The sequence below is a fragment of the Zalophus californianus genome, chromosome 10, assembly GCF_009762305.2.
Source record: "Zalophus californianus isolate mZalCal1 chromosome 10, mZalCal1.pri.v2, whole genome shotgun sequence".
NCBI lineage: Eukaryota > Metazoa > Chordata > Mammalia > Carnivora > Otariidae > Zalophus > Zalophus californianus.
In genome coordinates this window covers 71700926-71970571 of record NC_045604.1, presented here as the reverse complement: position 1 = coordinate 71970571, position 269646 = coordinate 71700926, and the positions used below count along the sequence as shown (strand labels likewise).

Below are 269646 nucleotides of genomic sequence, written 5' to 3'. Positions count from 1 at the left end.
AAACGTCAGTTCTCCCCAAGTCAGTTTATGAAGTGAATGTAATCCCTTTAAAAATACCAGTAGGACTTTTCTCCCTGGAACTAGACAATCTGATCTCTAATTCAATTGGAAAAATAAATATGAGTAACCAGGAAAATTGGAAAGAAGAGCAGTGGAGAGGAAGGGGCTCATAAAGGTGTCGGGACAGCTCAGCCATTTGGCAAATCATACCCTACTTTGCACACCAAGAAAAAGCCCCAGCAGATTGACTTAGGAATACAAATGACCAATAAACTACATGAAAAGATGTCCAGGGGCGTCTGGGTGGCTCAGTCGTTAAGCGTCTGCCTTCGGCTCGGGTCACGATCCCGGGGTCCTGAGATCAAGCCCCGCGTCAGCGGGAAGCCTGCTTCTCCCTCTCCCACTCCCCCTGCTTGTGTTCCCTCTCTCGCTGTCTCTCTGTCAAATAAAATAACATCTTTAAAAAAAAAAATGTCCAGCCCTACTCATAATTAGAAATGCAGATTAAACTTATACTAAGTTACCATCTTATTTCATCTATCAGATTTCTAGAAATCAGAAACTTAACACATTGGTAGTGAAATTGTTGGGAGACAGGTATAATACTGGTAGACATGCAGACTGATACACTCCCTATATATGGGAATCTAATATTAAAGATGAATTTACCTTTGATCCAGCAGTCCCACTTCGGAGAATCTATCCTACAGATAACAGCACACATTCAAAATAATATGCAAATGAGGTTACTCATTGTTGTATTGTTTGTGAAAACACAAGGCTGAAGACAATCCAAGTGTCTCTGCAGGGGACTAGTTGGATATGATGTGTCCACACAGCATACCATGGTAATCGCCATGCACTAGAATATAATGATCAAAATAAAGTAAGTTATATAAGAAGAAGGGAGAAAGGAAAATCTATCATCTAGAGAAACAGTGGAAGAAAAAAAAGAAACTGATAAAAACTGGTACCTATCTGGGCGATGAGTAGAATGGATGGGGACAGGGACTGGAGTAAGACTTCTTAGCATATACCTTTTCATATTTAGATTTTTGAACCATATGAACCATATATTAGCTACTAAAATTTTTTTAATCTTAAAAATTAGTACACTGGGGCACCTGGGTGGCTCATTCAGTTGAGCATCCAATTCTTGATTTCAGCTCAGGTCATGATCTCAGGGTTGTAAGATCAAGCCCCACGTTGGGCTCCGCACTAGGCATGGAGCCTGCTTGGGATTCTCCCTCTCCCTCTGTCCCTTCCCCTCCCAACCCCCCCAACCCTGCTCATGCTCTCTCACACACGTGCGTTCTCTCAGATAAATGAATAAAATCTTGAAAAACAAAATAGGGAAACCTGCTATCACTATTAAAATCATTAACTGGATAAAGCAAAAAGATAAGAAGAATAAATATTGGGGTGCCTGAGTGGCACATTCGGGTTAAGCATCTGCCCTCGGCTCAGGTCATGGTCCCAGCATCCAGGGATGGAGCCCCACGTTAGGCTCCCTGGCAGGGAGCCTACTTTGCCCTGTCATGCCCGCTTGTGCTCTCTTGTTATCTCTGTTTCTCAAATAAATAAAATCTTTAAAAAGAAGAAAAAAGGGCGCCTGGGTGGCTCAGTTGGTTGGGCGACTGCCTTCGGCTCAGGTCATGATCCTGGAGTCCCGGGATCGAGTCCCGCATCGGGCTCCCTGCTCAGCAGGGAGTCTGCTTCTCCCTCTGACCCTCCCCCCTCTCATGCTCGCTCTCTCGCTCGCTCTCTCTCTCTCTCATTCTCTCTCTCAAATAAATAAATAAAATCTTTAAAAAAAATAAATAAAAAGAAGAAAAAATACTGGGAAGGGACGGAACCAAAATATGGTTTGTACTTAGAAAATCTAAAAGGATCAACAAAAACATCCTTAATAGTTTTAAAGTAGGTAGATAGGGAATGTTTAACAATAGCATTCTTAAAGTAACACAAAATGATGGAAGCTGTCATTCAGGATGGCTATAAAATAGTTAACTACAGGGGCTCCTGGGTGGCTCAGTCATTAGGTGTCTGCCTTCAGCTCAGGTCATGATCTCAGGGTCCTGGGATCCAGCCCTGTGTTGGGCTTCCTGCTCAGCAGGAAGCCTGCTTCTCTTCTCTCCTGATTCCCCTGCTTTGTGTTTCCTCTATCGCTGTCTCTCTCTGTCAAATAAATAAATGTATAAAATCTTAAAAAAAAAAAGTTAAGTGTAAATATAAGTTATAAAGGAATGGCTAGAAAATAGAAAATTTGTCAGATTTTGATACTTTTTTATGGTTAATTTGTGGAGTTACAGAGAAAGACTTCAGCTAAATATTTACATCAGTAGTGATTGACACAGATTGATTTGCAATATGTAAAATTTATTTAAATTTATAAAAATCTCAGCCCAATAAATTACTAGTTTGTAATAACAAAGTACAAAAAAAACTAAAATGAGAAAACATTTCATACCCATTAAATGTTTTTAAGTTCAATCTAATGCTGGCAAGATTAGGTAAAATTGATACCCACATGTTGATGGTTGTATTAAAATTGGTAAGCTTCTTTTGAAAGAAGTGTGGCAATCTCTGTCAAGAGCTGTGATAATTATTGCCGTTTGCTTTGACCCAGCATTTCATTACCTAAGGGAGTGAATGAAAAAGAAAACGCCTTTTGGTGTGAAATTGCAAAGTCCAGCAAAGATGCATATTCCAGCTGTGATTAGCCACATACTGAAGTGGTCGATTTAACCCTTTATTTTCAGCTAGTTGCCCAGAGTTTTGGGGGTCCCTTGTCACCCACCTTTTCACGGCATGCTTTTTTTTTTTACTTTGTTACCTAGTCTTTATAATGTTATTTTACACAGACTTCTTTTGGAGGTATAAATACAGAACAGTCTACAAATCATAAGTGTTCCCCTCCAATTTCCACAAAATGTACACATTTGTCTAACCACCACTCAAATTGACTATTCCTTGCATCCCAGAAGTCCATCTTGTGCCCACTGCCCAATTACTACTCCCGAAGCTTCCTCCCCTAAAAATACCACATTGTTTTCTACCATAATTTATAGTTTTATTATTTGTGGTAATCACTGTAATGCCCAAATAATCACCCACTGAGTGAATGTGATATGCCTTCATTATTTTTGGTCATTTAAATTGTTGCCAGTTTTTCAGTATATAGGACTATACAGTATAGGACACTATATGGTATGATCTAATCCTATAATACCGTAATATTTAGTGTAGTGAAAATCTAGAAATAACTCATCTTACTGTTCACTTACTAGCCTCCTATAAAGAGTATGAGTGGTACCCTTTTTAGTATTTATGTCCTTCATCCCTTGATCCTTAGCTCACTGCTCTACACAGAATATAATAAGATCAATATGCACTTTTTGAGTAATTAGTGCCTATTCAGAAAGCAAACATAGGACATCTGTAGTCCCACTCATTTCATTAAAAAAAAAAAAAAAAGACTGTGTGCTCACACTGCATAGAAAGATTTATCAGTCATATATAGTGGAAAAGGAGTGTTGATAATGATTATCTGCTGATCCTCAGATTTCTGACACTCAAGATTATTGTTTGATGAGAAATCTAACTTGTTCTTTCCTGCCTGGTGTCATATCCCTCAAAAGTAGCTAAATTCTCTTTGTTTCCATAGTTAATGACGTTAATCCTGAGAGTGAAGATCTTCAGAAGGAAACTGTAGAGAATGAAGATCATAGAGAAGGGACTTCAGATTGTGATGAAGCAGATTTTTCTGTGGTCTCTGAGGAATCACCAGATTGCCATAAAGAAAGACTAAATACATCTATTCCCAAGCAAAGGAAAATGAGAAATCTTCTAGTTACCATTGAAAATGATACTCCACTAGAGGAACTCTCAAAATATGTGGATATCAATGTGATTGCACTTAGCCGAAATCGGAGAACAAGAAGATGGTATACTTGTCCTCTGTGCGGGAAACAGTTTAATGAAAGTTCTTACCTTATTTCCCACCAGAGGACTCACACTGGAGAAAAACCCTATGACTGTAGTCACTGTGGGAAAAGCTTCAATCATAAAACAAACCTTAATAAACATGAGCGAATCCATACAGGAGAGAAACCTTATTCATGTTCTCAATGTGGGAAAAACTTTCGTCAAAACTCTCATCGGAGTCGCCATGAAGGAATCCATATAAGGGAGAAGATATTTAAGTGTCCAGAATGTGGGAAAACCTTCCCAGAGAACAAAGAATTTGTGCTTCATCTGCAGAGTCATGAGGCTGAAAGGCCATATAGTTGCAAAAAATGTGGGAGAAGATTTGGTCGGCTGTCCAACTGTACCCGGCATGAAAAAACCCACTCAGCATGTAAGACCCGAAAGCAGAAATGGGATCAAGAAAGGTCTGATGATCCTGCCTCAACCTGAAATGTTTCATAAGGAATTCTGAATTCCCAGGCTGTTTGAAAATATACAGATATGTGAAAACCTCATTATAGCCAAAATTGGATAAATACCCATCTTGGCTAAAACCTCAAATTTTTAGAAAATTCATAGGGAAGAAAACATCCTCAAGGGCTATACCTCAGTTAGCATACAGGGTTAAGGAGCTTTCTTTTGTGAACTTATACAACAGTGTAGAGGCCGCAGATCCCGTTCCCAAAATGGCTCTGAATATGAGTCAGAGGCCACTTACCTGCAAGGTGAACAGAGTGACTCAATGTATACGGAAAGCATATCCATTTTTCCCCACATAGGAAATCACACTTGAGACAAAAAAATAATGCGAAGGTCCTTATCTGGAACTGTGTTCCCCTGAAAGAACCAAACTACTGATTTGTTAAGCCAATAGCTTCTGTTAGCAATTCACATAACCTTCTAAGAATACCCTGTTAAAGCCTGAGTGTTGAAAGGGATTGTTTACTCTGGAATATGGGAAAATACAGCGATTGAATGTCAAAGACTTACTCTGTCATTTTTATGTGATCTAAACAATTGATCTCAGTAACATTTGCATTTTGTAGTGAAAAGTGACTTTTACAGGAATACTTTTCACAACATACTTTTAAAGTGTCTACTGTTCTTACTGTATTTTGTCCAGCTATTGCTTAGACAGCATTCTCATGCCTTTCCATTGCCAAAAGAAGTTTGGATCGCTCAGGCCCAGCTTTTCCCCATTACTGGAAAAGCTCTTCAGAAATGTTGTCCCTCTGATGAGCCAAGAAGAAAACCTGCCCATAAAAGAAATCCAAGAGCCTGAAGAGGAAGACGAAGACATTCGCTTAGACCCATGACTGGTCAATAACCTTACCATGTGCTTAATTCCCCTCCAAGCAGTCATCAGACCCTTGGCAATGGGTGGTCACTACCTCACAAGTAAAGTGTTTTATTTTTAGCATTTGTCTCCAGTGGCTAGCTCACATTGCCCCTCATGGAGACAAGATTCCAGAGTCTTCATCGTAGTGGATATTTGTTCTCTTTCGCCTGATACCCAGACTTTTCCTGACTTGTCTTCCCAGAGGCAAGGCCAGCGGTGCCTTCACGGGACCGATCCTGTGGTGTGTTATTTTAAAGATTCCTGATCAGTTTTTGCTTTTCTTTTAGGTTTCCTAAGGTTTTACATTGGTATTTTGATTGAAATAGGTTAATCCTATAAACTATTTGAGAAAACATGTTAGCTTTATAAATTTTGTTTCCCATCCAGAAACATGCCTTTCCATTTATTAAAGTATTATATTCCTGAGTAAATTTTTCTAATTTTCTTCATGTAAATTCTATACAATTTTGTTATTGTAAATAGTTTTTTCATTGTATTTTTCTAGTTGATTATTGTTCTTACATAGGAGTTATTTTTAATTATATATTTGTGAAACTAGCCACCTCACTGAATGTTGTTAATTTTCAGTAATTTCTCAGTTTCTCAGTTTGTGGTTCAAAATTATACCATCCACAAATAATAGTTTTGTTCTTTTTCATTTTTTAAACATGTAGTTCTAAGCTTTGTTTTGGTCCAAAGCATACTAAAAAAGGACCTTTGATGGTACAGTTCAGTCCTGAGTCCTAATTCAAACACTTAAAGGCCACACATAAAAACTGTCCTTTATCAACTTTGTATTTTGAGCCTACAGTACCCTTTAAAAACCAGGGACAAAACTGGCTGCCAGCAATGTTAAATTCTCTTATTTCTTGAGAAGACTGGCTGGGGTCTGCCTGGTTATCACACCTAGAAAACAAAGGCTAATTGGCTGCCAGGCAGTGACTGGGGAGGGTGGGGTCCATGGGGCAAGACTGTTCTGTCTTCTATGAAAGGGTCTGACTACACAGTCCTCAAGGCCTTTCGGTGTGTGATACTCCCACGACGTAAACCCCCTCCCCACACCAGGAGGGGCCCTCAGTGCCCTGGGCTGTGGTGCAGATGAAGACCTGTGCAAAGTCGTTGGTAACTACTGTCCCCAGAGGCTGGGGCCTGGGCTGCCTGACTTCCCTGCACCTACCCCCTGGACCCCAGAGGGTCTGGAACAGAATGTTCCTCACTCCTGCCCTTGAGCTCAGAGCAGGATGCCCAGGGTCAGCATCCCCAAACAGGAGTACACTGGGAAGGTGTTAGATGAGAAAGTGCTCAATAAGGAGCTGACAACCAGTTAATGAAAAACAGCACACAACAATGAATGGTTTTCCAATAGAGCAGCAAGGGTCAGAACATCTGACAGACCAGATATCTGATTCCAGTAGCAACTACAAATTGAAGGCATGCATCCCCTAAAGATGCAGCACAAGGCCCTGGGCTGTAAAAGGAAGCCACGTATCCATGGAATTTCTTAGGGTGGGAGGTGGGGGAGAGGGGAGATAGAAATTCACTAAAAAATACATATGCAGCTCCATCTTGACAAGTGCTAGGAAGCAAAGGATTCTAGAAGAGTGTTACAGGTGGATTTTCCCGAGAGGACTCTGGGGCAGTGGCCTTTAAACTGAGACCAGATGGATGAGATAGCAGAGGAAGGGGGCAGCAAGGGGATATTCCAATAAGAATACATGAACAGACAATCTTTAGGTAACCTTCAATGGCTACAAGAAGTATGAAAGAATCTTCAGGCTTACTAGTAATCTAAGAATTATAAATTTGAAGAACAAAAGGTCATCTTAGGTGTATTAAACAAGCAGCATGTGTGTGTATATGTTCAGCTTGGCAAAAGGGGAATATTAGCATTCATCTATTGTGACAATGTTAAAAATTACTACGTGTCCCATCAATTTTTTTCTCAATACAAGGAAAAATAGAATACTAAAACACAACCTAAATGAATAAATATGTATAATATTATATAGCTAATCAAAAACAGTGCTTTTAGTTGGCTGGGTGGGTCTCATCCTCTCCATTCTCTTTTTAAAAGATTTTATTTATTTGAGAGAGATGGGGGGGGGAAGGAGGGGCAGACTCCCCACTGAGCAGAGAGCCTGATGCGGGACTCAATCCCAGGACCCCGGGATCACAAACTGAGCCGAAGGCAGATGCCAAAGCAACTGAACCACTCAGGCGCCCCTCTTTCCATTCTCACTTGGGCCCACTCCAGTTTCACCTTCAATTCCAACACTTCACTGAAGATTTATAGAATATTTCACCCAATACCAGCAGAACCCACATTCTTCTCAAGTGCATGTGAAACATCACCAAGATGGACCACATCTGGGCCATGAAGCACACTTTAGCAAATTTTAAAAAATAGAAATCATACAGAGTATGCTCTTAGATCACAGCGAAACTAAACTAGAAATAAATACAGATAACTGGAAAATACCAAAACATTTGTGGAAATTTAACAACACACTTCTAAATAACAGGTCGAAGAATAAATCTCAAGAAATTAAAAAATAGGGCTCTCCCACTCCCCCCTGCTTGTGTTCCCTCTCTCACTGTGTCTGTCTGTCAAATAAATAAATAAAATCTTTAAAAAAAAAGAAACCACTAAAAAAAGAAATTAAAAAATATTTTGACCTAAATGAAAATGGAAATACAACTTACCAAAACTTGTAGGATGCAGTGAAAGCAATGCTTGGAGGGAAATTTTTAGCACTGGATGCATATATTAGAAAAGAAAGATCTAAAATCAATAATCTAAGTTTCTACCTTGAGATCTACAAAAGAACAGGAAATTAAATCCAAAGTGAACAGAAGAAAATCCATAAAAAAATAGAAATTGATGAAATTAAGAACAGGAAGTCAATAGAGAAAACCAACAAAATCAAAAGCTGATTCTTTGAAAAGTTCAATACAATTGATAAACCCTTAGCCAAGCTAACAACAGAGAAATGGCACAAATACTACTGCCAGGAATGAAAAAGGGGTCATCAGTATGAATCCTTTGGACACAAAAAGGACACTAAAGGAATATTATTGTGAAAATAAGGGAAACTTTATTTTTTTCTTAAGTAGGCTCCACATCCAGCATGGAGCCCAACACAGGGCTTGAACTCAGGACCCTGAGATCAAGACCTGAGTTGAGATCAAGAGTCTAACACTCAAATGACTACACCACCCACGCACCCCAGGAAACTTCACTTTAAATGGAGTAGGGAGGCCAGAAGAAGGAGCCCTCACACCCTACCACTCCTCATCAATTACAGACCCAACAGGAAGAGAAGCTTTTTGAGTAGATACTACTTGACTACCTCAGCAGGAGAAAGAAAAGTTTTCTCCTTGCCCAGCAAGAACCCAGACAATGACAGTCACAACTCAGTCAATGAGGAGGCACTACACTTTGGAACTCCCAGTTAACTCCAGTGGACTTTTTCCTTAGAACAGCCCCTCCCAACTCCCTGCCTTTCTCTGTAAAAGAGCAGTCCTCTACTTCGTTTTCAGGGATTGCCTATGGTTTTGCCACTGCTAGCATGTCCCAAATTACAATTCTCTCCTATTCCCAAATAAACCCATTTTTGCTAGTAAAATAACTGAGTTTTACTTTTAAGGTTAACATTATGAATATCTCTATGCCCATAAATTTTATATTAATAAAAGGATAAAACAGAAATAGATAACAATTATAAACATATATGCATCTAACAAGAGAGCACCAAAATACAAGAAACAAAAGCTGGTGCTTTCTTTCAAAATTTCAAGGAACAGGTACTTTTTATCTTACTAAGAATTCTTGGATATATAGACAAAATTGAAATGTTACTATTTATTCCATTAGGCAAGCATATCAATACACAAATATGACAAATATAAAAATCACATGTTAAACTCAGAAACATCCTCTGATTCTGAATTCTCTCAGTTTTATACAAGATGTCCTTTTACCTCTCTCTCTGAAATCAAGGGAAACTACACTATCTCCTCTTTGTTCCTCAAAATCCAGAGCATCCTGTTCAGTGATGTTTTAACCAGTTTCGTATGTTGGTCAGATTTTTATGTTCTGCAATCATTTTCAAAATAAATTTAGTTATACTTTTATTTTTTTAAGATGTTATTTATTTATCTGAGAGAGAGAGAATGAGAGAGAGAACATGAGAGGGGGGAGGGTCAGAGGCAGAAGCAGATTCCCCGCTGAGCAGGGAGACCGATACAGGGCTTGATCCCGGGACTCCAGGGTCATGACCTGAGCCGAAGGCAGTCACTTAACCAACTGAGCCACCCAGGCGTCCCTAGTTATACTTTTAAATAGTATATTTCCCTCATTTTTTTTTAAGATTTTATTTATTTGTCAGAGAGAGAGGGAGAGAGAGACAGAGAGAGCACAAGCAGGGGGGGCAGAAGGCAGAGGGAGAAGCAGGCTCCCCCACTGAGCAAGGAGCCCAGTGCGGGACTCGATCCCAGGACACTCGGCGAAGGAAGCTGCTTAACCGACTGAGCCACTCAGGCACCCCTCCCTTATGTTTTATTTTAGAAACAATTACTAGGCAGCATATTTTCCTGGAGCAACTTGATAGAAATATATAAGTACAGTAAAATAAAATTGTGGAGACAATATAGTAATTTAGAAAAGCTTTATTACAAAATTATAGCAGAAAATCAGGATATAAATTAGTAACTACATAAAATATCTCTGCACTGACATAAATTGAAGGCAGGGTGGAAAAAAAGATGCAGTTGATTGACATGGCTGAGATTCTGGAAGATATTTCTTGTTTAACTTACCCATATTCCTGCTGTAATGCTGTGTGACACAGAAGGCTCAGGTAAGAAGATAAAAAATATTTAGCTTGAATGCACGGCAAAATTAGGGCTTCTTGGAGCCCTAAATGAACCCTTCCCTTTCCTGCCAGTCTGGCTCTCCAGTAAGATGTCTTCCTATCTCTACGTCTCTGTTGTGAGAAAAAGAAATCAGCGCTGACATACAGGAGATTTCCTGGCATTCACAGCTAGTGTTGGTGCTCTCCCGATGGACACAGACACTATCAGTACCACACAAGGTCATTCTGTGACTGTTACGGCGCAAAACAAAAAGAGACTACTCTGTAATCATGTCTGAACACAAAAACGTGAACACTGTCCAACCCACAAAAATGACCAAACTCCTCCCCCCTATGCTGGCTGATATGAGTCACCGCTAATTCTTTGCCAATCATAGCTTTGGCCTTAGTCTAGTCTTCCCTCCTCCTAATTTTTTTTTTTTTTGAGAGAGAGAGAGTGTGTGGCAGGGTGGGGGGGGTTGCAAAGGGAGAGAGAATCTCAAGCAGACTCTCTATGGAGTGCAGAGGCCAATGCAGGGTTCAATCTCACAACCTTGAGATCATGACCTGAGTGGAAATCAAGTCGGATGCTTAACCAACTGAGCTACCCAGGTGCCCCTCCTAGATAAAATATTTTCAGATACTCAATCAGAATCATCCCCACTATGTGACACATGTAATCCAGAGCACAGACCCAATTCTTTAAGTCTTCACTAAATTCACCTCACACAAACTCAAGTCTTTTAGTATGTCCTGTGTAGCACCTTCTTACTAAGATGCTCACTACTCTCCATGGTATGTATTCTCCCTTTTGAGCCTAATAAACCAGAATCATTCAACAAGACATATATTCCTAGTGGGTTTTGGCAGGAGGGCACTGACAGTTCTAACAGGTGATTTGGTAAAAGGATCTCTCTTTCCACCTTTAACCTGAAGCGGCTATATCAAGTTTGATCTCCCAAGACAGAAACTAGAATGATTTTCAAATGACAAATGGCTAAGTTTTGCACAATAGAAAAAACAAATATGATCTTCTTAGAAATTAGTTCCTTCCAAGATTTTCTTAGCCCATTTCATTACAAAGTAGAAAGAATTTCATAGCAACCACTTTTCCAAGAGCCCTTTTATGTCTTTGTTTCTCAGGCTGTAGATGAAGGGGTTCAGCATGGGGGTCACCACTGTGAACATCACAGCAGCTGCTATCTGTCTCAGCCAAGTGCGAGGATAAAGGGTTGAAATGCACAGCAACGATGGTGCCACAGAAGAGAGAAACCACGGCCAGGTGGGAGCCACAGGTGGAGGCGGCTTTCCATTTTCCCTTTGTGGATGGGACTCTCGGGATGGCACAGGTAATACGGACATATGAAGCCAGGATGCAAATAAATGGAGTGATCATGATCAGAGAACCCTCAGAATCATCACCTCATTGAGGTGCATGTTGGAGCAGGAGAGTTTCAGGAGGGGCGTCACATCACAGAAGAAGTGGGGGATGGCATTGTCTGCACAGAACGAGAGTCGAGCCATCAGCAGGGTATGCAAAAGAGCATTCAGGCTGGCAATGACCCATGACCCAGCAACCAGCAGGGCACAGAGCTGGTGGGTCACCTTTGTTGAGGAGTGTAAGGGGTGGCATATGGCAACAGAGCGGTCATAGGCCATCACAGCCAGGAGGAAATTGTCCATGTCGGCAAGCTCAAAGAGAAAATACGTCTGTGTGAGACACCCAGAAAAGGAGATGGTCTGAGTCCCGAGTATATAGTTGGCCAGCATCTTGGGGACAGTGGTGGAGGAGAAGCAGATGTCCACAAAGGACAGGTTGCTGAGGAAGAAGTACATGGGGATGTGCAGGCGGGAGTCCACGCCAATGGCCAGGAGGATGAGCAGGTTTCCCAGGACCATGGTCAGGTACATGCTCAGGAAGAGTACAAAGAAGGGCTGCTGCTGCTGGGGCCGCCTGGAGAGCCCAAGGAGGAGGAACTCAGAGACACGGGACTGGTTTGTCCCTCTCATGGGCTGGATGCAGATGCAGCGAACAGAAGCAGAGCTTAGAAATCTAGAAGCTATGGCTCTGGATACAACAATCCAAGCTCCACCCACACGGTCATGTTAATGAAACCTGTATTAGAATTGCTCAGTCAGGATCCACCCCTAGTCTCTACATCCTAAACTTCCAACTCCCAGTCCTAGATGACGGTGGTCCCACTGCACTAATCTTTAAAATCTTGTCAAATATAGGGCGCCTGGGTGGCTCAGTTGGTTAGGCGACTGCCTTCGGCTCAGGTCGTGATCCTGGAGTCCCGGGATCGAGTCCCGCGTCGGGCTCCCTGCTCGGCAGGGAGTCTGCTTCTCCCTCTGACCCTCTTCCCTCTCGTGCTATCTCCCATTCTCTCTCTCTCAAGTAAATAAATAAAATCTTAAAAAATAAAAAAATAAAAAATAAAATAAAAAAAAATAAAATCTTGTCAAATATAAAAACAAACAGACACAGGGGGCGCCTGGGTGGCGCAGTCGGTTGGGCGACTGCCTTCAGCTCAGGTCATCATCCCAGGGTCCTGGGATCGAGCCCCCCATCCGGCTCCCTGCTCGGTGGGGAGCCTGCTTCTCCCTCTCCCTCTGCCTGCCACTCTGCCTACTTGTGCTCTCTATCTCTCTGTCAAATAAATAAATAAAATCTTTAAAAAAAAAAAACAGACAGACACAAACAAAGCCCTTCTCTGCCATGTATGTCTCTATGTATGTATGTCTCTTTTAACATTCCCAGGCTTTCTCCCACTTCTTAGTAGCTTACAGAAACAAGTAAAACAGTTGATTATTATCAGTGTATCTCAAGCTCCAGGTGATGGATTCAGGACTCTATCATTCCCTGGATCTGGAAGATTTAACAAAGGAGGTTCTTCAAAGAATTTCCCTCATTAGTAACTATACATATAAATAACTTCACTCATTAGTAAAAAATATATATATGTATGTGTGTATCTATATATACATACATATATATATATATATATATATATATATATATATATATATATATATCCTGTTATAATCTTACCTAGAAGAAGTTGGTACTGTGGATAGCAAGGTTTCTTCACCTCTGAGGAACCAACCAATGTTCTTCTTTATTATAAGGTTTGGAAAGTATTGGAAATATTGGTAGATCCTGAGTGAGTGAAAAGCAGAATTCATTGTCTAAGCCCTCTGCACAGAGAAGGATGTTTGGGGGAATTAGAAACAGGTATTTACAGTGGCTTCCATGGCCACTGGGACCAGATCCCCTGAAAGCCTCATCCGAGACAAGCAGAAAATAATTGTCCCATCTATTTCCTGGTCCCTGTGGACCCAACAATGATGACAAAGTATAAGGATCTAACCCCTGGGTCAGAACTTGGGAGATAACTATTCAGGGTTTCCTGTTATGGAGGAAGAAGTTGACTTTTTTTCTCAACCAAAATTATGAGGTAGGAAATTACCCAAGCTTTAGAAGGGTTACAGAAGTTGGGAAGCCAGAAAAGCATGATAAATGCCCACCAGAATCCACCCCTCTGGTTGCACACATTAACACATATCCCTCTTACCAATTTATGCTTCAGTAGGAGAGACATTATCTGGCCTAACATAACACAACTATATTTCTCACAATATGGGAACAACTAAAGCCCATCAGTTACTGCATCCAGGTCTATAATCAGGATCTTGGCTACTCCAATCATGTTCCCATCATGACATTCTATTACTTCTAAATCAAACTTGAAAGCTAACCAATAACTACATATCCTATGTGTATGTAAAACAGAGGGACAAAGGCAAAGAAAAGAAGAAAGCTAGCTGGCAACAATAGAGAGATACATAACAAAGGAAGGAGGAAAATATGACTGGGTAGTCTTCATTTCCACAGGTAGCCATGAACCCTTAGTTGATATTAATAATTTTCCTTATCTGCAATCTAATTCATGTTCCCTTTGTCTTTAGCCAGCATCTCAGCTGTTCAAGTTTTTAAAAATCGATATAGTAACCTGAACTTTCATGTTGGAGATTTGACCTCCTTACAATCCTGCCCAAATAAAATGATCTAGTCTTTCATTAGCTGCCATCAGAGGACATGGCCATTCCAGAATCCACTCCAGGAAATCTTTCCATCCATAATCCTCTCTGCTACCAGTGTGTAACAGCAAAACTATTTTTTTGTCATAGTCAAAGTCATAACAATATTAGACTCTTTTTTGGTCAGTTCATCCAGCAGCAAATTGAGCCCAAATTGACCAGCAAGAAGTCTCTTCAGAGCCCAGTGTTCCTGGGATAAGAAGTAAAATTTTGCAAGTAGATCATTAGGTATTACAAAAAGTAGTGCCCACTTTTACCTCTTGTTTCCTTGCCCCATAAATTCCTGGTTGGTAGAAAGTTCAGCAGATATCGTCCACTGGTATTAAACTTACATTGTATCCTATAAAACAGCACCCTAACCTCACAAGGTAACTTCAACTGGTACCCAAACTGAGTCTTTAAAAGACCATTTCTCTATTCCATAAGGTCAAGTGCTCCAGGTGTTGGTGTACAAGTAAATTCCAGCGAATCACATGGATACCAGCCTTATCCCTTGTATTAATTATCTATTGTTGAGTAACAACTTATCCCCAAACTTAGCAACTTAAAACAGTAAACATTTATCTCACACAAATCCTGTGGGTCAGGGACCTGGTAATGGTTTAGATGAATGGTTCTAGATCAGGACTTGTCATGAGACTGCAGTTAAGTTGTCACCAGGGACCCAGTCATCTGAATGCTTGACTGTGGCTGGAGGAAGGACTTCCAAGATGGTGCCCTCACATTACCTGTGGCAAGAAAGTCTCAGTTCCTCACATCAACTTCTCCATAGAGCTAACTTGATATGTCCTTGCAACAGAGTAACTGGTTTCCCAGAGCAACTGATTCAAGAGAGCAAGATGGAAACCACACTATCTTTTGTGATGGAGCTCCTACAGTCACACACCATCATTTCCGCAAGATTCTGCTGTTTAGACAGTGCAAAGGACAGAATGGTTATGTCCCCACAACATTCAGATGTTGAAATCCTAACCTCCAAGGTGATGGTATTAGGCAGCAGTGCCTTTATGAGGTGATCTGGTCATGAGGGCAGAACCCTCACTAATGGTATTAGTGCCCTTATAACAGAAGGCCTGAGAAAGCTCCCTTGTCCCTTCCACTAAGCGGGGTTACACTGAAAGATTGCCATCTATGAACCAGGAAATAGGCTCTCACCAGACAACAAATGTGCCAGCATCTTGATCCTAGATTTTCCAGCCTCCAGAACTGTAAAAAAAATACATTTCTGTTGTTTATAACTAGCCAGTGTATGGTATTTTGTTATAGCAGCCTGAATGGATTAAGACACAGTCAGCCCAAATCAATGTGGGAAGGGATTACACAACATCAGGATCACCGGGGGCCATTTTGGCAACTGGTTATCACACTCTTTTTTATTAAGCATTTATTTATTTACTTGAGAAAGAGAGAGCAGGGGTAGGTGCAGAGGGAGACAGAGAGAATCCAAGCACTATCCACTGAGCACGGAGCCCAATCCAGGGCTCAATCCTAGGATCCTTAGATCATTCCCAGAGCTGAATCAAGTCAGATGCTTAACCGACTGAGCCATCCAGGCACCCCTCACATTTCTTTTATTATAAAGTGAGTTCCTTACCTTGAAACGATATTTGTGGGATGCAGATGGGATAGATCCATTCAACCCTAATACACAGCCTATCAGTCTTTAAGCCTCAGGTTGATTAGTGCCTTTTCGTGTATATTAGTTTCCTTTTCCTGAGAGTTTCTGTACATTCCCAGATACCTATGCTCACAAAGGTTTTCTACCTGTATCACACCACTTTCATTGTATCATCTTAAGTGACAAGTGAAACATGGAAAGTCATAAAGATCCTAAGTCTGAGGACCAAGGCTCACACCTTAACCTCTCCTTTACGTTTGCAGTATAGGCCACTATCTCCAGAATCAAATGCATACATCAACATTGCCTCCTACATCGGGAATCTTGGAAGCTTAAAGCAGCAATTCTCAAACATTAACGTGCACAGAAATCACCTAGGCATGTTGTTAAAGCAATGAATCTGAATCAGGAAGTCTGGGATGCAGCCTAAGATTATGCATTTCTAATAATCACCCAGGCAATGCCTGGTCCTCGGAGTACAGAGGCCCCCTTACCCTGAGAAGGGCCCAAGCCACCTACACCCGCTTTTGCGCCGCTGGCTCCTCAGCCAACCTCGCCTTTTGGAAAGGATATCCAAATTGGAAGTCAGACCTTGACTTCAGACAGTCCCAGCCTGTGGAAATAGAAGATAGGATTCCTGACCACCTGTGACCCATCGTAACCAGGAAGGGAAGACGATGGGGCAGGGCCCTAAAGGACCGGAGCAGGTGCAGCGGAAGGCTCATGGGACCCGCCAGTTGCCCAGGTTTTGTGGGCACCAACCCCAGAGTGCCCCTTTACGCCATTTCGGGGGAAAAGAGTCAGAGCCACTTACGGCAACGTAGACCCCCATTCCATGCAGGAGTCACCAGCCCGCCGCACTTCGTAGAAAGACTAAGCCGCACCTCCTCGCAGAGACCTTGCAGAGCGGAGACTCCGCTCCTCCTATCTAATTGCGGGGCGGGGGCGACGCAGCCTCTGATTGGTTCCGTTTGAGGGCGGGTACAGCGCTTCCGGGAAGTGATTCCAACTGATCCGCCTCTCCCGCGCCGCGCCTGCGTGTGGCCGACGGTTTTAGGGCGGTCCTCAGGCTCGCGGGCGACTCCAGACACCCAGTGGGCGGGGTGGACGTGCGAAATGTGCGAAAAGTGCGAAATTAAGGGGCTCAAAAGGCTTAGTAATCAAAGTAAGTAATATTTCAGTGCAGTGTGTTTTTTTTTAAACAAAGTTAATGCAAAAAATCCTTTAACAAAATATAAGAATTTTAAAGACAAGATAAGCTGAAAGTTAATATTATTTAACACCTTTGCTTAGTCAAGAGAAATTGTGAAATACGGCAGTTCTCTCAGGTGAAACAGGCAAAGAAGATTCTGAAGACATTACTGATGAGTTTACTAATACTAAGCTAGTGTCAAAGATAAACACAGCCAGACATTAGTTAAAGCAGTGAAAACTGATTTTATTCAGTAACTACTGACGGTAGGGGAAGGAGCTGAGCTCCATTCCATTTTCTGCAGAGGTGATTGGGCATTTTAAAGGGAGAATGAGGAAGTAGGGAGAGGAAATAGCAGAAGCTTCCGCAGTCAGGGAAGTGAAAAATTACAAAAAGCTGGATGAGAGGGTTGGTCCTTGTGAAACCCATCTGGGTTTGCTAATTGGCCCTTATGGAAGCAAGGCTCCTACCCTACCATACAGACAGGGTCCCTATCTTCAGGTGTTTCTGGAACAAATGGTACATTCTTTTGGCAGCCTTGATTTTCCTGAGGCAGGCAGTAAGGGCACCTAGGGCCATCCTAGGGATGTGGCCTTGAGCTGTTGGGTGTTAGTTGTTCAAATCTTTTAGGCCAAAGTTGAACATAGTCAAGAAGAGGGAGGAGCCTGATTAGAGTTTGGTCAAGGAGGGACTCTGTCCTTGGAAAAGTGAAATTATAAAAGATTCTGATTTGGGTGTAAATAAAATATTGCAGTTAAAATAGTGTGAGTTTAGGGGTTCCTGGGTGGCTCAGTTGGTGGAGCATGTGACACTTCATCTCAGAGTCCTTGAGTTTGAGCCCCGCTTGAGTTAGGCATGGAGCCTACTTAAAAAATAAATAAAATAATGTGAGTTTAAATATACCTACTTTTAAATTTTTCAATATTTTTGCAACCACTTTAAATGTAAAAAAAAAATAACCATTAAAAAATACATTAAAACATGCACATCAAGCTTCATTATGGCCTGGAAGGTCTGATGTGAGGTGGCAGAGAGCTGAACCAAGCCCATCAACTCCTTTAGGAAACTTCATCATCCTCTATAGTAAGTTCCCCATATTGAATCATTCCTATAATCATTTATTCACATGAGAGAATTGTTGAGCAACCACTATATTGCAGATACTATTGAAAAACCTGGTCCCTGCACTCATGGAGTACAGCCTAGTTGGGGTAGGGAGGACAGGGAGAAAAACAAAATAATTTCCTCAGCATACTGACTTCTGCTTCTCATTATTCATGAAACATGCACTTTATATGAGCCAGACCCAGGAACTAATACTCTGTGTACAAATGTGAATAATGACTCATTTCTTATTTCAAGGGCCTTATATGTTCATGGTGGAAGACCCCAAAAGAATGCAAACACCTGCAATTGAAGGTTGTACAGGTCATATGGAAAAGATAAGACAAGCAGTCCTATTGGGGTGGTGTATTGGTTTCCTAGGCCTGCCATAACAAACTACCATAAATTAGGTGACTTTAAACAACAGAAATTTATTCTCTTACAGTTTTGGAGACTAGATGTCCAAAATTAAGGTGTTGGCAAGGATGGTTCATTCTGGAGGCTCTGAGAGAGAATCCGTTTCATGCCCCTTTTCTAGCTTCAGTGGCTGCCATCAACCCTTAGGGTCCTCACTTAGGATTGCTTGATGCCAACAATCCTTAGTGATGCTTGTAGATGTACCATTCCAGTCTCTGCCAATCTTCACGTGGCATTATTCCTGAGGCTCTTTGTGTCTTTGTGTCTTCACATGGTGTTCTCTCTATGAGTAGCTATGTCCAAATTTCCCTCTTCTTAGGAGGACAGCAGTCATTGAAATCGGACCTACCCTAATCCTGTATGACCAAATCTTAACTTGATTACATCTGTAAATACCCTATTTCCAAATAAGGTCATATTAATAGGTACTAGGAGTTAGGAGTTGAACATCTTTTGCAGGCTGGGGGACACAATCCCACTCACTACAGTAGGGAATAATATTGAGGAATGATAGGGAAGTAGAAGGCAGAGCACTTAGTGACTGATTGGATATGTGGGATTAGGGCAAGTGTAGGAGGATTGCAACATTAATTGAGAACCACTGATTGAGATAGGCAGTGCAGGCAGGAGAGAAATGCATCTGTGCTTGTTGGGATGGATCATGGTATGATGGTGGCAGTGTGGATTCCATGGGTTCCATTAGAAAGTGTTGGGTGTGAAGACATCCAGGCTGGGCAGAATGGATACGTAGGTCAAGGGGAGGTCTGACAGATATGGATTCAGAAGTCACAAGAACATAGATGTGGTTAAAGACATGAAGTAGATGTGATTGTCCATGAAGAGAGTATAGACTGAAAAGAAGTCCAAGCATAAAACCCAAGAGGAAAACAAACGTTTATAAAATGGTAAAAGAGGAGGAGTTGGCAAAACAAATGGAGCAAAGAGACACAGAAACAAGCAGAGATCAGTGTTTAAGAAGCTAATAGAGTAGTGAGTTTTAAAAAAAAACTAGTGGTAAACAATGACACATGCACAGAAAAATCAAGCAAAATGACTGAATAGCAACACTCTATTTGGTAAAATTATATCTCCAAATAAAATACTAAATGTTGTTTCAATAAATAGTCACTAATGCGGCAAATGGACTAGACAGTAATGCTTAACCTCTGATTATGCAACATAGTATATCTGTTCTTTTCCTTTGTTGTCATTCTGTCATTGTTACTATTATTAAAAGACCTCTCATGGGGCACCTGGTGGCTCAGTAGGTTAAGTATCTGCCTTCGGCTCAGGTCATGGTCCCTGAGTTGAGCTCCCTGCTCAGCGGGGAGTCTGCTTCTCCCTCTCCTTCCCCCACCCTGCCCCACTCTCACGATCACTGTCTCTCTCAGATAAACAAATAAAATATATCTTTAAAAAGCTAAAAGACCTCTCAGATTGGGTTCTCCAGAAGCACAGGCTGTTGTTCTCCTATTCAGTATTAATAGTTTGCAAGTGCAGTAAGTGTCAGGAGCCAAGCTTTTTATGGGTGTCCAAGGTGAACAGTTTATGCGTGTGATCCCTGAGCATCTCAAAGTCTTTAGAGTGCCTCAGGGCAAAGAGGAAGGGGGAGAGGAAGCAGCAATAAACAGACTACACAGTATCACATATATAATAATTTCAAGAGGAGTTTTCTATGGGAACTCAGGAGAGGGAATGAGAATCTCAGCCTAGAGGAATTACCAAAGGCTTCATAGGGGAAATATTGACTGGGATCTTGAAGGTTCAGGGAAGGTTTTCCCCTCAGGGAGAAAGACTAGGCATCCTGAACAGATGAAAAAGCAAATGCTATTCTGTTTCTTCAAAATCAAAGGAACACCTTATTGCTAAATATACCCCCATAAAGCAAGGCACTCAAATTGGAGGATGAGACACTGCCACAGACGATTTTTGTGCCCCTCCAAAATATTAAAATGTTGAAACCTAACCCCCAATGTGTAGTATTTGGAGGTGGGACCTTTGGGAGGTGACTAAGTCATGAGTGGGGGACCCCTCCTGAAGGGATTAGTGTCTTCATAAAATAGACCCCAGAGAGCTTCCTCACCCCTTCTACCATCTGAGGACACAGAAAGAAGAACCAAGAAGCAGGCTCTCATCTGACACTGAATCTGCTGACACCTTGATCTTGGACCTCCAGCCTCCAGAACTGTGAGAAATAAATGTTTGTTGTCTCAGCTACAAAGTGTATGGTGTTTTTGTTAGAGCAACCTAAACAGACTAATAGGAGCACTAAAAATTATGAAGTATTCTTTGGATCCCAAGTGAGGCTCAGGAATGTGAGTTCAGCCAAAAGACCAGCCCTCTCAGCACAGGAACACTTGAGCCCACAGAAAACTTCAGTAATTTTTTCACCTCTATTGTTATTACTCTCATTAGACATCAGATTTCCTCTTAGGGTTTCTGGGCTCACTCTTCATAATGAGCAATCATAAAGTACATCCAAAGCAGCATGAATTGTCAACTCAGAAATTACATTAGAACCCCTTGGGGAACTTCAAGGGGAAAAAATGCCAATGCCTGGATCCCACTCCAAAAATTCTGCTTTAATTGGTCAAAGCTTGGTCCAGCAACCATATATATGGTGTCAAAACTCCCCAGGTGATACTGTCATGTAACCAGTATTGAAAAACACTGCCTTAAATTCTGAGAGCATTTCCAAAAAGGAAGTGGAAACAAATTTGGTTACGTGTAAATTTTTAGAGCGATCACCTAGAAAGGAAAAACCTGACCTTTATGCAAAGAAGGTTTAAATACAGTAATTAGAAACAAATAAAATTACCTATTTAAAGGAGCAGGGTTGTACTTAAGACTAAGTTCATTCATAACTGTCTATTGAGAGTATTTATTCTAAGTTCCTTGCAAACACTTTGATAGCTACATTTCAGTGAGTTGCCAAAGATTAATATGCCTGGGAAAATAGATCCATTATACTTTCATCACTAAGAGCATGTCTTCTTGCCCATCACTTTTTCTAGGGCCTCTTTCAAGTCCCTGTTCCTCAGGCTGTAGATGAAGGGGTTCAGCGTGGGGGTCACCACTGTGAACATCACAGCAGCTGCTATCTGTCTCAGCCAAGTGCGAGGATAAAGGGTTGAAATGCACAGCAACGATGGTGCCACAGAAGAGAGAAACCACGGCCAGGTGGGAGCCACAGGTGGAGGCGGCTTTCCATTTTCCCTTTGTGGATGGGACTCTCGGGATGGCACAGGTAATACGGACATATGAAGCCAGGATGCAAATAAATGGAGTGATCATGATCAGAGAACCCTCAGAATCATCACCTCATTGAGGTGCATGTTGGAGCAGGAGAGTTTCAGGAGGGGCGTCACATCACAGAAGAAGTGGGGGATGGCATTGTCTGCACAGAACGAGAGTCGAGCCATCAGCAGGGTATGCAAAAGAGCATTCAGGCTGGCAATGACCCATGACCCAGCAACCAGCAGGGCACAGAGCTGGTGGGTCACCTTTGTTGAGGAGTGTAAGGGGTGGCATATGGCAACAGAGCGGTCATAGGCCATCACAGCCAGGAGGAAATTGTCCATGTCGGCAAGCTCAAAGAGAAAATACGTCTGTGTGAGACACCCAGAAAAGGAGATGGTCTGAGTCCCGAGTATATAGTTGGCCAGCATCTTGGGGACAGTGGTGGAGGAGAAGCAGATGTCCACAAAGGACAGGTTGCTGAGGAAGAAGTACATGGGGATGTGCAGGCGGGAGTCCACGCCAATGGCCAGGAGGATGAGCAGGTTTCCCAGGACCGTGGTCAGGTATATGCTCAGGAAGAGTACAAAGAAGGGCTGCTGCTGCTGGGGCCGCCTGGAGAGCCCAAGGAGGAGGAACTCAGAGACACGGGACTGGTTTGACCCTCTCATGGGGCTGGAAGCCTGAGTCCAGAGGCAGATAAAGCAGGAAAAATTCAAAAGCCTGGAAAGTGATAGTTAAAGTGGAGCAACTAAGAAGACTGCAAGGAGAAAGGCTGTGTGACGTCAGTGAGGCATTAGAACCTTGCTCCCTGTGTGTTTGGCCAGTGATGGTCTTTTCGGTGCCACCATTTTTTCATTAGCAAAATGAGGGCAGTGCCTCTGGAAGGACATTGAAAGACTGTGACAATGGTTGTATCCATAAATTCTTTTTATGTTTGAACTTTCTATCATGACCTTGTATCTTCAAATAGTGTCATAAATCACTATAGATATAAGAATATTAATAGACATGTTAATATTTATAACGAGTACTGGAGAACATATGTAAATGGTTACCATAGAGACTGACATATAGTAAGCATATATCCTAATATATGGATATTGATGTCATTATTATCATTAGTGGTGTTGCCTTAGAGGACATTTTTCAGTTCCATTATCTCTAATCTGGACATATTACACATTCCTAACATGTTTGCTCTGAGGATGATATCAGTGATCAATCAATATGATAATATTGCTGCCGCTGCTTCCTGGGCTCACATTTTCTGAGCACTTTACGGAGCTCTGAGCCAGCCCTTCTTGGTTATGTCCACTGAGCTCCCTCAATCTAACCTGTAAAATAGAAATGGAAATGACCCAGAGTTATGGACAGAAACTTGGTCAATTGGTTCTCTCCACAGTTCAGGTCTCATAAACATACAAGACATATGTATGGTCATGACTAGGTGATTGCAAGGGATGGCTGATGATCTCAGAACTGTTTCTTTGGCTCCACTTTAAAGAAAGATGCAGTGAGGAGTGTCCCCACAAAAGGTTTGCACCTTAACAATCAGTTATTGATAAAGTCCCACTGATCTGACTCTTACCCCAGAAAGAATGGCAGTCATCACTGTCACCAGAAGTCCCAAGCTTGCTTCACTTTTCCAGACCTGGCCAGAGAGCATTGGTTTGAGGAAAAGGGACTTGTCACTGGTGTTTTCAGGCTAAGTTTGCTTGAATAAGGGTTGGAGTACACAGACTCAACCCTTGGTGCAGAAAGGATGTTTGGGGGAACCAGAGGACCAGCTCTTTACAAGAGCCTCCATGGCCACTAGGGCCATATTCCCTAAGAGCCTCATTAGAGACAAAAAGCAAGTAATTGTCCCTTCTCCTCCTTGGGCTCTTTTGGATCCAACATTGATAATAAAGTCCTGCCATCATATTGCTGCTTTAGAGCTTGGCAACATTGGAAATGAAGCAATCTTGGGGGAAATCATTAGCGATAATTTTTCTGCTAGAGAAAACTCACAATCCTATATTTTATCCCCCACCCAAGCTGAGTTGCTTTCTTTGTTAGGAAATATACATGATGCTGTATATGAATTAAGAGAATAACCTTTGGGTTCACACAGATGTGCACTTAAATCCCAGATCCAACATTACCAGTTGTATGACCTTGAGAAATCTATCAACCTTCACAGAATCACAAAATAATGTTCATCTTGTACAGATGTGCAGATTAAATCAGGTAATATATGTTAAACATCTCATGACCCCTAATCTCATCAATGCACTGGGGTTAGACCATGTCCACTATGTGGAAGCTAAAGATATTGATATTTATATCCTTCACTCTCTGCTCAATCATCTATGTTCTGGATAAATGTCGTTTGGAAATAGTGCCTTGTGTTTATCTTCATATGGCAATAGTCATTTTTATAAGGGACCAGTTGACAAGTTTTTTATTCTATATTTGAATTTGGGGGTAAATGAGGTAGAATAGGAACCATTGGTGAGTCCATTTATAAATTAGTATGACATGGATGCCAATAAGGAATGTAGAATTTCTGAGTCCAATAGTTACCACTCCATAGTACTGAAGGCAAGATCTGGCTTTATTTTTTTTTTAAGATTTTTTTTTTTAATTTGACAGAGAGAGACACAGCGAGAGAGGGAACACAAGCAGGGGGAGTGGGAGAGGGAGAAGCAGGCTTCCAGCTGAACAGGGAGCCTGATGTGGGGCTTGATGTGGGGTTCGATGTGGGGCTCAATGTGGGGCTCAATCCCAGGACCGTGGGATCATGACCTGAGCCGAAGGCAGACGCTTAACTGACTGAACCACCCAGGCGTCCCCTCATCTTAACTTTTAAAACAGCTTACTAATTTATCCTTTTGTCTTAAGTGTTCCTTCTCCAATCCTTTGTTCAACTCAGCTGATGGAACAACTAGTGGATCATAGTAACCAGATTTTTTGATCAAGGACATTCTTTCCCATTCCCATTCTTTGGATCTGTTTGGGAAACTCCTCCCCTCCTCCATTTAGTCCTGATGATAATGTACATCACTGGATTCTCACATGGAATGCATTGGGTTTATGACCTAGGATGACCAGAACACCCCACTCTCCCATCCAGAGTGGTTGGTTCAGATTTGGGCATGGATCCAAGAAGGAATGATCACAGCCTTGCCTGGAATTAATAAGTAAACACTGAAAGAGGCACTTGGCTGGCTCAGGCAATAAAGCATGTGACTCTTGATCTTGGGGTCCTGAATTTGAGCCCCATGTCAGGGGTAGGGTTTACTTAAAAAATTACAAAGCCTCATTCCAAATCTCTGTACTCTGTATCATCCCACAGTGCCTACACCAAAAAGGGAATAAATCTTTTTTAAAAGTTTAAAGATAAAACACTGGTAGAGAGAAATTCTCTGTGCCCAATGATTGCTAGTCTAGGAGGATGTGAGTTTGGAGCTACTGGTGGACATCTTGTCGGCTACATGGAGAGAGGCAGTCTGTAGAATGAAGTCAAACAGAAACAAACAAAATAGATAAGAAGTACAGGTCCTGATGTCATTATTTGGGTCCCTTCATCTAGCCCTGCTTGAAACTTGCAAGAACTTTGGACTTTGCAATTACATCCACCAATAGATTCTGCTTCTCCTTAAGCTGATAGGAGTTAGTTTTCTATCACTTGCAAACAATGTCTTTAGTAATCCAGTGACTATTTTTCCCCTCTTCCACAGATTCTTGATAATTAACATTGTGAGGTGTTTTTGGCCTGTTTTCAGAGATAGAATGTACAGAACTTGATATCTGATAACATGTGTCTGATGGATACATGAGGATTCATTATGACCCTGAAGTTCTTACACTGAGTTACTAGGAGTAGGTGAATATTTATTAAGACATCATAATCAGGGGCACCTGAGTGGCTCAGTTGTTAAGTGTCTGCCTTTGGCTTGGGTCATGATCCCGGGGTCCTGGGATGGAGCCCCGCATCAGGCTCCCTTCTCAGCGGGAAGCCTGCTTCTCCCTCTCCCACTCCCCCTGCTTGTGTTCCCTCTTTCGCTGTCTCTCTCTCTGTCAAATAAACAAACAATAATAAAAAAATCTTAAAAAAAAAAAGACATCATAATCAGCATGAAGAATGCATTGTCCATAAATAACCCAAAGTGGAAGATCAGTTAGAGTAGCACTCTGGTTTACAGAAGGCATTTTTTTTAGTGATTCAACTGCCACTTCTGATCGAAGTGTATGGTTTTTATGAGTAAACCTTTAATATTATCAACTCAGGAAAGTAAACTTTACAGTGCATAAGATCAAAAGCTTTATAGGCACCTTAAACCTCAGCAGGGAGTCTGCCTCTCCCTGAGCTTGTGTGCTGTCTCTCTCTCTCTCTCTCTCTCTGCATCAAATAAATAAAGCCTTTTTTTTAAATATAAAAAAAAACTTCTGCACAGCAAAGGAAGCAGTCAACAAAACTAAAAGGCAACCTACAGAATCGGAGAAGATATTTGCAAATGACATATCAAATAAAGGGATAGTATCCAAGATCTATAAAGAACTCAACACCCAAAGAACAAATAATCCAGTCAAGAAACGGGCAGAAGACATGAACAGACATTTCTTCAAAGAAAACATACAAATGGCCACCAGACACATGAAAAAATGCTCCATGTCACTTGTCATCAGAGAAATACAAATCAAAACCATAATGAGATACCACCTTACACCAGTCAGAATGGCTAAAATTAACAAGACAGGAAATAACATGTTGGCAAGGATGCGGAGAAAGGGGAACATTTTACACTGTTGGTGGGAATGCAAGCTGGTGCAGCCACTCTGGAAAACAGTATGGAGGTTCCTCAAGAAGCTAAAAATAAAACTGCCCTACAACACAGCAATTGCACTCCTAGGTATTTACCCCAAAGATACAGATGTAGTGATTCAAAGGGGCACACGCACCCCAATGTTCATAGCAGCAATGTTCACAATAGCCAAACCGTGGAAAGAGCTGAGATGTCTATCAACAGATGAATGGATAAAGATGTCGTCCATATATACAAGAGAATATTACTCAGCCATCAGAAAGGATGAATACTTACCATTTACATCAATGTGGATGGAACTGGAGGGTAGTATGCTGACTGAAATAAGTCACTCAGAGAAAGACAATTATCATATGGTTTCACTCACATGTGGAATATAAGAAACAGCACAGAGGATCATAGGGGAAAGGAGGAAAACTGAATGCGAAGTCATCAGAGAGGGAGAAAAACCATGAGAGGCTCTTAACTATAGGAAACAAACTTGAGGGTTGCTGGAGGGGAGGTGAGTGGGGGAAGTGGGGTAACTGGGTGATGGGCATTAAGGAGGGCACACGATGTGATGAGCACTGGGTGTTATACACAACTGATAAATTACTGAACACAACATCTGAAACTAATGATGTACTATATGTTGGCTAATTGGATTCAAATTAAAAAATAGAGAAAAATGATAGAAATAGGAAATCTTCATTCTTTAACTCCCAGTGAAATAAATGTTTGAGACAATGATTATGAAGGAATGTTAAAATAATATGTAATAAGGGTGCCTGGGTGGCTCAGTTGGTTAAGCGACTGCCTTGGCTCAGGTCGTGATCCTGGAGTCCCGGGATCGAGTCCCGCATCGGGCTCCCTGCTGAGCGGGGAGTCTGCTTCTCCCTCTGACCCTCCCCCTTCTCATGTACTCTCTCTATCTCATTCTGTCTCTCAAATAAATAAATAAATAAAATATTTAAAAAAATAATATGTAATAAGTTGTTGGGGAACAGGATATTCACATAGTATCAAATTATATCACTTGACAGGTTACTTGCTAATTTCAAAGAAGGGAAATATACCATTATAAGAATCGCTTTTATTAGGTCACTGCCACGAACTCTTTCCCAGTGACACAACCTTTACCAAGTTATCAAATAGCATCACTAATACCTCCAATTGCAAGGCAACACCATAGGATGTATTGAAGCCTTCTCTTTTTCCAGTTCCACCAGTGAGAAAACTGGTTCCCATTAGCCTCAATATATTAAGTTATCTGTTCAGCCCTCTGAACATAGCCCATTTCCAGACCCCACCAAGCTGCCTTCTAGGTTGGCCATGGCAGGCCACCCTGCCCTGCCACCTGGCCCTGTGCCAAGCTAGCTCTCCTGTCAGATCTCAGATGAGAACTGTTTGCACCAATATTTATGGGCTTGATTCTCTAGACCAGTGGCTCGCAACTATGAGACACTGGACATATGGAGACACTTTTAGTTGTCACAACTATGGGGAAACTACTGGCATCTAGAAGGTAAAGGCCAAGGATGCTGTTAAACATTCCAGAGTGCACAGGATGGCCCCGTACAACAGGGAATGATCTGGTTCACAATGTCAAAAGTGCCAAGATTGAGAATAGAATACATCTAATTAAGCTGATATAGTACTGTGCACATCATCTTTGTGAGTCTTGCTAACTTAAGTTTCATTCAAGGACATCTATTGGGCATGGATTTAAAGAAAGTCAGCTTTCCCACCCTTCTGCTGCCTAGTGCACAAGCAGAAAGGGATGCCTATGCCCACCGTGGGACTTGAACCCAAGACTCTGGGATTAACAGTCTCATGCTCTACTGACTGAGCTAGCTGGCCACATGACTCTGCCATATCTACTCAGAGAAGAGTGTAAATACCGTTGGCATGACCACCAGGATAGAGCTGGGGCACCAGGACTGTTGGCTGAAGAAGCGCACACAGCGGAGCAGGATTTGGCCCAGGTCTCCTAGTCAGCAGATGGCTCAGGGACTCTGCTGGCCGGGATCCTGAGGCAGGGGCTCAACAACAAAACCCACCTGCAGGAACGCACCCCTTAGCTCGGAACTTCTGTCTTCCCATAAGCTCTAGGTCCCAAAGGCGCCCCAAGATACCCAAAGCCACTGGCCTCACAGAGTCATTCATTCACTCATTGAATACCAACTCTAAGTATCTACCGGCAATACAGCAGTTAACAAAATGGATTTTTTAAAACAGAAGAAGAAAGGGAGTTGGATTCCGGACCAGGGGACGCTGCTGCTTTTCATTTTTGTTTTCTTCCTCACCAGGCTCGATGCCTGCAGCTTAACAGAGCACACCAACATTTAACCTGAACAGGAAATGTGTTAGGCATCTTCTCCTGTTTGATTGACCCTCTCTCCCCTGCTTTGATACTAGTCCTGCTCGCTTTAGTTATTTAAAAAAAAAAAAAAAAAAGCATTGGAGGTGGCTGCTCTGAGATTTGATTGCAGACGCCACACACCTGAGCAAGAACGCAAGCCTGGCATGGCATTTCCGAGGGCACAGGACCTTCAGGTCACCAGAGTGCTGGGTTATACGCCAAAGACAGCATTTGCTAGACACCAAAATCCCAGCCTGACACCAGGATTCTTAACAAGGCCCTGGAGGAACTATAAAAAGTCACAGAAGTAACTCAGTTGAAACAACAGAACTCCAGGCAGAAAATCACCCACAATCTTCACCCAGATCAAGTCAACATTACCGTTGGCCCGGGTCACCTCTATTCTCTCCAGATGCCCATTCAGTTCTGACATTGACCTCTCACAGGTGCAACCTCTGCTCTCCACATTTTCTGTTTACCTCTTGAGCTGCATACTTTGCATTTTGCTAGTCTCTTTTTTTCCCCCTTGCTTGTGTGGCTCTGAAAGTTCACAGCCTTTTACACTCATTTCTTTTCTGGGCACTCGTGCAAAAACAATTGGGGTTTGGGAGTTACTGTTTTAGAAAAAAGGATCCCATGCCTCTCATAGTGGGATGTTTCAGATCAACAGACCAAGGTTCTTTTTGAGGTTGAACGACATGAATATGTTACTTAGCCAATTAATCTTGCACAGGCATCAGTACTAAGACAGATTTACACAAGTGTGCTCTTTCCCTTGTGATTGGATAGAAGACAAGTAAACCTCTCAATCTTATCTCAAGGATGGTGCAAACTCCTTTGAGAGTTCCACAGGTTTTCCCCTCAGGCTGTAGTTTGCTCTCGCTCTTACTTTAAGAATGGTGCAAATCTCTCGGTAGTTCCGCAGGTTTTCCCCTCCCTTAGGCTGTATTTCTTCTTGTAACCTAATCTAAAACACCCGTCACACACCTAAAGGTTAGGCTGTCCTATTACCCCAAGTAGGGCTCGAACCCACAACCCGTGGTTTAGGAGGCCAGTGCCTTATCCTTTAGGCCACTGGGGCAGCTACCAAACCGTTTGCTTACTGGCTAGGAGATCCAGAGATTGGTGTGGGTAATTCCTCAGAACCAGGCTGAGTTTCTGTGGCGTTCCAGCGTGCATTCAAAAGCCTTCAGGAACAGCTGTGAACGAAACAAACGCCCCCTCCTCTGTCTGCGTTCCTGCGGCTCCTCCCGCGCAGGCTTCGCGGAGTCTGGCTCTTCCGTTTCCTCCAGAAGGAGTCCCACGCTCAGAAATGCACTGGATTCTCCTTCAGATGAATGGATTCAGAGAGCAATAGGGGACTCCGGTTGGATCAGTCGATGGTGCATCCGGCCTGGGCTGCGTTCGGTCCTCTCCGGGCCCAGCTTGATCAATGACCCGGCAGAGCGCAGGGCTGGGAGGAAGATGGTGCGGGACCGCCATAGCGTGCAGTGGGGAGACGACCCCTCCAGACCCTCTGAGGCTCACCCGCAGGCCAAAGTCAGAGCCCTCTGCGCCGTGGCCCGGGACTGGGCGCCACAACTCCGGGCTTCGCCAATGTCCACCAGACGGGGAGAGCCTGGACCTTGCCTTCTAGGCTCGGGTGCGAGAGACGGCACAGAGCTCCAGACCAAACCCCTCCCCTTGGGGCTGTCCGAAGCTGAAGGCTCAAGTGTCGTGGACACAATCTTGCAATTTTCCTTGAAATTCACTGTATTCACTGAGGTTTGTAATTTATCCAATGGTAAAAAAAAAAAAAATCAATCAGAATCCGAAGCCTCTTAAGATTCTCTCCCCATCCCCTAAGAATTCCCGAGACCTCAGAGCCTCCCCTCACCACACTCCAAATTTATCCTTTATCATTCGTGCAACAAGATTATCTAACCTACCGTCCATATGCGAATTTCCTCCAATAACGTTCTTTATGGCAAAAACGAAAAAAAAAAAATCCAGAACCGAATCAGAGAGCACGCTTTGCATTAGTTGTCGTGTCTTCTAATGTCCTTTGTGCCGCTTGTCCTGGCAATCTGACCACAGGCCCAGAAGAGGAAGCGGCAGGCAAGGGGCTGGAGCTGCCATCCCTGATACTTCAGGGGAGCGCGCCTGGGCGGGAGGGGACCGCCAGTGAGAGAAACTAGGACGCTGTAGACCTGGGGTCCTTGTTGGGGGCGGGGCTTCGCCCTTCCGGTGCACGAGGTCTCCGTACCTTGCTCGCCTCTTATTTAAAATTATTTGCATTTTAGCAGAAGGTGGGAGAAGGAAGAGGCCCGAAGCTACATGCTTTTCAGAGCCGCTGGAGGCCCGTGGGGGTGGGACGGGTGTATTTCTGCGCATATCATCTTTCGGGGGCACAGATTCAAGGGGGAACTCAGGAATAGGTCCTGGGCTCTGCCTTCGTCTCGCCCGTTTGCGGAAATTGGCAAATGCCCTGGGTGTGACCTCCGCCTGGGGATCCACCACCCCTCTGCTTTTCCACCTCGTTTAAATGTGGCCAGGAATTTTTTTTTCCCCTCCGGCCGCTTTTAAGTGTGCTTGTTTGTTTTGAATATCCAACGTTTTCCGTTGTTTTTAGCTAAAATGTTGGTCCCCCAAATCCCGCCCTGCCCCGGGATGCCTGCACCTCTGGAGCCTAGGACTCCAATTTAAATTTTTTAAAGCATCCCGAATCAGCTGTGGGCTTTTAAAGATTTTCTTCTAATCTTCTCTTGCGTTGTCCCGTTTCGTCACCCAAAGGCTGAGGTCTGCGGACAGTTCCTCAATCTCTAAGAGGACCTTTTTTTACGAAAAGTGTCAGGGCTCGTCCGGGATTTGAACCCGGGACCTCTCGCACCCTAAGCGAGAATCATACCCCTAGACCAACGAGCCATGGAAGTGGCTTCCTCCTGCTTTCTTTATGACTTCGTGGCGACCCAGGGGTTGGGACAGGTGGAATCAAGGAAGCGGCGCGGGAAGGAGATTCGGATTTCAGACCCGCAGGGAAGGGTTGACCTCAGGAGTGGGTGGGCGTGGAAGGAGCTCACAGAGTGGGGAGCAGCCCTCTCATGTCCCCCAATCTGGTGGCCCCAGCATTCACGCAACGAGCCCCCAACCAGGCAGACGGTCCATGCGTCCCTACGCCGCCACGGGGGTCACTTCGCAGACATTCCTCGCAACCGCGAGCACGCTGGTCACACTCTGGGGCAAAAGCCACCGAGGGACCGCCGGTCCCCGGGGCAGCGTTGCCTGTCTTTCGATTCTAGGTCACTGGGACGCCTTGAGTGGAAATGCCGCCACCCTGTGGTGCACCCACACTGCTTCCTAATCGTCTCCTGACGAGTTTCGCGCGCCAAATCAAGAAAACAAACCGCCCAACGTGGGGCTCGAACCCACGACCCTGAGATTAAGAGTCTCATGCTCTACCGACTGAGCTAGCCGGGCACCCCTGATAGCTCTTCTAGATGGTGGGCTGATCCGAAGGTGTTGGAAACTTGGCTAAGTAATGAATTGGACCTGAGCACCTGGGGCCGGTCAGTAGCGTCCCACAGGGGAAGCGAGAGTGCTGCTTGTCCAGGACTTCCCTCACCTTCCCATGGCCTCTAGCTGGGGAACCGGCCTGGGCCCTGTGCCCTCAGGGGCACACCTGGCGTTAGACGCAGGAAGAGCAGCCCCAGCACCTAGGTGCAGGCGGGGAGAGAGCCAGCGGCGCAGGGGAAAAGGCCTTGGGCAAGATGTACCAGTTTACCTATTGGCCCCTTGACGGATATCTGGATAGTTCCAGTTTTTGTTTTGTTTTTGTTTTGGCTGTTAGAAATATGTAACAGCTATAAATATCAGAGTACAGGTTTTTGTGTGAACATAAGTCTTCATTTTTCTGGGATAGACACCCAAAGGTGCAATTGCTAGGTCACATGGTAGTTACGTGTTCAGTTTTTAAAGAAACCGCCATAGTGTTTTCCACAGTGGCTGGACCGTTTCCATTCCCATAAACAATGCATGAGTAACCCAATTTGTCTGATAAAATGTTCAATAGAAAGAGCATCAGCATCCTTGTGGCATCTCCAACCTCAAAGAAAATGTCAAGGTTTCACTATCAAGGATGAAGTTTGCTGTAGTATTTTGTAGATAATTTTGGCAAGTTATGGGTATTATCTCCTTTTGCTGGTTTACTAAGCATTTTAAAAGTCATGAATGGAAGTTAGATTGTATTGAATATTTTTCTCTGAATTTGTTGCAGAAAGCAATAGATTTTCTAACATCAAATCAACTGCACTCCCTAGATAAACTCAACTTGGAAGTGGTATATTATTATTCTTATAGGTCATAAGATTTGGTTTGCTAATATTTAAAGATTTTACATCCATTTTCATGAGTGAGATTGTAGATTATGTGGTTTTAAAATTATTTTTCATATTGTCTATGTTGTTGTTTTTTAATGTAGCCTCCATGCCCAGCACAGAGCCCAACAGGGTGCTTGAACTCACAACTCTGAGATCAAGTGTCAGATGCAAAACCTACTGAATCACCCAGGGGTCCCTGTGTTTAGTTTTGATATCAGAGTTGTGCTGGCCTTCTAAAATGTGTTGTGGGGTTCCGTGTTCTATTCTGTGAAAGCTTTTGTGTGAAATAAAAATTTTGTTTCTTGAACGTTTGGTAGCATGCTCCACAGCAACCATCTGAGTCAAGAATCTTCCTTGGAGGATAGTTTTTGACTATTGATTCACTTTCTTTATTAGTTTTAAGATCATTTACATTTTTGTTCCATTTTGATCCCAGTAAGGCATGTTTTTTAATTTTAAAAAATTATGTATTTCTCTAAATTTTCACAAAGGTGTTTAGCATATGCATTTATTATTTAATTATGCAATGACTGTGAAGTCATTCCCACTTTGCGTTGAGTGTCTCTTCCTTTATTTCTTAATCAGTATTTGCAGAGTTTTATCAATAACCCTAGCTTTCCCCAAGATTTGCCTTCAGGACGTGTTATTAATCTCTATAGTATGCTTGTTTTCTACTTCATTATTTTAATATCTTATTATTTTTTCCCTGTTATAACTTCTTTGGGTTTATTTTTGCTGCTCTTTTTCTAACTTCTTGCCATTAGTTTTCAATCTTTCTATTATATGCATCTAAGGCTATCAATTTCCCTCTAACTACGGTTTTAGCTATATCTTACAGGTTTTGGTATGCAGTATTTTCATCATCATTTATTTCAAAGTATTTCTAAATCCCATTGTAATTTCTTCCTTAACTCATGGAATTTTTAGAAGTATGTTGCTTAATTTGCAATCATATTGGGATATTTTAGGGTTTTGTTTTTTTTTTAAGATTTTACTTATTTGAGAGAGAGCATGAGAGAGAGAGAGAGAGAGAGCACATGAGAGCGGGTAGGGTCAGAGGGAGAAGCAGACTCCCCGCCGAGCAGGAAGCCCGATGTGGGACTTGATCCTGTGGCTCCAGGATTGTGACCTGAGCCGAAGGCAGTCGCTTAACCAACTGAGCCACCCAGGTGCCCCAAGTTTTGTTTATTTTTGTATTATTTATTCTGACCCATTCTTAGTGTGCTGTTTCTCCATTTATTTTAACTGTTATATACATCTATTGAATTTTGTTTCAATTTTTGTATATTTTTATTTTTAGAAGAATTTAGATCTTTTATAATCTTTAGATCATTTTACATAGATTCTGTTCTCAAAGATATTTTAGTCTTCATTTATTTATGCATAGTAAGACTAGTTGTATTATAGTCTGTATCTAATAATCTTAGCATCTAAAATGTTTGCAATTTTATTTCCATTGTTTGTTGTTCCTTGGTTATTGCTCATGGTGCCTTATTTCCTTGTTGTTTTTGTTTGTTTTGTGAGTTGCCCATTTTCCTTGTAAATTTCTTCATGTAGGGAATTCTGTGAGATCTAGAATAAAAGTGCATTTCTCCACAGACAATTTCTACTTCTGCCAGGGGCTCAAAGACTTACCATACTATTCATTAATTTAGCACTTAAATTAAATCTTCTACTTGAGGGTTTTTTTTTTTTCCCTCCAATTGGTCCTCAAGTACCCAGAACTGGATTATTCATGATACTTCGTTCATGGCACACTCTCAAACTCACCATCCTAAACAAAAAGGAAGACCATGCCACTAACAGTTGTCCAACACCTTGGTCCTCCTCACTGCTGCATTCTCCTGATTCCTTCTCTCCAGTGTAACCACCCTTCAGATCCTGTAGGAGGCAGATGCTCTTGGCACACCTTGGCACTCTTCTTTCCACACATGCTGAAGGCATTTGCTGGCAAGCACTTGTGACTCCACAGAAGGACTTTCCCTGGGCCCTTGGCCTGACAAAGGGGGAAAGGCTGGAGGACTTAATCCCCCCACCTCCCCTGAATCCCACTTTCTTCTCAGCCCCAGGTACTGAGGGAGTGTTTTATAGGAATTCTGTGCCTGGAGGCATCACAGCCTCAAGGTTCTGCAGAACAGATGTCCCCCCTTGCAGAGCTCTTGAACATGGTTTGCTAGGCTTTAGTAACATGTATGAGAGATTCTCTAACACAATTTTAAAGTGTTAACATCTGTTTGATGTTTGGGCTGATGCGACAAGGAGTGGGGATAGAACTACATGGGATCAGAGCCTTCGATCAACATATCCACTATTGTTCTTCAAATGCTTAGATTTTCAAACTTTTCCATGTTGGCGGACCCGGTCTGCTTCTTGCCCCGCGAAGGTGACCCCAGTCCACACACAGCCGGAGTCGCAGAAAAGGGCAGAGGGGACCCCACTGGGACAGGCACTGGGGGTCAGGGCCCTGGCAGTGGGGTGGGGGGGAGAGCCCAGAAGGCCATGCGCAGTTGAGGAGTGCTGGGCTTCCCGTCTGGAGGCCCCGCGGGCCAGGCTGCAAACGCCAGAAGTCCAAGGCCTCTCCTCAAGCTCTTTGACTCCTGAGCCCGGACTGGGCTGGGGGGCCCAGGCCTGCCGCGCCAAAGGCGTCGGTTTGGAGAATAATGGGCTCTTAGTGCACAGGAAGGAAAGACCTCTTTCTCCCACCTCGGTGCCTCGAACTCCGAATGACAAAGTAGTATCGGGAGACAGGGCTCTGGCGACTGGGTCCCAATTAAATTTTAAAAAGCATTGGTGGGCGGCACTCAGCCAGCCTGAGGCCTTTTCAAAGTCACCTTTCCTGGGGTCGAGCTTCGTGCCCTAGCGCACAGATCTTAGGCCAGAATTCTGACCCGCATCCGGGAGACAAAAGGGAGGGCTCGTCCGGGATTTGAACCCGGGACCTCTCGCACCCTAAGCGAGAATCATACCCCTAGACCAACGAGCCCCGCAGGAATTAGTCTCCAGGCTCCTCTTTATGACCGTTGTGACATCCGGGGCGGGACCCGCAGAGCAACGCGGGGAGAGGACTCCGGTTGCAGACTAGTGGAGAACCGCTAAATTCAAGAATCCGTGGGCGTGGAGGGAGCCCAGCGCTCCCTGAGCCCACAAAGTGGGGAGCGGTTCCTAAGCGCCGGCCATAGGGTGGCCTCCGCGCTTCCGATCGGTGCTGAGTCCCTGGCCCGGAGGGGCGGGCGGCCAGCCGAGCAGGCGGTCAGGGCGTCCCTGCGCCGCCCTCGGGTCACACTCTGCAGGCGCTCCTCCCGGCTCCTCCCAGCGCGCCGCGCAGAAGCCGGTGAGGAGCTCCGGGTCGGACGCGGCAGCTGGACGGCTCAAGAGCGGGGCGGCGGCGGCGCGTGGAGGGTGCTTCAGCCGAAGTCACTAGGAAGCCCTTTTTGGAAAACGCCACACCCCCACGGTGTGGCACCCAATGGGTGGTTACTAAACGCGTGCGGAGTGCATGGAAGAAACAGCCACCACCATCTCCCTCTGCCCCTTGCCCCCGCTTCCAGGCTGTGCTCCCCTCTCCCGTCACTGGCAAGATCAAACCAAGAAATCCAGTTTCCGACGTGGGACCTACAACGCACGAGTGACGTTGAGAGTCGCTTTGTTATGCTGACTAAACCAGCCGTCCTGCCCTAGGTGCCATCAGACGGGAGGGGCTGACCCCCGGAGGGGGGTGGATCAGGCCACCAACAAGACCCCGAGCCAGGACGACTCAGGGATGCCCTCCCCTGCTCAGCGGGGGCAAGAGGCGGGTCTTCTGGTCCTCAGGCAGTGGCGTGGACAAGGATCCCGCCCTCAGGGCAGAGAGACCAAGTCCAGGGGTCGGGGGTCGGGTCCTAGGCACTCTGCTGTCTCTGTGTCCTTCCTCCCCGCGTCGAGGCATGCCAGCGAGGATCCCGCAGATCTGGGCTAGCGGCTTCGCTTTGTACTGTCTGACCACCACCCCTCCGGATCCATGGCGCGAATTTCCTAGCGCTCTCATCTGCGAAGGCCCCGGGGATCTGAAGTTCTACCCGCAGAATCCCGGGTCTCTCCGTCCCCCCAAAAAAGGTAACGTAAGTAAGAGGGCTCACCCGGGACTTAAGCGAGGATCATCTCGAACTAAGATGAGATCTGAACCCCTAGAGCAGCCAACGATGCCTTTCCCCTTATTTTACATAACCTCCTACTTCCCGGAATAGTCTCCTTTAACCTTGTTACCGGCACGATCCCAGCCTCAGGAGATACATACTGTCTGCGTCTGCCGGAGCCCTAGGTCCCTCACCAGCTGAACCATCTGGAGCCTCAGCCTGGTAGGTGCCCTACTCCACTGAAAACGTGGAAAGGAAAAGATGAGGGAAAGGGCTCGTCCGGGATTTGAACCCGGGACCTCTCGCACCCAAAGCGAGAATCATACCCCTAGACCAACGAGCCGTCACGCTCCAGTCCCTCCTCCTTCTGCAGCTGACGCACGCGGAAACACCGACATCACCCCGAGAGCTCAGTTGGTAACGTGTGCACCCGTGAAGCCGGCTCTATGCGTTCGCGGGTTCGCAGCTGCAGTCAGGTTTCAGACCGACAAGCTCATCAACGGCTGCACGTGCGGCCCGAGCTGGCCCAGCTGGAGGAAGGCAGCACAGCTGCAGCTCTCCAGCCCACCGCTTCCCAATTACGCATCCTGATCCCTGCAGCACTTAGAGGAGGGCTGATCTCCAGCCCAGGCTGGGATCCAGTGAAGGAGAGACTCTCAGCAGTGCCCAGGGTGAACTGCGGGGGGGGGAGGGGGGCCGCACAGTTCACCCCCAGTCCGTCGCAAACCAGGAACGATGCTCTGCCCCCAAACCGCAGCGCCTATTTTCCTGGGCTGAAGCCCTCTAAATTGGCCCTGGACAGGGAGACAGAACAGATATGGAATTCCCAAACTACTGAATATTGGGAATCGGGACCCACTATATCCCTCTACTTGACTGATACCTGAATCAAACTCTCCCACATTATGACCCCATGAGGACTGGAGCGTGGGCAGCATTGCTGAGCGAGAGGAGAAGCTGGCAGCAAAAGGAGTTTCCAGGAGTATAATCCTCGCTTAGAACGCAAGAGGATCAAATCCCGGAGGAGCCTAGATTCTCAGACTTTCTTGTCTTTTAATTAGAAACAACCTGCTGTGTTCCCAGAGGTGAAAAGCCTTGAGGAATTCCTTCCCAGGGACCTTGCTAACAAGGAGCAAGGAAGCCCTTGGTGTCGGCCTTAAAGGGCCCTGGTCCTTGCCCTGTTCAGGGCGTGGGTGCTGGAATGGCTACTCTCCCTACTCTCAGGAATGGGAGTCCAGAAGCACCCATGGGAGGCCAATCCTGTACAAGGAGCAGATGCTCTGAGGGCAGGAACCAAGCATGGCTTCCTGGGTGAGCAGGAATCTGCTTTCATCACCTCACACACTGTGCACCCAACAGAGCACTTTTCAGGCAGGAGTGGATAGCTGGGAGCAGAGAAACAACCCATGTGGGCGGGAATCCTCATTGCCTTCAACTGGCAATAAAAAATCTAACTAATGTGAGGCTCAAAGCCATGACCCTGAGAATAAGAGTACGGTGTTAGTGGAGCTAACCTGGTGACCATATGGGTGTTTTTGCTGAATCTCTGCATTAAAGCTGAGTCTCAAATGTGGGCAACACCAGGATCTGGACCAGACTGTCGATATTTCCAGCCTCATACATCACCCTCGACCCTGACCCCAAAGGTCAGAGGCAGGCTGAGACCCCTGATGGTGTGAGGCGCCAAGTTGGAGTCCAGTCCTTCTCTGTGCCTTGATGAAATCCAAGGTTCACCTGTTGATGCCCCAAGTCCCAGCACCACCCTGAGGCTGCAGGAAGAGGGTGTGTCAGCCTGAGGCCACTCCAGGGATATGGAAACTTGAGCCCCTTTCTCAGAGGGGTGGAAAACAGGCCTGACCACTGGATTCTTCCCTCATTTCCTCGAAATATTTTGCTGAACTCCAACACCGAGATCAGCCCTTGGGATCCAGCTCCTTTGCAGGGAATGGCATAAAGCCAGGGTCTGCCAATTTGGGACAAGAGGCTGTTCAGGTTCCTGCCGGAGAGGTCAGGAGGAGTGCGAACTGGGGAGGCAGGAGAGGTGGGAGAGGAGAGAATAAACAGGGGCCCCAGAGCACCTGGGCTTCCCCCAGCCTAGAGATGCCTGGCTCAGGAGGGTGGGTGGGGAGGGGTGGACAAGCAGGCTGGAAGCTCAGACAGGAGTTAATGCTTCAGTCTCAAGGCTGTTCTAAGTGCTTTACACAAAATATAAGTAATTTAATATCCCAAACAAATCTTTGAGTCCATGAGTTGTGATTAACACAACTTAACAGATGGATATCCCCACTTAACAGATGGATAAACTGATGTCCTTGAGAGGCTGGGTCTTGTGGGTCCAGATCTGTGGAGTCCAGCTGGAGAATAGTAGAGCCCAGTCCTATAACCCTCCTGCAATCTGAAAAGAACCGCCCAAGATTTGTGTTCTGCACCTTCCTCATCTAGGGGAAGGCTCAAGACTCCAGACCACAAGCCATGGAAAATTCCCAGGGCAGGATCTCTCCAGGAAGCTGAGTTCCCCTGAGGCTGTGGTTCAGGGATGGAGTCTGCAATGAAGTGTGGCTCAGGGACAAGGGTCAGCTCTGTGTATCCACAGTGACACATGGGACCGCGACAATGGGGGGGAGAGGGCATCAGCAACCCCCTCCCCCCACCCTCTCTACTTTCCATCCCTTTGCTTTCCATTGTAAAGGGACCTAGAATTGGGACCCACCATTCCATCTACCCCTCAAAAATGTCTCTGTGCAAGAGAAGGGCTTGTTGGGGATTTGAATCCAGGACTTCTCACTCCCAAAGCAAGTTGTACACCGCCAGATTAACAAATCCTTCAAGGTCAGTTACTTTGTCTGCCTCTCATCCTTCCATGGAAGAAAGTGGTCTTGACCCTGGTTCTGTGAGACCTGGAGACATCCACTCCTCTGGCAATCGCTGGCTGGGCCACGCTCCGGCCGAGGCTGTGAGTGGATGACTGCAACAGTAGGGCTGTGAACAGGGACAGGGTCTCCTAGATGCTGGAGGGGATCCCTGGAGAGAAGCCCTGCCAGGCTGGAGTAAGGAAGGCGGGCACAGGGGGAGGAGGGCCACCTGCACGTGGGCGAGGAGAGGAGAGGGCCCCAGGAAGTGGCCTTTTTCACTTGGGTCAGGTTTAATTTTAAACATATCTGTTCCTTATTCTCTGAACTGTCCTCACCATCACCTGGGCTCCTGGCTTTCTCTCCCCATCCCTATGTTTAAGCCACCGCCACCCCTAAAAAATAAAACTCCCAAGGTAGAGGAAGGGCCTCAGAATGTCTCCCCTGAAGGTAAAAGTTACACCGAAGTACCGTGTTCTCGTCTCCTCATAGAATGAGCAACCAGGAAGTTTGTTTTCTCAGGAAGATCTCTCTAAACAGGATTAGGACTTGTTGAAAGCCAGCTGACGCCCAAAATGTAGAGCCCGCCCAACGTGGGGCTCGAACCCACGACCCTGAGATTAAGAGTCTCATGCTCTACCGACTGAGCTAGCCGGGCGACAAGAATCCATCCTGGGCGCTCTGTCCTTTGTTCTGATGCCTCAGGTGACTTGGCTGCAGAGGTTCTGGGGGTTCGACCGGAGGACACGGAGGACCTCCCGGGTCCCCCCAGGCCTGGGGACGGGGTTCCAATCCTTGAACCGTAGACTACTCTCCCCACGCCGCCGCAGGGGAAAAACCGAGCCACCTCCTCCGGCCTCAGACAGACTCGGCGTGCTCAGGGCGTGGTTTGGGGGTCTGGGCTCGCCGAGTCCGCACGTTGTGGTAGGCCAAGGGGCCGCGCCGGTCCGAGGGCGCGGGCGGAGGTTCCCAGTTCTCCCCTCACCTCGTTCCTTGTCCGCAGGTGCCGGGGTCCTTCCCACAAGGGTCCCTCTGTCCCCTCCCCGCGACGCGGAGTGAAGGACGCTTCTCCCCAGCAGGAAAAAGCCGCAGGGACCAGCTCTCCTGTGCTGGGTACTATAGTGGGGAGACACCTTCCCGGCTTGCCCCCACCTGAAGCCAACAGAATCTGGTCACTTGGGGACGCCCAAGACTCGGGCGCAGGGACGGTCGCCCCCAAAACAAGCGCCGTACCTTAAACCAAAGAGCCAGAACAAAGACGACGGGTGCGGTCCTTGGTGACTCTGCCGCGCGCTCCTCACCGCAGGGGAAGGGACCTGGGGGAAGTTCCCCCCGATAACACAAAGGGGAGGGTGAGATTGGGCTCGGTCCGGAGTCCGCGGGCCATTCCAGAAATGCACACGCAGGGAAGCTTCCATCCGCCGCCCGATGGAGCGGGGAGCGGCGGGGACTCCGGCGGCTGCGGAGCTGGGGCGGCACCGGGACCCGACCGGACGAGGCGCGGGGTGGGGGGAGGTGCCAGGACTCCGCATCTGCTCCGGGCCCTAAACGAGGAAGCGCACACCCAAACACCCGAACAGACGTCGCCCTGAACGCGCGGCCCCTCCCAGCAAGGGCGCGCGAGACACGTGGCGCTGCCCACGGGCTCCTCGCGGGAGCGTGGAAGGGGGCGGGTCCTCACCGGGAAGCTTGCGCACCAGGGGCACGCCCCGGTGGCCTAATGGAGAAGGCACTGGCCTCCTAAGCCAGGGATTGTGGGTTCGAGTCCCACCCGGGGTAGGGCGGTTCTGTTTTGGCACTCCTGTGCTGGGTGGTTTCTGCTGTCAAAGACTTGTCAGCCACAACTGACCCTTGCACCTCCTAGGACCCCCGAGGTTGGGGCACGGGTGTCTCTTTACACCCGTGAAGGTGATAAAAGGAGGGACTGGGTGGGCTTTGTGGAGGGAGCACACCGGAGCTAGCTGGGGGTTGAGGGGCGTCTTACAGAGCGGAAAGCACAGGCTGGTTTAGCTGCTGATGGGTGGAGTTGAGGGCTGAACTTTCTCTGGGCCACCACCCATTAGCCCTTTGGTTTAATTCCTCTGACTTCCCGGTAAAGGGTAAGGAGTGGGTCCTAATCCCTGGAACCTGTATGGGGGGGTGGCTTTTCTAGCACTTTGGAGGTTTGGGGGGGCAGGAACAGAGTTAATGGAGAGCAGAAAAAGACCCATGGACAATACCTGGCAGATCTTCGTCCCAATATGGGCCCAAATTCAAGAAAGAAACATCTAGAAGAGGACGGTCATACGTACCTTCAAATTCTGAGCCCTCTGGGGTCCCAGAATAACAATCCGAAAGGCGAATCCTAGACTCCCTTCCCCAAAACCCCACAGCTCCTTAGAGGAGGAGGATCCACCACTGGTGGCTCTCTTCATTGAGAAACATGACAACCGGACCCTGAGGAAAATTCTTCCACCAACAGCCTTGCCTGTTGGACCAGGACTGGGCTCTAGTGTCCCTTAGCAGAGCTGTGTCCCTAAGTCTCACCGGTGGGGTGGGGTGTGGCCCCGAGGATGCAGAAGTCCGGAAATTGCAGGTGTCCACTGCAGGGCTGGACCCTGGTGGTGACAAGGAGCAAGCGGGAACATGATTTGACCTCTGATATTTCAGAAGAAGCATGGAGTGAGTCTTCCTGACAGAAATCAGAACGCTGGAACTCACAATTAGGGTCCAGTTAATGACCTATTCGAATCAAGTTTGGGGGTGGGAGAGCTTTTGTCTTTCCCTCCCTCAGGCCTGGGGACCAATTCAGCCACAAACCAGCCATGGAGCCCATCCGTGGAGTGGATCTGGGCCTACCGCCCAAAAGTCAATGCGAACCGCAACCCTTTTTGCCGCCTCGCCCCCCAGACACACATACACGCACACCCGCACTCCCCTGCAGCCCCAGGCCAGGCCTCACTCATCTTTGTCCCTACCAGCCCTGGGTGGTAGCAGATCTCCTCGCCCCTAGTCTGGGATGATGGGGTTGGGGGAGGAGCGAGATAGGAGGTCGTGGGGCCACCTGTCCGCAACCCCAGACCTTACGGCTGTACTGAGGCACTCTGTACCTGGAGGGGTAGATTCCAGGACAGGCAACGCCTCCCTCAAGGCCTGACTCGCCCTGGACTTTTTGGCGCCTCCCGAAGTCCTCTGATTAGGTAGGGGGTTGCTGAAGTTTCCTGGCTAGCTCAGAAAAACCCTTCATTTCAAGACTACAGAGGGGCGCCTGGGTGGCTCAGTCGTTAAGCGTCTGCCTTTGGCTCAGGTCATGATCCCAGGGTCCTGGGATTGAGCCCCGCATCAGGCTCCCTGCTCCGCGGGATGCCTGCTTCTCCCTCTCCCACTCCCCCTGCTTGTGTTCCCTCTCTCGCTGTGTCTTTCTCTGTGAAAGAAGAAAGAAGAAAAGAAAGAAAGAAAGACTGTAAAATTGAGTCCCACCTTGGACATCAGACTTTCAGGGATGCCGCTGCTGATCAACCTATTTTAAAGTTAATCAATCCCCCAAATGCGGATGCCGACATCTCAGATTCGGTGCTTCTGTGAACTGCTGGATCCAACACCTGTATGTACCTGGAGAGTGAGGGTCTTCTGTTTTCCCCTTCACATGGCAAAGACCCTCACAGCTGGCCAAGGCCAGAGACGCCTTGGTTCAGACGCCTCTGCCCTTGGTTCATTTTATCCTGAACAAAGTCTACATTTTGAGAAATCTGAGCTGGGAGAGGGGGCACAATCGATCGTTCTCGGGACTGCACCAGCTGCACGACCACCAGGAAAGGATTGGCAGGGGTTTGCGTCCTCCTGGAATATAATATAGACAGCACCACTCTTGGTGGCTCTCAATTAGGTCCTCTAGTCACAGCGGGCATCTGAACCCAGAAAGGAACTGGGGAGAGAGGTGTCGACTTCTTCCATTAGCTGATTTTCTCAGAGATTCCCTAGCACTCTGAGCAATAAATGGGCCAAGCATTGATGATGCAGATCTTTATGTGGGTGCTTGGAACTGAGAATCCTTTTTGAGGTTGGGGAAAATAGGATGGGTGGTGGCCAATTAGCCCAGGAAAAAGGCCAGCGTGGAGCTCCAAACCAAGACTGGGAGAGAGCTTTGTGGTCTACCAAGTGAGCTAGCCAGGCACTGGGAACTTTTCTGTGGTTCTTTAAGTCAAGGAGGAGCCTCAGCTTCACTCTCTCTAGAAAAGCAAAGTCCCAGAGTCAGACTCAAAGCTGTTGCTTAGCCCTCAGCAAAGCCTAACTAGGGACCAATTGTGTTTATGACTGCTGAGAACACCCACCCTTTGTGGACCCCAACATTGAGTGTCTGGGCCCCTGCTTGCTGTGTTTTTCATTCCTGGACAGTCTATGAAACAAAGAGAAACCCTCTCCTAGGCCAAGCCCTGGTTCCATCTACCCAAGTTTAAAAGCAAGACCTTAGGGGACCCTGGCTGGCTCAGTCCAGGGAGCATGTGACTCTTGATCTCAGGGTTATGAGTTCCAGCCCCATGTTGGGGTGTAGAGATTGCTAAAATAAATAAATAAATAAAATTTTAAAAAATAAAAGTCTTAAAAAATACATAAAAGCAAGATTTCAAAAGATAAAGCCATTTCTAAGGAATCTAACCACATCCTAGAAAAATGCTCAAGAACATGTATAGGAATACAAAAATGTCCAGCACCCAACAAAGTAAGATTATAAACATCTGGCATTCAATGAAAAATTAGCATACATGAAAAGAAGCAGGAAAATATACCCATAGTCAGGAGAAAATAGTCACTACTCAGAAATGAAGCAGATGATAGAATTAGTAGACAAGGCTATTAATACATTTCTATATCCAAGAAGCTAGAGAAAACATTGAATATGTTAAGTAGAGATGTGGAAGAAATAAACAAAAAAATAGCCATATTAACCTCTATAAATAAACTATAATATTTGAGGTAAAAAGTACACTGGATGAGATTAGTGGCAGATTAGACATGGTAAAAGAAAAGATTAGTGAACTTGAAGGCATAGCAATAGAAATTATTTTTTTTAAGATTTTATTTTATTTATTTATTTGAGAGAGAGAGAGAATGAGAGACAGAGAACACGAGAGGGAAGAGGGTCAGAGGGAGAAGCAGACCCCCTGCTGAGCAGGGAGCCTGATGTGGGACTCAATCCTGGGACTCCAGGATCATGACCCAAGCCAAAGGCAGTTGCTTAACCAACTGAGCCACCCAGGCGCCCCGAGCAATAGAAATTATTAAAATAAAATCCACAGAGAGGAAAGATTGGAAACAAAACATCAGTGAGCTGTGGGACAATTTCAAGTGGCCTGATGTGCATAATTGGACTACATTTAAATGGGATAGAGAGAAAAATATTTGAAAAAATAATAACAAACATTTCCAAATTTGACTAAAACCATAAATCCACAGACACACACACCCCCAAAAAACTGAACAAACCTCAGGCACAAGAAATATAAAGGGAACTACACCAAGGCATATCACAATCAAATTGCTTAAAGTGAGTGATAAAGAGAAAAATCTTAAAAGCAGTGAGAGAAATAATTATTTACAGAGGAACAATGGTAAGAATAAAAGCAGATTTCTCCTCAGAAATAATGTAAGCTAGGAGACAGAGGAGCAGAATCTTTAAAGTTCTGACATTTCACAAAAAAAAAACCCCATCAATCTAGAATGTTTACATGTAAAAATCAATGTACATTTAATGACTAAAAAAAGAAAGACCATATAATCATCTCAGTACATGCAGTAAAAGCATTTGACAAGCCCAATGTCCTTTCCTAATTAAAAAAACAAACAAACAAAAAAACACTTCAGCAAACTAGTGTTGAGAGGTAGGAGGGGAGATAAAGAGCCATAAAAAGCTTTTGGAGGTGATGAATATGCTCATTACCTTGACTGTGGTAATGGCTTGGTTGTACACGAATGTCAAGACTTATGAAACTGGGGGAACCTGGGTGGCTCAGTCATGACCTGCCCCTTCAGCTCAGGTCATGATTCCAGGTCCTGGGATCGAGTCCCGCATCGGGCTCCCTGCTCGGCGGGAGGCCTGCTTCTCCCTCTCCCACTCCCCCTGCTTGTGTTCCCTCTCTCACTGTGTCTGTCTCTGTCAAATAAATAAATAATATCTTTAAAAAAAAGACTTATGAAACTATTCGCTTTAAATGTGTGCAGTCTGTTACATATCACCTATGCTTAATAAAGCTGTTTTCTTTAATGACCACAAGTTCTTTGCCACTCTTTCCACTGAGAGGTGAGGTCTGTATCGCTTCCCCTTGAGTCTCAGTGATTTCTTCACCCAATAAATACATAGCAGACGTGGAACTGTAGAAGTGTCAAGGTTGGGTCCTAAAGAGAGACACAAGTCCCATCTTGTTCACTAGAACAGGCATGTGGGAGTTCCAAAGTTGCTAGGTAAGAAATTCAGTTAGCCTGGAGCTTCCGTGCTATGAGGAAGTCCAAGCCACGTGTAGAAATCATTTGTAGATGCTCCATTACACAGTCCCAGTTGAGCTGTTCACACAACAGCAACAGCCATGTGAGTAAAGGAGTCAACAGATGTTATCAGACTTCAAGTTTTCCCAGACAAACTCCAATTTAACAGGTACAGATTATACCTGCTATTCCCTGTTGAATTCCTGACCCAAAGAATCCATAAGCATAAAACACATACTGTTTTATTTTATTTAAAGATTTCACCCATTTACCTTAGAGAGAGAGACTGAGACAGAGAGCAGGGGGAGGAGCAGAGAGGGAGGGAGAGAGAGGGAAACAATCTCCAGCAGAGACCCTGCAGAGCACAGAGCCAGAGGCAGGGCTCCATCCCAGGACCCTGAGATCACCACCCAAGCAAAGCAAGAGTCTGACGCTCAAGACCGAGCCACCCAAGTGCCCCCAAACATATTGTTTTATACCATTAAGTTTGGCAGTGTTACCCAGCAACAATTACTGTCAAGTGGTAACTATTAAAATAAAAGGCAGCATAATAAAAAAAAATTTTAATTAAAAAAATTAACAATAAAAAAATTTTAAAAATTAACACAACATAATAAAAATTTTTAAAAAATTAACACAACATAATAAAAATTTTTTAAAAATTAACACAACATAATAAAAAATTTAAAAAATGAACACAACAATAAAAAAATTAACACAACATAATAAAAAATTTAAAAAATAACACAACATAATAAAAAATTTAAAAATTAACACAACATAAAAATGTTTTAAATTAACACAACATAATAATAAAAAAATAAAAGGCAGGGGCGCCTGGGTGGCTCAGTTGGTTAAGCGACTGCCTTCGGCTCAGGTCATAATCCTGGAGTCCCGGGATCGAGTCCCGGGATCAAGTCCCGCATCGGGCTCCCTGCTCAGCAGGGAGTCTGCTTCTCCCTCTGACCCTCTTCCCTCTCGTGCTGTCTCTCATTCTCTCTCTCTCAAATAAATAAATAAAATCTTAAAAAAAAAATAAAAGGCAGCAAGCATATTTAATAGAATTTTGAAAACTTCTCTGGGCAAACTCTGGAACAAAACCAGAATGCCTTCTATCACATTTCTATTTTATTGGAGGTTCTAGTTAGTGCAATAAGATAAGTAATTAAAAGGTATAGCTAAGGATGGGAAGTAATTAAGTAACACTGCCATTATTCACAGATGACATGCCTGAATATATAGAAAATTCTATAGATTAGAATTAATATGTGAGTTTCACAATGTCACTGAATCCAAGATTAGTACATAAAAACTGATTGTATTTTCATACATCTGCAAAAATTAGAAAAGTATATCCAAAGTGATATAATTTACCATAGTATCAACAACATCAAATACCTAGCAAAAATTCTAATGAAAGATGTACAAAACCTATCTCAGAAAAATATAAAACACTATTATAAGTTAAAGAAGACCTTAATAAAGAAGAAATACATCATGTTTATGACTTGAAAGCCTCAATATTGTAATGATGTCAAATCACCCAGAACTGATCTACAGAATCAATGCTGTATCAATCAAAATCCCAATCACTATTTTTGTGTAAACTGACAAGCTGATTCTCACACTTACAAGAGAGTGCCAAGGGTCAATAATAACCAAAATAAATTTGAGAGACTAACACTCCTGGATATCAAGACTTACCCACAAAGCTAAACTGGTTTGGGCATAAGGGTAACATGGAACAAAGCAGTGAAGTATTAAAACAACATATACTCAGACTCTTGATTTGCGAAAAAGTTTGCACTACAGATCAGTGGCAGAAAAGACCATCTTTTAAATAAATCCTTCTGAATCAGAACTGTCCCCGTTTAACAGTTGGTGAAAGTAAGCCTGCATGGCTAAGCGTCTTGTCCAGAGCCCAGAATCCGGGCTGGGAGGATGCCACACCCCCCTCCTCCCCCGTGCTGTGGTCCCTGAACCGGAAGGAACAATCCTGAGCTCAGTCAGCATTTGGACCCAGGATCTCTATCCCCCACAACCAGAGTCATGCCTCTGGCTCAGCGCGGTCCATTATTGCAGGCCACAAATACGAGCCGCATCTTCCAATTAAAATTTTCTAGTAGCACATTAAAAAATAATAACAATAAGTAAAAAGAAACAGTTAAAATTAATGGTAATAATATATTTTATATAACCCAGTATATCCAAAATATCATTTCAACACGTAGTAAGATAGCTTACTTTTCTGGGAACGCGTCTTCAAAACCCGACGTGCATTTTACACTTAGAGCAGCACATCTCAGTCGGGAGGGCGGGAGGAAACGTGTCTGCGCGGGGAACGCCGTAGGGGGTCACAGAGTGGAGAGGAGCTGGGCGCGGGCTGGGATGCTCCTGCGGCATACGCAGGCGGGCTGAGTGCGAAGTTGATTGTGGCTCCTCCGTACCCGAAGGGGCCGGCCTGTACCCCGAAGCCCCACCGCTCCCCCAAAACAGCCCGTACGCAGCAAGCGGTCTGTCCCCTTCTGGTCCCCGGGTTGGGCCCGAAGCGGAGCGCAATACGCCAGGTGGGATGAGAGCCCATCCTGAACTCGATGTTCCCGTGTAAAATAAGGCTAGAGAGCCGGGACGCATGCCTTGGGCTCGTCCGGGATTTGAACCCGGGACCTCTCGCACCCGAAGCGAGAATCATACCCCTAGACCAACGAGCCTCGCACACAACAGCACCTTCTAACGCTTCCCCCACAACTGTTTGTATCGCGCGTGGCCCCGGTTCATTCCCGGATAGGCTGAGCCGCTCCTGGAAACCAGGCGTGGGGCTGAGCGCTGGGGTGACCGTGGGAAGACCCTGTGGACCTAGGTGGGCAGAGGCAGAGCAGCCCAGTCCCAGGATGATGGATCCGCGGAGTTGGATCGATTCCTGCCCCCAGGGGAGTGGGGAGCATATTGTGGGGGAGGGAAGACGAGAGGCTTGGATGAGCCGGAGGCCCCGAGCTGAAAGAGCACTCCCTCTGCAGGGGAACCCGAGGCTTCAGGCGGTGCCGGCTGTGGGGACTGTGGATGGTGGCTGGGGAAGAGACCAGAGGAAGGGGACTGGCATCAAGTAGGTGTGTGCCCTCGAATCTCTTGAGGAGGAAAGGGGAAGGAAGAGGTGATGGTTCCATGTTATGCGCCCAGCTCCAGGGCTGCCAGTCTGGGCGCGGGGGAAGGAAGTGCCCGCCAGTAGCGGGTTCTGGTTCTCCCTTATTGATCCCCAAGCCGCAGGGGGTTGGCGACAACCCCCTTGGGAGCCTTCCGCAGTTCTGAGAAATTGTTTCCGTGGGAAAGGTAAGTCAAGGCAGGGTAAACAGTTTAGGATTGGCTAGATTGAATAACTCGGTATGATATGGGACATAGTGGCTGTCCCTAGTTGTCTGGTATCTGACCCTGGTGATTTAGGGCAGGGGAAATACGGGTTGGTGTATCAGGTAAGGAGGTAGGTGGGTGGGCATATGGACTCAGAATTGGTTGGTTTGCATCTGAAAGGCCTATTAGCAGGCAAATTGTTTACTATCTCTAGGAATTAGCTAGCTGGGGAGCAGGGGCAGTCTCCTCAGCTAGCAAGTTCCCCACCCCCAGATGTCAAATCATAGAACACAGAAAATAAAAACCAGGTGTGATAATACAGGTGTGAATTGCATCAAGTGTTTTTACAAACATTTATGAAGATCATGTGACTTTTCTTTTTCAGTCCATCAATATGATTGACTACTTTGACAGACTTCCTTGAGCATAAAACCAACCTTGCATTCCTGGAATAAATCCAGCTCACCCTTATTTTACTGCTCCAATCTTTTTAAAAGAAGTGAGGACAATCATGCTGGGGAAGCGATGGACCTTTCTCCCTGGGAAATGCCCAGGCTGGCTAATTTGAGACAGAAGAAGGTGCATTGGCCCCCAGCTCAACCCTGGCTCTGCAACTCTCAGAGGTTGGGTCACGTGAGTTTGCTCCTTAGTGACTTACAGGTAGACCCTACACTATCGGGAGTTGTCACACAAAGGAAACTTTATTTGCAGCAAATAAGGAGATCGTGGGGAATAACTTCTAAAGCCATGACTCCCCAAGTGGGGGTGGGTGGGTTTCCTTTATTTAGGGTTAGGATGAATATTCAGAAAGAGGAGTTTTGTTCCCACGTGTAGGCATGTAGAGGAGGACAGGCATAATGTGTCGGTGTACTTAGAAAACATGACTATACTGTGTCCTATGTTATGCTAATGAAGCCTGTGCTTCTCCTGGGAGGGGGGAGAGTGTAACATTATAATGAGGTAGAGGTCACTGCCATATACTCCATGGTCCATCTGCACAGGTGTGAGTCAGTGGTGGAGCTCAAACTGGTCTAGGCTGGCTGGAGCTCCTGGCTGTCACTGGGAGTCTTGCTGGTGACAGTTTTAACGTCATTAATCCTTTGGGTCAGTTTCACAAACTGACTAGAGGCTTTCCATCAGGATGTGGGGCTGGTGCAGTACCCACAGCCAGTTGTCCCAGCCTCTGGCCCTCCCACCTCTGTCTCTGCACCTCCACCCCTGCCTCTCCTGGGAAATGGACCCAGAGCCACTCTAAAGCCCCTGAGATTTAGGTTTGAATCCTGCTCCAAGGTCATACCTTGGCTGGTTAGGGCTCCATCAGGTATTTTAGAGGACTGGGGATGTCACCTGCATGGCTGTGAGACAGAGAAATTAAAGGGACCCCATGAAAAACCACTTTTTTCACTCCTTTTCCTGTTTCTATTCTTGATAGGACCCACACCTCTGCCTTATACACACCTTATAAGACAGATAATGTATGTTCTCCTTGTGAAGGTCAAGGAGTTAATTATTTCTTTGGAGTCTTCTAGCACAACAGATAACATCTAAGGAGTGAAACTGTGCCCCAAGGGGAGTCGCCATGAATGTTTTCCAAGACCACTGACTCATCAAGACCCCTGGCTTCAGGGCATAAGCGACTTATGGGGAACCTTTAAACACTCCTCTGTGTTCTGGATGCCTGAGAAGACACATGCATGGAACCACCTCAATAAAACCCTAGGCCCCAAGCAAAGACAAGACTCACTCTTCTTTCCCTTCTGTCTACCGGACATTCTGTCCATAACTACTCTATGTCTTCAACAAACTCTGCTCTCACTTCCTCTCTGCTCATGTTTGGTTTCTATGCTGCATGAAGCCAAGGACCCTCTTGGCTGGTCCTGTGAGACCCCCTCTGGGTCCAACCTGCATCAGTTGCATTCGTGCACATGGAAACATCTGGCTCTCCACAGCCCAGGTGCTATGGAAGGTCTCCAGGTTTCTTCTCACAGTCTAGGGATGATCAGACAGACCCTCCTGGGTGCAAAAAGTCCGGTTGCCCCCGCCTGTGAATTCTGTTATATGACCCTGAGCATGAGGGCTGGTGGGTCCCCCATGCTTCCATAGCTCCAGCCCCTCCCCGTCTCTCCAACCCATCCCCACCACCTGGGAAAGACCAGAGCCCTGCCCCTGATCCCAGCTGGGAAAGACTGCATTGGGACCCGGCAAGCTGTCCTTGGTCTGTGATTGAAACTCAAGGTAATTTTCACATGACTGAATTCCTTGCACTTGTGAGGGAACTGGGGAGAGGGGAGAATTGCAGTCTGTGCATCTCTAATGAACTCAGAAGCCCAGAATCAGGAGGCAAGGGATTTCACTCCTTTATATTTAATTCACATCTGCACCCACTCTGGGAAGGTCCAAGGAGTCAGATCCAAGGACCACATCCACTCCAGGGGACCAGGCAATTGGGCAGTCCTAGTCTCCTCAAAATAGTTAGGAAATATGCTCACCCATGGCGGGGGGGGGGGGGGGGGGCGGGGGCGGGGGCGGTAGAGGGCATCTGAGTGTGCTGTGTGAGAACCCTGAATTGCAGGAATGACTCCCCAGAGCTATGCTATTCCTGCCGTGCATCCATGGACTAGAAACACACTAAAATCCCATAATGCAAAAGCAACTCAGGTCCACAATCTGTGTGGAAGGGACTAGATTCAGAACCCTTCCTGAGCAACTCTAATGCCTCACCTTCTCCTGGTCCCAGGCTGTGGGTCTTCCCTGGCAGCTGCAGGTCCAGCACAGGGATTTGGTCTTTGGGTCCCCCCGGAATTAGGCCCTGAAATCTGAGTTGTGCTAACTGCTTGCCTTAAGGTTAAGGCCTGAGCACCTGAAACCATTACTTCTATTCACCTGGGCTTGTAAAAAGCTATGTGCCCAATGTGGGGCTCAGACCCACGACCCTGAGATTAAGAGTCTCATGCTCTACCGACTGAGCTAGCCAGGCACACTACCTTTATTCTCCTTCAAAGGGAAAGGTGGGCAGTGCTGGGGCAAGAAGCCCTCTCTCCCACTGAACTTCCCCATGATCAGTGCTGTTTCCAGTAGGATTTCCCCTGCCTGAAAACTGTCTGAGAACCTCAGAATTGAAAGCTGTGAGGGGGTGGGACCACCTGGCCTGAAATTCCGGGACATGGGCATGAAAGGAGGCACGCTGACACAGAGGGACAACAGAAGGAGGTCCAGGGGCCCAGTGGCACTGGGAAGCCGGTTCCTGGGTGGCACCGAGTCCCCAAAACTCCACAAGCCCTTTGTCCAGGACCCCACACACTGGCGAGGGCAGTGCTAAAGCGCCTTCTTCCCTCCCAGCTCTGGGGTGGAACCAAGGCTTCCCCACAACCGTCCCACCCCTCAGGTGGGACTCGGGAAGCTCTGCACCCTCTTGCAGACTGGGAGGACAGGGTAGTGGAGGTCAAGGTCACTAGAGGTAAGTGGAACAAGGTGCCCTTCTCTATAGTGGTCCCCAGAGTATGAGTCCCCCTGGGCCTCTGGGTCCAAATCCAGGAGGAGTCTTACTTTCAAACTCCCAACGTCTCCTCCCCCGTCTCTACTCCGCATACCCTCCACCCCACCCCACGCCTGGCTTTGGGGCGGGCAGTGGAGCGTGAACCAGGAAGACCCAGAGGACCTGCTGCAGGGGAGGCCCCCAGTGCCCTGGGGCGGAGTGGGGGGGGGTTACTGCGCAAGGTCCGGTTGGAGCCACCTCTTCCTTTCCAGTCGGTTTCCAGAACGACCGCCCATCCACGAGGGAAAATGGGCACGGCGCCTCGAGGCCCCACGCAACCATCCAGCCAGGGATGCCACCGCGGGGGGAGGGTTGCCGGACTGTGCCCAATGCCGGGACAAAGAAAGGGATTTCGGGGGACCCAGAGCCGCTCAGGGGCTTTGGGGGCTAAACCCACAAGAGGATGGGCTTGGCTGAAGCCAGGAGCCTCTGAGTCTGCCCCGGACCCTAGTCCCCCTTTCTGTGAGCGGAGGAGACACAGCTTTGGCGCGAGGCTCACAGCCCGGGCTTCCCCATGGGAGGGCGGGACCGCCCTAGTCTCCGGTTTGAGTCCCCCAGGGAACCTCCACGCGGTCCTGGAGCCACCCCCGCCCCCCAGCTCCAAGGCGGCCCAAGTTCCTGAGCCTCGGCCCTGGAGGGAGTTCCTGGTGACAGAGCTCTGGGGATAACTGATCCTTGGGACTCTGGGCCTGGCAGTATCGAACCTAGCTCTTTTCTGGAAGGTGAACGGAATCCTCCCGCTACCAGGTGGGCATCTGACACACTGCTGTCCCTGGGCCAGGGGAAAGCAAGTGGACAGAATCAAAAAGAGAGAATGGGGTCAGTTTGGATCTTTGGTTTAGGGGTATGATTCTCACTTTGGGTGCGAGAGGTCCCGAGTTGAAATCCTGGACGAGCCCTTTCTGGTTCTTTTTCTTTTCCAGATGGTCAGGTTGTTGCCCCCTGAGGGGGCCAAAGTCCACCCAAGGCCAGGAAGGAACAGGGACCCAGAGACCCATCATTACACATGATGGGGATTAAAACCCCCTCCAGTCTGCAGAGCAGGCCTGGACCTGCACTTGCCCTCTGCTTAGACTGTCCCTGTGTCCTCCCCTCCCTACCCCTACCCTCATCCCCACCATTTGGCACGGAGCATGGGCAGGGGAGGAAAGACAGATGTTGTTTCCCTTGACAGCGGATCCCAGCATTCTGGGATGGAGGGAAGCTGCTGGGCACTGGGAGCATCTCCAGAGGATTGGTCTTAGAACAAGATCCAGAGTCGGCATCCCGGACTGCAGATATGAGGGCACACTCGTCCCTGGCCAAGCCCTGTCTCACCCACGAAGGGATATTGAGTTAGTATGTCAGACAAGTGAGGGAGAGAAGTTAGAGCCACCAAGGATCACCAACTAAAGGCACTTTTTTTTGGCCTAAGGATGTTGTTCTTGTTTTAGATGTGAGAGGTCCTGAATTCAATCTGAAGAGGCCTCCTTTGCTGAAGTAGGCAGTGTGGGGCCTAGCTGTGGTGTTTTTTCAGACCAAGAGGGAGGAATACCTGGGGTTTTGAGCCCTCAGTATTGGGGATGGCTAAGCGGTTGGCCTGGGTCAAGGTGTCACTCAGACATTGGCAGGACCCTCAAGTGGGACTGGGCTCAGGGTGCAGCCACTTCCAAAACAATCACCCTAAACCTCCGCCCAAGGAACCACCAGCATGAGCTTGCTCGGATGCCGGCTACTTCTGTTCCTAAAGCACACAACCTCTGTCCTCAAGGTGATGCTTTTGGCTTGGTTCTGTGGTTCCCAAACTGTGTCCGGAGGTACCTTTATAGTATTTTAAAATTCCCAGGGATATCTTAAAGTTTTGAGGGAAACAGCAATACTCATCCATCAGACACTGTATTCTGTGAACTACTAGCTCAAGGCAGTTGAGTTTCAACTTTTGACAATGCTGTATTTTTGCAAAGCTGGGTTTTCTGGAGTATCTGTGTAAGCAGTGCAAGAAAATTGACGTGGAATAGGAACTCAGAGACTAGCCATCTGATTCCAAGGCTGGAGAAGCAGTACAGGGCCCACCAAGGGCACATATTCCAGTAAAAAAGAATTATTATTTAAAAAGAATGTAGGGGTGCCTGGCTGGTTCAATCAGTAGATCATCTGACTCTTGATCCTGGGGTTGTGAGTTTAAGCCTCACATTGGGGGTAGAGATTACTTAAGCAAAATTTTTAAAAAATTTAAAAGAATATAAAATTACCATTTTTTTCAAAAATGTACTGTACAGGGTTGAATGGTATTCTCCTAACATTATGGCCGCTCAGAACCTCAGAAGGTAAGGTCTTTGCACACAGAATTAATGAAGGTGAGATCATCCTCGAATAGGGTGTGCGCTGGCCCAATGATTGGTGTCTTTATAAAAAGATGATATGATTATATGAAACACAGAGGCTCATGGAGAGAAGAAAGCTATATGATAATGAAGGCAGAGACTGGAGTGATGGGCCCTTAAGCCAAAGATGGCCCGAGCCACCAGAAGCTCGAAGAGGCAAGGAAGGGTTCTTCCCTAGAGTCTTTAACGAGAGTGGAAAGGGTGGCCAGATGATACCTTAACCTTAGACTTTGGTCTCCAGAAGTGCGAGAAAACACATTTCTTCTGTTCTAAGTTGCTCAGATTGTGGTAACTTGTTATGGTGGCCATGGGAAACTATCAGAGGTACTGGGTTGGTAAGACTTTTTTTCCCAAAAAGTGACTAAGGTGTATGGACCTAAGTACCCAGTAAACTGAGCTTTCTTTAACCCTAAAAACACCAGGAAAGATTCTCGAGACTAAGAGTGCCCTGAAGGGAGAGATGTGGAGACTTCTGGTAGGAGTTCCAGCCACAGGCCCAAGACCTGGAGCTCCAGTGTCCAGGGGAGGGGTGAATCAGCTGCTGTGGTGTCTCCCCCAGAGTAGCCTCAGTTCCCACCAAAAAAGAAAGAAAACCCGGTCCTATCAAACACTGAGCCAGGCCTTTTTAACAGCATAAACTGTTGCAAGAGAATACAAGAAAGTCAGCTGATGGGAACCCTATACCCTCCTTCTCAGACCTCTCCCCCAAAATGGAAAACAAAACTCCCCCCCTCCACTTCCCTTTCACTGGGGAGAGTGGAGCAAAGTTCAGAAGCCCTCTAAATGAGAGGCCACTGACCTCCAGGTCGGGATACGGGAGGGAAATTCTGAGCAGTCCCTCCTAAGGCACTGGGGTGGTCCTGCTTGGGAGCTTCCTCCTAGGAGCCCCACTCAGGACCTAGAGAGTCGTGCCCCCTCCTCACACCCCACAACACACACAGACTTGGAGCTCTGGGTTTGAATCCTGTTCCTCAGTCAAATGTGGCGGCGCAGGCATTCTCAAATTACTAATCTAAGAAAAGATACAGCTATGTGTCTTCTCGGGCCAGGTATTCAAATGCTGGCTGGAGGCCCCAAGTATTTACATTGCTTCATTCAAGCACGGAGAAGGTACGAGGCTTCGGAAGGCCACATCGAGTTGCAGAAGTCTCTCTGGAAGCATCTGCCACTGGCCTAGGTTGTTAAAACTTCTGTAAATGATAGGAAATAGTTTCCTTGCATTGAGTCCTTTTAAGGCCTCTTTAGCAGTCAAAACCGCACGCCCGACGTGGGGCTCGAACCCACGACCCTGAGATTAAGAGTCTTATGCTCTACCGACTGACCTAGCCCGGCAAAGACACAAGCTCTTTCTACCTCCCTGCTACTCTTAAGTATCAAAGGCAAGTACTACAAAAAGAGGCCAAGGTGCATCCTGCCTCCGGGGGGGTGGTACGGGCGCGGGGGCCGGGGAGCCGGAGTCACTTAACCACTGCGTGGGGGAAGGCGATTAACTAGGGTGTGAATATAACTAGAAACAAGTAGAAATAAACAACAACTAGGGGTGGCTCGTTGGTCTAGGGGTATGATTCTCGCTTAGGGTGCGAGAGGTCCCGGGTTCAAATCCCGGACGAGCCCTAGCTTTTTTTCTTTCCACAAACGCTCCCGGAGCCTCCCAGGGCCACCTGCAGGAACAAAATCGGCCTGATGTACCACCGCCCACTCAGCGCGCTACCCCAACTGGAAAGGCCAGAGTTCCTTAATCTCTGAGGCCTGAATTTGAGCTCCACATTGAGTTTAGGGAGCCGAGGCCTGCAGAGAGTGATCTCCAGGAGCAGCCAGACCACAGGCACGTAGGACGCCGCAGCTTCCGCCCCGGACTCCCTTGCCCTTCGCGCACCCCCTGCAGCTCCTGCACTCCCAGGTGGTTTTCCCTGCCTGGCCACCAGGGGGAGCGCTGAGCCAGAACGGCTGGGCTGAGAAGCCCGGGACCTTCTCCCGGCCGAGGGGCAGGAGAACCCAGACCAGGCCGGAAAGCCCCCCAAATATGTTCCGGGTGAGCCAGACTCTGACTGACGCCCGCATTGCCCCTTGTGTTAATGACCAGTGCGGGTTCAGAGAGCCTCCTGGGACCCCCCCGCCCCCCCAACCCCCCCACACCCTTCCCCGCCGTCCCACTGCAGAAGGGGAGAATAAGGCGACCGGGTAGAGCCTGCCCTGACCATGCAGCTCACGAAATGGACACTTTGACTTCAGCCCCAGGTTCTCCTCACCTCCCCTTTCCCTTTCTGGGACCTGAACAAAAACTGCAGGACCACTTCGGCCTGTGGCCCAGTGCCCAGCAGCAGCCTCGGATGCTGGGCTTCACTGCAGCCTCTAATGTTGCCCCAAAGTTCTCTTTGTCTGGTGGGCTGCCCCACCTCCCCCCAGCCAGGAGGTGACAGCAGAAGCCTCATGGGGAGCCTGAACTCTCATTCCTGCCTGGCAATCAGGAGGCCCCACCTTGTGTGAACTGCCCCCCCAACAAAAAGGTGGAGTCCTCTTCTCCCACCACAGGGGCCCACTGTAGAATTATAGAAGACGTAAATAAGATCTAGAGTTTCAAAGCATAATAAGGAAAATGTCCAAGATGCAACTGAAAATCACTGGTCATACTAAGAACCAGGAGAATCTCAACTTGAAGGAGAAAGGGTGCTTGAAAGACACGGACACAGATTTTGGAACTGTCCGAAAGGGAGGGGAGAGGTGGGAAAGAAGCCATCCTAAAAATGTTTGAAGAAGCTTTAAAGAACCTGCTTAAAACAAATTTAAAAGTTGAAAGTGTCAAAGAAACAGAAAATGTAAAGAAAAACCACATGGTTTTTCTTAAACTTAGAGCTGAAGAATGCAGCAAATGAAATTAAAAACCTAATGGCAAACACATGGACAAGATGGAAGAAAGAATCAGTGAATTCAGATAGAACGACAGAAACGACCCAATCTAAAGAACACGGAAAATAGACTTCAGAGGAAAGGAAGGAAGAGAAAGAGGAAGGAAGGAGGGAAGGACAGAGCCTCAAGGATTTGTGGAACTTTAACAAAGTATCTTATGTTGGAGTAGCTGGAGACCCAAAAAGAGAAGCAAGACGGGGCTAAATGTATTGGAAGAAATAGCAGTGGGACTTTATCTGTGTATTTCTTAAAATTATCTTAAATAGGCTCCGTGCCCAACACAGGGCTTGAACTTGCAACCCTGAGATCAGAAGCCACATGCTCTACCAACTGAGCCAGCCAGGTGCCCATGTCTGTGTAGTTTTTAAAAACAGACTTTGTTTTTTAGAACAATTTTAGGTTCACAGCAAAACTGAGCAGAAATACAGAGCTCTCACAAACTCTCTGCCCCTGAGCATGCACAACCCACCTTCCTCCACTTTTTTTATTTTAAAACACATATATTATTGCTTCACCCATAAATGCTTTTCACTTTTGCGGCGGGGGGTGGGGTGGGGTGGCGGCAAATATCTCTACAAATAAAGTCCCTTTGTTTTAAAGCACCCCTAGTGCCGTGCACACAGCCAACACCATTAAGGATGTTACCGTCTATATTCTCTCTTCCCTAGTCTGTGCGCAGGTTCCCTGCTGCCTCCTTTCTCCTCTCTGCACTTGGTTGGCTGCATTCGGGATGCAGGCCAGGCGTCCACACGGCAGTGGGTGGGGTCTGAAATCTCAGGGGATCCTCAGTAGATTCCCTGAGGCACACCAGCTCCAGAGCCTGGGGAAGGGGAGCTAGGTCCCACTCCCAGCCCGTTTATCTGAAGTTCCTCCTTGCTCTGGAGAGCAGGCCAGGACGGGGGCGCAGTGGGGGCTGCCCCCACCCAAACCCCACCTGGGGCTCAGGCCTGCAGACCCACAAGGACCGACCCTCTCCCTCCAGGGTCGCCTTCGCTTTCGACCCTAAATCCCGAGAGACTGGATCCGGAGGCAGAGAGAAGGAGGCGGGTGTCACGGCAGGCACCCCGGGGTCTCCAGAGCCTTCCTCCATCCACTGCCAGGTGGCAGGTTCCAGCAGCTCAGCATCGCCCGAGGGCCGACCAAGAAGGCGTGGGGCGAAATATATATTTTTAGAATTTTAAATAAAAATACATTGATTTTTAGATCATTCAAAGGAAGTGGGAGTTTTCATGCGAACAAGTGGAATCTGGTGGGTCTCACGATTATTTTAAGTACACAGGTTTGCTCGATTACATAAGGGAGGATGGGTCCCGTCGCATTTCTCCATCTCCATGCCGCACGTCCCTGGGTAGAGGGGTCCGCGGGCGCCAGTGGGCTTTGAGTCCCGTCCGCGCTGCAGCGCCCCCCGGCGGCCGCGGAGCCCCCCTGTCTGTGTGTGGGTCAGGGTCGCGCCTCAGCCTCCACCCGCTCGGGCCTGCTCCCCGGCCGGGCGGGGACGCCGCCGATTCTGAGCAGTTCCCACACGCAGGGTGCCCGGAAGGGACTCCAGAGGTGGCCACGTCCCCGCCGTCCCCAGGACTGGCTTCGCCCGGCCATTTTGTCCCGTGCGCAGCGGATCACATTCTGAAACTCAACCACTGCGACTTTGTGGCACCTGCCCGACTAGCTCAGTCGGTAGAGCATGAGACTCTTAATCTCAGGGTCGTGGGTTCGAGCCCCACGTTGGGCGTCCTTTTGAACCGAGACTTTGTACAAACCCTTGGGACCTCTGCGCAATTCCTGGTATGTTTAACTTAGGTACAATCCCTTAAACGCACCAACAGTGCGGCTGGGGAGGGGCAACCTGTCATCTTGCCGAAGCCATCACTGGTGATGAATGACGTCCCCTCCTTACACTGGTTTCTCCAGCCGCTTTATTCCTCAAGTTCCTCTTTGAGGAAAGTAACCTTAGAAAGGGGTCTGTCGGAGATTGGGACCTCGCTATGAGAGAAAAGCCACCCATTCCAGTTTTCTCTTGGGTTCAGTCAAGGGAAGGAGCCAGTGGTATTACGTGCTCAGCCAAAGGACACCACGGCCGGATGCCACATGCACAGTCCTGAAGAGCTGAACTTTTACTAAGTTGTCCCTTTGGGGGTCAGGGTGTACCTGGGATTCCAGGGCATATCATCACTCAATGTGGGGACGCCCCCCAGTACAGGGGGCACCAGACTTATGAGTAGGTGAGGGTGACAACCTGGGTGGGCATGACCACATGTCGTGGTGAATGCAACACCACAATTGCTAAACACTCTCAAAAGTAGGGCTCATCTAGGATTTGAGCCTGAGACCTCTTGTAACCTAATTGAGAATTATACCCCTAGACCAACGAGCCACCCTTTCTGGCTCTGGCCTTGCTGGTTGGGGACTGTCCCTCTTTCCTGTGGGTGTTGGGAAGGATTTGATTCAGGTCTCTATGGACAAGAGGAGAATGGGGGTTGGGGGTGGTCAGCATTGCCACACACTAAGACTCCAAGTCAGCAAGTCCCCAGTCCAGGTTTTGGGGGTAACTGCTCCATTGCTCTTCCCCTCTGGTAGAAAACAGACCAACGCTTGGGAAAGCTCCCCCAGGTCCTCTGTCTGTCACCAGGCTAAGGGCTGGGCTCTGGAATGAAGCTGAGAGCAGGGTTTGGACACCCTCCCACCCCCACCCCAACACTGCCCAGGGCAAGACCATACCCTCTCCCATAGGACCCCATCCTTCCCAAGCCACACACTGGAGGGACCTGCCGCTCTGACCTGAGCATCACCCCCACTTCTGCCAGGGATCTGCCTCCTGGGCTCTAAGATGCTCATCCCAGTGCAGGCACAGTCAGAAGGGAACTTAGGAATGGTGGGTGTTCAAATGTAAAGAAAGGATGAGGTAGGGCATTAAGAAATTTGGGTAGCCCTCAGGGGAGATGTCCTGTCTTGCCACTGCCCATAACTGGGCTCAAAGTGCCTCTTTGTCTACTGAGCACACCTGGACACCTGGCCTTGGGGCCCAGACCTGATCCAGCCACTCAGGTCCAGCTGGGATCTGGGTCTGCTGCACACTGGGCCTGTCTCTGGTCCATCCACACAGGTCCAGACCCCACTTCAGCTCTGTTGAGGACTCCATTCATGCCTTGAAACGACTGGAAAAAGCCAACTGTGGGCTCCTTGGGGATTTGAAGCAGAAGGGAGAATGTGCTCTCCTCCACAGAGACCTTCCTCTGCTGAACCCCAGCTAAAACTAAATCCGGGGAAAGGGGTGCCTGGGTGGCTCAGTAAGTTGAGCATGCAACTCTTGGTTTCCGCTCGGGTAGTGATCTCGGAGTCTTAGAACCAAGCCTTCGCATCAGGCTCTGCACTCAGGGGGAAGCCAGTCTCCTTGTCTCTCTCTCCCTCTGCTCCTCCCCGTGCTCTCTCTAAAATAAATAAATAAAATCTTAAAAAAAAAAGGCTAAATCCAGGGCTGGATGTAAAGATGGGGAGCAGACCCCAAGGGAGGGATGCTGTCGATTCAGAAGAGGATTTTGGAGAGGAACCATCCTGCTGGTGAGGGGGTAGTGGTTTCCCCTTATGGGATGGGAGTCTTAAAGCGTTCTGGCCACAGTAGAAGAAAGTGCTGGCCAGGGAGCTTGATTACCCCGTTACCTCCACCAGGCCTCAGGTCTGGAGAGGCCTCCCCTGGCGTCCCACTGGGCCCCAGGGTCTGTGCAGACCTGCTCCCTTCAGGGACTCCAGAATCAGGAGGCATAAGAGGGGTGCCACCCTGGGCTTAAGTGAAGAAACCAGGGTCAGAAAGGAGACCCCACCGGTCTGCACATGCAGCGAACTCTGCCTCTACTGCGGCTCACCTGGTAAGGGCTCTGTGCCATAATCCCCAGGCCGGATTTGACTCTGGGATTGAGATCAGGAAGCTCTTCCCAGACTGCGGGCCCCTGAAATTTCCACCAAGGCCTCCGGCCCTGTCCATATTAACCACGTCTTTTATTTTCTATACTCTGATACCTTGACATCAGAGCCTCGCTGACCCTGGAGGGATTTTCCTTCCCACGGTTGGCCAATTCTGAGAGATAGCAAATCCTCCTCAACAGGGCATTTCAAATGCAAACCAACCATTCCAGAGTCCACAGGCCCCAATCACCTCTTTCAGCAGGCTCTCACACTGGGGGTTACTATCCACCTGCCAGGGTCACCCCAAGGCCAAGAAACAGACAACTAGGGACAGAGCCTTTCTATGTTCCAGAAGCAGCTGAAGTTATCCACACCACTCCCCAACCCGGGCCAGGCATGCCCCTCTGCTTGAAAGCTGTGAGTCACAAGCCATTTTTTCAATGGCTGCATCTGCTGGGCTCACCACACTTCAGTAGTAATAAAACCTCTGGAAACACCGCTGTTCTTCCAGCGGGGCTGGGGTGCCTTGGGGGACCCTGCGCCCTTCTTGGCCCCAACACTAAGGCCGAGTCCTTTCCCATGCCCAATTTCCACTCTGGTTTACTTCCTTCGTCTGTGGAAGGTCCTTCTGGTAGCTTCTCAAGGAAAAAGATGTTTGCAAACGACCTTTTACACCCCAAAGCAAAAAAAAAAAAAAAAAAAAAGTATCCAGAGGAAGTTGGGTGGTCACCCCTCGGCTGGAGTCACCTGAGACACCAGGTCTCCTGCTCTCGGAGAGGAAGACTGACTTGCCCGTGGGGGACCCAAGTTTCCTTTCGCCCAGGACCTCCCGCGCTTTCACGCACCGGTCCAAAAAGAGGGCTCGTCCGGGATTTGAACCCGGGACCTCTCGCACCCAAAGCGAGAATCATACCCCTAGACCAACGAGCCACCTTGAGGGGGTTCTGTTAACGCTTGTCCTTGGAGGCCTGTGCCCTGGGTTCGGCACTCCCGTCCCCATGAGTCCTGGCTTCCTGATCCCTCGGGAAGGTGCACGGAGGGAGGTTTCGGTTTCAGTTCCAGAAGGGGACGGGGGTGCAGTGCAGCGAAGACCTGGGGGGAGGGAGAGCGCCGGCCCATTTGGCCCCAGACCCTCAGGCCCCCGGCCCCCGCCCGCAAGAGCACGATGGCCCCGCCCCTGCCGAGGGCCACCCAAGCAACCAGAGGAGGCGGCAGGTGACAACTGCGGAGGGAGTCTGTGTGGCCCGGGTGAACAGGGAGGTCTCTCATGGTTGACCCCAGCCCAGAAATTTCCCCAACGTGGGACCCAAGTCCAGGGCCCTGAGAATGAGGCTCTGCTGCCTCCCAACCGGCCAGCTCGGCCGAGCCTCCATCTCGGGGAAGGACCCCAGGGCTCCTGTCCTCAGTCGAGCCCCCCCTTGACCTGGACTCCGCCCCAGAAGCCCCTCCCAGCTGTGGAACGCCGATGCAGGGGTCCGAACTGGGGTCGGGGCTCACTTCTTCCTAAACGGGCAGCTGCACGAACGCTCCAAACTTTTACGCTCTCGCTTCTTCCCCTTGCGCTCACAAGGGGTCCAGCACCCACCTGGGGAGGAAGGTTTTCCCAGCTTGTCCCCGGGGCCAGGCCCTGGAGTCTTACTGATTCGCTTCTTGCTGTCCACTAAAAAGGGGGAACAGCTTGAAAGTGAGGGATCCTCCGTGGTCGGAAGCTGGCACCTCTCACATCCTGATCAAGGATCACACCGCGTTCCTTACCAGCCAGCTCCAGTGACGCTCAGCCGCACGCCCTCGTCCCAGACTTTCTGGCTCCCCCGAGCCGCTGGGCCACACAGACCCACGGACAGGACAGGACAGCAGAGAGTGGCCTGGTGGCCCCCTCGCTCCTTGCAGAAGGACCGCGAATTCAGTGTTGCAGTGCCGGGCAGGCAGCGCACAGGATCCGGGACCTGTCCTTAACCGGTTTCAGGACAGCAAAGTTCCGGAGTACCCCAGTTAGCCTGCGCAGCGGCACTGCCCCACACGTGCCCGGCTAGCTCAGTCGGTAGAGCATGAGACTCTTAATCTCAGGGTCGTGGGTTCGAGCCCCACGTTGGGCGTGGCTTTTGTCCCGATGATCCTAGGACTAAACAGGTGACTGGGTCTGTATAAACTAGAACCTTTACAAAGGGGAATCTGTCCCTGGTCCAGGGAGGCCAGGACCCGGAGAGCCAACCTCAAATCTCACCAAGGTGACTTGCTTCCATTGTTTATGTTCCATTATAAGTATTTTGTAATTTTAAAAATTTGAAATTTATGCAAAAGTTCCAGGTACAATACACACAGTGGTCAGAAGCCTCTCTGAAGAGTTCCCCTTCTAGGAACTTCCTTAAAATTGGCAAGATCTGGGCAGGGGCTAACCAGGCCAATCCAAGAATATCACCCAACATAGGACTCAAACCCACTAACTTACGCTGTTAAGTCTCAACTCTACAGGCTGGAGGAGAGCTACAGCAGACTTGGAGTGGATTTTCAGCTAAAGGTGGAACCTCATCAACTCTGGCCCTGATTGGGGACCTACGCGGGGCCCCATCTGTATCAAGGGGTGCTCCCCCTCCCCCACCCTCACCTTCTCCAATACTGTGCCCCCACCCAAGCTTCCCTCCCTGGTGGGCAGAGAAGAGGCAGTCTCGCCATGTCCCAGCTCCTCTCCCCTTTCTAAAGTAGAAAGAAAATTAGAAATCGTGGGATACTCTGAGTACAAGTTAGTGTGTCCACTCGTTGAGAAGCAAGCAGAGAGGGAACTGTGGGGTTCATTTCTGTGGAAGGGTAAGAAAGCCCAAAGGGTTAGCGACCCGGATCCTGAGGCTTGGCATCCGTGAGTCAGGATGTCAGTTTGTCTGGGTAATCTGGGTTTCCAGGGGTCCATTCCTCCAGGTATCCCTGCTGCTCTAGCAGGCAGCCTCTATAGGTCCTGGCTCCATGTCAGAAAATTCACGCTTCCATGGGGTTGGGGGGCTACGGAGTGAGGAGGCAGCTGCCGGTACCTCTTGGTGGCTGTGCCAGGGCACCCACCCATCCAAAAAAGACTGTACTGGGGGCCCTGGGTGGCTCACTCAGTTAAGCGACTGACTGGTTTCAGCTCAGGTCATGATCTCAGGGTTTTGAGATGGAAACCCCACCTTGGGCTCTGTGCTGAGTGTGGAATCCGCTTGGGACTCCCTCTCCCTCTGCCGCTCCCCACTGCTCACTCTCGATTGTGCTTTCTCTCTCTCAAATAAATAGATAAATCTTTAAAAGAGAGAGAGACTATATTTATAAGAGTTCTCCAGGGAAACAGAACATAGAAAAGATAGAAGAGACAGAGAGATGTTTGGATTGATTTTAAAGAATTGGCTCACAGGGTGGCCACTGGAAATTCCAGCAAAAGTAGATATTGCAGTCTTGAGTCAGAAGGCCTCAGAGGTAGCCTTTCTTCCTCCTGGGGAGCGTCTTTGCTCCTGAGACCTTCAACGGATTGGATGAGGCACACCCACGTTGTGGAAGGTAATGTGCTTCACTCAAGTCTACTGATTTAAATGTTAATTGCATCAAAAAAAAAAAAATACCTTTACAGCAAACATTTAGACTCGTGTTTTACCAAACATTTGGGCACCAGAGCCTGGCCAAATTGACATAAATTAACCATCATGGGGTCCTACTTTGTGCTAGGCTTCTTTCTTAATAACAGGGGATGCAAGGTACACAAGCTTACCTTCTACTCTGGGTATATCACAGTACCTGCCGGACGAGCCAACAGTCACTCCCAAGCTTCTCAAAGATGCTGGTTCCTCCCCTCCACTGTGCATGTGTTATTTCCTTGGTAAATGGCATTTCCTCCAGGCACTGCCAAGATACGCAGTCAGCAGCGGGTTTTTGCCCTGATGATGTAGGACCACTCTAGTGTGCCTGTGTCTCTGTCCCTTCGGATTCCTTTCTTCACAGTTTGCTGTGGCATTTCTCAAAACTCTACTTCATTTCAGGAAGCCGTACCAGCTGAGTATCATAACCAGGCGGAGGGACCCTTGCCAGGGTGTTAAGACTTGTGTCAAGGAAGAGTCCCATACAGATCATCTTTCCCTTTTCCAGCTTTTTATTCTCCCCACCCTGATCCAGGACACCTTACTGCTGACACATTACCCAGGTAGTACAGTGCTTGGTTTAGAGGTCCCCTCCTCCTGAGCCGTGCCCATAATTTCTCAGTTGAGATGGAACCCCAGTATTCGGCCTGGTGGCCTGAAGGAGGAGTAGAATCCTGAAGAGATGAAACATTATCTCCTAAGTTTCTGCCTCATCTGAGGTTCTTCCCAGCCTTCAGGCAAGGGGGGTGGAGACCTGGGCCACATCTGCAGGCCCAGAGAGTTTGAGCCTCCATACATTGCCCCAGCTAGCCCCATTCCAAGTTTCTGGGTCCCACTTCTTCCCTCTCAGCACCCTGACTTCGGCCTAAGAGATTTGCCCAGGGTGAGAATTCAACTTTTTCTCAGCATCTGCTACTTTGACACGGAGGCCCCAAGCCTGGCCTTCAGCTTCATTAGCCCTTCAGCTGAAGGACATGTGGGCTGCTTTTGCGGCTGCCATTGTGCTTTGAATTGGTAGTCAACACAAGCATGTCATTCTTTTGTCTCAGAGCGTTAAAGATGCTCAACAACAGCCTAACCAAGGAGGTGAAAGACCTGTGCCCGGCAAACTGTGAAACTCTGATGGAAGAAACTGAAGACAACACAAAGAAATGGAAAGGCAAGTCTTGTTCAGAAGCCCAGGGACAGGGGTGGGGGGTTGGGTGAGCCCAGTGATGGGTATTAAGGAGGGCACGTATTGCATGGAGCACTGGGTCTTATACATAAACAATGAATCATGGAACACTACATCAAATACTAATGATGTACTGTATGGTGACTAACATAACATAATAAAATTAAATTAAATTAAAAAAAAAAGAAGCCCAGGGACATTTCATGGCTGCCATAAAATAATCCTATAGTTGCAAGGCTGATATTGCTAAAGATCAAACCCATCCCTGAATTACACATGTTATGGAATGACATGGAAGTTGAGTTCACAGCCTCAGGGGATCTTTCATGTGAAAGAAATGGCAATGATTATGAAGGAGTGGGGTCAAAGACAGGGAGCCCTCTGGGTGGGCTCAGACAAAGTTGAGAATCCCGAATTCCTGAGCTTCCTTGCCGGCAGAATCAGTCTGGAATCTGTGGAAAGGAGCCTTCCCGTGTTTGAATGTCCTATAATAATCTCACCTGGAGCACTTGTCTTCCAAGGGGATGCAAGTGCTCCACAAAGCCCACACCAACCACCCTTGTTAGTACCGGCCCCATGACTTCAGCCAGATCAGCATGCTGTAGGCAGTGAGTACAAAGGCTGACCCAGCAGAAATAGCTTATTCACCCAAAGAATTGCAGGGGGTGCTCCTTTATACCAGTAGAGACCGAGGAGATACATGTGGGAATGAACCTAAGGGTGCTGGAGTAAGAAGGATGAGATATGATTGTGCATCTGGTGAATTTATTGATCTGGGAGCACTTCCCAGAAAGCCTGTACTTAACGTGTTATTTTGTGCTGCTGAATGTGGTTCTGCCAGGTTTCTTGGTTGGTTGGCTAAGCGTTGAACTCAGTGGTAGCCTATGTTTAATGAGACTGAGATGTGAGAATGTCCCTGGCATCAAGTAGAAAAAGGAAGCCAAAGACTTAGTGAGATGGGGCTGTGGACACCCACCACACACTGACAGCACCCAGAGGACATTCCTTTCAATAAGGCATTGAGAAACATTGGCGAGGGAAGCACCAGCATCCCTGGGTAGCTCTGTGGTCCCCCAGTCTCCTTCCACGATGGTGGGAGACACTGCATTGAGATGACATTCTTCATTCCAGGGGGAATAACGGGGTCCCGGATATTTGGGAAAGTGGGAGAAGTAAGACCAGAGCCAGAGGAACAGAAGAGTCTCATTCATGGTTTTTAAAGGCAAAAAAGAACTATATTTTTATATGTGTATATGACAAAGCTCCAGTGGTCTTCCCTTCTATGGGCATGTGGCATAGGAGGTTTCTGATTTTACTCTACACCATGTCCTGCAGTTTGGGACATTTTTACCTCCAGGATGAAGACAGGGATTGCATGGATTAACAAAAGAGAAAACTTTATTATGGACTACTTGAAACACGCACTAAAGCAGAGAAATAGTATAATGTATCCTCATGTCTCCCAGCTTAAGCCAACTGACCGATAACCTTGTTTTGTCCATACCTCCAATCAACCCATTATGTTTTCCCAGCTTTATTGAGAGATAATTGACAAATAAAAATGGTATATATTGAAGGTGCACAATGTGATGATTTGATACACATATACATTTGTGAAATATTTACTACCGTCAAGTTAACACATCCATCCCTTCACATAGTTACCTTTTCTGTGTGTGTGGTGAGAACATTTCAGATCTCCTCTCAAAGCAATTTGTAAGTATACAATACTGCATTAATAACCATTGTCAGCACTCAGCCCATTGTTTTAAAGCAAAACAGTTGTCATAGAATTTAATCTCTAAATACTTGCCTTGAGTCTGTTTATAAAAAATATATAGAAACACAATTAAATTAATACACCTGGAAAAATGAACAATTATTCCTTTATATCAAGTAGAATGGATGGTTATTTTTAAAAAGTGAATAACGCCAGTATTCCTTTCTGAAAGCTGGAAACGTGCACCCCTTCTTAGAAAATACAGTCGCAACCAATTTACTAGCTAGCTTAGGACTTCGTCTGGATAACCTCCAGGAACCCTTAACTTGGCTTCCTCCCCTAGGGAAGCATTTCATTTTTTCCTTGGAAGAGGTCTAAAACTTAACCCTGTGTACCCCGGGTGGGACTCGAACCCACAATCCCTGGCTTAGGAGGCCAATGCCTTATCCATTAGGCCACCGGGGCCGACAATAGCTATTTTGCAATGGTCCTAGACCAGTCTCTCCATCACCTCCCTGTGGTTCCTGCCAGTTACACACGGATTCCCAGCTCCATCCCGGCCTCCCCCCGGCCTGTCACCACCCAACCTGGCCAGCGGCTGGAGCATCCTCGGACCCCGGAGAGACGGCGCACACGCTGATGGAGCCCAAAAGAACTGGGACCACAGGTGTCGCTCAGTTCGTAGGACTTGGGTGTGATCCTCGCTTAGGGTGCGAGAAGCCTGGGGATCAAATCCTGCGCGAGCCCTTCCCTTCTTGTAGGAGAATCTGGGTCCAGTGATAACTGCTAGCGAGAGGAGTTGGCTATGCAAAATGTGGGAGAGGAGAGAAGAGGGGTACCAGCCCGGCGATTGGGAAAAGTGCCATCCCTGTCTTTGTCCTCCTCCCTGCACTGCCCCGTAGACAGGAGGTGTTACCTGGGTCCAGGGCTCTGCGGTTTTTAACAGCCCAGTGGCCTGAGGTCTTTGTCCTAAGCGCCCTCCGCAATACCTCAGGCTAGCTGTGTCGGTGGAATACGAGACTCTCACTTGTCAGAGAACCCATCCATAGCTTTCCCACCAGAGGATGGGTGTTCTTCCCATCTCCAAAATGTTCAACTTAATGAATTTCAAACCGCTGAAGCATCACAAAAACGATAAAGTAACACCCCATAGGATCCCAGGACACCTGCGCCCACCTTCTCCAATGAAGGCTCCAGCTGCCACTGCCCTGGCAGTCACCGGGTGGGAGGGGGTTACATCACCTAGGTCACCTGGCTTAGCCACAATCCCTTGGAGAGAACTCGGTTCCGCAGGTAAAGACATTTTTTCCCCCAGGTAAAATGACCCAATCCTGGACATATTCTTTATATTTAAACTTTTAAATATACATTCACACAAGTCATTCAGGTATGTTATCATCGCAAGAAATCAAAATAATCTATTCGATTTTTTAAACACTTTTTATTATGGTAAAAAAATATTTATATATAACGTTAAATTGGCCAATTAAGCCGTTTTTAGGTGTACGATTCAGTGGCATCAGTTACATGCACAATATCATCCGTCACCACTATTTCCTATTTTTTTTATCACAATAATCCATTATATTTTGAAATGCACCTGTGCTCCGACCCCCTTGGGACAACTTCCCCGCCCCCCTGCAACAATCCAACCTCTCCCCTCGTCTGTCACAGCTCTGGTCGACTGAACTACATTGGCCTCATCTGAGGCTCCTCGACTCGCTGCGGGTGGTTTCAGGTTCTGGCCTGCGTTGGGCCCCGCAGCGCCCTCGGGGCCGCTGGGGGTGCGGACCAGGCCCTAGCTCCCGAGCTCCGCTCCGGCAGGGGCTGGGCGGGTTCCCGGGTGCCGCAGGGCGAGGCGGGGCGGCGCGCGGGGGGGCACCGCCCAAGCCTCCTAAGGTTCCGCGAAGGGCGCAGTCCCGACGGAGGGAAAATTTAAAGCCGAGGGAGGAAAACAAACGCTGCAGCGACCACGAAGGGACTCGAACCCTCAATCTTCTGATCCGGAATCAGACGCCTTATCCATTAGGCCACGCGGCCCCACCGATGGCGGTTCCACAGCTTCTCTCATAAAGCTGGTCCAGGCGCCTGCGTGGTGCGCCGAAATGCGCATGCTCCTACCGGCGAGGCGCTCCGCCCCTCGGGCCCTGTGTGAGTAGGGCTGCGAGCCCGGGCCACGCACGGCAATGAGCCCCGGCGGCTCGGCGACGACCGCCCTAACGAACTGTACCCCGAGTTCGAGCCCCGGTGAGGCCGCGCGGGCTCCTACCCTGACTGGCGGCTTGGGAGCTCTTCCCCCACGTGGCCCCGGAGCGCGTTGGGGGAGGGGCTGCCCACTTTTCCCGCAGCCCGCGTGCCTTCCGCATCACAGCACCGATGAGCCTGCAGGGCTCTGTCCAGTCTTGTGGTCCCAGACTGGACTCTGACGGGCGTGAAGGCCGAGACCGCATCTCCTGCGCTCCCACGGCCCCAGCGCCGGGCGCCGGCGGAGTGCGCGAGCCGAGACAGCGATGTGGGCCCTGGCTGCCCCCTCTCGGACATCCAGCCCAGCCTAAGGCCGTGCAGGGTTCCTCGGTCCCTCCGCCGGCGGGAAGGCCCAGCCTCCGGCTCCCGGGAGCACAAATGCACCCTTGCGGAGTGCCACGCACTTGGCCAGCACTCCCTCACTCTGTCACCTCTCTGAGGGCAGGCACTGTTCACGGGCACATTGATCGTCCACAGACCTTTATTGCACGCCCCCCGAGCCCCGCGCCCGCGCTGCTGCGCCCATTTACAGAAGAAGAACCCAGAGAGGGGATGGAAGCGGCGGCGCTGGGCCGTGGCACCCGCGGGCGGCACCCGCCGGGCGGCACCCCCCGGGCGGCACCCCCCGGGCGGCAGCGGGCGCAGTCAGGCCTGCAGGCAGAGCCGGCGCCTCAGCGAGCCGCGGGTCTCCAGGCAGGCCTTGCGGCGCTCCTAGCAGTCGGGACCCAACACCTCCAGTTCACACACCCGTCGGTTGACCCGCGAGGACCACACTCAGCCTGCGCCCAGGACTCCCGGGTCCCTTGGCACCCAGCCTGGCGCCCCGTGGGTGGGAAGCCCTAAAATTTCAAGTGCTGCCTTGCCATCGTGGGCCCTCACGGGGCCTCAGAGGCCTAACCGTGAGCCCCCTGCCCCTGTCAGATGTGCCCCCCCACACGGCAGGAAAGGCTCCCCACCCAGCTGGTTCCCCCACCCTCAGCTTGTCCTCAGTCTGAGGGGCTTCAATTCCCTGCCAGCCTGGAAAATTATTCAAACAAGCCAATCACATCCTCCTGCAGGGACCAGGGGCACCCCACCCACTCTTACTCTGAAGCCTGTGGCCCACAGCCCCTGCTGGTTCACTCTGTTCCCGACTGCAACCCCCAGGGGCCCTGCGCGGTGGGCGGTGGCCTCCTCCACGTGGCAGTGAGTATACCGGGCTAGTAACTTCTGTGGCTCTCATTGGCCAGCCCCAGGCGCCCTGTGTCTGGGAGGCGATCAGAACACCAGGGCTGGAGAGAAGGATGAATCCAGCCCCTCTCCCCACATCTCTGCCCCTAACCCCAACACACCTCAGTCAGCAGCTCCAGGAGCTCTCCCGCTGGGGTCAGCTCAGAGGACCTCCACCAGAGTCTGGATAAAGTCTGAGCCCTTCTCATCATCCTGATAGGCTACACAGCCTAGGCCAGAGGACCAGGGTCAGAGTGTCAGACTTGCGCCCCCGCCCCCCGCCCCCCCCACCTGCTGCCTTCCAACCCCCAGGGGCTCTTTGTTGGTAGAAATGGGCGTGCAAACAGACAAGACCCCAGGGGTCAAGCAAGGGAATGGTGCAAAGAGCAGGAACTTCTGGCTTCTGGAACAACTTGTTGCTTGATATTTGTGGGGTGAATATATAATTCGACCGAATATGGAACACACATTTCACTGCGAACCTACCCTGTGCCGCCCGGGCCCTGAGCGGGGGCCTGAGGCATATCCCTCACGGAATTTACAGCGCTTGGCACAGTCAGCCCTCATTGTGAGCTCACTGTCGTTACTATTATTATAAATCATAAATATGAAAGGAGGATGGCTTAACTGCAACTGAGCTGATGCCCCTGTGCCCCACCTGCCCAGCCCTGGCTCCCCTAAAGCCACTCCAGGCACTTGGCATGCATGTCCAGCCAGGATGCAGGGCCCTGTGTAGCAGGCTCTCCTGATGACCTGTTGCCTTACCCTCGGCAGGTGCATAGACCATCAGGATGTCCGCTTGGTCAGAGTTCCCCAGAGTGGGGCCCCCGGAGGAGCTGCCTGAAAGAAGAATCAACTGCATTTACCCAGCATCCTGGGACTCTACCAGCCCCAGGGGTCCCCCCAAGTCTGACTCAAGAGCACACAGGGCAGTCAGTGGAATGAGCCCAGGGCAGAAAAGGCAAATCAAAACTCAAATCTCAGCTCTGCCACCTACCGGCTGGGTGACCTTAGAAAAGCTATCTCACCTTCTTGCCTCCAGGGTGATTTTGAGGCTCACGTAGGGGCAGAAGCCCTCGATTTTCAAAGGCCCTTGCAGTTTAGGAAGGTTTTCCTTCCCATCCTCTTGGCAAAGACCCCAGCAGGACCCCAGGTCAGAGCCCCGGAAAGGCACAGCGGACAGCTCTCCCACCAGTCCTGCCCAAGCCCAGGCTCCAGAAGGAAAGCACACCCACCTTGGGCATCAGCATAGATCTGGAGGACATCAACATCTGGGTGGTTGGTGATGCCCACAGCCAGCGCCAGAACAAGGGGAGAGCTCTGGGCCCCACACTGGCGTCCCTCTGCCCTGGAAGGGTGGGGGGATACGCAGATCCTTTTGCTCAGCAGATACCTAGGGGTGCCCCCAGGGGTCCACAGCCCAGCCCCCAGAACTCCAGGGCAGGCCTGCCAGGCTGGAAGCACTCAGAGCACGGAACGGCATGTGTTGAGGGTGAAGTGCTCAAGTTAGTGGACCTGACTTCTAGGAGAGGCTAGGAGACAGCGCAAGTGAAGTGCCAACGCTGAGGCCCACCTGGAGAAGGCGGACAGCAAGTCCTGGGAGGCTGAGGGCTGTGTGTGCAAAGCTAGAGCAGGAGGAGGCAGGCGGGAGGCCAGGACCTGACCTGGCCTTCGGGGGGCGGGCCCACTCACCCCCACAGCAAGCCTGAAGCAGGAAGATCTTGGGGCAGCCCCACAGTGCCCTGCAGCGGCTCAGCTCCTGCACCAGCACCTCTGGCTGGACCTCCTGCCCGTCCACCCCCAGCGGCTGCCCCTGTGGCCCCCATGGGCCATAAGGGCCACAAGGGCACAGCTCACGGGGACCCTGTGGGTGTCTAGGCACTCTCAGAACTGGGCCATCTCCTCCTGGAAAGCCTGGGGTGGGGACGAGATTGAGGCCTGAGCCCGGGTCTTGGCCTCCCCAGTGCCTGGTGGTCCTCCAGGAAGGCTTGTCCAGGCCCTGCCCACCCTCCTTCCCACCTCCTGCCAGCTTCAGGCCCACAGAGGAAGTCCTTTTTCTAACCCCCCCTACCGCAAAGCTGGCATGGCCTAACTGGAGGTGACGTGTGGTCCAGCCTCTTGCAGCTGGGCCTTTGGCCAGGGCAGGGAAAACGCTCCGAAAAGTAAAGAGGCGTGAGGGGAGGGCAATGAGCTGACATGTGTCTGGGAAGGGAGCTGAGACCCTCCCAGGAAAAGCTGGAGGGTCCAGCTGGGGCCTGGAGCAGAGGAGTGGAGAAACAGCGGGGAGGAGGCTGCAGGAGCCCGGGAGGTGAGCTCCGCATGCATGCAGCAGAAAGGACAGAAGCCAGATGGGGTGAGAAGCCCTGGAGAGTCGCTCGGGTCCTGGGTGGGTGGGTGGGGGGGTTGGCCTTCCCTCAGAGCACCACCAGAGCTCTGGCCTTCACCTCACCTGGGCTGTTAGGGTCTGTCCTTAGGGTGGTCTTGAAGCTCAGGGCCTGGCACAGGCCCCCCAGCACCTTCACATCGTGCTGGGCCCCAGGCCGGCCCTTCGATCACAGACAAGAGGAGAGCGGCTCTGGTCCTGGACAGGTCATACTCAGCGCTGGGGCTGGGTTCCAGCTACAGACAAGTTAAGGAGCATTCAGAGTGGCCTGAGAACCTCCCAGCTCCTCACGTTCCCCCATCTCAGGTCTCCCTGAGCCTCTGCCCCCTCTCAACTGCTGTCACCCCACCCCGTTCCCCTCACCTGGTGCTCCCAGAGTTCCACATCCCTCAGGCACAGAGCGCCCCACAAGGAGCTCCGGAGGACTGGGCAGCAGGTGGCCTCTGACTCTTTGGCTGTCCTGTAGAAGACCTGGGGGGGGGTGGAACCAGAGAACCCCTAGGGGGCTGCTCCATAGGGGCGCAGTTTGGGGAGGGAACAGGACACTGGCTTCAGGGAACAGCCTGGCTAGCTCATGGCTACTGCAGTCTCTTTGGGGTCCCCTGCCAGAATGAAGGAAGCAGAAGACAGACAAAAGAAGGGGAGGGCACGAAGGAGGTGTCCTAGTTCAGGTTCAATGTCATGGGCTTCCCTGGACATGGATGTCCTTAAGTGGATAGTGGCCATGCCATTAACCACACCACTCCCCACCCAGCGATCCGTGTGTGCAGAGCTGGGGCGCCCCCTAGAGCAGGTTGGGGACTGTCTGGGAAGGTTCACAGGGTAGGTACCACCTGCAGAGGGCACGAGGCTGGGGAAAGCTGTGGAGTGGAGCAGGGGCCCACCCTTCACCTCCAGGGTCACCACTGGCCACCCAACTGCCCAGTGAGACCTTTGGGCCTCGAGCCCAGACCAGAACTGGACGGTTCGTCACTCTGGCTTCCAGGGACCTGCAGTCTGACGGGACAGTCACGGTCTGTGTGAGTGTGAAGGGGGCTGGGCAGAAGTATAGGTGCTGACTCGGGGAGCTCAAGGAAGAGCATCACTGACAGACTGGAAGGGAATGTGTGAGGCTGTCTGGGACAACAGGAGGGCAAGCCAGAGGGAGTGGCGTGGGCAAAGGCATGGAGCTGAGAAGCAGTTGGGAGTGTCTGGGGGATCTTGAGCGGGTTGTGAGGAGGGGCACGGGTGGCGTGGGAGGCAAGAGCTCGAGGCTGATACCTCAAGCACAGACAATAAAGAGTCATCTGTACAATGAATGGGGCGGCGTGTGAGTGACTCGAATTATCAAGCAGGTTCAGGAGAGCACAGCAGAGCCAGGGGAAGTGAGTGGCACAGCCCCCCTCCCAGGGACCCCCCCATCTGGAGCCCCCACCTCCGTCAGCAGCTGCAGCAGAGACCAGTGAGGATATCAGCCACAGAGCTGGCTCAGACCAGTGAGGAAGGCTCCGGGCTCAGGGGCAGCTAGGTGGAGAAACCGCACGTTGGCCTGGAGGGGAGGTCTTGGCCCTCCTGCCCACCCCCACCCCTGCTCTGCGACGGCCCACAACTGGTGTCCCTGCCCAGCCAACTCACCCAGCACTGAGAGCAGCAGGAAAACTTTGGGGCAGCCCCACAGGGCCCTACAGCGGCTCAGCTCCCGGACCAGCTGCTGGGGCTGCCTCAGCTGCCCACTGGGGGCCACCAAGGCCACTAGAGCACAGCCCACAGGGCCCCCAAGGGCATCCAGCTGCTCCTGGAACCCAGCCAGCTCCCCAAGGAAGCCCTAGGGCAAGAGCAAAAGCCGGGCCTGAGTCCAGGGAGGCCCCAGGGTGGGGCTAGGGGTGGGTGTTGGAATGAGGGTGGAGGTGGGAGGCAGGTGAGGACTCACCTGGACAGAGGCCTCCCTCCTCTGGCAGCTCTCAAAGCCCAGGGTCCGGAACACGCCCTCTAGGACAGTGACTGTAGAGGCTGACACCTCAGGGCTCCTGAGTGTCAGGGCCACCCTTGGACCCTGCAAGCCATACTTCCCCTGGGGAGGCAAGGCCATTCAGGCTGGGGTGGGGCTCAGCTGAGAGCCAGGAATGGGCGGGGCCAGGCAGCGTCTCCCCCTACCTCTCTTTCCAGACTCTGTAGAGCATCTGCCATCTGCAAGGCCACCTGCATGGTCCCAGCCACCAGGAAGGCCATGGGGGCCAGGTGGGGTCTTCCTCTGAGCACCGAGCTTACCCCTGGCCCCGATGCCGATGTCCCAGGTCCCAATACTTGCCCTTTCCCTGAGCCCTGTCCTATCAGCTCTGTTTATGAGCTGAGCTGGACTCAGCTCCTTCCCTGGAACCCTGGGTCTTGGGCCCCCACTGCTTCAGTCCCTGTCCTGTTCTCTGGCTCCAGCGGGCTACTTCCTGGCTGGCATTGGCATGCCCCCACCTGAGCCAGAAGCCTATGCCCAAACCTATTCTTAGCTCTTGGCCCACCTCCTATCTGATCTCATTACACAGGAGTGTCTCCTGTCTGAGCCAGCCACCAGCACCAAAAAAAAAATCCATGCAGGGCTCTCACCAGCCCCTACTCACTCCTGCACAGCACCCACAGCACCCACATGTGCACACTGCAGCCTTGAGCACAAGGGTACGAGGAGTGGTGACAGGTGCTGTCTCACAGATAGAAACCCCCAACTGGAGTCATCTGTCCACAATGGGGCCCCAGTTGCTTCATCCAGGAAATGGGGTCCATCATAGTGAGCTCAGGATGAAGCAAGTGTTAAATGGGGGGCTGGCTGAGGAAGGGCTCTGGGGCCAGGGAGACTGGCACACAGACTAAGGGACAGAACGTTCTGTCACCGCCTGCCCCCACCACCCTTTAGGTGGCCCACTGAGGCTACTACCAGGCAAACCGGGAAGGGCTCCATGGGGATGTAAGGACCTCTGACCGTGCACCCACCAGCTCTGTGCAGGCTCCAGGCGGGGGCCTTGGCCGGGGAGGGGTGAGATGTCAAGGGCTGGGTGGGGAATGGGGCAGGGCCCATTCTGACCCAGGAGTCCTCTCCCGCTAAGGGATCTGAGCACAGGGACCAGCTTAGAGCTCTGGATCTCCGTGAGCAGCAAGAGCACACCGTGCCCCCCACCAGTCACCCCACACCCATGCCTGTTTCTTCAGGTCGCCATTGAGGAGAAAAGGAGTAGCCTGGCAATGACCTGCTCAACTCCTGCGTTGTCCTGCCGGGGTGGCAAGGGGTGCCTCCAGATGTCCCATCCTGAGCTGCCCCTGGTCCACGGCTCACACTGGCTGACAATGGCCGATGAGAGTCCTGAGACTCACAGCTGTTCTTTTCAGGCCAGCCAACCTGGAAGCCAAGAATGTGGCTCCACCTGGTGACCACCCAGCACCAGTGCCCCGGGCAGCACCAAACCAGGAGGCAGAGAGGCATGAATTCCAGTACCCCCAACGCAGCAACCACATAAAGAACAGAACAGCCTAGAGGAAGTTTCTGTTATTTATTCAACATCCTCTGCTGCCCTTTTGAGACCAGCAGAGCCGAGCTCCTTTGGAGAGCCTGTGGTCTGTCCCTGCGAATGCCTATCTGCAGACAATGCGGACGGCACCATGGAATGCAGTGCTTAGGGAGTCAGCGACAAAGCGCTAACAGAGTGCTAGTGTTAAGTATCACAAACCCCACACCTCTGGAAAGGGGAGCAGCGGGGAGCAGCCAGCCTCCACCAGCCCTGTCCTTGGTCTTCAGTGTGGGCCTCCTGTTCCTGGAGCCACCACCACCCACACCAGATTGGCAGGGGTCGCTCTCAGGGACTCGCTTGGGGGCAAGTCAGCTTCGAGCAGAGGCAGGCAGTTTCCATGTCTCCAGGCGGGGCAAAGTGGTCACGGCCTGGAAATGGGGAGAGATGGGGCTGGAAAGCCCGTGGCCACACCGAGGACCCAGATCTTCCCAGGGATGGGCTGTCCTCCCAGAACCCAGGAGCATTCTGCAGGTCAAGGCCTGTCCTCCACACCCACCAGAAGGCACAGCTTGGCAGGGCAGAGGGCCCGGCCCACGGACTCAGCTGACACGGCTGGGAACAAAGAGCCATGAGGCAAGCAAGGCCAGTGGGGGGCAGGGGACCCCTTCCTCAGCCACCTCCCTGATGCCCAGGCCTCTCTCCCACGCTGAGGCCACAGACCACGAATGTGCTAGGGCACCAGGATGCCAAAGGACAAGAGAAACCCGGGAAGCAAGAAGGGGAATGGCCGGGAGGTGGTGGGAGCTTTCCATTCCCTGGGGGTGTAAGCTAGGCCTGGGGGTGAGGCGGGGCAGGCAGCCGGGATGGAGGCCGCAGATGAGGGGAGAGAACACCAGGGGCCGGTGGCTGCTTCGCCCTGGGGACACCATCCCCCCCAGCCCCCACTCCGGGTTGGCCACAGGGCCCCCGCCAGCCCTCAGCCCACAGGCTGGGCCATCTTGGCGTGCAGGCTCTGGTGGGCGATGAGGTGGGCGCGCTGCTTGAAGCTCTTGTCGCACTCGCCGCAGCCGAAGGGCCGCTCGCCCGTGTGCACGCGCCGGTGGTCCAGCAGGTAGGAGCGCAGCGAGAAGCTCTTGCCGCACTCGCTGCAGCCGAAGGGCTTCTCGCCCGTGTGGATGCGCTGATGGTCGGCCAGGTAGGCGCTGCGGCTGAAGCTCTTGCCGCACTGGGAGCAGGAGAAGGGCTTTTGGCCCGTGTGCACGCCCTGGTGGCGCAGCAGGTCCGACGAGCTGCGGAAGCTCTTCTCGCACGCCTGGCACTTGTGCGGCTTCTCGCCCGTGTGTGTGCGCTGGTGGCGCGCCAGGTCCGAGCCCCAGCGGAAGCGCTTGCCGCACTGGCCGCAGCTGTGCGGCTTCTCTGCCGCCAGGTCCCGCAGCGGCCGCCGGCGCGCTGGCGGCCGCCCCCTCCGCGCCCCCACCGCGCGGCCCATGGGCGCCCCCGGCCGGGCCTCGCCGTCCCAGGCCTCGGGCTCCTCAGGGCTCCAGGACACAGTCACGTCGCCGCGCCCACCGCCGCCGCCGCCACCGCCGGCCTGGCCCGGCAGCACCGTCACCGCCTCCCCCAGCCCGGATCGCTGGCTTTGGCTCTGAAGCCCCGCACCTGCAAGCCGAGAGGGGGCAGCCTCTTCAGTTCCACTGGGTTCTGGGACCAGAGCTGGGGCAAGGCAGAAACAGGACTCAGGTCCAGAAAGCCCAGGGCAGCACAGGACCCCAGCCTCAGTTTCCTTGCCCATAAAATAGGGACATGATAAAATGCTCGCGGAGAAACACTTCAGAGGCAGAGGCATGGGGTCCAGCTGGGCTGATCCACGCTGCATAGACGCTTATTAATTATACACCCAACACTTCCACCCTGGGGTCCACACTGGCATCCCATGTCCCACCCTCTGAACCTTGGCTATTCAAACTCCAAAACTGAATAAATTCAGGTAGTTTGTAAGTTATCCAAACCCTCAGTATTTCTTACCAGAAACTGAGAACCTACATGGGTTCAGCCAATGTGGCTGCTCTTATTGCACAAGCTTTTGTCCCTTAAACTTAACAAGAGATTTGGACAGGGAATGATCCTAGCCTGCCCACTGTGTCATGTGGATTAAATGAGATGATCCCCAGACAGTGCTCAGAAAGGCTGTAGCGCAGAAAGGAGCTCCAGGTGGGTGGCCTCCGAAGAGCAGAGCCCAGGCCTTGGCACACAGACAAGGGGTGTTCTGTCAACCCCTCTCCGTGGGGCTAAGGGGGCCTCACAACTACTGTACAGAGTCCCAGCTCAGCCCCTTCAGTGTCCGTTGGCCTCTCTGAGACTCAGATCCCTCGTGTGTGCACCGGAACTACACCTCTATGCGGCAGGTTTTGAGAATCACAAGAAAATGCCTGTATAAGAGCTCAGCACAGTGCTGACACGTTGCAAGCACCCATGTTATGGTAACACACACTCAAAGGCAAAGAAAAATGAACACTGACACAAAGGGAAAATCACCCAGGGCTCTTGAAAAGACCCAGCAAAAGCCCTTTCCAGCCAGCTAAGGAGGAGATGGAAAGACTGAGGATTCTAGCAGGGACATACAGGGGTGTACGGCCAGCTTGCACCCACCCTCTGTCACCAGGACCCCCAAGAAGGCTGCTGCTTCCAGTTCAGAGGAGCCAAGGACCCCAAGGGCACCCACTGCTTACCCAGGGCAACATTCCGGGAGTTCTCTCGCTTTATGTCCCAAAAGAGTTCCCTCTGAGCAGGGTCCAGAGACCCCCATTCTTCCCGGGAGAAATAGAAGGGAATGTCTCCAAATGTCAAAGGTCCCTAGAATGAGGTTTAAAAAAAAAACAAAAAAACCACAACCTGGCTCAGGGCTGCCACTCTGGGCTCCCCCTTGGGATGGGGAACAGGGTAGGTCCAGGCAGGACCAGGATGGATGGAAGAGGCCTTGATGAAAAGACAAGGCCCAATTTCGGGACTCAACAGCAGCGAGGGCCTCAGAGGGGACAAACGGACTGGTAACTCACATGGACCTCAGAGGCAAAGCAGGTACCGGTTGTCTCTCTGGTACTCCCTTCTTTAAGAGCAGGAAGCTGGGCTGAAGGAAAAGAACAGAGGTTCACAGAGACCAGCCCAGGCCAGGAGTAAGCTCTCACACATGTACACGCACACACATTCCTAGGCTTCCTAGAACAGAAATACCCTTCCTGGGGCGCCTGGGTGGCTCAGTCGCTAAGCCTCTGCCTTCAGCTCAGGTCATGATCCCAGGGTCCTGGGATCGAGCCCCACATCGGGCTCCCTGCTCAGCGGGGAGCCTGCTTCTCCCTCTCCCACTCCCCCTGCTTGTACTCCCTCTCTCGTTGTGTCTCTCTCTGTCAAATAAATAAATAAAATCTTAAAAAAAAAAAAAAGAAAGAAATACTCTTCCTGCTACCCTGAGGGCAACGCCCTGGAAGGACCCAAGCCCCTGCCCAGCGATCTGTGCCTACAGGCTTACTCACCACCATGGCTGTGCTGCTCCCAAGGTACAGGTGGCCAGCTTCGTGCCCCCACCTTCATGGGAAGCCCCTTGGCCTGGGGTCCCTGGACTGTAGCTTCAGGTTCCACGTCCTCTGAGGGCACTTCCTGTGCAGGAACCACAACATGCTCATCAGCACCGAGACCAGATGGGGGAGACAGAGCTTAATCCCTGGGAAGGAGACATAGGACATGTCCCTCAGGATGCAGGGGGGTGGGGAAGGAGATCCACATGGGGTCCCAGAAATATCCAGAGGAGAAGGTGACACCAGGCAGTGCTGTGTGCCCAAGGACACTCCCTGATCAAGCATGAGGCAAGAACAGCTCCCAAAGGCCAAATCACAGAGCCACTTAGTAAGGGGGTGGGGGGGCAGACCTCCATGCCAAGGGCGGAACTCCACACCCCAGCCACTCATTAGCACCCTCCCCAGGATCAAGAATCCACAGAGAGCAGGGTTCACATGGACAGCTACCTTCTCATACCTACTCTGCTGCTCTCATTACACATGACTGTATCCCCAGGGCCTGGCCTACAGAACATAAAAAAAATTTGCATAACCAGTGTGGAGCTAAAACTGCCTTCCTGGAACATGCCCACTTTGGTCCTGCTGCTGCCCTCCAAAGCCACCAAAAAGAAACCAGATTCATTTGGACAGTGTCTTTCAGAAAGGCAACACCTGTTATGATGCGCTCCTGCTGATGCATCCCCACCACCCCTGGAGGACTTGTTTCTATGGAGATGGCCACCTCTCTTCAGCCAGGTGCCAGCCAGGTGCCTCTGGGTGTGGGAGGGGACCCTCACCTGTGGCCATGCTGTCACTGGCTGTTTCTGCAGGACCTCCACCAAGGCAACGGCCTCCTCGCCACTCCCTGGACACTGCTCTCGAACCCAGTCCTGGACGCCTCCAGGCAGCACACTCAGGAACTGCTCCAGCACCAGCAGCTCCAGGATCTGCTCCTTGGTGTGCAGCTCCGGCCGAAGCCAGCGGCAGCAGAGCTCCCAGAGCTGACTGAAGGCCTCATGGGGCCCGCCCACATCCCTATAGCAAAAATGTCGAAAGCGCTGGCGACAGACCTCAGAATCCCTGTTGTCTTCTTGCTGGGCAGAGTCCTGCTCCCAGGAGGAATCTTCCACCTTCACAATCAGCAGCCCTTCTCCCTCCCCAGGGGCCTCATCCTGAGGCTCCAGGGGTGCTGCCATTCCCCTGGCCTAAAGCTCAGGACTGGATGGCCTCAACCTTGGCCTGGGAGCCCGCCCTTCAGTCTCCCAGAGGGATCCCCTGTGGCAGCCAGGTGGACATCTGGACACGTATTCCTGGGGAAAGAGCAAAAAGCAGGAGGGGGGCAGTAAATGAGCAAACACCGCCAGCCTGCTCCTGTCCTTTCCTGGCCCTGAAGGGTTTTTTAGGCTCTCCCATAATGCCTTGCTCATGTGACTACCAATACAGGTCTACAGCCCCTTATCCTCAGCTTTAAAATCCAAAACTGCCAGGTTTTTACTACCTGGCCTACTGATGTGAGCATATTCATAGTCTCCACTTATCTCACTTAACATAAATGTTCATATGTTTTACAGCAAAAATATTTATGTATTTCTTCAGCTTGTAAATATTCACCAAGCTGTACTTACCATGTGTATTTCTGTATGCATATTACACTTCAGTAAAAGAAAACGTAATTAATACATTTGATTATTGAGTATTGCTGCAGATTCTGCTGGTAGAGTTACTTGATATACCATGTGTACCATATTACCTTCCTCAAATCTAAAACTTCTGAATTCCAAAACACATTTTGGCCCTGCGGTGTCAACAAAGAGCTCACAGACACAAGGCTAAGCCATTTAGCCACAGGTACATACGAATGAGTGACACATATTTGTACTTTACATTGCTACTCCTTACAATAGTCCTGAAAAGTATATATTTTGAAATTTTCTTTAATTTCTCTTTTGTTTCAACAAAAAAAGTGACACAGACCGTTATAATAAAAAAAAAGGCAGGGGCACTTAATACAGAAACACATAAAATAGAAACTTCCTTCCAAATGCAGTTGCACACCCCCCCCCATAAACGGTATGACATGTGACCTCCTGGACTTTTCCCTGTCCATTCACTGAAAATGTATCCATAGAAACGGGAAAAACAAGTGTTTTTGTGTGTTTTACATAAATGAGGTCTTACTGCACATACTATTTTGTATCTTGCTTTTCCACCTAACAATGCTTCTTCATTAGCCACTCTGGGAGATTCCACGGTGTGGACGCGCTCCAGTTTCTTAACAGGTACCCGAGTGAGGCATTCAGCTTGTTTCCAGTCCTTCTCTACTACACACTAAGCACTTTATTCTTCCACGCCTCACAACACCCCTGAAAGGTACGCGCTCCATTCGCATCCTCCAGTGACCGAGGAGAAGGCTCCGCTCGGAGAGGACCAGGGACTCACCAGGGTCGCTCGGCAGGACGCGGCGAGCGGGAACGCGGACCGACCCCAGCAGCCTCGCCTGCGCGCAGCTGAGAAGCGGCGGGCTGGCAAGGCGGGAGAAAGGGACCCCACCCCCAGCACTTCCCAGCAGCGCGCGCCCCCTTCGGCCTCTGTCTCGGGGTGCTGGCCCCTGCCGCCCTCAGCCCAGCGCTCGATCTCGGAGCTCCGCGTCGCCGGTCCCGCCCCCGGGATACACACCGCCCACAACCGCCCAGGCGTTCCTAGTTCCGCCGCCAGCTCCCCGCACCGGAAGTTCGCGCGCGGCTCGCCGGGAAACAACACAGCGCATGCGCCGCAGCAAGCACTCGAACTACACGCCCCAGAAAACCCTTCGCCCATTGAGTCCGCCTTCTCCCTGACGGATAGCCAATGAACGGGGAGAATTCCCAGAGTTGGCCAATCAGGAGGCAGCGGCGCCTACCTATGCCCCCGAGCTGAGGTTCGCTTCTAAACTCGTTCTTTCAGATTTCTCTGCCCTGCTGGTCCGTGAAGGGCGAAAAGGGAAAGCCAAGACTGGTCTGTTGGGCCGAGGCGGCGTCTGGCCCAGCCACGAGTAGAGGTCCCCATACGCCGGAAGGGATCCGCTGAGAACGGACTCTTCCTTCCGCCCCCGGTTCTTGCCTCGAGTAGGTGGAGGGCGGAGGGCTGAAGGCCAGCGCGCTGCTCGGCCCCGGGATACTCATTTCCAGCTTCTTGGCCCCGCCCCCGCCAAAGTCTTTAGCCCCTCCTAGCGGGGCGTGGAGCTTCCTGGGAAATGCAGTCCAGTGAGGGACGCGGAGACTCCTGTGGCGATTCTTCGCACCTCAGCCGAGGTCGTGCGGCGGGACGCGGCCCACGGGGACGCTGACCCGGGGGAGTCCCCCGCTCTCCCACCGGCAGCTTACTCTGCGGGGCGGCGGGCTCCCTGCCGGGGAGCTCTGGGTTCTCCTTTCCATGCATTTGTAGCTGCTCCCACACTCTACTTCTCTACCTGCAGATCTGTGGCTCCAGATCTTTTCCTGAAATATGAAGAGATCGCTTTTTGTTTTGATTATGCAAGTATTGCATGCCTAGTGTAGAAAAAATTAAGAAAGTATGGAAAATTATAAAGCTATCTATATCCACAAAGCTAGCACCCTCGATCTGCTCAAAAGTCGCTCCCTCCAATTGGCTTTTCCTAACTCTATATAAACAGCGCCCACCCACCCCCCCGCCATACTTCTGCCCTACCTTATTTTTCTTCCTTTTATCACTACCTGACGCACCTATGTAATATTTGTTCCCTAGTACTGGACTGTAAGCTCCGTGAGGTCAGCGTTTTCACTGCCCCACTCCTAGCATCTGGATTTGTGCCTGGCACAATAATTGTTGACTAACTGAAGGCAAAAATAACTGGAGGTAAAAAAATATATTCCTAATAAGGCCATTCCAAAGTGAGTGATATAGGAAAGATGTTAGGGTTTGAAGCCCACGGCCAAGAAAGAACTCTTGAGTCTTTGGTGCAAAAAGGTGATTTTATTAAAGCACAGACAGGACCCGTGGGCAGAAAGAGCTGCACCGGGGTCATGAGGAGTGGCCCATTACGTACTTATATACTTTCAAGTTGGGAGGTGGTTAGGGATAGCGTAAGTCTCTAAGGAATTTTGGAAGCAAGGTTTCCAGGAACTTGAGAGGGCCAGCTATTGTTGGGAAAAGGTCATTTATTACCGTCTAATAAAACCCTGGTCATGAGATCCTTCAGATGTATATCGGAGGGCCATATGCTTGGGGGATGATTGCCAACATGTACCTTGGGGGGTTTAGAGATAAAGGAAGTTCTCAAAGGAATTTTTATATGTTAAGGTAGACTTACAGGATCCTGGGCGGGGGGGAGGGGGGCTCAGGCTAGGATTGCCTTTTACCTTTAGCAAAGTCTTAACATTGAGGCAGTTGAGTCCCTAGAGGAACGTCACTCTCCCTGTTTTTTTTTTTTTTTTAAGATTTTATTTATTTATTTGACATAAAGAGAGAGAGTGAGCACAAGCAGGGGGAGTGGCAGGCAGAGGGAGAAGCAGACTCCCCACAGAGAAGGGGGAGCCCGATGTGGGACTCGATCCCAGGACTGCGGGCTCATGACCTGAGCCGAAGGCAGTCGCTTAACCAACTGAGCCACCCAGGCGCCCACTCTCCCTGTTTCAAGGACTTGTCAGGGGGCTCTAGAATCTAAAGTAAATTTAATAATTTTTTCTTCTGCCTTTGTTTCCCACACAGTATTATTAATATTTTAGTCTGTTTTTACACTTCTACGTCTACGAATATTTCTTATGTAAATTTGGAATAATTCTATGTAAGTAATGTTTTGTTGACTCAAAAGTCTATCAAGGATATCTCTAGGGCGCCTGGGTGGCTCAGTCGGCTAAGCATCTGCCTGCAGCTCAGGTCATGATCCCAGGGTCCTGGGATTGAGCCCCACACCTGGCTCCCTGCTTGGCGGGGAGCCTGCTTCTCCCTTTCCCTCTGCCTGCCATTCCCCCTGCTTGTGCGCTCTTGCTTACCAGAGCACAAGCAGGAGGAGCAGTAGAGGGAGGGGGAGAAGCAGGCTTCCCACCAGCAGGCAGCTGTATGCAGGGCTGGATCCCAGGACCCTGGGATCATGACCTGAGCCAAAGGCAGATGCTTAGCCATCTGAGCTACCCAGGTGCCCCCCAAAATAAAATCTTAAAAAAAAAAGGATATCTTTCTATATCACCATGTATAAATAAAATGCATCTGTTTTGCAGGCTACATAGTATTCCATAGTATGGAAGTTCCATATTTTATTTAAAATTCCTTACTCTTGGACATTTAGACTGTTTACAGTTTTCTGTATTTGCAAGTCATTTATACAAACACCCAGCTTCCAGCATTTGTTTGAACAATTTGCTGGAGGGCATGAGTCCTCTCTGTGAACACTGCTGAAGTGGATGCTCCTGGGCTCCCTCCCCTCCTTCTACTGGTCCCATGGAGAACGGCACAGAGAAAAAGGAAATTGAAAGTCTATTTTTCTAGGTGTGGACTTACAGTGTTCTTCCATTCCCCCCTCTATTGGCAAAGACGAACATCAAGTTGGCTACCAAAGGAGAAAGGCTCTAGTACCACAAAGCGGGACAAAATGTGTGTATTGTAGGCTGAGAAATAATAAATTAATAAGTGGCACACTTACCATATATTTGATTGGGCAGTGCCGGTAGATGACAAGTTATTTGTATACAATGACATTGAAACTGACCACCAAATAGCACTTCTTTTCTTTTCTTTTCTTTTTTTTAAGATTTTTATTTATTTGAGAGAGAGAGCGAGCACATGAGAGGGGAGAGGGTTAGAGGGAGAAGCATTCTTTCTGAAAGTATTTTGGTTTGTTTTTCTAGGAAATCTAGTCTGGAAATAATGAAAGTCAAAATTTTCTTTCCAGAAAATTTATATTCATTTCCAGAATTTATACTCATTATTTCCTTAGTCTCAGTCCAGAACTCTCTAAACGATGTAAAAAATTGAGGACAACAGGTATTATTGTCTTGCTTAATGAAAATACTTTTAATGATTTACAATTATCCATTGTTTGTCCCTGATATATATCCATGATCATATTAAGGAGCATCTATTCTCATTTGCAGCAAAAAGACTACTAGCTGTCCCCAATATCAGTTTTCTCCTTTTTTTTTTTAATTTTATTTATTTGACAGAGAGAGAGACAGCGAGAGAGGGAACACAAGCAGGGGGAGTGGGAGAGGGAGAAGCAGGCTTCCCGTGGAGCCGGGAGCCCGATGTGGGGCTCCATCCCAGGACCCTGGGATCATGACCTGAGCCGAAGGCAGTTGCTTAACCAACTGAGCCACCCAGGTGCCCCCCTCCCCTTTTTTTCAGTTTTCTCCTTCTATAGTAAGAATTTTTCAAGGGGCACATAGCCATTCAGAATAAGGAGTAGGGGTGCCTGGGTGGCTTAGTTGGTTAAAGGGTCTCCCTTTGGCTCAGGTCATGATCCCGGGGTTCTGGGATCCAGCCCCATGTCAAGCTTCCCACTCAGCAGGGAGTCTGCTTATCCCTCTCCCCGGCCCCTCCCCACCCCAGCTTATGCTGTCTCTCTCTCAAATAGTCTTTAAAAAAAAAAAAAAAAAGAGTAAGGATTTCCCAGCATCTCCTGCAGTTAAGCATGGCCATGTATTAAACTGAAGGCAATGAGATGTGAGCAGACGTGATGTATGTATCTTACTAGAAAGGGGCGGGTCCTGTATTCGTATTCTCTTTTTCCCAGCTGCTAACAGAAATTTGGATGTAGTGGTGTGAACCATGCAGATGACAGTAACACTCAGAGATATCAAAGCAGTAAGACAGAAAGTGCCTGGATTCCTGAAGATTGTGGAGCAACCAAGCTGGCCCTGGATTTATACCCACACAGTGATGTGAGAAAGAAATGGGTACCATGTTTAAGCCACTGCTACTTTGAACCTCTATTATAAACAGAGTGTATACCCTAACTAAATTACTACCTAGTAAGAGTTTTGTTTTTTTTTTTTTCATTAAAAATAGAATATAAAGGGGCGCCTGGGTGGCCCAGTTGTTAAGCATCTGCCTTCGGCTCAGGTCATGATCCCACGGTCCTGGGATTGAGCCCCACGTCAGGTCCCTGCTCTGCATGAAGCCTGCTTCTCCAGCTCCAGCTCCCCCCTGCTTGTGTTCTCTCTCTCACTGTGTATCTCTCTGTCAAATAAATAAATAAAATCTTAAAAAAAAATAGAATATAAGGGGGACAACTGGGTGGCTCAGTCAGTTAAGCATCTGCCTTCCACTCAGGTCATGATCCCAGGGGCCTGGGATCCACCTGCGATGGGTTCCCTGCTCAGTGGGGAGTCTGCTTCTCCCTCTCCCCCTGCCCCGCCTTTTGCTCTCTCTCTCTCTCGCTCTCTCAAATGAATAAATGGAATCTAAAAAAAAAAGAAGAAGAAGAAGAACATAAGGGGCACCTGGGTGGCTCAGTCAGTTGAGCAACTGATTCTTGGTTTCGGCTCTGGTCCTGATCTCAGGGTCATGAAATCAGCCCAGCACTGGGTTCTGCGCTTGGCATGGAGTCTGCTTGGGGTTCTCTCTCTCCCTCTGTCCCTCCCACTTGTGCTCTCTCTCTCAAATAAATAAAGCTTTAAAAAATAGAACATAAAAATATTTATTTTTATAATTTCTCTTGTGGGATATTAGATATTCAGAATTTCCATGTCATCCTGACTAAATTTTGGTAGTTTTTTCTAGGAAGTCATCCCTTTCATCTACAACTTAAAATTTATTAGATAGGGGCGCCTGGGTGGCTCAGTTGTAAGTGTCTGCCTTCGGCTCAGGTCATGGTCCCAGGGTCCTGGGATCGAGCCCCACATCGGGCTCCCTGCTCCGCGGGAAGCCTGCTTCTCCCTCTCCCGCTCCCCCTGCTTGTGTCCTCTCTCTCGCTGTGTCCCTCTCTCTCAAATAAACAAAATCTTTAAAAAAATTTTTTATTAAGATAAAGTTGTTCGTAGTATTCCCGTTTGATTAAAATTTTAAAAATCAGCATGTATGGTTAAATCCTACTCCTTGTTTTGGGATCCTGAGATAGCACTTGAAGGGTGGAGCAGCAGGCTAGGAAGAGCCTGGGTCCCTGTTGACTTTGTGGGTTAGGGCTGCCACACCAATCCTGACATAGGCTGCCTACCTGCAGCCCACCTGCACATATTATCTTGAGAAATACACTTATACATTTTGGTTAAGATCCTGCTATTTGGGGGGCGCCTGTGTGGCTCAGTCATTGGGCATCTGCCTTCGGCTCGGGTCGTGATCCCAGGGTCCAGGGATAGAGCCCTGCATCAGTTGGGTTCCCTGCTCAGCAGGGAGTCTGCTTCTCCTTCTCCCCCTGCTTGTGTTCCCTCTCTCGCTGTGTCTCTGTCAAATAAATAAATAAAATCTTAAAAAAAAAAAAAAGATCCTATTTTGGATCTCTGTTATTTGTAATCCTAACTGATCCACTGCCTCACAGGGCTGTTATAAGGATTAAATAAATGAGAGAATACAAGAAGACCACCGAGCCCAGCACTACCTCTTAACACCTAGGAAGTGCTCAATAAAGAGTGACTAGTCCCAGGGAGTTAGGTATCGCCAGGAAACTGTCACAGGGGCATGCCCACAGGAGCATAAGGTACATGAGAAGCTGCCGGATTTAGGCCCTCCAGGCATTTTTTCCACTTTCCCCTTAACATTTGAGTCCAGCTTGCTCTGGTCAGTGGCCTGTTGGGTTGTAGTATTAATCTTCAAGACTAGCCTCGAACTTTGTTAGTTGAAAAGAGAAAAACTGGGGCGCTCTAGGAGGTGCCAGAGGTGCAGGCCACGGAGTGCTGTCTTTGCAACCGAGGCAAGGCAGCCTGACTGACCACACACCACAGACTGGCAGAGGAGCGTGAGGATGAGGAAGGTTGGATCATCTTCACAACCTTCCTTTCTCCACTCTCCACCATATACCAAGGAGAAACCTCAGCCCACAGCCTCTGGCAAGTCTCACCTTCTAGCCTCCCCTTCTGCAGGCACCTGCCACCAGAGGTGTCATTTCAGCTCCTGGTACATCAATCTCTTCCTCATGGTGGGGCCTTTATTCATTCTGCTCCCCTTGCTTGGAAGGTTCTGCCCCCAAATCCTTGTAAAACGGCTTCTCGTCATTCTCCAAGTCTCAGCTTAAATGTTCCCGCCTTGAAGGGGCCCTCTCTGACAGTCCGTTCCTAACATCCTCCATTGCTTCACACGTTCCTTTCTTTCTGGTATTTGTCACTACCTGAAAGCAATGTTTGTGTCACTTATCTGCTTATCAGTCTCCCTCACTAGACCGGAACCCCGTGAGGGCAAGGATCTTGTCTGGCTTTGTCATCGCGTATTCCTCATCATTTAGCAAAGAACCTGGAATGCAGGCATTCATTTCGTGTTTGAAATACGAATGAGTGAATGCTGCAAAGCCCCTACTTAACGTTTCCCTGCCCTTTACCTCCCTCCCCCCGCAATGGCCACCTCAGTTTCCCCGGCTCACCCCGCCCCCAAGAGGCGTCTCCCTCCAGACGGTTCCCGCGCCCGCGCCCGGCTCTCCCCAGCACCACTGTCAGGCCCTGCTCCGGGGCTCGGAAGGTCTTAGAGCGCCGGCGGGAGGTGTCCGCGCGCCCGCTGAGCTCCAGGACAGAGGCCATAGGTGGAAGCCGGGATCGGGCTCCCAGAGTTCCCAGCCAGCAACGAGATGCCGGGGCTGGGAGCTCGAAACCGGAAGCGGCTCTGGCCGGGGCTGTCCGGCCCTCGCCCGCGGCCCCTCTAGGACCGCAGGAGGCTTGGCATCTCGGTAGTAGGCCCAGGGCCGGCTGTGAAGGCTAGGGGGGTGGCGAGGTCAGCAGTCCAGGCCCCCATCCTTGGTCCCTTCAGCAACGGCCATCCGGCAGAGGGGAAAAGGGAAAGCGTCAATGCGGAGATTTTTCCGATGTTGCCGGGCAACCGTGCCCCTTGGGGAGCGGTGGGGTGAAAAAGGGTCGTGATTGGCCGGTTCTGCTGCAGCCCGCCCCTCGCCCCGCCCCGCCCCCTGACTGGCTAAGGTCTGAGCTGGTGGGAGGGGCCTGCCGGAAACCCATCCTCCTCGCTGCGAGGCCCCTTAGTAAGGATGGCCCTCTTGCGCCCTCGCCCGCGCCCGGCCTCGCTACCCGGCGGAGTCACCGAAGTGCGGGAGACGCCCTCGGCCCGGGGGGGGCAGCAGGGCCAGCTGGGATCTCGGCCCCCGGAACAGGGACCTGGGCCGTGCCTTGGGCCGCACAGGGAGCGGGTGGGCAGCCCGCAGCGACGATTCCCCGCCTCCGCCCTCACCCTCGCCCTCCCTCTGACGGCGCAGGCGCAGATGAAGCGTGAGCGACCAGGTGGGGGCCCTCCAAGGCCGGGAGGTTGGGAGGCCCGGTGTGGCAGAAGCCAGGAGGAAGCGGGCCAGAGACACCAAGACCCTTCCCTGGCGACCCCCTTCCCAGTCAGCTACCTCTCCATCACCCACCAAGTCACGAACACCCTTCAGCCTCACATTCTAGGCCCTTCCACGACATCTCCACTACCTCCGCAGTCTTAGTTGTTCTTGTCAAATGTTTCCTAAATTGCCAAGTTCCAGTCAAAAAATGTTCTCGCCACTCGATCCCAGAATGGTGGCCTCTGGATGGGTCTCTAAGCAGAAGTGGACTGAGACCCATGGGGCCCTTGGGATCATGTTCTTCTCCACGGTGCTATGAAAAGGGGAAACAGTTTCTCCAGGTCTCAGAGTTCCTCAGAGGCCAGAGTGGAGTCTTTAAACGATGCCCTGGCTCACTCGACAGATCTCTGGAGCTGTTCAAGTCCTGGCACACTGGCTATAAAGCCCAAGGAAGCAAATGAATCACCACTGTGCAAATAGTCCTCTGTGCTAAGCTTGTATCAAGTTTAACGAGTGTCCTTCCAGCCTCTTTCATCAGGAAACAAGCTCCTGGAAGCTGCAAGCCTGCTTTATGTGAACAAGCCCTCCTCAGCCCCTTATATTGAGCCAAGCTGAGAAATCCCATTTCTGACTGAATGACCCAAGCCATGAAGACAAGCTGAAGGGAAGAAACAGCTTGCTTTCTCATGTCTTCAAGAGCCATCTAATTCAACCAGTCCGGCCAGCAACCCAACCCTAGATCTCACGGAGAGCTGCCAGACACAACCAAGTTCTGCCTGGGCTCCCACTAGTCCGCAGCTTCCTGGCATCTGGCTGATGACCTGCTCCCCGACTCGCCATCTCCGGCTGAGTCCAGCAGCCCTGAAGGTCAAGTCTACAGTCTGTCTTACTCTTTTTGGACAGCCCCACTTCATAACATGCATTAGCCAGCCAGTAGTCATTGGGATGCATGGAAGCAGGGGTATTCTTTACACAACGAAATCCCTGGACCTGAACCCCAGCTTCCATCTCTCTGGTTGTTGGCTAAGTTATTGGACCTCTCGGCTGTTTCCTCATCTATAAGACTGGGACGGGGTCCACTGCTCAGAGCTGTGGAGACTAGAAGTGACATATACATGGCACTTGGCCCCTTGACTGGCAGCTACTACTATCGTCAGTCCCCATTCCTGCTCCAACTCCCTTGGGAGCCAGGAGCCAGCCAGGGCGGCAGCCACCCTGCTGGCCCCCTGATTCAGGGAGGCAGGTGGAGTCTCAACAGCCGCCCACATGCAGGTGTCCTCAAGGTCAGTCGGTGTGTCAGAACCCAGTGTCATCTTGAGAGCCAAGCTGCAAGGTTTGGATAATAAGCAGGCTGAGCCCATTCCTCCCCAGGAAAAAAAGAGAATGGGAAATAGAAATACAGAGGTCAAAAAAGCAGAAGGCCAAGACTAAAAGAGCCAGACAGGGGCAGGTAGGGCAAATTATAAAGGACATGTACAAAGAGGCCAAGGAGGTGAAAAGTACCAGAAGGAGCTGACTGCAGCCTCAGAAGGCACCAGGAGGGACAGTGGTCCCTGGTAAAGGAGGAATCCTCACTGGATTACGGCCGGGCCCCAGTGGAAACACATGGAAAATGTCCAGTCACAAAACAGGCCTCCAGTGCCTGAGACAGGAGACAGGGAGGGCCGCAGACAAGGAACATGAGTTCCCAGCTGGCTCAACCCTGCTCCAGCTCCCAAAAAGAAGAGCCAAGGGAGGGTCCTGGGCTCAGGGGGCAATGTCCCTGGGGCCAGGAGCAGTGGTGGCAGCAGCAGACCACCCCTCCAGGGGGATCCACAGTCTCAGAAGTGGCTGGCTGGCTTCAGGTTTGGAAACCTCTGTGCCCAGAAGCCTTTGCTTGTAAACTTAGGGTCCGGATGCTCTGGACTGGCCCCAAGTCAGGTCAAGGCAGGGAAAGAGAGTACCCAAGCCCTGACAGCAATGACTCAGGGATGCCTCAGCCATGCTGATGTGGCTGACCCTGGAGGCCCCCCAGTCGGACTCACCGCCAGGGCCCCACGAGACAGTACATAAGTGGTGGCTGGAATTCCAAGGCCTTTAATTTGCAGCCAGCGTGCCCGCGCCTCGCCCTAGTTCCTGTGTTGTCACGCCCCACCCCATGCCAGCACCTCCCGCTCCCTTCCCACACCCCTTCTCACGCTGCCCTGATGCCTCCTAAGTGGGAGCAGGCGGGGGTGCCGCCAGCGCCCCCGCCGCCCCCAGCATCAGCATGGCCAGTGCCTTGGGCCCCGTCGTGTGGATCTTCTCGTGCCGGTGCAGGTTGGAGCGCCGGCTGAAGCTCTTGCCACAGAGGGGGCAGGAGTAGGGCCGGACACCACGGTGGGTGCGCTGGTGGGCGGTGAGGTGTGAGCTATGACTGAAGCTCTTGCCACAGTCGAGGCAGTGGTAGGGCTTCTCGCCCGTGTGCGTGCGGTTGTGCGCGATGAGGTTGGAGCGCTGGCTGAAGCACTTGCCGCACTCAGGGCACGGGTAGGGCTTGACCCCAGTGTGGGTGCGCTGGTGGGTGACCAGGGCCGAGCTCTGCGTGAAGCACTTGCCGCAGATGGGGCACTTGTGGGGCTTGGCGCCCGTGTGGGTGCCCTGGTGGGTGACCAGGTCCGAGCGGCGGGTGAAGCGCTTGGCACAGCGGTCACACACGTAGGGCTTCTCACCCGTGTGGATGCGCTGGTGCTGGATCAGCGTCGAGTGGTGGCTGAAGCTCTTCCAGCAGGAGGGGCAGGTGTAGGGCTTCTCGCCCGTGTGGATGATCTGGTGCTGGATGAGGTGCGAACTGCGGCCAAAGCGCTTGCCGCAGTCCGTGCAGGTGTAGGGCTTCTCGCCCGTGTGGGTGCGCCGGTGGGTCACCAGGTGGGAGTGCCAGCTGAAGCCCTTGCCGCACTGCTCGCACTTGTAGGTCTTCTTGCTGGCGTCACCGTCGGGGGCCAGGCCCTCCTCGCTGCTCTCGGGGCTGCCCGTTCGCCCCTCTCTGGGTTTCTCTGGAAGGTGGCCCTCCTGGGCCTTCTCGAGGCTGGTGTTGGGCAGGGTCGGTTTCGCCTGCCTCTCCTCCAGGGGACCTGGCTGCCCATCGTCTTTGGCTGGCGCCAAGCTCTGGCCGCTGCCTGCTTGCTGCCCGCACTGCAGGATGTCTCCCTGGGCTCTCCCCACCCTGCTTCTGAAAGGCTTCACATCCCCAAGGGCTGCCAGGGATGCCAGGGATGGGGCTGGCTCCTCCTTTCCCATCTCAGTGGCTCCTGGAGAAAGAGAGTTTCCAGCAAGAGAGAGACTTCCATGAGGGACCCAGGGAAATTCTGGAAATGGAGTTAAGAATGAGGATCCTGGAAGGAAAAACCACCCCCCCTGCCCGGCAGAGGACAGGAAGCCGGCAGCCTTGCCCCTGGCACGCGTCTGCACCCCAGGAAACAGAGGGCCTGCACTGACAAAGGGCACCCGGGAGTGACAGTGACCTACCCACCTGCCACCTCTGCACGCACCTGGCTTCTCCTCCTCATCTCCCATCTGTCGGCACGAGCTCGAGGCCTCACCCTTGCCCTGTCCTTGGGAGGCCCAGAAAGGTCTGCTGAAGGGAAATCCTGGCCAAAAAGAGACGAGATGCTGCACTCAGTTGTGGAACTTTCAGGCTGCACAGCAGGAGACAACCCCCACCCCCACCTGCCAAGTGAAGAGGCAGAAGTGGGGAGGCAGCTCTGCAAACATGGGGTAAAACGACATAAGCTGAAAAATCGCTTGGGGTCAGGTGTCCAGCCCTCTGTGGGAAGCACACTGTAGGGTAACTGCCAGACCTACTCTCCTCGGGGCTGAGTTGGGCTCCATCTCATTTCCCTGAAGGAGCCACAAGAGCAAAGGGAGAGGGGCCGGGTGAGGTCAGCTGCCGACAACCCCCTTTGTCACACAGGCCCCCAGCAGTGAGCCCAGCAATGTCTCCAGTCCTGCACCTTCCCAGACCAGGGGCAAAAAGGGCTCCTGGGGGAGGGACAGTGGGTGCAACGAAGCCCAGTGGGAGGGCCTGGGAGAAGAGGCCAGGGGTGCTGACCACCTGGTCAGGGACCAAAGGCCCACTGGCCAAGTCCCCTGGGGCAAGGGCCTGGGGATTCTGGTCAAGTCAGTAAGAGAGCGGAGGCCCCAGCCTCCATGCCCTGATCCATGCCCTGCAGGAGGGAAGGAATGTGTTGGACCCACCAGCAGGTTTAGGGCATTTGTGAGGCTTGCTGTGGGGCTGCAAATGGGTGCTGAGTTCCCTCTGATCTCTCGGGACTTGCCTGGACCTGCCGCTCTGGGCCCTGGGGAGTGCTAAGGATGGGTAGTAAGCAGACCTGAGATAATTAAAGGAGTGAGCTGTCCTGACTCCAAGGCCCACCACCGAAGTCAAGGGTGGAATGACCAAGCCCCTGGCTCCCTGGACTAGCAAGTGTGCCCCTGGTGTGTATGGACGGACAGACAGACAGACCAGACACATGAATGAACGGCAATGAAGGAATGAGCACCAGGAGCTGTCCGTAAGACCTCCTAAATTCTGCCAACAAAAGCAGGGTCTGAAACGGAGGAGTCGGAGTGCTGGGACTTTACTTACCATGAGAAACAATGAGGGGGCCAAGGCCCCTCTGAAAAAAACGACAGGCCCCTCAGGGTGGACGTGACAGCTCAGGGTCTAGGGGCCTAGAGAGATTAGCTGGCACCCATGCGCCCCACCCCCGGCAGTCATCCCCGATCTGCAGCCAAGCTCTCAGCGCACACACCTCTCAGGTGGGACTTTGAGGAGCGCGACGGTGGGAGAAGCGGACTAAACACTTCAGAAGGGCCGGGGAGCAGAACCTCGAGGCCAGCACTGCCCAACACGGCAGCCACTCGCCACGTGGGGCTATTGCAATTCAAACTTGAGCCGGGTAAAAGGAAATGAAATATGAACTCAGGCGCTCCAGCCACATTTCCGGTGCCGAGCAGCCACATCTGGCTCGCGGGCCCCAGGTCAGCACAGAGCACCCGTCCCCCACCGGGAAGGTGTTATAGAAGAGAGCGGCCCACATGAACGATGAGAAGGAACTTAGGCCCTGGAAGGAGGGGACGGCGGGACGGCCCCACCTCTGGCACCAGGCCCCAGTAAGTAGCCACCCCAGCACAACCTCGGGCCCTTACCCAAGGACAGCCCGTTCCTCTTCTGCAGGACGTCCCTATAGAAGCTCTGCTGCGCATGGTCCAGCCGCCCCCACTCCTCCCGGGAGAGGTACAGAGCCACATCCTCAAAGGTCACTGGCATCTGAAACAACACACAATGCCCACTCTCCAGGGCACGCTGGGACACCGTGGAGGGGCACATGGCTCCAAGATGAGGGCGACCCCTCCCCAGCCTCCAACCTGCTGCCCCGAGTAAGGCCTGTCCTCCCAATTTGTCTGATGGTGAAGCAGGACAACCGCCCAAGGGTGACTTTTGCCGGGGGGCGGGCAATAACAAAGCAGTTGTGTACAACAGAAAACAAAAGACGAAGACAGGGCGCCTGGGTGGCTCAGTCACTAAGCGTCTGCCTTCGGCTCAGGTCATGGTCCCAGGGTCCTGGGATCGAGCCCCGCATCGGGCTCCCTGCTCCGCGGGAAGTCTGCTTCTCCCTCTCCCACTCCCCCTGCTTGTGTTCCCTCTCTCGCTGTCTCTCTCTCTGTCAAATAAATAAAATCTTTAAAAAAAAATTAAAAATAAATAAATAAATAAATAAAAATAAAAGACAAAGACAAGGGCCCTTTCCAGCACCACAACCAAAGCTCAGGCTCTCCACGCGCCCCCCTCCGGCCCCCACCCTCGGGTCTGGCGCTCAGATCCAGACGCTGAGGCACAGACATGCCGTTTCTCCACATCCTTGTGCTCTTCCTCCAGCCTTGCACTTGAACAGGGACACTCACCTGGGACCAGGCTGTAAGCAGTGCCGCAGCCATCTGCCGGTCTCTGGTCCTCCCTTCGCGAGCAAGCCCGGGGATCTGGGGGGAGGGGAGGGCTGAGAGAGGAGAGAGGTCCTCAGGGCGGACACCTCACCGTGCTGGGCCCCACCGCTCCCCCTGAGCAGACCATTCCTGGCTTACCAGGGACACCACAGCTGCCTCAAACTCCACCCCCAACCTGACCCAATAAGAGGGTCAGTAGGTTCTAAAGTTGTGCAGGAGCGGCCTCTGAGGGGCAGGTGGGCAGACATCCAGGCATCTCCATGGCAAGAGAGCTTGTGCCCCCCCCATGCTGTGAGCCTCCACCTCTCCCCACAGCTGCCACCCAACAAAGTGCATCTCTCCACGTCCCTCTCCATCCCTCTCCTCACCTCCACCAGGCAGGAAAAGAGCTTTCTCCTTAGAGCCCTGGCTTAGGGACACCCAGCCTGGCGTTCCTGGAGCCCCATCCCCCTGCGATGCCCCCTCAGGGTGTGGCTCTTCCGGCTCCGTCTTGATGTGGGGTGACTCCTGAGCAGCTCCCAAAGGCACCATCTCCTCCGACTCAGAAAGCATTTCTTGACAAGGATGCTCATGACCTGGAACCTTGGAATGACAGCCCCCATCAGCACCCGGGCAGAGTATGGGAGACTCAGCTGAGCTCCACACCTGAGGGTCCTGGCAGGGGCCACACACACCCAAATGCAAAGCACAGATTGAAGGACTGGCCTTGCTTTCTTCTGGCCCGGGGACCCGCACATCTCTGCTTTGCCTCCACAAGGCCGCGGCAGCAAGGGAAGGAAGGCTCGAGGTTGGGCCAGGGGCAGGCGTGCCAGGTGCCCACAGAGTAGATGCCTTCTCAATTCCAGCCTCGTACCACCCACAGCAGTGTGGACTGTTACCGTTTAACACTGAGGAAACCAAGTGCAGTGGATTGAATAGTGTCCCCCCAAATTTCATATCTGCTCGGAACCTCAGAACATGACCTTATTTGAAGATGTAATTAGTTAAGGATCCTGAGATGAAATCATCCTGCATTTAGACTGGGTCCTAAATCCAATGACTGGTGTCCTTATAAGAGGAAAAGACATGGAAACACAGAGAAAGCCACGTGAAGATGGAGTCAGAGCTGGGGTGAAGCCAAGGGACACTTGGAGCCACCAGACACTGAGAGGCAGAAGGATCCTCTTCCTAGAGGCTGGGAAGGGAGCCCCCGCAGTGCTGTGATTTGGGGTTTCTGGCCTCTAGAACTGAGGGAATAAATTCTGGTTGTTACACAGACACAGGAAACTGATGTATCCGGGCTCAGAGATCAGACAACGGCCCTAGATCACAGATCCCATGAGTGCTTGGCCAAGGGTGGAACTCAAGGGTATCTGACTCACAAGTCAACCCCAGGGCCACCATTTCTTGGAGATGACAGGGAGGTATCATGTGGCATTGGGCCATTTCCAGCCTGACTCAATTTGGTCACAGAAGTTGGAGTTTTGGGGTTTGGAGAAAAAAGCCCAAGGGCACCGCTAACTGCGCCAAGGCCCACGCCCACCTCGGTCAGACAGAAGGAAAACCTCCCGGTTCACCCCTGCAGCACCACCCACCACAATGGTGCTTCCAGGGTCCTCCTACCCAGTCCCCACTTCTTCACACCAGCCTCAGCTCCAGCCCCTGGGACGGTGAGAAAGGGGCTTTGGAGTCAGGCAACCAGGACTCAGATCCAAGCCATCCAGGCCGGTCCCTCACTAGCTGCTCAACCTGGAGCAGGCACCGCCTTCGCACAAACCTCAAGAGTTTTGGGAAAGTCACTTCCTTTGCCTTGGGAGGCCCCTGGTGAGGCCTCCCTGTCATCCACAACACAGGGACTGGCCAGGCGTCTCCCTCCACCACCCCCCACCTACCATCTATGTTATTAGGGTCTCAGAGGGAAAGACCCTCAGGCCAGGGAGCCACCTGGGCCAGGCAGCCTCTGAGACTCAGCTGCTCTGCCTCATGCACAGATAACCTGTGAGAAAGATCTGCGCACTCTGGAACATTCTGGATAAACACAGACTGGTGCCAATAATTATTATTATTACCCTACTGTGTGAGCTGACAGAATCCAACAGTAGCAGAGAACGTCAGGGACGTGTGAGGCCCATCGGGTGTTACCAAGGGGTCACGGAAGGGAAAGCAAACAGAGCTGACACTCCTTTGTGCGTCTATGGCACGAAAATGGAACAATTAATACAGACAGTCCCTGACTTACAACGGCTCAACTAACCAGTTGTCGACTTTATGATGGCACTAAAGTGATAACACATTCGGTAAAAACTGTACTTCGAATTTTGAATTTGCATCTTCTGCTGGGCTAGCGATCTGTAGCACGGTCCTCCCTGGGGATGTGGGGGCAGGAGCCAAAGCTCCCCGTCAGCCACGCGCTCACGAGGGTAAACGACCGACAAACTGACCGCCATCCCGTTTTTCTCTTTCAGTATGGTATTCACTATATTACATGAGATACTGCTGAGCACTTCAGTATGAAACAGCTCTGTGGGAGGCGATTTTGCCCAACTATAGGCTGATGTTAGTGTTCTGAGCTCGTCTGGGGGAGGCAGATTAAGCTATGATGTTCAGTAGGTTAGTGTGTTAAATGCATTTTCGACTTCTTACACTTACAATGGGTTTATCAGGATGTAACCCCAACACAAGTCGAGGAAGATCTGCACTTGATTTGTATTTGAACTTACAACCCCTGGAACTACTAGTTGAGGTGCTGTAGGTTTCTCTGACCTAGGTTCTAGTTGCTGTGGGTGTTATTTTATGTTACAATATAATAGGGAGGCTCTGAGCCTCCCAACCACCTAGATGAGACAGGTAGGAACAGCAGGCCCGTGACAGACATGTTATAGGTGACACTCCTGGCTCCCAGAGGCAGGGGACCTGCCCAAGGCACATACCTGGCTGCAGCTGACTCATATTCCTTTGATTCCAAGCCCAGTGGCTCTGCCCGCCCCCCCCCCCCCCCGGTTGTGATTACACACATGGGCAACAGGTACATGAAGGACTAGGTGCTTAGACCTAGAGAGAGTGGAGATGGGGTCCTAGGCAGAGGGAGGGTAAACTGAGGCTTCCCTGCGTGCTCTGGGCACTGTTCAGAGAGCAACCCCACCAGGAGGACCCCCATGCAGCCTCCTTGCTATTTCGTATGGCCTTTGGCCAAATGACGACTGAAATTGCCAGGCAAAGCGGAGCAGCTTGGTAGCTGTCGACTCCCAGGTGGAAGGCATTTCCTGTCGTACCACCATCTCTTCAACACCTCCCATCACCCCCCTCCACCAGCCCTGCACCCTGGCGAGCCTAACTCTTCCTTGCCTTGAAAATCTCCTCCTGCTCTCAGTCCTTCCAGGACATGCGTCCCTCACCCAGCACCCCGTCCATACCTCTCGGGCTCGCTCCTTGTCCTGGGCAACCCGGGTGCCTCCACCGTCTGCAGACATTTCTGAGTCAGAGGTAGAAAGCACAGCTGAGTCGTTTCTCCCTCTTGTTGGCCAACCCCCTCCAGCTTCTGGCCAGGAGCCTGAAAGAGCAGGAAGAAATCAGCCAGCGTCTGCTGGGCACCTCTAAAGCACTGTGAAAATCGCCACGCAGGACCAGACCCATCCTTGGTCCCAATCAGAAATAAAGCCTCCCAGATGCCTCCCAGTGACCTCACTCTCTATGATGGTTTTTGGTCCCTCGCTTGACAGAATGCTATTTTGTATCGTCCCCTTTGTCACTTAAGCCAGGACTCTGCATCTCAGAGCAGCCCAATTAGGGAAAGCCAGGGCTGACTTAGAATCTGTCTCTCCTGCCATCAGGAGCCAAAAGGTCTGCAGAGATCCTAAAAACAGGTGTGGCCACACCCGTCACAGCCAGCTCAGCGGGAGAATTGAGGCCCCACTGTCTCCCGGGCCCAGGACACACACACCCTGCGCTCGACCTGACTCAGCCCCGCCTGGGATCCAGAAACTGAGCGGCCTGCAGCTGCAACCACCCGCCAGGTCCATCCTGCTCAGGGGCCTGGACGGACCATGTCCTCCCCTTACCGAACCTGGGTCCAGGCCCGCTTTTCTCCCCACCAGCCTGAAGCCTTCCACCTTTGACCCCGTCCCCTCCTGCCAGCCGGCCACCCACATGGATCTCGGGATCCAGGCTCCCTCCCAATGCCCCTCTCACCGAGGTGGAGGCAGAGGGGGCACCTCGGGTGGTGGGGGCCCCCTCCCCCCAGGAAGGGAGACTCCACAGCCTGCACCGGGCCAGGGAGCCGGGTGGAGACTGGGATTAGGGACAACAGGAAGTCCCTCCCAGATCCCGTTCCCCACGCAGCTGCAGCCCTACAGGGTTCCCGGCTTCGAGGGTTCCGGGTCTGGGGTCCTGAGCTGTGCTGCACCTGCTCTCAGCCGGGAGGTGAGTCCTAGGTCTGCGCTGCCTGCTCACGATCGCTTTACCTGGCATGCACTTGTGATGCCAGCAAAGCAGGGACGCCGAAATGGGGAAATAAATTCTGTGCAAGGATTCTGACATTTGACATTTCAAACAGGGCACTGCAACTGTTCTCACAGAAGGAAGGGCACTTTTTCTGGGTGGAGGGGCACGATGGTCCTTTTTGACACACACGGCTTCTGAAGGTCTTATGGTGTCTCCGTGGAGACGTTCCTGGATTTCACCTAAGGCCCCCAGGCCGGTGAGCAGGTCCTCTGGGCTCTCCCCAAGACTGGCATGGAGTTCTCTCTCCCTCAGAGCAAATTTAGCAAACAGGCCTGGGAACTACCCCCTACCCTCACCCCTGTGTCGGGCCAATCTGATTCCTCTAGACCTCCTCCCCAGCTCCGTCTCAAGGCTGGGGAGTGTAACAGGGGTTACGGGGTCTGACCCAGTCGTCAATAGGGTCCCAGACTCCATCTCCCAGTCTTGGCTTTCCCTTTGGGCCCTGAGAACCAAGGCTCCCAAAATGGAGGCTGAGACTGCTTCACTTCTAGGTTGAAGAACCCATCTCCCCCCTGAGCAGGGCATTGAGGATGGGTCTCAGGAGACGAGTGGGGCCAGCTCTGGAGTCAGATTCCAGGAAACCTCCCCATGCCCGTGGCCTCCAGTCATCAGAATACTCTGACTCTTCACCCAGTAAGACAGGCACACCTGGCCCTGTGCCGGCCTACAGGTGTACTATGTAGGCCCACAGGGGGTTAACTACTTTAGTTTTCCAACATTTAACAATTAGTAAAGTTCTCATAAAATCGATTTTCTTGAAAAATCAGAACATCAGGCAACCCTGCACTCATATTCCCCACATTCGGAGGCTGCTCTCATGTAGCTGCATTTGGTCCCCACTTGCCCCTGCAGCATTCTGAATTTGCAACTCTGCTTTTGGAGTTAAGCATGTTTTAGGATTCTGATCTATCCTACTGTCACTTTGATGAACAAAAAATATTAGCCTTGGGGTTTGCCTCTGGTCAGTATTTCCAGGAGTTTTAATCCTCAAGGTAAAGAGGGATGTCCAAAGTTGTAGCAAAAGTCAATACGATTGTCAAGCCAGAGAACTATAAACTGAGAAGTCACAGGGGGCTGTGAAAAAGATTAACTACTCAGTCTGTGAATGTTTCTCCACCAACAAGGAACATGACCAGTGTCCAGAGTAAGGAGACTCACTCCTGTGGTGACCCATTTCAGCCCACGTCAGCTCTAGGCGTGCACCGAGTCCCAAAACAGTGGGGGTGTCCTGATTCTTGGGCAAATGTTTCTCTACCAGACAAAAGGGGCCACTTCAGGGATGCTGGGGAAGTCCAGCAGTTTGGATCCCACCACGAGATCACCTAAACTAAACCAAATGAAGTCTCAACATTTATTTAACTGTTCAGAAAATATTTATTGAGCACCTACTATATGACAGACATTAGCCCCTTCCTGGAGGTGAGAGGAAACACCTCCAGGGCTGGCTCTAGGACTGAGCAGGTCTAGGAGAAAGGGTGTTCACATTTGCTGTGTGGGAACTGCAGTCCCTAAAAGACCGCAGAAAGGCACCAGGGAAAGCAGAGATCAAAAACCTAAATGACTCCAGCAAACAGCACCACAAATGACCAGTGGCTTGGGTGCAAGATGGTAGTGGGGGAGGAGCTGCAGGGGTTTCAAGGATTCATATTTTGTTCAAAGGGGGCAGTTGGGGCTCAATATTGCCAAAGCTTGAGGATTTTTCAAGAGATGCCAAAAAAAAAAAAAAGAATTAGATTTATATGTGAAATATCCCAACTTTTAAAATGTTGATGATTCAAATAAAAATTTAAGAACTCCATACAACTTCAGCAGAAAACACCTGCTGTCTAGCTCATGGGGCACCAGTTCGGGGATGTACTCACCTCAGGAGCCTGTCACAAGGATAACTATCACGGATGGAGGCGCTTATCTGGGCTTCAGACCGAGCAAACATTCCCGCATCTGGCGGCTTCACTGAGCTTAAGAAGAGGTCACCTTCAGTTAATAAATCATGATCTGCCTTCAGACATTGGCCTGAGAATTGACTCTGGTCCCACAAAACCGATCAGAATAATAAGAACTAGAAAAAGGCGCCACCTGAAGTAAGAAGGGGAAAAAATGTTTAAAAAGGAAAGGGAAGAAAGCTTGTACTAATTACGGCTGTTCAGCCAGGCTGGAGACAGGGTAATGCAGAACTCTTATCTAGCCTTAGGAAGGAGAGAAGATAAGGAGAAATAAAGGAATGTGAGAGAGGCCAGGAAAAACAGGAATAATCGAGTAAACAGCAGAGCAAATGCTAACCATGGAAAAAGAAAAAAAAAAAAGGAAAGCAGATAGGTGGGGAAATCAGGTGGGGCCCCAGGAATACAAATTTTTTTAAAGCAAATAACTAAGAACCCTCAGGGCCACTGAGACCAGGGCGTGGACGCCCCCGCGGCCAGCGGCAAGCCCGAGGCCCCGCGCCCTGACGCCAGGCGGCCGCACGAGCCACCGTTCCCGGCCGCGGGAGGCCCACGAACCCCACGCCCACGAGTCACCGCCTTCCAGCCCCCAGCCGGCCGAACACCGACGCTGCATCGCGTCGCCCAGGCAGCGACGCCGCCCCGCCCACGCGCCCACGGGAGCCACCGGTGATTGGCTGGCGCCCGACGGCCTGGCCCATCCGCCAGTCCAGGGCCCCGCCCCTAGCTGCGCGCTCCCGTCCGCGCCCCCCCGAGGGACAGCCCCGCCGAGGGGGGAGGGTCACATTGGACGGCCTGCCTCTGGCAGGTGTGCCCGCGTTTCCCGTCCGGCTGCCTCATTTCAACTTCCGGTTTCCCGGCTCTCTCCCGGCGCCCGCCAGTGGGCATCGTGCGCGGGGACAGCCGGGGCGGTGAGGCCCGCGAGGAGGACGGCCACGAGCCCTCGAGTCGGCGTCTCGCGTGGGGAAACTGAAGCTGTCTGCGCGAGGGCCCGGCGCCCCGTCCGGCCTCCGACACTCACCTGTTCTGAATTTTGTTTCAAAAACGGGAGTATAGCATATGCTGCCGACCTGCCCCCTCTGTGACGCATACCTTGTTCAATATAAAAACAGAGAGGACAAAAACCATGCTGTGTCAAAACCAAACAGCCAGACATCCGTCAAGGCAGCGAAAGCAGACTTTATTCAGTAACTGCTGACAGCAGGGGAAAGAGCTGAGCGCTGTCGGGTTTGTGCAGAGGTGACTGGGGTTTTAAAGGGAGGAGGGAGGAGGAGAGCAAGACCCACTAGAGTCAGGGTCGTGAACGATCACAGACAGCGGGTCAGTGGGGGTGTGACCAGGCCAGGAGGTGTGTCACTGGCAGGTGTGGAAGTCAGCAGTCTATCCTCCCACGGAGAAGGGAGACAGAAGCCAGGTCCCTCCAAAGGAATGGCTCTCCCATGACAGATCCTTCTCGGTTTTGAGACACATACAATAATAAACCCTTTTTAATAAATGCTCTAAGAAAGGGAGGTCAGCTGTTGGCTGGAACAAACACTAAATTCTCCCTGCAGCATTGAGCTTTCTCAGGCAGGGCTGCGGTCATCTTAGCCATGCGCTGTTGGAAGCCATTCTAGAGTCTGGTCAAGTCTTTCCGTGCTGGTTTAGGAATGGTTATGTGCTGAGAGTTCTGTAAATCTCAAGCGGTGCCTTGCTGGTTTTTAGCTATGGTACATTCCTTTGTATGGCTGACCCAGCAGCCTGCCCATCACAGTCAGCAGAAATGGCCTTTTCCTGCCCTGGGCAAGCTCCAGAAAAGGCCAAGAGGCCCCTTCCTAGGCAGCAACGCCAAGTGCTTCCTTCCATGATTGTCAAGGCTAGCAGCTTAAGCCTCAGCGCTAGTTTGAGCTATAGCTCAAAACTCACTCTGGCTGGCCCTTTGGTGTGGAAATTAGAGTAAATTAAGTTACTTTTTCTTTAGAGATTGGTGCATTTTTAGGAAACCAGGAGAGTGTCATCATCCCAAAATAGCCTTCGTTGCAGCTGCCACCTCCTACTATCTCATACCTAAAGTGTCCCTCTCGGGTAGAGTTTCAGGTTACATTCATTCATGCAAGCCTAAGACACTGAGGCAGGGGGGAGAGGGGGACACAGAAGGCATCCTGCCGGGCTCAGCACCAGAGGACCTTTACTGGAGGCCCCTCATAGTAGCAAATGGCACCCAAGCACCCACCCTTGATGGCAGTTTTGGATTATATTTACAACCCTTCATCCTGCTACATTCTCCCTCCCCCACTCCCAGCCCTCAGACTCCCTCTACAGATCTTGTGGTCTCACACAGAATCTTTTATATTCTTTTACTTCAGTGGGTGTGAAAAAAAAATGTAGAGTTTCCATTTATTTTTACTTTATCTCATCCTTTCAAAATTTCAATTTTTGTGATTTTTTTTAAGTAGGTTCTATGCCCAGCATGGAGCGCAATGCAGGGCTTGAACTTACAACCCTGAGATCAAGACCTGAGCTGAGATCGAGTCAGATTAACTGACTGAGCCACCCAGGCACCCCTTTGTGAATGTTTTATAATGTGGGGGGGGGGAATCAGCTAATGATAAGAATCAGGGCCCTTGGAGAAATGGCTGATCCTAGGACCAGGGTAAGATATACACAAGATGAGTCTGTAGACGGTGGGAGGGGAAAGATTGTAAGCTCTCTAGACAAGTGGGTGGCAGAATATTTTAAAGCTGAACATCTACATATTCTGTGACATAAGCGATTCACTCCTGGGTAGAAACCCAGCAGTAACTCACATCCCATGGTCACCAGAGACTTACAAGAACTACTACATGTAGTCCCAAACAGAAAACCACCTACTGTCTAGGTAGGTGGGATAAACAAATAATGCAACAAGGAACACCATTCAGGAAACAAGCAACACATGGATTGGGTCTCCCACTATGGGGTAAGCAAGATGAAGAATTCCTTGGGGTGCCTGACTGGCTCAGTCTGTACGGCATGCGACTCTTGATCTTGGGGTTGTGTGTTTGAGCCCTACCTTGGGTTTAGAGATTACTTAAAAATAAATCTTAGGGGCACCTGGGGTGGCTCAGTTGACTAAGTGTCTGCCTTCAGCTCAGGTCATGATCCTGGGGTCCTGGGATGAAGACCCACGTTGGGCTCCCTGCTCAGTGGGAAGTCAGCCTCTCCCTCTCCACCCCCTGCTCAAACTCTCGCTTGCTCTCTCTCAAATAACTAAGTTAAATATCTTGAAAAAAAAAAGAAATAAGAAATAAAATCTTTTTCAAAAAATCCTATTCTGTGACTTCATTTACATGAAGTTCAAAACCAGACCAAATGTATCTGCTATAGTTGGGAAGTTAAGATGGTGATTATGGGGGAGGGAAATGGCCAGAAGGGGGCACCAGAGTAGGCCAGGAATGCAATGGCTGGCTGTCCTCACTTGGTGGAAATTCATGGTACTCTTCATTCTTGGTTTGTGTACATTTCTGTATGTTACACCTAAAACTTTTGTTTTAAAAAAAAAATGTGAATAAAGAGAAACGAGTGGGGCGCCTGGGTGGCTCAGTTGGTTACAAGTTGGCCCTTCTGCTCAGGTCATGATCCCAGGGTCCTGGGATGGAGCCCCACATTGGGGTCCCTCCTCAGTGGAGAGTGTGCTTCTCCTCAACCTCTGCCTGCCACTCCCCCTGCTTGTGCTCTCTCTCTCTGTGTCAAATAAATAAATAAAGTCTTTTAAAAAAGAGAAAAACCAGTTAGGCCATTGCTATGGCCTTGGCAGGTGACGATGGTGGCCTGGACTTGGATGACAAGCAGTGGAAGTACAGAAATAGGCAGATTTATAAAATATTAGGATATTAACCCTACGGAACTGGGAGACTGACGAGATGTGAGAATGAGGTAAAGCGGGGGATCAGGGATAAATCCCAATTTCTGGCTTGAGTGACATGTTTACCAGACTAGAGAATATCAGAGGCACAGAGATTTGATGTGGAGGACTCACTGGAGACACGTGTAGTGAGGATTTGCTACGTGCCGGGCACTGGGGACGCAGCGGGCAACGGCAACTGAGCCACTGCCGTGGAGCTTGCAAGGGGCTGCGTGAGCTTGGTCTTGAACACAAAGACTCTGGGGCATTTATGAGATATCCAGGCGGCAACATCAAGTGCAAAGAGTCGAGAAAGAAAATATAAATACAGGGATATTGGCACTGAGAATGGTTATGGAGGCAGCTATGAAACCAGCAAGGGAGGTATATTAGTTACTTATTGCTGTGTAACCAAGATCCCAAAACATTGTAGCTTAAAATAAATACTTATTATCTCATGGTTTCTGTACCCTACAGGGCTTAGCTGGGTGCCTCTAGCTCCTCAAGCTCAAGGTCAATAGCCGTGGTCAAGTCATCCATTTGACTGTGGGAGAGAGTCCAAGTTGACTGACCTTGGTCCCTCACCACAAGGGCCTCTCCTCAGACATGGCTCCCCCAGGGTGAGCCAGCAAGACCTGGAGCGCGTGAGGGCCGCCGAGAAATCACAGTCTGTTTACAACCTAATCTCAGAAGTGACACGCCTCTGCTCCTACTCAATTCTGCTCATTAGAAGTGAATCACAAGACGCCTGTGTGGTTCAGCCGGTTGGGCATCTGCCTTCAGTTCAGGTCATGATCCCAGGGTCCTGGGATCGAGTCCCACATCGGGCTCCCTGCTCGGTGGGAGGCCTGCTTCTCGCTCTGCCTGCTCTGTCGGCCAGTCCCCCCGCTTGTTCTCTCGCTCTCTGAGAAATAAAATCTTAAAAAAAAAAAGAAGTGAATCACTAAATCCAGCCCCCACACAAAGGGAGTGGGTTACACAAGGGTGACACCAACGAGAGGCAAGGATCACTGGAGGCCCCCAGGCCAGAGCCTCGTGGGTGCCAACATGTACTGCTCAGTAAATGCTCACAGGTGAGGCTGGTGCAGGAGGCTGATGAGCAGAGACTTTGGGAGAAATGGAGAAAGAGAAGACAGACAATAAGGAAGGAAGGAGAAGATCAAACCCACTGAGAGGTCCACCGGGAACCAGCGACCCACGGAGACATGCTCTGTGGCTGACCATCTGGTGCAGGGACAGACGAAAGCCAAGCAAACAAAAAAGCGACAAGTGAATTAGACTGTGGCACATGTGAGAAGGGAACAAGCATGGACAGAGAGGTGACAGAGGGGACGCTGTCACAAGAATGGGCAGAAGCAGCCTCCACAAGGAGACTGACATCACTGGTGGGCATTTCCGAATGAAGCAGGGGTGGGGGCAAGAGCATCCCTTCCAGGCCAGGGCAGTGAGGAGGATGGAGCTGGTGTGCTCAGAGACTGGTGGGCAAAGGAAGAGAGCAGAAGACATGACTGCAGGTGGGCGCCGGGGGTGAGCTGTCTGCATGTAGCTCAAAGGTGCAGTGGGAAACCATAGAGGAGCTTTGAGCAGCGGAGAGAATGGATTCCATTAAATGATGCTGAAGGCACACGGATAGTGGCAAATGGCAAAGCTGAGGCTGCAGCTCAGGCCTCTGGAGCCAATGAGATAGACCAGAGGCTTGGGGTGGGGGGAGCGAATTTACAGACACCAGAGAAGTACGGGGTCGGGCCCAAGGCTCACCTCATGTTCTCAACATCCCCCCGTGTCTGTCCCAGGGCTGGTCCTCAGTGACGGCTGCGCCCTCCACACCCTGCAGTCCTTCACTGCAAGCACCACAGGAAAATGCTGGGGTCTCAGCTGCAGGTAAAGATGCTACTTAACACGACTTAAGGACAGGCATTTGAGCCGCTGGAATAACCAGAGGCTATTTAATAATAGATAACACAGATCTTTATAGTAATCTCTCCCAGAGCTGGAGAAGGATTTCTCCCTTTGCCCTGAATTATTCTGAATGGGTGAATCCTATGGAAACAGAAAATACAGGAAAACTTGTCTTTCTTTTGTCATCTCTGGAAAGATCAAAGAGGAGAGAGGAAGACTGCCATCAGTCAGATGCTCTAACTGGCTGACACTAGACTTAAAAAATGTCTTCACATTTGATAAGTAAAGTTGTTGTACACCTGAAACTAATATAACACTGCGTGTTAACTATGCTGGAATTAAAACAAAAACTTTTTAAAACTATTTTTAAAAAAAATTTTTAAAGATTTTATTTATTTGACAGAGAGAGAGAGAGAGCGCACAAGCAGGGGAGTGGCAGGCAGAGGGAGAGGGCGAAGCAGGCTCCCTGCTAAGCAAGGAGCCTGATGTGGGGCTCAATGCGGGACTTGATCCCAGGACCCTGCGATAATAACCTGAGCCGAAGGCAGACATTTAACCTACTGAGCCACCCAGGCATCCCTAATAATTCTTTTTTAAAATTTTTTAAAAGTTTTTATTTTTTATTTTTTAAAGATTATTTATTTATTTATTTGAGAGAGAGTGAGAGACAGTGAGAGGGAGAGAGAGCCCAAGAGGGTGTAGGGTCAGAGGAAGCAGCAGACTCCCCGCTGAGCAGAGCGCCTGATGTGGGACTCCATCCCAGCATTCCGGGATCATGACCTGAGCCGAAGGCAGTCGCTCAACCAACTGAGCCACCCAGGCATCCCTAATAATTCTTTTTTTTAAATTAAGTTTTTTATTTTAGGGGCTCTGCCTGCCAGTCCCCCTGCTTGTGCACACACTCTCTCTCTCTCTCTCACATTCTCTCTCTGTCAAATAAATAAATAAAATCTTTACAAAAATTAAAGAATTATTAAATCAGAAAACAAAAACAAAAATAGATTTCTTGCTTTTGTTTTTTTTTTTTGACACCAGATACTTCAAAAAAAAAATTGTAAGGTAACATCTAGAATAGTTTGTGTGCATTTTCAAAAATAATTTTAGGAGGTATTGAAATATACCCCAAATAGGTAGATTATTATTAAAAGTCTCTCCTTTGGAGGTGTGTTTATCACTTGTGGAAATAAGTAACAATCCAGCAACTTCACAAGAATTTTCATCTTTAGCGGGTACCGCTGGGAGAGGGGAGTGTATTTACAAAGATCAGGAAGAATTGGAAGGGACATAACTGTTCATTAAGCCTTTCTCTGCAAAGTCAGTTTAGTTAATAGAAGTCAAAAGGGTACGGGGATGGGTTAGCCTGGTGATGGGTATTAAAGAGGGCACATTCTGCATGGAGCACTGGGTGTTATGAACAAACAATGAATCATGGAACACTACATCAAAAACTAATGACGTAATATATGGTGATTAACATAACAATAAAAATTAAAAAAAAAAAAAGAAGTCAAAAGGAATCCCCAGGGGCACCTGGGTGGCTCAGTTGGTTAAGCCCCTGCCTTCGGCTCAGGTCAGGATCCCAGGGTTCTGGGATTCAGCCCCAAGTTGGGCTCCCTGCTTGTGCTCTTTCTCTCTCAAATAAATAAATAAAATCTTAAAAAAAAAAAAAAAAAAAGAAAGAAATCCCAGGTTTGGTGACCTGGCTGCCCAGATTAAGCCTCACGGGGGCAGCACTTGTCCAGCGCAGCACTGGGTTCCCGGGGCAGAGACAGCGCCAGACGCACAGGAGGGAAGCAAACCTTTCCCGAATGAATGAGGGGTGCACGCAGGCGGTGGGCCAGGAGCAGGGTTTTTGGCCAAGCAAAGCCCGGGCAGAGGTTTAGGAATGAAGGAGACCAAAAGCTAGTGTTAGTTTTGTTTCAATGCGGGCGCCAAGCCCTTCTGCCTGGATGCTGTTTCTGGTGGTTTGGCCAAGCCGGTCTCTGCTTTTCTGACACTTTTCCAGAAAAGATATCACTTCTGAGTCAAAGGCCTGGAAATCAGTGCTAACAGCGGAACCCCGAGCCTTCCCGCCGCGCTCTCAGCCAGCTCCCCCAGGCCCTCACTGCGGACTCCGATCCTTACCCGGAGAGCGCACGTTCCAGCAGGTCCCCTCCACCGTAGCCGTACAGGCCCCGTGGCCCGCAGCGCAGCCGTCCCCCCTCCCAGGGCTCAGACGTGGCCACGTCCTCCACAAGGTCACAGCCCCCGGGGAGCCGGTCAGCCTTGGGGGCGGGGGCTGCGGGGAGGAATCCAGACCTGCGCGTGCGGGAGGTGCCGCCGCCCGAGGGGTGGAGGTCCCAGGCTCCGCCCAGAAGAGGAGGTTGCCGGGCCCCGCCCAGGGGAGGGGGTTTCCAGGCCCCGCCTCGGGGTCTGGTGACCAAGCCCGTCGGGTAGGTGGGGTTTCGCAGCCGCTGCCGCTGAGCTCTGGGCGCTGGGCGCGCTGCACACCTCTGAGGGCGGTGGGCCTCGCGGGCCGGCTCCTAAGCCGTTCCGTCCGTCTTGACACATGTCAGCTCTGAGCTAGGTGTGGAGGATGCGGCGCAGACAAGGGAAACACCGCTGTCCACAGGGAGCTTGCGGTCCAGGGAGGCCCACACTAGACAATGAAAATAAAGGAACAAGATAAGCCCAGGTACCACGTACAGGGAGACAAGGACCCGGCAGAAGAGCCAGAGCGAGCGCAGGGTCTGGCCCCGACCGATCAACGGGCCTAGGCCGAGAGGCGGCCAATGCCGAGCCTCCGGCCACCGAGCAAGTGTCCCGGGTGCCCGGAACAGGTGGTGCCACGAGAGTGCCCGCGGGCTCTGAACCGCAGTTTCTCCCGAGGAAAGCGCCCTACGGGCTGCGGCCAGCCAAGGGCACGACCCAAAAAGACACCTCAGAGCAAAGGGAAAGGCTTGACTTTAGAGGTAGAGTCGGGCTCAAGGCCAGTGGGGAGGTCACATCCCCTCCCGGAAGTCCCTGCTTCCTCTTTGGGAAAGCTGGGACAAAAGCCACCAGGCAAGATTCTTGGGAAGATCTTAGGTGGTGTTGATGGCGCGCTTTCTTCCCCCGTCACGTGGTCATGTTGTTTTCTTACCCCGGGACAGCTCCAGCACACCTGCGTGTAAGCCGTCTGAGGTCGGGGCCTGCTCCTGTTCACCTCAGCACCTGCAACTGTGCCTGGCACATAGCAGGCCCTTGGCAGAGATCTGTCACATGAATGAAATGCTAGCAAAGAGCCCAGCGCACAATAGGCCTTTTAAAATGGCAGCTCCGGTCCCCCCAGAAAGTACGGCTGACAGACCCCCTCCCCACAAGGAGAACAGGAACAGTCCTGATTAGGAGGGGAGCAGTTCTTACCTGGAGGGGTAGTTAGACTCTCATTCTCGGTCCCAGGCTGGAGTCTGGCTTAGCCACTTTGCCCTCATTTCTCTGGCCCCGCCCTCTCCCCCACCCCACTCCCAAACTGGGAGGTTAAGGGTTAACTCGAGGAAGCCCCCTCATTACCTGGATGGGACTAGAGCAGGGAACTTCCTGTTCAGTTTTCCCGGAGTCCTTTCCCAGTCTGGTCGAGGCTGACTCTGGCCCTGGGGCCCTCAAAGAACCCCTAGCACTTCCATCTCTGGAGTGGGGACCCCGAGTGGTGAGTTGCAGGGAAGCCTGGGGTGAAGGCTGCCAGGACAGACCTAAGGAGTTCCTAGCAGCTCAGAGGGAAAAGGGGGACCCGGGCCTCAGCGATGGGATGGGGGATTAGGAAGCTGGAAAGAAGTCTTGGGAGGATGTGGGTCGTCTATGCTGGGAGCCCAGTGCCAGCCAGCTCTGCGGACCTGTAGCTATGGGGTCATCAAGGAGGCTGGTGGGACTTCCTGTAGCATGGGCTTGCTGCACCCACTGGGGAGGGTAAGGCAGGCTCCATGTGTCCCCAGGTGGACCGGCCGGCCTCACCGACTCACCCCAGCACCGGGAAGGGAGCCTGGCCAACAGAAACAAGCCAGCCAATCTCCTGCCAGCCATGTCCAGGGAGAAAGGGAGGGTTCCTGGCTGAGGATCCTGGCTCTGGGCTCTCCTGCTGTCTGCGTGGGTCTTGTGGCAGCACCTCCACCCTGGGCAGGTCCAGCCATTGCCTCCCCACCTCTCTGGGCTCCAGATAGGGTGGCTGAAGAGCCTCCCACCCCCCACAGATGTGCATATGAACGGAGCTTTTGTCCTGAAGACTGAGGGGGCAGGGAGAGACTCTTAGGCCAACTTCCCTTAAATTCCATCTCTTTCAAACCTTTTGGCAAGACCTCACCTGGAGGTTCCGGGCACCCCTGTGTGTGTCTAGGCCCAAGGGCTAGACTTCGGAATCTCATTTTTTTTCCTCCGATTCGCGCTGGGATATTCTGGCTAAAACTAGGCAAATTGCACAGGGAGGGAGAGAAATTGGGTTCTTTTCTGTTTCTGAGCTTTTTTGCATAGTGGTCAAGATCAGTGTTCTTACCTTAAAAAAAATCTTGGCTCCACCTGGTGTGACCTTGAGCAAGTCACCCATCCTCCCGGAGCGTGGTCTTTACCCTTGTCAAGTGGAGAAATTATAATTTACCACGTGGGCTGGGGTGGGATTAAGCAACCCTGAGCAGAGAACCCATACATACTAGCACTCAATAGCTACCAGCTATTATTACAAGGTGACTGATTACCCGTGATTGGTTCTATTATTTTGCTCGTGCTGCCAAAACAATGAAACAAAAGCCCATTTTCCTGAACACTTATCAGAGAGCTTTTCTGCACCAGACATTTTTGCATGCATTCCTCAGTAAGCACACCTTCCAGGTAGGCATTATCATTCTCATTTTGTTATTTCTACTAACTAACACTGAAGCCCCTTCAAGAGCTAGGGGAACCATTTTGAACAAGACACAGTTCCTACTTGCCAAGGGGAGAGAGACACTCAACCATGGTTGTGGCACAGCACGACAGTGGACAGGGAGAGACAGGTTGCTGGTGAGTGGTGGAGTCCCTGCAGAGAGCCGCCAAGGGGTGGAAAGTGCCCCATGTGGGGTCAGATGCCAAATGCGGGAAAGAATGTTGGCTCCGCGGCTGGGCAGCTGGGCGGCTGGGCGGGAGACTGGGGAGAAGCAGGAAGGGGGAGGCTGGCTGGAGAGATGAGCGCCGGCCTGGTCAGGTGTCCAGGATGGAAGCCTGGGTCTTCAGCATCCCCATCAATCCTCCTCCTCAGGTGGGAAGTGACCAGCCAGGTTTAAAACCCACTTTCCTCTGTTCTGCCACACCTCATTCCCCCCAACTGAACAGGAGCCTCAGGGAGCCCCCTAGCCCCGCAACAAGGGGGTCTCAATAAACTGCCCAAAGCTCTTGGCCAGGCTGACTTCTCCCTGGCGGCATTGCCAAGGCTGGGTTACCTCCTTGGCAAGTGTCTGTACCTCTGAGCCTTGTTGTCCTCAGCTGTAAAATGGGTCAGTGATGGGACCAACTGTTAGCTGTGGTCATTTGTGTTGTTGCTAAGTAAGAACGAGAACTGCGATTGCTAACACTCCTGCACGCCCACCACGTGCTGTCGTCCAGGTGCCCAGCACTGCTCTACTCCCTTTATGTGGTGCAGAGTGATGCGAGAGCCATTTTTCCCTTGCCCGTGCTTGGGATGTCCATGGGGTGTGGGTCAGGGGACAGACTGGGGAGAAGCTCATTTGTAGCCTTGAGGTCAGAGAGCAGGGAGGGCAGACAAATGTTGGAGCTTGGGTTTTTGTTTCCATAAAGTAATTTTGGCCCAAATTAAAATATAAATGTGCCTCAAAACTCTGGAGCAAAAGTGCTGGCCTAGTCAGGACGATGAAAGCCCTCTGAGTTGTGCTGAAGGACTGAACTGAGTCCTCTGGGTGAGGCTGAACTTGGGGCATCTCCCTGTTGGTAGATCTGGGCGGCCCCACAAGGAATGAGTGAGTAGCCCCTTAACTCTCTGGCAGGAGAGGGGCTGGTACGCACTTGGGAAGTGAGCTTGGGAGGTCGTCTGTGTGTGAAACCGTTGCCCCCTGGTGGCCAGTTAAAGCTTTTTATTGCTACTTGGGGGTGGATACTTTCCAGAGAGGTAGACCCAGGAAGAATCCAGAATTAAAAAAAAAGAAAGAAAGAAAGAAAGAAATAGGAAAGAAAGAGAAACAACGGCCTCTCCTGCCCATCACCCAGCTCCCAAGAGTGTACCCACTAGAGGCCTCTGAAGTGGGCAGAGCCACTTTTGTCGGCCTTGGGAACGTATCTGTCACAAATTGCTGCCAGTTGTAAGCCTTAGTCTTGGTCTCTCATCTGGAGACCCACCCACCTCTCCCCACTCTCTGGCTCATCCTGGCCTCTGTCTCTGGTGGAACCCTGGGAAATGAGATTGGAACACCAGGTGGGTGCTCAGCCCTGCACTGACCACCTGGGTGGCCTTGGCCTTGACTACTGAGAACCACCTCCAGAGCCATAAAGTGAGAGTCAGAATGTCTGGTCAAGGAGAAATCACATGCATGAGCTCCCCCCACCCTTGCCGACACATGCACACCTATTATCTTCAAAATTGTCAATTTTTCAGAGACACTGAAAGAACAGCACAAAGGGGGCACCTGAGTGGCTCAGTTAGAGCTCCCTCTGCCCCTCCCCCCGCTCATGCTCTCTCTCTCTCTCTCTCTCTCTCTCTCAAACAAATAACATTTTTTAATTTTTAAAAAAGATTTTATTTATTTATTTATTTGAGAGGGAGAGAGAGAAGCAGGCTCCCCACTGAACAGGGAGCTGGGGGGGGGGCTCAATCCCAGCACCCTGGGATCATGACCTGAGCTGAAGGCAAACACTTAACCAGCTAAATCACTCAGGCACCCCTAAATAAAATATTTTTTTAAAGATTTTATTTATTTATTTGAGAGAGAGAGAGAGAGAGCACATGAGAGGGGGTAGGGTCAGAGGGAGAAGCAGACTCCCTGCTGAGCAGGGAGCCCAATGCGGGACTCGATCCCGGGACTCCAGGATCATGACCTGAGCCGAAGGCAGTCGCTTAACCAACTGAGCCACCCAGGGACCCTAAATAAAATATTTTTTAAAATAAAATAAAAACATCCGGCTCCAATCAAAGTTCATTCATTTGCTTGTGTGGCTGTTAGTTTCCTCTAGGGCAATGCTCCCCCTACAGGCGCTTGTTAAAATAACACCGAAGAAACTGGGCCCGTTGTTTGCCGGAATATTCTGCATTTGCAATTTGTTCCACTGTTTCTTTGAGGGATCATTTCACTTGTTTGTTCTTAAGATTTATTTATTTATTTATTCTAAAGAGAGAAAGAGCACAAGTGGGAGAGGCAGAGGGAGAGGGAGAGAGAATCCCAAGCTGACTCTGGGACAAGCGCTGAGCCCCACCCAGGGTTCCGTTCCACCACCTAAAGACCATGACCTGAGCTGAAACTGAGAGTCAGGCGCCCCACCGACTGCACCACGGAGGCTCCCGTTCTTTTTTTTTTTTTTTATTGAATAAATTTTACATGTAACATTGTATACCTTAAAGGTGTACAGCATGTTACTTTGGTACATTCATATATTGTAACATGATTGCCAGTGGAGTGATATTTATCACATTACATAATTATAGTACGCTATTATTGCCTGTGTTCATTATATTGTGCATTAGATCTCTGTGGATTATTTACTCCTGGTTACAAGTTTGTACCTTAAACACCATCACTCTTATCCACCACACCCCCACCCCCACCTGTTCTTAGTCCTTGCAATGCAAAGTTGGGTCTAAAGTAGAGCTGGATTGGGGCGCCTGGGTGGCTCAGTCGGTTAAGCGTCTGCCTTCGGCTCAGGTCATGACAGGGTCCTGGGATCGAGCCCCGCATCGGGCTCCCTGCTCAGTGGGGAGCCTGCTTCTCCCTCCGTCTCTGCCTGCCACTCTGCCTACTTGTGTTCTGTCTCTCTGTCAAATAAATAAATAAAATCTTTAAAAAAAAATAAAGCAGAGCTGGATTGCATTGCCATGAAATATTTATGGCAACGCGCATCTTTGGTGATGCCGCACACTCCCCACGGCACAGTAACAAGAGGCAGGGAAACAGCCGTCCTGTCTCAGGAATGCCAATTTTGATCCCTGGGGTGAAGTTCTAAATGCTGCAGGAAGGGACGAAAAGACAGAACTATCAGTTTTCTCTGCCTTTTAGTGTTTTGGTCAGGCTGGGGCCATGGGCTGTCCTGCTCTCTGAGACCTTACCCATGACCAGTGAGAGAAGTGCTTCCTCTGGAGGCCACATCTTAGGCATTTCTTAACACCACAGGTGTGGGAGCAGAGAGGGAGAGACCCAAGAGTGGGACCTGCTGCAGCGAGCCACCCCCCAGGCTGAAGGATGCTTGAAGAGCCCGTCCCGGCTGCCCAAGAGCCAGAGCAGCTTGGAGCAGTCAAACTGGAGGAAGAGGAGGCTCCTGGTCAGGAGGACATCAGGCATGCACAGGCCAGGCCCCGGCCCGAGGTGGCTCACCAGCTCTTCAGATGCTTCCAATATCAGGAGGACATGGGGCCGAGGGCGTCCCTGAGCCGGCTTCGGGAGCTCTGCAACCACTGGCTGAGGCCAGCTATGCACACCAAGAAGCAGATCCTGGAGCTGCTGGTGCTGGAGCAGTTCCTGAGCGTGCTGCCCCCCCACCTCCTGGCTCGGCTGCAGGGCCAGCAGCTCAGGGACGGCGAGGAGGTGGTGCTGCTGCTGGAGGGCATCCAGAGGGAGTCCAGTGCCGTGGGGCCCCTGGTAAGAGGGTGGTGGCCAGGTGGGCTGGACAGCAGGTAGGGAGACAGGGACTTCAGTGCCCCATGAAGAAATCACTCCATTTCCCTCCCTGCAATAATTTCCTTTTTAACCTCCTAACTCCGCCGACTCTCACCTTTCCTTGGTCGCGTTTCCTTGGTCGCGTTTCCCTTGGACTATCGCCCCGTCCTGTCCGTTGCCTAACATAGATGTATTTTGAACAGGATTTTAGTTTTAATACTGGTAAGAATTGTCCCCGGGCAGACATCACTTTGGAGGAACAGGGGGGCTCTTCCCAGGTCTCCAGTCACAGCCCCAAAAAGGAACTGCCCTCAGAAGGACCTCCAGCCCTGGAGGCACCGAAGGAACCCCTGCCATCCCAGCCAGGGCCTTCCAAGCCCGCTGAGCTGGAGACCTGGAGACATCCGCCAAGTGCAAAGCAGCCACTGAGCCCAGGTCCCAAGAGGACGTTCCAGGCCCTGCAAGAGACTGGTGAGGAGTTGGTACCCCGGGAAGGTGGGAGCTGGGAGGCACGGTATGTGAGGGTGGAGGGTGGGGTGAGAAGTAGGCAGCCTCCCTCTTTGACAGGGATGGGAGAGAGCCAATGTCTCTCTTGGGGCCCCGGCAATGGGTGTACTCCCTGTAGCTACGTGGAGGGTAAGTCTGGCTTCTAACAGCTCTCTCCCCCGCCCCGTGCTCTCAGTCCCCCAGGGCCCTGTCCTATGGCTGGAGGAAAACTCCCGAGATCAGGAGCTGGCAGCTGTGCTGGTGAGCTGGACTAGTACCCTCATTCCAGAATGTTCTGCCCTGGATGTTCTCGGCCTCTGCAATTGTAGTGAATTCATGTCTTCCTTCACTTAAACCTTAAAAGCTCATCATCCCCCTCAGGACATAGGGGGACCCTCTCTCACTGAGGGTCTCTGTCCTTCCTTTTGTTACAGGAGTCCCTGACCTTTGAAGATGTCCCAGCAAAGAAGGCTTGGCCCCCGCACCCTCTGGGTAAGAGGCCCTTCCCGCTTATTAACACTGAAGGCTCTTTGTGTTTCAAGAATGGCCCCTGAGGCTCAGATCCTACCTGACTTTTGGCCTCTTTGGCTAAAAGTGGGCTATGTGGGGTCAGCTGGGTGGTTCAGTCGTTTAAGCGTCTGCCTTCCGCTCAGGTCATGATCCCAGGGTCCCCGGATCAAGCCCCGCCTCAGGCTCCCTGCTCATGGGGGAGTCTGCTTCTCCCTCTGCCCTCCTACTAGCGCATGCACATGCACTTGGGCGATCTCTCTCTCTCTCAAATAAAGAAATAAAATCTTAAAAATATATAAAAATGGGCTATCTTGATGAGGATTCATTCCTTTCTTCCTTTGTTCAGCCATTCATTCATTTATTTTAAAGGCTCATTGAGTCTGATCTAATCATCAACCCCATTAACTTTGAGCTTTTAAAATGGGTAGTCATTGGGGTACCTGGCTGGCTCAGCAGGTTAAGCTTTCAACTCTTGATTTCAGCTCAGGTCTTGATCTCAGGTTTGTGAGTTCAAGGCCCAGTTTGGGCTCCACACTGGGCATGGAACCTACTTAAAAATTAAAAAAAAAAAAAAAAGGAAAGCTGTTACTGTGGTAAATTCTATGTTGTCTGGTTTTTACCCTCCCTCTCTACCCACCCACCAGCTTTGCAGGAACCCCGGGTTTCTTTCTGCTTTGAGGCGTTGAGGTTCTGGGCGATTCCTGGGAGCCTCTAAGAATACGCCTGCCCATCCCTCTTTTCTGCTTCTTTCCCAGGATTTGAAAACAGAACCGCAGATGAGGAGTTTAAAGAGGAGCCCAAAGGGGTGGCCTGGCCTGCTGCCGTCTCCACAGAGTCTGGGGCAGATGGTGCTGGGGTGGCAGAAGAGCCCCACCTTCAGGTGCTGGGGCCGGGCCCAGAAGTGAGTGGCTCTGGTGAAGGAGGGTCCCCTCCCGGCAGGAGTGATATTCTGGAGGTCAAAGTGGCAGGGGAGATGCCCAGGTCGGAGCCAGGGATGGAATTCATCTGCACAGACTGCGGGGTGAGCTTCCGAGAGCTGGCCTGCCTGGAGGCCCACCAGCTGCGGTCTCACCCCAGCGCTCGGGCCTTTCCCTGCCAGTGCTGCGGGAAGAGCTTCGGCCGGAGTTCCATCCTCAAGCTGCACATGCGCACGCACACGGACGAGCGGCCACATGCCTGCCACCTCTGCGGCCACCGCTTCCGCCAGAGCTCACATCTGAACAAACACCTTCAGACTCACTCCTCTGAGCCCGCCTTTCTGTGTGCCGAGTGCGGTCAGGGCTTCCAGCGCCGGGCCAACCTCATGCAGCACCTGCTGGCGCACGCCCAGGACCAAAAGTCCCCGTGCGTCCCTGAGACCAAGAGCGAAGCACGCGAGCTGGCCGTGGTCCTGTGCTCTCACTGTGGCCAAACCTTCCAGCGCCGCTCCAGCCTCAAGCGCCACCTGCGGATCCACGCCAAGGACAAGGGCCACCAGTGCTCTGAGTGCTCGGGCAGCCTGCGCCCAGGCCCCGAGCGCAGGCCTTACGTGTGCGGTGACTGTGGCAAGGCATTCCGGCGCAGCGAGCACCTGGGGGCCCACCGGCGCGTGCACACGGGCGAGCGGCCCTTCTCCTGTCAGGTCTGCGGCCGCAGCTTCAGCCAGAGCTCCCAGCTGGTCTGCCACCAGCGGGTACACACGGGCGAGAAGCCCTACAGCTGCCCGCACTGCGGCAAGCGCTTCGTGCGCCGGGCGGGTCTCGCCCGCCACCTCCTGACCCACGGCGGCCCGAGGCCCCACCATTGCACCCAGTGCGGCAAGACCTTCAGCCAGACACAGGACCTTGCCCGCCACCGGCGCAGCCACACGGGCGAGAAGCCCTGCCGCTGCAGCGAGTGCGGCGAAGGCTTCAGCCAGAGCGCCCACCTGGCGCGCCACCAGCGCATCCACACCGGGGAGAAGCCCCACGCCTGCGACACCTGCGGCTACCGCTTCCGCAACAGCTCCAACCTGGCCCGCCACCGCCGCAGCCACACTGGCGAGCGGCCCTACAGCTGCCCGACGTGCGGCCGCAGCTTCCGGCGCAACGCGCACCTGCAGCGGCACCTGGCCACCCACGCGGGGGCCGGGAACGAGGCGGCGTCCCGGCAGGCCGAGCCCCCCCAGGAGTGCCGGGAGTGCGGCAAGAGCTTCAGCCGCAGCTGTAATCTGCTGCGCCACATGCTGGTGCACACCGGGGCCAGGCCCTACTCGTGCGCACAGTGTGGCCGCAGCTTCAGCCGCAACTCGCACCTGCTGCGGCACCTGAGAACCCACGCCCGCGAGACCCTGTACTAGCCTCACCTGGGTTCCGCCGGGCCTGCCCTGCGCGCCTCTCCCCGGTGGCCTGCAGAGGACGTCGCGGTCCCCCACTCCACTGGCCTCCCGCTGGCTCCACCAACCCTGCGTGTTAGTACGCCCGCCCCCCACCCCCGCGCCGCCCCAGGCATCTCCCTGGCCTCAGGGGTATATTTCAAAGTACCTAAAGTAAAATGGCCTGCTTGAAAAACCACTCTTCTAATTTTTTTGAGATCCACCCAAACGCTGTTACCCTCAGCACTGTGACAGGGATGCCTTTTCCCTTCCCTACCCCAGCTCCTTCCACAGTACTCTAGATAGGAGCAGGTCCAGAGAGAGCCCCGCCCACACACATACACCCCGGAAAGGCCTAGAGTTGGGGGGGTGGCAGAGGGGTGCCAACTATCGGAGCCAGCTGTAAGGCCACGGAATGCCACCCTGGAATTTTTCCTTCTCTGGAGTCTGCCCCTAATCTCTGCTGTCCAATACAGTATCCTCTGGCCATATGTGGCTGTTTGAATTAATTAAAATGGAATAAAATTTAAATTCCCAGATTCTGGGTTCTTATGGGAAACCTTGTTTTTGGAATGTAGGTAACTAGTTCAACTTGAAGATGCTAGCAGATGAAATGAAACCTGCTTGATGGTCAAGTTGGATTGTGGGCTCGAGACCCCTTAATGACCCATAATCCTGTAAACCCAAAGCTGGTTTGGCTGATTTCCACACCTTCTACCTACCAGGCAATTTTGGCCTCTTCTCTACTCTGGAAGACAGATTGTTTTTTTCCCAACTAATAGACAGATTTAAAATCATGTGACTTCTGTTAAGACCACAGGAAAGAAAACAGGCCCCCTCAGCTGCAGAAGACACACATGCTCTTCCTGCTTCTGTCTGTGGCTTTTTATATCCACACTTTTTTTTCTAAGTTGTTTTTGTCCCTCCAACCTGACACGTAATTGCTGTTTAGCAGATGCTTGTGAACATGAAGTGAACTCGTCAACAAGCGCTCACGGGACTTGGGGAAAATCCACTCACAAATGTGGGAAAGTAGAGATGGCTCTTGGGCACAACTGAGTGGGAAGCTCTGAGCTTGGGGAAGCTCTATGCTTTTGGGGGTTGGGAGGAAGATCAGGTAGGGTACAGAGAGTCACTGGATGTCACAGAACAAATTAGACTTGTGGAAGACCCCAGAGCAGAAAATTTCAAGAAGATAATTTTCTTAGTCAACTAAGAGAGTAAGGAGTTGGGAGAACCCACAGCATTTGGGGGCTTTATTATTTCTTGAGCACCTACTGTGTACTAGGGAATGTGCTGCGCTATTGAGGAGAACAAGGCCTGAAACAGAAGGGAGAGGCAACCACAGAAGGACTGGGGGAAGGGCATCCCTGGCAGAGGAAACAGCATGTGCAAAGGCCCTGAGCTGCTGAGCAGGCAGCTGAAGAATACTGTCCCTGAGGGAGCTCTGTAGGAACCTGATGATACAGGACGCCTGGGTGGCTCAGTTGGTTAAGCGACTGCCTTCGGCTCAGGTCATGATCCCCGAGTCCTGGGATCGAGTCCCACATCAGGCTCCTGGCTCAGTGGGGAGCCTGCTTCTCCCTCTGACCCTTTCCCCTCTCATGCTGTTTCTCTCTCTCTCTCAAATAAATAAATAAAATCTTAAAAAAAAAAAAAAGGAACCTGATGATAGAGACGGCCTTAGAGGCCAAGGTCAGAGTTTATTTATTTATTTATTTTAAAATTTTTATTTATTTGACAGAGAGACAGCAAGAGAGGGAACACAAGCAGGGGGAGTGGGAGAGAGAGAAGCAGACTCCCCGCCAAGCAGGGAGCCTGATGCGGGGCTCGATCCCAGGACCCCGGGATCATGACCTGAGCCGAAGGCAGACGCTTAACCCACCAAGCCACCCAGGCACCCCAGTCAGAGTATATTTATGATGGGAAGAGGGGAGGGTTTTAAGCAGGGAGTTACTTCATTCTGCAATGAAATTGTTTTGACCTTGGTGCTAGATAGATTTGGCTTGAAAGAGGCAAGACCAGGGAGACCAATGAGAAGAGCCTGGAAGTTGTCTAGGCTCTGGATGACGGTGACTTTGATGGGGCCATGGGTTCATAAAAGCCCCTGATGGTCAGCACAGGAGGTGAGTTTTCTCAAAGGAAATCAGTGCAGAAGTCACAAGAAGTGGCATTTTGACACAAGGTCACTTGAAAATGCAGGGCAAGGATCTAAGACAACCTGAATGCTGACAGGAAGTGGGGAGAGAGGACATGGCCAAGGGGAAGATCCCCCCAACACTGTCCCCTGTAGGGCAGGGGCTGCTAGCAAGCAGGGTCCATGAGGATGATCGGGGCCACCAAGAAGCTGCTAGCAGGGTATGCTTCAGCCATTATCGCCTCCTGCTGGACTCAGAGGTGGCCCCCAGGGAGGCGATTTTTCTAAGAATCAAGAATTTACTTCCTATGATCCAAAAGGGTCTGAAGAAGCTGGCCGACAGGAGAGGGGGGAATGCTGACTCACAGAAGTGCCCCCAGTCCTTGAGGCCTCCTGGCTCCCAAGCCCCTCCGCACATGCCTCTCTCACCTCAGCATCCTTCTCAGACCCAGCGGAGTGCCTGTGGTCCCCTGCCCCAGGCCCATTTCCTCCTTCCTTCCTGCTCTGTTCTCAGGTCGGGGCCCTGGAACCACCCCCCTCAGCTCCACCTCAGCAGCTGCTATTTGCGGCCGGACGCTCCCAATGCAAAATCTGTGTGAGGCTGCCAGAAGCAGGAAGTCAGTGGGGGGCGGGGGAGCTTGGGGGAAAGGAGGAGGGGTGCCTGGCGGCTTAGTCAGCTGAGCCTCAATTTCAGATCGGGTCTTGCTTGAGCTCATGGGTTGGGCCTGCACTGCATTGGGTCCCCCCCAACTGGTAGTCTGAGAAAGAGTCGCTCTCTGTACCTCTCTCTCTCTCTCTCTCTCTCTCTCTCTCTCTCTCTCTCTCGCAAATCAATCAATCAATCTTAAAACAAAAACAGCAAAAAAAGAGGGGCGCCTGGGTGGCTCAGTCGTTAAGCATCTGCCTTCGGCTCAGGTCACAATCCCAGAGTCCTGGGATCAAGCCCCACATCGGGCTCCCTGCTCAGCGGGAAGCCTGCTTCTCCCTCTCCCACTCCCCTTGCTTGTGTTCCCTCTCTCGCTGTCTCTCTCTCTCAAATAAATAAATAAAATCTTAAAAAAAAAAAAAAGAAAAGAAAAGAAAAATGATGAGCTGACCTGAGCCCTTCCAGCCCTGGCCTTCTCCTCCTCCCCTGAGTTCCTGCATTTGCAGACCCACACCAGGCCACAGGCCACAGGCCTGAGACGTGACTCCTGCCCTCCCCCCCAAGCTGCCTCTCTGCCTGGCACAGGCAGGGGTACACCCACCCTCCCCATCCGTCCTCCATCCTGCCCCCCCTCCCATGCCCCAACCCCAAGGCCTCTGATCTTGGAAGGAAGACCGAGGAGCTTCTGTGGCCCAGCGAACGATGAAGACCCGGGTCAGGAGAAGAAACGAGGGCTGAAAGCTCCTCAGGCCTGAGCTCCCTGCTGCTCTGGGAGCACCATTTACTGAGTCTCTACTACGCATCAGGCAAGGCATCGGCCTTCCAGTCCTCTCCACAAGTCCGTGACCAGTTGTGACACCAGTGTCCCACGTACAGATTTAGAGCGGTCAGGTGGACCCCAGTTCGGGTCCACGTGACACATGTCCCCTCCCATCCACTGGTGCCCCCTGCTCCTGACACCACAGGCATTCCACTGGGTTCGACCAACTTTTATTAAGACACCATAGCCACAGTGATGGGCCAGACCTGGGGAAGGATACCGGTCAGGGGGTTTCGCTAGGCCTGGATGGCGCTCCTGAGGACCTGTGCCATGAAGGAGCAGAAATCGTTAAACACACTCCAGATGGCCTCCACCACCTTGCAAAGGGCCTGCATGCCAGCAGCCAGGGTCTTCTTCAACCAAGCCATCGCGGCCTGCCACTTCTGCCAGAGGCGGCCCAGCAGCCTTTGAAAGGACCTCAGGGCTCGGTTACAAAAGGACTCCTTGGGATAGCAGCCCTCAGGACTCCAGTCTTCCAGGGAAAGGACAGAGGACCTCCAGACCCTGGAGCCCAGTTCCTGCTACACCTCGGGAAGTAATGGAGTGGAGTCCTGCAGGGACGGGGTTGGGGGCCGTTCAGGTCCTGGCCCGGGCTGAGGCCTCCCAACCTTTCTGAGAATCTGGGAGACAGATTTCCCGCCAGCAGGTCCCCACACGCGCGGACTTCTCCCTCCGACTTCCTCCCCCTCTTCCAGCATAAACCATGTACGCGGTGTGGACCCTGACCAGCCTCGATCGGAGCCCGGCCCTCGGGGCCCAGCGGACGGACGCGGCACTGAGGGCGGTGAGGGGGCCCTTGCCTGGGTGTGCTGGGGAGGGGGAGGCCGGTGCCAGGAAGTTGCCACCTCCCCAGTCTCGAGGGGCATCCCTTCCCCCTCCTCAGCTCAGCGGGGCTGTGTCCATACATGGCAACACCAAAATCAAGACAGAACACGTGGGGAAGGGAAGCAAGGAGGGCCGAGGCGGGCGCCTCACACGCACCTGATTGCTATTCTGATAATGCAGATCCCCAGCTTTGAGCAAGGCCTAATTGAAGTTGTCCTGGGGAGAAGAGGGGGCAGAGGCTACCGGCCTGGCGCTCCTGCCTGCTGTAGTCTGCAGTCCCCTGTCACCTCCATGGGGCCAGGTGAGTCACCAGGGAGCCAGGAGCCCAGACCCAGTAACGTGGCTGAGCATCACCCTGGGGACTAAGGTGTGGAGGAGGAGCAATGCCCAAGTCACCTCCAGCTGCAGTACTGCTAACTGCTCCTGTTGGGGAAAAATCATTTGTTTAATCCTTCCAGCATCTCCCACACTCAGTCTTATCCCTAAGCCCCGGGCTGTTCTCCGCTCGCCAGGCCCCCATAGCTGGGTCCAGCCCAGGGGTCTGGGGACCAGGTGTCTGGCATCCCTGCCCTGTCATCGATATGCCCAGTGACTTGGACACCTTCCTAAGCCTCCCTGGGCCTCTGCATTCCCCACCTGTGCACACACCTGCCACACAGGTGTGAACTGAGACATTAGCCTATTGCGAGGATCTGTCCAGTGGAAGGAATGCGCAAACCTGGGGCTGCATCTTCATCGTCCCCATCACCACCATCATTGTGAAACCACCCACCCAAGCCAAACTGTAGAAAGCAGGCGAGTGGGGGGCACAGTGACCCACCTGCTCTCGTTCTTCTGGTTGATGTTGTCAGGCCTGAATTGTTACAGAAACTGTCCACCATCTGGCGCTGTGAGGGGAGGAGAGGCAGCGGTGGGAAAGACAGGCCTGATCCTCCTCACCGCCGCCCCCAGGTGGGCCAGACATTCCCAGCTCCACACAGCAGGACCCAGACTCCCCTCACTCTCCCAACCAGGCATCGGGAAGAGCTTCTAAACTTGATCTTAGCCAAAAGGCCGAGAAGCGATCGGGAAGATCTTACCATTTTGAGTCATAAAACCTCAGTCAGACTTCTGCCTGCCTGTGGAGGTAAACAGTGATTTTTTTCAGGCTCGTGTGACCTTGCCATCCCGCCCCCCACTTGCTGTATTCGTGTGCGCGCACGGGCACGCACACACGCGTGCACACACACACACACACACACACACCTAGGAACATTGCTCTGGAGAGTGCAGGGTTGAACGTGTTACCGAATGCCTGAGCTCTCCATCCAGGCTGACAGTTGGCCAAGGGAAGGATTGGCAATGGCCAGTCTTCTCTGAGGTGGTGAGAGAGATGCAGGGACACCCGTGGCCAGCAACGCTTCCTGACTGCTGACTCTGCAGACCCATCTCCCCTGCCCAGACTCTTGGCTTGACCCGAAGTGCGAGGTACACCAGAGCCTCCCTCCCACATCTCTACCTTAGGGCCACATCTGGTTTCCAGGGCACAGAGGGTCTACTGGGATTTGTGCTTCCTCTGGCCCTCTCCAGCTGCCCCACAGACATGTTGGGTCTAACTCCTAGAGCAACCCCCTTGTCCCACAGCACACCCTGTTCCTCAGGACCGCTGGCACACGCAAAGACACACACACACACAGAGCTGCCCCCCATAATTTACCCCCAGACAGGAAACCTGGCCCCACAAGGACCTGCTCTATAAAGTGAATGACTCAGGGACTCCTGGGTGGCTCAGTGGGTTAAGCGTCTGCCTTCAGCTCAGGTCATGATCCCGGGGTCCTGCGCTTGAGCTCCTTCAGCTCAGGTCATGATCCCGGGGTCCTGGGCTTGAGCTCCTTCAGCTCAGGTCATGATCCCGGGGTCCTGGGCTTGAGCTCCATGCCGGGCTCCCTGCTCTGCAGGGAGTCTGCTTCTCCCTCTGCCTGCTCTGCCTGTCACTTCCCCTGCTTGTGCGGTGCGCGCGCTCTCTCTCTCTCTGTCTCTCTCTCCCTCTGACAAATAAAATCTTAAAAAAGTAAAAAATAAAGTGAATGACTCAGAATGTGAGGCTGTTTGTCAACAATTATTCAGAATTTCAGGACAGAGATGGCAGAGCATTCGACCAAGCAAGCTCAGGCTCATTATGAGACTGGAGCCCTGTTGACTGCCTCAGACCCCTGCTTCCTCAGGGGGCTCCCCCACTGGTCTAGGAGAATGGGACAGAGCCAGGTGCATGTGGAGCGATCAGCAGGTCCGCGGGCCAGCACAGGTGGGAGAAGGGGGACCCACAGTGCAGAAATGGTATCTGGGGCCCACCGCCCCGTCCCCCTCCCCTCCCCCCCACTCACTCTCAACACCTGGGTGAAGCACATGGTTGTTCAGGCCTCCAGGGGCTGTGACCTGGTAGGCAGGAACAGGTGTAAGGAAGAGTCTTCAGAGAAGCAGGCTTCCTGCCACCCCCACAGAAAGTCCCTTTGGCTGCAGCTCCCTCCCCAGGACTCCACTGAGCCATCACCTTCTCACATATTCTCGCAGCTGAGGTTTCTGCTCCAGAGAGCAAGCCGCTCTTTTAAGAGGGAGGAGGGAGGGAGGAGAAGGGAGGGGGGAGGGGTTGGGGGAAGGGGAGGGAGGGGTTGGGGGAGGGGGCAGCCTGCCCTAAAGGCAGGATGTGGGGCTCTGTGTGTGTGTGTGTGTGTGTGTGTGTGTGTGTGTGTGTGTGTGTGTGTGTGTGTGTGACACAGAGACAGAAGCAGAGGACAGACAGGGAGACTGAAGGGCCTGGGAGGGGTTGGGCATGGGTCTAGCTGTGGCTGCCCCACTCTTGGAGTGGGTAGGAATCCCAGAGCCTGGAAACAGGCCTCTTCCCCAACCTCATCAGCCTGAGACGGGCGAGGGGCAGAGGGAAAGTGCAGACTTGGGAAAGCGGACTGAGATTATCCCTGAGCTCTGGAAAATGAAGTCATCCAGTTGGGGGAAGTCCCGAGGAATGCTGGCCGGGTCACTTGGAACGGTGTGTATCCCAGCTCCCAAGTCCAGAGAAGGTTCCAAGAACCTCCTGGCCCACAGTGTGGCAGGACCCGCAAGACCCCTAGGGTGGGCCCACCAGGCGGGGCGCCTGAACATATGGTCCCATGGGCCCCTGCAGGGGTGGCTGGAGGCAATGTCTGTCTGCCAGGGGACAGGGTAAAGCCCTCAGGAGAGGTTGAGGGTGGCTTGCTGTCGGCCTAGGCCCAGCTGACCAGGCTATCCTGAGCCCTTCTGGGGCCAAGGGATGCCATGGTCCTGCAACACTCAGGCACCTGTGTGTGGTGGTTCGGGTGGGGCGCTCCCAGGTCCTGGTGTGCCTCTCACACAGCTGGGCTCACCCCCTGCTCTCCCCTTACCCCGCTCTGGGGCCAAAGCCCCTCCCAGTTCAGCACAGCCTCTGTCTGCCCTCTGTATTGGTGTCTGGGGGCGGGCACAACAAAGTACAACCGCTGGGGTGCCTAAATCACAGAAATGTATTCTCTCCCATTTCTGGGGCCAGAAGTAGAAATCAAGGTGTTAGCAGTGGTTCCTTCTGAGGGCTTTGGGGGAAGAGCCTCTCTCCCAGGCCCGCAGCCAGCCGTCTTCGTGTCTGAGTCAATCTTGTATGTGTGTCTGTTCTCAAATCTCCCATTTTTATAGGGACAGCAGTCCTATTGGATTAGGACCCATCCAATGACCTCATTACCTTGATTGCCTCTGTAAAGACCCCATCTCCAAATCAGGTCACATTCTGAGGTGCTGGAGGTTAGGACTTCAACATATGAGTTTGGGGGGATACAACTCAGCGCCTAACACCCTCAAAGAGGACCTGGGGTCCTGGGGTTCCACCAGAAGGATGGAACTATAAAGCACATTTCCTTGGTGAAAGTCTCACTTGCATTAACTAGACCCCGGCTGGTGTCTCCCTACCCCTAGGAGCCCATCATTGGTCTGAAACTCCTTTTGCACACCTAGGAGTCCAGATGCTTCCCTGAGCCATCTTTAAATTCCAGGTGGAAAGAGAGAAGACAGCTGCTCCCGCTTCACCTGTAAGTAATACTTCTGGGCTTCATCTGGGGACGCCTTGCTCCCTGACCCCATGGGACACTTGGCCCCTCCATGACTGGCTCACAAAGACCACCATCTGCAGGCATTTTGTATTTCATTGCGGACTGTATCATTTTCTTTATAGTTTTAGTGAGAAATAATTCACATACAATTCACCCATCAAAGTGTATGATTTTCATCACCTCAAAGAGAAATCCCATACCCCTTAGCCAAAACCCCCCAATCCCAAAACCCCACCTGCACCAGGCCTAGCCAACCCCTCATCTACGATCTGTTCCTGGATTTTCCTGTTCTAGACATTTCATATAAATGGAATCACATGGAAATGGTCACACTATGTGACCTTTTGTGTCCGGTTCCTTGCACTCAGCACAGTGTTTTCCATCCACAGCGTTTCCATCCGGCAACATGAATCAGAACTTCATTCCTGGGGCGCCTGGGTGGCTCAGCTGGTTAAGCCTCTGCCTTCGGCTCAGGTCATAAGCCCGGGGTCCTGGGATCGAGCCCCGCATCGGGCTCCCTGATCAGCAGGAAGCCTGCTTCTCCCTCTTCCTCTGCCGCACATGCTCTCTCTCTCTCAAATAAATAAATATTTAAAGAAGAAAAAGAAAAGAACTTCATTCCTTTTTATGGCTGAATAATATTCCACTGCATGAGTATGCCACCTTATGTATCCATTCACCTATTGATGGGGTATTTGGGTTGCTTCTACCCTTTGGCTATTATGAATCCTGTTGCTGTGAACATGTGTGTGCAAGTTTCTGTACATAGGTTTCTCCTTCTCTTGGGTAGACCAACACTTACAATGATGTTGTTTTGACTCTAGCCACCCTAGTGGGTGTGAAAGAGTATCCCATCCCGGTGCGGTTTTGATTTGCATTCCCCTTAGGACTAGTGATGTGGAGCATCTTTTCATGTGTTTGTTGACCACTTCTATATCTTCCTTGGAGGAGTGTCTAGTCTGATCCTTCACCCGTTTTTAAACTGGTTTATTTATCTTCTTGTTATGAAATTGTAAGAGTATTTTGTATATTCTGGATACAAGTCTCTTATCAGATATGTCCTTTGCAAACGTACTCTCCCATTTTGTGGGTGGTCTTTTCATTTTTAGGGTGTCCTTTGAAGCACAAATGTTTTACATTTTGATTATGGGAGCATACCATTTTAAAAATAAAATTAATCAATTTGACATGGTCTTTTTCCATAGTATACTTAATATATTTTTAAAGGCTGGAGAAGTTTCCAAAGAGCATGATAGTAGCCACAGATTTCACCTTGGACACTCCTCCTCTGAGCTCCCCTAGCCGACTTTTGGGTTCCTTTCTCTGCTTCCTTCTCCCACTCATTCTCTCTCTCCATCTGCCACCCCACTGCCCAACAACTCTGAACCCCAAGTTCTTCTACAAAACAGAGCGATTCAGATCTATCAAGTTCCTGCAGCCAAACTCACCCCAGGTCCATCTGTGCACAGAAGCAATGAAGGGCTTTCTCTCCAATCATTTTCCTTGTCCTCCTGCATGGGGCTCATAAGCTTTTAAAATACAAGTTTCCTCCTCCACGTATTTTGAAAGGATCCTGACAGAGGCCCAGATTTCTGGTTTTCTGGCGGCTTAGGATTCCCAGTCACGGACTGGTTGAAGACCTCTTGTTGTTGCCCTCCTGCTGGTCAGCTTGTTGCGACCCACTAATGGCAGGCAACCTCCCAGCATGCTGGGACTTCGCCTGCGGCCCCCGCCCAGGCAGCCCTGTGGGCTGGATGGCAACCCAAGAAATGGTCCCTAAGTGGCTCCACCCATAGACCAGGGCCATCAACTTGACTCCACCGAGAACGTGAAGAGGTTGGCCCCTAGGAGGAAGAACATGGCAGAGACACAGGAAAGCCACAAGACGGGGTGGACAGCTGCTGTCCCAGCTCCCATGCCCACTCCTCAAGCTTACTCAGATGCAGACTCTTGCATTCAGGGTGAGGGTGTGAGGTCTGCATTTTTAAGTTCCCTAGGTGATTCTAATGTGGAATATTCCAGAAGTATAGTTCCAGAGGCACTGATTTAGATCCTGCATTCTGCGGGGAGCGGGGAGTGGGGTGGGTGAATGAGGTGGCCCACCCACTCATCACCCAGGGGTGCTGAGGAAGCGTGGCTGAGTCCAGGGTCTTCCCACCGCATGGAGCTGAGGAGAGTCCAGGAGCTCTCCTTGAGGGAAGTGGCAGGCCCTCCAGTGTGGAGGCACTGAGGGGACTTGTAGGGATAGGAAGGTGTTCTGTTGAACCCACACAGTACTGGGTCCAGAGTGGTACCAGAAAGTAGGTCCACGGGGCTTAGGTTGTGGAGGGTCGTCTGGGTGGCCACTGATGTCACCCAAGACGTGGGACACACCCACGGGTGCTCAGGGGTAGTTTCGGGGCTGGGTCTGGGGTCCCCATCCCTGTGGCATTGAGGATATCTTGGAAGTGGGACAGGGTGGGACAGTCCTGGGAAACTCGGAGCAGCGGGTGGAGATAGAGGCTGGGGTTCAGTTCCCCAGTCGGGCCATTCCTCTAAAGTCGGAACAGCCCAGAGCTGCTACTGGGAGCCGCTGTTGCCAGGCGGGGGCAGGGCTGCAGTCGGCCGCTGTGCTCCAAGAAACACCAGCTTTTCCGGGAAAAGGAGCGTCCTGCGGAAGAAAAGCGCCGCCGCATCCGCGCGGGGTCAGGCGGGGGAGGCGACGCTGAGCACAGGACCGGTCCACTCTAAGCGCCAGCCATTTGTCCCCGGTCCCCAAGGCTTAGCTCCACCCACATGCTCCCAGCTGCGTCCCCGCAGAGTCCTACCCCTGGGAACAGCAGATGCGCCTCCGCGGTGACTCAGGACGACCCCCCCCCAAAACACACACACCAAAACCCGCGGTGGGAGACCCGTCCCCCTTAACGGGAGGCGACACCCCCCACCAGCACGGCCAGAAGGGACAGCAGGAAGGACAGCGACGGCCGCCCTGAGGCGTGATTGATCTCGCACGAACAATCGCAGGTCCCGGGTTCCAGGGTCGCTTTGGGGGGTCTGGGGAAGCGTGGGACAGCGCTGTGGGCCGGGCAGTCCAGCCACTTGGGGCCCATGGGTTGGGGGGCCTCGGGCTCGGCCTTGACGCTGCCCTTGGGGAAGCGCCAGTAGTGGGCGCCCTTGAAGAAGTAGGTGTCACCTGCGGGGGTGGGAGGAGACACTTCGGGGGCCGGTCCAGGCTGCCCCTCCCGCGGGCTCCCCGAAACCCCCAGGATGGCCCCTCTCCCCCGTCCCCGGGGCCTCCAGCCCCCACCCCCCGCCCCCTCTCCCACCTGTGTTGCTGACAGTGACATCGTCCGGGGCGTGAGGCGCCCCTTCCCAAAGACTCAGGTCGCGGGGGTAGCCGGGGTCCGGGCGCGCCCCCGCCTCGTCATAGCGCCAGTAGCGCTGGCCCCGGATCAGGTAGGTCTTCCCGTTCAGCGGCCACGAGAACACGGCGTCCACCTCCTCTCCCGCCGGCAGCCCCAACTCCGTGAGCGGCCGCGGGGCGCCCTCCAGCTGCCGGTCCTGGAACACCCAGAACTGCGGGCCTGCAGGGGAGCCGGCAGGTGAGCAGGTGCGTCCCCCGCGCGGGCCCAGCTGCGCCCCGGCGCTCTCACTCACCGCTGAAGAGGAGGATGCGACCGTCCCGGTGCCGGGCGTAGGCGGCCTGGATGACCTTGACCTGGGCGGGCAGCCCCTCCCAGAAGCGGTGGAGCCGGGCGGGCCGGGGGGACACCAGCTGTCCCGAGGGCTGCAGGCGCCAGAACCAGGGGCCTGTGTCGGAACAAGGGGCGGGCGTCGGGGCAGGAGATGGCAAGAGGTCTTCTCCCTCAGAGCGCGTGGCTGGGAGACCATGCTGGCTCTCTGTCTCCCCCGGCTGGCGGAGCAAGTCCGTCTGGGTTTTAAGGGTGCAGTGGCTCTGGGGTGAGCAGCTCTCCCAGGCTTTGCCTTGTGGTTTTAGCACTGAAAGTCCTGCATCCTGGGAACCCCCACAGGCGTGGTGGGTCATCCTAAGGGGGTAGGAAGCCAACTCTATGGGGTCAGGGGAGGTCTGGAGTGACTCACCTTTGAAGAAGAAGATTTCACCACGGATGTTAGCGATAGCGTCAAAATTGCCATCACATCGGTCAGGGATGGGAAGAGAGGGGCTACAAAGGAAAGGAGAGGTGAGCAGAGAGAGACTGAGGTTCCTGGTCTCTTTGCTTAACTGTTAGGACAGTCCTATGAGGTAGGGACTTTCACCGTGCCCATCTCACCACTGACCACACTGAGGTTAGGGACTTCACCCCAGGTCATACAGCTGCAGAGGGACTCACCTGTCTGGGGGCAGGGCAGGGGGCGGGGGAGGAGGAGCCAGGGGTTTCCTTGTGGGCTCATCATATGGGGTTTGGGGCACCTTCCCTGTGGCGAGAGAGTCAGAGAGGCGTGAGTTCCCAGACCCCACTGCGGCAGAGACCACAGGGCAAGCCGCCCCTTCCCAGCCCCTGTACCGTAGAGCTGCTGCAGGCCTTCGCGGTCATCCTGGGACAGGCGGTACTTGTGGGGGTCGCCCACCGGGCCCTGGTAAAAGGGCCTCATAATTGAGTTGGGTGCTGAGGAATGGCCCAGGCCCAGGGCATGGCCAAACTCATGGACAGCCACAGCAAACAGGTCAGTCCCCTCACCATCTGGGGAAGGAGGGAAATTGGGCTAGAGCTGTGCCCCTCCGCCACACCGGGAACAAAGGCAGCCAGGAAGCCACGGGAGTGGGACCTGCCGGCAGACAGGAACAACCAGGAGACCCTCCAAAGGTGGCTATCTCCAGACCCTTCTGTGAGCCATTCTGTCCTTCTTGTGTGCATTTACTTATTTGGTAGATGTTTTTGAGTAGCCTTGTTTGGCAGTTCTGGGAACTCAGGTACGGGGCTGAAGAGACCCACAGAAGACGTAAGGGAAGGGGTAGGAGGAGACAGTCTGGACAGACGAAGGGGTGACCTTTCGGATGCAGCGCCGGCCCCCAGGCAAGGAAGCCTGTGCATGCAGAAACACCCTGGGGGGAAGCAGGAACCTGGGGGTGCATGCATTTCTCTCGAGGAAGCCCCAGTCCCGCTCCAGTCTGTGGTCAGAACTCCCCACCCACGGTCTCCTTGGCCTCGGTTCCCAAGACCTTCACCCCGCTCCCACCCCCATGGTGCTCCCCCTCCTCCCATGTGCACCCCGCCAGTGCCCCCATCCCCTCAGTCCTCTGTCACCCTCCCCCATCTCCCCCTTCCCACAGCCTCCACCCCTCCCCTGCCTCCCTCAGGTCCTGGGCTGCCTCCCTGCCTCTGCAGCTTCATCCATCTCCTCGGGCAGACACTCAGACCAGTCTGCTGGCCCTGGCGGCCAGCCTCGTTCCCAGCCTCTCTGACCACAGCCTCTTCCTTGGGGACCAGCCCGGGTGCCAGGAGTGAGCCTCTTCACACTCCCAGTTGCTGGCCAAGTCCCAGCTCCTCATCGATCCACCTGCTAGCTCCTACTTCAGCCGCTGAGAGGCCAAGAAAGCAAGACTGCAAGACAGCCAGAGAGGCGAGCAGCTGCCCAAGGAAGCACAGTTTCCACAGATGTTGATCTACTGCCTGGAAATCTCTAACTCGGGCCAGCACTGTTGAAAGTGGGTTTACTGGAAGGGGCCTGGTGATCCGAAAAGCAAATTTCTCCCAGCCCCTAAGGTCTGTTGGATGAGAGTGAAGAAAGAAATGCATGGGTGAGTCTTAAGAAGAGTAGCAATTACTTGCTCTCATTCTCCTCTCACAAAACCTCTTTCTTTTGTCCTCATTTGACAGATGGGAAACTGAGGCACAGGGAGGTCAAGTCAAATGACAGTATAGCCAAGTACTCTGGCCGTACTGTCCTGTCTTTCAGCAGCGACTTCAGATGGTCTTGGTCAAACTGTGTTCGTATTGATGGATTTGGTCGTTGACTGTGGGTTTTCTTATTGCCCTGAGGCCTTTTTCTGAGAAACTGGAGGAAGCTGGGTGTCTACGTCAAGTAGATCTCCTTCATCCCTCACCCCTCCTCCCCCTGCTTTGCCTCTCCTTTGGCCACACCCTTCCTTGCACCCTTCTCACGCTCTGCAGCTGGGGGAAGACACACAACTGCAGCCCCAGCCCCAGCCCATGAGATTCCCGGTGGCCAGTCTTCGGGGGTCCCCGACACCTCCTCTCAGCTCTGCTCTAGATCTCATCAGACAGCTCCTCTGCGCTCTCCACTAGCCTCAATGCCAGGCCCACAGCCCCTCAAGCTGCTCCCCAGCTCTGGCCTCCAACTCTTAGGTGACAAATGCTGAAAAATGTATTTCCTATTTCATCAAGACAGACCATCCGATGCAATCTGTAACTTCCTGTGTGCCTGGGCAGATACCTCCGCCTCCCCCATGCTCGCCTCCTGCCTCCTGCCCTGCCCTGTGCAAGGACCCTGCTTCCCTTACCTCCTCAAGGACAAGGACAATGCCCCACCCCCCCATCCATCCCTGCATCCCTGCACCCACGTGTCTATCCATCCATCCATCCTTCCATTCATGCATGCATCCATCTGTCCATTCATCCATCCGTCCATCCATCCATCCATCCATCTATCCATGCATGAATCCATTCATCCATCCCCCAACTCTTTCTGTTGGCTCATCCAGCATCACCAAGTGCTCAAGACTCCCTCATCCTAAGCCACCTCAGTACCTATCTGCCCCCATCCACACCCCTCTCCTTCCCTAGCAAGTTCTGTGGTCAGTGATCTAAACTCAGTCTTCACTTCCTTGGCCCCTCTCACGCCTAACCTCACTGTGGTCAGGATTCCTCCCCCACCCGCGAAGTCTGTAGGCACCAAGGTCACTTTGTCCTCAGGTGATCACATCCAGGCCCCTGTAACTTACTGGCCTGGCTTGCTGCCCTGCCCACTGCTCCCTGTTCCCCTCGTCACCCTTGCTCCTGGTCACCTGCGGGCCTGTTCTTCCTCCATTTCCTTTGGTTCCTCCTCTCCTTCTACCCTCCCCTCAACTGTGGGGCTCTCCACAGCTCTGTGCTTGACCTTCACGTTCTACACTCTCCTCCTAGAACCTTACCATCCCCCGTGTGCCACCAGGCCACTCTGCAGCGAGCAGAGTGCTACTGCGTGCGGGCCCTGTGCCGACCACTGTAGGTGCATTACAAGCCCACCTGCCGGCAGGTACTATTATAATCCCCATTTCTCAGATGATGAAACTAAGCACGGCGTGGCAAGTGGAGGAGCCCTGACTGGAGTTCCACTGCAAGCCGGCGTGCTCAAATGCTGCGTTACACAGCCTCACTTCTGTGGATGCTGTGGGCACCTCGCCCAAGTCAGAGCCTGTGTGCTCATCCCCTGGCTGCCCCCTTCCCCAGAAAACGGCTCTCCCTCCTGGCCAGCCTCCCTGCCGTGGCTCACAGCCAATGGCCGATTGCTGAGTGACTAGAAGAGCTGGACCCCTTGCCTCCAGGCAGGACTAGCCGTGTGGGTCAGGCTCCTCTCAGCTGAGACCGTACCCTGACTAAGCTTCTTTCCCCAGCTCGCTCTTGTTTCCCTTTGCCCTACGAACATACCCTGAGAAACTGCTTGCCCAAGAACTTTCATCTCCAGCTCTACTTATGGGGAACCTGACCTAAGTCAGAGAAGTCCCAGTTCTAGAGCGACACACTTGACCACGAACGCACCGCCCACACCGAACGGCCCATAAGCGCTGCAAACACGCAACCAACCTGAACTCCCCTCTGCCTTCCGAGAGCCTGCTCTTCCTCCTCCAGGGGCCCCTGAGTCAGAAACCTAGCCATCACCCCTTCCTCCACATCCCCTCTGTCCCCAGGGTCTGGTTAGATCCCAATCTTGCCCGTCCTGACTCAACTGTCCTCTGACCCACATCACCCAGCACCATCCCTTTCCCGGACCCTCCAGAATGCAAGACCTTCCACGGCTCCCGTTCCCTTCCCCCCACCCCCCCCCCACTCTGTCCCCGTGCTTCCAAGGCCCTCTTGTGCTGAGACACACACTCCCCCTCCCGGCACCGTATTTCGGCCTTCCAGCCCCCCATGTCCCCCTGTGCTCCTAGCCCTGACGACCCTGGACTCAGCTAGCTCGCCAGCTTGTGCTTTTCTCTGCGTCCTCCCCACAGCCCCACATGCCCCAGGACAACAGGATCTTGTGTGCTAGTTGGCCGTCAGTACACGCATGTGGGATGAATAAAGTCACCACTTCTAGGAAGCCCCGTCAGTCAAAGGCTTTGGGTAGCCTCTGAGCACCACAGGCTGGAGGACTTCCTCTGCTAGGATTCCCTCAAGTTGTGTCACCATGTGTGGCAACTACCGGTTACTCTTCTGACTCAGCTGCTGCAAGGGGCTGTTTTCACTTCTTTTAGTCCGCAGCTCGGAGCTGGACGCCTGAGAGGCCTCGGTGATGGGTAATGTTCTGTGTCAACTTAGTCAGACTATGGTGCCCAGTTGTTTAGTCAAACACCAGTCTAGATGTTGTTGTGTAGGTTATTTTGTAGACGTAATTAACATCTACAATCAATTGACTGTAAGTAAAGCAGATCATGCCCCATGGTGGGTGGGCCTTGTCTAATCAGTTGAAGGCCCGGAGAACAAAACCTTCCCAGAGAGAAAGGAATTCTGCCTCAAGATTGCAACATAGAAATCATGCCTGGTTCCCAGCCACCTCGCTTGCTATGCAGATATCAGACTCAGGACTGCAGCATCAACTCTCACTTGAATTTCCAGTCTGCGGGCCTGTCCTATAGATTTTGGGTTTGCCAGCCTCCACAATCCTGTGAGCCAATTCCTTAAATAAATCATTTTGCACACACACACATGCACACACGCACACCACTGGTTCTGTTTCTCTGGAGAAGCCCAACTGATACAGCCCCCATTGATACATGTGATTCAAACCGAATTCTTAAGGACAGACAGACCTGGGGAAGGGACCTCTCAGAATAGGGAGATTGTACCTTTTGATCCATAAGTCCATGTCTCCTCGTCATCAAAGTGAGTGTCCCCAGAGATAGGGTGTTCCCCGGGGAAGAAGGCATGGGCTAGGGTACCTCCCTGCCCGTCGAAGGGGTAACTGTCCTGGTGGAATGCCCGGGCAAAGTCGATGAGGATGTCGGGCTCTGTTGGGTCCTGAGAAACCAGCTCCTGGAATTTGAGGCCTGACTCAATGCCCCAGGTGGTCAGGGCATGGTGCATGAGAGTCCGCACCGTCTCCTGGGTCAGTGCTGAGCTCTGGGGGAAGGAGCGTACCCTGGGGAGACAGAAGGCAGCTGTTCCACACGGGGCCCAGCAGGCAGGCCAGGGTGGGGTGCGCACCAGGACCTACCTCCACGTCAGGGTTCGCTTCTTCCACATGCTGCCACTCAGAGCATACCGGCGGCGGCGGCGGCGCCTGACCAGCTCTGCCGCCCCCAGCACATCGGGCAGGGAGCAGCGGGGCCTCTGCATGGTGGCCATCGTCACTGGGTCTGGGGGAGAGGGGGTGGGGGAAGGGGATCAGCAGTAGGACAACCTGCTGTAATCATGGTACTGGCTAACCTACACGGACACACTGAGGTTCAGAGACGTTAAACAACTTGCCCAAGAAGGCCTCGCAGCTTGGATTTGAACACAGGCTAGCCAGTTCAGGTAGCCCGCTCAGATCAAATTAGGACCCTGCTCTTCAGGGCAGTGTTCCCCTCTTCACCGGGCCCTGGATGGACTGGCTGCCTCCATGTGATGCTCAGCTCTGGGATCTGGGGGTCCTGCTTCCCTGAGCCTTGGTGCTTGGACTCTGGAGAAGGGAGCCACGGGAGTGCAGTGCAGATTCCTCTCTGAGGCCGGAGCCCCCTGGGAGGTTGCTTGCCCATACCTCACGCCCTAGGTCCCTAGTCCTCACCGCATCCTAAAGTCCAAAGCCCCCAGGCTGGCTGGGCCTCCGGTCTCCCAGGTTAGATCTGCCTGGAGTCCCCTTTCCTAGTTCAGCTCCCTTCCCAGCTGTCCCCTCATCCTCAAATGAAGGTCAAACCTCACCTCATTGGTTGAGGCGACAAAGAGTAATGGGGCACATACAGATGCTAGACGCTACTTGGCAGTGGACAGGACAGAGAAAGGTCCTACCTCCCCTGCAGCTAGCCAGCATCGCCCAGTTCTCTCTTCTTCCTCATTTTACCTGACAGATGAGCCTCTCAGCTCTACCTCCAAAATATGCACCCTGGATTCAACTGCCTCCTTCCTGGTCTCCATTTCCACCCTCCATTCTCCATCAGCAAGTAGAGGAAGCTTAGAACTGTAAATCCAATCCAATTGCCTCCCTCCTTCAAACCCTCCAGTGGTTTATCATGCTTGTAATCAAACCCACCTTTCAAACATCGCCCCCCACCCATTCCCAATCAGGTTCTTGCTTAACTTTTCAGTCCTTCTCTCATTACAGACACACCAGTTTGTGCCTACAACAGGGCCTTTGCATTTCCCTGGGACACTTCTCCCACATCTTCCCATGGCTGGCTGCTTCTATTTGTGTCCTATGAGTTCTTTGTGTCATTTGAGCTCCTCTCACCCCCTGACACCTTTCAGAGGGATCTGCCCTGACCAGCATTTTATTTTCTTCAAAACACGAATCACTATCTGAAATTATCTTGCATATTTTTGTTCCCAATCTGTGTGCATGTCCCACGAGAGCAGGCACCTTTTCTGCTTTGTTCCTCACTGCACCAGCAGAGCCTGAAATGGCCTTACACGTAAGAGATTCTTAGTAAATATTTACTGGAAAAGGAATGCCTGAGAATATCATGGGTTTGGCCCCAAGACCAGCATTTTATAGCTCCTGTGATTCAGGTGCATGCTGAGGTTTAGATACTGCTGGCCAATGGTCAGGCTGGGTGCAGAGGCAGGGCTAGGGAGGGGTGTGAGGGGGTCTACCTACCCAGGAGGCCTGTCTCAGGCAGCCCAGCAAACCTCTGCATGACCTTGATAGCATCCCTCAGCTTTTCAGGGCTCTGCAGCTGGGCTTGGGCAGGGTGGGGGGGTGGCAGATAGCCATAGCGGGTCAGCCAGTCCTAGACCATAGGAGGGAACAGGGGAAGCGGATGAGTGGGAGAGACACCCCCTTCCCACCACCATCCTGGAAGCCCCACCTCTCTCCCGGCATCCAGGCATCCGGAGCCCAGGGGGCCCAGCCCCGGTGACTGCCTGCTGTCCGTCTCAAAGTGCGGGCTCTCCAGCCCTGGGTTGTGTCCGGACCCAACACATTCACATTCACAGGGGTAGGGGTGGGGAGGTGGAGGTTCTGACCTCCACCTCCCCACCCCTACCCCTCAACAGATCTTCAAGTCAAAGCCCCAAACCTGATGGGTCCAAGAATCTGGGTCCCCAGACCCCATCCCCAGTCACTCTTTGGACAGTTGAGTCAGCTCCCAGCCCGGTCCGGACCCCACCCCACCCCGCAGATCCCAGGAGCCCCCAGACCCCGGCTCTCACCAGTCCCAGGCTCACGTCGTGCGCGGAGGGCTCCCGGGCGCGCGCGGGCGGCGGCAGCAGCGGGAGCAGCAGCGCCAGGAGCCGGAGCATGCCCGCGGGGCTCGAAGGGACCTGCCCACTGCCGCTCTGGGGACCTGGGGGAGGGGGTCCGGGACCCGGAGAGGCTCGGGGAACCCTGCGCGAGCTAGGAGGGGTGGGCGGGGGCACCGGGGGCCGCGCTGCGGGTCCGGGACCCTGGGAGGCACCACGCGGGGGACCCGGAGACGTCCAGCGGAGGGCCCAGATGGGCCGGGGTCGCTGCGGGGCCCGAGAGGGTTGAGAAGGCCCGGGAGGGGGCGGAGGTGCAGGCTCCGGGTGCGCGGCGGCGGCCTCTGGGTCCCGGGCCGGCCCCATCGGACCCCGCGCTGCGCGGGCGGCCCCTCCCTCCGGGCGGGGCAGGGCTGCCGCAGCCGAGGAGGCCAATGGCCCAGCCTTCGGACGCCCCGCGAGCAGGGGGGAGCCGGCTTCGGAGAGCGCGGGCGGCGCCGGTGGGGGGCGGCGAGGAACCCCTGCCGAGCGTCCCCGCCTCCGATGCCCCCGCCGCGCCCGCAAGTTTCTCTTCCCAGAACCCGGCTCCGCTGGGACTCTCCGCGGCACGGCTTGTTTCTGCTTTCTCCACCGCGCGCAGCGGGGCGGGTGAGGGGAGGCTCCGGGGCGCCCCTCCCCCCGCCGCCCTTCCCGGGGACCCCGCGGCCGGCAGCCGGAGGCTGGGACGCTTCCCTTCGCCGCGGGGTCCGGGGCCGCCTCCCCGCCCGGCTCTGCTGGCGCCCGGGTGTGCGCGGTGCCGCCGCCCGGGCTCCCCGCCTTCATTCCCCGAGCCCCGTGGGCCGCGCGGGTCTCTGCATCCGCAGGCCGGGGTCCCGGCCGCCCTGAGACCGCGCCCCCTCCCGCAGGTGCTAGACGTGTAGGATCCGGTGCCAGATGCGCAGAGGCTGGAGCGGCCCGGGGCCGGATGCGCAGGACGGAGGAGGGGGGTGAACCGGAGCGGATCCGGCGGCGGAGACTTGGGGACCCGCAGAGCCACGCCTCACCCCTGCGGGGGAAGCCCAGGGCTGGGAGGCCGTGCGGCAGGAGAAGGACCGGGAGGAATGGGGCGGGGGGGGGGGGGCTTTCCGGCGAGGGGAGAGGTGCGTGCGAGTCCAACAGTTCTGTCTCTGCAGCAGGGCAGCGATGGGGCCCCCTGAGTTTTAGATAAAATAAATAATGAGCAGGATTAGCGAGCTGGAGATACAAACTAAAACACTGAAATCCTGTATGCGTCCAAGCCAGCTGCGCTAACAAAATACCACGGACTGGGCGCCCGGAACAACAGAAATTTATTTCTGGAGGCTGGAAGTCCAAGATCCAGGTGCCGGCAAGGTTGGTTTTTCCTGCCATTTCAATTCCTCCCCTGGGTTTGCAGGTGGCTGCCCCTGGCTCGTCCTCACCTGGTCTTTCCTCTGTGCCCGGCACCCCTGCTGCCTCTGGGCACCCACATCTCTAACAGTAAGGGCACAGTCAGGCCACCCTCACGGGCTCGTTTTGCCTTCACTGCCTCTGGAAAGGCCCTGCCTGTTAAAGCAGTCCCAGGCTGAGGTCCTGGGCATTAGGACTTCACCACAGCAGTTGGGGAGGAGGGGTGAGAATACAGTGCGTCCATGATAAACCCCATGTGTCATAAAAACCTGCACTTTGCCTTCCCAGCTTCTCCTTTACTCTCAAACCGCACTCACGAGGCTTCTGACACCAGATGCGTGTTGGGTTTTCCCCAGATCAAAGTATTATTTGGGACACCAGCTGAGTTTCCTGCCTCTCAGTTAGATTCTGGCACTCACTGGAGGTACCACAGACCCCACAGGGTAAGGGCTCAGTCCCTCTTCTCCCCCGCCCCCCCCACTTCAGATGCCAATCACTAGTAGTAGGTCCCTTGGTTACCCCCAACTTTTCTCAGCTTGGCTACAAATTGGAGGTTCCTGTGAGCCCCTCTCCCCTCATTCCATTATATGCTAGAACAGCTCACAGAACTCGGAGAAACAAGTTTACCAGTTTATTATGCAGTGAAGGATATAACAAAGGATACAGATAAACAGCCAGATAAAGAGATACATCAAGTAAGGTCCGGGAGGGTCTTGAGAACAGGGGCGCCCATTCCTGTGGAGCTGGGCGTGCCACCCTCCAGCATGGAGATGTTACCAACCCCGAAGCTCTCCAAACCCCAAACTTTGGGGAGTTTTCTGGAGGCTCATCACATGACCATGATCAACTAATAACTCAGTCTCTGGTCCCTATCCCCTCCCCGAGTGATGGGAGAGGGGGCTGCAAATTCCAAGCTTCTAATAACGGGTTGGTCTTTTAGCCTCTGTCCAGGAGCTCTCCAGGAGCTCACCAAGAGTCACCTCGTTAGAACAAAATACACTCCCATCACCCAGGAAATTCCAAGGGATTTAGGAGCCCAGTGTCAGGAACTGGAGTCAAAGAGCAAATGTTAGAACAAAAGATGCTCCTAGTGCTTAGGAAATTACAAGAGCTTTAGGAGATCTGTGCCAGGACCCAGGGGCTAAGGCCCAATATATATATTTTCTTCTATTATTTCACACAGACACAGACACACACACACACCTGGTCTCTGGCCACGAGACCCCTTGCAGCAAAATGATATACAACTCAGGTACTGCACGTTACCAGTATCCCACTCAATCCTTAGTAATCATTCCAGTCCCTCATCCTATTGCATGAACATGTCTCTCAGGGTGAGGCCACTTGGGTTTGCAGGCTTCTCCTCGATCTTGTCAGGGTACAAAAGCAGGAGTGGCCTCAGCACATGTATGGCTTCACCCTTTTGGACGTCCCGTACAATCGAGCTAACTCTCTTGCTCTGATGAATACTCTCTTGGAGGTATTCATGGAATATTGGATTTCCCTTATGACATAGCTCATTTATGCATTACTTTCCCCGTAGCTACTATTCTTCCTTTTCTCCATTTGTACCCAAACTCCCTGGCCTCTGGAAGGGACCTGGGGTTCTGCCACTGCGCTGGCCTAGATCGCGGGCAGGAGCACCAGTCTAGCAAGTGCTTGCCCTCAGCCCACTGCCGTCCACATAGGGTAAGTCAGGTTACAGGGGTGCAGCTGCAGAACTAGGGGGCTATGTTTACCACCAGCCAAGATGGCTGCTTTTACTGTTAACACCAATTCTGTCAGATGGGGTGATGGCACATCCGCCCCGTCAGGCCTGTAGGAATTCTGACACAAGGTTTAAAATGCAGTTGTAGTTTCTTGTTCCGGAGCCCTCGCTGAGTCAGACACTGGTCATATGACCACTGCATCAGGTAGGGACAAAAGCAGATGAGGTGATGTGGGGATACTGGCACCTTCTCCACGCCTTCTTCCCCAGATCCGCCGGAAAAGCAGAGAGGACGCTCCTTTACCCCACTCGTGTTCACAGTGAGTGTGAGCACACACTTGTGAGGGCTGTAAGCCTGCGCTTCCAAACTTTATACCACCCCATCCCGTCTTAGACAACAAACGTTTTAATCATCTCTTCCAATTCTCTACCAAACTAGTTTCTGAGGAGGATCTCTCTCTGCCAACTGTTGGACTTTACGGGCTGTAAACGGTGGTCCTTGGTCTGAAGAAATGGTTGGCTGTGGCCTCTTCTCTGTTCTCATTATTTTATGGCTCTCTGAGCATTTGCATCCACCTCTGGCTCAGTCAGCAAAGCCCAGCCCAGAGTCGGCGTCTCTTCCTATCGGGACCCACCTGCAGCCTTCAGGATGACTGGCGTCACCGCGACGCACCAGCACATTCAGGACCTTTCCACCGGGGAATCTGCCACATGGCCACCTGCAGCCTGTCTCTTTGACTGGCAGACAAAACAGCTCCTACTGGCCTTGTGCGCCTGAGGCCACAAGAGGAATGTATCCATTCGGCCATCGGTGCCCCCACGTCCACTCATTTCGTGGACTTGTTAGGTGAGCTCATGGGGATATCTGCTTGTTGAGTCCAGTCACCTTCCAAACCTGGAAGGGGGTTCTTCTGACCAGCTTCAACATGCCCTACTTTCCTTAATGCACCCTGCAAAGTCCCACAGCAATTTCCACGAGACAGAGCCTCATATGGGCACCTCTGTAGTAGGCCGAGTTGCCACTGTCCTCCTGCCTGCGAGTCAGTAGAAACCAAAACATCAGGGTTTTTACCCCTGTTCATTTCTTCCCTCACAGCTGGAAAAACAGCTCGCAATTCAGCGCACCGGACTTACTTGTGTGTACCTTCTTTGATCAGAGTGGTGGCCTTCCGAACAGGATGTTGCCCGTTCCCTTCAGAACGGCCATCCACAGAGAGCCAGCAGCTCTTTGTTGGTCAGTGGGGAGCTGTTTACGGGGCACCGTGCAAGGCACAACAGAATCCAGCGGCATCTTATGCAGTTCCAGAGCCAGCCCCGGGAAAGAGGCTCGGTGCTCAGAGGTGTCTCCTTGCATTCCCCAGGCAGCACAGTCCTGTATAAACCATTTTTCATTTTATCAGGGCATGCTTCTGGGCACTGCCATCCCCACGAGAGCGTTTCTCTGACATTACCCAAGACAACACGAGCATAACAGGTGCCAAGATCATTTTAAGTCCTTCCCTCACCAGGGTAACTTCAGTTTATGTCGGGGAGCACGGTGGTCAATGCCCGTCAAATGGAAGATTCTCTAGTCGAAAGTCCCAGTGGTCGTCGCTGGGGGGCGCTCACACCGTCTACACAAGGGCCAGAGCACAGAGACTCGGTCCCTCCCTGCCCTACTGCGTTGGCTCTGCAAGTTTACACGGCTCGCTGCCTTGGGCTTTACAATAGTAGAGGAAACATTCCCCAGGCAGGCACAATGCCCATCCCCAAAGTACAGTCTGGCTTAAGAGACTCGACCATCTCACGTAAAACCTGTTCCAACATACCAATTCTCGTACTTTTACCTTAATTCCATCAACCCTTACATTCCTGACTGTTAACCTCCATTTAGGACTTAAAGCACTAGGGCTCTTAGCCCATTAGGACAAAACGCACAGGTTTTGGTTTTACAATACAAAGTAGGGGACATGTTTCCTAGTGTGACATAATATCCATTTACATAAAACATTAGGTAAAGGAGACACAACCTCCTTACATCAGGCCTGCCCAAACATTCCAACTTGTACAGTCTTACCAACGGTTACATTTTTACCTCCCATCTAATTGTAGCCCAAGTCAGGGCTTCACCAGTGGGTCTTGGTGGCGCAGTGCACAGGGATCCTACGTCAAGGAGTCCGGGGAGCTTCTCTTCTCCACCCCGGATCACGCATGCAAAACGCCTTGGATCAGAGAAGATCCTGAGAAGATGGTGGAAAAAGAAGCACTGGGAACCGTCTCCCGTCTCCCCACCTGGACAACAACTGTACTAATAGAATCTAAAGTAACCACTTTGGAACTCTGGAGTCCTGTGAAAGGCTTACAACTTCCAGGAGAGGCTCCAGAGGGTAAATTGCCATCGATTTCATCTCTTCCCACAGTAGCAGCCTCTGGCCCCCAGCCCCACACAGGCAGCCAGCCACGTGGTATGGAGCTCATGGGGTGAACTAGGGTGGACGAAAGGGATCAGTGTCCTCCAAGTATCGGGGATCTCAGCCCAGAGGTGCATAGAGGTGGGCAGCCGCTGCTGTCCCCCACCCCCGTGACAAGCCCCTGTCTCTCCTGCTGAGGTGACTTCCAGGGGATTTGAAGGGCTGGTGCCTTTATCCCCCCTTCATTGTTCCCTTTTCCGCTTTCAGGAGCCAGACATTAAAAACTAGAACGTTCAAAACCACTGCATATAATGGAGACAGAGAATAAGAGTAGCACGGTGGTTACCGGGGGCTGAGCTGGGGGAGAACTGGGGAGATGTGGTTTAAGGGCACAAACTAGTAGATAAGTGAGTCCTGGAGATCTAATATCCAGGACAGGCATTATAGTCAACGGTCCCGTATCACACACTTCAAAACTGCCAGGTGATGAGATCTTAGGTGTTCTCACCACGTGGAAGAAACGATAATGATGTTGGCGTGTTTGCCCGCACCGCGGTAGTGTATAAACTACCAGTAGTGTACACCGTAGTGTACCCGTCGCTGTGTATAAATGTGTTAGATCCTAACACCTTCAGCTTACACAGTGTTCTGTGTGCCTTATACCTCGGCTAAAGAAAACACCAGCCCCCACCCCGACCCCTGAAAAACCACAATGAAATAAAACAATTGTGCATACAGGAGGAATGAGAAAGCGACTGCATGCGTCCAAGGAAGGGCTCAGAGAAGACCTGGGAAGACGGTAAGTGAACCTGCAGGCTGCTCCCAGGCACAGAGACCGCCCATGACCTTCACAAAAACAAAAACAATCAATAAGCACAGTAACAATGGGGGAGGGAGAATCTGGTGTCCAGAGCTAGGGCATTATTAGACTCAAATGTCTAGTGTGCCACCAAATAATCACCAGGCCGGCTGGCTGGCTCAGTCGCTGGAGCAGGTGACTTTTTTTTTAAGATGCTATTTATTTATTTGTTTGTTTATTTATTGAGCATGCAGTGGGAAGGGCAGAGGGAGAGAAAGAATCTCAAGCAGACTCTTCGCTGAGTGCCGAGCCCCACGCAGGGTTTGATCTCAAGACCCTGAGATCAGGAACCCCAGCAGGTGACTCTTGATCTTGAGGTTATGAGTTCAAGGCTGGCGGTGGGTGTAGAGATTACTTAAAAAAAAAAAAAAAAAAAAAAAAGGCAGGGTCGCCTGGGCAGCTCAGTGGGTTAAGCATCCAACTCCTGGTTTTGGCTCAGGTCAAGATCTTGGTGTTGTGAGATCCAACCCTGCATGGAGCTTCATGCTCAGTGGGGAGTCTGCTCTCCCTCACCCTCTGCCCCTTCCCCACTCTAAAATAAACAAATAAATCTTTAAAAAAAAAAAGGCCCACAAGGAAACAGGAGAGTATGGCCCACTCGAAGGGGAAAAAAATAAATCAACGGAACTATACCTCAAAAAACCTAATGGCAGACAAACACTCTTAAGATTCTACTTCTATGAGGTACTTAGTGTCATCAAAACCACAGGGACAGAGAGTAGATGGTGGGTGCCAGGGGCCAGGGGATGGGGTGTGGGGAGTCAGTATTTAATAAGGACACAGTCTGGGTTTGAGAAGCTGAGGAGGGATCTGGGGGCAACGGGGTTGATGGCTGCACAATAGTGTGAACGTCGTCAGTACCACTGAACGTCTGAGAAGGTAAAGCTTTTATCTGTGTTTCCACCACAGTGACAAAAAAGATTGACGTGGAAAACAAACAAAAATAGCCAGGCTATTTGGTTAAACAGATCACACTGCATGGTCCCACGCATGTTTAGTAAGTGTGAACTAGTCGATGGTGCTAAAAAGCAGATCAGCACTTGCCTGGGCAGGGTTGGGAGAGGCAAAGGGCATGAGGTTAATGTGGGGGGTGACGAATACCAGGATAATAATAACGGCTTTAGGAATGTATATATGCATCAAAATGTATCAGACTGTACACTTTGATTATGTGCAACTTATTGTATGTCCCTCATATCACAGTAACACTTTTTGGAAAAGAGTTTAAAAAAAAAAGTGGTTTGGGTCCCCAGGGAGGGGTTGAGCCAAGGGACCCTGGCCCCGTTGTTCTCCGTAACCTGACTGATCTGCCCAACCACTGCCCCAGATGATTGCTGGTCAGGCTTCTGGTTGTGATCTCTGCCTCCTGGATTCTACAATTTCTCCAAGCCAGGGTCAAGCGAGAAGACTCATTTGAGAGCCACGGTGCTGTAGTAAAACCTTTGTTCTCATTCCATCAATTCAGCATTTATTCACCCCACTTAAAAGAAACCATCTAAAGATTTCCACCCTGCTGGGATGTGTCCTGCCACTCCACTCTTCCCTCTCTTTCTCCTCTTTGTTTCATTTCTATCAATATTCACCTTGTTCACCTTATTCCTTAATAACTGTAAATTTCCCACGCTGCTAAGACCAGCCTCTTGACTCTCTCCTCTGACGCCTCATTTTCTCATTAATTAATCTAATATTAAAATTTTTAAAAAATTTTACATATTCTCTACATCCAACATGGGCTCAAACTCACAACCCCAAGATCAAGAGTCTCATACGCTACTGACTGAGCCAGCCAGGTGCCCCATATTTTCATTTTTACTAAGACCCACAAGAGGAAGCAGAGACAGCAAATGCAATAAGATTTCCCAAACTGCCCTTCGGTTTTGCAGCAGTAGATTATATGGGGTTCCCATGCAAAAGGCCATCCCTTAACCACAGACTTTACCGTGACCTGGGAAACAAGCATATTCAGAGAGTGAATGTCCATCATGAAGCCGGTCCCACATGGCTTACATACAGAGCACAGAAGCTGCTTCATCTGGGGTGATCCACTTGGCATTTATAAGGCGGAAACAGACGGCCCACTTTCTTGGGGGAAACGGTCCTTACAGTGGCTTTTATCCCATCTGCCAGGCTGGCTGTTCCCTCCTGTGTGTCTGGATCATGTGCAGCCATCTGTGATTGTTTAATAGGGAGCCGTGGGTCCTGACTCACCCGAACATGTTCTTCCACTCTGCAGCATTCACAACCAAAGACAGGCCCCACGTGAGTCACTCTCACAATCCTGTCAGTAAGGGCTCTTGAGGAAGCTGATGATAGCAATCTATGAAATGAAACAGCTCCTTCACCCTGGCCCCTGGTTTCAGTGGCTTCTTGGTTTTGCCCTTCCCCTACATTGACTACCTCCTTGGCGAGCAGAAGAGGTCTGTCTTAGAGGTACTTTGTGTTGTCGCTGGATAACTTTTCCCTTGGGGAGTGGCTTCTAGGCAAGTGGCTGAAGCTTAGATGCACCCAAATCCAAGCTTGGTCCAGCAACAAGGTCAGACCCAGCATTCTCTTTTAATTGCATTTTAACTATTACAGATAACCAAGGGATTGAATATTTTGCCTTTTTCTTACTAGTTTGCATTTCCGTATGCCTCCAGTGAACCAGCTCTCAGGGAGTTGGTAACTCTTACCTGGAGTGACTGAGTGCAGGGCAGGTGCTGCACCATACCACGGGTGTAGGAATCAGAGGCTCCTTGCTTGTCACCCACCTTTTTGCCTTTCTCTTCCCAAACCATGTTTCTGTGAGTCAGGGCCATTCTGGCAAGTCCCAGTTCCCCGACACCAACTGTAATGAAAACCTTGTGTCCCTGGCACCCTGATTTATAAGGGTTTTAGAAACTTTGTGCCAGCAACTGGGGGCATATAGAGATATATAGATAAACAGATATACAGACACATTTTTTTTCCTATTATTTCACACCATGTTTGCCATCAGATTGCCAGAAATCTAAAAATCTGATGATGCCAAGTTGAGGCCAGGTGTGAGCCAGGTGAAACTCATGTGCTGTTGTCAGGAGCGTGTTTCATGGTTGCCCCACTACGGGATCAAATCTTCACACAAAATTTGGTTCAAATGTGAAGACTGATGAGGCCACTCGCATCAAGAGATGTGATTGATATGACAAGATTGATTATTGACATAATGAGGCTTTCTACGGGGAGCACAGCCAGTCCCCAAGCAGGTCTGAAATGGCTTGAAAGAACAAGAAGAAGCTCTCATTATGGTGGTGGGGGGGGGGAGGCGCTGGGCTGAGGGCCCCTCCACACTGGCCGGGAGTTCCCTGATTTAAATTTCCATCCAGTGCCAGAGAGAGAGCACCAGGGCCCTCTTATTGGCTTGCCCAGATGTGGAGGACAAGGGGAAGAGGGAGGCCTGTGGCTTTAAGGCTGTCAACTATCAAACATCAAAAATGGAGTGAGACTCTTTATTACAGAGTGTAAATTAATACCTACGCTTTGCAAACCAGTTTGGCCATATTTAATAAAGCTAAAGAGCATAACTTCCGTGGTGGATAAAAGATGGCTGCAAATTCTCTGTTACTCCTCCCATTGAAAGGTGGAATCAAATCCTCTCCCCTGGAGCCTGGGCTGGTCCCAGTGGCTTATCAGTAGAATGCCATAGAAGTGATGGTCCTCGGGGTTGAGTTTCTCAACCTCCAAGGCTGAGTCTTGAGAAGTCTTGCAGCTTCTACCCAGGCCCCTTGGACCCTTGTGCTGGGGCAAGCAGCTGCCATGTCTGGGATAGCCATACCGTGAGGACATCCATGCAAGCCACAGGCAAGGGCCATGTGGGGAGGGAAATGTCAACTGACCCCAGTTGATCCAGTGACCCAGTCATCCAGCCTGGGCCCCAGACGTGGGAACCAAGACTTCTGATGACCCCAGCCCCAGCCACTATTTACGTGCAATTGCACGAGAGCCCAGCAGCGAGAATCTGCAGCAGAACCCAGCCCACCCTCACAACTGTGAAATAGAAAACCAAATAATTGTTTGAAGCCTTCTAAGTTGTGGAATGGTCATTATGCAGCAGCAGGAGAACAACGGAACACCTCCCCCTACTGATTCACTCTTCTAGATGGATAACAGCATTAGACTCCCACCCACGTGTCCATGGAGGTCTGTGTACAACGATGTGCATTAGAATGTTGTTTATAACACTGAAAAAGTGCCAAAAGACTAAGTCCTTCACTGACAGAAGAGTTGAGAAATAAATCGGAGCATAAACATTGGATGAAAAACCATACAGCTATTAACAAACTACATCCAAATGCATCTTTAAGGATAAATCTCAGAAACATTCTGGAAAACAGCTGCCTGGAGTCCTTTTTTTTTTTTTTAAGATGTTTTCATTTTTAAGTAATCTCTATATCCAACATGGGGCTCAAACTCACAACCCCAAGATCAAGAGTCACACGCTCCACTGACTGAGCCAGCTAGGCGCTCCATGGAGTCCTTAACAAAGAAAAATCAATGTCCTGAAAGACACATAAAAAGACAAGCAGACTGGGCAGGGTCTGGGGGAAGGGGCGGCAGGCGCCATGTCCGGCCGCGAAGGTGGCAAGAAGAAGACCCTGAAGCAGCCCAAGAAGCAGGCCAAGGGGATGGACGAGGAAGATAAGGCATTCAAGCAGCAACAGAAGGAGGAGCAGAAGAAACTCGAGGAGCTAAAAGCGAAGGCCACGGGGAAGGGCCCCCTGGCCACAGGTGGAATTAAGAAATCTGGCAAAAAGTAAGCTGTTCCTTGTGCCCGAGGCAATGATGATCCTTAATTCCATTCCTGTTTAAACATCTGGATTCCCTGTCATAGCATCTGTTGCTACCTATAGCTGGAATGAAGTGTTGTCTTAGATCCTGTTGTACATTCAAGAATAAACTTTTGTAAAAAAAAAAAAAGAAAGAAAGACAAGCAGACTATTTTTACTATTTTTTTGTAAGTAGCCTCTACACCCAACATAGGCTTGAACCCATGACTATAAGATCAAGAGTTGCATACTCTATAAACTGAGCTAGCCAGGTGCCCCAACAAGCGGACTATCTTATTTTATTTTTTAAAAGGTTTATTGGGCGCCTGCGTGGCTCAGTTGGTTAAGCGACTGCCTTCGGCTCAGGTCATGATCCTGGAGTCCCGGGATCGAGTCCCACATCGGGCTCCCTGCTCAGCAGGGAGTCTGCTTCTCCCTCTGACCCTCTTCCCTCTCATGCTCTCTATCTTTCATTCTCTCTCAAATAAATAAATAAAATCCTTAAAAAAAAAGGTTTATTTATTTATCTGAGAGAGAGAGCGAGCAAGAACGCGAGCAGGGGAAGGGGCAGAGGGAGAGGGAGAGAAGCAGACTCCCCTTGAGTGCAGAGCCCACAACGGGGGGGGGGGGGGGGGGGGGGACTCTACCTTATGATCCTGAACTTGCGGACCTGAGCCAAAATCAAGAGTCGGGCGCTTAACCAACTGAGCCACCCACGAGCCCCAATGGACTATTTTAGATTAAAGGAGACTTGAAAGACATGACAGCTAAATATATGGTCTTTGATTTCATCCTGGATCAAAGAAAACATCGTCTAAAAAGGGCATTACCGGGAACATTAGAACATGGGTATATTAGGTAAGGTTATTGTATCTTTTTTATCACTGTTCAGTTTGTCACATGTGATAATGGTACATGATTACATAGAATATCTGTGCCCTCAGGAGGTGCCAGCTGAGGTAGTCAATGGTTTAGCAAAATGTGTGCGGGTATGTGCTGTGTAAGAGAGAGATAAAGCATATGTGGCAAAATGTTCACAATTGTGAGCCTACATGGAGGGTATTCATTATATTATTCCTGCAACTTTTCTTGAGGTTTGAATTTTTTTCTTTTTTTTTTAAGATTTTATTTATTTATTTATTCATGAGAGAGAGAGAGAGAGAGAGAAGCAGAGGGAGAAGCAGGCTCCCCACTGAGCAGGGAGCCTGATGCAGGGCTCGATCCCAGGACCCCGGGACCATGACCTGAGCCGAAGGCAGACGCTTAACGACTGAGCCACCCAGGCGCCTGAGTGTCCGGCTCTTGATTTCAGCCCAGGTCATGATCTCAGGGTCGTGAGACTGAGCCCGGTGGCAGGTTCCGCTCGGAGCTCAGTGGGGAATCTGCTCGGGATTCTCTCTCTCCTTACCCTGCTGCCCCTCCCTCCCCTGCTCTCATGCTCTCTCCAAAAAATAAATAAATAAATAAATAATTATTCCTTGTAGTGGGTTGAATTGTGTCTCCAAAAAAACAGATGTCCGAGTCCCAATTTCCAGTCCCTGAGAATGTCCTGTTATTTGGAAATAGAATTTTTGCAGTTGTAAGTTATGGATCTCACAATGAGACCATCCTGGACTTAGGATGGGCTCTACCTCAATGAATAGTGTCCCTATAAGAGAAAGGAGAGAGAGATCTGAGACCCAGGGTCACAGAGGAGCCCCAGAGGGGGAGGCCATGTGAAGAGGCAGGCAGAGGTTGGAGAGGTCCTCTTCCTAGCCAAGGAACCAACCCTGCCCCCACTTTGATTTTGGACTTTTGGCCTCTGGAACTATGAGACAATAAATCGTTGTTGCTTAAACCACCCAGTTTGTAGTAATTGATTACAGCAGACTTAGGAAACAAATACCTACTTCCATAAAGCTGAGTTTTTTATTTTGTGTGGGTTTTTTTTAGATGGGAAGAAACTTGGAAACATCAGGTTAAAAGGAAAAAGTGAGCTGCAGAACAACGCATTCAGTGTGAACTATTTTATATAGAGGTTTAAAGCGCTCCCAACAATACTACTTATTGTTCATAGACTTTGTCTATGTCATAAAAGCCTGCAGGCCACTCGGTCTGGACCTGCGCCATTCCCACGGGGTTGCCTCTATGGCAGGGGGCATCTGCTGGCCTCTGGACGCCAGCATCAACTGCCCACGGCTCTGTGAGGTCTGTGGAGTCTTCCCCAGGGAGCAGATCTTGGAGCCAAGACTTGGCATAGCAGGGGCCCAATGGGCTTTGGGGAAGATGGGGGAGAGCGTTCTAGGGTGAGTATGGGCCTGGAGGCTCCAGACAGCGGGCTTGTCAGAGGGCTGGCTGGAGAACCTGTAAGGGCTGGCTGATCTTCCCCTCCCTTCGCTGGCTATGTCCCAGCCTCCCTGGGGCTTCCCTGGGGCCACTCTGCCCCTCTGATCCATTTCCCTCCTGGAATCAGCGGGGAGGCTGGGGGAGGGGAGCCAAGGGGCAGGGAAGGGGCTGGGCAGCTGGAGGCCAGAATTCCCGGGTCCAGATGAGGCAGGGCGCTGATTCAAACGTCCAAAGAGTGACTGGGGCTGGGTGCCAGGCAAACTGGGCTGAGGGGCCTCCCACTGCAGGCACAGGCAGATCACTGGGCGTCCCTGAGCTGGTTTCGGGTCCGAGAATGGTATGACCTCACAGGGTGGCAGTGAGGAGGAGACACACTGGAACATGGGTGGTGAGTCACCTCTGCGGCCTTGCTATGGCCCTGCTGAGGGCCACCAGCAGGACTTGACCCTTCCTTAAGCCCCACAACCCTCTAAGCTAGCAATTGACAGGGAAAGTGAGGGCTGCAGAGGTTAATCAGCTAAATGACCCAGGTGTGCCCAGCTAACGTATGGCCAAACTGGGATTTGGCCTGAAGCCATTGATGCCAGTGTCCATGAGCCAAGCTCCTGTGCTGTATTGCTTTATGGGTTCGTTTCTGGTTTATAGGTCTATGCCCCCTCTCAGCTGCTGGGTGGAGCTTCGAACCTCCTGGGAGGAAGGCCTTGACCACTTCATCACCAGGTGAGTCCAGCCTGGCAGAAGCGGGGCTCAGGGAATGTGTGCTAAGTATGGGTGTGGGTGGAGCTCAGGGTGACCCTGGCATTTGGAGGGGTCAGGTGGTGGCACCAAGGGGAGACTGAGGCATCTCCAAAGTCCACCAGGCTGTCGTCACAGGTGCTGTGGCAAAACAATGGTGGCCTCACTAGGCCATGCAGCCCTCAGACCTCTTTGCAAAGGAAATGGGCTCCCCTCCTTTGCGTTGGCAGGAAATCTTCTCCCAACCCTCCTGGGACCCAGCAGTCCCAGCCCCTAAACCCTCCCTCCAACGAGTCCTTGCACCCGTTTTTCCACAAGTCAGGAGGTCCAGCTCCCATCTTCCTTATTTCTCTAGAACCCAGGCGGCTAGGCCTCGGTCTCCCAAGACTCAGGAGTCCCGGCCACCAGCCAGAGACCTAGGAGCCAGGTGCTCCCAGATGACAAAAGCCAATATAGCGCACATCTCTGCCCAACTTCACATTCAGTAATGTCCTTGGTAGCTTGAAATCAGCCGGCAGGGAGCACAATACCTCAGAAACTGCCAAGTCAACAAATTGGGGCTTTCTTTTTCCCCAGAAAGCCTGTTGTGGAAGAGCTACCAGCACACCACTGTTCCAGCTCTCCCTTTGTCCCTGCCCCCGAGGCCAGGGGGCCCCGGGAGTCTGGAGGGACTCATCCCCCGCATGCCCAGGCTGCCTTGGGCTGGACCCGGCCCTGAATCCTCCTGGTCTCCACACCAAGTCCTCTGTCCTCGGATTGGAGCATGGGGTCCAGCCTTGTGCCACCTCGAAACTGAGAGCCCTGAGTTCGGACGCACACACGCTAAGGTCTCAGCACGGGAATTAGCACACACCCTCAAGTTACACTTCTGAGGTTCACATTCACGTTCTGTTGGTGTAGCCCAAGCAAGTTAGGGGTCCCCCCTCAGCCTCAGCTTCCTCATCTGCAAAATAGGATAACAGCAGGTCCTGCTTCCTTAGGATGTCATAAAAGGAAACTAGTTGTGCCCATAAAAGAATTTACTTAGCAGAGCGCTTAATATGTTATATTTGTCCTTGTTGTCATTCTCAGTAATGTCCTATCCCACAGGGCAGTTGTGAAGGGAAAGGAGCTGACGTCTGTGCTCAGCGTCACCTGCACCCAGCAGGTGCTCAATTAATGGGGCCCATGGTTTCTGACGGCAGCAAGATGGGTCGGTGCCGCAGAGCTGGGTGGAGGCGACTTTTCTTCAGCCCCGCCGGGCCATTCCGGCCGCCAGGGGGCGCCCCAGTCCCGCCCGCGGCACCGCCCCCTCACCTGCGCCGGCCGGGCACCTGGCGCCGCCTCCGGAAGAGGGGATCGGGGACCGCGGGGACCTTGGAGGGAGCCCGGCCGGCGTCGGCGGGTGAGAACCTGGGGGGGGCGCCCGAGCACAGGGGCCGTTGGAGCTTCGGGCAGGACAGGGTCGGGGCGAGCGGGCGCCGGGGGTGGGGTGGTCGGGCCTGACTCCTGGGGCGGGGAAGCGGGGGGCACGGGCAGGAAAGTAGGTGGTCGCTGAGCTTCGGACCCCTGGGGCCGGGGGGGGGGGGTCGAGGGCCTGGGAGCCCAGACGCCTGGGTCGAGGTCCTAAACAGCAGCTCGGTGCGAGGAGGGGCGAGGAAGCGGGAGGAGGAGGAGGGGCGCCCCCGGGTCTCCAGAGCGGGGTCGAGCCCACAGGGGCCCACAGGGGCCACCTCAGGGAGACTCTGGGTCCCCGCTGTGCTGGGACAACCTCGACAACTGGGTCCTGCGGATAGGGCTGGGCTTGGACACCTTGGGAGGAAGAGACAGGTGTGTGTGTGCGTGTGCACGTGTGTGTGTAAGGGGTGGGGGGACCTCCAGAGGGCTGGAGGTGGGGAGGGTGCCAGCGAAGTATGGTGTGTCTCCTCCTTCTGAACCCCTGAATGGCCGGGTCCTAAGCAGCCCTAGGAGAGCGCCACCAGGCTCCCATCCCCAGGGGCGGGCAGGGAAGTAAACAGAAACCTGGTGTGGCCGGGCGCAGTCTGCTGGCACAACCTGTTACCTGGCCCTGCCCTGGGCCTGACCCGGGGCCCCTGGGGAAGTGGGGCCAACACTCCAGAATGGGAGGACTGGATCTGGGCACCTGAGTTCCAAGGGGACCAAAACACTTGGATCTTGAGAAAAGAGGAAAGCAAGCACCAGGATACCTGGGAGGGCAGGGGGCCGGGGACCTGGGCTTCTGGAAGAGGAGGGGTCCGCACACCTAAATTCCCAAGGCCTGTATTCTTGGGAGGAGAAGGGACTGAGCTCATCTTGAGTCCTGAGTCTCTTAGAACTTGTTTTCTAGGAAGAGTTTCCCGGCTGGTGAGGGACTGGGAGCCAGAACGGCGAAGGTGTGGGCCGTGGGGGGCACTGTCAGTAATGGGGGGCACCTGCGGTCCTGGGGCACTGGGGCAACGGCAGCTCATTTCCTTGTGCTCCCTGCCTCAGTTTACCCTGGGGACATTAACGGAGCTGGGTGGCCAAGACACAGATCATTAACTCTGCCTGGCCCAGGGAGGCTTTGGCTGCAGGACTGAGAGGGCCAGATGTTGACCAGCAGGGGGCAAGTCCCAATGGGCTGCAGAACAGAGTGTGCAGCACCTGCCTCTCCCCATTGACGCACCTGTGCCCACAGATGCTGCAGGCGCCATGAGCTCCCCACAAGGACCAAGCTTCCTGTCGGGGCTGCTCTCTGGAGGTGCCTCCCCCAGTGGCAATGAGGGCTTCTTCCCCTTTGTGCTGGAAAGGCGGGACTCATTCCTGGGAGGGGGCCCAGGGCCCGGAGAGCCCGAGGACCTGGCCCTACAGCTGCAGCAGAAGGAGAAGGACCTGCTGTTGGCCGCGGAGCTTGGCAAGATGCTTCTGGAGCGCAATGAGGAGCTACAGCGGCAGCTGGAGACACTGAGCGCCCAGCACTCTGAGCGTGAGGAAGTGAGCTGGCAGCATGGGGTGGGACAGGGGACAGGGTGAGCAGACGGAGGACAGGTAGGAGGATCCACGTGGGTGGGCAGGTGGGAGACAGGTGGGCAGGGGGAGGAAAGCCAGGCAGGGGGATGGCCCAGGCTTGCTGGTGGTTAAGAACAGGGGCTCTGAGGACAAGTCGAGATCTGGGTTTAGACCTCTGCCTGGCTGTGTGACCCTGGGCCAGCCACTGGCCTTCTCTGAATCTTGGGTCTGGCTCCTCGGCAGGATGGCGCAAGCCCAGCCAGGTGTTTTCGGGTTTCTCCTCCCTGCCTTGCTCTGGGCTCAGCCCTTTCCGTGCATTATCTCCATCAATTCTCACCTAATCCTGGGAGGTAGAAGAATTCCCCCCTCTGTCCAGGCTGTCTTCAGCCACACAGTCATTCCAAGGGTCACATCTGGCCCCCTAGACACCCTGGGCACCACTGACTCCAGCATCCATATAGCCCCAACCACTGCCCCGAGATGGGGAGCTTATGCCCCTCACTTCCTCCCCGGGCCACCTAATGGGCATCTCAACATAAGTGGCGCTCTTGACTCTGACCCCATCACTGGTGGTCCTCATCCCGGCTTCCCATCTTCTCAGGACCAGAGCCCGAGCATCTCATGACCTCTCTCCTCCCACGTGTGCAAGCCCTGTGGGTTTCACCTCTAAACTAGATCCCGAACCCACCCGCTTCCCGTGGTCTCTGCAGCCTCCAAGCTGGCCTCCCAACAGCACCTCTGCCCCAGCCCCACAGCCGCCTCCTCACTCATCCGCAGCTTCCACTCCCGCCCCCTGCAACCCATTCTCCATGCTCCATTCTAGGGCAGCCGGAGGGATCTTCAAGAATTGCAAATCGGATCATTTCAGTCCTTGCCTAAAATCCCCCAACGGCTCGCTATCACACTTACAATGACACTGAGACTCTTCACCAGGGCCCGGAAGTCCCCACGCGAGGGCCTCAGCTGGCCACACAGCCATCCTCCCCTAGGACCTCTTTTCAGTTCCTTGAGTAACCCACGTGTGTTCCCTCAGGACCTTTGCACTTGCCAATCCTTGGTGTAGCCCTCTTCCTTCCTACGCTTTAGGTGTGAATTCAAACATCACTTTCTCTTTAAAGGACCCCCCAACGTACCCCACTCTTCTTCATCGGAGTTTCTTTACAGCCCTTACATTCCCTCTGAAATGACAAAGTTCGAGCATGTGTCCATTTGCCTGTGACTCTCTGGAGTCTAAGCTGCTGGAGGCTGGGAACTTGGTGGTCTCGCGTACTGCACATAGCCAGACCCCACAACAGGAGGAGCTCAGGAAGTACTGGACGGATGGCTAGGTGTGGCTGGAACCCGGAGGTATTAAGGGACCTGTCTAATCACAAAGCAGCAGCAGGGCAGGGCATGGGGCCAGGACAATTGGACCCTCAACCTGGGGATTTAATCCGAGAGCTGTGTTGCCCCCACGATATTTGGTTAAGAGTTTGGCCACCTGGGTTGGAATCTTTGCCTCACTGATTTACTGTGTGTCCTTGGGCCAGGCATTTAACTTCTCTGAGCCCCAGGTTACTCATATATAAAATAAGTACATTAACAATTCTAACTGTGGTTGATTAAATGAAATGGTACCAGGAAAGCGCTAGCACAGGGCCTGGCAGGAGTACCTGCTGATATTTGGAACAGCATATGGTTAGCATCGTCTTCCTGCTTTGAGAGTTTATAGAGAGTAGGGGCGAGAAGCTGGCCCCCCGACTTGCCTGCCTCCCCAAGCTGGGCACCTGGGTGTGCCAAGAGCGTCCCCCTGCTGGTTGGACAGGTTTTGGGGAGGGCACGCAGAGGCGCGAGGCCCAGGCGGGGCTGGCCAGGGTTAATTAGAGGGAGCTGGCCCAGAGGAGCTGGGGGAGAGGGGCTGAGCGGAGGCTGAACCTCCAGAGCCCCTGGAACATCGGTTGGCGAGGCCATGGGCCGGGGCTTAAATTCTGCCAGACTCAGGCGCCAAAAACGGCGCCTGCGACTTCGGGTCCAGAAGCCCGGGCAGCAGACAGAGGTGAGAGGCCATCAGGGAGCCCCACTCTCCTCCTGTCCCAGGTCAGCTCCTCCTGCCTGACCTGGAAACCTCTCCACTCCTCCTCGCCTCCAAGGCTCTGGTTTTCATTCTCTGCCTGCTTCTCCCTCTTGCTTCCACGCCTGTCTCAGACCCGCCTAGACCCCTTTTGCGTCTGTGCGTGTGTTCACTCCAGCCTCACCCCCTCTGTCCCGGCCCCCACAGCGGCTGCAGCAGGAGAACCATGAACTCCGCCGGGGCCTGGCAGCACGGGGCGCAGAATGGGAGGCCAGAGCTGTGGAGCTGGAGGGGGACGTGGAGGCCCTGCGGGCCCAGCTGGGAGAGCAGCGCGCCGAGCAGCAGGGCAGTGGGCGTGAGCGGGCGCGGGCCCTCAGTGAGCTCAGCGAGCAGAACCTCCGGCTCAGCCAACAGCTGGCCCAGGTGGGAGAACCGACTCCGTGTCCCCGGCAGAATGAGGGCGGATGCCTGTGTCCCAGTGTGGGGGTGGGTGCACTGGGCTTGGGGTCAAGGTTTAGGGCCAGCTGAGGGCTCCACTGCCTCCCCCCCCACCAACCCACAGGCCTCCCAGACCGAGCAGGAGCTGCAGAGAGAACTGGATGGCCTCCGGGGGCAGTGCCAGGCTCAGGTCCTGGCAGGAGCAGAGCTGAGGACGCAGCTGGAGAGTCTGCAGGGGGAGGTGAGAGCCAGCTGGGGCTGGGGGCGATCCGGGGCTGGCCCAGCACCTGCCCTCCAGCTCTGAGGTCTCTCCCCAGAACCAGATGCTGCAGAGCCGCCGGCAGGACCTGGAGGCCCAGATCCGAGGCCTGCGTGAGGAGGTGGAGAAGGGCCAGGGCAGGCTACAGGCTACCCACGAGGAGCTGCTGCTACTGAGGCGGGAGAAGCGGGAGCATAGCCTGGAGGTGACCAGTGGGGTGAGGGTGGGGGGGGTGCATCTGGCCAGGGCATGGGCCACTGCCTTGGGACTTCCTGGGAAATGAGGCCAGAGAGGGATCCTGGGGAGCCCCAGAAGCTGGGCCAAGAGAGCATGGGCATTAGCCCAAGGGCAAGTGGGAGCCTAGGAAGGTGACTGAGCAGGGGTGGTCTGCCTTTAGAGTCTGGCAGTTAGGAGGCCAGGGGGTACGCTGAAGCCAGAGATGATGGGGGCTTGGACCAGGTCTGGGGCAGTGGAGATGAACAAAAGGAAATGACAAGAGGCACCATGGCCTGATATTTGAGATCTCAGAATCTTGCACTTTGTGGTGAAGTAACGTGGGCCCTTATCCCAACACGCCTTCTTACTATTGTGGGACGCCCAGCCTCAATTTCCTTGTCTGTGAGAGGGGATGGGAATGGTAGAGAGCCGTGGTGAAGGTGAGGCACTCAGCACAGCGCGGGCTTAAAAGGAAGGATCAATAAACGCTGGATGACGGCATTAAGGAGTAGCAGGCCGACCGGTCGGGGAAGGGGGCGGGGCTCCGCCAGGTGACCTGATGGGGTGGGGCTGGAGGTAGGGTGATGGGAAACTTTAAAGCCAGGGCACCTGTCCGCGCCCTGCTTTGTAGACGAGGAAGTTGGTATCTGACGAGGGGAACTGCGCGGCCCAAGGCCGCCCAGCGATCTGGGGGTGGGAGCAGGATCCCTGGGGTGCTCCGACGCGCAGGACTGCCGGGCTCTGGGTGGCGCGCCGGCGCCCCCTGTAGGCCGGCGGCGGGATGAAGGCGCCTGGCGCACCTAGCTGACTGCCCACGCTTCTGTCCTTCTGTCTGTCCCTCCGCAGCTGGAACGCGCGCGCTCCGAGGCCGGGGAGGCATTGAGTGCGCTGCGGGGGCTGCAGAGGCGCGTCTCGGAGCTGGAGGAGGAGTCGCGCCTTCAGGACGCCGATGTGTCGGTAGCCTCACTGCAGTCGGAGCTTGCTCACAGCTTCGACGGCGACCAGGACCAGAAAGCGGACGGACGCAGGGACGCCCCGGTGAGCTCGCGGCCCACTAGCCCCCACGTGCCATGCAGACTCCGCCGCTCTTCCTTTTCCCAGGAGGTCCGACACCTCACTGACCGATTCCTTTGGCGAACAGAACACTCGGTCCCCTGAGATCCAAGAGGCGTTCAGCCACCAGCCTTCACCCCAAGAGGAGAGCCTGGAGCCTCCCAAGAAGCGAGCATCTCTGAGGCTAGGGGAGATACTAGAGGAGAAGGAGGCCGAAGTGGCCCGGCTGCAGGATGAGGTGTGGGAGTGGGAGCATAGCGCTGGATGTAGACCCCCTCCCAAGGCCAGTTTCTCTTGCCCATCTACACCTCTGAGATTTTGCGCACTAATTCCCCCTCTACCCGGATCTATCTTCATCCCAACAAACTTGTCATGCTTCAAGAACCAGCCTGTACGCCCCACCTCTTCCAGGAAGTCTTCTTGGTTCGCATCCCCCCCCTTAGTGGCACCTCCTAGTGCTTCTCCCAGCACCCTTTCTGCAGGCTTATACCACCCATCCGGCCCTGCCCCCACCCCATCCTGCACCAGCCTGGGGGCTCAGAAGATTCATCTCCAGCACAGGCCGCGGCTGCCCCGAGTGTTTGTGGAGCAGGCAGGGGAGGGCCTAGAGACCTGAAGCCCTGGTTGCTGGGAGATCTAGAGGCCTACCTGCCTCTCTTCACCTTCCCCTGCCCACAGATCACGCTGCAGCGGGCCGAGTTACAGTCCCTGCGGGAGGAGCTGCAAAGGCAGAAGGAGTTGAGGACACAGGAAGACCCCGAGGAGACCCTTAGCAGCGCCCTCTCGGATCGGGATGAAGCTGTGAACAAGTGAGCTTCTCCCACCATCCAACATAGCCCCGGTGGGACTACAGGGTACCCTAGGCCTTCGATTCCCCCACACGTGATATAATTATCCCCACCCACCAGGAGCCCTCCAACCTTGCTTCCAGTGTTAGCGGCACCACTCCCGTCCGGGTCCGGCAGCGTCCCGCCACCCCCGCTCGCTGAGGCCCGAGGGCCCTAGGACCCACTCTCTGCCCCTCTTGCCTGCAGGGCGCTGGAACTGTCCCTGGAACTCAGCCGCGTCTCTCTGGAGCGGGACTCGCTCTCCCGGGAGCTGCTTCGCACTATCCGCCAGAAGGTGGCGCTGACGCAAGAGCTGGAGGCCTGGCAGGTGAGGGGCGGGGGCCTGAGGGGGCGGGGCCGGAAGGGGCGGGGCCAGCGCGCTGACTCCCTCCTCCCGCCGGCTGCCGGGCCCGCAGGACGACATGCAGGTGGTGATCGGCAAGCAGCTGCGCTCGCAGCGCCAGAAGGAGCTGAGTGCGGCCGGATCTGCCCCGCGTCGCGCCGCCCCGCGCTTCTCGCTGCGCCTGGGCCCAGGGTCCGCCGGCGGCTTCCTGAGCAATCTCTTCCGAAGGACCTGAAGGCTGGGCGAAGGGGGCCGCCCATGACCTCTGGCTCACTTTCCTCTTCTGCCCAGTGTAGGACCAGGGCCCTGACTGTCTTCCAGAGGGGGCTGGTGCCCTCCCCGCCCCGGGAAGCTGGGCAAAGGCTCAATGGGAGCAGGGGTCAGCTTTGGGGGCCAAGGGCCCCAGGTGGGTGGCGGGTCAGGTGAGGCACAGCTGAGTTTTGAATTTATATAGACCTATATTTTCTAAGCACCCTGGGCCTGACATGCTCCAGGGCAGAGATGGGGGTGGGTATTTATGTATCAAGATCAAACAGAGTAATATATAAAAATCATTACACCGACTTGGCCTCCATTCTTGGGAAGTACATGAATGGAAAAATAGCCTGAAAATTTATTTATTAAAAAAAAGAAAAAAGCACTCCAAATCCCCGGGATGGAAGAGGTGTTGCCAGAGGTCAGAAGGACAAGGAGAAGGCGCGGTAGCCCAGATTGGTGAAGACATCCACCCGGCAGCTGTTACCTGCGGCTGTCAGGACCTGGAGGCAAGAGGGGGGGTGACTGGCCTGTCCACACATGTGGCCCCCCCGGACCCCCGCAGCCCCTTGCAGGACCCACCTTGCACTCAGGTGCTGCTGGCTGCTGGTTGAGACTGAGGCTAAGCAGCCCTGGGGAGGAGCCAGGCACCTGGGCCTTGAGCTCCCCACTCAGCTGCCACTGGTTGACACAGCGGCCCTGGCCAGCAGACAGAATCTGTGGAGGACAGGGAGGGGGGTTGGGGGTCAGGACTGGAGACGGGAACTGGGCAAAGGTGGCAGAAGCAAGATAGAGGGCCTCACCAGGTCCTGGTAGAAGGTGACGTGTTTCTGTGGCGCCCGCATGGGGAAAATGGTGGTGGGTGTGGAGGATCGGAGGTGCCAGAGGGTGAGTGCTGGGCCGCCTCCACAGACCTGGGCAGAAAGGTGGGGATCCCCAGCCACTGTGAGCTCAAGCCCTCAGCTGGCAGGGCCCAGAGTGGTCACCCCATTCTGCACCTCGCCCTGCTCACCATCCAGTCAGAGTCAGTTGCCAAACATCCGATCCAACGCCCATTGTGGGGTCTCGAGCACTCCTAGGGGGAAGGACGGGAAGAGAGAAGGAGATGAAGATACAGGGGATGCCTAGAGAGGTGAAAGGGAGGACAGGGCATGGCGCACGCTCTCACCTCATGCTTATACACCTCGATGGTCTGGACTTCCTTGGCTGTGCGGAGGTCTGTGGGAAAGAACCATGAGAAGAGCCCGGCTGGCCCCAGTCTCCCTCGCCACCATCTCATCTTTCCCTCCAACCGAACACTAACTTACCCCAAAGTCTCACAGCTCCATCCTCGCCACCCGACAGCACTTCAGGGCTCCGCTCCCGCAGTGCCAGGCAGTGGATATAGTCCGTGTGGCCCCGGAGGGCCCGCTGCAGGAGGAGGGCTGCTGTCAGGAGGAGATCCAGGAAGAATGCCCCTACTCCCATCCAGCCCTGACCACCCCAGCTCCATGGCTTGCTCACTGTGAAAGCCCCAGTCTCGAGGTCCATCGTATGCAATTGACAATCTCCCCCTGCCAGGATGAGAGAATTCTCCTACAGAAGAAGACAGGGTGGAATCGCAAGTCAACGTCGAATCAGGACAGGAAGAGGGAAAAGGCTTTTAAGTTTGGACCAAGAACAGGGCAGAGTAGAGCCCCAGTCACAAAGGGATCAGACCTTGGGGACAAGAAGCAAAGCATTGATCTCAGGCACTTCTAGGCTGGTCCTGGGAGAGAAAAAGCGAGGTCAGCTCTGATGAGACAGTACCTTCACCCCCAAGTACCTTCTGCCCACATGGCCCTAGCTCACCTGTATGGGGGCTGACGCCGCCACAGCTCCTTACAGCCCTTCATGGAGGGAAACACTGGATGATGTCAGAGGCTCTTTGGGACCAGGAACCCCAGCCCGTCCCCCAGTTCCACAATCCTTACCTTCTTGAGGATCTCTGCCCAAAGCCAGGCCTTCACCTCCCCATCCCCAGCACTGAGCAGATGTCGATCAGTGGAGACCATGCTGTAGACAGGCCCATCATGGGCTAGATGGAAATATAGAACCTGAGTGACCCTGTCCTGTTCCCCTCCCCTACTCGGGGGTTCTCTAAGCCAGACTCAATGACTGCACCCACCTTGGAATGTGACCACGGGCTTCTTACTTTCTTCTTTGGCCTCAGAGCTCAAAGCAGCAGACAAGCTGAAGGGAGGGGGGAGGGCAGCCTGATAGTCAGAAGCAGGGGGCATCAGTCCCAGGGGGTACAAGTGCTAGAGCTACCAGGTGGTGGGAGCAGGGGTGAGGGTACCTGAAGATGGCTATCTGCCCATAATTGTTGCCAGCTGCCAGGAACTTCCCGCAGGGTGAGACGCTCTGGGAGAAAATGGTCATGTGGAGCCGCTGCAGGGCCTGAAACACTTCCATCTGTGGGGAGAGGCTGCATGGAGGCTACCTGGGACATTTACGACCTGTGAGTCACACTCCTTCCCGCTTCCCCTGCCGCCTGTCCGGCCTCTCACTGCCCAGATCGCTCAGCCATCCTTTGAGGCGGACCACCAAGTGGGTGCCTGCCCATTGAGTCCCAGGGCTTGCTCCAAGAACAGGGTGAGGAAGGGGGCACCTGAGGCATGACGTCTATCGGGACCTTGAGCAAGCACCCAAACCTGGCCTCCAAGGTTCCTCAAGTGTCAAATGGAGCTCACGGGAGACTCTGTCACAGGTGTCTGAACTCCTGTATCGAGCTTCGCATACAGCTGCCTCATATTAAGTACTTAAAAAGTGGCTCCATTACTCCAGTACAGAAAAACTTACTGACTTCTCATCCCTACCCCCCCTACTTTCACGTTAGGCCCCTAAGGTCTTGCTGTGTTACCCTCCCGCTCCCGGGTCACAGTCCGAGTCCCACGCAAAACAGAGCTCAGGACACGACTCCTTGCCGCCCCTTCCGAACCCGGCATGGACTACAAACCCCAGAATGCACCGCGCACCACGCCCGTCTCACCTGACCCAGCGGTACGGCGTGTGGCACAGCTCGCTCCATGTGGAGAACTACAAATCCCAGAGCGCTCAGCGCGACGCAGCTTCACCAGTCTGGACGTGCCCGCGAGGGTTCCTCTTTGGGGCACCGCACAGCCCCAACACCGCCAGCCGGCCCGGCGCGAAGGCGGCCGCCGAGTATTATCCAGAGTCTCAGGATCCCAGGTGACCGCCGCGAAGATCGCCAACAAGAAGGAGCGCCCACCGCAGCCCCGCTACGCCAGATCCCCTCCCCCACCTCGCCGAGCCCACCGGCCTTCTAGCCCCGCGTCGCTCGTTTTCCGCGCCTGCGCAGAACCTCTCCGCCGCGCGCGCGCGCCTAAAGCCACGCCCCTCCCGCTGGACCACGCCTTCTGAGGCTCCGCCCTCTCGGCCGGATCCCACCCTCTGCCTGCAGGACCCCGAACCCAAATGATCCTGCAGCAGCCCCTGGAACGAGGGCCCCCAGGTCGGGCCCAGCGCGACCCACGGGCCGCGTCAGGGACGCCCCGAGCCCAGGACGTGAGGTGTGTGTAAGGGCACTGGGTGGGCCTGGCCCAGGAGCCCAGGAGCTTTGGCTGTGGGCTCGGGGCTGGTCTGCAAGATGACACGCGGTGGGGCGAGTCGGCAGGGCTTGGGCATAAGCTGAGACTGGGCTGAGAGTTCTGAGGCAGGCTGCTGGCTAGGCTGGGAGATGGGGTGACTTAGGTGTCAGCTGAGACGGGTGGTCTGGGGACTTCCTGGCTTACACTGCAGGCACTGGAGAGCAGATCCTGGGGATGGGGCCAAGAGGGTGGGGTGCACCTGGCTTTCTTTTCTTCCCAGCTCCCCTCTCCGAGGAGCTGTGCCCATGAGCACCAAGCGGCGCCTGGAGGAGGAGCAGTGAGTTTGGGGGCAGGGAGGGACTCCCAACAAGACCTCTGTCACCTTAGGTCCCCATCGGACTGCCACCAATGTGAATATCCCAGCCTGCCTTTCTTCTGTCTCTCCCCAGGGAGCCCTTGCGAAAACAGTTCCTTTCTGAAGAGAACATGGCCACCCACTTCTCTCGACTCAGCCTGCACAATGACCACCCTTACTGCAGCCCCCCCATGGCTTTCCCCCCATCTCTGCCCCCACTCAGGTAGGCACCATCCACTGTCCACCGTCTGGGCCTTCTGGAGGATCACACCCCATCTTGGAGCCAGTCTCTAGGCCCTGCCTCATCCTGCTATTTTTAGCTTCTAGCCAACCTCTGTTGTTTCCCATCTTGGCTCCTTGGAAGGTGCTGGCAGCCCAAGAGCTCTTGGGGACCTGGACCTGGTGGGAGGTGGCTCTTCCAGGCCAGCCTCAGCCCCATGCTGTTATTTCCTTTTCCAGGAGCCCTTGCTCTGAGCTGCTTCTCTGGCGCTACCCTGGGAACCTGATCCCTGAGGCCCTCCGGCTGCTGAGGCTAGGGGACACCCCCACCCCCCACTACCCTGCAACCCAAGCTGGAGAGATAATGGAGCTCTGAGTGCTGGTGGGCAGTATCTCTGCCCACCTTCGTTCTTCCCCACAACAGAGAAGACCAGCATCCCCACTGAGGGACCAGCTGTCCTGAATATTCTCCAGACTAGGCCTCTGGGTCCCAGGACCTACCCTCAACAGAGGAGGACACTGAATCCCACAGAGCCCTGGGGTGGGAGGGACAGGAGCATGGGAAGGGAGGCATTCCCCCCAGAACTGAATAAAGATTGCTGAGCAAATGAAGGCTTCAGTCTGGAACCCTGAGGCCTTTGGGAAGGAAGGTGGGAAGGCTGGGGCGCTGGATGCTTGGGGTTTCTCAGAATCTTCCCTGGAAAAAACGGTCAGGGGCCTGGCCAGGTCCTGGCAGGCTGGGCTCAGGCATTGAGAATGTGTGAGTCAGAGCCTCACCCCCACCCCCGCGGCTGACTCACTCCTCCCTCCAGCTCTGGGAAGTTGGGCTGGGGATCATGCCACTCTGCAAACCATTTAAAGTTAAAGATTCTTTTATTAATAAATTCTCCCTCCCTTCCAAACTCTTTCCCCAAAATAAATATTTCCCCCCCTTTGGGGGTTGAGGGGGACAGTGTCTTAGGGCCAGCCCCCCTAGAGGGCCAGCCCCCTAGTGTTAGCAACAGGTCCCTAACCCCCCCAGACAGAGACCCCATGCTGGAATTTCAGTACATCTGAGTGGGTGGGGCCTGGTGGTGTCTGGCCCTCAGGTCAGCCTGGCCCTCAGGCCATGGGGGTGGAGGGAGGGACGCCTTGTGCAAATGCTGCGGTTCCTTAGTGTCATCTGTCTGGTGTGAGCCCGCGTGGGTCTCCTTTCCTGTCCTGGAACCCGAGACAGGGCAGTCAGACACCTTGGAAGGCTCCTCTGAAGCCTGGGCCCAGGCCTTGGAGAGCTGATTCACCAGTCCCCCATCCCTCCACACCCCTGTGGTTGGAAGAGTCTGGCTCTGGCTGTGTCTCGGGTGAGGGAGCTGGCTCCAGAATGAATGAATGAATGAATGAATGGTGAGTGGGTGGGGCCTCCTGCTGGCAAGGGCTCTCACTGTCACTGGATCAGTGCCACACCAGGACAGCCCTCCCCGCCGGTCTCTTCGATGGGGGCTGCAAGATAAGAAGAGACGTGGTCAAGAGCAGGGGAGATGTTGAGGAATGATGGGGGGGGGTAGGCGGGCCTGGCTCACTTACTAGTAAACTTCTCTCTCCTGCGGCACCGTCTCCAGACCAAGAAGCCAGAAAGCAGTCCCAGCACGAGGGCTAGGCTCAGAGCACCCCCCAAGATGGGCCACAGCAGTGGGAAGGAGGCTGGAGGGGCCGCAGCGCCTGGGGGCAGGACTTCAAGTTAGACCTCGCCCCTCTCGGTACTAGCCCCGCCCCCTAGATCTGAGCCCCAAGCCTTTCCCCCACCTTGGCCCCTGCCCTGATCCGATCCCTTCCCCACCCCACCTCCCACCCCCCTTCCTGATTAATTCCCCGGATCTGAATTCCACTGCTCCCCTTTCCACCCCCGCAAACTCTCTCCTACTCTGGGGTCTGCTCGCCCCTGGTCCCTCCCCCCACCCCACTCACAGCCCAGGCAGAAGTCGCTGTGCGGTCGTGCCGGGCACGACGCGCAGTCCATGCACTTGTCGAGGTCCGCGCTCCAGGAGCTGCCGCGAGAGCAGGGGGTGGTGCCTGGGGAGGGGGCCGCGGGTCAGAGGCTGGGGCGGGGCACGGCTATTCTGGGGGCTGAGGTCAGGGTCGGCCGGCTCGAATAACGTGAGTCACCGGCGCCCTCCCCCCGCATTCCTCACAGGTGACCGCACGGCCCGACCGGGACTCAGCAGCGTGGGGGAAAGGGGGGCCTAGCGCGGGACGCTGTGGGGGGGGTATCAGGTCCCCACACCACCACCCCCCGCAGCCGGCGGGTGACTCACTCCTGGGCACCGGGCCCGACCCCAGTCCCTCCCCCCGCATAGCTGGGCACTGAAGTCACCGGATGGAAGGGGGCACCCCACATGGTATAGGGGGTGCAGACCCCCGTGCCCTCGATACCACCCCCCCCCCGAGACTCTTCGGTCACTGCGGCCAGACAGACCAGGTACTGAACAGGATGGGGGCGTGCCTTCTCACCGAACGAGACATCCCGCCCTCAAACTTTCTCCCTCCACTTCCGAGTCTGGACTTATTAGGACAAAAGCCGCCCCTCCATTTGAACAGGGGGGAAACTGAGGCCGGGACTGCGGATGAAGTTCGGAGCGGGATGAACCTCTCCCGGCCAGGGAGCGCGGTGTCTGGAAACCACCTAACCCCGAATCCCCGTGTCCGCCTAGTTCCCCCCAGTTCGGCCCCGTTCTCTGGGTCCCCAATGCCGGCTCCCCGATCCCCGGCGAGAGGCTCCCCGGGCCCCCGCGGCCTCCCGCCCAGCCCGGGCCCCGCGCCCGGCGTACCTGGCACTCGCTCCCCGACAGCCGCGCCCAGCAGCGCCAGCCCGAGCCCTAGCACGAGGAGCCGCGGCAGCGGACGCAGTGGACCGGGAACCATTGTGCGCGTCCCGCGGCCGTGGCCGTCTGAGCCTGCCGCGCGCGGGCCGGGGCGGACAGCGGCGGCCCCGCCTCCGCCCCCGCCTTCCGGGGCGGCTCTCTCGGCTCGGCCCGCCCCGCCACCGGCTCTTGAACGCCCCGCCCCGCCTGGCCCGCTAAGTTCAATCATTCGCTCAACAAGCACAAACTCGGTGCGCCAGCGGCTGGGACCCCGCAGGGACGCAGACCTGGCCCTGTCCTGTGGATGCTGAAGTCCGGGAAGTTGGGGGTGGGAATCAGACACGAACAACCCATCTCAAAGATAACTGCAGCTGCAGCTTTCCGAAGGGAAAAAGAAGGAGGGGAAATCGGAGGGAGAGATGAACCATGAGAGACTATGGACTCTGAGAAACAAACTGAGGGTTTTAGAGGGGAGGGGGGTGGGGGGATGGGTTAGCCCGGTGATGGGTATTAAGGAGGGCACGTACTGCATGGAGCACTGGGTGTTATACGAAAACAACGAATCGTGGATCACTACATCAAAAACGAATGATGTATGGTGACTAACATAATAAAATAAAATGTAAAAAAAAATAACTGCAGTTTTCTTAAGGGCCCCGGGATATAATGATAAAGACATAACAAATAATAATAATAAGTCTTTAATTTCTTCCTTAGGACATAGCTACACAGTAAAATGTGGGCTTGTTGTCTCCGATTGTTCCGAGTATGAAACTGAAGGTTGGGAAGGTTAGGTGAGTTCCCAGGGTCACAGCACTAGTAAGTAGCGGAGTCAGGAGTCAAGCTCTGGCCCAATGCCCTGTGCCCTGAGCCACTGAGGGCCGGCGTTAGCCAGCTGAGGTCCCAGCGCCCGGGCCACATGCGGGAGCAGCGGCCCCAGGCTCGAGCGACCCCAGCTGACGAGGTTGGGATTTGCGCGCCCGCGGCCTGGAACGGGGTCTCTGCCCCTCCCCGGGGCGGTGGTCCAGTGACGTCACAGCCTATTTAAGACCCCCGCCTCCGCCCCTGTCCGCACACTCTGCGGTTCCTACGAAGCCCTGTGGTCTTCTTCGCAGGTGAGCCTGGGGGAAATGCCAGTGTTGGAGGGGAAGAGGCGGACTCCACGAGGAGTGGGGTGCAGGGGGCGTGGCGGCGTGGGTGGGGTGCGTCTAGAGAACTTGGACTCACCTGGGTGGGGGGGCCACCGGGGCACAGCCCCTGGGCGGGGGTCTGCACCGAAGCCGCGGAGAGCTGATCAGGTCCTTCTGCAGCCACGGAAGGGTTAAACGCCCCTCCCCCTCCCCCGGGACAAAGGCACCGAAACCCGGGCGCCCTTCCCCCACCTGCGCTGCTCTCTGGGGCGGGGCTCCCCTCCCCTCCCCCTAATCTACCGGAGCGGACCCTGCTGATACCGCCGCCATTAAGCCCTTCCCGCAGCGCGGCTCACAGGCCGGGGGCCTGCGGACCCTTCTTCGGGCGGGACTCAGAAGGGAACTAGGGATCGAAAGCAGGAGGGGGCGCCCTCGGACCAAGCCGGCCCCGTGGTGTGCGGAAAGAGAAGTGGTGGAGGGCAGGGCTAGGGTCTTGGAGCGGAGAGGTGCCGGGTGCGTGGGCCGGCGCTAACACGACTGGAGGCGTGGGGGGCCGACACCGGCGTTGGGATGAGCGCGGGCTGGGCGGTCCGGTCCGATCTCCCCCGAGGTCTTTAGCGCCGCCAGGTATGGGCGGGATGCAAATGAGGAGTGCACGGTCTGTCCTCTGGCCACGCTACTGGGGCTGGTGCTCTAAATTCAGGTCCAGATCGTGTGCGGGAACTTTGGGTAATGGAGAGCACCAACAGGACCCCGAACAGAACTGACCCCCGAAGCGAACCACAACACTAAGTGGGATGTGAAGGGAGACAAGTGAGGGGCCGGAGCTGCTGTTGAGGGGCCGGTTCACTGGACACACTCCAAGGGTTTAGGTCCTTTTAGGGGAATTGAGTCCTGAGAGGTTGGCATTTTGAGCAAGAAGGCACAAGAAAATGTCCCCAACCTTGGAGGTATGTTCAGTGTGAGGGCAGAAGAGCAGGACCCAGTGGGGCAGCAGGTAGCCATGAGGAAGAAGTGCTTTTGGGTGAGAAGGTGGTATTTTTTTTTTCTTCTTCATTTCTCCTGCCTCTCTGGAGTTTGACTGCTGCTGGGCTGGACCAAGTAGGGCCAGGCAAAGCCACAGATGAAGGATCACCTGAGATACAAATGTCATTACCCTCCTGGGGGTATGGAACCACGTTGGGGTGAGGGGTTTGGACACTGCTATTGGGTGGTGGGAGGAAGCTTGGATCTCTAATCTTGATGTTGAAACTGACAGGTTTTGAGCTTGAAACTCATGGCTAGAGCCAACCCACCATCTGTGTGCCCCAAGGAGGCCATCTGGAAATTGCCGTCTGGTTTTGTTTTGTTTGTTTTTGCTACTTTGCTGTCTGATAAAATGTATGCAAAGTAGCTGGGGCGGTAGACTAGCATCAGTATAGGCTTTATGTCTCATTTGCACTCAGCAGCCAGGACTGGGTTGCTTACTTACTCGCTCTTGTTAAGTCAAGACGATCACATAATCAAGGAAAAAATTACATGCTCAGACATCAAGTGTTCGTTTTGCCCATGACAAAATGAGGCTTGGGAGGAGTTCCCTGTCCATGGTGTACTGACTCCCTGGGTTCATACTCTCGCTGCCCTGTGTGGTGGCTAGAGCTCATTGGGAACAAAGGGTCTGGACCAGCCTGTCTTCACATTAGTCTGCTTCTGTCCCCCAGTGCAGCTCCTCTCAACTTCAACTTTGCCATGGCTTCCGCTGGTCTGCAAATCCTGGGGATCATCCTGACACTGCTTGGCTGGGTGAATGCTCTGGTGTCCTGTGCCCTGCCCCTGTGGAAAGTGACCGCCTTCATCGGCAACAGCATCGTGGTGGCCCAGGTGGTGTGGGAGGGGCTGTGGATGTCCTGCGTGGTGCAGAGCACAGGCCAGATGCAGTGCAAGGTGTACGACTCCCTGCTGGCGCTGCCCCAGGACCTGCAGGCCGCCCGCGCCCTCTGCGTCGTTGCCCTCCTCTTGGCCCTGCTCGGGCTGCTGGTCTACCTCGCAGGAGCCAAGTGCACCACCTGCGTGGAGGACAAGGACTCCAAAGCCCGTCTGGTGCTAGTCTCTGGGATCATCTTTGTCATCTCAGGGGTCCTGATCCTCATCCCCATCTGCTGGACGGCTCACGCCATCATCCGGGACTTCTACAACCCCCTGGTGTCGGACGCCCAAAAGCGGGAGCTGGGGGCCTCCCTCTACTTGGGCTGGGCGGCCTCTGGTCTTTTGTTGCTGGGCGGGGGGCTGCTGTGCTGTACCTGCCCCTCTGGGGGGTCCCGGGGCTCGAACCATTATATGGCCCGATACTCAGCATCAGCCGCACATGCCACCTCTCAGGGGGCCCCTGAGTACCCCACTAAGAATTATGTCTAAATCTGTTAGGGGAGTGGAGACTCCCTCGACAGTGGAGCCTAACCCCCTGAGCTGGAGACATGGAGATGGTAATCCAGACAGCTTGGGGGCTGTTTTTATCTTTTTTGCTTTTTGGAGGAGGGACATTTTTAAAGTTCATTTGAAAACCTCACCAAGGAACCCAAGTCTCTCCTGGGCTCTGCTGTCGGTATTTCTCACCTCTGGATGATGGAGCCAAGGAGGTGATGCTTCACAGATTCTAGATCTTTCTCCACCCTGGACATCCCCATCTGGGAGGCCAACCCGGAGCTGTGAGCCAACATAAGGCTGCCTGCTGTTGAGGTGCTTTCAGCCTGTCCCTGAGTCCCTCCTTACCGGTCAGGCCTCTGGAACCCCTGCGGGCTCTTGAGCCTCAGGGATGATAAATCACCAAAGAACTGCCCGCCTCCAAGTCTTCTGACCTCTGGCTCCTCCATCTTGAGTCCCAAGTCCTGTCCTGGCTGTGCTGTAGACCCCCCCCGCCCCGATCCTCTCGCCTTCAACCCCTGCACACTTCTGCCACACCTCCCCCCATACACACTCACCAGTTTTTGCTAAATAAACCATGTCTTATTTTGTTGCTTGCCTTGGGTGTTGCTGGGGGCCAGCCTGGCAGGGGGAGGAGGGGAGAACCAAGGGGCTCACCTTCCTTATCCTTGTGCCTCACATGGCAAGTGAGGGTCCGCACTGGACAGGTCCTGGAGCAGGCCTGGGACTGACAGCCCCAGGGAAGGCCGCCTGGTCTTCCCTGCCCAACCACAGATCAGAAGAGCCAAGGTACAAATTCTGTTTATTCCCAACTAGCAGGTGGGCATAGAAGGTTGGGTGACAGACTGGGCCTCCTGGCCTGGACCTCTGGATGCAGGTGGTGGCCAAGCTGGAGAGGACCCACTGCAGGCAGGGGTCCCCTCCTTATTTTGGAGCCAAGGACCTGCTGCCTTTTGGGTGAAGCCCGGACTCCTGGGACAGGAGTGGCCTCAGGAAGAAGACGGCCAGACTAAGTTGTGGACCGCAGAAGGAAGCAATTGTCCGGGAGAGGCAGGGGCAGGCCAGCACACCCATCAGCTCTGGCTCGGCCTGGGTGGAGGTAGCAGAAGGGCTCGCGGGGACCCCACTGAAGAGGTTCTGGACTCAGCCAGGGGAACTGATATGAGGTCTAGCCAGGCCCAATTGGAGCGTCTGGAAAATGGGTTTTGCCCCAGGGCAGGGGTTAGCAGTCGGCGGCAAGGGTCAGAGCAGGGCATCCTGCACAAGGTGAAGGCTCTGAGCAGCAGACTTCCAGGGACACTTTCCACCTCATACGTAGTCCCTCTTGTCCAGCCCAGATGCACCTGAGCGGGAGGGGATGGAGTAACCCAGCCTCGGTCCTCGGGGCCGGTCGATCTGGGGTGGAGGGCACGTGCAGCAGAGGAGGCCCCCCCCCAGCATGAGCAGGGCAGCAGCGGCCCAGCCCAGGTAGAGGGAGGCCCCCAGCTCCCGCTTGAGGGCCTCGGCCACCAGGGGGTTGTAGAAGTCCTGGATGATCGCATGCGCAGTCCAGCAGACCGGGATGAGCACCAGGATCCCCGAGAGGAGGAGGAGGACCCCTGCAGTGAGCATGATGCGGGCCTTGGCACCTTCATCCTCCACGCAGGTGGTGCACTGGGCCCCAGTGATGGCCACCAGCAGCCCGAGCAGGGCCATGAGGAGGGCGATGACGCAGAGGGCGCGGGCGGCCTGCAGGTCCTGGGGCAGCGCCAGCAGGGAGTCGTACACCTTACACTGCATCTGGCCTGTGCTCTGCACCACGCAGGACATCCACAGCCCCTCCCACACCACCTGGGCCACCACGATGCTGTTGCCGATGAAGGCGGTCACCTTCCACAGGGGCAGGGCACAGGACACCAGGGTGCCCAGCCAGCCCAGCACGGCCAGGGTCATGCCCAGGAGTTCAAGGCCAGTTGAAGCCATCTGTCCCCTCAGGTCTTCTTAACCCTAGACGGCCTGGTTGACTCACAGGGGTGGGTCCGATGCCGCTGGGTGGGGGTCTCGGTGCCCAGCACGAGGGAAAGACCGTGTCCTTGGCCAGGACTGTCCTCACATCTGTGGGCCTCTTGCAAAGCACCTCTCTTTGCGCCCCTCAAAGGTCTATCTCTGACCCCGACACGCACCAATCAATCTCACAGTCCTGCTCAGCAGAGTAGCAGTGTCCTCTCGAGGGTCCCGTTGGCTGCCAGACGCCCAGTGGCTGCCTCTCCTGCCACCCTGCAGTCACGTCCCGGCCGCCGCCCCTGTGGCCCAGCTTGCAAAACCCCTCCTGACCCACCTTCAGCTGAGAAGAGCCTTGTGCCGCCAGAGGCTCAGGCTCACACGGAGCAGCGCACCCTCTGTGGGTGTCACCCAGGGACTCGGCCGGCTCCCAGATACAGGCGGGGTTTTGAGGTGGAGGCGGGGGAGGGGCAGCAAAGCCGATGGGGAAGCGGAGCTACAGGGAGAAGGCGGGGCTGGGGGTGGGATGGGGAGCCTGGGAGGGGGTACCGCGACCGGATCGGGGAAGGAAAGAACCTCTGTGCCTGTGGAAATGCAGGGACAAAGGAAAGGGGAGACTGAGGACCAGCTGGGGAGCGGGGAATGGGGGCGTGATAGAGCTCTGGTAGGCTCCGCAAACGGAGGTTAAGCTGCCTCCCTGAGCCGCCGCCTCCTCCCCCAGCAACTCCTCCCTGTAAAAGCTTTTCCTTTCGCGTTGCAAACACACCCAGATCCCCCGGTATCGCACACCCCAACCCCGCTCATGTCCCCCTGCCCGCCCCAGGAACCCGATCTGTCTCCAGTCCCAGCCCAGTGGCCCTGGCTGCTCTCAAGGGAGGGGCCCCGCCTGCACCGTTCCCCAGGCAACAGGTGCCTGGCGCCCAGCTCAGGTGGCATCACCCAGGCAACGGCCTAAAAAGTTCCCCCCACACACACTTCTTCCTCCGCTCAGGTGTGCCCTTCCCAGCCCTGATACTGAAACTGAGGGCCGAGCTGAGCTGCCTCAGGTCTCTAGGGGCCAAGGGATAAAGAAAGAGTCTGTTGTGCAAGTAGGGGAGGGGCACACAGGGGCCTGTGGGCGAAGGGGGAAGGGTAGCAGAGACAGAAGCCCTGGATGGGGGTGAAGCGTCAGGACCCAAGTCTTTTCCATGAGGAGTAAGTGGTCACTCTGGAGGAGACCCCACGGAGGAGGGCAAGGGGGTGAAGCCCAGGTGAACCCTTCCTCACCGTCCTCAGGGACGGTGACTCCTCTTGTGGGGGACAACCTGGGACTCACACACTATAATCCAAATCCTGCCACCAACTAGGGACAGATCATGGGAGGTCAAGGTCCTTAACCTCCTCAGGTCAAAGACCCCTGTGAGAAACCTTATGGGACCCACAAACGTGGGCCCCTCATCCTGGGGGTCAAGAACTCCCTCAAGCCCCTTCCTGGGTGCTAGGAACTGAGGGAAAAGGAACGGGGGTGGGGGATGCTGATGAAAATTCCTTCCTTTCATACACTTTTCCTGGGTGGCTGGCGAACCCTCTAAGGCAGAGCTGGGCCCCCATCTGGAAGAGCCTCTCACTTCCACACCTCTTCCTGAGGATGGCCCACGGCCTGTCTGCCCTATGAGGAGGCACTCCTTGATGGCCTGGGAGCTAACAGGGCCACTGGGGGCAGGCCTCGGAGCTGCCACCACCCCCTCCCCTGCACACATGGTCACTCACTGCACCTCTCTAGGGCCCTGGGAGTGGTGTGCACTGGGCGCCTCTTTGCCCGTTCAGTGGGGCTTAGTCTATAAGGGATTTTAACTTCAGATGGGTGCACTGCTTCTGGGAATGGGTTTTAGCACTTCTGGGAAGAGAGGTTTATACTTTCCACAAATTTGCAAAAGGGTCAGTGACCAAAAAAAGCTTGAGAGAACTGCTACAATGGATACTGACGCCAGCAGCCATGAGTGGGGCTGTAGGGTAGATTGCAGTGGCCCGGTGGACATGGCGGGGAGTGGGAAGGGGCCGGAGCCGGCCGCGGCTGGGCCAGCTGGCTGTGATGGGCCTGGGGAATCTAGGGGAAGTTTGTCCAGCTCATCCAGCCCCTGGGGCCCTAGATTTCATGGTTGGGAGGGGCGGCTGAGGAGAAGGGCAAATAGAGGCAAACCTCGGGGCCTGGAGGAATCCGGACACACAGGTTGAAGCAGTTGTCAGGAGGCAGCAGGGAGCCGGGGTCTGGGGCTCTGCGAGGGGCCCAGCAACCCTCCCACGGGGCCTCCCATCCTGGGCAGCCCAGCCCAGGGTCTTTTCTCTCTCTAGGCTCAGAGAAAGCCCTGAGCTTAATGAGACCAACTCATCCTGATTTGCCCAGAGAGCTGGTCAGCCTGCAGTCGGGCCTGGCACCAAGGACCCCTCAGTTCCACAGACAGGTCCAAACCCCCGGCGTTGTGACAGGACCAGTGGGGCGCCGCAGAGACCCTCACTGTTTTAGATCCCAATCCCTCTTGGGCTCAACATGTCAACACTCAAGCAGAGAAGACCTGCACACTGCCAGGGGTGGGCCGGCCACGTGGGAGGTGGTGCTCAGAGGCTGAAGACACCGCCCTTTCACCCCCAGACCAATCTGTACCAGAACTGTCTTGGTGGGGGCAGCTTCGGCTTCCTCCCACATGTCTACTCTTTTCCCTCTTTATAAGACAAGGCACCCCCCACCCAAGGCCTTCAGGGAGGGTGAAAGTGGGGCAGGCCGTGCGAGAACAAGGAGAGGTCGAGAGGTCGCCAGGGCTGGTCAGAGGAACCGCCAGTAGGAGGGGTAAGCAGCGAGGGCAGATTCCCCGGGCAACCAGGCAGGACAGCCTTCCCACGCTCAGCCCTCCTTAGGCCCTCTCTTGGGTCCCCTGGTCCACCTGGACTCAGTGGGATCTGGGAACCAAAGGGTTAAAGTTGGGGCCCAGCGGGGACCATAAATGGGGCTGGAATGCCATTGATATGGAGAGGTGGGGACTCCCTCGGCATGGTTACCACCTCAATGGCACTTTAACACGTCCGCTGGAATCCCCACCCCCACTGCCTCCGTCCAGGAAAGAGGTGGGGGAGGGAAACCTGCCCCAAGACACTACTGTGGAGGGAAACTGAGGCATGGGGGAAGGGAGGGCAGCCTCGCCCCGCTCACTGCTTCAGGGGGTGGCAGAACTGGACCTGAACTTTGTTCTCTGGGAGGGCAGTGGGGTGGGGCCACTCCGCCAGGACTGGGCTTAGATGGGGGAAGGGCAGAAGAGGGCTAACTCCAATCCCCACATCTACCACACTTTTCAAGAAAGGTATGGCCCAAAGACAAAGGAGGGGAACTGAAGGTCTGAGAGCCACCATGGTGCCAAGAAGAGTATGGGGTGGGCTTGGGGATGACACAACCCCAAGGGAGCATCAGCCTCTGCTTTGGGGAGGTGCCCAAGGCCCCAGACTTTATGGGTAGAAAAGCCAGATCCCCTGGCCCCTGAAACAAAAGGTGCAGATGAAACCCTGGGGTCCCATGATAGCTCTCTACCCCCATTTTACAGACAAGGAAACAAGCTCCAAGAGCAATGGGAACTTGGCCACAGGTCTTTGGGAGAAACAGGATAAGCCTGAAGGAGCCCCAGACCCTGACTTCAAGGCCCAGCACCCAGAGCCCAGTGCTGGAGGGTGAGCTGGGGCTCCTGGTGCCTCTTTCCCCAGAGGCAGCCCGGGAGCCCCCCACAGGCCACCCTACCCACATCTTGCCCCATTCCTCCCCACCCCCGACCCCGCCTGCAGTCCCTCCTTCCCCTGACTCCTCCAGGCGCCCTGCACCCTGTGCCCACTCTGCACCCTGTGCTGGGAAGCCTCTGCAGGGAACTGCATCTGGATCTGATTACACCAGGAGCCACCCCACCTCTGCTGCACCTTCCCTGTGTCTGTGTCCACCTGCTGTGGGCAGCCTAAGGGACGCTGGGTCAGACCTCGCTGGGCAAGTCACGAGCACAGTAACCTCAGCTGCCTCCTGGAGGGAGAAGTCTGCCTTGTTTACCCCCAGGGTCACTACAAGAATTTGCCCAGGCGGGGAGCACCCCACGCACCTTGGGGATCACCCCTAGGGACTGACTTGGCACGAGAATATCTTGTTAACAGCACCATGGCCGTTTCACTCACAAACCTAGTCAGACTCTGTGGATCTGAGAGCAATTAACTTTATTATCTGTCAGAACTGTCAGCTTTCACCTGGCCGCGGTTATTCATCTGGGGCTCAGAGGGTGGGGTCGCCCCTCACCTCACTGCTGTGATCTTTAAGTAAGAGCATGCGTTCAGTCTTGTCCTTCCTGTCGGGTCTGATTCTTAGCGGAGAGGAGTGAGGAGAGGAGAGCTGCAGGATGTAGAGGGGGTGCAGGAAGCAAGCTGGCAGAAATGGGAACTCGGCCAGAATTCAAGAAAGGGGACAGGGAGTCATTCAGGTACTTAGTGCCTTTGGCTCCTGCCGAAGGATGCAAGGGCACCCAAGGCTCCAGATCAGTAAGAGGGAGGGTGTCAAACACAGTGGTCAGGGAAGTTGGGAAGACAGCTCTGGAGGTGGGCCAGCCCCTCTGCGGGGCGGACACTACCTGTAATGATTGCATGGTGGCCCCCAACACTGGCCAGATCTTAAGCCCTGGAACCTGCGAGTGTGGCTTTATTTGAAACCAGGGTCTTTGCAGTTGTGATTAAGATAAATTAAAAACCTCAAGATGAGATCATTCTGGATTCAGAGTGGGCCCTACACCCAATGACAGGTGTCAAAAGAGAAAAACAGGAAGATTTGAGACACACAGGGTAAGGTCGTATGAAGACGGAGGTGAGGCTGGAGGGACAAGGCTACAAGCCAAGGAACGCCAGGGGCCACCAGGAGCTCCAAGAGACTAAGGAGGATCATCCCCGAGAGCCTTGGGAGGAGAACAGCCCTGAATGCCTTGATTTTGGACTTCTGGTCTCCAGAACCTTGAGAGAATAAATTCCTTTTATTTTAAACTGCCCAGTTTGTGGTGATTTGCTACAGCAGTCACAGGAAATTCATATACTGCCTTTCTTGCTAGTGGGTCCCAGGCTCTCAGAGGTTGCCCAAGGTCAAGTTGGCTTCCTGATACCATTCTTGAGCTGTAGAAGAGCCCATTGAGATAGGACATCTGCCTGGTTACCTGAGCCCAAGCCACCTGAGTAACAAAGGGAACGTTTATTCTGGGTTGCACATGCTGGGGAGAGCCTGGCACAGTGGGGGTGGAGGCGAGGGCAAGCAAGGGTGAGGAGAGAATAGGGGCTTCCTTTCATGACTCACCTTGGGAGCTTTCCTGTCCCAGTGGGGACGACGAAGCCCTTCCATGTGATGCTGCGGCTCTAGGGCCCAGTATCGGCCATCCGTCAGCACCCCTATTCTTCCGGGGCACCCATGCCTGCAGAACCCTTGGACCTATTTCAGTTCAAAGTCTGACTCAAGACTTGGAAGGCCGCATGTGGGTTTCCCAGAAGCCATACATAGTGGGGAAGGGCCTTGTGATGGCACCCAAACCCTTCGTTTTATAGGGGAAAATGAGACATTTTTCGGACCCAGTCAGAGCGTTTCAAATCTTGTTTTCATTTCCTCAAGCCAAGCGCGGTGGGCGCCACCCCCCCACGCCTGTCCCGACGGTTCTGATAAGCAGCCCACTTATCAGCACAGGAGATGAGTTACGTTCTCAAATAACCAGGCAAGAGGCTTGATGTAGGGCGGTAGGGGAAAATGGAATAAAGACCCTATTCTTAAAACGAATTTATTTTTAGACTTGCTGCTTCCACCCCAAAGCTGGGCCGCTCCCCTGACACTCCCTCCCTCTTGCCCATTCTGGGCTCTGACCCACGCTTTCTGAATCGCCAGTGGGGAAGGCGGTGAGGGCGCCCAGCCCGGGCTGCCTACTCACCCGCCCGCAGACCCTCGGGAGCGACTGTCTCCGAAGGGCCGGGCGGTCAGCAGGGAGGCGACAGGAAGAGGTGCGGCGGCGGCGGCATTGGCGGCGGCGGCGGCGGGAAGGCGGGCAGCAACCAGGGGGCGCGGGGCGCGAGCGGCGCCAGCAGGCTGGAGGGCGAGGGCCGCGCGGGCAGCGGCGGCAGCGGCTGGGGGGGCGGCTCGGCGACGAGCGGCGGGCGGCCGCGCGCGCCCACGGGCCCCGGCGTGGCGGCGACCGCCGCTTCGGGCAGCGGCGGCAGCGGCAGGTGCGTGGGCGGCGGCGCGGGCGCGGGCAGGCGCGGCAGGTCCTGCAGCGCGAGCGCGGCGGCAGGCGGTGCGGGCACGCAGGCCTCGGGCGGCAGCTCGGGCAGCGCCAGGTGCGCGCCGGGGCCCCAGGGCGCTAGGGGCTCGGGCCGCAGCGGAAGCGCGGGCAGCGGCGGCAGCTCCGCCAGGGTGAGCGCAGAGGGCGGCGGCGGCGGCGGCGCGGGGCTCAGGCCGGGCGGCAGGCCGGGCAGCGGCGGGTGCGGCAGGGACGGCGCGGGCGGCGGGGTCAGCGACAGCGACGCGCGGGCCCGGCCCAGCCGCGAGTGGGCGCGGGCGCGGGCGAGCCGCGGGGTCGAGCGGGAGCGGGGGAGCCTCGCCGCCAGTTTGGCCGCCGCTGCCGCGCCAGGGCCCGGCGCCCGCCTGCCGCCGCGACCCGGTCCTTCCCGCGGGTGGCCACGCGCCGCACAGTGACCGGCCCAGCCAATCACGGGCCAGCGCGCTGGCCGCCTTCGCGTGGGTCCCGCCAGCGGGCACGAGCTACTCCTGGCGGCCAATCTGAGGCGGCAGCGCTCTCTGTCAGGTTCTTCGCCCTGCCCTACAGCGGTCCCAACCAATCACGGCGTCCCGCGGTATCACAGGCCCCAACCCCACCAGCCCCGCGACCAGGCGCTGCACACGCGCAGTTGGCGCCCCCACCTGGCCTTAAGGTCAGTAGAGCTGCGGCAGCCCCGCGGCGACCAAGGAGGTTTGCCCTTGGTTGACTCTGGAATGAGATGCCTGGGCGTGGGTCAAGACCTATGCAGATTCCCTTTCAATTATCTTAAAGAAAAGATAATTCAAAACCAGAATTTGATTACATGGAGCATTTACATTATTGTTAACACAGGATATAAATGACAGATGGGTGACAATCAGAAGAAAAGGAGAGAATGGTCAATGTCTTTAAAATCAGAATATAGAGTAATATTAGAACATTTCTAGGTGGGTTAGGAAGGCTATCACCCATTGCCCTCACTGAGACAGTCTGCTGGGTGGCCCCTGTGCCCAGAGATTGAATGTTCTAATCCTGTTCTCCAGTGTTAACAAAAATTCAACTGAGTAAATTTGCAGATTTAATCGGCTTTAAGCGATTCGCGCAGCATCTGACCCACCAAGTAGAAGGTGCCAGGAGTTGTGCAGCATTGGAAGGTTTTTATAGGAAGGAGGGGGAGGGGGCAAGGGAGTTATTAGCAAAAGAAAAGATTGTTCCTTCCAGGCAAGGTCACCTTCTCTCAGGAGGTGGTGGGTTGGAGGGAGTCTTAGGTGGATTACCTCATCTTCCTTTGTGGGGGCGGATAGTGAGGGCCCATGGGACATTAACTCATGGGTGCTGACCAGAGAATCCCTGACTGACCGGTTGAGACTTTCTGGGGGAGGTGGAAACTGCAATTAAGTTAGGTGGTAAGCCCCCCATTTGGGGACTTGGCCTATGTCACTCCATTTTTGGCTTGTGGTTTTCTTTCTAACACCAGTAAAAAGATGTGCTTTACTCTACCTTTATTCACCTTGGGGAAGAGAAAGTTGAGACTATTTGGATATATTTTTTAAAGATTTTATTTATTTGAGAGAGAGAGAGCTCACACGCATGGAGGGGAAGGGGCAGGGAGAGAGTGAGAAGCAGACTCCCAGAGCAGAGACTTCACCCCAGGACCCCGGGATCATGACCTGAGCCGAAGGCAGACACTTAACTGACCCAGCCGCTCAGGCGTCCCTACTTGGATATTTTTAAAGAATTAGTAGTTCTGTGAAAAAGGAAGAGTCCAGGGGGTGCCTGGGTGGTTCAGTGGGTTGAGTGATTGAGTGGGACTGGCCTGTCTCTGAGTAAAAGTTCAGAAGAGCAGGTCAGTCCCCACCTGTGCAACCTCTGTTCCGGGCCCAGGTAAAAAGAGTGCTTTGCTTCCACATTTCTGGGCAAGCAAATTTGTAATCACGGAATAAGTAAAAGCAGCAATCCAGTAGCACTAATATGGATACTGGATTAGTAACTGGCTTTTTAAGATGTTTGAAAGCGTTCAATAATCTGAGATACTAAAGGTCTGATTTATTCATTTCCAAGGGCCCCTTAAGTGCTTAGGAAGAAGTTACTGGTTGGATTTGTAGATCAAGGAGATTCTGTGTGTAATTGAAGTGTAGAAGGGAACTGAGTTAATCAGGTTTGTAAGGCACACCAAATATTCAGGGGGAAGTCAGATCTGTCAAACTCATAATCTAACTGAGCATTATTCAGAGAATGTGAAAGCGAGTTTTACATCCAAATTATAAAATTAATCAGCATAATAACATTGGGAAGCAAGTGGAAGGCTTAAGAGAAAGAGATTTTTTCTTTAATAACTAATAAGTTGATCATAAATGTAGACATAAATAATGCACAAGTCCCCTCCCTAACTTGGATGTGACTCCGCCACTAAACTGATGAAGTGCTGTCCCATTTATGGAATGGATGAATGAGGGGGTGGCCTGGGCTGCCCCCACCCTAGCCAGCAATCCCCCCAGCACAGCACACACAGGCAAACAGGGAAGCATGTTGCCTTTATTAATACTTTCAGCCCACAGGAGACCCCATGCCAGAAGCTGAACCCCAGGGTCTGGTTGTCCTCGCCGAACACACCAGGCTGTGGTACAGAGGCACTCAGGATGGGCAGTGGAAGGGTCTCAGTGCTCAGCATTTCCTGAGTGGGCAGGGGCCTGGGAAAAGGCAGAGCCCTGATGAGGTCTGGAACCCTCCTCACCTCCCAGGGGACCTGAGCCCTCTCCCGCTTCTGGTCTCTAAGATCAGTCACTCGGCAGATGAGAGCCTGCTGTCCCTCCCAAGGGCTGGGACAGCCCCGGTGCATCCTGGAGGGGCAGTGATGGTGACATAGGGCGAGTAGTAGGGGACAGGGCCACCCTGACCCCTCTCACCTCCATAGCCATTTCCCAGGGGGCCACTGCTGCCTCTCTTCACCTCAGGGTTGCCTAAGGCACAGATAAGCCAGGGCACCGGGTCACGAGGGCTTCAGAGTCCTCCTGCCCTCCCCAGCTTCACCCCGAGCCCTGGGAGACTGCCACTCACCGAAGGGTCCAGGGCCCAGCTCTGGCCTCAGCTGTCCATAGGTCGCTGGGGGGAAGGACAAAAGGTAGGAGCACTGAGTCCCCAGTGGCCCTCACGTGGGGTCTGTGACTCCCCCATCTTGGTCTCGTGTCCAGGCTCATGCTCAGGGTCCCCTGCCCCACCTGCCTCTCCTCAAACCCCACCCATTCCTGCCTAATCCCTCCTGTCCCTGTCCTACACCTTCTCTACAGGCCTGTGGGTGTGCCGAGGCCCAGGACCCAGCTCCCTTCAGCCACACCTGACAACCCCACGATGCTCTTCCACACACCCCCTTACCTGGCTGGCTCCTGACCCCTGGATATGTGCTTCCAGTCCCATATCCAGGCTTCAAGGCAAGCCCCCAGGGCTGCACGGAGGGCCAAGAAGAGCCCCTTAGGGCCCCAGCCTGACCTGTAGAAGGAGAACTACTGTGGGCACCCCTGCCCACCAGCATGGGACATCTGGGATGCCACAGGCCTCCCAGGCCCTCAGAGGTCCTTGCCAACTTGGCTTGGTCCCCATGTCCCTTGCCAGGGTTCACCCCCTAAACACTCCTTTCCTACCATTTGCTTCAGAGCCTGGAACTGCTGCTTTGGGGTACACTGGTGCTTCATCCCCATACCCTGTAAGAGATCCAAGTGATTCCTGCCCAGCCCCCGGATGTCCCTCCCCCTGAGCCCCTACACTCTGCCCTCTGTCCCTGACTCACCATTCCTAAAGCCATTGGCCCCGGGGAACTCTGGAGGAGGGAGGAGAAGGTCAGAGACAGGAGTAGCCCCTGAGCCCAGGGCCACCCACCCCAGGCCAGCACTCCCAGGCACCTGGCTGCGAGTGGGCCTCGGGGAAGATCCCAGCTCCCAGACCATTCCAGTAAGCAAAATCTGCAAGGCAACAGTGGGAGAAAGGCTGGGTGAGTGTGGGGGAAGGGGGGGCTCAGGGTGACCAGCTCATGAAGAGACAGGAGACGGCAGACAGACAGACAGACTGACACAGAGGAAACCAACATTCTCCCCACGCTCAGCCAGCTAACCCTGTGCAACCTCTGGTGTCCCACCTTCTGGAAGCCTGTCCTGGCCTCCCTCTGGCAGCTTCCCTTTCCACCCCAGGACTGTACCTCAGTGCGCCACTCGACCCTCACCTGACACACAGTGGCACCTGTCTCTGGCCATCATTATGGCCTACTGCAAGTGAATGCATGCTGGTTCAACAAGGAAGGAGCCAGCCACAGCAAGAGACAAGGACAAGCAGGGCTTGCCATAGGGAAGATAGCCGCTTGTACCCAAGGGGCCCAGGGGGCTTACCGACTTTCTGAGGCTTGAGGCCACCACCAAAGCCTGAGAGAGAGGAAATGGGGGACAGAGATGGAGGAGTCAGAGAGCCAAAGTCTCTGACTCCCCTCTTCCTAAGCTAGGGGACAGGAGAGGAGGGGAGGGCAGGGGCCTCCTCACCCAGTGCTGTTCCTGCTCCATAGCCATTCAGGGGCTGGTATCCTGTGAATAGAATGGAGATCAGCGGAGAGCACCCAGACTTTCCCTAACTCCTTGGGGGCCAAGTATGGACCCCTTAGGGGCTCTGAGGAGGAAGAAGGGATACTCCCTATTGACAGGAAATAGAACCAGAAGAAATGGGCTTAGAAAGCAGCAAGAGAAACTGCGGGTAGACTCGGGAAGGGACTTCCTGGACTTAAGGAGCCTCAACACCTGAGGCAGACTGGGGCTCAAGGATTATAGAGGAGTGACCCTGATCTGGTCTGGCGACAGGAGGCAAACGGAGTCACACCTGCTTTCTGAGGTTTCAGCCCCCACTGGATGGCCGGAGTCGGTGCTAGGAAGAAAGCCATGGGATAGGAGTGAGCTTAGGGCAGGGAGGGTTGGGAATGCTGCAGTCTGCCCTGGGGGTAGGGGCTGGGGAGAGCTGCCCTAATGGGGGTCCCGTGGGGTCTCAGGGCCAGAGTTTAGGCTTTCCCTCAGCTGGCTCTCAGTGACAAGCCTCAGTCTCAGTTAAAGAATGGGCCTGGGGGCTTCTGAGCAGCCCAGCTAGACCCAGCCCCTCCTGGGACCAGGGATCCCCTGGTGTCCCCCAGGGCCCCCCACTCCACACTGACCTGGGAACTTGCCGTTCTGCCCTGGGGGAGAGGGCTGAGATTTGGGGCCCCAGCCGCCCCCTTTATCAGAAGGGACCCCCGAAGTGGAAGGCCTGGGGAGCAGTGGAGGGACCCTCCCATTGCAGGGACCTAAATGGAGGAGGAAGGGGGAGGGCAGTGAACCCAGGCTCGCTTCTGCCCCAGGCTGCTCTGCCAGCCTCAGCCTGGCCAAGCCACGAGCCTGTAGTGACTTCCAGGGCAGACACAGCTTCCAAGGGGGGCCACTGGTCAGGCCAGAGAAAGCCCCACTCCCGTGGCGCTTGGGGGACATGGGGACCCAGCCACCTAACATGGCTCCTGCTGCCAGCCCACTTAGACCCTCTGCCTTCCAGCAACAACCCTCCTGCCTCTCTCCTGGGGTGCCTCCCTTCACACCCAGCCCTGCCCCAGAAGCCTCACCTGGCTGGGCCCCCACCCCATTTCCGTTGCCATATCCTGGAGAGAAAAAGCAGGGATGTGAGGGGGTAGTAATTTGGGGGGGGGAGAGTTCTGGAAGGAAGCAGGAGGAGGTGCAGGATAGAGATGGGGGGATCTCTCACTTGCCTGGCTTTCGAGGCTTCACACCCCCTCCCAGAGCTGCAGGAGAGACAGACCCCCTCAGACTTCAGACCTCAAGCTCCTAAGAAAGAGCCCTGTCTCCCCTCCCGAAGCCCCTCGGCACTCACCTGCTGGGAGCTGCAGCCCTGGCCCTGGCGTGTATCCTGGGGAGAAAAGCAGGCATGAGGGCTGGGGCTGGGGTGGTGGCAACTTCAGGGCAAGGCAGGAGAGGGGCAAGGATGGGCTCACCTAGCTTTGAAGGGCTCATGCCCCTTCCCAGGGCTGGGGAGAGACAGAAACAGGCTGAGTGACAGCGGACCCCGCCCTGCCCCTTCTCTTCCCCAGGACCCAACTCTTTGCCCCATGGGGCCCTGCGCCCCCTCCTCCCCTGCCCCCCCCCCCCAGCACTCCAGGGCCTGCCCCTGCCTCCCTCACCTGGCTGGGCCCCCTGGCCTGGGAAGGCTCCGGCTCCCAGCCCATTCCTGTAAACTGGGAGACAGGGTGTGGGTTGTGAGGGGGAAAGCAGTGAGGGGAGTAGACAGTTTCTGGGGCTAGAGAGCAGTAGGGGCCCGATTCTAACACTGATCCCAATTCTGGATTTTTCCCACAGCACCAAGCAATTCTCCCAACACCAGCTGGGTGTCTGACAAGGTAACTCAATCCTGACACCAGCCACCTGCAGACAGCCTCAGACCCACAGGTTAAGGGCTCAGTCCCCACCCCCCCATTTCAGGCACACCCCCAGCCCGGGTGGCCACCTGTACATCTGACCCACTAGCTATAAACCCAACTCCTTGGGAGTGACTGATTTGCTAGAGCAGCTCACAGAACTCAGGAAAACTGTTTCCTTACTAGAATCCAGGCTTATTATAAAGGCTAGAACTCAGGACCAGTGGACAGAAGAGATGCAGAGGCCAGGCGTGTGGGAAGGCCTGAGGGGCCTCCGCCCTCCCCACACCTCCACGGGGTCACCCACCCAGAAGCTCTCCCAACCTGGCCCTTTCGGGTTTCTAGGGAGGCTTCGTTACACTAGCCCGGCTTGTGACCCTTTCCATCTCCAGCCGGCCCCCTCCCCAGAGGTCAAAGGGTGGGACCGAAAGTTCCAACCCTCTAATCACCAGGTGGGTTCCCCTGGCAACCAGCCCCCAACCTTTGGTGACTCAGGGGCTCTCCAAAAGTCACCTCATTAACATAATAAAAGACACCTCTACAGCTCTCCTCACTCAGGAAATTCCAAGGCTTCCGACGGGCTCTGTGCCAGGGCCTGCAGATCAGTTATTTCTTGTTAGAAGTCACAGTATCACAGGGAGGGAGGAAGGCTTTACCTGGCTTCTGTGGCTTCCCGCCCTCACCAATGCCTGAAGAAGAGATGGGAGCAGGTGAGCGACCTACTCCCCATCTCTGGGCCTCTCCAGAACCCTGGCAACTGGCCCCAGCGCCCGCTTCCCTACCTGGTCCGTAGCCCACGGGAACCGCAGGGCCTGTGGGGATGGAGAGGCTCAGGTACGGAGGGCCAGAAACCCGGGGCCTCCTGGGCCTCCTGCTGCCTCCATTCAATCACCAGCCCCGTCCTCTCCTAGTCTGGCAGGACCCCCCGGAACAGGGCCTGGGTGAGGACCAGCGCTTCCCGCCAGGCCCTCCACACCTCTCCCCTCAGTACCTGCTCTGTAGCCTTTGTGAGCTGGAGGGCCTGTGCTGGCAGGGGGAGGAGCAGGGGGTTGGGGCTGGCTAAGGTAGGGGACCGCCTGTGGTCCCCCTTCGGAGCCCAGCCAGAACCAGGGCTCCTGGAGGCCCACCAGCTGCTCTTAAGCACTCGCTGCCCTGCTCCTGCAAGGCCTGGAGGGAGGCGGGACACGATGCCGGACTTGTACCCCCCCCCCCCCCCCCCCCCCCGCCCATTGCCATTCCCGAATCCTGGGCGGGGGTGGGGGGGTGGGGGGTGGGTGGGTGGGAAGGACGACAGATAGACAGGGGGTGTGAATGGGGAGAGATAGGCAGGGGTGAGGCTCACCTGGCTTCTGGGTTTTACCGCCCCCCACCTAGGCTCCGGAGGGGGGGGGGAGGCTGATGTTGACCCTACCAGACCTCTTCTCAGGGTCTCCTGTGTCCCCAGTTCCTGCTTTTCTCCCAACCCCCCGGGACCCAGACCTGGCTGCCCTCACGTAGCTGGGCTCCTGGTCCATTTTCGTTACCATATCGGGGGAGGAGAAACAGGGGTGGACGTGAGGGGCAGTGTTTGCAGGGGTTCAGGAGGAGGCAGGACAGAGCCGGCCGTGTCAAGAAGACGTGGGTGTCAGGTCGCCTCCTCCCTCCCAGGGCCTCCCGGGCCACAGGCTAAGCTCTCCATCTCCCCACCACGTGGAAGCCAGCCCTCTCCTGTCCTCACCCGGGCCCGGCCCCTGGGAAGGCCATGCCTCCCAGCGGTTCCCCGATCCTGGAGAGTGATAGGGAGGCTGAGGAGGGGGTGCTCTGGCTTCAGGGGGTTCACAGATACAGACAAGACTGGGGCAGGACTCACCTGGCTTCTGGCGCTTCATGCCCCCCCCAAAGCCTGGAGGAGATACAGGAGCAGGTGAGGGGCCTGGGAGCCCCGTCTTAGGGCCTCCCCAGGGTCCTCCCCACTCTGCTCCTACCTGCTCCATATCCGTTCTGGGTCACTAGGCCTGAGGGAAGAAGAAAGGTGAGTTGGGGGACTTGGGGTCCAGCTGAGGTAGAGGTGAAGGTGCCCCCTTCAGAGCCAAGCCCGAAAGCTGGCATCTTGGAGGCTTCCTCCAGTGCTCCCTCAATTATTTGCCGACCCTGCCCCTACATGGCCTGGAGCGGGGAGGGAGAGGGTGCCCAGATGCAGACCCCCAGCTCCCCCCCACCCCAGTCTCACCTGGCTGGGCTCCCAACCTGTTGCCGCTCCTGAATCCTGGGAGACAGATGGGGGCTGTGTGAATGGGGGAGGGGAGCTTACGGTTTGGGGGTGGAGATAGGCAGGGGTGAGGCTCACCTGGCTTCTGAGGCTTCATACCCCCTCCAAAGCCTGGTGAAGACAGGGAGCAGATGAGGGCCCAGTCCCCATCTGTGGGTGTCCCCAGAGCCCTAGAAGGTGCCTACCTGGTCTGTAGCCATTTTGAGTTGCAAGACCTGATGGAAGGCAAGAGGGGCTCTGGGGCCAGTTGCTCTCTGAGGCTCCCCATGGAATCTGGAATCTACTGCCACCCCCACCCAGTTGAGCCCCTGACCTCCCCCTGGGGCCCAACTCCCTGGGGAGCCTGAATGCTGCCTGGGTCCCCTCTGGTTGGGCGTCACTGCCACCACGTGCATCAGCCAGCCATGGAGGCCGACTCTGTGACATGGCTTCGCCCCACCAAGCACAGGGTCCATACTAGCCCCTGCCACCTCGGCCTCTGAGCTGTTTCCAGAGCCTGTACCCTTTCTGCTGCTCTCGCAGAGGCCCCAGCTCAAGCACCCACAGATTTTTCAGTGGGCCCCAGAGGTCCTCCCCCTGGCCTCCGCCTCCTCTTCCCCAAATGCTCCTGGCTCCCCACCAGTCACCCCCTGGCCACTTGTACTAACGCTCCTTTCCTGTCCACCCACCCCAGCGCACCCCAGGCTCTGGAGGGGCCTGTCTCCCACCTGGCCAGCCCCTGGTGGTCTGTGGAACTAACGTTGCTCACACCAGGTGGGAGAGGTGGCAGTGGCAAGCGGGTCTCACGTGGTTTGTGTGGCTTCAGTCCTCCCAGGCATAGGGAAGACCAGGAGGCTGACTGTGTGTCCCCCCCCTGCCCCCCACCGCCCCTCGGATCGGAACTAGGCCTGGGCTGCGCTCCTAGAGCTCCAGAGCCTCACCTGGTTGGGCTCCTACTCCCGGGAAGGCGCCACCTCCCAGCCCATTCCCATTCCTGAATCCTGGGGAGACAGAGCAAGAGGGAATATGAGGAATCTGGGGCTCGGGAGCATAGACAAAGAGATAGCTGGCAGGGAGACAAAGAGCGGGGCTCACCTGGCTTCTTTGGTTTTCCGCCCCCTCCAAAGCCTGGGGGAGAGACTAGCAGATAAGGGACCCAGAAGCCCAGCCCTGGCTCCCAGCTTCAACCCCATCCCCTTGCTACCCCTGGTCCAAAGCTATTCTGAGCTGCGAGATCTATTAGGGGTGGGGGGGGGTGACATGGAAAAGCGGGGTGGTGCTGAAATAGGCTCCCAGACTCCCCCCTCCCTGCTGCCTGGACCCCTCCCCTCCCCTCACACATCCCTCCTTTCAGCCTGGCTACCAGAGTGGGGGAGGGGGCCATGGGGCCTTTGACAGGAGAGGGGCTGGGGAGGCAGGCAGCAAGGGACCCAGCCCCCAGACCTCTCCCCACAGCTGCCCTCCGTCCCTCCGGCCCATGTTTAAGCCCCACGCTTCCTGCCACCAGCCTCAAGTCCTCCCACCTAGCCCTGGAGCCCAGGGTGGTTCCCTCTGGCTTAAAACCCCAAGGGTACGTTCCATTGCAAGCTTAAAGCCTCTCAGCACTGGGCATGCTGGCTAGCCCAGGACAGGCACCTGAACGCTCGTGGAATTAAGGAGCCCCTAAGAGCCAGTGCTTCGGCCTACAGAGGAAAAGCAGTGTGAGGCCTGGGCTTGGGGAGGAGAGCCAGGGGCTGGGGGACCAAAGGCAGGGCCTGGGGAAACACCCAGAGCCACGGAGCCACATGTGGACATCATCCCATCCTATCCTCTCCTCAGAAATCAGTTTTCTGGGCGCCTGGGTGGCTCCGTCGGTTAAACGGCTGCCTTCGGCTCAGGTCATGATCCTGGAGTCCCGGGATCGAGTCCTGCATTGGGCTCCCTGCTCAGCAGGGAGTCTGCTTCTCCCTCTGACCCTCTTCCCTCTCATGCTCTCTATCTCTCATTCTCCCTGTCTCTCAAATAAATAAATAAATAAATCTTAAAAAAAAAGAAAAGAAAAAAGAAATCAGTTTTCTCCCCTCCAGTCCCTGACCTCCCTAGCTCCTCCCCAGAACCCCAGCTTGTCCCAGGTGCCCTCACCTGGCTGGGCTCCGACTCCCATCCCATTCCCATTGCCGAATCCTGGGAAGACAGCAAGAGGGAGTCAGGGGAGGCCGGAAGACCAGGTGGAAAAAGACAGAAACATAGGGACAGCATGCAGCTCACCTGGCTTTTGAGGTTTCACGCCCTCTCCAACTCCTGAGAAAGGGTCAGGGACCAGGTGAGGGAGCCTGGAGCTCCCTTGAACCCCCACACCCATGCCTATGCCCCTCAGTCTCCACCCCGTACCTGGTCCCTGGCCACCATCCTGAGCCACAGGGCCTGTGGAGGGGGGCGGGGGATTGGAGCTGGGCCAGTGTGGCTTCTCTGGGGGGGCTCCCCCCTCCTGTGCTGCCCTCACTCAGGACCTCTGTGTCCCTCAACTGTTCTTTGTAGGAAGCATGCCCTGAGAAGGGCTTGGAAGTTGGGAAGACCCTCCCCAAGACCACAGCTCAGGCCGTAGGAACGACAGCAGCAGCCCAATGAAGGGAGCAGTCCCTCAGTGGGGTGACACACGCCCAAGTTGGGGACACGGAGAGAGGGGAGAGAGGACAGCTCTCCCCTCACCCCTCACCTGGCTTCTGAGGATTCATTCCCCCTCCCATACTATTTGCATATATTAGCTCCTTAAAATTAGCTACCTACCTAGCTGGTTAATTAGCTAACTAAATTAACAAAATATAAAAAATCCAAAAAACTAGAAATACCGGATCTTCTGTTACTACTTAGCTACCTCCTCAATTAACTCTTAAATCAGTTATTTCCTTTCTTTCCCTTCCTTCCTTCCTTCCTCCCTCCTTCCCTCCCTGGGTTGAGACCAAGAGGCTCCCCCCACCCCCAACTTTCTCCCCTACTTATTCTCTGTTCCAACTCTACCCCTCCGCCCCTTTCCCCTCCCTGGGCTTAGGCTCCAGGTATCCTCAGCTGGCTGGGCTCCCAGCCCTGGGAAGGAACCAGCTCCCAGTCCGTTTCCATATACTGGGGAGACAGAGCCAGAAGAATAAGAAAGAGGGGGCTGGGCTTCCAAGGGAGCCAGACAGAAGGCAAGGTGGATAGAGGGGTGGGCATGGAGGGGGCATCTCACCTGGCTTCTGGGGTTTCACACCCCCTCCAGTGCCTAAGAAGGAGATGGGGATCAAGTGAGGGTCTCAGATCCCATTTCAGGAATACCTAGAATCCTGACCCCAGCTCCCAATCACCCTGGGCCCACCTCTACCTGTTCTGTAGCCATTCCGAGCTGGAGGACCCATAGGGAGGGGGAGGGATGAACAGGGGAGGTTTGGAGTCCTAGCTGGGGTGGGGGTACAGGACCCTTAGACCTCACCAGAAACAGCAAACTGGAAGGCTCCCTCTCTGCCCCCTCAATCATTAAAAAATCCTGATCCTCCCCTCTAAGGCCTGGGAGGGAGACAGACAGAACCAACCCCCAAAGCCCACCAATCTCACCTGGCTGGGCTCCCAGCCCATTCCCGTTCCCAAATCCTGGGGGGACAGATGGAGATAAGGGGTATGAGAGAAAGGTGGGGAGACAGAGCTGGGGCTGGGCAGTGTCCACCTGGCTTTCGAGGTTTAATAGTCCCTCTGAAGCCAGGGGAGATCCAGGGAAGAGGTGAGGGTCCCAGGAACCCCCCCCCCCCGCCCCCAACAGCCATTCTGAGCAGCAGGCCTATGGGAATTCAGCTCTGGTAGGCCCCATCCCAAAGAGGGTGGAGAGCCCAGCTGGTGACCAGGAAGGGGGCCTTGGAGCCCACTCCCAGCAGGCCCAGAGGACTTGCAGTGAGCCAGACTTGCCCCGCCTGCATGGGGTTCAGTGGGGGCAGCACAGAGAACAAGCAGGGACAGGAAAGAGTTGGGGGTGCCCAGGGCGGGGCACACGGGTGAGAGGACATCAGAACAGTCCTGATGGATTCCTAGGTGAGAGGGGAGTGTGTGCAGGAGGAAAAGGGAGGCCAGCCAAAAGGGGTCAGAGTTCACTTCTCTGGGGGTTGGGGGTGGGGTCAGCACTGCTTCTCCCAACCCCCAAGTCCCATTTGCCCATCTCTCACCTGCTCCCAGGCCACTGGGGGAGCCGTAGCCTGGCGGGGCTGGCGGGGAGGGGAAGACAAGAAGTTGAGCCTGAAGGGCCAGGAGGGGCCAAGAGCTGGGGCGCTTCAGAGGACACGGCTGCTCCCATCCTGCCCACCCTCTCAGCCAGCTGTACCTGACCTGTAGCCACTGGGGCTTCCTAAGCCTATGGGTGGCGGAGAAAGGGGTTAACTTAGGAGGGGGCAAAGGGCCCAACCTGAATGCTACCCCTCCCGCTCTGCAAGCATGAGTGCAACCCCCTCTCTGGGCCTCAGTTTCCCCTCCGGTCACAGGAGGGGAGAGGATAGCACCAGGTGAGCAGCCTGGAGGCAGGGGCATGGAGGGAGGTGTTTGGGCTGTATCCCTGGGGGCAGGTCCCTCTGCACCTTCCTCGGGCGCACAAACACCTCTCCCCTCCATTCTTACTTTGGAGAGTTGATGGACCCCTCCCTTCCTAGAAATCTCATCCTCCTGGTGCCCCACCTCCTAATCTTTCTCTCCTGTAGCTTAGGGGCATCAGGTCTCAGAAGGGAGCCCCTTCTCCCACCCTGAGGACCCCCCAGATCCCTGGAGTGAAGACCCTTCTGTGACACTGCCCCACCTGCTCCAGCCCCTGGGCCCTTTGCCTTGTCTTCTCCCCTCCTGCCCTACGTCCGTCTGGGCCTTTGCCCCTTCTCACTGCCAGGATGTCCTTACCCTTCCCTGTCACAGCTTGACCCCGTTGAAGACCCAGTTCCAAGCCCCTCCTCTGGGATGGTCTCACGCCTGGAGTTGATGTTCTGCCCTATCTCACCCCGGTTCCAAAGCTGCGGGGTGTCTTTGTTCCCCACACTTGAGCTAACTATGGACAAGACTGTCTGCCATGAAGACAGTGAGGGACACATACTCTCCTGTGCCCCAAATTTGGATCCCAAAACTAGGTAGGGAACATCTGGGGCTCTCCCCCAGAGATCTCCCAGACCCCTAGGGGAGAGACCAGGCCCTCTTCCCTGAGCCCAGTGCCAGCAGGGACCACTTACCTTTCCCTAGGCCCGGAGACAGTGAAGGTAGCCCTGGGGAGCAAGGAGATGTGGACTCAGGGTGGGGACCCCAGAGACGGAGAGGGAGAAGGACTCAGGCATTTATCCCTGAACCCCCCAAAACCCTGCCCAGGCCAGACTTCACACACCCGGAGCCCCAGCATTGGCCCAGTGCTGTACCTAGACCTCCCAGCCCTAACCTCAGCTGCCCGCCTCCCGCCCTCACCACCTTGCAGGCTTTCAGAAGTCAAGCAGAGCAGGAAAAGGGCTGTGGGGAAGGCCCAGGTGCCCATGATGCCGAGTGGAGTGGGAGGGCACACACCCTCTGGGCCTTTAAGCACCCCTGCTGGGTGGGGGCTCTCACCCAGGCCCCCAGCTGTGAGTGGCAGAGGTGCTGTTGGCAGACCCCAGGGGGCCAGCCTCCCACCTCCCTCTGTGACCGGACTCCAAAGCCTGGCCTTCTCCCCGCCCCACCCCTCATCCATCATGAGTGCTGACAGCCGGGACAGGCCCCCACCTGGCCCCCGAGGCTCCTCCACCCCTGTCAGGATTGGGGCCCTGGCGCCAGGCCTTGGGAGCTCAGATTCCCTCCCAGCAGCTGGGAACGGGCAGGCAGGCACCCCAGGCCCAGCCCAAACACAGCTGGAGAGAGGAGGGAAAGCCAGGCCCAGCAATGCGGGGAAGGGTGGCTGGCAGGGGAGACTCAGAAGGAGTCACTGTGTTACCCAGAGAGCTGGGGGCAGAGACCACAGCGATCCAGGCTGCAGTGCAGGGGACTGGGTCTGAAAACTAGGCTGTCCAGCAAGAGCCAGCCTATTAGCTTATCTACCCCGCAGACCCCCGGACCGCACCAGGAGGTGGCCCTTGGGCTCCAGCTGAGGCTGTGTGTCCAAGAGTGGGCCCCCAGTGGTGCTTCTCTAAGAGGTGGTGACACACAGGGAGCCTGTCCAGGGGCTGTCGCCGTTGCCTGAAGGCTTGGTGGGGGTCCACCCACCGCAGGATGTTCTCTCAGTGCCACGTCTATCTCCTGCTCAGCCCCAGCAGCAGGGACTCTAAGGCTGGGGGACACTGGAGGGAGGGGCACTGCCTAAGTGCCACGGGGACAGTAAGCACTCTGTTTCTGGGGGTGCCCGATGAGCCTGGAGCCCAGGCCAGGCCAGGGGGACCTGGTGGGGAGCCAAGTACGGGAAGACAGAAGAGGTAGGCCTGGAAGTGCCAGGAGTGAACCCCCCCAAGCTGGCTGGGGACAGCAGTGACTCAGGCCCCCCAGACCCTCGTCCAGAAGGCTCCACACCCTGTCTGTCTGAGGGTCTGGCCCCTGCTCAGTCAGCCCCTCCTGGCACCTCTGGCTAAGGAGGGCAGCCTGCCAGGTCAGGCTGCATGACAGGGTAGGGGCCTAGGGAGGGGCTACAGCGGGGAGTTGGCCTGCCGCAAGGCTCCTGAGACCACAGCGCGTGCAGCCACAATGGACGGCAGGGCTTTGAGCAGGTGTCCCCCAGCACGGAGATGTGCCTGTCCCTCCCCTCCCTCTTCACCTCCTCTCCCACCCACAACCCGGGCTGCACCCCGGCACCACACTCCCATGGCCAGGCCCGTGGTGCCCACCTTCCCCGCCACACACATAAGGACCCTCTGTTCCCACTGGGTCCACTCAGCCCGGGGCCCTGGTGCAGCACCCCCACGTGCCCACCGCTTCCCCTGCTGGCATAGAGCTGTGACCCAGAGTCCTGAGCGCTGGACCTTTTACTGGCTGCTGGGAGGGGCTCCAGGGTGGCCCCTGGCCCCAACCATCCCACAAGAGCCCAAAATAGCTGGGATGATCTCTGCAGACTCCCCGGGGAGGGCTTCCTGCTGGGCCACCTCCTCCACCTCCTAACTGCAAGCGCAGGCTCCTGGTCTCATCCAGGGCCTCTGAGACCAGGCCGGCCACTGGATTCAGGTAACGATTGGGTTCAAACACCCGCTCTATCTGGCCAGGACATTGGAGCAGCATTCCAGCCTCCCTGAGCCCGTTCTCTTTCCTCTAAAATGATGACACTAACAGTTCTAGCATGTCAGGGCTATTGCGGAGGGAACTGCTTCTTACTCTGTTTTAGAGATGGGGCAACAAGCAGAGAAGGGACTGGGCTCAGACTGTATAACTCCCAAGCAGGGGGCCTGGGATTTGAAGACAGGCAGTCTGCAGGCCCAGTTACCCAGACACTGCATTGCTCTCTGCCTGCCCTACGTCAGTCTGGGTCTGAGATGTCTGCTTCAGACTCAGTATAGCTAACGGCCCCCTCTACAGACCCAGACACAAGGCTTCCCCCCGGGGCGCCGGGGAAGCTTGGCCCTCAAGGAGGTGGGCACACGCCTATAAGGCTACTGCCAAAGGGAATGCTGGTGCCCAGCGGCACTGCCAGGCTGCCTGGGTGCTGGCATGGCCCGTGGAAAATGCCAGCCAGCCTGGGGACTTGGGCCAGCTTGATGCTGCTTGGGGCCAAGCTCAGTGGGGCGCCCCTGGCCCATGCAACGGCGCCACCCCCACCCCAGCACGTCCAGTCCCTTCAGGTCATCCCCAGCCCTGCCCAGGTCAGCCTGGCCTAAGAGCACATGGACCACGTGGGGCCCAGGAGAGCCCCTGATGGAGTCCCGGCCTGGGGTACCCCTTCTCTCCGAGGCGTGAGGGGACATGGTGGCCCAGCTTCCAAGGAGAGAAGCAACTTTGAGGGGACAGAGCTAAGAGCCCAGGGCAAGGCGACAGCTGGGTGTTGGAAGTGCAAGGCAGAGGCCCAGGACGTGTGTCGCCTAAAATGGCAGAGTCTGTCAATAGACTCCCAGCCAGCTACTCAGAGCAGCACCTGCCGGGTGGGAATCTGGGGAGGACAGCTGGAGGGGAGGCAAGCGACTTGTGAACTTGCAACTGTGCTGAATCCCCTCGGGTCACCCTCTTGGCCCTCCATCCGGTAGCTCTTTAGCCCAGACCCCTGCCTTGGCTGCCTCTGGGACACCTTTGCCAGCCCCTCCCGGCACTCCCACGATGCAACGCTAACCTCTGTTAATTCCCTCTCACCACCCACTTGCCGGTTTATTAGAACCTAGGCCACCGTGAAATAAGGCAGACACACAGAAGGGTGCATAAGACAAACGCACATTCTTAACAGACACCCATAGAACACCTAGGCAGCTGACACCAAGATCAGCTCCCCAGACGCACCCATCGCAATCTCCTCTTCCGTTATGGTTACCATGTTTGCACGCGGGGACGTCACTTCCCTGCTTTTCTTAAGTCACGTTAGTCCTGTTTCGTGGCCCCATCCCTCAGCGGCTTCCCAGGTGAGCGGTGACCAACTTCTCGGGGAGAGTCTGGGTGCGGCCACGGTGCTGTTGCGGCGACAGGACACACGGGGGCGCGCGCGGCTCGAGCCGGCTCTCACCGGAGTACCGGCGGGACGCCGGGAATCCAGCGCCGGGGCCGGGGGTGGGGGGGGGCTTCCTCGCGGACGGAGCCTCAGCCAAGTTCTTTGGCCTCGCAACTTCCGGGCCCGTGCCTCTGCCCTTGTGGTCCCGGGGCGGGTGTCGGGGTCCTGGTTCCTCTCCTCCAGGAACTTCCTTTTGGCCCAGGCAGCTGCTTTGAAAACTGCAAAACACTACACAAATGACAATGTTACTGTTATTATTAAACAGTAAGCTCCTACTGTGTGCTTGCTCAGCCTTGAGCTATTCATTTTCTTTCGCATTCATTTTCTTATTCAGTCCTCCTACCCTACAAGGAGGTAGGAACTATCATCTCTATTTTACAAACATACAAACAGGTCCAGAAACATAAAGCAACTTGCTCAGGACAGCTCATATGTGTGGCAAAGCAGGGTAGAGCCCTAATTTTCCTTACACCACGGCCCATGCTCTCACCTACTATCTGTACTTAACTTCATTATTACAGTCCTTCCACAGAGTGAAATATCCATCGGAAGTATATTTTTGAATTAAAAAAATATTTATTTTAGATTATTGCAAATTAGGCTTTCAAGACTGGGCAGCTGGAAGAAGCCCCAGGTCCCAGACTCCTGGAGACGGGGATGGCAGCTGGAGAGGGGCCCACCTGCTTCCCCAGGCCTCCTGGGGACAAGCTTGGGGTCTTTCACAAGGATCCAGCCTGAGTCACAGGGGCTGTGGCTGCCAGAGATGGAAATGCAAAGGAAGGGTGCACCGAGCGGGGGCGGGATGCAGCCCCCAGAGAAGCTCTAGGTCTATGGGCCTAACCTGGTATGCCAGGCGCTCCCGTGCTGGTCCATGCACTGGAATGTTCGCCAAAGGCGCAGGCACCACAACGGGCTGGGAACTCTAACCTGTCAGAAATTTGGGGGGATGGGGGGGTTCAACAAATAAACCAGTAAATAGAGGACAGAATTTCAGATAGAGATAAGTGTAATACGAAAATAAAGTGGGAAACGAGATGCGATAAGATGGGGAGTGTTCTAGAGAGGGTGGCCTGGAAGCACCCTGTTAAACGGATATAAAGTTCCCCAGGTGAAGGAAGGGGCAACCCCCCAACCGCGCTATTGTTAGGAACAGGCGCTTGCTCCGCCCCGGCTCCCCGCTAAGGACTTTAAGGGGATCATCCAATTTGAACCTCTAGCTGCGTGGGGGAAGCTGCATCAGCTCAGTTTTTGCAGGAGAAGAGACTAATCCGAAGCTCAGAAAGGCCCGGTGCGTTCCCAAGGTCGTTCAGCCAGGAAGGGGCTGAGGCAGGGCTGAGCTGAGCTCAAATCTCAAATCCAGAGTGGTTAGGGCTGCCTCAGAGGTGGCTGCGGCCAGCCTGGAGGGCTTCCCGGGGGGTGGGGAGAAGGTCTGGCATCCCGGTGCGGTGCACGGCAGGCAGGAGGGAGCCAGCGAGCCCAGGTCGCCCCACCCCGCTGGGACCCGGAGGCCGCAGGGACTTCCCGTCCGGTCCCGAGGGACCGCCTCCTGGGGCACCTCTGGGGCAAACCGCCCCTTTTATAGTCTCGAAAACTAAGCCAGCGAGGCGAGGACGGTGGGTGCGGGACTGGGGTCTGGAGGTCTGGGCCCGCATCCCGGGAATCGAGTGGGAGAGGGCCACCGGCCTGCTCGGACCCCGCGCCAACCCTCAGCCCGGACACCTCACCGCCTACCAGCCTCCGCCCTGGCTGGCGCGGAGGAGACGTCGCGCCTGCGCAATGAGAGGGCATGGCCTGAGGAGCCGGCGGAGCGGGCACGGTGACGCGCACGCAGGGACGTGAGGGGCGGAGCCCCAGCGGCCTTGGCGCCTCTGATGGGCTGCATCGGAGAGGGGGCGGAGTTAGAGGCGTTCCTGGGCGGGGCCTCGAGGCCGGTTTGGAATTTTTGGCGCGAGCTGGCTCTGCGCGCGTTCACGGGCCGTTCCCCCTCTGAGAATCCTCCGGTAGAGAGCCGTAGACCGCAGACCCCGGCCCGCCTGACCGCCCCGGGGGCTTCCGCGGCCTCTGCCGACCCGGAATCTGGGACCTTGCTGAGCTACGCCCCGCCCATCCGTCCAGGTGAGCCCAGGCCGGGTCCTGAGGGTGCTGGGCCGGAACTTCCCTCCCGTCAGCCTTCTGCCCCCTGACAGCCCCTCCCGGGGTCAGCCTCAACCCCTCCCGGCCCCGCGGGGTCGCGCCCTGCCCGCGGCGGCCCCGCCCTCTGCCCCTGCCACCGCTCCCGGGGCGGGCCCCGGCCCTCCTGGCCTTCCCCGGCCTCCCAGTCCCCTTTCTGGGAGCACCGTTCTCCAGCGACTGCCCCCCCCCTTTATCGGCCCCTCCCCAGGAGAAGCCCCTCTCCCGTGACAGCCGGTCTCTTCGAATGTTCGTCAGTTTCCCCACGTCCGCGGAGGTGAACCAGCTGTGGCCCTGCCCGGGAGGAGCTCACAGTCTAGCGCGGTAGACCGTGGTCAGCAATGTGTCCGGCCCAGTGAGAGGGTGAGGCCCCTGAAAGCTCCAGAGGTCACGCAGGCCTGGCCTGCTCCGGGCCACCCTGGATTCACCGGGAGCCCCTGTTCCTTCTCCCTCCGCATCCCTTCCCCAAAGCTATTTGGCCAGGCCAGTGGTGCTAGAATGCAAGGGTTAATTGGGGTGGTCTGAGAACTGGTTTAAGATGCAGGTGCCTGGTGTCCCAAATATGCTAGGACTGGGCCTCTAACCAGCCCTGGAGGGGTTTCTGAAACCCTGGTTCTGCGCTTTAAGAAACCCTGAGATGGGAATCCTGAGGTGAATACCGGCAGAGGAAGCGTCCCCACAGGATGTAGGGTGGCTTCCAGGCAGGCCCCCATGGGGGTACCTCCCTGGTCCTCTTACTGTCCCAAGCGACTGGAGGGCACACTTCAGACGACTGCTCGCTCATCATTCTGTTACCGATTCACTCCCTGCTGGGTATGACATGTTTTGGTACACTGTAGCTTCCTATCAAAATTGGACTCCTCTTTTGTTTTCTTGTTTTTGTTTCTATTATAACATTGTAGCAACATAAAAGCCCTTTCTCTCCCAACACACACTTAGGACCTCTGCACTTTGTGTGTTCTTTCAATTACTGCTCAGAACACTATTATATATTACTTGTTATGTAACAGTTTTATTGGGGGATTTGTATGCCAGATACTGGGTTGAGCCTTCCCTAAGGTCAGTATTACCCGTCCACACGCCCTCTCCCCCCACCCCCACCCCCGTGGTTAGGTGTGTTTCTGAATTCAACACGTCTCTGATTTTAGAAAGCTAATAGGGCACACATATCATTTATATGTAACACCACCTGTGGCCTAGGACATCATCCCATAATCAAACACATTAATATTTCTGTCAAGAAATACATGAATATTCACAGTTAGAGGGAAAAATAAGTCAGAGTTTTCTGCTCACTGATTTTTGCAGGTAGAAATCCAGTTGTTCAGCACCATTTATGGAGAAGACTTCTTTCCACTGAATTGTTTTGGCAACCTTGTCAAAATCAATTGACTATGAATGTGAGGGTTTATTTGTAAACCCTCAGTTGCATTCCATTGATCTATATGTCTGTCCCTCTGTGAATACCACTGTTCTGATTCCTGTAGCTTTGAAATCGGGAAGTGCAAGACTTCCAACTTCGTTTTGACTATTCTGGGTCCTGTGAAATTCCACATGAATTTTAGGATCAGTTTCTCAATTTCTGCAAAGAAGCCAGCTGGGATTCTGATTCTGATTTTACTGAATCTGTAGATCAATTTGGAGAGTATTGCCATTTGATCTATATTGTCTTTGGATGTCTTTCCATTTATTTAGGTCCTCTTTAATTTCTTTGAGAAGCTGAGGGAAGAATGGAAAGCAAGTATATATGTATAATGTTTGTTATATTGACCTTCTTATTTATCACTTCTGATTCTCTTCATTTGTTCCTATGGATTCAAGTTTCCATCTGGTGTCATCTTCCAGTCCAATATAGTTCTGTTCCCACCCACCTCTTTTGGGCTAACAGTATGTATGTTACATTTCTATATGTCATATGCCCAACACACAATTACATACATACTGTTTTGTACAATTGCTTTTTAAATCAGTTAAGAGAAGAAATACATACTTACATTGTCTTTTGTGGGGTTTTTTTTTGTTTTGTTTTGAGATTTTATTTATTCATTTGAGAGAGAGAGACAGAGCACAAGCAGGGGTAGAGGCAGAGGGAGAGGGAGAAGCTGACTCCCCAATGAGCTGGGAGCCCGACATGGGGTTCAATCCCAGGACCTGGAGAGCATGACCTGAGCCAAAGGCAGATGCTTAACCATCTGAGCCACCTAGGTGCCCCTACATTGTCTTTTGCATCATGTAATTACTCTTATCAGTAATTCTTCATGTGCTTTTAGCCGGAGAACTACCTTTAGTTTTTCTTATAAAGCAGGTCTGTTAGCAGTGAATTCTTGTTTTTAATCCAGGAATGTCTGTATTTTGTCTTTATTTTATTTTTAAATTAACCCTTTCTCTCTCTCTTTTTTTTTATTTACTTATTTGTCAGAGAGAGAGCACAAGCAGGGGGAGCATCAGGCAGAGGGAGAAGCAGGCTCCCCTGCTGAGCAAGGAGCCTGATGTGGGACTCGATCCCAGGACCCTGGCATCATGACCTGAGCTGAAGGCAGACACTTAACTGACTATGCCACCCAGGCATCCCTATTTTGCCTTTATTTTTGAAAGATAGTTTTGTTGGATAGAGAATTCTTGGTTGACAAATCCCCCCCCGCCCCCCGACACTTTGAATATGCCACCCCACTGCCTTCCGCCCTTTGCTGTTTCTGGTGAGAAGTCAGCAGTTAATCTCCTGTGGAGGGGTTGTAAGTGATGAGTCCTTTTCCCTCTTGCCATTCTCAAGATTGGGTCCTTGTTTTTGGTTTTCAGCATTTTTAATATGATGTTTCTGTGTGTGGATCTCTTCCCTTACCATACCTGAAGTTCACTGAGCTCGTTGCCTTGGTTAATGCGGTTTTCTTGCGGCGGGGAGGTTTTTCTGGGAATCACATTTAGGAAGTTTTCCTCTATTATTTCTTAGTGTATTTTCCCTTCTGCTTCTCTTCTTTCCTTCCCGTGTGCCATTCTGCATAGGCTGGTGTACTGAGTGGTGTCCTCCATTTCTCTGAGGCTATGTTCCTGCTTTTTTGTTATTTGTTCCTTCTGTTCTTCAGACTGCATAATCTCTGTCCATCTGTCCTCAAGTTTGCTCATCATCCTGTCAGTTCAAATCTACTGTTGAACCCCTCCAGTGAAGATTTTCATTTCAGTATTACACCTTTCATTTCCATAATTTCCACTTGGTTCTTTTTATAATTTTTATCTCATTATCAGTATTCTTTATTTGGTGAAATGTTGTCATCATAGTTCTCTTCTTTAAGCGTGGTTCCCTTTAGTTCTTTGAACATATGTATAGTGGCTACTTTGACATCTTTATCTGTGAAATCTGACATCTGGTCCCTCTTAGCTATAGTTTCTGTCGTCTGCTTTTTTTCCTGTGTATGGGTCACACTTTCCTATGTCTTTGCACATTTTGTAATTTTTTGTTGTGGAAAACTGGACATTTTAGACAATGCTATTGCAACTGTGGATACTGGTTTCTGTCCCCACCCCCCCACCCCCAGGGGTTGTGACTGTTGTTTGCTTGTTTATTTGCTTAGTGAATGGCTGGGCCATTGTAGTGATGTCTCTTTCCCCTGCGGTGTGAAGCCTCGGGTGCTCCTTCTCAGAGGGCCCAGCCTCGGGCATGTGCGCATCACCTTAGAATACCAATGGTTTCACAGGGGCTCTCTCTATCCTTCCCCATACTTAGCTGTTACCCCACCAATTGTGGGCTGATTGTTTTATTGTTTTTGACAATGCCTAGGGCATCCGTTGCTCCATAGACTGATCTAAATAATCTGGGGCTCCTTTAAGAAGGTAGCTTTTGAATTCAGTGTCTGGGGTTTGTTCTGACCCCATCCAGGCTCTTGTTAGCTATCTCCTTCCCTAGTTCTCTGTGGTAAACTAGCTGGCCCAAGGGGTACTCTGTTGCACTAATGGAGGTACCAGCTTCCTCCTAGTTGCTTACCACCAAAGCCTCCACTGACTTTGAGAGCGCCTTTGCGCTTGAATTTCCCACACATTGTTTCAAATAAAGTCACTATTTTTTTGCAGGGAGAGTTTCAGAACTTTCTGTTTTATTGCCTGCTTCTCCATAGGCAGAATCCCTGGGCCGCAGTTCTGGAGCTGAGGGCAGGGACAGTGGTGCCTGTCTCACTGGGTTGACAATGCCTCCTTAGGGTGGGGACAGTAGCCTCTGGCCTTCTCTGCTCGCCCTCCCCACGGGGGAGCCTCCTTCCTGCAAAGGAGCTTCGGCTTGAGCTACCAGGGCTCCGTGTTCCCAGCCCTCTGACTCTGAGGTAGAGGTTTTGCTCCATGAGCAGAGGCTGATGGAAGAGGGAGCCCCTGGCTTCTCTGCTGCACCTGCCTGGAACTTGGTCTCTGCAACACGGAGCTAGAAGTGCAGTCCCACGAAATGAGTTTCAGCCCTGTGGCTAGGAGAAAAGAAGTCAGGAAAGAAACTTGGCCTCAGACCTTGTTTTTACTTTTGAATTGGAGATAAGAGACGGTAGGCCTGTGTTAATATTTCCACCTTACATTGTTGGAAGAAGGTGTATATCTTAAGGCCAAACAGCTGGTGGTGACGTGCCAGGGCTATACATGCAGGCGGGCTGGCTCCAGAACCCGCCTCAGCTTAACCTCTGCTGGGTTGTGAGAATCTGTAGGACATGGCCTTGGGGTTTTCAGTTTATGCTTCTATGACTTCCAAGGTACAGATGACTGTGTGCAGGCGTATATGTATCTGTCCTCTGCCTTCTCCCAGCAGGTGCTCGGTGTCCCTGTGGCCTCCATGTTGAAAGCAGAACGTGTGTGCAGAGTGGACGTGGCTCTCTTCCGAAGCCTCTTTGGGGCCACAGGATCAGGCACTGTTTGAGTGGACATACTGCTCTGTACTGTGCACCCCAGGGCCTCCTGTGCTGGCCATGCCCGTGCCCACGGAGGGCACCCCTCCACCCCTCAGTGGTACCCCTGTCCCAGTCCCAGCCTACTTCCGCCATGCAGAACCTGGCTTCTCCCTCAAGAGGCCTGGGGGGCTCAGTCGCAGCCTCCCACCCCGGCCCCCTGCCAAGGGCAGCATCCCCATCAGCCGCCTCTTCCCTCCTCGGACCCCAGGCTGGCATCAGCCCCAGCCCCGGAGGGTGTCATTCCGAGGCAAAGCCTCTGAGACCCTGCAGAGCCCCTCATATGACCCCAGCCAGCCGGAGTCCTTTTTCCAACAGAGTTTCCAGAGGCTTGGCCGCCTGGGCCATGGCTCTTATGGAGAGGTCTTCAAGGTGAGTGGGGTGACAACTCCCTGGGCCTGCTGGGGGATCCCCTCATCCAGCCTCCCTCCCATGCCTGGATGGGACAGTGTCCTGGGCAGCCAGACTGACAGGCTCCCTTCCTCAGTGCCTGATTTGACTGCTTTCTCCTTCCCCCCACTCAGGCCCCTCAACACACACGTTCCCCTTGTCCAGAGCCTGGCACGCTATACAGTGGCTCCTGGCTGCCTTTCCTCCTGCCCTGGAGCCAGCCCCCTCCCCCATCACCTCAGGCCAGCGGGAATTCAGGCTACACCCTCCATGCCACTTTTTTTTTCTTAAAATATATTTCCAATCACTTCTATTTCCTTTAAAATGGTAATTCTCCTTACACAAGTACTACATGGAGACAATTTTGTTGTTAAAAAGTACAAACAACACTGGCCCCTAGACCAGTTCTTCCCAGAAGAATCTACTATGCTTCTCAGGTGGGTGTCCTTCCTTCCAGACCTTTCTCTATACATCTCCAAAGTTGACCATATAGAGACAAACTCACTGTGTATTCTACACAGCGGGTCATTCTGCCCACATGGTTCTGTACCCAGCTGTCTTCATAGAACGACATGTCATGGAGACCCTTCTGGGTCAAGACTTAGAGCTCGACTGGCTTACCCAGTTTTGCTATTGCACGTGTGTGGGTCTCGCTAAGGTAGATGCTATGCTACAAATCCCACACGTGTACAGTTGTAATAAAATCTGCCAGATGGCCCTCCTAAGTGGCTGTGCCGCCTCCCTTCCAGGTACGCTCTAAGGAAGATGGCCGTCTCTATGCAATAAAGCGTTCTATGTCACCATTCCGGGGCCCCAAGGACCGGGCCCGCAAGCTGGCCGAGGTCGGCGGCCATGAGAAGGTGGGGCAGCACCCACGCTGTGTGCGGCTGGAGCAAGCCTGGGAGGAGGGCGGCATCCTGTACCTGCAGACGGAGCTGTGTGGGCCCAGCCTGCAGCAGCACTGTGAGGCCTGGGGCACCGGCCTGCCCGAGGCCCAGGTTTGGGGCTACCTGCGGGATACCCTGCTTGCCCTGGCTCACCTCCACAGCCAAGGCCTGGTCCATCTTGACGTCAAGCCTGCCAACATCTTCCTGGGGCCCCGGGGCCGTTGCAAGCTGGGTGACTTTGGGCTGCTGGTGGAGCTGGGTACGTCTGGAGCTGGTGAGGCCCAGGAGGGAGACCCCCGGTACATGGCTCCTGAGCTGTTGCAGGGCTCCTATGGGACAGCAGCGGATGTGTTCAGGTGAGGGCTGGGATGTGGGAGGCTCTTTGGCGGGGCGGGGTGGGGTACAGTTAGCAGAGGGAGGGAAACGCCACCCTAGCCCAAAGTCAGGAAGACTTGGCCTTGGGCTGGACATGCTGCTCCAAAGGGGTGGAGGCCTGCCCTGTAGTTGAGGGAGTTCTGCAGAGTCAGGCTGTCTAAGCAGTGAACCCTCTGGAGCCACTTTACATGCATCCACCCATTTCCTCACCACACCCCCATAGGGGGGACAATGACTCCATTTATAGGCAACGGACACAGTGGAGTTGAGGGACTTGCCCGAAGTCCAGTTAGCAAGTGGTGAGGCTGGGACTGGACCAGGCACTGGGTTCCATCGTCCATGCTAGTAACCACTGTCCTGCCTTGAACAGCCATATCCAGCCTTGTCAATAGAACGATGGTAGTAACAGTAGTAGCCATAGTGCCTGTCCAGTGAGGGGTGCCAGGGGGACTCACCAGGTGCTATAGGCTGTGCTCTGCCTGGGGTCCATTCTGCATGACACGGTCCCATCACTGGCCCTGTTGGAGCCTTCTCAGCCCCCCCCCCCCACACATCCCTGGCTCATGGCAGAAGACCGCAGCCCTTTCCCACACTCTTCTTGGGCAGCCTGGAGCTCTAGGGTCTGTGTCTCAAGGCCAACCTTGCCCCTCTTCTGTCATTGCTCCTGTCCTTCCCAGTCTGGGTCTCACCATCCTGGAAGTGGCGTGCAACATGGAGCTACCCCACGGTGGGGAGGGCTGGCAGCAGCTTCGCCAGGGCTATCTGCCCCCTGAGTTCACGGCTGGTGAGTGGAGGGCCAGCTCGTGTGGGAGGAAATGGCTGGTGGGGGGGGGACAACTGGGCTCATAGCCCAGCCACCCCTGACATGGCCCTGCCCTGTGGACAGGCCTGTCTTCTGAGCTGCGTTCTGTCCTCACCATGATGCTAGAACCTGACCCCAGGCTGCGGGCCACAGCCTCGGCCCTGCTGGCCCTGCCCATGCTCAGGCAGCCGAGGCCCTGGAGCGTTCTGTGGTATATGGCTGCTGATGCCCTCAGTCGAGGGTGGGCCCTGTGGCAGGTAAGTCGGGCAATGGTGGCAGGACGCCCCGCCCTGCTCCCCAGCCCCAGGGTTTGACCTGCCTCCCTCACCCCTGTCCCCACAGGCCCTGCTTTCCTTGCTGTGCTGGCTCTGGCACGGGCTGGCTCACCCTGCCACCTGGCTGCAGCCCCCGAGCCCACCAGCCACCCCGCCTGGCTCCCCACCCTGCAGCCTTCTTCTGGATAGCAGCCTCTCCAGCAGCTGGGATGACGACAGCATAGGGTGGGTGAGAGCTGAGGGTGCTGGAGGCGGGGGAAAGGGGCGGTCAGCACAGCCAGGCCCCAGACCCAAGGGGATCAGTGGTGAGCAGGACCCATCCCACAAACCTGGCCCCCATCATGCCCTGGAATGGGAACCAGGGCCAGTGGGGGTGCAGCCTGGCCTACTTTGAATGCAGCTGTCTCTTCCAAGCTCGGTGCGGGCAATGTGCAGAGCAGAGCAGAACTGACAACTTCAGGCTTCGGGCACTGCCACCTGAGGGAGCCGTGAGGGCCACAGCACCCCCCCAACAGCAGGGGCTGCCAGTGCCCACAGATGAGGCACTGGGGAGCTGGGCCCTGGGGAAACTCCTGGTGGTCAGATGAGGGGCTGTAATTAGGAAACTGCTGCAAAAAAAATCATATGGTTGGGGCACAGGCCTCAGGAGGAATCACACCATTAACCCCTTCCTTACGGAAACATTACCCCCTTGCCACGGGGACACGTCTTATCAACAGGAAGTACCAGAAAAGCTTCATTTTCACAAGTTCACTACAAAGCCAGTTCTCCTAACCCATGTGTTCTGACACAGAACGGAGGTAGCCTTTGAGTGTGGTCAGATGGCCTTTCAAAGTTGTGAAAGTGCTTCTCTCAAAGGGCACAGCATTTCTGCTGGTCCCCATTGTGCCCTCCCCGCCCCCGCCCATGCCAGGCTGGAGCCTGGCACCTGCACAGGGACAGGGTTGATCTTGCTGCCCCCACCCAGCTGTGGCCTCCTCCCAGTGCACACCCCACCCCTCGACACCTTACTTGTCTGGCCCACCCTGTGCAGGCTCTCACTCTCTCCGGAGGCTGTCCTGGCCAGGGCTGTCGGGAATACCTCCACCCCCCGCAATGGCTCCCCTGCCCCCCGGAACAGGTACTCACTGAGGTGAGCAGTCCCAGAGTCCAGTGGGGTGGGAGGTAGTGGCTTTTCAGATCCTAAGTGTCATTTGTCTCTCTTCCCCCCCACCCCAGGGATGCCCTGGACCTAAGTGACATTGACTCTGAGCCCCCTCGGGGTTCCTTCCCCTCCTTTGAACCTCGGAACCTCCTCAGCCTGTTTGAGGACTCACTGGGCCCAACCTGAATCTACAGGCCAGCCTTGGTGCTTTTAACCTTTTAGCCACCCCCCCAATCCTCCTGGAGGCTGGGGTCCCTCTGGGAACTCCAGAGGTGCCTCCTGCCTACCCATGTCTAATAAAAGGTATTTGAATCTTGGGAGCACCCAAGCTTGCTTGTGTGGCAACACAGCGCTTCCTGCCCCTTTTATTGATACTGCCCCAGGTCTGAGGCCCCAGGGTGGGCAGAGGCTGGGCCCTGATGCAGGGCCCCAGGCCAGCTGACTGGAGGTAGGAGCCATGCGCTGTGTGGAGCAGAGATTTCCTGAGCAGGCTCGTCCCCACTGTGTAGGTTGAGACATCAGAGCATGGCACTCAAAGTGGAGGGGGTCCCTCAGCCCAGTGGGGCCCTGAGTGCAGGGCCACTCAGCTCTTTATGTCTCTGTGCTAGCTGCCTGGAGAAAGTAGCTGCAGCCGCCCTCCTACCCCATGGTCCTGGGATAAGAGACTAGTCCTGTTGCCCAAACCCCTCACTCCACAGTATCCGGACAGAAGGGAGAAGGGGTGGGTGAGCCTCAGGCTGCAGGGAGGGCTGGCATGCAGAGCAGAAAGACAGAGGTCAGGAAATACGGGCTGAAGGCTGGGCAAGGCGCCCATGAGGTACCTTATGTGTGGGGTAGGGTGGGCTCATGGCCCTGGGCTTGTAGGATTCCAACTGTCAGAGCCAGACATGACCCCAGAGTTGCTCTGGCCATACCCTCATAGGTCACAGAGGATAAACTGAGGCCTAGGAAGGAAAGGTTTCCTTCTAGCCTACACGGACAGTACCCTGAAAGAAGGTTGCAGGGAGGGGAAGCCAGAGCTCCGAGTTGTGAGTAGAAGAGATGAGTCCACAGGGAAGAATGGACGAACAGATGAGGTCTCCCAGCTGGGGTGTCCTGTTTGCTGGAAGCATCCAGGCATTCGGCCCTTGAAGACCAGCAGGAGGAGTGAAGCACGGTATTGTTGGTCCTAGAAGACTGTCGAGAGGCCAGCATGGCGGGCCAGAGGTGGCTCAGTGTGGGGGGCAGGCGTGGTGGGCGGCCCAGAGCAGGTCTGGCACAACACCGGCGTGCAGCTGGAGGATGGAGCCCACGCTGAGCAGGTGCATGATCTGGTGGGAGTTGCCCCAGTAGTCGAAACGGCCAGGTCCCCAGCGCTCTGGCAGGCGGGCCACATTCACCAGTCCCCCAAGCAGTGCCAGCGCATCCATGCGCAGGTAGCAGGGCAGGGAGCCTGGAGCCCCGGAGCCCAGCCCCACTCCCCGGGCCCCAAACACCAGGAGGCGGGCGGCAGCCTGCCAACCGAAGGCTCGGAGCCGGGCACTGGTGGAGGGAGCTGTGAGGGCCCGCCAGCCAGCCACACCTGACAGCACGGTGTAGCCCACCAGGGCAGCTGGACGCAGCCAGGGCCTACAGGCCAGGGTACAGTGGATGATGGGCAGAGCCCCTACACAGAGGAGAGAAGCAGGAAAAGGCACATCAGTCTGGGGAACTGCCTGCCCTTTATATCCAGGGCTCATGTGAGTGACCCCTGCCTCCTCCTGGTTGCCCCCTCCCAGCTCCCATCCTTAAAACCCACCCACCCCATCCCTTGGCTCACCGAGGGTGTTGACCAGGCAGACCCCACACATATCCAGGGCAAGGAGTCGGGTATACACAGTGCTGCCCCCTTGGTGGCACATGAAGAGGTGATAGAGCACGGAGCCTGCGGGGGGCGCCAGGCAGGCCACACAGTGCGTACCCCCCAGCCAGCCATCCTTGCCCAGCTGACCCCACGGCATGGTCATCGGCAGCAGCACCAGGAAGCCTAGCAAGGCTAGCCCTGGGGGAGGAGACAATTACCCATCACAGGGCCTGAGCACAGAGGACAAGTCATTTCCTCAGGGAGTCCACAGTCTAGAGATAATACAAGGGGGATGAAGCAAGACAGGTCTTGACAATGCTCTGAGCACACTAGTGGCCGGGCTGACAGAGGCAGGCCCTGTGCCTTCAGTAACTTCAGGGACAGCAGAGCTCACAAGAGTTTCTGGAAGTAGAGACCGTCATCCACACTTTCAGTTGAAGAAACCGAGTGAGTGGCCCAGGTGACCCCAGCAGGTAGGCCATGGAAGCAGTCTTAACTCTCACGCTGCTCTCATCCCCGCAGCCACATTACCTCCCCAGAAAGCAAGGGGCCCCAGTCCCCCAAACTTGGTGTGTCAGCAGAAGCCAGGAGGAGGCATGAGCTCATGCTGAATTCTGAATAGGATATGTGGGCGACAATACCAGATCCCCTGGTCACTTAGCTCACTTCTCTCAACCCCTGTGCCCTCTTTAGGTGACCAGACACAAGGAGCTTTGGGTCTTTTTGTCTTCCAGAAAGGGGCCAAGTCAGGCAGGGGAGAGGGGCTGAAGGAGCCTGTTCCATCACCCCAGCAGCTTTTCCTGTGCTCCATTCCTGTAGGCCCCAACCAGGGTGATTCATACCCCTTCCCCAGGGTCACTCTGGCATTGCCCTCACAGGGGTCAAAGGCGGGCACAGCAGACTGAGGCTGCTGGCTGCAAACTGGGCAAGGGATGGCCAGGCCATAGTCCCCCAGTGAGGCAGGTACCAAGGTTGGGCCCTGCCTGCTCAGGCCCCTCTCCTGGCCCCGGGCAGCCCAAGGACGGGCAGGGCTGTGTCAGCAGAGCAGGGCCGCGGAGGAGGGGCCGGGCGCCTGCGGGGCTGGGGTTGGGGGTTGGAAGGAGCCGCCACCAGGCAGAGGCTCGCGGCCGGGCTGCTCCGGACGGGGGTGGCAGGGCAGCCGCACGGGGAGGGGCTGGGACCTGGCTTTTCCTGGGCCCCTCCTTGCCGAAGTCAACACCCATCTATCTATTGGACGAGTGCTGGCGGGGGAGGGTGTCCCAAACACAGGGATTATGAAGGGGCGCGGACACCAGACTCCTCCCCGGGGCTCAGAGGGATTAAGCGGACTTGGTCCCCTACTCTGCTTCCCTCGCCTGCCCCGGGGGCCCCGCCCGGGGAGCGGAAGGACAGTTCCGTCCGGGACAATGGCAGCTTTGTCACCACGGCTCCTGGCCGTGCCAGGGCCCAGGCAGCCGAGGACCTGAGCACTGGGGCGCTCGCCGGCCTTCCGGCCCCCGACCAGGCTCGGGCAGGGCTGCCGCGGGTGTGGGATGCGGGGCGCGGCTCACCGTGCGTGTAGATATTGCCCAGCTCGTTGTGCAGGTAGAAGAGACTGCGCAGACAGCCCGAGCCGCTGCTGGCCGGCCGGTAGCCCGTCAGCACGAACTTGTTGAACTGCAGGTGCGGTGGCGTGTTGGCCCAGTCCAGCAGGCGCGGCCCGGCCAGGAACGCCATGGCCCGGCCTGGCGCGGGCGGTCCGCGCTTCCCTCGGCCTCCGGCCGCTTCCTCAGTGCTGCCACAGCGCACGGAGACTCATCCCGGTGCCCACCCGCCGCCCAGTGCCCCGTCCGCGCACGCGCCGGCCGGGGGTCCCGGCCCGCGCCCCCTCCCGCGCTGCGCACGCGCGGGCCCGGCGCCCCCAACGCCGGGGCGGAGGCTGGGGACGCGCGGAGCGCCCGAGCGCAGTGCGGCCGGCCCTGCCGGGGCAGGCGCGCCGCAGGGACAGCTCGCGGCGGCGGCGGCGGCCGGTAGTCTCTTCTCAGCGTGGAGGACGGGTGCGGCCGGACGCTGGCGGGGACGCCAGACTCCGCCCCAGCTGCTCGCCCCCGCCATCCCGCCAGCGTTTCGCGCGCGGTGCTCGTGACGTCAGTCCTGCAAGGGCCAATGGGCGCGGCTGGCTGGGGAGGCCCCGCCCGCGCCCGCCCAGACTTTCGCTTAATTAGCATAATGTATGCGGTCCTAGCCTCATTTGCATGGGGTAGCGGTAGGCGAGGAATCCAACGTTCTGGGTCCCGGTGGCTCTGCTGGAGAGGCCCCGGCGCCTTGAGTCTGCTGTGCGCGCCCGGGCTTTCCGCGCGACCCCAGAGGTCGAGGGACCCTTGGGTACTCACCCTCCCCGCCACGCAGCCCCACCCCTCACCCGGGCTCTGTCCAAGGTGCTGCCGGCCCCGGACCTTCGGACCAGTAAAGTCTAGACCCGGCGCGTCCCCGCTCCAGGGGTGATCTCTCCACCTTCCCGACTCAGCGGGAGCGCAGCAAGCCACGCTGAGATGCCTAGGCCTCTACAGGTGTGTCTGACGCGCCCAGCACCCTCGGGCCATGCCCTGCCCTTCAGGCCAGGCTCCTTATAACCTGGGCTCGGTCAAACTCGCTCCCTGTTATCGCCCACTGGGGTTTAAGAGGAAAATTACCCAGAGCAGGCCCAGGCCAGCAGGCCCCAGAGGATGGAAAGTTGCTAGCTCAGTTGGTAGAGCAAGAGATAACCAGAAGCCCCGCTGGGAGCAAGAGATAACCAGCCGTTTCCGCTTCTGAACAGGCTTCCCACCACAAGCTCCCTAACCGCTGTTCCTGCCTAAAGCAGACCCCCGCTCCCCCAGTTTAAATCCACATACCAGCAGCCAGCATAGCCCTTGGAACCTGACCCGCTACACCCCCCCTATAAAAACCCTGTAACCCCGCTGCCCGGGGCCCAGAATTTCGACTGCGAGCTCGTCTGGGTCCGCTGGCGTAAAATAAACCCGAGTTCTCCTACTTCTTCGAGTGTCACTTGGTTTCTCGAGGGTCTGATTATTTTTCACAACAGGGGCACCTTCAGTTCAACCCAGAAAAGACAGGAAACGGAAGGGAAGAGAGAGGGTAGGAGGCCAAGGGAGAAACGTTGGTCCCTTTCCCGGTTCATCCTAAAGCGGGTCCAGGAATGCGTGCCTTCTCCGGCTTAACCACGCCCACAATCGGCTTCCTCCTCCTCGCCTTCTCCAGGACCCCGCCCACCCATCCTTTCGCCTCCCCCGTTCCTCAGTCTTCAGCGTTCCAGGCGGCTCCAAATCACCTCTTGTGGGGACCGGCCTTAATTTGCATGGACACACCCAACCTTGGCTCCGATACCCTCATTAACATAACCCCTCTCATCACACAGCAACTTGCAGAGCCCTGTACCAAAATAGGTCCTTTATTCAAAGTCTACCGTTGGTCTTTTGACTACTTTTCTCGACCTCTCCCATTTCCCTTAGGGCAGCAGTTCAGGACCACCCCAACAGGCTCTCAAAGCAACCTGAAATCAGAGACCACCGTATCAAGGTTCATGAGGAAGGGAAGCTGGGATTCCTCTTGCCCTTTGGCCTCAACCATCTGGACCCCGAGTGTCAGACCAAGTTCTCACTAACAGCATCAGATGCTTCCTGTCCAATGCCTGGCCTCCACGGATGACCAGGGACAGAGATGCCCTTACAGGGGCAGAAGGTCAATGCAGAGTGCGGTATGAAGTCTCAGGTGTCCATCCCGCTGGGGAGGGTCCACTGGACCCTGGGGGTCCCAAGTCAGAGAGCAGAGATGAGCGAGCGCAGGGAACTCTGGCTGGAGGCGCTCAGGGGCCGGTAACTCGCGGCTAGACCCTCAGCCTGAGGGTCCCCGGGAGGGCAGGGCAAGGCCACCCCTCGAGGCCGGCGGTACCACACAGCCCAGCTTCTCCCGGGGCCCCGGGAAGGCCCCAAAGCCGGGGGGCCTTTCCCCGGAGCCAGCAGACAGCTCCTAGAGAGGGAGCAGACGTCAGCCGAAGCCCCAACCAACTTACCTCCAGCATCCTGCTTCGCCTGCGATCCCACGCGCGAATCCCTGTGTGGACGCAAGGCCTCTGCCCTCAAGAACCCAGGATTTCCTCCCAGCCCCGGTCCCCTTGGAGGCCCCAGCTTCCCGGTGAGGCCCCCCCCCCCGGGGGCACCAAGGCGTCCGCCCTCAGGCCCCGCCCCAGGGGGCGCACCGTCGGCGCAGCAGACGCAGCAGCGACAGCAGCAGCAGCAGCAGCACCGAGATGGCCGTCACCGTCGAGAAGACCCGGGCTGCAGGCGCACGGTGCTGTGAGGACGGGGTCTGGAAGGGGCGGCTCCCCAAACGCCCTCCCGCCTCGCACGCCCGCCTCACCCCCCATCGCGGCCTCCGGAGCCCCAGGCTGGGGGCTGCAGCTCACGTTGGCCCAGTCGGGGGGCGCTGCGGGGGTCTGCGCCGAGCCCTTGGGCACCGGGTCGTCAGTGGCGTCCTGCAGCCCTGCGGACAGAAGTGTGAGGCGGAGCGGCGGGGCGGCGGGGCGGCGGGCGGGGGGCGACCAGGCCGGTTCTCACCGCGGTAGGTGAGCGCGAAGCCCTGCGCGTGGCCGCGCGCGTCGCTGCGGAAGGTGAGCAGCAGCGCGGCGGCGCGCAAGCGCAGAGGCCCGGGCGGCGGCTGGCGGGCGCCGTCGAAGGCGCGGAGCAGGCTGCCCGAGGCGGCGTCGCGCAGCTCCAGCCGGTCGCGCGGGTCGGCCAGCTCGAAGAGGCGGAAGGTGAGCTCCAGCGCGGCGCCCGGCGGGCTCAGCGCCCAGCTGCAGTTCCGATCCGGCCCGTACTCGTCCGGGAAGTCCGGGGAGTACACGACGCCCTGAGGAGCGGTCCAGTTGCCCTGGCAGGAGCCCACGGACACTGTGGGCGGGGCCGGCCATCAGAACCGCGGGGCCAGGCTCCTCTCCCTCCCCCGGGGGGGGGGGCCCGACCCCAGACCTGCCTCCCTGCCGCCTGAGCCGGGTCCCACTCCTTCCGAGGACTGTGACTCCTCTCAAGCCCCGCCCTCAACCCGAGGCCCCGCCTGACCCCCAAGATCGGCCGGGTCGCCTCTTCTGCGCGTCCCAGATCCCGCCCGCTATGAGGGGATCGCGCTCCCGGGTCTCACCCAGACTCCGCCAATCCCCCAGGCCCCTCGTCCCCGCTCACTCCTCACCTTCGTAGATGCCCAAACGGCCGTCGCCGCCGCACAGCTGGCCCGGGTGGCCGAAGCAAATCTGGTCACAGTCGGTAGCTGGGGCCGGGCGTCCCCGGTCCAGGTCGCTTTCAGAGCCACAGAAGCAGGCGTAGCCAGCCTCCACGCCCGCCAGCTGGGAGCACAGACTGGGTGACCCCAGAGGCAGTGGTTGGGGCAGGGGCGGGGTAGTGGGAGCCTAGGATCTGGGTCGCAAGTGGGAATCGGGCTGGAGGTTCCAAAATCAGCCTCAGGGTTTGACGTCAGAGTTGGGAGTTGATCTGGGTCCTGAGGTCAAGTTGAGGGGTCACCGTTCTGGGCCGGAGGTGGGGGGGCTGTACCTGGTAGCCCTTCATGCGGCAGAAGCGAAGGCACACCTGGACCGTGAGCTTCGTTGAGGTGCCGCTGGGGCCGCTGAGGGCGGGGGGTGCCCCCGAATCCACGAAGCAGCCCAGGTATCCGGGCACTGAGGGGGCAGCAGAGCCAGGCTCTGTCAGCGCCCCCCAAAGAGAACTCCACCCAGGCAGCCCTGCGTTCCCAGCCTTGTCCAGCCGGGCCCACTCACTGTGGCACGTGGGGATGTCGCAGTAGCGCCAGTAGATGCCCTCCTCTGTCTCGGCTACGTAGCACCACGGCTGCACGTCGCCGTCGGGGTTCCTGCCGGTGGGGGACAAGTGGTCCGGGTCCCGCCACCCCAGAGGCTGCAAATCCCAGGCCCCACCCCACAGCCTATTCGCAAAATGGCCACCGTGTGTGTTAGAACTTTGTGTGTTCCTCTCCGTTGTCGCACAAATTCTGGTTTTGTCCCACGTGCTTCTGGATGTCGACTTCCGAGGGGTCGGTGGGAAGTCCTTAAAGGGGCCCCGAGAGCGTATTTTGGGCTTCAGCTGTTGCTAGGACGTGACCTTATACACGAGAACTTTGAGGCCATCAGTAGTGTTGTCCCCAACCCTGCCTTGGGCCTCAGCCACTTCCCTTGGGCTGGGACCCCGCTTTAGAGCAAAAGTGGTGAGCCCTGAGCTTTGCGGTGTCCTCCAGCTCAGCTCCAGACAGCAGCTGTGGCTCTGAACCCCCAACAACGAGTAGGGCCCCTCAAATCAGTTGTATGGCAAGGGCCCGGCCCCTCACTCCAGGGCTCGCCCCACGACTGGGTCCCGCCCGCGCGGGCTCCTTGAATGCCCAGGCCTGACCCAAGACTGCAGACTTTGGGCACCTAAGGCGGGTCCCACGCGCGACAATGTTCCAGGCGTCCAGCCCCGCCCCCAGGACGCGCTAGGCCTCGTCCCTCGCCGAGGCTCCGCTCCCAGACCCTCCCGGGTGGACTTTGTATCCGCCCAGCCAAGACCTCCCTTGCACCCACAGCGAGGCTCTGCCCCAGGACCCCGCCGGCACCGCGGCGCCCAGCCCCGCCCCCAGCTCAGGCCCCGCCCCTCACCGGCAGAAGTTGTGCGGGCCCAGCCCCCAGCGGCCCTGGGGGTCGCTGGCGCTGCTGTAGCTGTGCTGCTGCGTCTGGTCCCAGAACAGGCACGGGCGGCCGGCCCCGCGCGGACCCGTGCGGTTCTGGTGGCCGCGGTAGTCGGCGCCATTCACCTGGAAGCACTCGGACAGGCCTGCGCGACGACCGCAGGGCCTGGGGAGGTCCGGACCTTCCGCATCTTCAGCCCCCCCGCACCGCCCCGCGACTCCAACTGCCACCCGGCTCCCCAGCCAGCGCCCCCGGCGCCTTACGGGGCCCTGGGCCTGCTCAGCTGCCCCCGCCACCTGCTCTGCCCCCTCCTCAGCCTCGGGACCCGGTTCTAGGCGCGGAGGCAGAGGAGAGAGTGGTGACCCCGGCTCAGTCGTCGGGCCAAGACTCACCTGGGCCGTGCAGGCTCCCGGCGGAGGCGCCGCGTGGCGGCAGCAGCGGGAGGAAGAGGAGCAGAAGGAGGAAGCCCCGCGGGGCCCGTGTCTGCATCGCCCCCAACCAAAGAGCGGTTGCCCCGGGCCCCGCACGCTCCATGCCGCCCCCGGAGTCGCTCCGGGGTCTTCCGGGCGACCTGGGGGGCGTTGTCTTCGGACCGTCTGTTCTCGTCCCGCTCTGGGCGGCGCTCTCCGTCTGGGGCGGTGTATTTGCCTCCCAGGGTTTCCGCCCCTGGAGGCGTCTCTTTGCCCCTGTGTCCCCACTGGGGCTATCCCCGGGGTTCTCTGGCCAGGGGCGTTCTCCGTCACTGCCCCTCAGTACTCCGGGGCTTGCCTCGGCTTCCACGCCCGCCCCCTCCCGCTGCGGCTTGCTCTCTGAGTCTCCCTCGCTCAGGTCTCTAACGCACTGGCTCCTGCCCCCCCTCGCGTCCCTCTGTGGGTCCCTCCCCCTTGAGTCCCTCCCTCCCCACCCCATCCCCCGAGGCCGGGAAGCCCCGCCCGAGACTGGAGCGGAGGCAGCAGGTCCAGACGCCTCCCACGCCAACTCCCCCCCCCCCCCACCCCCCACACACTGCCCCGGGACCCTCGGTGTCCCGGCACGCTTCTCCCCTCCCCTTCCCCTCTCAAGGTCCGTGCAGGTTCTAGCGGTGTGTGGAGGAGGACTGGCCAGGCCAGGCTGGTGGACAGACGGACCCCAATGGGGGTGATACAGGACCCTCTCCCGAGGCCACACGGCCCTGGGACACCCGCCCTTGAATCAAGTGCACGCATGCACTCCCAGTCTGTCACCCATTCATTGTCGGAAGCTCAAACGCACACCCTCTTTCAGATCCTCAGGCCCCTCTCCCCAAGTGCCGAATGCCTCTGGTTTGACGGAGGAAGTGCCACTCCCTGCCCCCGCGCCCGCGAGACAGGCGGGAATGGTGGACGTTCAACCCCGGACAGGCAGGGGCAGCTGGTGTCTGGGGAGGAAGGCAGCTGCGCCCCTGTTCCCAGCCTGTCCCCTCCTCTCTTCCCCCTTCTTTCCGTAGGACCCCCAGCCCAGGCTCGCTGGAGCCCTCGCAGAGCAGTGGAATTCCCCCAGCGGAGCGCCCCCCCCCCCGAACCTGGCGGGGGAGGGGGAGGGGAGCAGGCCCAGGCAGGCGTGGGGGGAAATTCCCCGCCCCCTCCCCCGGGCCCAACTCCTCCGAATCCTCTGATCTCCCAGCGCCGCCCGCCGGCTGCCCCCAGGGCTTGGGGGGAGGCCAGCGCAGGTGCGTGGGAGGGCGGGGGCGGGCGCCGGGAGGAGATGGGTGGTAGCCCGGGCCCCGGAGCGGCCTCGCCCCGCCCAGATCCCTTGCCCCTCAATCCAGCCTCCCCACCTCTCCTCAGCCTTCACCAAGCTCTACAGCCCTGACGGACTGTGCCCGCCCGTCAGCTAGGGGCGTGCAGGAAGGATTCTAGAAAGGCCAAGATGTAGGTAGCGACGATGGGACCGGAGACCTAGCAAAGTCAGTGCCTCTCGTGATGAGGCTCCTGCATCCTAGGGGCGGGCAGCCCAGGGGGTGAACATTCGAAGGAGGTGGGCTTGCTGAAACTCGAATTGGACACCAGGGTCGCCTCCGGGGGAAGCCCTCTCAGCTGCCAGGCTGGCCAGGACCCGCCTCCCAATTTCCTGGCCCTGCTGAGCACTGGACTGGGAGTCTCACATGCGCATGCTAGCCCAGCATACAACCTGTGTCTGAGGCCCCCCTAACCAGGGAATGACCAGGGGCCACCCTTTGACCTGGCCCCCTTCTCCCATGAAGGGGGGTACGGAGACAGGCAGTTGCTGCTGGGGCTTGTAGGTGTCCTCCCAAGTCTCTGGCCCACAGGCAGCATCTGGGGACCGCAGGCCTGGGCCATGGCCTCTGTGATGGAGGTGCGTGGGGAGCATCACCTCCAGGGTCACAGACTGCCCAGGAAAGGGCTAGGTGGGGGACAGGGACAGGGGTCAGTAGGGAGAGTAGAGTAGGGACAGGCTCCTGTCCTGTCAGGGATGGACCAAACTGTCCATCCAGTCTACTGTACTTCAGCCTTCCGTTTCCCAAGCGCTCAGTCTCCTGCAGAGGAGCTATTGGATGACAGGGATGGGGTGCTCAGTTCTAGGACTGGGGCACTGAGATGAGGGGCAGGGTCTCATTGCAAGCTCCAGTCCCAGATGGCTCACAGAGCCTCAAACTAAAGAAGACCTTGGCTCTCACCCTGTCACTTACAGAGAGTTCAGGAAGGCTGAAGGGCCCCACAGTCTCAGTGAGTACTTCCCCTTGGTCCCTGCAGAATAACGGGACTGCCGTAGTCCCTCCTACCTGCTCCTGCCCTCCACCTGTGTTTACTGATCCTGGTTCCTCCAGCTCCGTGAAAACAGCTGAACTTCATTTCCCCGCCTCCCTTGCGTTTGACTATGGGAATGAGTTCAAGCCAATGGGGCGTGGGCAGGAGTGATGCCTCTCAAAGTGGGGGCCCAGACCAGCAGCATCAGCATCACTGAGGCGCTTGTTAGAAATGCAGATTCTCAGCCTCCACCCCAGACCTCCTTCATCAGAACCTGTATTTAACATGATCTCCAGGTTTGCAGCACGCACATGTAGGTCTCTGCCAGGGCTCTCTCTCCTCCCTTCACCAGCTAGATGTGGGAGATGCCCAGGGCCCGGGGAGGGTGGAAGGAGCTGGATTCCTGAGTGACCTGGTGGAAGGTGCCCACCAACCCGAAGTGTGGGGATGCATGCAAAATAAACGTGTGTTGTGTAGCTGCTGAGATTGGAGTTTTGCTTGTTACACCAACCGGCACAACTTAGCTCCACCAGCGCACCTCCTGCTCCACCTAGTTGTTGTCTTCCCTTTGCTTTCCTAGGGCGTCCTAGCGGAGTCCCACAGACTGGGGGCTGGAATTCCAAGACCAAGCCGTCAGCAGGGAGGGTTCCTTCTGAGAGCTGTCAGTATGGATTTGTTCGATGCCTCTCCACTGGCTTCTAGAGGTTGGTCATCACGGGTGTTCCTTGGCTTGTAGAAGCATCACCTTGATGTCTGGCTCCATCTTCATATGGTGTTCACCCTGTGTGTGTGGGTCTGTGTCCAAATTTCCCTTTTTTATAAGGACACCAATCATATTGGCTTAGGCGCCCATCCTAGGTCAGTGTGACCTCATCTTAACTAATTGCATCTGCAATGACTTATTTCCCAATAGGATCACACTCTGGTACTGGGGGGAGGTAGGACTCCCACACACATGAACAGGGAGTGCACAGGTCAACTCATGACATCTCATCTCTTGTCCCTTTTCCGTCCTTGCTGCCACCTCCCTAGTCTGGGCCACTACCATCTCTTCCTTGGGCAAATCACACTCCAAACTGAGGTCCAGCTCCCCACTCTCACCCTCTACAACCCCTCTGGCAGCCAGAGTCTTTGAGGGGAGGCATTTATTACAAACACCTTCTGGCTCTTGGCATCCGCTCATTTTTCTTTTTTCAGTGGTAAACAACACCTAACATTAAGTTTATCATCTTAGCCATTTTTGAGTGAACATTTCAATAGTGTTAAGTATATTCACATCATTGTGCAATGCTGAAGGTCTAGCCCATCAAACACTAATTCCCCTCCCCTCTCCCAGCCCCCCAGAACCACCTTTCTACTTCCCCTTTCTGTGATTTTTTTGTTTTTACTACTTTAGGTATTTCACATAAGTAGAATCACACAGTATTTGTCCTTTTGTGACTGACTTGTTTCACTTCACATAATGTCCCCCGGGGTCATCCATGTCACGGCATATGACAGATTTCCCTCTTTTTAAAGGCTGCAGGCTAGTCCATGGTATGGCTAGCCCACATTTTCTTCATCCATTCATCAGTCGATGGACATTTGGGTCACTTCCACCATCCAGAGTCCAACAGATGTGGGACAGGGGCCTGAGCAGCACCCTGACTGGGCCCCCACCCGTCCCCTCTTCACTTAATCACATCTTTAACAAATATTTTTGAGTACTTGCTAGGTGCTAGGCAAATACTCCTCCTTTCTCTCAAGCATTGGGGGTGAGAGGCCAGAGCCCAAGGTCTCATTTCCAAAGCTCAGGGGCCCTTCTAGTGCCCTCCGAGCCCTTGGGGGGACAGTGGGGTGGGCAGCCAAAAGGGTCTGGGCTCTGCAGGGCTGTGGTGAGGATATGGCCCAAGGCCAGGGGCTGCCCTGTCCTTGGCTGGTCTCCAGAGGACGCCCCGCCCCAGTACCTCTGGCTTTTGGTCCTTGAACCAGGCAGTCGTAAGTAATGTGGAAACCAGAGAGAGAACACCTGGGCCACGTGTTGCATGATGGGACTGCGCTGTAGAAAAGCCCCTGGCTATCTGGCTACCTGGCTATCATAGGGATGGACTGCTGCTGTGGTCATGTAGGCAAGTGGCTCGGGCTCGGGATGGGGATGTTTATTAATGTAAGGACCAACTAAAGTGTCCTCTTTACTATAGGAGTGCCTTAGCTGGTGCTGTGGAGTGAATGTTTGTGTCCCTCCGAAATTCTCATGTTGAAACCCTAATCAACTGTGATGATCTTAGGAAGTGGAGCTTTTGGGAGGTGTTTAGGTCAGAGTGGAGCTTCATGATGGACTAGTGCCCTTAGGAGCGGAGGTCAGGGAGTTAGCCAGTCAGCCCTCACCCCATAAGAGGACCCAGCAAGAAGACAGCCATTATGCCTCAGGAAGGAGGTTCTCGTCACAACTCACTTGTGCCTGCACTCTGATCTCAGGATTCCAGCCTCCAGGACTCTGAGGAAACAAGTGGGTTGTTTAATTGCGCCCCACCCCCCATCTATGGTATTTGTTATGACAGCCTGAGTGGACTAAGACCCCTGAATTCCCCAAAACCTCCCAGTGCCAGAGAAAGGAACCGCAGAGCGAGTGAGGCTAATGGGTCTGGGTTTCCTTTCGGGGTGACGAATATTCTGGAATTAGATGACGGGGATGGACGCACCACTCGTGAATATACTAAGGGCCACTGAGTCACACTTTGAATGGGTGAACCGTATGGTGTGTGGGTGACAGGCAGGGTGGCGCCAGTGGGCAGTCACAGTTAACGGGGACAGGGAAGACAGCGTCAAGCACAGCTCTGGGTTTCTCCTTGTGTGGCGGAACCATCGTGAGGCGGACAACAGGTGGATGCCCCCTGTTGTTGCCTGTGCCCCCTGCCCACAGGTTAGTCAGGGCCAAGGCCGCGAGGCTCATGCTGCAGACTGACAAACTGGGAACCCTCCAAGCAGCTGGGCAGAGAGGGGCTGAGGTCCAGTCCCCACAACACCCAACCACGAAGCTTCTAGGCCAGGTGGGGGCAGAACAGCCCTCCAGGGAGGCCGAGGACTGAGAGGAGCCATCCTTGGGAGGCGTTGGCAGGGGCTGGTCAGAGCCTGAGCGCGAGAGAGCTCTGAGAAGCCTCTGCTGACTTCGGGCCCGAGGAGGTCCTTGGTGCCACCTTCCTGCAGGAAGGATGTGGGGACCGGAGGTTAGGCGGGGACCAAGGGGGAGCGGAGCCGTGAGAAGCATTTTGATGATGCTCACCTTACCACCCTGGGGACAGGGCCTGGGGGCCGGGGCTCCCATAGCTGGGCCACTGCTCCCCATTTTTAAAAATTGAGCTCCTTGTTGATACTTTTGTTATCCCTAGTGAGCTTTTTTAAAGAATTTCATAATTGAAACATAATTTCATAATTGTCGCTCACTGTCACTAACTACCTGCTCCGTGTGGTGCAGACATCATAAAATCGGGTTTATTGGGGGACACTAGCAGCAGAGCGGGAGCAGGGAAGGAGGAGGGCACTGCCCTGCTGATCCATCTTCAGCCACGGAGGGGCCAGCTTCCGAGGGCCTGCCCCCGGGCACTTTGCTCCGTGATAGGACAGGGCAGGGGATGTCTCTGTGGCTAGGCAACGGTGGAGGAAGTGGCCGTATGGGAGGAAGCTTCTGGAGCCGGAGCAGCCAGGGGGCCACCCAAGGTGACGGTGGTGTCAAAATTCCTGTCCATGTGAGCATCCTCGGTCCAAGCAACACAGGCCATCCATCTGTCCTCTGAAGTCAAAGCAGGAGCAGAGAAGAGGAAGAGCACGCAGGCCTTCGTCAGCATGAACGTCCAGGATGAGAAGCCTGTATCCCTCTGTGATTCTCCTTGTGCTGCATCCTGGAGCCTGGCCAAGCTGAGGGGCACGGGACGTGCGGCGGAGGAAGTCACTGTCCCCGCACAGAGCCGGCTGGGGAGGCTGCAGAGCCAGCAGATCCTGCAGGCCGTGCAGGGGTAACAGCCCTCAGGACTCAGCGTTTCTCGCTGGAGCACCTCATGCCGTGTGGGGCGCCCCTTCCACAGTGGGGCTGAGCAGAGACTCAGCGGGTAGAGGCACGGACCTTCCTCCAGGTGTGGCCACCTCTCGTGGGCATGCATATTTGAGACACGAAGATGGGCCCGGGATTGGGGTCTCCTATCTCTTCCCACAGGGCTGCGTCTTTGGCCTTGGCTGTGGGCAGTCACTGTCTCAGGGCAGTAGGCTTCATGGCCACGAGCACTGCTCAAAACATAGTCCCTGCGTAGAGCGTCCATGTTGAGGGCCGTCAGCACAGGGGTCCTCCCGCAGATAGCTGCCTCCCACCTGGGAGGTGGGCTGCCGGTTCGCGGCCCGTCTTCTTGACTGCTGGCCAGGCTGCTAGGGTAGGGCCCCATGGGGCCGGTAACCGGGTCAGCCGATGGGCCACAGACTCGCCTGGGAGGGAAGCCACGGTCTGAATTGGGGGTCGGGGTTGCCCTGTCCTTGGGGGCGCCACTTTCATTTTAAGCTCGTCCCAGTTCATGAGAAAGACGGGGCTCGGGACGAGGGGCTGCCGGGGAGAACCAAGGCCTCTCTTCCAGGGCAATGAGGGCAGTGGTCAGCAGGGGCCGCAGCGCCCCCTGCAGGCCGGAGGCAGAGCCCTCAGCACCTGCTCCAGAGGGCGCCCCCCTGCTCTTGGTCCAGCCGGCATCTGGGCAGGTGAGCTGCCTGCTGCGTGGGGGTCTCTTCTGGGGATGCCCAGCCAAGCTCCATCACTCCCGACCTCGTGGCACGGAGACACAGTGCGTGTGGCTCCGTGGTGGCCGACTGCTGTTGCACAAGGGATGTGGGCGCACATACCAGTTCTACACGGTGAGATATAAAACGGGGTTTATTGGCGGGAAATCTATCAGCAGAGGGACAGTGGGGTCCCAAGCTGTCGCTCTCCCACAGCCAGACAGCAGGCTCGGCGGCCAGCTTGGCAGGAGAGGGGCCCTGGGCTTGGGGCTCCCTCTGCGACTACAGCACGGGTCACAGCGCGCGCAAGAAAGCTGGCCGTGAGGCGTGGCCCCGTTAGTGACCCGTTAGCAAGCAGCTGCCTCGGGAGCTCCTGGCCCATGTCAGCCTGCTTCTCCGCGGGCCTGCTAGGCCAGCCCGCTGCCGCGCTCCCAGCCGGGAGAACGGGGTGGGCCTCCGCCACCACCGGGCCTGCCTCTCGTGCTTCAGCCAGACATGGCAGCCCGCTGGTGTCTGCCCCGGCTTCCCGTGGGCATCCGGGCTGGCTCCCGCTGCCGGGAACGACACCTGCTGTGCCGACCAAGGCCCTGGTTTAAGTCGGAAGCCTGCAAAGGGGAGAGACTCCGACAGGGGGTGTAGTGAGGCCTCTGCTTTGGCTTGCTCTGCCGCCACGAGGGCCGGCTGCAGCGCAGCAGCAGGTGGCCCAGGAGCGCGAAGGTCCACTTGGCACCTGCCCGGAAAACCCGTGGGGGGGGGGGGCGGCGCTCCGCGGGGGCAGCTCAGCGGGAAGCAGCGGCACCTTCTCCGAGTACGCCCACACCACACTGGACCGTCCTTGGCAAAGTCACGCTCTGAAAATGGATGGGTGCTTGCAGCTGGGAGCAGCAGCGCAGGGAAGAGGCCTCTTTGTGGAAAGACGCTTCTTCAGCTCTTTCGTGGGCCGGACCTTTTGCCCCAGGTCACGCACACCTGCAAGCCGCCAGCTCCTGGCACTCTTGTTTGCCTGCTCGGAGACACCACCAAAGCAGGGCTCCTGGGAGACCCTCGAGGAAACGTGAAGGCCACCAGCACTGCAGAAGGGCGGAAGAGAGTTTGTGTGAAGCAAGGTCTAACCGGGTGGGAAAGGCCAGGGGCCCGGGCGCACTTGGCGCGCCCTTGACGCTGGCAACACATGAGGTCCGTCTGCTGGAGTTGGGAGGAGATTGGCCTCACGGGGACTGGCTGTCCCGTTTTGTACCTTCCACCTTCCTGATTACAAAGAAACACATATTCATTATACAAATCCAAACACGGCAGAAGTAGGCAACACAGAGGGTTTCCTTTTCCCTAGAGATGACAGTCAGCTAGGTTGTTTTTATACACGTTCGCATACGCACATTGCACCATTTCCTTTAAAAGGGGAAGTTGCCCCATAACACGCACTCTGGAGGTGCCTGGCTTTCTACACTAACGTGTCCTGGGAGGAGACCCACACTCCTGAGAGGTCCCGCCTCCTGCTCCGGAAGATTCTTTGTCGAGAAAGGAAAAGTTCTCTTGGATTACTGTGATGGGTTTGGGAAATGTCCACAATTCTTTGCTCTCCCACAGGGGATGTGGGACGGGGCAGAGGGAAGGAGCCTGATTCCCCTCCCCTTGCGCCGTGGCTGCATGTGCTAACGGGCTTCCAAGGAACAGAGTAAAGCAGGAGTGGCAGGGTGAGAGACTGTTCAGAGAGTCACTGTCGCTTCCTTCCTGGTTTTTTTAGACAGCTTTACTGAGCTGTCCTTCCCACGCCACCCGGCTCGCCACGTCAGGGTGGGACTCCACGGGGTCGGTGTATCCATACCCATGAGCCCATCCTCACAACCACTTGGAGGACGTTTCCACTCTCCCTGAAAGTCCTCTCTCTCCTTTTCTACTTTGGGGGAGAGATTGTGAAGGGCTGGTGCTAATTCTTGGCTGAGTGTTTGGTAGAGGGCACCAGGGACGCCATCCAGGCCCCAGGGGCCTTTTTTGGTGGGAAGTTTTAAAATGACTAATTCAGTCTCTGTACCTATTACAGGTCTATTCAGATTTTATTTCTTCTTGATTCGGCCTTGGTAGCTTGCCTTTCTAGGAAGGTTTTCACTTCATCTTGGGCACCCGGTCTCCTGGCATGCTGCGGCTCATAGCGTCCTTTAAGACCCTTCTGTGCGTGTGTGGTTTTTCCTGTGGGGTAGGCAGTAATGCCCCATTTTTCATTCTTGATTTTAATAATTTGAGTCTTCCCTCTCTTTATTTAAAGATTTTATTTGGGGGGGGGGGCGCCTGGGTGGCTCAGTCGGTTAAGCATCTGCCTTCGGCTCAGGTCATGATCCAGGGTCTTGGGATCGAGCCCCACATCTTTTTTAAAGATTTTATTTATTTATTTGACAGAGAGAGCGAGAGAGAGAGAGAGCGAGAGAGAGAGAGCACAAGCAGGGGGAGCAGCAGAGGGAGAGTGAGAAGCAGGCTCCCCGCGGAGTAGGGAGCCCGATGCAGGGCGAGCCCAGGACCCTGGGTGAAGGCAGACGCTTAACTGACTGAGCCACCCAGGCACCCCTGAATAAATAAAATCTTTAAAAAAATAAATAACGATATATTTTTTTAAGTAATCTCTACACCCAACGTGGGGCTCAAACTCACAACCCCGAGATCAAGAGTCACACGCTCCTCTGACTGAGCAGGACGGGCGCCCCTGAGTCTTCCCTATCTTTACCAACCGATTTTGAAAAAAATAAAATTAATTTAATAAAGAAATAAAAACCAATTTTGGGGGCGATGTAGTTAAAGGTTTGTCAATTTTGTTGATTCTTTCAAAGAACCAACTTTCGGTCTCGTTCATTTTCTCTTCTCTATTTCATTCGTTTCTGTTCTTTCTCATCGTCCTCCTGCTTTAGGATTGCTCCATTATTCTTTTCATAGTGTCCTGACATGGAAGTGTAAGTTGCGGATCTGAGATCTTTCTTCTCCTTTAATGTAAGTCTTTCCAGCTACAAGTTTCCCTTCAAGCACTGCTCTACCACCGCCCGCGTGTCTTCGTGTGCCATGTCTCCATTTCGCTCACTTCAGACCATTTTCCACTTGCCTCGGGATATCTTCAAGTCACTCAGGAGTGTGTTGACTGTCAGATACTTAAAAGTTTCCCAACTTTCTTTGTGTTGCTGATTTCTGGCTTCATTCTGCTGTGAACACATAACGTACTTCGTGTGATTTCAGTCCTTGTTGTTGGATGAGTCTTGTCTCGGGGCCCACGTTCCGTCTATCCCGGCGAGCGCCCCACGTGTGCTTGGGGAGAATACCAACTGATCTTGCTGGCGGCCTCCCCCTCGCTCTGCCCTCCCCCTCGGGCCCCTCGTCTGGGGGGGCGAGAGCCGTCATGTTGGAGGAGCGGTCCACACAGCGAGGAGCTGAGGCCCGCAGCCCATGGCCGTGCGAGCAAGCGAGGCACCATGGACAGGGCTCCTCAGCCCACGCAGGCCTTCAGGTGACCGCAGCCCTGGCCCCTGTCCTTCTCCAACCTCAGGAGAGACCCTGAGCCAGAACCAGCAGCCCAACCACTCCTGACATCTTGCCCACAGACACCGTGAGAGATAGTAAGTGTTTGCCGCCATAAGCCACTACGTGTTGGGGTGACGTGTGTGCGAGACAACTCACAATTACCCACACATCTGCTGGCTTTCCGGAGAGCCAGGCTGGATGCACACCTGCACTTCCGGCGGAAGTTTCATCTTCTCTGAGGAAAGAAAATTGAAAACATGGATTAATCATTCTTTTCTTGTTTAAGATTCTTTTTATTATTTTTTTAAGTAGGCTCCATGCTCAGGGTGGAGCCCAACATGGGGCCTGAACTCACAACCCTGAGATCAAGAGTCACACGCTCCTCTGACTGAGCAGGGCGGGCGCCCCATTAATTCTTGTTGAAGCTGCTAGAGCCAAAGGTACACACTTTGTAACAATGACCTTAAGGCCTTGAGGATAAAGAAAACCGGGTAGAATGACTCTGATTTGGGCAGTCATTGGGAATTCTGGTTTTCGAATGCCCCCAACTACCTGTGCCTGGTGAAAGAAGCTATTTGGGACCCCGAGAGTCATCGTTCAACCCATCCTTCAGCAGAGCAGGACTGAATGAGACACCAAACTGAGGTGCCCTCGACTGTGCCACAGGCGTACCACAACTCCTATTGCTTTTTTTTTTTTTTTAAGATTATTTACTGGGGAGCCTGGGTGGCTCAGTCAGTTAAGCAGCTGCTGCCTTCAGCTCAAGTCATGATCCTGGAGTTGGGGGATCAAGCCCCATGTCAGGTTCCCTGCTCAGTGGGGGTCTGCTTCTCCCTCTGCCCACCCTCCCACGCCCCCCTCTCGCTCACTCTCTCTCAAATAATCTTTTAAAGATATTAAAAAATCTTTTTTAAAAAAGATTATTTATTTATTTGACAGAGAGAGAGAGAGCACGAGCCGGGGGAGCAGCAGAGGGAGAGGGAGAAGCAGGCTCCCCGCCAAGCAGGGAGCCCGATGCGGGACTCGATCCCAGGACCCTGAGATCACGACCTGAGCTGAAGGCAGTCGCCCAACCAACTGAGCCACCCAGGCGCCCGACTTCTGTTTCTTATTGACGCCAAACAGTGGCTTTTTCCCAGAAGCCTCCATTTTATTCGAGCAGAAATAGTATTTCTTTTGGTTTATACAACTTGGATTCATTTTCATATTTTATAAGATATGGACCTTATTATTCACATGAATTAATATGAAACACAAAAATGCTTCCTAACAACTAGTTTTCTATTCTGTTTATGTGAAGGGAATCCATTTTCAGTTCAATAAAATTAATTCTTGGCAAAATCTCACAAGTGTAAGTTGATGTGCACGTGTGCATATGCATGTGTATATGCATGTATGCACGTCCATGTATGTGTGCATTGTGCACGTGTGTGCATGCTGGTGCATGTATGAGTGTGTGCATTGTGCAAGTGTGTGCACTGTGCATGTGTGTGCACGTGCATGAGTGTGTGCATTGTGCACATGTGTGCGTGCTGGTGCATGTATGAGTGTGTGCATTGTGCACGTGTGCGTGTGTGTGCGTACACACAAACATTTGCATGCTCTTCTGGAGCAGTCTCTGTTTTTTCATCTGATTTTCAAGAGACTGATCTGTAACCAGTTAAGACCTCCTAGGATAAAGGAAAGGAGAGGAAATGAACTAGAAGGGGAGTCATTTTGAGAATGGGATGATCTAGGGGTGTTTTCAGGTTCCGGAGAAGGTGCCAGTAGCCAGGATTGGTAGAAGACTCTGGAAAGGCCAGGGCACAAAGCTCCTCAGATGGTGCCTGTCCCTGAGGTGTCTGAAACTTAGGCTGGGAGAGTCAGTCGAGAGACCCACAGCTGTTTTGTACTCCCACCTCTGACCCCCATCCCCATCTGCACCTGGGTCCTCCTGCTGGGCCACGCTGGGGAGCCTCTCCCGCTGCCTCAGGGCCTCCAGGCCTGCCAGGTCGGGCGGGTGGCAGTGGCTACGCATCACCGTCACCAGCTGGCCCTGTGTGATGGCCCGGCTGCGGCAGCCCAGCCGGGCCTGGTCCCGGCACATCCAGTACACCTTCTCCCCAGCTGCCTTCTCCTTCCTGTAGAGGAAGGACTCGTACACCAGGAACCTGCCCCCGAGGGACGTCCTCAGGAACTCCAGAGGCCGGAGGGTTCCTGGAAGGAATGTGGCAGCGTGAATGGGGCAGCTTGGAAGCAGGGTGCAGAACCTGGGCGCCAGGGGCAGAGGCTGTTTCCTTTGTGCCGGCAGCCTGCCCCAGGAAACCGCAATGCTCCCACAGAACCCACTCTGCTCTCTGCCTCCACGGCAGCCCGTGCTGTGGGGCCTGGAGGACTGCAGCTCGGATCGCCACCCAGGGCCCATGGCCCGGCACCCTCGAGGACAGACTGGCCGTCTCCTTCTCAGGGCTCTGGTGCTGCCCGGGAGGCTGGCCCTGCTTTCCTGCAGGCCTCCCCTGACCCGGCTTGGATTCCACACTTGCTGGCGAGCACCCCGGTCAAAGGCTGGGCTGGAACATTCAGCAGGGCCCCCGGCTGGTTGGGGCCATGCACCAGGAGCCTCCTGGCTCGGTGTCCACCGTCTCCTCAGCCAGCTGACAACCAATCAAATCTCTCTTGAGGCTTTTAAGACCCTGATTTGAAAGGTCATGTAATGTTGGGGTTCGGGTGGCTAAAGAGAACTGGGAGGGGGAGGGAGGAAAACAAACACGAGAACCTAGAGAGGGGAGACAGAGGGTCCCTGAGGTCCAGGCTCATTGCCCCGTAAACGGGTGCTGAGCACTTCCTGTAGCGGACCATGCCACCCCACCCCCTTCCCTGCAGCTGTCTGAGTGGGTTTCTCTCTGCTGCCAGCCAATCCCAGACTAGCACTGGCCACGGGTGTGGAGCCCACATGCAGCCCTGCCTTTAGGGAGCTCACGCTGTGGGCCGACGGCCTACCACACGTGGGTGGCTAGACCCCACCAGGCACGGGGCCGCGGGCAGAAGGTCCCAGCAGGGAGGCCAGGGCCGAGCACCCGCCCCGCTCCACATCCTCTCACCCGCACCTGAGCCTTCCCTCTGGGCCGGGCTGGGGAGCTGCTCCCGCTGCCTCAGGGCCTCCAGGCCCCCCAGGTCGGGCGGGTGGCAGTGCCTGCGCATCACCATCACCCGCTGGCCCTGCGTGATGGCCCGGCTGCGGCAGCCCATGCGGGCCTGGTCCCGGCACGTCCAGTACACCTTCTCCCCGGCCGCCTTCTCCCTCCTGTAGAGGAAGGACTCGTACACCAGGAAGCTGCCCCCCAGAGGGGTCCTCAGGAACTCAGGGCCTCCTGGGGAGAAACGGGAGAGGTGGGTGGGGGAGGGAGAGCTGGGAGCCAGGTACTGGGGTTCAGCAGTGAGGTGAGGGGGGCCCCTGTCCTCAAAGCAAGAACAGCATAGCTCCTGGAGGGAGCAGGCCCAGGAGGACCCCCCCCCCCCACCGAGAGAGTAGGACTGAGGTGAGGAGGGGAGGGGAGAGCAACAGGAGAGGGCTGTAACCCCTCACAGAGTGCTCCCTTAAGGCTGGGAGAATGCTTGCTGGGGGCAGAGGAGGTCAAAGGGAAAGGCTGGTCGTCTGGGTCTCCTGCCCGTCACCACGGCCCACTGGCCACAGTCTGTCCTACCTGGGCTCCCCCGCTGAGCCGCACCTGGGCGTTTCTCCCGCTGCCTCAGGGCCTCCAGGCCCCCCAGGTCGGGCGGGTGGCAGTGGCCCCGCATCACGGTCACCCGCTGGCCCTGCGTGATGGCCCGGCTGCGGCAGCCCATGCGGGCCTGGTCCCGGCACGTCCAATACACCTTCTCCCCGGCCGCCTTCTCCCTCCTGTAGAGGAAGGACTCGTACACCAGGAAGCTGCCCCCCAGAGGGGTCCTCAGGAACTCAGGGCCTCCTGGGGAGAAATGGGAGAGGTGGGTGGGGGAGGGAAGTGGGAATTCAGGGTCTTGGGATCCCCTCCCACCTCCCTGGACCTGAGGAAGCAAGACTTGAGGGGCCCCAGCTCTGGGCCAGTGCTGTGAAGGACTCACCAGGGTCCTCGTCCGGGTCCTCAGTGGGGGATCCCTGCGGGGCCTGGGGCTGGGCCGGAAGGACTTTTGTGCGCTTCCTAGGCCGGGCTCTGGTGAGAGTCAGAGTCCCCGGCCCCCTGCGGTAGAGCAGGCTGTCCACGCCTTGGAGCAGCTTGTCCACTTGGCCCCCAGGCCCACCAGGCCTGGCCTGCAGCGTTTCCACGGCTTTCTCCTGCTGCCGCCGGGCTTCCAGGCCCTCCACATCAGGCGGGTGGCAGTGGCCCCGCATCACAGTCACCCGCTGGCCCTGGGTGATGGCCCGGCTGCGGCAGCTGTGCAGTGCGTGGTCCCGGCACGTCCAGTAAACCTTGTCCCCCACGGCCTTCTCCCGCTTGTACAGGAAGGACTGGTGCACCAGGAAGCTGCCCCCATAGCATGTCCTCAGGAACTCCAAGGGCCGGGGTTCTCCTGGAGGAGGAACCCAGGGCAGTCATGGCAGGCCGAGGAGAGGAGGCTGGGGGAGCATGGGGGGCCAAGGGCTTTTCCCCTTTATGTGGACACTGACTGTGGCTTCCCCCGAGCTGGGCGTGTGTGGGCCCCGCGTGCATTCCCACCAAGCCCCCACCCAGTGCACCAGAGAGAAGGTGCAGTTCCTCTCCTGGAGGTCAGTGGGGAGGCCACGGCTCACGGTGGTTACACGTCACATCCAAGGTCGCACACCCGGGAAGGACAGAGCTGGCTTTGACATCCTAGCCTATGTGTTCAGTCACTCCTGGCCACACTCTTTTTTAGGGCTTGTTTGAAACTTTTATTTAATTTTTTTTTAAAGATTTTATTTATTTATTTGAGAGAGAGAGAATGAGAGATAGAGAGCATGAGAGGGAAGAGGGTCAGAGGGAGAAGCAGACTCCCTGCTGAGCAGGGAGCCCGATGCGGGACTCGATCCCGGGACTCCAGGATCATGACCTGAGCCGAAGGCAGTCGCTTAACCAACTGAGCCACCCAGGCGCCCTATTTAATTTTTGAATAGCACATGCACACGCCATAAAATTCAAATGGTGGCAAAAGATAGACAGTAAAAAACAAGTGTTCCCCCCCACACACCTAGTACCCAGCACAGCAACTGCCCTAAATCCTTAAACCCTCGAATCTGGGTCAGAAGGGAGCCAACCCTTGGGATCAAGCCCACCTCCCACTTGCTGGTAATAAAAGCCACCAAGAAGACCCCAGCTACTGGGCACTCAGTGTCACCACACGTGGGACGGGCGCTGGGTGCTTCCCGCACATCGAGCATCTAATCTCCCTGGCATCTGAGTGATCACCCATCCCCGACAAAGTTCCCAAAACCCAAGAGGTTCAGCACCTGTACTGAAACCAGGTGGGGCTGTGATTTGAACCTGGTCCAAAGCTCTCCCCTAGGCCAACCTCCCCTAACCTCATGGGCTACCAGGACCACCTGGCCCTGTTAAAACTCAGGTTTCTGGGCCTCACACCAGACCCTGCTACATCAGAAAGTTCCAAAAGGACTTGAGCCCTTGGTTTTAGAGCACTAGTTCTATCCCCCAGGCTTGATGATTTCTGGGACAGGTTTCTATCTTTTAGCCATGTTGACTTGGAGCACATTACAAACCATGTGGGACCCCACGTTTCCATCTGGGCACAGGTAAGGACCCATGGGTTCCCACTTGCCCCAGAGTGGAGCCCAGGTGCAGGGCACTCACCGATCCCCAGTGTTGGGCGTTTCTTGGGGGGCAAGCTCAGCAGTGACAGGGCTCGCAGCCCCTCATCCTCCTCTGTGGCCGGTTTGCTCAGCACCAACCCGGGGGTGGGCTCTGGCTCCTCAGGGCACAGCCATGGGCCCACCCCTTCCAGCGGCTCTTCCACTCGGCCCCGAGGGCCCTCTGGAACCCCCAAGCCTTCAGGCAGGGCTGGGCCGGGCAGTTTCTGTCTCCGGCGCCGCGCCTCCAGGCCCTCCTCGTCCGGCGGGTGGCAGTGGCCCCGCATCACTGTGGCCCGTGGGCCTCGGGTGATGGCCCGGCCCCGGCAGCCCAGCTCACAGTGCTCACGGCACTTCCAGTAGACTTTGTCGCCCACTGCCTTCTCCTGCTTGTACAGGAAGCACTCGAGCACCAGGAGGCGGCCCCCGAAAGGGGTCCTCAGGAACTCCAGGGGCTTGGGGGCTGCTGAGGACAAGAGAGGGCTGGGTCAGCTGGAACAGAGCAAGGCTGGAGGCCAAGGGCATGGATGAGAGCAATGTGGGATGCACAGGGATGACATCCTGAGATCATCACACCAGCCTGAGGCAGAGTCCTGATTAGAGACAAGGATGCTTAGCTCTGAGCAGAGATGGGACCCCAAGGCCACCCCCTAGAAAGGGGGTGTACAGGGCCTATGTCTGAGCATGCAGGGCCACAAAGGGGCCTGGGCCAGGAGCAGTAGGCCTGGAACCCACCTGTATCTGGCTTGCTGCATGTCTGCTCAGGGGCCTGGGGGGTTGTCTGGGCTGCCCCCACTTGGTCCTCCACTGGCAGGATCTGGGGGGTCCTGGCCAGTGTGTCAGGACCAGACATCTCCAGGGACATGACACAGTGCCCTCCTTTGGGCTGGGAGTCCACCCCATCCACATTCTCCATGGAGGCCGTCAGCAGGACCAGTTTGGAGAACTCTTTGGGCTTTGTGGGCGCTGCAAGGACAACATCTGTGCCTGGCTCAGGGGATTCCGGGGACGGCTCCTGGCCAGCCTTCACACTCTCGCCCTCCTGCTCGCTGGGCTCCGGCAGGGGCATTCTGGGACGATGGCCCGTCCCCCAGGCCACACTCAGGCCCCAGCAGATGGAGTTCTCTTCCTCCTCCTCCTCCCTGGTCGGGAACCTGGCAGTCCAGGGGCTCCGTCCTAAGGAAGGAGGCAAAACCCATCAGTGGAGGCCCCCTTGGGCCTGGGGCTCAGAAAATGGATGTGGGGTGGAGGTGGAGGCAGAGGGGGCTGAAAGGCTGGGGAGGGTCCCACACAGAGCTGGGGAACCCCGGGTTGGTGCTTCCACTCGGCTGCATCCTCTCAGGCAGCTGGGGTCTGTCACCTCCCCTCCCCAAACGCCACTTTCCCGTCTGTAAAATGTGCCACAGGCAGGGCTCTCTGGGGGCTGTTGGGGTGCAGGCAGTGAGGCACCGAGAACCGTGAGCTTCTACAAAGAGAGGCCCATAGGTGCTGAGCATGGTGGGATGTGTCTTCACGGGGTTTCCCATTTAACTTGGCCCCGTGTTATGAAAGTCGATCACCCAGTGTACAGATGAGGACACTGAGGCATGCCAGGATGGCCAACATGGCCACGAAGTGCTGGGCTGGGAGTCTGGTCGAGGGGGATCCAGAGCCTGCCCCACACAGTACCTGGTGTGCCTCGCCCAGGATGACGGTAACTGGCCTTCCTGAGCACCAAGCCTCAGAGACCAGCACTTGGCACATGGGCTCAGGTCACAGACCCTCCCAGAATGCCCGGTGGCCTTCCTCCTGACACTGTGTCACAGGGAGACCGAGCCGGGCACCCGCCGGTGCTCTGCAGACCACAAAGGGGACACCTGGCTCTGGGAGGCAGGAGTCTCTGGACTCACAACTAGATCCGTCTCTCATCCCAGGCTGGAGGCCCTGGACCACGCAACACTCAGGAGATGCCGGGGCCCCAGGAAGGCAGTGACCTTGTGCCTGAAGCGGGGCTCGCGCTGCCTCAGCTGGGAGGGAACGGGGCTGTAGAGGTGTCCGGAAAATCCACAGTCACTCCGGGCTCCCTGGCTTCTGGCCTGGAGAAGCAGAAAGGACGTATTACGGGGGTAGAGCTAGCATGGAGATGGGGCCCTGGGTATCAGTGTGGGGTGAACATTTTGCTTTCTTGAGGGACTGGGTGGTGGGTGAATGGCTGGGTCTCCCCCACCTCTCCATAAGAGCCCAGAAGCAAGACCACAGCCTTCCTGCACATTTCAGCTCCCCATTTGTGAGCTGTCACCCTCGGTTCCAAGTTCTGCAATTCCAATGCATTCTTGCTCTGAAGTTCCCTGGTTTGGGGCCCAGATTCAGCTCCCCAAAGCCCGGTCAGCCTAATGGCAGGGCCCCAGAGTCCCCACTAAGACAGAGCCAAGGCTGAAGACTCAGAGGAGCGCCTCATCCCCACCCCATCCCGCAGTATACGCCTGCTCATCCCAGGGCAGCAGGGAAGCCCATCCTGGAGGGGTTGGGGTGGGGGGTGGTGGCGAGACTCAAGGAAATCTTCCAGGTAACGGGCCACCTGACTGAGAGTCTCGGCTGGCCTGCCCTCCCGGGTCATGCCCCTGGACGAGCCGACCCTCGCTCCTCCCATGCGGCCCTTCTTTGCCCTGCCCATCCCGCCCCACACCGCGACGAGGCGGGGCACGGACACGCGGGACCCTGGGGACCAGCCGCGGTGAGACCCGGTGCGTGGCTCCGGCAGGAGCTGTCTGGGCGGAAAAGGGAGCCGGTGGGAGGCCCCGCCCCCGGGCCGCCCCGCCCCCCTCGCCGATTGGCCCCGGCGCCCATCCCTCAGCCGGCAGCCCGCCCCCGGCTGCAGCCCTCTGTCCCCGCACTCCGGATCCCCCCGCGGCTGGCGCGCTCCTGCCGTCCCATCGGCCTCCAGCCTGCGGGGCCAAGGGCGCTGTGTGTGTGGTGGGGGGATGCCTCAGACAACTCGGGCCAGCCGAAGCGCTGCGGTCACTGTCCACACAGCACGCACACTCCTACAGGCCTGGGCCTGGGTCCCCGCCACGCGCGGGGCAAGAGGGGACGCTGTGGGGACTCCAACACGCCATCGGCCTTAGCCTCAAACCATCAGACGCCGAAGCTGCCTCCTCGGGGGCCCAACCAGAGGGCGTTGGCATGACCAAGAGCCCCCACATTCCACGGGAACCGGACCCGGAGTCATGGGTACCCCGAGTCAGGAGACGGCGCGGTCCCTTCAACTTACAAGTTCTGCCTAAAAGGCTTCCAAGATGCACGCACCTCAATGGATACGGAAGAAATTCCAGCACAACAAAAGGCAAACTATGGCCGCCCCCCCCCTCCCCCAGCCCCATCTGCGGAAAAGCATGGGTCTGGCGATGACCTAGAATTTGGATTGGATTGACGGTTACCATTCTCAACCATTACGGGACCTTGTAATATAGACTGTCTAATGACCACAAATCCTCCCATAAAGTATGCAGGTCCCCTTGCAATGTGGTCTAGAATCTGGACTGGCTTCAGCCCAGACGGGTGCCTTGCTGTGTGACTTGCTGAGTGTGGCAGAAGCATGCTGTGGGGGTTGGCAGTCCTCACCCTCAGGAGACATGGCCCTGAGCCTGCCAGGTTAGGAAGCTGTGTGAGAGGCCACATGCGGGCACGGAGGCACTGCCAGGCATGGAGGAAAACCATCTTGCAGACCCCCCAGCCGTGTGTAGCCACATGAAGGGGCCACAGGACACCAAGCCAGCCGGTGCAATCTGCATGGTGGCCACATGAATGGGCCACCCACCTTATGGAACACTGATCAATAATAAACCGTTATTTTAAGCCAGTGAGATCAGGATCTTTTTTTTTCTCAGCAGTAACTGATACTCTTGGCAAGTGACTGAACCTGGTGGGTTTGGGCTTTTTTTTTTTTTTTTTAAGATTTTTATTTATTTATTTGACAGAGACACAGGAGAGCCGGAACAGAAGCAGAGGGAGTGGGAGAGGGAGAAGCAGGCTTCCCGCTGAGCAGGGAGCCCGATGCAATGCAGGGGTTGATCCCAGGACCCTGGAATCATGACCTGAGCCGAAGGCATAAGCTTAATTAACGACTGAGCCACCCAGGCGCCCCAAGGGTTTTGGCTTTTTGATGGATGGAACAGTAAATGTTGTGAGATACACATCAAAGTGCTTTTGAACTTCAGGTGCCATGCTACACAAATGTTATATCCCTCAGTTGGTCACGTTTAAAGGGCTGCTAATTCAGTGAGAAGAACAAAAATATTAAGTATAAAGGATAGCAATGAGAATTAAATACTTAAAAAGTCCGTAACGGGGGCTCCTGGGTGGCTCAGTTGGTTAAGTGTCTGGTCATGAGCCCGGAGTCCTGGGATGGAGCCCCGTATTGGTCTCCCTGCTCAGCCAGGAGACTGCTTCTCCCTCTACCTCTGCCGCTCCCCCTGCTGTGCTCTCTCATGCACTCTCTCTCTCAAATAAAATCTTAAAAAAGTAAAAAGTCTGTAATGCAAAATAAACCAGTCACAAAAAAACTAATGCTGTATGATTCCACTTATGTGATGTCCCTACACTTGTCAAATTCATAGAGGCAGAGTCGGCGGTGTTGCGGGGCTGATGGGGGGTGTGTGGAATGGGGGACTGTTGTTTAGTGGGTGTGGTTTCAGTTTGGGATGACAATGACGTTCTGGCAGTAGATGGTGGCGATGGTGGCATGCCAGTGTGAGGGTCCTTAATGCCACCAAGCTGTGCACTTAGAACGATTCAAATTGTAAATTTTTGTGATATATATTTTACCACACACACACAAATATGTAACAACCTACATGTAGTAATGTTCCTTTTACCTAACATCATTGGTGAATGAAGTTCTTCAAAAAAGGCAGACTTCAAACTCACTAAAGTTATCTCTCCATGATGTGGGCTTTTACCATTTTATGTTTCAGTTTACCCATTGAGGATGGATCTCTTCATAAGCTCTTATCACTCTTCTCTATCTGGATGTAGGGGGCATACATATTTTATCCTGATTTGGAAATAAACATGTCTCCACCCAGTTCCCTTGGTACAGCTGCCCTCCTCCCTTGGGGCCCTTTCTCTACCCTTTGAGTCCTGCTCTCTCTGGTCACTAGAGCTCTCTGCCTCTGCAGTTCTTTGCACTGGGACCACCAAGGTTTTTCGGTCTCCTGTGTCCAAAAACAAGACCTAACAAAAGCCCCTCCTTCCCTCAACAGTTCAACTTTGCAAGAACAGCCCACACTCCTTCCTTCTCAGCCCAGCTGTCTGCAGGCGGCCCGCCAGCTCTGTGGACACCGACCACTCTCTTGTCTGGCCACCACGCAGGGTCGGCACCAGCTGGGTCCGTCCGGACACCGCGTTCTCCCTTGGAACCACCTGCACTGGCCTATGTGTTGTCCATCCATACAATGGAATATTATTCGGCCATAACCAGGAATCATGTTTTGGCACGTGCTGGATGAACCTTGAAAACGTCATGTTCAGTGAAAGAAGCCAGGCACAGGGGCCCCTGGGTGGCTCAGTTGGTTAAGTGTCTGCCTTCGGCTCAGGTCGTGATCTCCAGGTCCTGGGATCGAGCCGCACATCAGGCTCCTGGCTCAATGGGGAGTGTGCTTCTCCCTCTCTCTCGCTGCCTCTCCACCCTTCTTGCGCTCTCTCTCTCTCAAATGGATAAATAAAATATTAAAAAAAAAAAGAAGCCAGACATAAAAGATAGCATACTATATGACTCCATTTATAAGGCATGTTCAGAACGGGCAAATCCACTGACACGGAAAGCAGATGAATGATTGTATAGGACTGGGGGAGAGGCAGGGGAAATTTAGAAGTGATGCTAAGGGGTGTGGGGTTTCTTTTTGGGGTAATGAAAATGTAAAATTGACTGTGGTTGTTCGACTCTGAATACATGGAAAACACTGAGTTACACACTTTTGATAGGGGAGTTATGTGTATGTAAAACATATCTCAATAAAACTGTTTTTTAAAAAATCCTTATAGGGACTCAGGTCCTCAGGGTCACTTGGATGAAAACTGGTTTTCTTTTTCTTTCTTTTTTTTTTTAAGAATTTTTTTTAAGTCATCTCTACACCCAACGTGGGGCTTAAACTTACAACCCTGAGATCAAGAGTCTCACACTGCACTGACTGAGCCCACCAGGCACCCCCAAAACCAGTTTTCTACACCATAAGCAGGACTTTCACTACTGGGCTTGGTTTCCTCATCAAAGAAGAGGGGTGGCATGGATTACATATTAAGATATTGTGTAAGTTGCTAATAGTATATTGTAAAAACTATATACCAATATGTTTAAACTGTTAAGAACCTAATTCCTAGTAAACGGCCCATAATCCTGCCACCCAGATGCACTTGCACTGCTCTGTTTGTTCTTGGATCAGAGCTCTTGAATGACATTTTGTTTCCTGTGGCACATACATTGCATTCAACATGTTGTTTTCTATTTCACCCCACTTTACAGTGGGAGGCCCTCACCTGCAGACCAGATGGAGCCCTTGCAAAGGACCAAATCATTATGTAAGGTAGGCCCAGAACAGGCAGGAACACACACCTAAATCCTCGGCAGCAATGCTCCTGAAGGCCACAAGATAGCGGTGTTGCTCCTTAGGATGAACGCACTGCATCCTTGGTAAAAAATTAACTGCCTGACACAAACGTTTCCAAAACAAGAATGTGAGAGTTCTTCCATGTAGCAAAAATAACTGAAGATTTCCAAAAATGTTTGTATTTACAAAACCTAACAGTTAGACAGCAGATGCAGTTAGCAAAGTCTGCAAATACTATCTTTTTAAGCTAAGGTTTTCCCCCCAAAAAACCCACCCAAATCCAAGTATGGCTCAGACCCGGCGGGGCCTGTGGCCTTCAGCCCACACGCCTCTCCAGCCTCTGGAGGGCTCTGCTCACAGTCGTCGGTTACGGACTAATTTTATTTTATGTATTCATGGCCTAACCCCCCCCCAAAAACAAAAACAAAAACGAAAACAGGGCGCCTGGGTGGTTCAGTGGGTTAAGCATTCGCCTTCGGCTCAGGTCATGATCCCGGGGTCCTGCCATCGGCCCCGTGTCGTGTCAGGCTCCTTGCTCAGCAGGGAGTCTGCTTCTCCCTCTCCTCCCTGCTTGTGCTTGCTTGCTCTCCCAAATAAAAAAAAAAAAACAAAAACTTAAATACCTAGGAAGAAATATCTCAAAATGTTAAAAGTAGTAAGAACAGTGATTTATTTTCTCCTTCCATTTCTTTTGTTTTCTTGAAATTGTGGACAATGTGCATGAACTCTCTGTACCGTGGGGAAAGGGAGATGCTGTAAAGACAAGCTGCATCTCCTCGCTTGGTCATTTGTCCTTTAACTCCATCAAAAGTCTCCTGTGACAAGTCACACGAGAAATTAAAGGGTAATATAAGTGACAGAACAGATAAACGAACAAAAATTGAGGCTATTAAAAATCCCAGTTGTGGGACCTGCATAGCCTCAGACATTCCCTCCAAGATATTTATTAACTACAAAAGGAAAGACAGTAACTTGACAGTGGGGAAATCCCGTGGACACCCCCCTATGTGATCGAGGTCAACTTCACCGGTCATAAGACACATCAACACCACGATGTCCTTGCACCAAGGACACCCCACCGTCTCTGTGATACTCTTGCCCCAGGTGCACACCCCCACTTTAATCAGACGAACCACATCGAGGGACAGTCCACGAAACAATGACCAGGAGACTTCAAAACTGCTGAGGTCATCAAGGACAAGGGCAGGCTGAGGGCCTGTCACAGACTGGGGGGTGCTGAGGAGACACAACAGCTAAATGCCACGTGGGATGGTGGGATGGAAAAGGACGCTGGGGACAAGCTGGGGAAACCAGAGTCAGGTCAACAGTGTAGGTGAGGAGAACCGTACTCACGGTGATTTCCTGGCTTTGATCTCCACGCAGCATCCGGTAAGATGCTGACAATCAGGGAGACCGGGTGATGGGTATGTGGGAATTCTTCGTCCTATCTTTGCAATGTTTTTTGTTTTTTAAAGATTTTATTTATTTATTTTACAGGGAGAGACACAGTGAGAGAGGGAACACAAGCAGGGGGAGTGGGAGAGGGAGAAGCAGGCTTCCTGCTGAGCAGGGAGCCCAATGCGGGGCTCAATCCCAGGACCCTGGGATCATGACCTGAGCCGAAGGCAGACGCTTAATGACTGAGCCACCCAGTCACCCCTCTTTGCAATGTTTTTAAAGTCGAAAATTAACTCAAAATAAAACGTTCTTGAAAACCCAAGTTTCAAACTTACAGGCACAATTGGAGTTGACAGAGAAAATAAGTGATGGAGACCTCCTGAGTATAGGGTGAGAGAGAGAGGGAGAGGGAGACACCCTCCTGTCCAGAGCCTCGTCATCCATCCTGGGACCTGCGACCTGAGCCAGGAACAAAATTCCTCCGGCATCAGCCCACACCTCCAGTCCAGTGACCCAGCAACCTCCTTGCCAAGCATCACCATCATCCCCACTCAACTTCTGGGGCCTTGAATGGCCCAGGACCGCATGGCTAGTGAGAGCCAAGACTCCAACCCAGGCCCAGCTGGTGCGCAGCCAACAGGGTACCTCCCTGTGCCCTGGGCAGCTGCAGGAAGAGGTAAGAAGCGCCAGGTGCAGAGGAAGCTGATGCTCAGGGCTGCAGTCAGGCCTTCAGAGTGTCTTCAGCTGCACTGATGTGTCCCTACAAACCAGCTATTTTATGGTTTACCAGGGTGACTTCCGGCTGATCTGGCCAATGGGAGACATGGTGGGACACTGGCGGGTGGAGTGAGGAGGGTGTTCCAGAAGCCACCTGCCTGGCGGGGGCTCACCAGGGCTGTCTGCTGCAGCTTTGCAGGACCCCTGCCTGCTGCCCTGGAGCTCGGCCTGGCTGTGCTGGCAGCATCGAGTCTCTGCCACCCTCGGGCTCGGGCTCGCTCACCATTTCCTGTTTGGCCTCTCAGCTCCTCCACCACCAGGGATCGCAAGGAAACTCCCAGTTCAAATCTTAAAGTAGTTTCTGTTTTCCTGGCTGGATTCTGACTGACACAACCCTCGAGAGTCTAGAGGACTGTGATCATAATATGTAATATTTACCAAATACAACGATGTGCCTGGCACTACCCCCCAAGGGCTCTGCACGTACTATTCCAGTTTATCTTCCAAATAACCCCGTCAATTAGAGTCCACTGTTCTTTCATGTCATAGAGGAGGAACAAAGGCTGAATCTGTGACCAAGAGCAGGCCGATAAAGACAGAGTCCGCATTCAAGACACCGGTGTCTGCCTTCAGGGCCTCACCTCTTAAAACCAGTAAAAATGGTTCTTTTCACATTGAGGATTCTGACCATAGGTATCAAAGGAGTGGGTTAAGACTGGTGGTTGTCAGTCAAGGTGATTTCCTTCCCAGGCAACACCTGACAGTGTCCAGAGACATTTTTGGTTGTCACCATGGGAAGGCAGGGCATGCTACTAGCATCTAGTGGGTAGGGCCCAAGGATGCTGCTCAACATCCTACAGTGCCCAGGGTAGCTTCTCCAACACTCCCTAAAGAAGCATCTGGTCTAAAATGCCAACAGAGCCAAGGCTGAGAAACCCTTCTTGAGATCAGTGTTTTAAAAAATGAAAAAGAATTTAAAAAATAGAATAGAAAGAGTGAATCCATATAATGAGGTTAAGTATATTTTTCATGCAAGTTTTATTATAATTAGTTGTTTGTGTAATACTGGTCTTCATAAAAATTCCCCCGGGCCCTTGATAAAAATGCAAATGACTGTATTTCCATCTAAAATTCTGACAGAGGATCTGGAGAGGGATTCAAGAATCTGGATTTTTAGCAAGTACCCCACAAGGCTCTGGTGGGCCAGGACTGTGTTTTGAGAAACACCTGAATAGATGCCCTTGAGAAATAGGCAGTCCATCAGTAAGTGACGAGCCTAAGAAGGATTTGAAGGGGCTTTTTTTGTGTGTCAGGCCCCACATTAAGTATTTTATATACATGATCTCATTTAATCTATCACATTGTATGTGCTCCCTCATTAATGTGTTAAATAAAATCATTAGCATCTGTTTATTTTATGTCAGTAGGAGAGTCATGATTTCATCTTTTCTGAGATGATCCTGTAACAATTTATTGCGTTTCACACACCTTGGGCTATTCAGGGGCCCTCAAGAATACAGACAGGAATTTGCTCAAACTCCTAAGTAGTATAAGTGAAATCTGGTGGAGAGAGCTTCTGGAGCATGGCTTCCATTCCTTGGGATAGCAAATACCAGACTTCTAAAAATCCCACCAGATATTCCTTATGAAGGCTTCCAGCAAAGCAAACTAAAGAAGGCCTCTACGGTGAATTAACGTGCTCGTACTTATGCAAACAATCAGGCCAAATCTAATGAGACCAGCCTTATTTTGTGATCAGAAGTATCTTTCATTGAGGTTATGAGACTGTAAAGGACCTTTGCGCCTCAATGGAAACAATGCAGTGTTTAGAACACATCCTTCCAGGTTACAGGATTCTAGTCTTTGAGCCATTTTGACAACTCTGCATAGTGCAGATAACCGAGAGCAATGCAAAATTATTCTAGGCTGTAGGCAATAAACTCTCTCTCCATGTAAATAAGTACATGGAAATAATTCTCCCCCCTGAAGAAAAAGCCAGTTTTGCCTCCATGTGCACATTTTAATGTCTGTAGTCTTCTAGAATCTTCTTTGGATTCTCTTGCAAACTGGTTGTTAGATCTTTCTGGTTCCTTGGTCAATCAGTTATGTAAAAGCTTCCATACATGTTCATTCTACATCTAAGTTTCTAAGGTCTAAGGTTCTGCTTTTCTAATTGGCTAGGTCATTGGTCCTATAATCTCTGGCTCCAGTCAGCAATTTTTAAAATTACATGTGAAACATCAATCTGCACTGCATGAAATAAAACTGGGTATTATTTTATGAAATTTCCACTTGTTATACATATGTCTATTTATCGTAGGTGGACTTAAATGTATTTTTTTTTTACTTTGGATGGTCATTGCTTTGAGGTCAATACTTGGGTCCTTGTGTTTGCTTTGTAATACTCAATTTTTACTCACTAAAGATTTATTGAGTGACTGGAGTATTTTTAAACCAGGCAGATTTAAATGGAAAGTTTGAAAGCTTCACGGTTTATGCTTCATCACTCTCTTATCCCCTCCCCTCCCCCAGAAATGAGGCACAGAGCAATTCTGGGCGCAATACTCAGCTGCCCACTCTGACATTGCTGTCGTGCAGGTGGTCACAAAGGGCTCGGTGTCAACCTAACACCCAAGAGACACACAGTATTACAAACTGCCGGGTGCCTCTCAGGCAAGATCTAATCGGTAAGGTCCTCAAAGTCTGAGCCTCACTCGGAAGCTGATGGTGGGTCAACAGAATTACCTTCACGCACAGAGAGTGAGAACCGCCATCCCCATCCGCCAGTACCCGGGTCCTTACTGCCAGCTTGCTGGGTGCAACACTTGGGGCAAATTCCATCGATTCTCTGGACTGATTTTACCTGCGAAACAGGAAAAGTGGCAAGTGAGATACTGCATGTGAAATTCTTCTATAAACTGTAAATCATCACACAAGGACAAAGAGTTCTTTCTTGCACCCAGGGGTCCTGATGTTTGAAAAAGCTCCTGGGTGACTCCAAATTGCTGTCCCCCTCCCACACATGCTAATGAGCTATGAGGGGTAGAGGTGTGCACTGACTGACTCGTGAACTCTCCTATGAAACACGCATGCACTGTGTGCATACGGGTATCATTCCTGGGCGGTGTTGAGGGTGGCAGTGACCCCCCCAACCCCGGCGATTAAGAATCACTGTTCTAAAGCAGGGCTTCTCAACCTCAGCACCATTGGCATTTTGGGGAAGGGGGGCTGGATGTTCAACAGCATCCCTGGCCTCTGCCTGCTGGATGCAGCACACCCCTGCCCAATGATCGATATTGCTGTATGTCCCCTGGGAACCCCTGCTCCTGAGCACCTGAGAGATGCACAGAGCACAGAGAGGAAGATTCTACCTCCAGGTCCTCCCAGCCCCAAGTCCTTCAGTCACCAGATCAGAACCTGAGCTTTTATTCTTTCCTTTTTTTTTTTTTAAGATTTTTATTTATTTATTTGACAGAGAGAGACAGAGCGAGAGGGGGAACACAAGCAGGGGGAATGGAAGAGGGAGAAGCAGGCTTCCTGCTGAGCAGGGAGCCCGATGCAGGGCTCGATCCCAGGACCCTGGGACCATGACCTGAGCCGAAGGCAGATGCTTAACAACTGAGCCACCCAGGCGCCCCTATTCTTTCCTTTTTTTTTTTTTTAAAGTAATCTCTATGCCCAACGTGGGGCTCAAACTCACAACCTGGAGATCAAGAGTGGCATGCTTTACCCACTGAGCCAGTCAGTGCCCCAGAGTCTTAGCTATTTTTTTTTTTTTTTTTTTTACTCCTTCCTTACCAGGCCTCATGTGTCCTCAAATCTCATTCTCTGTACACCTGGTCACACCACCTCCCATGGCCTTCCCACTGAACAGCACTCCGGGGCTTTGATCCTCACCTACTCCTCAGCGGCCTTTCCATCCTGCATCCAGCCGGGCCAATTCTCCCTATGCAGTGCCAACCAGTTAATCTTCCTAAAGCTGAACTTTAATTATTTCTCTCTCTAGTAAAAATCGTCTCCCTCTCCATTATAAACACTCCACACTCCAGTCCCAACCTCACACACTATCTCTTCTCCAAGTCCGACTAGGAGCTTTTGGAAGAGGAACAGGATAAACCTGATGGCATCAAACTAGAACATTCAAATCAAGTCCTCGAAGTGATTTTGGCCCTGAGAAGCAGAAATGTCAACATATTAAAAATATACCTTTTCTATGGAATTGAAGGTTACCCGTGATTATCTGATTATTAGAACTCAGCATCCCCCAAAGGCAAGACATAAAGGCGGAGAAAGACGGATGTTTGTTAAAGCAAGGGTTTCAAACTGTGGTCAGAACCATTAGGTCCTGAAATCAATTCCATGGGTTAGCAACAGTCATTTGGAATGGAAAGAACGGAAGAGAACAGAATGGAATCAGAACAAAGGTAGAGTAGATCTGGCTGTTATCATGAGAGATTAGGGTCATTTCTCCCTTTGAACTTATCTTCCAGTAATCTACATCTACAGGCACAAGTTATGCATGGAGAACATATTTCTTGAGTCAAAAGTTTGAAAGTCTCAACAGGCAATCTGCGTAATCAGAAGTGGAAGGAGGGGTGTAACAGCAGCAAAAAGTGCAAGGTCACTGGGACCTACAGAGCCGCGCAGACGGGACGGGACTGGGGTGGGTGCCAGCGCGGGTCAGCGCCGGTGCGGCGGACACGGCCAGGCTGGGGGTGGGGACGAACGGGGGGCTCCCTTGCTGGGGGTGTCAGGGTTCAGTCCGGGGTCGGCTGGATTGGGGCGAAGGAGGAGCCAGGAGAAAGGAGACGAGTCTCGGGTGAAGGACAAGGAGCGGCCTGAGCGCCGGGACACTGAGCTGGGTGACACCACCCCCCTTCCAGCCTCAACAGCCCTCGGGACCCTCGGGGAGGCCTGGCCGGGGGCGCGGCCACGCCGTGGGACTCGGGACCCTCCCCGGCCCGCTGGGGCCCGTGCTCACCGGGCACCGGCCGGGCGGCGGCAGCAGCGGAGCCCTCGCTCTCCGGAGACCGAGCCGCGGCGGGTCCTTTGGCCTCGGCCGCCGCAGCCACAGGCGTCGACCTCGCGGCCCAGGCGCCTCCGGCCACCACAACCCTAGCGCCCGCTCCCAGCCCCCACCTGCCCTCTCGGGAGCGAGCCCCGTGCCCGCGCGCCGCCCCACTAGCCGGGAGCGCGCGCCACCCCGCGGGGAAGCGGACCTCTTGGAACGCCCAAGCGGGCTCCCAGCGAGCATGCGCAGCAGGGCCGCGGGGCCCCATTCCTTGAGCAAACTCCGCTTCTCCGGCTCTTCTGTGAGCGGCGCCGAGTTGGCGGCCTGACCAATCGGCGCGGGGATATGGGGCAAGGGTTTGCGAAAGGGGCGGGGCAAGCTCAGGATTGGGCGAGGGCGTCCGGGGGCGGGGCGTCGGCCGGACAGGCGGCTGGGACTGGGGATTCTGGGCGGGGGCTCTGAGACCAGGTAGTTGCAGGGCTTAATTCCGGGCCCCCCGCAGGATTTGACTCCGTGCTCGCTAAGCGGGAGCATTTGTTTAAATATCGTATTAGACGTGTCACTTTCTTTAGCCAGCAGAAGGAAATTTTTTATACACCTTGTTAAAACCTTCAAATGACTCCACCCCAAAGCTGGGCCACCTGGGTGGCTCAGTTGGCTAAGCGCCTCACTCTTGGTTTTGGCTAGGGTCATGATCTCAGGGTCGTGAGATCCATCCCCTAATCCGGTAGGCTCTGTGCTGGGTGTGGAGTCAGTTTGAGATTCTCCCTCTCCCTCTCCCTCTCCCCTGCCCTTCCGCCCACCCCACCCCTTACTCCCCCCACCCCAACCCCATTTTCTTGCTCCTTTTCTAAAAAAAAAAAAGTAAATGGGGAGAAGGGAAAGCTCTTTCTTACAGTAGAAGGTCAACTAAGAAATGCAGAAAGGATGATCACCATTTGTCAACCGTCCTAATTAATAGCTGATTTGGGCAAAAATCATCAATGGCCACTAAAGTTGGAGGGTGAAAACCTAACAAGGAAATGGTATTTACATAATCCCAAAGATACTTATTAATTACAAAGGGGGAAATACGAATTTTACAGTAAGGGTAATGGTTCTCAAAGTGTAGTCTGGGGGGGCTTCCTAGAGGTCCCTGGGGATTTTGCAAAGGTGACATGACGATGTTGTACCAGGTCGATTGCCAAAGCACATATGAGAACCTCTAGTATTTCTTTAGGCCTACGTTGAGATTTGCAAAAATAAAAAAAACAGTGTACAATTCAGTGTGTTTCAGTGTATTCCTAAAGATGTGCGAACATCACCACAATCAGGTTTAGAACATTTTCTTTGCTCCAGAAAGAAACCTGTAGCCATTGTGAAGTCCCTCACCCCATGACCCTAGGCAAGTATTCATCTGTCTGTATAGATGTGCCTATATTGGACACTCATATAAATGGAATCATACGATATGTGGTGTTTTCTGTCTGGCTTATTTCACTTAGCCTGGTGTTTTCTTTTTTTAAATTTCTTTTATTTTTTTTAAGATTTTATTTATTTATTTGAAAGAGCGAGAGAGATCACAGAGGGAGTGGGAGAGGGAGAAGCAGACTCGCCGTTGAGCAGAGAGCCCCATGTGGGGCTCCCTCTCAGGACCCAGAGGTCATGACCCCAGCTAAAAGCAGATGCTTAACTGACTGAGCCACCCAAGCGCCCCATGCCTGGAGTTTTCAGAGTTCATCCATGCTGCAGCCTGTGGAAGCATTTTGGTTTTGTAATGGCCAAATAATATTGCATTGTATATATAGACCACGATTTGTATATCCGTTAATCTGTCGATAAGCATTTGGGTTGTTTCCAGGTTTTGGCTACTATGACTCATGCTGCTATGAGCATTCATGTCCAGATTTCTGTGTGTACGTATGTTTTCAGTTCTTTGGGGTGTGCACCTAGGAGTGGAATTGCTTGGTCATATGGTAACCCTATGTTTAGCCATTTGAGGAACTGCTAGACTGTTTTCCACAGGGTCCTCACCATTTCACATTCCTGTGAGCAGCTTATGAGGATTTTGTTTTCTCCACATCCTTGTCAACACTTGCTATTATCTGAGTATAGCCATGTGGGTAGATATGAAATGGTATCTCATTGTGTTTTTTTTTTTTTTTAAGATTTTATTTATTTATTTACTTGAGAGTGGGAACACAAGTAGGGGGAGGGGCAGAGGGAGACACTTAATTGAGCCAACCAGGTGCCCCAAGCTTTTGCAATTTTTTTTTTTTTTTTAGTTTGGATACCATTAGTTTATTATAAAAGAGAGACATGAAAATTATTTACATGATGAAAGATTTCACAACTTCACTGGAATGGGCAGCTTCACTTCATGCCATTTTAATAATGATTTCTGTCCACATACTTTCTGAGAATGTCACCATCTCTAAATAAGAAATAATCCTTGTCATCTAGAACTACTTTGGTGCCTCCATATTCTGGGAGAACTTTATCTCCAACTTTCACACTAACTGGATGAATCTCTCCACCCTTTCCTTTAGAGCCTGATCCAACAGCTACTACTGTTGCTTGCAACACTTTTCCTTGAGATTTTTCTGGAAGCATAATACCTCCTTTGGTTACAGTTTCAGCTGCACTCCTTTCAACTAAAACTCGGTCAAAGAGGGGAAGAAATTTTCTAAACGCCTCCCCTGCCATGACGCCGACCGCCGCAGTAGGTACTCTGCTTTTGCAATTTTTTAAAAAGATTTCATTTATTTGAGAGAGAGAGAGCATGAGCATGGAGAGGGGCAGAGGGAGAGAGAAAGAAGCAGCGCAGGGAGCCTAATGCGGGGCTCGATCCCAGGACCCTGCGATCATAACCTGAGCCAAAGGCAGACCCTTAACGGACTGAGCCACTCAGGCGCCCAGCTTTTGCATATTTACTGTTAATTGCTTGTTTTACACTTTGCTCTTACTGAAGTCTAGTTGATGAACAATGTTACATTAATGTCTTAATACATACATAATTGTGTACAACATTGTGACTGGACAATTCTATATACTAGGCAACAGCACACCACAATGAGGGTGGTCACACCTGTCACTACACAAGGTTATTACAGTATCACTGTATTCCCCAGGCTGCACTTTTCACCCCTGTGATTTAGCCAACACATTCTAAAAGCACTACATTTTTACCCCCCCAGCACCCAAACTGAACAGCAAAAACAATGGAACTTCATTTTTTGTTGTTGTTTCTTGTGTTTTTGGTGTCATATCTAAGAAATCACTGCCTCGGGGTGCCTGGGTAGCTCAGTCAGTTGAGCATCTGCCTTTTGCTCAGGTCATGATCCCAGGGTCCTGGGATCAAGCCCCTTGTGGGGCTCTCTGCTCAGCAGGGAGCCTGCTTCTCCCTCTGCCTCTCCCTTCACTTGTGCTCTCTCCCTCTAATAAGCGAGTAAAATAAAATAATCACTCTCTAATCCAAGTTGACAAAGATTTACTCTGTATGTATTTTAAGAGTTTTATACTTTAACTCCTACATTTGAGTCTTAGACCCGTTTTCAGTTATTTTTTGTATATGGGGTGAGGTAGGGCTCCAACTTCATTCTTTTTCACGTGGATATCTTTTCCACGTAGTGGTCCCACTACCATTTTTTTTTAAAGATTTATTTATTTATTTATTTATTTGAAAGAGAGAGACAGAGCGAGAGAGGGAACACAAGCAGGGGGAGTGGGGGAGGGAGAAGCAGGCTTTCCCGCCGAGCGGGGAGCCAGATGCGGGGCTCGATCCCAGGACCCCGGGATCATGACCTGAGCCGAAGGCGACTGAGCCACCCAGGCGCCCCCCCCCACTACCATTTGTTGAAAATGAAACTATTATTCCCCCATTTAGTTGTTTTGGCTCCCTCGAAAATCAGTTGGCCATAAATAAGAGGGTTTATTTCTGGACTCTCCATTTTATTTCATTGGTCTATGGCCCTTCTTATACCAGGACCACACTGTCTTGACTATTGCTCCTTTGTAGTAAGTTTTGAAATCAGAGTGTGAGTTCTCCAACCTTAATCTTTTTCAGGATGGTTTTGGCTGTTCTGGGTCCCTTCATTTTCTAGGTGTCATCTTCTTTTCAGTTTTTTTTTTTTTTAAGATTTTGTTTGGGGTGAGAGAGAGAGAGAGAGCGAGAGCGGGAGGTGGGGTAGAGGGAGAGGGAGAGAATCTCAAGCCGACTCTGCACTGAGTAAGGTGTAGGACATGGGCTAGATCTCATGACCCCCAAGATCACGACCTGAGCCGAAATCAAGAGGCTGGAGCTTAACAGACTGAGCCACCCAGGTGCCCCTCTTTTCAATCCTTTTGAGAACAAATCTCTATTTTAATTTTACGTCATTGAGAAAACACTGCACAGCAATTATTTTCGTGGGTCTCTGGCTTTTCACTGAACTCTACATTGTAAACATCCCCTATGTCATAGGCTTATTTTATATGACTAGCTATACAATTTAGTTCTTTTCTTGGGGGATACTGCAGTTCTAAATCCAGCTATTATAAATACTAACCCGTGGCTGGCTTCATTCCTAACATTTGGGAAATCTGGGTGAAGAGCATATAGGAATGCTTTTACACTTCTTGCAACTTTCCTACGGGTGTGAAATTATGCCAACATAAAACGGCAAAGGGGGACGCCTGGTAACTCAGTCGGTTAGGGACTGACTCTTGATTTTGGCTCCGGTGGTGATCTCAGGATCCCATGAGACCTGGCGCCTCCTCCCTCGCCCACGGTCCCTCCCTTGCCCTCCGGTCCAGCCCCACCCACAGCCCACAGCCGCTGGACGCTTGTCGTTCTCTGACCACCTAGTGCGGTGGGGACCCGGACCACAGTGGGGAGCTGCGGGTCTCGGAGCTGCGGGCTTGGGCGCTGCTTTCCTGGACACTTGGCGGGCGGCGACCTGAGCGGCCCTAGTATCAGCCCAACTGCCGCCCCAGGTACGGGGACGCCCCCGCCTCCACTCCGCACCGCGCCCCGGGCCCTCTGCTCACCGCGACCCTCCCCAGGCCCGCAAGGACCCCTCGATCCGCCCTTCGCCGGGCCGGAGCCCCCAGTGTTCCGGCTGCGCGTCCTCAGCCTTTGCAGAGTGAAGACGCTGCTCCTCTCCAGAAACCCCCACGCTGTCCTGACACCCCCGCCCCTGCGCCTCCCTCCTGTTGCCATAAAGCTGCTGCTGGAAGTGCCCCCCCTCCCGGGCCGGTGCAGGTGCAGGTCCCGTGGAGCCAGCCGGTCCTCCGACTCCCGGCACCCCTCGGCGTGCCCCCCTCCCTGTTCTCCATCAGCTCCAGATCCACAGGGACGTATCAGGGACCCAAATCCACAAAGACCCCTGCTCCGGGGTGCTAGAGCTTCTGTCTGGGGGACCGGGCGAGAAGCAGTGGGTACAAACAATGAGTTGCGTGGGCGGTTACAGGTGGTGCGTGCGACAGGGGTGGGGCGCTGCAGGTGGTTACGGAGGAACCCTGTTGGCCGGATCGCCTACGCCCACACCTGCGGAAGGCGGGTGGGAGCCGCTGCGCGCTCCTTCTGCTGGGGAGGCTCCCCCAATCGGCCGCTGGCTGCCTCGGCCCGGGTGCGGGCGGTGGGAACCCCGGGAGCCAGCGCGGAGGCGGTGCTCACCTGAGAGGCGGAGCGTGCTGCTGTTGTCGCTATTATGATTACCATTCTCTCGGTGACAGCACCGGTGGGCAAGGACGCGTGGGGCCGCGGGGAGCGTGGGAGTTGCTGGTCCTCCCCGTGAGCAGCGGTCTCCCTTCTAGAGCTTCGTCCCAGGAAAACCCAGGGCTACTTAAAGGCTTGTAGAGCAGCTGGAGAGGACCGGGATGCAGCCGGCGTCAGGACAGCAGGATGCATGGTCTCCCGTCCCCGTAGTGGCATGCTGCAGTCCGTAAAACCGCGTTGGAAAGTCATTCGTCATGGATTAAGAGAAAATGAGCTGTATCATCCCAATTTTCTGAATATGAAAAATTTATAGACTTATCTCTAGATGATAGAATTACTGGAGATATTTGTAACACTTTTTCATAATCAGTATGTATTTATTTCAATGACCATGAATTATCTTTTTTTTTAAGCTTGAAGACCAATAAATTATTTTGAAGGAAGTGTATAGTCATCTTCTTTACTTTTTTTTTAAGGGGCGGGGAGGGGCAGAGGGGGAGGGAGAGAAAGAATCTTAGGCAGACTCCATGCCCAGCGCCCAGACGGCTGGGACATGGGGCTCCATCTCAGGACCCTGAGAACATGACCTAAGGTGAGCGGACAGAGCCTCTCAGATACCCTGACTCTTGAGGAAGAGCCCCCTTCATTCTATAATGAAGCTCCCCAACCCAGCCTCTCACAGAGTGCAGAGACCCAGCGCTCGCATCAATCTGTGACCTCTGAAGATTTTCTGCTCTAACATCAAGGGAACCACTCTTCACAGGAACACGGCGATTCTCCTCCTGGTCGCTGGCACTGTCCCTCCCCGATGGGACAACCTGTCACTGAACCGGTGTCAGGTGTTGAAGCACTGCCCACCTCCCCTCGGTCTCCTGTCCCCCAGGGCCGTGGTGGCTTCCTTGCCAGCCTTTCAGAGCCCACTTTGGACTTTTCCAGTCGGTTCCCCTCATGGAGCCTGTGGGCTTTGTACAACGATGCTGACTGTGTCCCTCATCTGCCTAAATCCTTCCCCAGCCTCCCACTCCTCATTGTTAGCCTGGAATCCTCCCTGTGGGCTCCAGGCCCCCAGACCCTGAGCCACTGCCCACCACGTCCTGCCAGGGGCCGGGTCTGCTGGGATAGCAGGCCGAGCTGCGCCAAGTCACCCCTTGCCGGCCCCCCTGTCCTCCTCACGCCCCTTCTTCACTCTGCTTCCCAGGAGGAACCCCACCACCAACTCCTCAGGCGTTCCTGTCATCTGACCACACCAGCCCACCAAGGGGATGACGCAGAGCCACAGGAAAGGAGAAACGTGGTAAGGAGCAGAATCTATTTAAATATCAAATTAAGACAAAGGAATATTTCAAATGATGGTTACAGAACATAAATGTAATAACCACACTGAAGGAGAAACTGAGCGAGATGGAGCTGGGCCAGGAGGGGTGCTGAGGAGCTTACTTTTCCTAAGAGGGGTCCATAATGCAAGCTAAATTTTGGAAAATGATATTCAAAAACATAAGGCCTCTAGTCTCAACATTTTAGAAATAATACATTTGTTTCCTTTGCCCAATGGCAGTTTCCACAAAACGAGGACCACGTGAGGTGAAGCAAACTGGAGGCCGAAGCCTTTCCTGTGGGGGGGGCCTCCAGGGAACCCTGACTTCCGTTTACAGGGGGGGTAACTGTGTTCTGTTCACTTCCTCCTCCAGCAGGGGCGGCACCCAAGGTGCCTGGGGAGGGGTCAGGTGCCCAGGAAGCTCAACCCCCAAAACACCCAGAAGGAACATGATAGGGGCATCATACACTACGGTCGGGGTCCACCCACCATGCCGCAGGCCCACCCCCTCCCCAGCAGAACTCTGGGCAGCCATGAACACAGGCCTTCATGAGGGGTGGGGGGAAGCTGTCAGTTGGTGGGATGCCTAGAGGAGGCAAGCCTCCTGGGAACAGGCCCTGGAGGGATGGTCAGGGAGGGGCTGGATAGGCTTCCCAGGGGCTCAAGCCTGGGGGTCCCATTGCCCCCCTTTCAGGCCAGAAGCAGCAGGAAGGAGAAAGCTCAGAGACCCCACCTAGTCTGCAGGCCAGTGGTGGCTCTCCAGGCTGAGGGGCCAGGGGTCTGAGCCCTGGGACAGGGCCCGGGGACGACTGGTGGGGTTGCAGCGGGGTCTGTCTCAAAGGACCATGGAAGGTTATAAAACCTGTCCATAATGGGACCTCGCATACAGCTTCTTTTATTCTTTTTGAGGGTTTTTTTTTTCTGTTTATAAAATTAATTTATGCTTGATTTGGAAAAAATTACACAATGTTTGAGAATGAAAACCAGTTGCAACTGGGTCCCCAGCAGAAGTCACAGCCAAGGTCACTGACCCAGTAAGGGCATCCCCGTGCTTGTCAGAGTTACACGAGGGTGCTGGGCATGACGGCATCTGCGGTGGGCTCCGCCCCTACGACCTCCGTACGGGGGGCAGACTGCCCCGCCAACCTTCCATCTTCTTTTCCAGCTGGAAGAGAAGGGAGTGGGTCAGGCTGGTGTCAAAGGAAAAGGGGGGGGGGCAACCCAGGGCCTGAAGCTCTCAGCCCAGCCAGGGGATGTTCTGGGATGCCATTGGCTGACTTACAGAAATAATTGCTGATTTCAGAGACATGTTCCCTAAGACCACCAGCCCAGGGACAAAGAGGCTATTAAAGTCATTTCCAGGGAACTTTGGGCTAAATCTGGGTTGAGTACCACTGCTACCCCCACCACCTGGCCTGGGATGGGATAAGAGGTGGGAAAGTCTGGGGACCAGGTATAGAGGTAAACACAGGGTGGCAGGTTGAGGGGGTTGCTCACTGCTCAAGAGCACCTGCCTAGGGGAACCTGTGGGGCTGAGATGTAGCCCTTGCTCTGCCCTCCAGCCCTCCATCTGAGGACAAGTGGCTTCATTTTAATTCTCGCCAAGGGGCCACCTGCGATGGGTGGGGCCCACATGGTGCCAGAGCCCAGGCAGATCTGAGAAGTGCACAGAGGTCTCAGACGGGGTGGAAGGACCAGGAGACGGCCCATCCCACCCAGCTCCGTGAGAAGAACAGGCTCTGACCAGATGCTCCCTACTCCACCCTCTGCAGTGACCAGCTGGTGGCCTCAGAGTGGTGACTTAGCTCCTTGAGCCCTGCCTCTTCACAGGTCATGGGGACCACACTGTCCACCCCTTGGACTGATGGGAGGCAGCAGGTAGACGTGAGGGCACACTTGGGGTGGAACTGGCCAGTAGAAACACTCAAGGGTGAGCTGGACATGCCACAGAGGGGCCTCCAAGCTCTGGCGGGATGGGGTCCCCCGAGTCCTTCAGTGCAGATCCTGTCCAGCAGTTGAGGGAAGCTGAGGGGTCCCTTGGGTCCCCTGAAACTCCAGGCCTGTGGCTGGGGACACCCCCATCTCGGGTGCCGTGGTGTCTCGGCTCCAGGGGAAGCAGTGGAGTTCCCTCCCCTTGGACCTCAGACCACTCACTCCTACGCTTCCATCAGTGAGTGGGGTCCCCTACACTGCCCAGGCCAAGTGCCCTGGCTGGCTCCAAGGGGGCCACCTGTTCACAGGCAGCAAATGGGGGCCAAGTGTTGTGGCTTTTATTGTCCCCATCTTCTCAGGGTACAGCAGACCCCACTTCCAATTGGGAAGAAACCCAGCTCATCTTTTCCCCAGCCACTGGGCATCCCTTCCCTCGAATGCCCCTCAGGACTCCACGCTCAGAGAATTCATCCATGTGCCAGTGTCGCCTGCAGCAAGCCGGGTGTGGGTGGGGGGCCTGCCTGGGGCCTCAGCAACATATACCCCTAGACCCCCAGACACATAAACACACAGACACATAAGAACAGACAGGGACAGAAATAGGCCAAGGACCCACACAAATATATCTGGAGGGACACACACACTCACCCTCCCAGGCCAATCCACACATAGACACGTGTGCGTGGAGGCCTACGGACATGCAGGCCCTACACCGAGGTATAACGTGGACAGCACATGACTGTCCAGAGCCAGCCCGGCCTCTGGCCCCCAGGCTCTTGGGTGTCAGGGGACTTCCAGTCCCAGGAAGGTCTTGACCACACTGTGCTCACTCCGACCGCCCGGGGCCTCACCTGTGTCCAGCTTGCTGCGTTTCTGCTCAGGCTCCTGGGGGGGTGCCTCGATGGCCCTCTGAGCCTCAGGATGGATCTTGAGGAGGGCTTTGGCGAGCGTGGCGGGGCCGGGCACGCCCAGGGACATGATGCAGTGCACCCCTTTGCGCTTGGCCCCCGCCACCTTGGCACTGTCCTTAGAGGCCGTCAGCAGGACCAGTTTGGAGAACTTCCTGGGCTTCCTGGGCGCTGCAGGGACAACATCTGTGCCTGGCTCAGGGGACTCTGGGGACGGCTCCTGGCCAGCCTTCACACTCTCGCCCTCCTGCTCGCTGGGCTCCGGCAGGGGCATTCTGGGACGATGGCCCGTCCCCCAGGCCACACTCAGGTCCCAGCAGATGGACTTCTCTTCCTCCTCCTCCTCCTCCTCCCTGGTCGGGAACCTGGCAGTCCAGGGGCTCCGTCCTAAGGAAGGAGGCAAAACCCATCAGTGGAGGCCCCCTTGGGCCTGGGGCTCAGAAAATGGATGTGGGGTGGAGGTGGAGGCAGAGGGGGCTGAAAGGCTGGGAAGGGTCCCGCACAGAGCTGGGGAACCCCGGGTTGGTGCTTCCACTCGGCTGCATCCTCTCAGGCAGCTGGGGTCTGTCACCTCCCCTCCCCAAACGCCACTTTCCCGTCTGTAAAATGTGCCACAGGCAGGGCTCTCTGGGGGCTGTTGGGGTGCAGGCAGTGAGGCACCGAGAACCGTGAGCTTCTACAAAGAGAGGCCTGTAGGTGCTGAGCACGGTAGGACGTGTCTTCATGGAGTTTCCCATTTAACCTGGCCCCGTGTTATGAAAGCCTGTCATTCTTGGGGCGCCTGGGTGGCTCAGTCGGTTGGGCGTCTGCCTTCGACTCGGGTCGTGATCTCAGGGTCCCGGGCTCAAGCCCCACATTGGGCTCCCTGCTCAGCTGGGAGGCCTGCTTCTCCCTCTCCCACTCTCCCTGCTTGTGTTCCCTCTCTCGCTGTCTCTCTTTCTGTCAAATAAATAAATAAAATCTTTAAAAATAAATAAATAAATAAATAAAATGCTTAAAAAAAAAAAAAGAAAGTCAATCATTCTTATTGACCCAGTGTACAGATGAGGACACTGAGGCACACCAGGATGGCCAACATAGCCATGAAGTGCAGGGCTGGGAGTCTGGTTGAGGGGGATCTAGAGCCCACCCCACACAGTACCTGGTGTGCCTCACCCAGGATGACGGTAACTGGCCTTCCTGAGCACCAAGCCTCAGGGACCAGCACTTGCCACATGGGCTCAGGTCACAGACCCTCCCAGAATGCCCAGTGGCCTTTCTCCTGACACTGTGTCACAGGGAGACCGAGCCGGGCACCCGCCGGTGCTCTGCAGACCACAAAGGGGACGCCTGGCTCTGGGAGGCAGGACTCTCTGGACTCATAACTAGATTCATCTCCCATCCCAGGCTGGAGGCCCTGGACCACGCAGCACCAGGAGATGCTGGGGCCCCAGGAAGGCAGTGACCTTGTGCCTGAAGCGGGGCTGGCACTGCCTCAGCCAGGAGGGGCGGGGCTGTAGAGGTGTCCGGAGAATCCACAGTCACTCCGGGCTCCCTGGCTTCTGGCCTGGAGAAGCAGAAAGGACGTATGACAGGGGCCGGTGGCAGGGCAATGTGGAGTAGCCTTTTTGTCTGTTGGGCGCGACTGAGTGGTGGGCAGATGGCAGGGTCTTCATCAGCATACAGTGTTAGCCCAGAAACAAGACGTCATCCTTAGCAGACATCTCCCCTCCTCATCTCAGGACCCAGGCAACGGCAAGGCTCACAGACATCTACCTGCCCCCCCGACCCTGTTTATCTAACCCGGTTTGCAGTTCTGTTTCCTGGGACCCCTCGCAATACATATGGCTTGAGGTGGTCATGCCCCGATTTCCAAAGTTTTCTAAGACCCCATTCATGAGAGAAGTCAGGGGTGCAATGCCAAAGAGGTTTTGGGGTGCCTTGTCCCCTGCAAGCCCTCCTCCCCAGTCCCTTGGCCACTAGACATAAAAGCAGAGACCTCTTGGACTGTGACAGACATGGAGCCCCCACCTCCAGGGGGTGAGCCCTCAAGGAAATCTGCCTGGTAATGGGTCACCTGACCAAGGCACCCCTGGGATCAGTGTCTCTGTATCCCTCCTGCCCCTGGCCCCCCAGTTCAGCCCTGGGACAAGCCAACCTCTGTTCCCCCAGCGCAGTCCTTCCCTGCCCTGCTCATCCTGTCCCACAGGGTGACGTAGCAGTCCTGGAGGAACATGGGGACCAGATTCAGAAAGGACAACGCCAAAGCCTCCCCTGGAAGAGCCATTCTGGGCAGAAAGAGGTTATGGCAGAAGCCCTAGCACAGGCCGTCCTGCCCAATCCACACACAGATCAGCTTCAGTGCACATCTCCCGGAGCCAGCTCACCTTTCCGGCTTGCAGGCTCCCCCTAGTCTGGGGATGAAATCCTGCAGCGCTGGACCCCCTCCTCACACCATATACAAATACTAACTTTAAAATACTCTTTAGGGGGGCGCCTAGGTGGCTCAGTTGGTTAAGCGACTGCTTCCAGCTCAGGTCATGATCCCAGAGTCTGGGATCGAGTCCCACATCGGGCTCCCGGCTCAGCAGGGAGCCTGCTTTCTCCCTCTTACCCTCTCCCCTCTCATGCTGTTTCTCTCTCTCTCTCTCTCTCAAATAAATAAATAAATAAATAAAATATTTAAAAAATAAAATAAAATACTCTTTAGGGGCACCTGGGTGGCTCAGTCGGTTGAGCATCTGCCTCCGGCTCAGGTCATGATCCCAGGGTCCTGGGATTGAGCCCCACATCGGGCTCTCTGCTCAGCGGGAAGCCTGCTTCTCCCTCACACTCTCCCTCTGTGCTTTCTCTCTCTCTCTCTCTCAAATAAATAAATAAAATCTTAAAGAAAGGGGCGCCTGGGTGGCTCAGTCGTTAAGCGTCTGCCTTCAGCTCAGGTCATGATCCCAGGCTCCTGGGATTGAGCCCCGCATTGGGCTCCCTCTCCCACTCCCCCTGCTTGTGTTCTCACTCTCTTGCTGTGTCTCTCTCTGTCAAATAAATAAATAAAACCTTTAAAAAAATAAAATCTTAAAAAAAACTCTTTAAAAAAAAAAGATAGGAGTAAAGCTTCATGACCTAAAATCAAAGATTTCTTCAATATGACATGGAAAGTACAGGTGACCAAAGAAGAAGGAGATAAACTGGACTTCATCAAACTTTAAAACTTTTGTGAATCAGAGAACATCATCCAGAAAGTTAAACGACAGCCCACAGAGGGGGAAAGAATTTTTGCAAATCATATCTTTGATGAGGGAATTATATCTGGAATTTATAAAGAACCCTTACAACTCAGTAACAAAAAGACCAATAACCCAATTTAAAAATGGGCAAAGGCTCCGAATAAGCCTTTCTCCAAAGAAGATATACAAATGGCCAGTGAGCATATGCAATGCTCAACAGCATTAGTCATGAGAGAAACAGAATAAAACCACCATGAGACACGACTTCACACCACCAGATGCACATAATAAAAGGAACACGCACAAAAAACAGACAAAACAAGTGTTGGTTTGGATGAGGAGAAACTGGAAGCCTCTAACACTGCTGGTGGGCTTGTCAACAGTGCAGCCATGTTGGCAGTCTGGCAGCTCATCAAAATGTTAAGCACAGAGTCACCATATGACCCAGCAATTCCACTCCAAGTACATGTGCAAGAGAACTGGAAACAAATGTCTACATTAACACTTTTAACTGAGGGGTGCCTGGGTAGCACAGTCAGTTAAGCGCCCGATTCATGATTTTGGTTGGGGTCATGATCTCAGGATCCTGAGATCAAGCCTCTCTTTGGGCTCTGTGCTCAGCACAGAGTCTGCTTAGGATTCTCACTCTCCCTCTCCTTCTGCACCACCCTCCCCCCCCACTCTCTCTCTGAAATAAATCTTAAAAAAATTTGTATATGAATGTTCACAGCAGTATTATTCACTGTCACCAGAAAGTGGAAACAATTCAAATACCCATCAACAGATGAATGGATAAAAGATGGCATATCCATACAATCGAATATTGTTTGGGTATTCAAAAAAATTATGCTACAACATGGATGAAACTTTAAAAGATTATGCTGAGGGGTGCGTGGCTGGCTCAGTCAGTAGAGCATGCGACTCTTGATCTTGGGGTCATGAGTTCGAGCCCCATGTCAGATAGTAAATTGTAATCTTAATTAAAAAAAACTTTAAAAAATAAAAATAAATAAATAAAAGATTATGCTAAGTGAAAGAAGCCAGTCATAAAAGACCACATATCATATGGTTCCATTTATATAAAAAGACCGAGGGACCAATCTATAGAGTAGAAAAATCTATCCTTAAGAGATAGTAGATGCGTGGTGGGCTAGGGGTGGGGGGCGGCTAGCGGGAGAATGAGGAGTGGCTGCTAGTGGGGATGGTTTCCGCAGTGGGGAAGGCAATCTTCTGAAACTGACCATGGAGATGGTTGTGCAAGAAGAATTGTACCTTGTGAGAGAGTGAGATGCACAGTATGTGAATTAGTTCCATAAAACTATTAGAATTAGGAAAAAGGGAAATGAAGTCTACAACCAGTGGTCCCCCAACTTCACCATACCTTAGAATCACCGGAGTTCTTGTGACAAATGCACAGTCCTGGACAAATGCACATACTCCACTACCCACCCCCATTCAAGGGGTCTGGAGAGGGGTTGGAGAATCTACATTTTTTACCAGTACCCCATCTGATTCTGATACTGTGAGAGACACGGATGACGCCATGGGCCTTTCACTTGGGAAATCTGTAACTGCTAGTTGATGGGTTGAACTGCTTGTCAATCTCTCCATGAACAGGAGTGGGTACGTCCTTCAGGCTGGATCAGCCTCTTTTCTGGAGTCATCCTTCTAGAAATTTTCTAGGTATGGAGGGAAGACTTGACAGGCAGCTATTTTAAGCCTAATATATATTTTTTGAAAGTTAAATTTCACTCAATGAAAGTTCACTGAATGAACAGAATTTTTATTTTATTTTATTTTTTTAAAGATTTATTTATTTATTTATTTGACAGAGAGAGAGACAGCGAGAGAGGGAACACAAGCAGGGGGAGCAGGAGAGGGAGAAGCAGGCCTCCCGCCGAGCAGGGAGCCTGATGCAGGGCTCGATCCCAGGACCCTGAGATCATGACCAGAGCCGAAGGCAGACGCTTAACGACTGAGCCACCCAGGCGCCCCTATTTTATTTTTTAATAACAAAATAAAGTAAAAATAAAACACAGGGCTCACGACCCTGAGATCAAGACCTGAACTAAGATCAAGAATCAGATGCTTAACCGACTGAGCCACCCAGGTGCCCCAAATGAACAAAATTTTTAAAAGCGAAGTAGAAATGAATTAAAAAGAGCAAAGGCCTTAATAGTTCACTTCCCTCACTTGACACCCTTCCTCTAATTCTGAAATCCGGTGGTTTGAGATCACCATTGACCTCCAGTCACACATTCATCCTAACCCGCTGTCATGACATGGGTCTGCACAAAGCCAACCCAGAAGTGTCAAGACGGCTCAGTGCGAACCCCAAATCATACAACGTTAGGAACTGGCAGCAGCCCCTCAGACACTCTGGGAAGCAGAATCACGGCCTAATGGCCATAACCTCTGGAACCTACAGGATGAAGTCTGCAGATGGGATGAAAGTTACTGAAGTAGGAGAGCAGCTTGGATGACCCGGGTGGGTCCAATCACAAGGGTCCTAAAAAGTACAAGACGGAGGCAGAAGAGAGGAGAAAGCGGGGTAGAAGCAGGGGCAGAGAGACCAGGATGGTGCTGGCTTTGAAGGAGGAGGGAGCGGCAGGGAGCCAAGCAGGAGGCGGCAGGGAGGCCTCCAGGAGCTGGAGAAGACAAAGAAACAGATTGTCTCTCCTGGAGCCTCTGGAAAGGAACACAGCTCTGCCTGCACCTGGCTTTAACCCCCTGAGACCCACATCAGACTTCTGACCTCCAGAACTATGACTGTTAGGAAGCTGTGTCGTTTAAAGCCATTACATTTGTGATAATTTGTTACAGTAGCAATAGGTAACTAATACAAGGTCTGATCCCTTGTTCCTGAGGCTCTGGAAGGCGTGAACCCTGCCTGGCCACTGACAAGGGCTCAAAAGAATGACCTCCACACATATGGGAGAAAAATGCCACCAACATCCACCAGCACCTGTGTCCTCAGCCGCCAGGACAAATCCCTTACCCTCTCCGGGTTGGTTCCACCTGTATGATGGGAATAGTGGGGGATTTGGCAGAGGTTCTTAATAGCGGGTAGGCAACGGTACGCTGTTTCCAAAAGTCCTGGGGGTACTGGCAGCTGCACCCCAGATCATCACTGTCCCACGGGGCTCACGGAGGACTGTGATTGGGCTGCCGGTGGGATGACGGGCCCACTCAGGTGCGCAGGTACACATCCTCACACGGAGAGTTTCAAGGCAGCAGGAGTCCAAAAAAGGTCAAGGACTGCTACTCTAGTCCGTAGGGGAGAGCCTGCCCACAGTGGGATTTTCAGGTAACGACACCTCCTTCCCCTCAGCGCCCTGGCTCTTAGGTACCTGTGCTCCTCCTCACACATTGTAATTTGTCATCAGTCCTGTCTGTGCTGCACCCAAATGGCCCCTCCTCTCGGCTCTCCTCCCCTCCGGTTAGTACCACCACCTCGTCAGCAAGCCTCCGGGGTGTCCCACCCCCCTGCCCCAATATCTCACAACTCCAACTGCCAGAGTGGGACGAGGCTGAGGATGGCTGCAGGGAGGGGGGCAGTACTGGGTGTGGTCAAGGAAAGGCAGACCAATGTGGGGATCCTTGACTGGGGGTGTCGGGGCTCAGTCCGGAGCGGGGTGGGATGCGGGGAAGGAGGAGCCAGGAGGAAGGAGGCGGCCTGAGCGCCGGGACGCAGAGCCGGGTGACCCCCCTCCCAGCATCAGCAGCCCTCGGGACCCCCGGGAGGGCCAGGCCACTCCGTGGGACCTGAGACCCTCCCCGGCCCGCTGGGGCCCGTGCTCACCGGGCACCGGCAGGGCGGCGGTGGCAGCGGAGCCCTCCCTCTCCGACGACCGAGCCGCGGCAGGTCCTGCAGCCTCTTGCCTGGGGCCCCGCCTCGGTTCAGGCCGTCACCTCAGGCTGGGGTCACGGAGCGAGCATGCGCAGCAGGGCCGGGCGGGGGCATTCCTTGGGTGAATTTCGCTGCTCGGATTCTTCGCCGCACCGAGCCCAACTGGTGGCCTGACCAATCCGCGCGCGGGGGCGGGGTCACGGCTCGCGAAGGGGGCGTGGCCATCTCGGGATTGGACGGCAGCGTCCGGGGGCGGAGCGCCAGCTATCCTACGGCCTGGAATCGAGCTCTGCGCTGGGCTCTCCCAGCTTCAGAGGGTGGGTTTAACTGAGACCCCGGGACTTCCCCCCGGGTTTGACGCCTGCTAGCGGCGAAGGAAACCAGAGTTTTCGTTTGAAGGCCTCAACATCGCCTGTCACTTGCCTGAGCGAGCGGAGGCTGTTATGCTCATTGAAACCGCCCGCTCCGCTCAACCCAACATCCTAGACGACGCAGCATCCTCGCCACCGGCCCCTCCCTCGCCCATCCGCCCCCTCTCCCTCGCCCACCGGTCCCTCCCATGCCCACCAGCCCCTCCTCCCTCGCCCACCGGTCCCTCCCTTGACCCTCGGTCCAGCCCCACCCACAACCGATGGACGCTTGTTGTTCTCCGACCACCTAGTGCGGTGGGGACCGGGACCACGGCGGGGAGCTGCGGGTCTCGGAGCTGCGGGCTTGGGCGCTGCTTTCCTGGACACTTGGCGGGTGGCGGCCTGAGCGGCCCTAGCATCAGCCCAACTGCTGCCCGCTGGCCCCTCACCGGCCCCAGGTGCGGAGATGTCCCCGCCTCCACTCCGCAGGACGCCCCGGGCCCTCTGCTCACCGCGACCCTCCCCAGGCCCGCGAGGACCCCTCGATCCGCCCGCTCCCCTTCACCAGGCCGGAGCCCCCAGTGTTCCGGCTGCGCGTCCTCAGCCTTTGCAGAGTGAAGACGCTGCTCCTCTCCAGAAACCCCCACGCTGTCCTGACACCCCCGCCCCTGCGCCTCCCTCCTGTTGCCATAAAGCTGCTGCTGGAAGTGCCCCCCCTCCCGGGCAGGTGCAGGTGCAGGTCCCGTGGAGCCAGCCGGTCCTCCGACTCCCGGCACCCCTCGGCACGCCCCCCTCCCTGTTCTCCATCAGCTCCAGATCCACAGGGACGTATCAGGGACCCAAATCCACAAAGACCCCTGCTCCGGGGTGCTAGAGCTTCTGTCGGGGGGACCGGGCGAGAAGCAGTGGGTACAATGAGTTGCGTGGGCGGTTACAGGTGGTGCGTGCGACAGGGGTGGGGCGCTGCAGGTGGTTACGGAGGAACC

The 269646-nt window shown here is 54.0% G+C and overlaps 23 protein-coding genes, 2 long non-coding RNA genes and 14 other non-coding genes across 77 annotated transcripts in view; 13 read left to right on the top strand and 26 right to left on the bottom strand.

Annotated features, from left to right (window-relative positions):
• The window catches only part of ZNF200 (zinc finger protein 200), an 11633-nt gene extending 5879 nt beyond the window's left edge, over nt 1–5754 (top strand). Inside the window, exon 5 of the mRNA XM_027611669.1 lies at nt 3668–5754. Within this exon, the coding sequence (XP_027467470.1) occupies nt 3668–4419 (752 nt within the window). The 3' untranslated portion in view covers nt 4420–5754. The remainder of the gene's footprint in view (nt 1–3667) is intronic.
• A 4948-nt stretch (nt 5755–10702) lies between these two features.
• LOC113932562 (olfactory receptor 1F1) lies at nt 10703–16817 on the bottom strand. The gene is given in 6 exon segments (XM_035722299.1): nt 10703–11359; nt 11361–11577; nt 11580–12174; nt 13214–13321; nt 15418–15468; nt 16695–16817. Coding segments are annotated over 3 exon segments (912 nt in total). The 5' UTR covers nt 12172–12174; nt 13214–13321; nt 15418–15468; nt 16695–16817; the 3' UTR covers nt 10703–11256.
• A 3148-nt stretch (nt 16818–19965) lies between these two features.
• Nucleotides 19966–22501, bottom strand: LOC118356033 (olfactory receptor 1F1-like). The gene is given in 3 exon segments (XM_035722298.1): nt 19966–21689; nt 21691–21907; nt 21910–22501. Coding segments are annotated over 3 exon segments (927 nt in total). The 3' UTR covers nt 19966–21571.
• Nucleotides 22502–31814: 9313 nt separating this feature from the next.
• Nucleotides 31815–31886, bottom strand: TRNAP-AGG. Its single transcript has one exon. It is a non-coding gene; the product is annotated as a tRNA-Pro (tRNA).
• A 479-nt stretch (nt 31887–32365) lies between these two features.
• Nucleotides 32366–32438, bottom strand: TRNAK-CUU. The gene has a single exon. It is a non-coding gene; the product is annotated as a tRNA-Lys (tRNA).
• Nucleotides 32439–36248: 3810 nt separating this feature from the next.
• Nucleotides 36249–36320, bottom strand: TRNAP-AGG. Its single transcript has one exon. It is a non-coding gene; the product is annotated as a tRNA-Pro (tRNA).
• Nucleotides 36321–37039: 719 nt separating this feature from the next.
• LOC113932470 lies at nt 37040–51821 on the top strand. Of its 2 annotated transcripts, none has more exons than XR_003523077.1 (4): nt 37040–37429; nt 49775–49864; nt 50488–50725; nt 51535–51821. It is a non-coding gene; the product is annotated as an uncharacterized LOC113932470 (long non-coding RNA). The 2 variants fall into 2 exon arrangements; XR_003523076.1 differs by lacking the exon at nt 37040–37429 and adding an exon at nt 49545–49617.
• Nucleotides 37721–37792, bottom strand: TRNAP-UGG. The gene has a single exon. It is a non-coding gene; the product is annotated as a tRNA-Pro (tRNA).
• On the bottom strand, nt 40884–40956 carry TRNAK-CUU. Its single transcript has one exon. It is a non-coding gene; the product is annotated as a tRNA-Lys (tRNA).
• Nucleotides 42005–42077, top strand: TRNAR-CCU. Its single transcript has one exon. It is a non-coding gene; the product is annotated as a tRNA-Arg (tRNA).
• Nucleotides 49397–49468, bottom strand: TRNAP-CGG. Its single transcript has one exon. It is a non-coding gene; the product is annotated as a tRNA-Pro (tRNA).
• Nucleotides 51822–53006: 1185 nt separating the features above from the next.
• TRNAK-CUU lies at nt 53007–53079 on the bottom strand. Its single transcript has one exon. It is a non-coding gene; the product is annotated as a tRNA-Lys (tRNA).
• A 4463-nt stretch (nt 53080–57542) lies between these two features.
• Nucleotides 57543–57614, top strand: TRNAP-AGG. Its single transcript has one exon. It is a non-coding gene; the product is annotated as a tRNA-Pro (tRNA).
• Nucleotides 57615–60563: 2949 nt separating this feature from the next.
• Nucleotides 60564–60636, top strand: TRNAK-CUU. Its single transcript has one exon. It is a non-coding gene; the product is annotated as a tRNA-Lys (tRNA).
• Nucleotides 60637–63662: 3026 nt separating this feature from the next.
• Nucleotides 63663–63734, bottom strand: TRNAP-UGG. The gene has a single exon. It is a non-coding gene; the product is annotated as a tRNA-Pro (tRNA).
• Nucleotides 63735–64827: 1093 nt separating this feature from the next.
• Nucleotides 64828–64900, top strand: TRNAK-CUU. Its single transcript has one exon. It is a non-coding gene; the product is annotated as a tRNA-Lys (tRNA).
• A 4786-nt stretch (nt 64901–69686) lies between these two features.
• TRNAR-CCU lies at nt 69687–69759 on the bottom strand. The gene has a single exon. It is a non-coding gene; the product is annotated as a tRNA-Arg (tRNA).
• A 1502-nt stretch (nt 69760–71261) lies between these two features.
• Nucleotides 71262–71334, bottom strand: TRNAR-CCG. The gene has a single exon. It is a non-coding gene; the product is annotated as a tRNA-Arg (tRNA).
• A 7551-nt stretch (nt 71335–78885) lies between these two features.
• ZNF213 (zinc finger protein 213) lies at nt 78886–85298 on the bottom strand. Of its 4 annotated transcripts, none has more exons than XM_027611664.2 (6): nt 85051–85298; nt 82949–83461; nt 82131–82254; nt 81657–81727; nt 81330–81453; nt 78886–80313 (listed from the first exon to the last, which is right to left on the bottom strand). In XM_027611664.2, the coding sequence occupies exons 2-6, from the start codon at nt 83345–83347 to the stop codon at nt 79577–79579; spliced, it is 1455 nt and encodes a 484-aa protein (XP_027467465.1). In that variant the 5' UTR covers nt 83348–83461; nt 85051–85298; the 3' UTR covers nt 78886–79576. The 4 variants fall into 4 exon arrangements, with proteins under 4 accessions (XP_027467465.1, XP_027467464.1, XP_027467466.1 ...); XM_027611663.2 differs by lacking the exon at nt 85051–85298 and adding an exon at nt 84591–84880; XM_027611665.2 differs by lacking the exon at nt 85051–85298 and adding an exon at nt 84591–84880 and having other exon boundaries at nt 78886–80259.
• A 9156-nt stretch (nt 85299–94454) lies between these two features.
• Nucleotides 94455–113013, bottom strand: ZNF205 (zinc finger protein 205). Of its 6 annotated transcripts, none has more exons than XM_027611655.1 (9): nt 112825–113013; nt 110560–110676; nt 104862–105075; nt 101913–102049; nt 98889–99102; nt 98482–98573; nt 97726–97846; nt 96066–96164; nt 94455–95825 (listed from the first exon to the last, which is right to left on the bottom strand). In XM_027611655.1, exons 4-9 carry the CDS (start codon nt 101967–101969, stop codon nt 94750–94752), a joined length of 1659 nt encoding a protein of 552 aa, XP_027467456.1. In that variant the 5' UTR covers nt 101970–102049; nt 104862–105075; nt 110560–110676; nt 112825–113013; the 3' UTR covers nt 94455–94749. The 6 variants fall into 6 exon arrangements, with proteins under 6 accessions (XP_027467456.1, XP_027467459.1, XP_027467457.1 ...); XM_027611658.1 differs by having other exon boundaries at nt 104862–104957; XM_027611656.1 differs by lacking the exon at nt 110560–110676.
• Nucleotides 113014–119098: 6085 nt separating this feature from the next.
• ZSCAN10 (zinc finger and SCAN domain containing 10) lies at nt 119099–124328 on the top strand. The gene is made up of 4 exons (XM_027611674.1): nt 119099–119480; nt 120181–120245; nt 120419–120476; nt 121250–124328. Exons 1-4 carry the CDS (start codon nt 119228–119230, stop codon nt 122809–122811), a joined length of 1938 nt encoding a protein of 645 aa, XP_027467475.1. The 5' UTR covers nt 119099–119227; the 3' UTR covers nt 122812–124328.
• Nucleotides 124329–126262: 1934 nt separating this feature from the next.
• Nucleotides 126263–129796, bottom strand: IL32 (interleukin 32). Its single transcript, XM_027611675.2, is given in 7 exon segments — nt 126263–126980; nt 127411–127470; nt 127651–127677; nt 128075–128107; nt 128109–128141; nt 128334–128372; nt 129618–129796. Coding segments are annotated over 7 exon segments (531 nt in total). The 5' UTR covers nt 129642–129796; the 3' UTR covers nt 126263–126665.
• A 242-nt stretch (nt 129797–130038) lies between these two features.
• On the top strand, nt 130039–131865 carry LOC113932471. The gene is made up of 3 exons (XR_003523078.1): nt 130039–130279; nt 131212–131324; nt 131735–131865. It is a non-coding gene; the product is annotated as an uncharacterized LOC113932471 (long non-coding RNA).
• Nucleotides 131861–143427, bottom strand: MMP25 (matrix metallopeptidase 25). 4 transcript variants are annotated; one of them, XR_003523075.2, is made up of 11 exons: nt 142835–143427; nt 142281–142413; nt 140703–140844; nt 140335–140627; nt 135851–136027; nt 135677–135761; nt 135426–135508; nt 134982–135134; nt 134651–134908; nt 132794–134517; nt 131861–131915 (listed from the first exon to the last, which is right to left on the bottom strand). XR_003523075.2 is itself a non-coding variant. In XM_027611653.2 (10 exons), the coding sequence occupies exons 1-10, from the start codon at nt 143225–143227 to the stop codon at nt 134246–134248; spliced, it is 1989 nt and encodes a 662-aa protein (XP_027467454.1). In that variant the 5' UTR covers nt 143228–143427; the 3' UTR covers nt 132444–134245. The 4 variants fall into 4 exon arrangements, 1 of the variants encoding a protein (XP_027467454.1); XR_003523073.2 differs by having other exon boundaries at nt 131871–131919; XR_003523074.2 differs by lacking the exon at nt 131861–131915 and adding an exon at nt 131916–131958.
• A 10352-nt stretch (nt 143428–153779) lies between these two features.
• TMA7 (translation machinery associated 7 homolog) lies at nt 153780–154140 on the top strand. Its single transcript, XM_027612882.1, has one exon. It carries the CDS (start codon nt 153806–153808, stop codon nt 153998–154000), a length of 195 nt encoding a protein of 64 aa, XP_027468683.1. The 5' UTR covers nt 153780–153805; the 3' UTR covers nt 154001–154140.
• A 4272-nt stretch (nt 154141–158412) lies between these two features.
• BICDL2 (BICD family like cargo adaptor 2) lies at nt 158413–165488 on the top strand. Of its 2 annotated transcripts, none has more exons than XM_027613140.2 (10): nt 158413–158453; nt 159726–160021; nt 162294–162509; nt 162649–162765; nt 162848–162988; nt 163846–164037; nt 164141–164290; nt 164731–164861; nt 165087–165207; nt 165296–165488. In XM_027613140.2, exons 2-10 carry the CDS (start codon nt 159740–159742, stop codon nt 165455–165457), a joined length of 1512 nt encoding a protein of 503 aa, XP_027468941.1. In that variant the 5' UTR covers nt 158413–158453; nt 159726–159739; the 3' UTR covers nt 165458–165488. The 2 variants fall into 2 exon arrangements, with proteins under 2 accessions (XP_027468941.1, XP_027468940.1); XM_027613139.2 differs by having other exon boundaries at nt 162842–162988.
• Nucleotides 165489–165768: 280 nt separating this feature from the next.
• Nucleotides 165769–168626, bottom strand: THOC6 (THO complex 6). The gene is made up of 13 exons (XM_027613141.2): nt 168488–168626; nt 167795–167910; nt 167624–167688; nt 167430–167533; nt 167308–167345; nt 167176–167224; nt 166981–167052; nt 166785–166887; nt 166646–166695; nt 166490–166552; nt 166281–166391; nt 166060–166194; nt 165769–165980 (listed from the first exon to the last, which is right to left on the bottom strand). The coding sequence occupies exons 1-13, from the start codon at nt 168524–168526 to the stop codon at nt 165900–165902; spliced, it is 1026 nt and encodes a 341-aa protein (XP_027468942.1). The 5' UTR covers nt 168527–168626; the 3' UTR covers nt 165769–165899.
• On the top strand, nt 168575–170232 carry HCFC1R1 (host cell factor C1 regulator 1). 2 transcript variants are annotated; one of them, XM_027613142.1, is made up of 4 exons: nt 168575–169028; nt 169327–169383; nt 169496–169624; nt 169861–170232. In XM_027613142.1, the coding sequence occupies exons 1-4, from the start codon at nt 168934–168936 to the stop codon at nt 169994–169996; spliced, it is 417 nt and encodes a 138-aa protein (XP_027468943.1). In that variant the 5' UTR covers nt 168575–168933; the 3' UTR covers nt 169997–170232. The 2 variants fall into 2 exon arrangements, with proteins under 2 accessions (XP_027468943.1, XP_027468944.1); XM_027613143.1 differs by lacking the exon at nt 169327–169383 and having other exon boundaries at nt 168897–169028.
• A 242-nt stretch (nt 170233–170474) lies between these two features.
• Nucleotides 170475–172581, bottom strand: TNFRSF12A (TNF receptor superfamily member 12A). Its single transcript, XM_027613145.2, has 4 exons — nt 172425–172581; nt 171565–171669; nt 171184–171318; nt 170475–171099 (listed from the first exon to the last, which is right to left on the bottom strand). The coding sequence occupies exons 1-4, from the start codon at nt 172516–172518 to the stop codon at nt 171044–171046; spliced, it is 390 nt and encodes a 129-aa protein (XP_027468946.1). The 5' UTR covers nt 172519–172581; the 3' UTR covers nt 170475–171043.
• An 876-nt stretch (nt 172582–173457) lies between these two features.
• CLDN6 (claudin 6) lies at nt 173458–176553 on the top strand. 2 transcript variants are annotated; one of them, XM_027612735.1, is made up of 2 exons: nt 173458–173572; nt 175288–176553. In XM_027612735.1, the coding sequence occupies exon 2, from the start codon at nt 175316–175318 to the stop codon at nt 175979–175981; it is 666 nt and encodes a 221-aa protein (XP_027468536.1). In that variant the 5' UTR covers nt 173458–173572; nt 175288–175315; the 3' UTR covers nt 175982–176553. The 2 variants fall into 2 exon arrangements, with proteins under 2 accessions (XP_027468536.1, XP_027468537.1); XM_027612736.1 differs by having other exon boundaries at nt 173552–173572; nt 175293–176553.
• A 245-nt stretch (nt 176554–176798) lies between these two features.
• CLDN9 (claudin 9) lies at nt 176799–178403 on the bottom strand. Its single transcript, XM_027612688.1, has one exon. The coding sequence runs from the start codon at nt 177947–177949 to the stop codon at nt 177296–177298; it is 654 nt and encodes a 217-aa protein (XP_027468489.1). The 5' UTR covers nt 177950–178403; the 3' UTR covers nt 176799–177295.
• Nucleotides 178404–186797: 8394 nt separating this feature from the next.
• LOC118356014 (collagen alpha-1(III) chain-like) lies at nt 186798–190181 on the bottom strand. The gene is made up of 14 exons (XM_035722209.1): nt 190130–190181; nt 190004–190036; nt 189860–189895; nt 189422–189550; nt 189097–189141; nt 188766–188807; nt 188619–188651; nt 188139–188198; nt 188027–188056; nt 187881–187940; nt 187615–187728; nt 187300–187344; nt 187149–187202; nt 186798–186932 (listed from the first exon to the last, which is right to left on the bottom strand). Exons 1-14 carry the CDS (start codon nt 190179–190181, stop codon nt 186907–186909), a joined length of 759 nt encoding a protein of 252 aa, XP_035578102.1. The 3' UTR covers nt 186798–186906.
• LOC113932563 lies at nt 190009–200770 on the bottom strand. The gene is made up of 21 exons (XM_027611885.1): nt 200625–200770; nt 198098–198130; nt 197060–197098; nt 196461–196496; nt 196099–196131; nt 195141–195173; nt 195015–195056; nt 193989–194021; nt 193835–193894; nt 193100–193129; nt 192993–193025; nt 192876–192911; nt 192631–192660; nt 192516–192548; nt 191449–191478; nt 191350–191355; nt 191180–191261; nt 190433–190486; nt 190247–190279; nt 190126–190161; nt 190009–190036 (listed from the first exon to the last, which is right to left on the bottom strand). Exons 1-19 carry the CDS (start codon nt 200768–200770, stop codon nt 190262–190264), a joined length of 807 nt encoding a protein of 268 aa, XP_027467686.1. The 3' UTR covers nt 190009–190036; nt 190126–190161; nt 190247–190261.
• Nucleotides 200771–203471: 2701 nt separating this feature from the next.
• PKMYT1 (protein kinase, membrane associated tyrosine/threonine 1) lies at nt 203472–212667 on the top strand. Of its 4 annotated transcripts, none has more exons than XM_027612403.1 (9): nt 203472–203613; nt 203879–204030; nt 208442–208949; nt 209717–210210; nt 210907–211013; nt 211116–211288; nt 211374–211531; nt 212340–212438; nt 212525–212667. In XM_027612403.1, the coding sequence occupies exons 3-9, from the start codon at nt 208599–208601 to the stop codon at nt 212634–212636; spliced, it is 1494 nt and encodes a 497-aa protein (XP_027468204.1). In that variant the 5' UTR covers nt 203472–203613; nt 203879–204030; nt 208442–208598; the 3' UTR covers nt 212637–212667. The 4 variants fall into 4 exon arrangements, with proteins under 4 accessions (XP_027468204.1, XP_027468202.1, XP_027468205.1 ...); XM_027612401.1 differs by having other exon boundaries at nt 208439–208949; XM_027612404.1 differs by lacking the exon at nt 203879–204030 and having other exon boundaries at nt 203483–203613; nt 208439–208949.
• Nucleotides 212668–213626: 959 nt separating this feature from the next.
• On the bottom strand, nt 213627–216152 carry PAQR4 (progestin and adipoQ receptor family member 4). The gene is made up of 3 exons (XM_027612406.2): nt 215823–216152; nt 214249–214470; nt 213627–214095 (listed from the first exon to the last, which is right to left on the bottom strand). The coding sequence occupies exons 1-3, from the start codon at nt 215986–215988 to the stop codon at nt 213662–213664; spliced, it is 822 nt and encodes a 273-aa protein (XP_027468207.1). The 5' UTR covers nt 215989–216152; the 3' UTR covers nt 213627–213661.
• A 1692-nt stretch (nt 216153–217844) lies between these two features.
• Nucleotides 217845–221503, bottom strand: KREMEN2 (kringle containing transmembrane protein 2). 4 transcript variants are annotated; one of them, XM_027613412.2, is made up of 9 exons: nt 221371–221503; nt 220949–221123; nt 220079–220170; nt 219855–219979; nt 219496–219649; nt 218868–219200; nt 218671–218793; nt 218510–218588; nt 217845–218280 (listed from the first exon to the last, which is right to left on the bottom strand). In XM_027613412.2, exons 1-9 carry the CDS (start codon nt 221465–221467, stop codon nt 218070–218072), a joined length of 1389 nt encoding a protein of 462 aa, XP_027469213.2. In that variant the 5' UTR covers nt 221468–221503; the 3' UTR covers nt 217845–218069. The 4 variants fall into 4 exon arrangements, with proteins under 4 accessions (XP_027469213.2, XP_027469214.2, XP_027469215.1 ...); XM_027613413.2 differs by having other exon boundaries at nt 219496–219532; XM_027613414.1 differs by lacking the exon at nt 218510–218588 and having other exon boundaries at nt 218138–218280.
• A 7071-nt stretch (nt 221504–228574) lies between these two features.
• On the bottom strand, nt 228575–251629 carry FLYWCH1 (FLYWCH-type zinc finger 1). 18 transcript variants are annotated; one of them, XM_027611106.2, is made up of 11 exons: nt 251396–251629; nt 249160–249277; nt 239605–239790; nt 238451–238891; nt 237720–238181; nt 236020–236466; nt 235620–235883; nt 235023–235286; nt 233860–234132; nt 232143–232171; nt 228575–229686 (listed from the first exon to the last, which is right to left on the bottom strand). In XM_027611106.2, exons 4-11 carry the CDS (start codon nt 238782–238784, stop codon nt 229363–229365), a joined length of 2397 nt encoding a protein of 798 aa, XP_027466907.2. In that variant the 5' UTR covers nt 238785–238891; nt 239605–239790; nt 249160–249277; nt 251396–251629; the 3' UTR covers nt 228575–229362. The 18 variants fall into 18 exon arrangements, with proteins under 18 accessions (XP_027466907.2, XP_027466913.2, XP_027466912.2 ...); XM_027611112.2 differs by having other exon boundaries at nt 228575–229508; nt 232099–232171; nt 237720–238178; nt 239689–239790; XM_027611111.2 differs by having other exon boundaries at nt 228575–229508; nt 232099–232171; nt 239689–239790; nt 251396–251628.
• Nucleotides 251630–253792: 2163 nt separating this feature from the next.
• Nucleotides 253793–254110, bottom strand: LOC113932564 (10 kDa heat shock protein, mitochondrial-like). The gene has a single exon (XM_035722207.1). It carries the CDS (start codon nt 254108–254110, stop codon nt 253793–253795), a length of 318 nt encoding a protein of 105 aa, XP_035578100.1.
• Nucleotides 254111–259286: 5176 nt separating this feature from the next.
• FLYWCH2 (FLYWCH family member 2) lies at nt 259287–268402 on the bottom strand. Its single transcript, XM_027611126.2, has 3 exons — nt 268263–268402; nt 261201–261644; nt 259287–259582 (listed from the first exon to the last, which is right to left on the bottom strand). Exons 2-3 carry the CDS (start codon nt 261529–261531, stop codon nt 259479–259481), a joined length of 435 nt encoding a protein of 144 aa, XP_027466927.1. The 5' UTR covers nt 261532–261644; nt 268263–268402; the 3' UTR covers nt 259287–259478.
• Nucleotides 268403–269646: the final 1244 nt, after the last annotated feature.

Excerpts from the sequence above, each read along its gene's own strand:
- THOC6 (XM_027613141.2), bottom strand. The coding sequence starts at position 168,526 with ATGGAGCGAGCTGTGCCACACGCCGTACCGCTGGGTCAG. Across the intron at positions 167,346-167,429 it reads GGGCAGAGATCCTCAAGAAG|GGCTGTAAGGAGCTGTGGCG; the intron begins GTAAGGATTGTG and ends CCCTCCATGAAG. Across the intron at positions 167,053-167,175 it reads CTTTGCTTCTTGTCCCCAAG|GAGAATTCTCTCATCCTGGC; the intron begins GTCTGATCCCTT and ends CTTCTTCTGTAG.
- LOC113932564 (XM_035722207.1), bottom strand. The coding sequence starts at position 254,110 with ATGGCAGGGGAGGCGTTTAGAAAATTTCTTCCCCTCTTTGACCGAGTT.
- FLYWCH1 (XM_027611106.2), bottom strand. The coding sequence starts at position 238,784 with ATGCCCCTGCCGGAGCCCAGCGAGCAGGAGGGCGAGAGTGTGAAGGCT. Across the intron at positions 238,182-238,450 it reads ATGCAGCAAGCCAGATACAG|CAGCCCCCAAGCCCCTGGAG; the intron begins GTGGGTTCCAGG and ends TCTTGTCCTCAG. Across the intron at positions 235,287-235,619 it reads GGCTCAGCGGGGGAGCCCAG|GAGGCCCTGAGTTCCTGAGG; the intron begins GTAGGACAGACT and ends GTTTCTCCCCAG.
- PKMYT1 (XM_027612403.1), top strand. The coding sequence starts at position 208,599 with ATGCCCGTGCCCACGGAGGGCACCCCTCCACCCCTCAGTGGTACCCCT. Across the intron at positions 211,289-211,373 it reads GAGGGTGGGCCCTGTGGCAG|GCCCTGCTTTCCTTGCTGTG; the intron begins GTAAGTCGGGCA and ends CTGTCCCCACAG. Across the intron at positions 212,439-212,524 it reads CGGAACAGGTACTCACTGAG|GGATGCCCTGGACCTAAGTG; the intron begins GTGAGCAGTCCC and ends CCCCCACCCCAG.
- ZSCAN10 (XM_027611674.1), top strand. The coding sequence starts at position 119,228 with ATGCTTCCAATATCAGGAGGACATGGGGCCGAGGGCGTCCCTGAGCCG. Across the intron at positions 119,481-120,180 it reads CCAGTGCCGTGGGGCCCCTG|TCCCCCAGGGCCCTGTCCTA; the intron begins GTAAGAGGGTGG and ends CCGTGCTCTCAG. Across the intron at positions 120,477-121,249 it reads TTGGCCCCCGCACCCTCTGG|GATTTGAAAACAGAACCGCA; the intron begins GTAAGAGGCCCT and ends CTTCTTTCCCAG.
- CLDN9 (XM_027612688.1), bottom strand. The coding sequence starts at position 177,949 with ATGGCTTCAACTGGCCTTGAACTCCTGGGCATGACCCTGGCCGTGCTG.
- TNFRSF12A (XM_027613145.2), bottom strand. The coding sequence starts at position 172,518 with ATGGTTCCCGGTCCACTGCGTCCGCTGCCGCGGCTCCTCGTGCTAGGG. Across the intron at positions 171,319-171,564 it reads CAGCGACTTCTGCCTGGGCT|GCGCTGCGGCCCCTCCAGCC; the intron begins GTGAGTGGGGTG and ends TCCTGCCCCCAG. Across the intron at positions 171,100-171,183 it reads CAGGAGAGAGAAGTTTACTA|CCCCCATCGAAGAGACCGGC; the intron begins GTAAGTGAGCCA and ends CTTATCTTGCAG.
- MMP25 (XM_027611653.2), bottom strand. The coding sequence starts at position 143,227 with ATGGGGCCGGCCCGGGACCCAGAGGCCGCCGCCGCGCACCCGGAGCCT. Across the intron at positions 136,028-140,334 it reads ATGGACTTATGGATCAAAAG|ATGGTGAGGGGACTGACCTG; the intron begins GTACAATCTCCC and ends CTCCTTCCCCAG. Across the intron at positions 135,135-135,425 it reads TGAAATCTTCTTCTTCAAAG|GCCCCTGGTTCTGGCGCCTG; the intron begins GTGAGTCACTCC and ends GTTCCGACACAG.
- PAQR4 (XM_027612406.2), bottom strand. The coding sequence starts at position 215,988 with ATGGCGTTCCTGGCCGGGCCGCGCCTGCTGGACTGGGCCAACACGCCA. Across the intron at positions 214,471-215,822 it reads GGGCAATATCTACACGCACG|GGCTAGCCTTGCTAGGCTTC; the intron begins GTGAGCCGCGCC and ends CTCCTCCCCCAG. Across the intron at positions 214,096-214,248 it reads CTGCCTGGTCAACACCCTCG|GGGCTCTGCCCATCATCCAC; the intron begins GTGAGCCAAGGG and ends TCCTCTGTGTAG.
- ZNF213 (XM_027611664.2), bottom strand. The coding sequence starts at position 83,347 with ATGGCAGCACCCCTGGAGCCTCAGGATGAGGCCCCTGGGGAGGGAGAA. Across the intron at positions 81,728-82,130 it reads GGAGCAGCACAGCCATGGTG|CCCAGCTTCCTGCTCTTAAA; the intron begins GTGAGTAAGCCT and ends CTTTTCCTTCAG. Across the intron at positions 80,314-81,329 it reads CTCCCGGAATGTTGCCCTGG|CTCTGGTCCCAGAACCCAGT; the intron begins GTAAGCAGTGGG and ends GCCTTGCCCCAG.
- TMA7 (XM_027612882.1), top strand. The coding sequence starts at position 153,806 with ATGTCCGGCCGCGAAGGTGGCAAGAAGAAGACCCTGAAGCAGCCCAAG.
- HCFC1R1 (XM_027613142.1), top strand. The coding sequence starts at position 168,934 with ATGATCCTGCAGCAGCCCCTGGAACGAGGGCCCCCAGGTCGGGCCCAG. Across the intron at positions 169,029-169,326 it reads CCCCGAGCCCAGGACGTGAG|CTCCCCTCTCCGAGGAGCTG; the intron begins GTGTGTGTAAGG and ends TTTTCTTCCCAG. Across the intron at positions 169,384-169,495 it reads CGGCGCCTGGAGGAGGAGCA|GGAGCCCTTGCGAAAACAGT; the intron begins GTGAGTTTGGGG and ends GTCTCTCCCCAG.
- ZNF205 (XM_027611655.1), bottom strand. The coding sequence starts at position 101,969 with ATGTCTGCAGACGGTGGAGGCACCCGGGTTGCCCAGGACAAGGAGCGA. Across the intron at positions 99,103-101,912 it reads ACAAGGAGCGAGCCCGAGAG|GTTCCAGGTCATGAGCATCC; the intron begins GTATGGACGGGG and ends TGTCATTCCAAG. Across the intron at positions 97,847-98,481 it reads TGCTTACAGCCTGGTCCCAG|ATGCCAGTGACCTTTGAGGA; the intron begins GTGAGTGTCCCT and ends GTGTTGTTTCAG.
- KREMEN2 (XM_027613412.2), bottom strand. The coding sequence starts at position 221,467 with ATGCAGACACGGGCCCCGCGGGGCTTCCTCCTTCTGCTCCTCTTCCTC. Across the intron at positions 219,980-220,078 it reads CGACATCCCCACGTGCCACA|TGCCCGGATACCTGGGCTGC; the intron begins GTGAGTGGGCCC and ends CTGCCCCCTCAG. Across the intron at positions 218,281-218,509 it reads CTGCGTCTGCTGCGCCGACG|GAGCTGTCTGCTGGCTCCGG; the intron begins GTGCGCCCCCTG and ends CTCCCTCTCTAG.
- CLDN6 (XM_027612735.1), top strand. The coding sequence starts at position 175,316 with ATGGCTTCCGCTGGTCTGCAAATCCTGGGGATCATCCTGACACTGCTT.
- LOC118356014 (XM_035722209.1), bottom strand. The coding sequence starts at position 190,181 with ATGCCTGCTTTTCTCCCCAGGATACACGCCAGGGCCAGGGCTGCAGCT. Across the intron at positions 190,037-190,129 it reads GGCCAGGGCTGCAGCTCCCA|CTCTGGGAGGGGGTGTGAAG; the intron begins GCAGGTGAGTGC and ends TCTCTCCTGCAG. Across the intron at positions 188,652-188,765 it reads TGGAGCAGGAACAGCACTGG|GCTTTGGTGGTGGCCTCAAG; the intron begins GTGAGGAGGCCC and ends CCTCTCTCTCAG.
- LOC113932563 (XM_027611885.1), bottom strand. The coding sequence starts at position 200,770 with ATGTCCCCTCACGCCTCGGAGAGAAGGGGTACCCCAGGCCGGGACTCC. Across the intron at positions 198,131-200,624 it reads AAGGGACTGGACGTGCTGGG|GGCTACCTTCACTGTCTCCG; the intron begins GTGGGGGTGGCG and ends CTTGCTCCCCAG. Across the intron at positions 195,174-196,098 it reads TGTGAAACCCCAGAAGCCAG|GAGTTGGAGAGGGCGTGAAA; the intron begins GTGAGATGCCCC and ends ACCCTTTCTCAG.
- BICDL2 (XM_027613139.2), top strand. The coding sequence starts at position 159,740 with ATGAGCTCCCCACAAGGACCAAGCTTCCTGTCGGGGCTGCTCTCTGGA. Across the intron at positions 160,022-162,293 it reads AGCACTCTGAGCGTGAGGAA|CGGCTGCAGCAGGAGAACCA; the intron begins GTGAGCTGGCAG and ends CGGCCCCCACAG. Across the intron at positions 164,291-164,730 it reads TGGCCCGGCTGCAGGATGAG|ATCACGCTGCAGCGGGCCGA; the intron begins GTGTGGGAGTGG and ends CCCTGCCCACAG.
- FLYWCH2 (XM_027611126.2), bottom strand. The coding sequence starts at position 261,531 with ATGCCCCTGCCGGAGCCCAGCGAGCAGGAGGGCGAGAGTGTGAAGGCT. Across the intron at positions 259,583-261,200 it reads ACGCAGCAAGCTGGACACAG|CTGGAAAAGAAGATGGAAGG; the intron begins GTGAGGCCCCGG and ends CTTCTCTTCCAG.